The 288,358-nt window shown below is 39.7% G+C and overlaps 1 protein-coding gene across 1 annotated transcript; it reads right to left on the bottom strand.

Moving 5' to 3' along the window:
• Window positions 1-105,445: 105,445 nt before the first annotated feature.
• MAP2K6 (mitogen-activated protein kinase kinase 6) lies at window positions 105,446-224,881 on the bottom strand. The gene is made up of 12 exons (XM_012525539.4): window positions 224,558-224,881; window positions 139,428-139,494; window positions 130,724-130,772; window positions 130,063-130,176; window positions 128,416-128,535; window positions 127,452-127,568; window positions 126,731-126,782; window positions 124,680-124,807; window positions 123,713-123,790; window positions 122,454-122,593; window positions 113,861-113,906; window positions 105,446-108,686 (listed from the first exon to the last, which is right to left on the bottom strand). Exons 1-12 carry the CDS (start codon window positions 224,571-224,573, stop codon window positions 108,609-108,611), a joined length of 1,005 nt encoding a protein of 334 aa, XP_012380993.1. The 5' UTR covers window positions 224,574-224,881; the 3' UTR covers window positions 105,446-108,608.
• Between the last annotated feature and the right edge of the window lie 63,477 nt (window positions 224,882-288,358).

Genomic DNA, 288,358 nt, shown 5'->3' with positions numbered 1-288,358 from the left:
AGAAAAGAAATAAACCGAGAGAGAACACCATGACAACTTTCCCTTGTCCTTTTTCTGTGCCAGAGAGAATCTGGGGTTTTTAAGGGTTGCAAATTGAGCAGCTCATGGGTAATCGATTTGGTCTCCACCAGTAGGGGTCAGAAACCCAAGACATGTAAATAACATTTATACAGTTGAAACAAGGAACAGATGAAGTTCATGAAAGTCCATGGAGAAGAATGAATCTCTTCATGTTGATTTTTACAGAAAAGCACAAATCCCAACATCAGAAAGCAGACACAGAAAACTGCACACAATAGAAGTTTAAATACGGCTGTGAAATTGTAATTATTAGTGCTTAGGCATCTATGTGAAATTTATCTCATTTTACCAACTAAAAACTACAGAAAAATTGATGAACTAACTGATTTTGCACATGTTAGTACATCCATTTCCAAACTTACACTTGTCATAAAGCAACTTTCCTTCTGTCTTTCCATCTTCCCTGTCTTTTTTGTTTCTTTTCCTTTTAAACACTCAAAGTAAACCACTGGTTTCTTAAACTTTTGAGCTGCTAAAGAAGACAAGTGTCAATAAGATCACAGAATCTGTGGATTAGAAGAAATACTGGTATTCAACTAGTCAGACCTCAAACCCAGGCCCTGAAACTTTTCTCTAAAATTTTAATATATGGTCACCAAAGCATGCTTGTACATTTTCAGTCATAGGGAACCTGTTACTTGTAGGCCATTTAGTTCCACTGTTTATGCATCTGTGCACTAAATACATATTTTCTAGTACCCCCTTAGGTGTGGGGAATAACATAATGAGCAGGAAAATCACAAGATAGTGATAGTGTAATTCAAAGCATTAAAATAAAATAACGTGAGAGTGCCCAGATGGTTACAAAAGACTAGGTAAACAAGGATGGGCTCTTGTAGCAGATGACAAGGGGGCTCAGGGAGACTGAGTTTCAAGCAGAGGAAACAGCTGAGTTGAAGGTCCTAAGGCAAAACTCAGTTTCGTCTAGCAAAAGAAGAAGGAAAATAAACCATGTGACTGGAACCTGAATGTTTAGGTCAAGGGTCTTGAAGATGAGATTGCAACAGGAGGCAGGAGCCAGATCATGCAGGCTTATAGTTCAGGATAAAATGGATGGGTTCTATTCTATCAGTTTTAAACACGAGATTTAAAAATATCAATTGTGTGTAGAGAACAGAATACAAAGCAGCAGGAGTAAAAGCGGAGAAACCAATAAGAAGGCTAGTGTGGTAGATGGCATAAGAGGTAATTCTGGAAATGGAGAGAAGTAGATGGATTTGGAATAAATTTTGGAATTAGGATTGCCAGAGTGGCTAATAGATTGACTGTGTGGGGAGGAATGGGGAAAGGGGAGAAAGAGAAAGCACTGACAACTCCAAGATACTTGATTTGAACAACTCAGCAGGTGGTGGTATAATTTACAGAGATGTAGAAAACTGGGGGATAACCAGGATTGCAGGCAACAGTAGGGATGACACTGTTGGTAATCAAAGCATTTTGCTTTAATCACATTATGTTTAAGATGACTGCCACATAGAGTTGGCTATACATATTTCAAATTATAGGCAGAGGCTAGATTTTTGAGCATCTGTATTTTGTAAGATAATCAAATTATTAGTAGACCAGTCACAAAATTAAACTGAAATTTCTTTCCCTATAACTACTACCAAAAGGTCCTAAGTCCTAGTTCTGTCTTTTTGAGGACTGGGAAAGGAGAAGACAATTTCTTGCATGACCGCCCTCCAAATATTTGAAAGGATAAAAACGAATATTTACTACATACCTAGAATGTGCCAAGTACTTAGCACAAACTCTCCTATTTGAACATTACAGGATAGATGAGGATGTGCATTAGTATCCCTGCTTTAAAGATACCGGACTCGAGGCTCAGAGAATATCTTTACCCAAGGACACAAAGCTAGAAAGTGCTGAGGTTCAATCCAGGTCTGTCTGATTCCAAAGTTTGTGATTACACTGTACCTCCCAGACCCAGATGAATAAACACTAGTGCCCTCAAGTGTTCCTCACAGAGCAAGGCTTCTAGACATTTTACCATTCTAAAAGTCTTCTGGTGGTTTCCTACTTCATCAGCATCTCTCATTAAATTTAGGGCCTTCTAGTGAATGCATTTGATCTGACCTAGGAAGAGTACAACCATTGTCTGAACAGATGCCTTCTTAGAATGATGCTGGACATCACATTAGAGGAACCACATCACACTGCTGGCTCATATCAAATTTGTGGTCAAGCACTGTCTAGCCAAGACTACCACATCCTATACTTGTACTGTAATTTTTTTTGTCTAAATTGAAAATATGTTGAGATATTTGAAACTTGAGTCTTTTAGCTGGCATATTAGTTATTTCTTCCACTTTTGTTGTAAATGCAAGTCTGATAAGTGAGCTTTATGTCTGAATACCATTCACTGATTAAAATGATATTTAAGTTATATAATTTAAAATTTTTAATATGATAAAAGTACTTGTGTGCTAAGTCTCAGCTTTCACATCTGTAAGATGGTGATAATAACAGCACTAAGGAGGAATGACAAATTGTCTGTGCAATTCTTAGCCATGAGGTCATACTTATCTATCATTCACACTTTTGGAACTGAAACTTATTACAAGACCACATCCAGTCTTTGATAGTAAGCCACTCTCTGACCTAACCAAGGGACATTATATTTTAAAAAGAATACAAATTCTAAAATTAATATGCCAAAAGCAGCTTTTCTACAGGGAACAATTTTAATACATCATTGAGAGCTGCAACTACTGGTTAATCCCCTACTGGTAGTCTAAAGTAAGGCACTGATGATGTGCCCCCATTCCACCCCAACAAGAAAGACAATTATCTTAGGACCCCACAGGGAGAAAATCCCAGGGAATTTTTTACTGAATTAAAGCCCTCGACCATTCTCCTCCCTACTCTATATAATACCACCTTTCTTCTCTGTACTCTGCAGATAGTCTGTGCTTCTGTCTCAGTCTGTATTTGCCAACAAGCAGATCAGGAGACATGGATTCAAGTATAAGTTGTTTGTTTGGGAGGAGATTCTAGGAAACAACAGAAAAATGAGCCAGGGAAAGGAAAGACATATATAGGGTACGCTATTGACCCAGTTAACACTGAGAGTAACTGGAGCACAAATTTGCTGGAAAACACTGGGATCCCATTGAGAACGTGTACCTCTGAATTATTCTACCCCAGTAATGGTGGTATTTATACACTAACTCCCAGCAGCCACTGAATGAAAGTTACTGGGTGGGGAGTTAAAACTCCTAAGCACTTCCAGAATGCCTGGTACACCAGAGAATGCAGTCAGGTAGTCGGGAGTCAACTGTAATACAGTAAAAAGGCCCTCAAGCTCTCTAAAAATCCAGCTACATCCTCACTGGATGCATGGCCAACAAGGAACTGTCAACATGACCTCCAATGAAGGCCACACTATCCAAACACCAGAAGCTTAAATGAACAAGAGTATGAGATTGCAAAGCATAACATTTAAAATGTATGAACACCTAAATTTTAATAAACCAACAAGTCCTATACTTATACTGAGACTTCTCTTTCTTTGTAGCCATAAACTTGATAATAATATGATCATTTACTCTCAAAGTTCCTTTATCATTACGTCACTAGAGCTTCTTCGTCAAAACTAACACAGAAATCAAGTCAAGAGTAGTTTGTGGCCTTCAATTTGCTATACTATTCACAGTATGAATCTGTTTCCAAAATTTTGGTAAGCCTATACTTGATCCACTGCTCAGCTTTCTAATTTGACCCCTCCCTTTCTCTTACTTTTTCATAAAATTGGTAAATACCTCCTGTGAATTCTGATTTTGAAGGGTCTTTTGGATTTCCACTGGTACTGTTCTAACTTGAGCTCTTATCTTCTTATCTGGACTATAGCAATGGCTTTGGTACTGACTGTCTCATCCCCAGTATCTTCTTCCCTATACGGGTCCCCACTGCTGGACAAATTCATTAGGATATTAAGCTCTGGCTGTTTTTTTTCAGCTCAGAATTTCAGGTGCTGGGAACAATGTCTGGCACATGGTGGGTACACAGTACTTATTGTTTAAGCCAATAAATGTATGGAACTTAAGATAATATGAACCTGGCCACAACCTTCTCTTCCTCACTCATCTCCCAAGCCATCTCTCAAAGCCAATGCCCACCATCCTACTTCCTGTTACTCAGAAGTTTTCTGTGTCCTACCTCTATTCTACCGCTAAGCATATGCTCATGCATGGTCCTCTGCCTTGCCTGGAAAAATTGTATTTCTTCTTCAAAGCTAACCTCAAATGCCATATCTTTAACAGAGACTTCTACAACATCCTCAGCCTCTAGCAAAATTCATCACCCTCTACTTCTCTTACAGCAATTATTCATAGTGCTATCATAATAACTATCACGTGAGCTCTGTGAATGCAAATATCTAGTCTTACTCATGAGCATATCACTCAGGCTTGGCTCAGTGCCTGGTGCATGGCTGGCTTTAATGTTTAAATGAAAAGTTAATGGTTAAATCTGTTTTGCTGAATTATCCCAGAAAAATGTATCTATGCTTTCTTCTCCTCTGCCACTCTTCTTCTCCTTCTTGTTCTTCTAATCCTTTTCAATTTTCTTCAAATTTTGCAACATAATTTTATCATTAGGTTTGTGGATTTCCATAAAAGTAGAAAGTATGTTTTTGTGATACATCCTTCTGCCATTCCTCTACTCTCCCCTACCCCCATACCATCTACTATATCTATTTCTTTAGAACAAAAACTGTAACCTACAATTGACACAATTCTTTTGCTTTGTGTCATGTTTTATTATAGTATTTATCTCATTGTGTTGAAATATAATTTGATTCATTTGATACCTATTATCTATGAATGAGCATTTTGGTGTCTGAGTCCCTTGGCAACATTCCAAGTCTTCTTTCTTTTTATGTCCTTAGGCAATTGAAGTGTATTTATTCTAACATGGACCATTCTTGGTCATTCCAGTTTACTCCCTGGCGTTACTATTATTATTTTAGCACTTCTTTTTTTTCCTTCTCCTTATATTTCAGTTGAGATCTCTTTCAGTGAGTCAGCAAATATACTGCTGGGTATATTTTTCTTATTCTTTCAGTACCAATCTTACTGTAAGCATTACATTCTCCTAACACAAAAAACTATATGGATAGCCAGACTCAGTCCTTTGATGTCATCTATAGTCATTTTTATTTCTATTTCAAAATGTTCAAAAAGAAAAAGATATAGAAATAGGTGCTCCTAAGAATATCCTAAATTCACCTATGCATTCTAAATATCACATCAGTGGTATTTAGCAGCATTTCCTTAGAAGGAAAAACACAGTCAATGGCTACATCTAGACCTAGGTTCAAATCCCAGCTCTGCCATCTACCATACAGTCTTTGGCAAGAGTGTTGGTCTTTCTGAGCCTTAATTTCCTCTTACATAAAATGGGCCTAATACAACTCCTCCTGGAATTGATGTGCAGGGTATATTACATGAAAAACATTTGGCTCAGTGCATGCCATATTTGTGGCATAATAAATTGTTGTTGTTTTTGTTGTTTTTCATTTCTCTCCTAAATTTATTCTCACAAGGTGTTCTTCAGCTCTCCAATCTGGGGATGGCATGAGGGGTTCCCTCCCTTGTCTCTCAGGAACTGGGGCTTGCACAAGGAAATAAATCTAGTGGGACTCTTTCCTGGTTTAACTAAGTGTTAATCCCATGGGTAGTTCTCACTTTGTCAGGTCCCTTCCTTCCTCTTGCCTGCTGACTACATGTTCAGCCATCATGGCACTGACTCAGGTCAAAACCTTCTGAAATGGGGAAGTTTTACTACAGGCAATTTAGAACTATAGTGGCCTCTGGGAAATTGGTTCATCTAAGAAATTGGCTCTCCTTCCTTCTTACCACTTTAGACCATCCCTTGTATCATTTGTTACACCCCCTTCAAGACATCTACCTCTTCCATCCCCTTATCCACCCTTCCCACTCCAGCTGGCAAGCTAACCTCCCTAGAGTCACTCAAGTTTTAGGCCCATTCTCCCCACTGTGAGCACTCAAGGGGCTCAGAGACCCCCACGAAAAACCACCTGATGTTGAAAGAGTAAATTAGAAAACAGGTTGGATATTTCATCCACTTAGATGGGCTTTCGAGACACCCAGACAGCTGCTTAGTCATTACTCACCCAAAATTTAATTTAGTCCACAACCTCCATAAAATTAGACATCATGGCAAAGGCGACTTAAGAGATTTCCTCTAAAATTATCAGTGGTGATGCCTCAGCCTTCAGATTGAGCAGGCAGCCTCTACATGTTCCATCCAACAGAAGTACAATCCTGGTAAAAACATAAAGGAGGGGCAAGGTCAAAAGCCAGCTCTCTTGACATGTTTATGTTTGACTTATGGCTGAAGATTACAAATGGAAGCTATAAGCTCTCTATTCATGTCTGTCTATATGTTTATGTATGTGTATATGTGTGTATATATATGTAACATTTCCCTACCTGAAATGCTATTACCAAATTAATTTATAAAATCCCTTAAAGGAATTCTTTACTAATTGGCTTAGAGATAAATAATTACTTAAATCAATTAAATAAAAATCCCAGAAATTAAGGAAATATAACTTCTAATACTTCCAATTTTAAAAAAAAAAATGGTGTTCTCAGAACTAAACCAAACATTTTGAAACTTTAAGATCACATAATTTAGGTAAATCTTTGGCAAACAGGACTAGTTTAATATTATTAGTTTAAAAAAAAAACAACTATGTCTTCTGAGTTATCAGTGTTAAATACAATTTTATTCTACTTGGATATGTTCTTCCTAAATTTATATGAGTTTATAAAAAAAACTAGTAGTATGTCTATTAAATTTATAAGATGATAAGAAATGTATATTTGTGTTTAACCAAATTGAGTCATTATTTTGACAAACTTTATTTTGATGTTCATTATGTTTTATAATATACCAATCTAAAGACAGTTTTCTAGGTCTTTCTGGTAGCCTAAATATATAAGGTATGCAGGATGTGTTTTTGATAAGGACAAAGAATAATCTTGTCCTAAAGTAGAATAACTAGTTGTTCTAGAATGGGAAGAAGGAAAGTGTAGGACAAAACCTGAACAGATATGGAAAACTACTTTAAAAATTCTATAGGAAGGAATTTTATTCATTGTGTCATAGCTGGCTAATTTATAAGATTTTTAAAGAGCTTTCTTATCAAACAATATATTGATGCAAAACTAGAATTTGGTTTTCTCTCTGTAAAAATGATAAAAATTTGGTGGATTATTGGTGTTCTTAGTAAGAGGTTATAAAGTTTTTTTAGTTTTATGAGTAATCTGCCCAGAAGGCAAAGATTCTGTATCTTATCAGAATAATGTCCTACACTTTCTATAGGCGTTGTTGGGTTGTTTATTGGTTAAAAGAACCAAGGCTATCACTTTACTTTTAAAATCTTTAATTATCACTTCGTTAAATAAGGAGCCAAGTATTGTTTAAGAATGTCCCATGATTCTATTTAACAAAATGTTCAAATCTGACAACTTTTGACATTTTGCCTTCCCAAAATCAAACCCTGAATGATACTCTCTGGACTTCAAACTGCCTTTGAAATTTCCCAGACAGACTCTGGAAAATCACAGAGGACCTTTCATCTTGAAAAAAGAGAGGCATTAAAAGCAATTAGGGGAAGAGGACTTGGCTCAACGGATTGAGCATCCGCCTACCACATGGAAGGTCTGTGGTTCAAACCCAGGACTTCCTTGACCTGTGTGGAGCTGGCCCGCATGCAGTACTGATGTGCGCAAGGAGTGCTGTGACACACAGGGGTGTCCTCCAAGTAGGGGAGCCTCACGCACAAGGAGTGCACCACATAAGGGGAGCCGCCCAGCGCGATAAAAGTGCAGCCTACTCAGGAGTGGCGCCGCACACACAGAGAGCTGATGCAGCAAGATGACGCAGCTAAAAGAGACACAGATTCCCGGGCCACTGACTAGAATAGAAGCACACACAGTGAACACACAGTGAATGGACACAGAGAGCAGACAACGAGGGGGTGGAGAGAGAGAAGGGGAGAGAAATAAATTAAAAAACAAATCCTTAAAAAAATAAATAAAAGCAATTAGGTTTACTTGATATAAGTTGCATGAGAAACACAGTCAAATCAGAGATGCTTAACCTGCCATAGGCAAAAGATAAAACATTATTAATATAAATATGTCAGAAATTATATGGAGTTCCCAGAGGTTCGCCAATGTTCTCACTGTCCTTTGTATGTCCCAATAGCATGCAATCATAGTATACAGTGTTATTGGTCAAATTTCATTTATTCTTTTAAAAATTGTTACATGCCATAAAAACAACCAAATTACTTTCTCCACTCCATTATTTTTGTAATGAATTCTCATCAGATCTTTCACTTTTGAAAACCAGTGATATAATAACAATAGCCACGTTAAGTCTTCTTGCATCTACAGATCATTTGTTCTAGTCTGATGTTTCCCTAAAAATACTTGCAATCAGTTACAGGCCAGAATGCTTTGTCTTCAACAAAAAGGGACTGTCCCAAAGATCCATGGAAAGGACTGTGTCAGGTACTCTGAGGTACACGCTTCTAATGACATTACTTAAAAAACTTTGAGAACATACCATGGGAGTGAGTCAGGATTTCCAGAACTCTAATGAAAAAAGCCTATGGGGTCATGAGATTGCTTACATAAGATTGAGCAGAACAAGAATTAATTATATAGGACCGAATGAACTAATGAAGAATGATCATGGGTTTTGTTTGGAATATTGTTGATTTTTTTGTTTTTTTGTGTTTTCTTTAAAGATTTATTTTATTATTTATTTCTCTCCCCTCCCCGCCCCCGTTGTCTGCTCTCTGTGTCCATATTACTGTGTGTTCTTCTGTGTCTGCTTGCATTCTCAGTGGCACCAGGAATCTGTGTTTCTCTTTGTTGCGTCATCTTGCTGCATCAGCTCTCCTGTTTGTGACACCACTCCTGGGAAGACTGCACTTTTCTCACACGGGGCAGCTCAATGCAGGGCGCACTCCTTCCGCAAGGGGCTCCCCTACACGGGGGACACCCAAGCGTGGCAGGGCACTCCTTGCGCACTGCACTGCCACGCATGGGCCAGCTCACCACATGGGCCAGGAGGCCCTGGGTTTGAACCCTGGACTTCCCATGTGATAGGCAGGTGCTCTATCAGTTGAGCCATGTCCGCTTCCCTAATGATGTTTTAATATTCTATTTTCTAGATACAAGGTATCCTTATCTTCATGGCAATCTAATTATTTGCACAGATTCAGTAAGAATCTGTCCTCCTTGTTAACGGTCATAATTGGAGACATTGTTCATATAACCAGGGATTTGAATGGAATGTCATTTTTGAGAATGATACTCATTTAATCAGATATGACCAGACATTTTTAAGGAACAAAGGTTAATTTTATGGAGTCAATGCTCACAAAGCCCTCTTTTAAAAAATGACCTGGTACCTGGTTTACAGGTTCCCATCCCATAGATGAGTAAGAAATGTCATTTCCTGGCAGGCATAGGAAACACATGGTACTTTGGGAACCTCAAGAAGGAGGATTTCACCCAAATCTACAGGTATTGCAGGTAAAATCTGGTGGTGACTTCTTGGCTTGGCTTCTTAGTCTGGAAAGTCCTTTAAACCTGAGATTCCTTAAAAAAAAAAAAAAGTCCTTGTAGCAGTTTGATATTGCTTATGAATTCGAAAAATAGATATTGGATTGTGAACTGGTCTCTTCTCTGGGCATATTAGATTGTATTGTATTCAGAGGTTTCACTTTTACTTGATTAAATTATGATTAAGGCTTTGATTGGGCCATGCCAAGGAAGAGGAGTTAGTTGGTGTTTTGGATGCTGGAGCCCAAGGAAATGAACACACAGGAGAGGAACACACAGGAATAGAGACAGCTCCATAGACACAGCAGAGGGCCTGGGAAGAGAGAGAGCCTGATAGTCTACAGCTGACCTTGTGGCGAGAGCAGAGAGCAGAGAGGTGAGCCCGGAGAGGAATGAGCCCCAGGAGAGACGAGGCTTATCACAGCCTACAGCTGACATCAGAAGATGGAACCACGGAGCCTTAAGAGCAAGAGGAAGGCTAAACCCTTGCAGCCATCTGCTCCAACACATGGCAACAGACTTTGGTGAGGGAAGTAACTTGTGCTTTATGGCCTGGCAACTATAAGCTTCTACCCTAAATAAATACCCTTCATAAAAGGCAGCAGTTTTTTGGCATTCTGCATCAGTATCCCTTTGGCTGACCAATACAGGCCTATATGGTAAATCAACATTCTTGGTGCATCTATATAAATAACTAGGCCAAATCTAATGAAACCAGCCTTATTTTATGATCAGGAATAATTTTTCTTTGGGGGTGATCTTTGATCAAAATGGGGGCGATGGTAGAGAGAAATTTTCTGCTTCAATAGAAAACTAAACCAAACTCTTATGAATTGTCAAATTCTGTGGATTATCAAGCCCTTTTCATTGTCGTGGGCTATTTTGTACACCTTTATTAACTGGAGGTTTTGTTACCTACCTGTAAAGTGGACTGGAGGCTGTCCTCCCTTACAAAATTCTCAGTTCTTCCAGTTCCCTTCAATATCAGGTTACAACTCTCCAAACTAATGTCTCCATTTTCTCCCAGCCTCCTGATTTAGCATTACTAAGACAACCCAAATCCTTATCAGGACCCTAGGTTGTCTAGTAGATGGCTTTTCCCCGGGATCTAAAGAAGCACTGTGAGCTAAAGCCTGACAACTTGCTCTGTACCTCCAAGAACTCATCACTGCAGCAACCCATGCTGCGGCTCGGTTTCTCCCTGGACAAGTCACTGACTGAGCCACTAAGGAAGTCCACCACTCCTCTTTTAAGACGCTTGATCCTAAAAGAAAACGACCTTTACAACCACCTCTCAACAGATAGTTAACTGACTTTCTAGGAACAATGCCAAGAGTCTTCAGGGGATTATTTTTTAAGCTCTACTTTGCCATGCTTAGATCCATGGTCCCCTAAGTTGTTCAGACACAAATGAATATCGTTTATCTTGACGAAAAGGAGAGACTGAGAACAGTGAATGTTACCAGAACCCCCCTGTGATCTTGGGACATTTCCTTAGCTTGACAAAACTCTATCCAGGCTAGTCCTTGTTTTTTGGCCCCTAACCTCCCTCACTTTGGCCCTTTAAGAATCCAGATAGAACATGTTCCACCTGGCCCCAAAAGAAAACTCAGGAGATAACATCAACTACTTGCACCCCATTTCTTGACCTTCCCTTCTATTAGCTCATCTCCAGTCTTAAAAATTCAGGAGAATTGAGCCCACTCACTCTCCCCTATTTTGACAGTCTATTATCGTCCCTCCCCCCTTCTTCCCTCTCCATCACAATAGCCTTCTGATCTCTCTCTTCAATGTTGCATATAGCTGTGAACTAAGTCATCCTTGCCTGTTTTACATTGTCCAGTGGAGATTTTTCTTTGACAGAAATCAGTGCATCTGTACACAGCAAGAAATTCAAAATAATGACGGCTGGCCAAAAAAAAAACGCAGTTCGTCTACTGGGTAAAGTCTTCATGCCCCCTGCCAACAACCACGTCTCCACCTTCACTCCTCCAACCTCTACATGGCTTCCATCTTCGAGGCACCTCATGTTCCATGATGGCTGAGGGGCTCCAGACTTCACACCCGCATTCCAGACTGGAAGCAAGAAAAGGAAATAGCAGTGAAAAGGCTGCTGCGTCCCTCAAGGACATCCCTAGAAATCCTACATAGACTGCCTACTGGCGGGAGGAACACAGGCCCTGAGCGCATGAGGTCCAAGAGTGACCTGACTGGTGACTGACCAGTTGAGCGCGGGAGTGATGATATCACGATTACTGAGCTGAGATCTGCCAGATGATTGGGCAGCGAACATGGGGCGAGTGTAACCGGCTGATTGCCAGCCCCTGAAGCCAATCAGAGGGCTCGGGAGAGAGCGCCCCGATCTTGTGTTTCCTCCTCCTGGCTGCTCTGTGCTTGGCTGAAGCGTTTTCCAATACCCCAAGCTGAAACTCTAGGGTCCAGTTTCTTGTCCGCATCTACCTTCCCACCTCTTTGCAGTCCCGGAGATCCACACACCCAAATTCAGAGTCCTCTGCTCCACAGCCTGCCAGAAGACACCGCGCCCCCCCGTCTCAACCTTCCACCCTTGAGCCCCCATTCATCCACCAACAACTGCGAGGACTGCGGACTAGCACACTGAGGCCCCTGTACCCCTGCCCACCTGCTGGCCAGGTTTCCAGTCCTGGGACTGCCCTGTGGCCCTGAGTCCTGGTATGCCGGTGGCCGTCAGCCCCTCTTCCAGGCCCAGGTGGTTGGCATGGGAACGGGTGCCACCTAGCGGAAGAGCCTCACGGCCATCCTCCTCAAAGAGAATTTGGGCACAGAGGTGGCAGAGTGAGGAGGGCGGCCTCAGAAACTCCACCGCCACCTGGCAACTTTGACCCAGGCTGAGTCCCTACTGTCCAAAAGGTGCCCCAACGGCTATCAAAGGAAGAGCTCTCCACACCTGCCCCTCCTGGGCTGCCCTTTGTCTTACTCTATATGCCAAAAAGAACACCAGGAGACAGGGCCAAAAGGACAACCAGACTCAAAACCTGGAGTAAACATAGGAACATCAAGGCCCAGAAAAGAGAAGACTGAGGCCACCAGCACAGGCCAAAATGTATCTTCCAACAGAAGGAGCAGGTCAGTGTTTAGCCAGGAAGGAAGAGGATGACTCTGAAGGAGGGAGGTGGGCTAAAACATCAGTGTTTTATGGCCCAGGGTTGAGGCCTTCCCTGGCACTCAGCTGTTGAGAGCCCAGTTCTGCTGATGACCCTCTGAGCTGAGAGGCTGGTGGACCCATGGCCTGGGACCAACTTCAGTATTCAGCTCTTGGAAAGAGAAATGGTAGGCTGTGTGATAAAGCAGAGAGAAGGGAAGTACACCCAAACTGGGACAAGGGTGCAAAGTGAGTAGTCCACTGAGAGGTGGGGTCAGGGCACTGCTCACTGGAATGGCAGGACTTCCCGGGGATTGACTACAAGTACTTCAGAAATGTTAGACCCAAGGCTGAGTGTCTTGCAACCTCGGAAAAGATACCTATGCCCAAAAGTGCCACAGAAATAGTAGAGGATGAGGTATGAAGGGACTGTAAAGGCTGGGACAAAAGGTATCTTGAGGGTAACCAGTATAGACTGATAATGGGAAGAAACTGCCCCCTTACTTTCCCGGTTAGTTGGATGCTGAGCATGAGCTTGGAATCTTTATGCACCTTGGTTAATGTGGGGAGGGGAAGGAGAGGGAGGAAGAGTGCAGGGAGGACAGGGAAGGCATCCGGTGGTTATGGAGACAAAACCATTCCTTCATCAAGGGGCAGAGAGAGTTTCACAGTCATACTTAAGTTGCCTTGACAAAAATAAAGAAATACAGAAATATAGTCCACATGGGTTTTTGGACTATGTTCAGGCAAAGTGTTTTGGTATTATGAGATTTTAAAGAAGAAAGAAAATACAAATATATGAATGACTTGTGGGAAAAAGATTTGAAAATATATGAAAGATTCTGTTCATTTCATCTTTGCATGGGAATCATATTGCTCTTTAACGTCTCAGTCCTACTTTAATATTTATGCTCCTAAAGCAAAGCTATTGTTTATCATTTATTTGAATTGAAATGAAATATCCCCCTTGTTCTTTAAATTATGATAAAGCAATCAGATCTTAATTTTATCTAAAACCATCTAATTGGAATTAATCCTAAATGCCACCTAATCCCAATTCTAACCCAGTGCAAGTGTCCCTCAATCCTTCTGGATGGTCAGCTTTTCAGAATATTAATTGTGCAAACCAATACATTTCTTCAATGGACATAATAACTTAATTCTCATAAGCACCCTCTTCATTTCTTGGACTATATAAAAAGATAAAGGATGTAGTCCCTGTCTATAAAAATATTTAGAATCAAGTTTGGAAATCACAATTATTAATAAATGTCCTAAAAGAAGATGATTGAAATGGATGAAGATAAGACAGGGACCTGGAGTGGTTAATAGAGTCAGTGAAGGTAGTTCTTAAAATACAGTCTTGGTAGAGGTAAAGATGTGTTTCAGAATTCTTGTCCTGACTCTTCTAAGGCTAGGAAGGATTTTTGTAAAAGAGTGTTGAATAGAAGTGAAAAGCAGAATTTTGGAAAAGTAAATCTATCAGTGGATTATCTTAGAAATAAATTGGAGGCAAAAAGCAATTTAGAGGATTAGTACAAACCTTTTATGTCTTCTGACATAGTAATCTATAATGTCCAAGATACAGTTGTATCTGCCTGGCTTCCAGAATGAGGAGACATGAAACAAATCACCTAGCCAACCCACACTGTAGACACAGCATGATCAAGAAATAAACCTCTGCTGCTATCAGCCACCTAGATCAAGGGCTTGCTTGTTTCCTTGGCAGAACTCAGACTATCCTGACAGGAAGGAAGTTTCAGTACTAATTCAGCAGTTGTATAGTGTCATCCCTCTTTCCATTATTCAGAATCTTCTTCTGCTAGTCAGTGATATCTCCCCCTAAAATTACAGAATGGCTATAGCTAATCCAGGTCAGGATTGGGTCACATGTCCATGCCCTGGATGCAAGAGAATCCAGGAGAGCATTATCTTGTCTTTTCTATAGTGGGAGCCAGTATCTGGCCACCATAAAGAACGGGAGCAGGCACCCAGGAAGTCCTCTGAATGTTTGAAGAGATACTGCTACATTTCAGATTCCATTCTACTATTTATTGAATGCTTACTCTGTGTCAGTTCCTTTCCAAAGCTTATACATATTCTTTTTATTCTCCGCCCCCCCCCGACTCTGCTATTTTGCTATCTGCATCCATTTGCTGTGTGATCTTCCTTCCTTCCCTCCTTCCCTCCCTCCCTCCCTCCTTCTTTCCTTCCTTCCTCCCTTCCTTCCTTCCTTCCTTCCTTCCCTCCCTCCCTCCTTCCTTCCTTCCTTCCTTCCTTCTGTCTTCTCTTCTCGTTTTCTCCTCTAGGCTTCACCGGGATTCAATCCTGGGGACCTCCGATATGGAAGAGAGGTACCCAATAGCTTGCGCCACCTCAATTCCTGGTTTCTGTCGTGTCTTGCTTTAACCCTCACCTGGTCTCTCTTTTGTTGAGTCATCATCTTGCTGCATTGCTCCTCACTCTTTCCCCTACTTTACAGAGGAAAATGGGGATTCAGGGAAGCTACCTGGGTATCACATAGTATAATCATGTCTAAAGTCACCCAGATAGTAGATGACAGAGAAAGGATTCGAACCAAGTCCTGACTCTATATCTAGCCCTTTTAATCCAAATCACCTTCAAGTTGACTTCTGCTTCTCTCAATTCTCCAGTACTTGAAGACAGCCTCTGATGCCTATGTAGGGCAAAAGAGGTGCAAGGACACAGACACAACAACAGAGTCCCTCCCTGAGGGTCCGAAAAGGCCAAGAAAAGGCAGATGATGATTCTTTAAATGCCAAAGCCCATTCCAATAAAGCGAGTGCCTGCTGTCCCATGACTTATAACAGCAAGTGACATTCAGATTCTGTTGAGCTCCTGAGTAAGCATGCCAGGTCTGTTTGTCATTTTGCAGCTCATCGCATGCTTGTCAGAGGCTTTCCGTTCATTTTAACTGACACTTCTCGGGCCTTTTGAAGGTTTTGCAGCTCTGAAAGCCAGGAGTTCAGCCCCCCCAGATTCTTCGAGGTTGGCAGCCCTCATAAATGCATTGTCCAGACGCTGTTTTCTTCTTTTGCTTTTTTTCCAAAGAAAGGACATCTTGCTACAGCTCAAAGAGCAGCAGACTGAAAACTTGTGGGGAAGCTGGGCAGTAAGTCCCTGGTTTTGCTCATCCCCCGAGCATTATTTCCCCCTTAATCACCAGCATCCTGGACTTAGAGCTTTCACTCTGGGGACAGCGGTCTGTCTTGATCTCTCTGGGAGAGACAACGGAGCAGCTGTGGTAGAAGTTGATGCCGTGTTCATGGCCTTGCCCTGTTTTATCAGATTCCGATGTGGATGTGCTCCCTTCTGGGTGGCCTTCCATGCAGACCAGAGCAGTCCCTCTTCCCAGAAAGGCAGCTAAGCTTCCCATCTGTGGTGTTTTGGGGACGAGAAGCACATCCCCTTTACTGCAGAATCATCTTAGATTTTTCCACTTTGAAGCTAGTTCCCAGAGAAGGAAATCGGGCTTTTTTTTTTTTCTGATTATGCTGATGGTATTACTGTTAAGTCAGTGGACTGTCCACCCATTTGCATTCTTCTCTCTGAAACAATGAATTTTTCTAAAGGGAGAGATCTCAGACAGAAGAAAACAACAAAAACCTCAGGCTTGTGTAGTGGGCACAATTCTGAGATTGACCTCTAGTGACCCTCTCCCATGTACAATTCCCTCCCCTTTGAGTGTGGGTGGAAGATGTGAATATGATGCGCTATTACTCCCATGATATACTAGGTTATATGGAAAAAGGGAGATTGTTCAGGTGGGCCTAAACCAATCACATGGGATCTTTAAAAGCAAAGCTTTCTCTGTGTAATAATAGAAGAGAAGTCAGAGATATGTGAAGCTTAAGGAGGATTCTATGCAGGGGATCCTGCTATCAGCCTTGAAGGTGTAAGCTGCCATGTTGTGACGGGACCTGTAAGAAAGCTCTTGGCAAGTTGTTGCAAGAAGCCTCTGGCAGGGAAGCAGATGTGGCTCAAGTGATTGGACTCCCATCTACCATATAGGAGGTCCAGGGTTTGATTTCTGGGGCCTCCTGGTGAGGGCAAGCTGGCCCACACAGTGAGCTGGCCCAAGTGGAGAGCTGGCCTTGGTGGTGTGCTGGCCCGCTCAGGAGTGCTGGCCTGCACGGAGAACTGACGCAGCAAGATGACACAATAAAAGAGACATAGAGGAGAGACAAAAAGAGATGCAGCAGACCAGGGAGCTGAGGTGGCACAAGAGACTGAGCATCTCTCTCCCACTCCGGAGAGTCCTAGGACTGGTGTCCAGTGCTGCCTAAAGAGAAAACAAGCAGACACAGAAGAACACACAGTGAATGGACACAGAGAGCAGACAGCAGTGTAAAACAATGGCGGAGGGTGGGCAATGAATAAATCTTAAAAAAAAAAAAATGAGGCCTCTGGCAGCTGACAGTGGCCCCTGCTGACAGCCAGTCCTAGTGCAACCAAGAACTGGATTTTGTCAACAACACAAATGAGCTTGAAGGCGGATTCTCTCCCCAGACCCTCCAGGTAAAAGCCTAGGCCAGCCCACACCTTCATTTCAGTCTTGTGAGACCCTGAGGAGAGAACATGATCAGGGCCACCCGAACTTCTGACCTCTGAGAGAATAAGTGGGTGTCATTCATGGATAAATATTGAAAACATTATGCTGAGTGAAATAAACAAGGCACATAAGGACAAATACATTAAATATCTGGAAATAGAAAATTTGTAGAGACAGAAAGTAAATTAAAGTTTATAAGGGGCAGGGGATGGGATGCTTGCTGAGTATAGAGAATGTTTGTAAGTTTTGGAAAATTTAAATAAAAAAATTATAGATAGATTTTTACTGCTAAGTTGTGGTAATTTGTTACATGACATTAGAAAATTAAGGCAGGCTGTTTTACCAATTCCCTAAAAATCGCACCCTTAGTATACACCAAATTGCAATTTAGTGAGTATGAGTTCTAGATTATGTAAATTTTGTTCATCACTTTATCCCCAGTATCTACTGTGCATGGTAGGTATGAAAGAAATATCTGTTGATGAAATGAAGGAGACAAGTGCTTTAAAACATGGACTTTAGAGTCAGACAGACATGAGTCCAAATTCCAGCTCATCACCTAATAACTCCATGATCTTATGTGAGCCATGTAATCTCACTGAACCTCAACATGTACCTCAATAGAAGAAAGGAGATAAGTTATACCTGCCCCATCTTACTTGACCATCATCAGCATGCAATACAATTGACCACATACTCCTTCTTGAAACATTCCAGTGGCTTTGACACTAGTCTCTCCTGATTTCCCATCTACATTTCAGGCCATTTCTCTGCAGTCTTTGGTTGGAGATCCTCTCCCTCCAACTATCTCTTAAATGATGAATGTTGAGATGCCTCATCTCATCTTCCCCTTTCTCTTCTTACAAGGTGACTGCATAGATTTCCATGGTGTTAAATACCATACACTTATCAACCATGCTCAAAATCATCACTCTATGTAAGCTCTCTCTTCAAGGTCCCACACCCCAAACTCATCTATCAAGCCATGCAAGAGCTCCATATTTGTCTTATGGGTTTCTCCAATTGAAAATGGCCCATATTGAATTCACGACCTTTTCTCTCACAAATTACTCTTCCTCTAACATTTTTAATCTCCATAAATAGAGCTACCATTCATTCCTCCTTCAAACTTGGGGGACATCCTTGAAAACGTCCTCTTGCTCAATCCTTCACATTCAACCCAGCATCAAGGCTTGTCAATTGTACTCCTTAAAAAAATTCCTCATTCATCCCCTTCTCACCACCTACTCTGCTTCTGTTATCCCAGTCCAAGCCACCATATTTTGCTTGGCCTCTGGCAATAGCACCTAAATTAATCCATATTCACTCTTATATCTCTCAAATTCACTCTCCACACTGTGCCATTGTGCTCTTTATTTTTTAAAAAAATCTAAGCATATAACTGTTCATAGTGAAATTTTTAAGTCTTATACTGTACTTAAGATAAATTATTAATTAAATTAATAATTGTGGATCAATTTAAATTATTAATTAAAAAGCAATGGTCACTGGTTCTTCTTTAATTTGAACATAGAAATAAAATGTTTGGGGTGCCTGCCCAACCCAAGCACTCTTATTTGGAAGTGATTCCATAACCTTTGCTGAAAGATTAGTTCCACTTTTCTACCTAGAACCCTACAGGGTTTTTTTAAAGATTTATTTTTTATTTATTTTGCTCCCCTTCTCCCCACCCCCCATAGTTTTCTGCTCTCTATGTCCATTTACGTGTGTTCTTCTGTGTCCACTTGTATTCTTGTCAGCGGCACCAGGAATCTGTGTCTCTTTTTGTTGTGTCATCTTGCTGCGTAAGCTCTGTGTGTGTGTGGCGCCACTCCTAGGCAGACTGCAGTTTTATTCATGCTGGGCAGCTCTCCTCACGAGGCGCACTCCTTGCACGTGGGGCTCTGCTATGTGAGGGACACACCTGCGTGGCCCAGCACTCCTTGCATGCATCAGCACTGCACGTGGGCCAGCTCACCACATGGATCAGGAGACCCTGGGTTTGAGCCCTGGACCTCCCATATGGTAGGCGGATGCTCTATCTGTTGAGTCAAATCTGCTTCCCATAGACCCCTGTAGTTTTGACCAGAGCTGATTAGATAGAAGAGAAAGAGAGAGAAACAGAGTTGTCTGACATCCTTATAGTTCCCACAAGGACAATAGTACTTCCCACAGTTGCGTTTCATGAGATTCCCTTGGTTCCTTATAATAAAGTCCCTATTGGCTAACATGGGTTTGTTTTTCTTGCAACCAAATAACCCCTTAAACAGAAATAAAGTAGCCCTTTGACTTTCCTTCTTAACATAATCCCAAACTTGCATCCAAATTTTAACTTGCAAATTCATCATATCTGAAAAGCACTAGTGGGCGTCCCAAGTCGAGGGATTTATTTGCTGCATTTTTCATAAGTAAGCAATCCCTTGCCAATAGAAACAAAAATTTCTCAGATCAATCATATATTTTTAACTTTTTATGTAGAAATAACTTCAAATTTACATATAAATTTTGTAAATATAAAACAATATGAAAAATACCCATCCACTTTCTACTCAGGTATTTTCTACTCACCTATTTTTAACATTTGCCCCCATTAGCTTTATAATTCGGACTATGCATTTAGCCAGCTAGCTAGCTAGCTATATCTATATTTCTCCTAACCATCTGATGGTAAATTAAATGTATCATGACTCTTGTATGTATCTTCAATGTGTATGTTCTAAAAGTAGAAATATTCTCTTACATAGCCAACATGTAGTTGCCAGCTTTGGTAAATTTAATATCAACCAATATTTTTATCTGATTTAGGATTTGTAGTCCAATATTGTCACTTGGCCCAACAGTAATATATATAGCATTTCCCCTCCAACAGGATCCACTCTACAGTCAAATATTGCATTTGCTTTTCATGTCTCTTTGGCCTCTTTTAATCTGAAATATTTCTACATATTTCTTTGCCATTTATGACTTCGACGTTTTTGGAAAATACAGCTCCCCTTTTGCTTAACAGAAAGTTCATCATTTGTAGTTTGTCATGTTTCCTCATGATTATACCATGTTATGCATTTTCTGCAGGAATACTGTATAAGTGAAGTTGTGTCATTCTAAGGATATCATATTGTATTAGTCAGCCAAAGGGATGCTGATGCAAAATATCAGAAATTGGTTGGTTTTTACAAAGGGTATTTATTTGGGGTAGGAGCTTACAGGTATCAGGCCATAAAGCATAAGTTACTTCTCTCACCAAGGTCTATTTTCACATGTTGGAGCAAGATGGCTGTGAACATCTGTGAGGATTCAGGCTTCCTGGGTTCCTTTCTTCCTAGGGCTTCAGCTTAAGGTTTCAGCATCAAACTCCGACACAAAAGGCTTAACTCTGTCCTTTGCCATGCCTTTTATCTCTGAGTCCCACCCACCAAAGTGTGGGGACTCAACACCCTATTGGCACAAGTGGTTAACATAATTACCTCATCAAGTAAACCTATGAATCCAATATAATCTAATATGCCCAGAGGAAAAGATCAATTTGCAAACATAATCCAGTATTTCTTTTTAGAATTCATCAATAATATCAAACTGTTACACTCATGGAGGCAAACAATGTTCATCCGTCCTTCATAGGTGATGGGAACTTTGGTCATCTAGTCAAGGTGTGATCTGATTCTCCATAGTTTAATTACTATTGTGTTTTGTTTTTCTTTGTAATCCATTACAACAGATAAGTAATGGTGGAAAATACTTTAAGACCATACAAACATCCCATTCCTCATCAGAATTTGTTCCTAGATTTAGCATCCATTGATGATTTTTGCCTGATCTAATCTGTGCCATGACAGTTGTAAAATAACTTTCCAAGTTCATTGCTCCTTCCATATTTACCAACTGGACCTCAGGCATTCTGCTCTTAGCAAGACCATCCCTTCTCTCCAGTTTTTTATATACTTATTTTTGGTATGGACTCATGAGTTCTTATTTCTTCAATGGCTAATAATTCATTATTGTACTTTAAGATGCTGATGCTCAAATTGTCCTAGAATTGGCTGGTGGTAGCCTCCTTAAGCTGGCTCCTGCATCCTGTGACACACCCCAAACTTTTTTATTTAATGCTAACTTTTTTCTAGCATAATTAGATGTTTCAGGCTTATGTTATGCCTACCCTGCTCCAGCCCTGAGTATTCGTCAGCCATTTCTCTCAAATATGTTTTAAAATTGAAGTATTATGCATTGGTTTTCTTAAAATAGGTCACATTTTATTTGTGCCATCTTTTTTTATCAGAAAGTTCTAGGAATGCATAAGAGCAAAACAAAGAAGTTTCAGTGGAAAATTCTTACAATGTTTCCTCTTAGTTCTTTGGATATGAAGATAGACTGCCATATGGGTTGAATTGTCCTTACTGAAAATCAATGTATTATTATCCTAATCTTCTGAAAGCCAGTGCTTGGCGAACTACTTCAGATTTTATTGTGAGTTACAATGCTGGTGATTAACTAATCCAATAAATTGCTCAGTCCTTCCAGTTCACCTAGACCAAATATGATTGCTCTGTAAAAACTGCAGACTTGTTGGAATCCATTTCTTCATCTAGAAGCATACTGGTTTTGACTAATTTCACACAGAAATACTGCCATGTGTGGAATCTATAAATCTTTCTTATTTTGTTACTTGTTACTCTTCCCAGTTGTTTTGAACTTAACAGACAATTGCCAACTCAAAAAAATAAGCTGTCACGTGCTATAATTTCCTTCTGGAGAGCATTTTTTAAATTTTGTCATTATATATCTTGTGCTTAACAATGCATTGTTTCGAAGGACATTAAACACATCTGCCCCTATGCTCAAGAAATGGTTATTTCTTCTTTTAGAAAACAGGATTGAGGATTCAGTGGATGAGATGTTAAAACTTGCACTTTGTCTTAGGAGATCTTATGTGACAAGTGTTAGCACTTCCTCTCATTAGATTCATTAGATTATTCATCTTTAGAAACAAAATGTTAATGGAAACTCAAAACACTGATATGATAATAGATTTTTTTTTCCTGGACATTATGTAAGATTCATGCTGAATGGAACTCTATAATTCTTTGAGAGATATGCAGTTAGTTTGATATGAAAGGTTTTTGTTATGACTCAGATACTTTCAACAGGAAATACTATAATTTTACTAAGAAAATTTTAATGAATGCCAATGGCTAAGTGTTCAAATAGGTCAAAAAAAGAAACTCCACAGCCATTAGCAGTCACCCCATTCTCCCATCCCTGCCCTAGTTCCAAGTCACTAATGTACTTTTTCTCTCTTTGGTATGTAGGTTTTTGTGGCTGGCTTCTTTGACTTGGCAAGGTGTCTTCAAGGTTCGTCCACATTGTAGCATGTGTCAATTCTTCATTCTAATCTATGGCCAAATAACATTCCATTACATAGATATGCCACATTTTGTTTATCCATTCTTCTACTGATGGACATTTGAGTTGTTTTCACCTTTTGGCTATTCTGAATGATGATGCTATAAACATCTATCTATGTAAGTTTTTTGTGGACATATGAATTCAATTCTCTCTGAGAGAGAGATTTCTGGATCATACAGTAATTCTGTTTAACTTTTGAGAAACCAGAAAACTGTATTCCAGAACAGCCACACTGTTTAACATTCCCACTATCAAGATATGAGCATATAATTTCTCCATAGCTTGTCAACACATGTTATTGTCTATCTTTTTCATTCTAGCCATCCTAGTAGGTAAGTAGTGGTATCTTATTGCAGTTCTAACTTATATTTCCCTAATGACTAAAGATGTTGAAGATATTTTCATGTGTTTATTGACCATTTGTATATCTTTTTTTAAAGAAATGTCTATTCAAATCATTTGCCTATTTTTTAATTGGGCTATTTATGCTTTTATCATTGAGGTATTAAGGGTTATAGCAGTTTGATATGGTTATGAATTCCAAAAATAGATATTGGATTATGTTTGTAATCTGATCTGTACCTGGGCATGATTGAATTATGATTAGGGCTTTAATTGAGCCATGTCATTAGGGCATTGAGTCCCTATCCCTTGGTGGGTGGGGACTCACAGATAAAAGGCATTGCAAAGGACAGAGTCGGGGGTTCTTAATGTTGGAGTTTGACGCTGAAGTCTTAAGCTGGAGCTCCAGGGAAAGAGACAGCGCCATTTGCCGGATAGCCTACAGCTGACCATGTGGAGAGAGGCAAAGCCTAGAGAGCCTCATAGTCTACAGCTGTCCTTGTAGAGAAAACAGGAGCTGAGCCCAGAGAAACCCAGGAAGCCTGAACCCTCGTAGATGTCAGCAGCCATCTTGCTCCAACACATGAAAATAGACTTTGGTGAGGGAAGTAACTTATGCTTTATGGCCTGGTATCTGTAAGCCCCTACCCCAAATAAATACCCTTTATAAAAACCAACCAATTTCTGATATTTTGCATCAGCACCCCTTTGGCTGACTCTACAATGATTTTTTACATATTCTGGACACAAATGCCTTATTAGATATCTGATTTGCAAATATTTTTCATCTGAAAATTGTCTTTTCACTTTCTTCACGGTGTCATTTCTGGCACAAAAATTATTAATTTTTATGAAATCCAATTTATCTTTTCTTTTGCTACTTATGCTTTTAGTGTGGTATCTAAGAAACCAAGATCACAATGATTTTCTCCTATGTTTTCCCATAAGAGTTACACCATTTTAGCTCTTACATTTGATATTTGATCCATTTTGAGTTAACGTTTGTATATAATGTCAGGTAGGTATCCAAACTCCATTCTTTTGCATTTCATCATCCAGTTGTCCCAGCACCATTTATTTCATTCTTATTACACTTGCTATTTCTTCTTCCCCAGAATGTTTTTCCTTACTTATTGCTTGGTTAGTTCCTGCCCATCCTGCTCATTTTTACCCTCCACTCTATGACTCCAGTGAACCACCAAATCAATCATTGTTTCCATACAGACACCCGATGCTACAAGCACATTGGACCACTGTCTGTTCCCAAACAAAATGCCTATTGTCCTCTTTATGGAGTAATGCTCAGCTTTTTGCTCCATGAGGAATGCCTTCTCCCCTCTATCAATATTAATGCTGCAGAATCTTAATCATCCTTCAAGGTCCATCACAAATGCCACAAATGTTTTTCTTGTCCTAAATATTTGTGCTTTCCTTCCTTTTAACCTCCAAGGAAGTTTACACCTCTCTTATAGTATTTAACCTATATTCTTGAGGCTCATGTGGCAATGTAAGTAGTTACATGTTTATTATTTATAATAGTTATTATTTATAATGCTTGAAAATCAAAATGATGTCTGCGGAAAGCAGAATGCTTATCACACATCTTCAGCTATGGGGAGGATCATTGAAAATCTTGAGTCTGGAATTGGATAGTGGTGATGGTTGCACACATTTGTGAATATACTAAAAACCATTAAATTGTACACTTCAAAAATAAAGCTTGAATCTCAGACAGACCCAACTTGTCCTAAGGCTAAACTATCCCATTCTTTCAAACAGTGGCATACTTTCACTTTTTTTTTTTCAGATTTCCCTAAGGGCAGCTGTTTGCTGAGTATTGCACTTAATTGGAATTCAGGCAACTTGATGTTTTCTGGAAGAGAATGGAGGGGCTGACAAGAGGAGAGAATGAACAGCACAGTTTCCTTAAAAGTCTTGTATGTCTTCCTTTTTTGTTATGTACAGAGAGAAACATACTTAAAGGAAAGTATTTTGGGGGTTGAAAACACTGATTGGCATTCACCAAACAGGCCAAAGTTATTAGCTTCTGAATGCTTTTATTTCAGTGAAAGTGTGGCCATTCTGTTTCCTATAGAACTTATTTTCAGTAAGATCAAAAGAGATGGATGGCAGATGGGGGAAGATGGCAGCAGAGTAAGGTGCTCCAAGAGTCAGCTTGTCCTACAGGACAGTTAGTAATCACCCAGAGCTATCTGAAGCACCTGTCTGGGGGCCCCAAGAGACCAAAGGAGCACCCTGCAACATTCTTGAAAGCATGGAAGGAGGAGACTGCCCATATGCAGTGAAGATTCATCAGTAGAGGACTCAACACCATGGAGGATGAAGTCTGGGTCTCCAGTCCTACGCCCCAACCACAGTATAGGTGGGGACTGGTATTTCCTCAGCCTATCTGAGCAACAGCAGGCATTTTGGGCCTGCATGAACTGGTTTTTGGAAGCCTTTGGGTTCCACCCTCAGCCCCTATAGGACAAGAGGGAGGTGGTGTCTCCCCAGCCTCTCTGGGCAACTGCAGGTGCTTTTTGGCCCACACAGATTAAATTGTTGGGCACTCAGAGGGTCAGTGCTATATCATTCTATCTGGGCAACTGTGGTCAGTTTTGACCCACACAGATTAGTTTCCTGCTCACATCTACAGCCCCAAACCCACTCAGGCAAGGAAGGAAGGGGTGTGAAGATTTATCAGTTTCTCCGGGCAACTACAGACAGTCTGGGCCTTCATGGCTTGGATTACTACACACAGCTGCAACTCCATCCCCACCCTGGGCACAGGAGAATAGTGGGTGAAGATTTATTGATTCCTGGGGAAACACGGGCAGGATCAGCCTCCAGAGTTTACAATGCCAACTACAGCCTCATCTCCTACTACACAACCAGGAAGGGAGAAAGGGCATGAAATCCCTAAACTAAAGAGAGAAACTGCACCCAGAATAAATACACCTAGTAAACCAGATGCCAAGACACCAACAAAAAGTTACAATCCATACCAAGAAACAGGAAGATATGGCCCAGTCAAAGGCACAAGATAAGCTGCTAGATGACATAAAAGAATTGAGACAACTAACCACAAATGTTCAAACAAATCTTCTTAATAAATTCAACAAGATGGCTAAAGAGATTAAGGATATTAAGAAGACACTGAGAGCACAAAAAAGAATTTGAAAGCATACAGAAAAATAGGAGGTCTTATGGGAATGCAAGGCACAATAAATTCAATTAAAAATACCCTGGAGGTTGGTGGTGGTAGTCTGATGATATTGTCTCATGATCTGGAACAAATGTTCCACCACAGGGTGAAGGGATGGTGTGTGGAAATTCTACATATGTATATGATTGTTTTGTAAGTTCACAACTTTTGTGATAAAAAATATATTTAAGAAATATTAGGGTGGGTTGGGGGAAAATATACCAAATGTGTATGGACTATAGTTAGTAGTAATATTATCATGATAATCTTTCATAATTTGTAACAAATATTTCATGACAATGCAAGATATTGATGGTGGGATGATGTAAGGGACCCCTGATGATGTTTTCCATGTTTGTTTTGTTAAGTTAACAACTTTTTCTTTTTGATCACTCATCCATTGACAACTTGCTTCATTTATTCAGTGCTATATTAAACAGTGTATTGGAAGATAGATTAACTAATAGCTCCAAGCTTCCTAACAATTTAAATGAAAATTATAAAATGTTTGAGACCCTATTTTGGAATACAAAGGGTATTTGACTTCCAATTTCCATTCTCTGTAGAACAAGAACAGGTCATTCCTTTATTGACATGCATAAAAAACATCACATTTTCTGTTCTGTTGATGCTATAAATTCAATACCAATTCTCCAGCCACATCAGTTATGAGCATAAAGTATATCATCTAACCTCAAATTTCTAACAGTGGAAAGCTTAAAGAATGGATCCTGCTATGGAGTAATGCTGCTTCCTTTGATGTGACAACTGAACATCCGTCTCCCTCCCCCTCAGATGACTTCTTCAGCATGTTAGAGCAGTGAGGAATGGTTTTAGTCTCATAACCAAGTTAGAGTGAAGACATTGGCCACATAACACACATGCTCCATTTTTTCAAAAAAAATTCTGAATCTTGGGCAACTGTTCTCTTGTAACCACTTTACAGTTTCTAAAAGCAGTTATTGTCCAAAGCTGGAAGAACTTAAGTCTTCTCAGATGAGCATATGAATGAATGGCAGGAGGTAAACAAAAAAATAAAATTAAAAAAGATGAGATCTGATAAGGGAGCAGCTAGATAAGAAAATCAAAAAAGGAACAGTAATTTCAAGTTTATTCCTGCTATAATGCAGGTTATTCTGACTTTAAGGTAGCATCACATGGCATACTTCTGAGTCCATTCCCGAGATATTGTTCTACTTATCTGTCTATTTTATAAATCCATGCAATCTCTGGTACTAAGGGGTCATCTGGGTTCGGATCATGTAGCAGTGAACAAATGATAAAAGAACTGGAAGAAAACAAATGTGTTACCCATCATTGGAATTTGGATAAATAACTTTAGAAATAGTTAAAGCAGGAGACCACTGTGATCTTAGAATATCGAAACAAATGCTGTCATTACTGTTAATATTTGGATGATAAATTCTTGTTGTAAATGCAACCTTAGGTGGTTTGAAGAGGTAGTCTGTAGGAAAACGAATTGTCAAAAAGAATACACCGCCTTGATACGGGCTGTCATTAGGTCCCATAATTGTGGCTTGCCAATGAAACATATCATCCCCAAATGGACCTGCAGAACATTGTGCTGGGGGGTCACGGGCCAAATCACTAAATTCCTTATTCATCCGTTTCCGCGCCATAGTCTGTGCTTTTCGTCTGGCTCGGCACTATCTCGGTGTGCACTCAAAGGTCCCGCCAAAACTCTTGATTATCAGGGCGGCGGGGAAGGATTCCATCTTGGTCTCACACCGGTTCTGCCAGACACAGGCGCCTTTTGCAAGAACGGAGCAGATCAGCCCCGAAGAGACCCTGTTGAATCCAGGTCCCTTAAAACGGTCGCGATCCGGGGTGGGTGGGGTGGCAAAGCCACCAACAGCCTCTATGCCGTGCTTCGGCCCCAAGTGGGAGCGAGGGTGACGGGAAGAGCAGAGGGTGACTACAACTTTGACTTCCCGGACTCTCGAGAGGAAGAGGCGTAAGAGAAAAGGGTGGGTGCGGGGCAGGGTCCCGAGCCCAGCAGAGGAGGAGCCGGGGCCTGGTCGGCGCTATGCCCTTGTCACTAGGGCAAAGAAAGGCAAGGGCGGAGGGGGAAACAGGAGACTCCGGACTGATGCCGGGATTCTTTCGGTTTCTGCTTAAAGGTGCGGCCAGGGAGAGAAAAGAAAAGAAGGAAGCAAGCCTTGATACGTGTTGCTGTCCCCGTACACTGGGCCTTCCAGCGCGCTCCTGCGCGTGCCCGCCCAGCCACCGCCACCACGCGCCCGCGCCGCCCCAGAGGCTCGGGCTTAGGCGCGAGGACGCGCCCATTCCCCCTCCCCCTTAACAGAAGCCCCGGCTGCTCCGGCCTTCCCCCACCACCCCACCTAACCCGCTGGCCTCTCAACCCAGCCGGGTCCGTATTGCCCTTTTTACCCAGCCGGCCAGTGCACCCGCCTCCCTTCCCTTCCCCTAGTTGCTCACACCCACGCGTACAGAGGGGCCGGGGCCTCCCTCAAGCTGCGGCCTCGGCCTCCTCCCCACGCGGCAGCTGGTGCCTCCCCGGCCCTACGGGGCTCACGCGCACGACACAGCCACAAGATGTCCACTCTGACACAACTACTGCCAGCTGCCACGCTCCACCCTTTCCCCCTCCTCCTGCCTCTTCACCGCCGCCAACGCTGCCGTCGCCAGCGCAGGACGAATCTAAAGGTGAAGGGGAACGGTTTCCTTCCCACGTCTGTATCTGTGTCACCCCCTATTCTTTCTACTTTTCTGAACAGCACCTTTTTACTAAACGGATCGGAGGTTAGACTGGGAGGCCGGGGCCGGAGGTGGGTCATGGGGTGGGGGGAGGGCAGTCCAGTTCACAACTTCTACTACATGCTTATTGTTTAGGTATGTTCATGTATGAATATGTAAATAAAATTTTTTAATTAAAAATACTGTTATATACCTTTATCACAGATATTATTTATGAGATTAAGGGGAATGGTTGGTTCTTTTCTTTTCCTTGGGTGTTGAGAATGTTTATCATGAATAGATATTGAATATTATTAAACAGTTTTTCTTCATCTAAAATTAAAAATACACTGGAGGCATATACCAGCAGATTTAAGGAGGTAGAAGAAAGGATCAGTGAGCTTGAAGACATAGCCTATGACAGCAAACATACAGAAGAACAGATGAAGAAAAGAATGGAAAAAATTGAACAGGGTCTCAAGGAACTAAATGATAGTAAGAGATATGTAAACATATATGTCATGGGTATCCCAAAAGGGGAGGAGAAGGGGAAAAGGGCAGAAGGAATATCTGAAGAAATAATGGTAGAAAATTTCCCAACCCTATTGAAGGACATAGCTATCTATGTCCAAGGAGTACAACATACTCCCATCTGAATAAATCTAAATAGACCTACTCCAAGGTACTAATCAGAATGTCAAATGCCAAGAAAAAGACAAAGAATTCTGAGAGCAACATGAGAAAAGCAATGCGTCACATACAAGGAATACCCAATAAGATTAAGTGCTGATTTCTCCTCAGAAATCATGGAGGCAAAAGGCAGCAGTATGATATATTTAAGATACTGCAAGAGAAAAGCTGCCAGCCAAGAATCTTATATCCAGCAAGATTGTCTTTCAAAAATGAGAGCAAGTTTAGAATATTCACAGATAAACAAATGGAGAGAGTTGTACCCAAAAGACCAGCTTTACAGGAAATACTAAGGGGAGTGTTAGAGCCTGAAAAGAAAAGACAGGAGAAAGAGGCCTGAAAGAGAGTCTAGATATGAAGATTATATCAGTAAAAGTAACAAAATATAAAAAGAAAGGTGAGAATAAAATATGACCAACAAAACCCAAAGGTCAAAGTGGGTGAATTAAAAACTGCCTTTATAGTAATAACATTGAATGTTAATAAATTAAACTCCCCAATCAAAAGACACAGACTGGTGGAATGGATAAGAAAACATGATCCATCTATATGCTGTCAAGGAGAGACTCGCCTTAGGCCCAAGGATACAAATTGATTGAAAATGAAATGTTGAAAAAAGATATTCCATGCATGCAGTAACAACAACAACAAAAAAAGCTGGAGTAGCTATACTTAATATTGGATGAAATAGAATTTAAAAACAAAACTGTTACTAGAGATAAGGAAGGACATCATATGTTAATAAAAGGGGCAATTCCCCAGGAAGAAATAACAACCATAAATGTATATGTACCTAACCAGAATGCCCCAAATTACATGAGGCAAACACTGGCAAAACTGAAGGGAGAAATAGATATCTCTGCAATAATAATTGGAGTCTTCAAAATAATGCTGTCAGTACTGGATAGTACATCTAGACAGTGGATCAATAAAGAAACAGAGAGCTTGAATAATATGATAAATGTGCTAAACCTAATAGATATATACAGAACATTGTACCCCAAAACAGCAGGATATACATTCTTCTCAAGTGCTCATGGACTTTCTTCAGGATATACCATATGTTGAGTTAGAAAGCAACCTCAATAAATTTAGCAAGATCAAAATTATACAAAGCACTTTCTCTGATCATAATGGAATAAGCCTAGAAATTAACAACAGGTGGAAAAAGGGAAAATTCACAAATATATAGAGGCTAAACACACTCTTAAATAATGGGTCAAAGAAGAAATTGTGAAAGAAAACAAATATCTCAAAATGAATGAAAACAAGAACACAACATATCAGAACCTATAGGATGCTGCAAAGGCAGTGCTGAAAGGGAAATTTATAGCTCTTAAAGCTTACATTATAAAAAGAAGAAAGAGCTAAAATCAATGACCTAACTACACAGCTGAAGGAAATAGAAATGAATAGCAAACTCTTCCCAAAGCAAGCATAAGGAATGAAATAACAAAGATCAGAGTAGAAATAAATGAAATTGAGAAAACAATACGCAATAGAGAAAATTGACAAAACCAAAAGTAGGTTCTTAGAGAAGATTAACAAAATTGACAAACCCTTGGCTAGACTGACAAAGAAAAAAATGCAAAGAAATAAAATGAAAAAGAAAATGGGGACATTAATACTGACCCCATGGAAATAAAAGAGCTCATAAGAGGATACTATGAACAACAGTGTAGATGAAATAGAAAAATTCCTAGGAATGTACAAACAACCCACACAGAAGACCTCAACAAAGCAATCACAAGTAAAGAGATTGAAATGGTCATCAAACAATTCCCCAAAATGAAAAGCCCAGGACCAGAGGGTTTCACTGGTGAAGTCTACCAAGCATTTGAAGATTTAATACCAATCTTACTCAAACTCTTCCAAAAATATTGGACAAGAAGGAATGTTACGAAACTCATTCTATGAAGCCAATATCACCCTAATACTAAAGCCAGATAAAACTATTTCAAAAAAGAAAATTATAGGCCCATTTCCCTAATGAATACAGATGCAAAAATCCTCAAGAAAATACTTGCTAATCAAATCCAACAACACTTTTTAAAAGAGTTATTCATCATGATCAAGTAGGTTTTATAGCAGGCCTGCAAAGATGGTTCAACACAAGAAAATCAATAAGCATAATACACACATTAATAAATCAAAGAAGAAAAAAAAATCACATGATCCTATTGATTGACACAGAAAAGGTATTTGACAAAATACAGCATCCTTTCTTAATAAAAATACTACAAAAGATAGGAATTGAAGGAAACTTTCTCAACATGATAAAGGCCATATATGAAAAAAACCCAGCTAACATTGTACTCAATGGTGAAAGACTAAAAGCTTTCCTGTTGAGATCAGGAACAAGACAAGGATTCCACTGTCACCACTGTTATTCAATATAGTTCTAGAGGTTCTAGCTAGAGCAATCAGGCAAGAAAAAGAAAAGGCATCCAAATTGGAAAGGAAAAAGTAAAATTTCACTTTTTATGAATGATACAATCCTATACCTAGAAAATCCAAAAAAAATCTGCAACAAAAGTGATAGAGCTAATAAATTATTTTAGCAGAGTGGCAGGATACAAGATTACAAAAATCAATAGTGTTTCTATACACAAGTAATGCACAATCTGAGGAGGAAGTCAGGAAAAAAAGTCCATTTACAATAGCAACTAAAAGAATAAAAAATTTAGGAATAAACTTAACCAAGGATGTAAAGCACTTATATTCAGAAAACTACAATATATTGCTAAAAGAAAATTTTAAAAAGACATAAATAAATGAAAGACATTCTGTGCTCATGGATTCGAAGACTAAATATTGTTAAGATGAAAATTCTACCCAAATTGATACTCAGATTCAATGCAATCCTCATAAAAATTCCACCAGTATTTTTTTTAAAGAAATGGAAAACACAAGTATCAAATTGATTTGGAAGAGTATGGGGCCCCAAATAGCCAGAAATCTTAAAGAGGAAGAGCGAAGTTGGAGTACTCTCACTTCCAGACATTAAATAATATTACCTATGCACAGTGGTTAAAAACAAAAACAACACAAAACAAAAACCAGCATGGCACTGACATAAAGACAGACACAAAGACTAATGGAACTGAATTGATGATTCAGAAACAGACTTCACATCTATGGTCAAGTGAATTTTGACAAGGCTGTCAAACCTACCCAGCTGGGGCAGAACAGTCTATTCAACAAATTGTTCTGGGAGAACTGGATATCCATAGCCAAAAGAAAGAAAGGACCCCTATCTCACACCATATACAAAATTTAACTAAAAATGGATCAAAAACCTAAATATAAAATCTACAACCATAAAGTTCCTAGAAGAAAATGTAGGGAAACATCTTTAAGACATGGTGGTAGGTAGTGGACTCTTAAACCTTAAACTGGACGCACGAGCAATGAAAGCAAACATGGATAAATGCAATCTCCTCAAACTTTAAGACTTTTTCAATTCAAAGGACTTCATCAAGAAAGTGAAAAGGCAGCCCACTTAATGGGAGAAAATATTTGGAAACCACATATCCAATAAGGGTTTGATTTCCATTCTGTATAAGGAGATCATACAACTCAACAATAAAAGAGCAAGCAATCCAATTTTAAAATGAGCAAAAGACTTAAACAGACATTTCCCCAAAGAGGAAATACAAATGACCAAAAGCACATGCAAAAATGTTTGGTATCAATAACTATGAGGGAAATACAAATCAAAATGGAAATGAGATATCATCTCACATTTCATAGAATGGCCACTATTGAAAAAACAGAAAACAGTAAGTGCTGGAGAGGATGTGGAGAAATAGGAACATTCCTTCACTGTTGGTTCCTACAATTCATCTACTAGGAATATATCCAGAAGAACTGAAAACTGTGATGCAAACAGACATTCGTACCCTGATGTTGATAGTGGCATTGTTCACAATTGCCAAAAGTTAGAAACATTTCTTTATTTATAACTTTATAAATTATATTTTGATTGTATAATTAATATAATATAATATATAATATATAAATAATAAATAATATCATTGTATTATTTATAAATTATCCCATAATCTGTAACAAGTGTTCCAGAACAATATAGTGTATTGGTGGAGAGCTGTTGTATGGGAATTGCACATATATGCATGATTGTTTTGTAAGTTCACAACATCTCTAATAAAAATATATTTTTTAAAAAGGTATAGATTGCAACTTTGACTCACACATTAGATTAGATTGTATTCATTTTATTTCTGCAGGTCTTTCACATCCTGAATGGGTCCATCCACGTGAATTACTCCCATTAATCTAGCCACCATCTAATTCGACCAAACATCATTTTTTCTCATGCTTCCAGTGTTGACAGTCTTAGTGCACTTTAGCATTGTAAACCATGATTTTATTTTACTTATTAAAGAAAAGACAAAATTGCAAGAGGAATGCCCTTTGTTTTCATTCACATGCTGAGCTCTGAAATCCAATGCCATTTTTGTTCCTGGCAGCTCCTGCCCAGTTCCTGAATGCAGCAGGAATACCCAGGCAGGGCTGTTCTTAGGAAATGGGAACTCCTTTGATGATTAGCTTTAGCTTGAGGACTTTCCAATAGCATTACTGAACTTGCCTTAGACTGTGTGGTCTAGGTCTTTCTCTCCCTCCCTCCCTTCAAAGTCAGGCATGCCTCATTGTCCACAGTCTCTTCCAACCCATCCCTACTCTTTCCTGTTTTCCTTTACATGGCATTTTCCAGGTTAAAATCTTTGCATGTTTAATCCTGACTTAACATCTATTTCTCAGAGGAATTACAATAACAGATAACAAAGATGGTACCAGGACAGTACCTCAAGAAGCTGAATATAGAACCACTGTCTGATCCAGCAATCGCATTACTAGGAATATATTCAGAAGAACTGAAAGCAAGGACACAAACTGACATTTGCACACTGATGTTCAAAGCATTATTCACAATTGCTATAATATGGAACCAGCCCAAGTGTCCATCAACTGATGAATGGATAAACAAAATGTGGTATATACACACAATGGAATATTATTCAGCTACAAGGAAAACGAAATTGGAATGCATATGACAACATGGATGAACCTAGAGGATATTATGTTGAGTGAAATAAGCCAGACACAAAAGGACAAATACTGTGTGGTCTCACTAATATGAATTAAATATGTTAAGTAAACCTATGGAGGTAAACTCTAGAACATAGGTTACTAGGAAATTGAGAATGGGGGACGGTGCTTTATGTATGCAGCATTATTAATAAGGTTAATTGTAAAAATATGGAAAGGAATAGGGTTCAGAGTAATATGTTATAATGAATATAACTAACACTGTTGATTTATGGATGTGATGGCTGAAAGGGGTGGTCTGTGAAAGTAAATATCAGTTTAAAGGAAAATAGAGAATAACGTAGAGAATGTATAACACAGTGATTTTGGTGGTGGACAATAATTGTGGTTAATAGTATAAATATAAGAATGCTATTCTTTTACAAAATACTAAGAACATGGTGGTACATCAGAAAATTATAACTAATATAACTTATGGGCGATAGTTAACAATAATATTGTAATATTTTGCAGCAATGGCAAGAAGATACTTTTTCAATACTAAGGGACAACAATAAGTGATTTTTCCTTTTGGAGTAATGAAAACATTCTAAAATTTACTGAGGTGACAACAGCACAACTCTGTGATGAAAATGAGAGCCACTGAGTCTACACTTTGAACGGATTGTAAAAAGCATGGGACTGTATAACACAGGGAATCCAGTGGTGAATGCTGGGCTGTGGGTAGCAATACAATATAAGAATATTTTCTACTGAATGATAACAAATATAAAATACAAATATAGGGTATTCATAATTGGGTGCATTGCGGGGGAAGTACACCAAACATAAATTATGGGCTATAGCTAATAGTAATCTTTTTTAAAATTTACTGAAGTATATCATTCATACATAAATATACATAAACAATAAGTGTATAGTAATAGTTGTGAAATTATAAGACAAACATATATAACATCACACAAGATTCTCATAACTCAGCCTACCACCAATAACTTGCATGGTTGTGAAACCTGTTTAACTAATGATTAAAGAGCATTGTCAAAATATTACTACTAACCAAGGTATTTTTCCCCCAACCCACCCTATTATTATTATCTTTATATCATTTATAAATGAATATACATAAACAATACATGTATAGTAAAAGTTGTGAACTTACAAAGCAAACATGCATAATATTATACAGGTGTCCCATACATCAACCCTCTATCAACATCTTGCAATGTCATGAGATGTTTGTTACAAATTGTGAAAGAATATTTTCAAAATCTTACTACTAATTATAGTCCTTATTTTACATTTGGTGTGTTTTTTCCCCAACCCACCCTATTATCATTTTTTAAATATGTTTTTTATGACAGAAATTGTAAACTTATAAAACAATCATGCACATGTGCAGAAGTCCCAAACAATACCCCTCTATCAACACACCACACTGTGGTGGAACATTTGTTACAGATAAGATAATATCATCTAATTATTACCACATCCATACTGTACATTTGGCTCACATTTTCCATACTGCCCCATTATCAACACAGTACATCTTTGGCATTGATGCAGTAATATTATATTATTAAAGCTAACCACAGTCCTTAGGTCACTCCAATTATATTTTTCCCATGCTTCTCCACATTCCCACCACCCTGCAGTAGTGATGGACATTTGCTCTAGCTCACAAAGGACACTCTTGCATCTGTACCATCAACCACAATTCTCATCTACCCCTTGGTTTACTGTGCTATTCATTTCCTACATTGTTCTCTAGCATTCTGTCATTTGGCATTTACATACCTAGACTACCATTTTCAGCCGTTATCCCCATTTATAAAATAGCTGTTAATCACTGTATATTTCCATGCTTTTACAGTAAAGCAAATTAAAACTTCTATATACATTAAACATCAGTAGTCCATTTCAGTCCTCTTCTTATCTCCTTTAAGAATCCACCATCTACCACCAGGTCTTGAAGATATTTTCCTATAATTTCTTCTAGAAGCTTTATGGTTCTTGCTTTTATTTTAAGTTATTCATCCATTTTGAGTTAATTTTTGGATAAGGTATAAGAGAGGGGTCCTCTTTCCATTTTTTGGCTATGGATATCCAGATCTTTCAGCACTATTTGTTGAATAGATTGTTCTGCCCTAGCTGTGTAGATTTGACAGGCTAGTCAAAAATCACTTCACCATACATGTGAGGATCTGTTTCTGAACAGTTTGGTTCCATTGGTCTATGTGTCTGTCTTTATGCCATTACCATGCTGATTTTACCACTATAGCTAGGTAATATGATTTAAAGTCTGGAAATGAGGGTTTGCTTTTCATTTTTATGATGTTTCTGGCTATTCAGGACTCCCTACCCTTCCAAATAAATTTGATAACCTTGTTTTCAATTTTTTAAAAGTGCTGGTGAAATTTTTATCCAGATTGCATTGAATCTGTATATCAATTTGAATAGAATTGACATTTTAATGATATTTAGTCTTCCAATCTATGAGCATGGAATGTTCTTCCAGCTAGTTAGGCCATTTTATTTCTTTTAACATTGAGTTGCAGTTTTCTGAATACAAGTGCTTTACATCATTGATTAAGTTTATTCTTGGCTATTTGAGTTTTATCTGTCAAATTTTATTTTCACCACTCTTTTGACACTTTTAGTTACTTTTATTGGTCTAAGTTTCATTTCTAGACTCTTCCAGGTCTCTCTCTCCTGTCTTTTCTTTCAGGCTCTAGCACACCCTTTAGTATTTCCTAAAAATCTGGTCTCTTGCTTAGAAATTCTCTCAGTTTCTGTTTATCTGTGAATATTCTAATCTCACCCTCATTTTTGAAAGACAATGTTGCTGAATATAAGATTCTTGGCTGGGGGAAACGGACTTTGGCCCAGTGGTTAGGGCGTCCGTCTACCACATGGGAGGTCCGCGGTTCAAACCCCGGGCCTCCTTGACCTGTGCATAGTGGCCCATGCGCAGTGCTGATGCGCGCAAGGAGTGCCCTGCCACGCAGGGGTGTCCCCCGCGTAGGGGAGCCCCACGTGCAAGGAGTGCGCCCCGTAAGGAGAGCCGCCCAGCGCGAAGAAAAGTGCAGCCTGCCGAGGAATGGCACCGCCCACACTTCCCGTGCCGCTGACGACAGCAGAAGCGGACAAAGAAACAAGATGCAGCAAAAAGACACAGAAAACAGACAACCGGGGAAGGGGAGGGGAATTAAAATAAATAAAAATAAATCTTTAAAAAAAAAGAAAAGATTCTTGGCTGGAAGTTTTTCTCTTGTAGTTTCTTAAATATATCATACCACTGTCTTCTTACCTCCATGGTTTCTGGTGAGAAATCTGTGCTTAATCTTATTGCATATGCCTTATATGTTATGCATTGCCTTTCTTTTTCTGTTCTCAGAATTCTCTCTTTGTCTTTGGCATTTAACATTCTGATGTGTATGTGTTTCGGAGTTGGTCTATTCAGATTTTTTCAGATGGGAGTATGTTGTGCTTCTTGGACATAGATATCTATACTGTTCAGTAGGGTTGGAAAATTTTCTACCATTATTTCTTCAAATATTCCTTCTGTCCCCTTTAACTTCTCTTCTCCTTCTGGGACAGCCATGACACATATGTTTGTATGCCTTTTGCTGTCATTAGTTCTCTGAGACCTTGTTCAATTTTTTCCATTCTTTTCTTCATCTTTTCTTTTGTATGTTCATTTTCAGAGGCCATTTCTTCAAGCTCACCAATCCTTTTTTCTGCCTCCTCAAATCTGCTATTATAGGATTCCAATGTTTTTTTTTAATTTCATTTATTGCACCTTTCATTTCCATGAGATCTGCTATATTTCTATGTATGCTTTCCAATTCTTCTTTGTGATCATCCAATATATTCTTAATATCCTTAATCTCTTTAGCCATCTCATTGAATTTATTAAGGAGATTTGTTTGAACATCTATGATTAATTGTCTCAACTCATTTATGTCATCTAGTGGCTTATCGTATTCCTTTAACTGGGCCATATCTTCCTGTTTCTTGGTGTGCATTGTAATTTTTGGTTGTTGTCTTGGCATCTGGCTTACTAGAGTATATATTGTGGGTGCAGTTTTCTCTTTAATTTAGGGCTTCCTGTCCTACATCACTTGCCGGTTGTGCAGCAGGAGCCAAGGATGAAGTTGGTGCTATAAACTGTGGAGGCTCAAGATGCCTTTATTGCCCAAGGGACTGATGAAGCTTCTCCCCACTTTCTCCTTTGCCAGGGGTAGGGACAGAGTCATAGCTGTGTGGAATAACCCAAGCCATGCAGGCCTAGATTATAGTTGTCCAGAAAGACTGATGAAGCTTCACACCCCTTTCTCCCCTGCCTGGGTCAGGGATGGAGCTGCAGGTGTGGGCAGCAATCTATGCAGTCCAGGTCCAAGATGACCTCAATTGCCCCAGTAGACTTCTGATTTTCAGTCAGTGCCAGCCAAAGATACCTGCAGTTACCTGGATAGGCTGGTGCAGGGCCTGCCAGCCTCCTCCCTGCCAGAGGTAGGGCTGAAGCCTAGTCTAGAGCTACAGGCCAATCTTGGTGAAAGAAACCAATTCCAGGAAGTGGATTTGGCTCAACTGATAGAGCATCCATCTACCACATGGGAGGTCCAGGGCTCAAACCCAGGGCCTCCTGACCAGTGTGGTGAGTAGGACCATGCTCAATACAGATGCACGCAAGGAGTGCCATGCTATGCAGGGCTATCCCCCACATAGGGGAACCCCACATGCAAGGAGTGTGCCCATAAGGAGAGCCACCCCACAAAAAAAAAGTGCAGCCTGGCCAGGAGTGGTGCTGCACACACAGAGACCAGATGCAGCAAGATGACACAACAAAAGGAGAAACAGGGAAACAGACTTTGGCCCAGTGGTTAGGGCGTCCGTCTACCACATGGGAGGTCCGCGGTTCAAATCTCGGGCCTCCTTGACCCATGTGCAGCTGGCCCATGTGCAATGCTGACGCGCACAAGGAGTGCCCTGCCACACAGGGGTGTCCCCCGCGTAGGGGAGCCCCACGCACAAGGAGTGCACCCGTAAGGAGAGCCACCCAGCGCGAAAGAAAGTGCAGTCTGCAGAGGAATGGCGCCACCCACACTTGCCGTGCCGCTGACGACGACAACAGAAGCAGACAAAGAAACAAGACGCAGCAAGTAGACACAGAAAACAGACAACTGGGGGAGGGGAGGGGAATTAAATAAATAAATAAAATAAATTAAAAAATAAAAAATAAAGGAGAAACAGATCCCCAGTGCCACTGACAAAAAGAAAAGCGGACACAGAAGAACACACAGTGAATGGACACAGAGAGCAGACAATGGGGGGGGGGGGACAAGGGGAAGGGGAGAGAAATTTTTAAAATTTTTAATTAAAAAAAAAAGAAACCAATTCCTACTATCACTGTGATTTTCAGTCAGTCAGGCTTCTCCTCATGCAGGTGGCAGAGTCAAAATGGTGGCCACTGGCCTTTTATTGACTTGGACAGGTTCACGCCCTAGCTGTTCCTAGGGTTATACTATAGCCAGCCAAGTCTACTACTCAGTAGCCAAAATTAGTGGCCAACCATCTCCTCTTTCCCTGTTTTTGGGAAATGGAACTTCCAATTCCAGTCACAGAATAGTCCTGGGGTGGGTTACACCACCAGAGTAGGGCAATCACCAGCCTCCGTGGCTTGGCTGGTAATTTCCCAGAGAAGCTGATGCAGGACCCCCGTCTTTCTCCCAGTCAGAGGTGGGGCTGGGGCCTAGGCTAGCTGCAATCTGACTTGGATGTAAAGAAGCCAGTTCCTACCAGCACTGTGATTTTCAGTCCTTCTCACTTCCCCTCATGCCAGGTGCATCCTCTTTCTGGCTTGGATAGGCTCAAACTTTAGCTTTTCTTAGAATTATATTTCAGAATTTACTCATCAGTAGCTGAAGTTGGTGCCCAAGCATCTCTTCCTCCCCCCATTTTTGGGAAGTGGAGCTTTCAATTCCAGCCATGGAACAACTCCCGAGGCAGCTTGTGCCTTGAGTGGAGGATGGACACCGGCCTCCAGGGTGTGAAGTGCTCTACCCTTGAGTCTTCTCTGCAGATGGGCTCCTCCTTCCACTCCTTCAAAGATGTTGCAGGATGCTCTTCTGGCCTCCTGGAGCCCCCCAAAACAGGTGCTTCAGCTAGCTCCAGAGAGCTCTGGGTGTTTGCTAACTGCCCTGTAGCGGGATCTGACTCTAGGAGCACCTTACTCAGCCACCATCTTGCTGGTTGTCTATCCTAATAGTTATATTTTGATGATGCTCTTTCATAGATTGTAACAAATGTATCACAACAAAGCAAGGTGTTAGTGGTGAGGAGAGGTATGGGAGCTTTGCATGATGTTATGCATTTTGTTCTGTAAATTCACAAATTTTACTATACATTTATTGCTTCTCTATGTTGATGTATGAATGATATTCTTCAATAAAATTTTATTTTAAAAAAAGATGGTGCCGACAACCAGCAGGATGGCAGTGGAGTAAGGAGCTCCTAGAGTCAGCCCCTGCTACAGAGCAGTTAGTAAACACCCACAGCTATCTGAGCTAGTTGAAGCACCTGTTTGGGAGCTTCAGAAGGCCAAAAGGGCCTCCTGCAACATCCTTGAAGGAATAGAAGGAGGAGACTGCCCATCTATAGAGAAGACTCATAAATAGAGCACTCCACGCTGCGGAGGCTGGTGCCCATCCTCCACTGGAGGCACAAGCCACCTTGGGAGCTGTTCGATGGCTGGAATTGAAAGCTCCACTTCCCAAAAATGGAAGAGGAAGAGATGGTTGGGCACCAACTTCAGCTACTGAAGAGTAAATTCAGCGGGCTAAAGTATAATCCTGAGAAGCTGCAGGGACCTGCACCAGCCTCTCCGGGAAATTGCCAGCCAAGCCATGGAGGCTGGTGATTGTAGTACTCTGGCGCCTCAAGCCGCCCCAGGAACTGTTCTTTGATTGGAATCAGAAGCTCCATTTCCCAAAAACAGGAGGAGGAGACAGTTGGCTTTCAATTTCCACTACTGATCGGTAGACTCAGATGGCTAAGGAATAACCCAAGGAACAGCTGGGGTGTGAATCTGTCCCAAGTTGAAAAGGAAAGAGGCCAGTGGTTGCCATTTTGACTCCACCCCCAGCCTGAGGGGAAGCCTGGCTGACCAAATATCACGGTGATGGTAGGAACCAGTTTCTTTCACCCAGATCAGCCTGCAGCCCTAGTCTAGGCCGCAACCCCTCCTCTGGCATGGAGATGGTTGGCTAGCTCTGCACCAGCCTATCCAGGTAACATTGGGTACCTTTGGCTGCCACAAACTGAATAATCTGAAGTCTACCAGGGCAACTGCAGTCATCTTGGACCTGCACCACATAGATTGCTGCCCACACCTGCAGCTCCATCCTGCTAGAAGCAGGGGAGAGAGGGGTGTGAAGTTTCATCAGTCTCTCTGGGCAACCACAGTCTAGGCCTGCACGACTTGGATTAATCCACACAACTGTAACTCTGTACCTACCTCTGGGAAAAGAGAAAGTTGGGAGAAGCTTCATCTGTCCCTGGAACAATGAGGGCAGCTTGATCCTCCACAGTTTATAGCACCAATTTTATCCTTGGCTCCTACTGCACCATCAGCAAGGGAGAAAGGACAGGAAGCCCTAAACTAAAGAGAAAATCTGCACCCAGAATAAATACTCTAGTAAGCCAGATGCCAAGACACCAACCAAAAATTGCAAACCACACCAAGAATAAGGAAGATATGACCCAGTTAAAGGAACAAGATAAGCCTCCAGATGACATGAAGGAGTTGAGACAACTAATCATAGATGTTCAAACAAATCTCCTGAATAAATTCAGTGAGATGGCTAAAGACATTAAGGATATTAAGAAGACACTGGAAGAGCACAAAGAAGAATTTGAAAGCATGCATAGAAAAATAGAAGATCTTATGGGAATGAAAGTTGCGATAAATGAAATTTAAAAAACATTGGCATCCTATAATAGGATATTTGAGGAGACAGAAGAAAGGATTGGTAAGCTTGAAGAAATGGCCTCTGAAAGTGAACATACAAAAGAATAGATGAAGAAAAGAATGGAAAAAGTTGAACAAGGTATCAGGGAACTAAACAACAGCAAGAGATGTGCAAACATACGTGTCATGGGTGTCCCAGAAGGAGAAGAGAAGGGAAAAGAGGTAGAAGGAATATTTAAAGAAATAATGTTAGAAAATTTCCCAACCCTATTGAAGAACATAGATATCCATGTCCAAGAAGCACAATGTACTCTCATCTGAAAAAAAATTTGAATAGAACAACTCTGAGACACATACTAATCAGAATGAAAAAAAACAAAGACAAGGAGAGAATTCTGAGAACAGCAAAAGAAAAGCAATGCATAACATATAAGGCATACAGAATAAGATTAAACGCAGATTTCTCACCAGAAACCATGGAGGCAAGAAGACAGTGGTATGACACATTTAAGATTCTATGAGAGAAAAACTTCCAGCCAAGAATTTTATATCCATCAAGACTGTCCTTCAAAAATGAGGACAAGATTAGGATATTTACAGATAAACAGAAACTGAGAGAATTTCTAAGCAAGAGACCAGATTTTTAGGAAATACTAAAGGGTGTGCTAGAGCCTGAAATGAAAAGACAGGAGAGACAGGCCTGAAAGAGAGTCTACAAATGAAACTTAAACCAATAAAAGTAACTAAAAGTGTCAAAAGAGTAGTGGAAATAAAATATGACAGATAAAACTCAAATATGAATAAACTTAACCAACAATGTAAAACACTTGTATTCAGAAAACTGCAACTGAATGTTAAAAGAAATAAAAAACGTCCTAACTAACTGGAAGAACATTCCATGCTCATGCATTGGAAGACTAAATATCATTAAGATGTCAACCCTACTCAAATTGATATACAGATTCAATGCAACCCTGATAAAAATCCCACCAGCATAAAAAAAAAAAATTGAAAACACAATTATCAAATTTATTTGGAAGGGTAAGTGGTCCTGAATAGCCAGAAACATCATAAAAGGAAAAGCAAACCTTCATCTCCAGACTTTACATCATACTACCAAGCTATAGTGGTAAAATCATCATGATACTGGCATAAAGACAGACACATAGACCAATGGCACCAAACTGAGGCTCAGAAACAGACCCTCACATGTATGGTCAAGTGATTTTTGACCAGCCTGTCAAACCCATACGGCTCGGGCAGAACAGTCCATTCATCAAAATGGTGCTGAAAGAACAGGAAATCCATAGCTGAAAGAAGGAAAAAGGACCTCTGTCTCACACCTTATCCAAAAATTAACTCAAAATGATCAAAAACCTAAAAATAAAAGCAAGAACCATAAAACTTCCAGAAGTAATTATAGGAAAATATCTTCAAGACCTGGTGGTAGGTGGTAGATTCTTAAAGGAGATAAGAGAAGGACTGAGATGGACTAACGATATTTAATATATGTAGAAGTTTTATTTAGCTTTACTGTAAAAGTGTGGAAATGTGTAGAGTGGATGATAACACATAGTGAGTAACAGCTGGTTTATAAATGGGGATATGGCTGAAAATGGTAGTCTAGGTATGTAAATGCCAATTGGTAGAATGCTAGAGAATAATCTAGGAACTGAATAGCACAGTAAACAAGAGGTAGATGAGAATTATAGTTGCTGGTACAAATGCAAGAGTGACCTTTGTGAGCTAGAGCAAATGTACATTACTACTGCAGAGTGTTGGGAATGAGGAGAAACAAGGGGAAAATACAGCTGGAGTGACCTATGGACTATGTTTAGCAGTAATAATACAATATTATTGCATCTATGCCAAAGATGTACTGTGTTGATAATGGGGCAGTATGGAAAATGTGAGCCAAATGTACAGTATGGATGTGGTAACAATCAGATGATATTATCTTATCTGTAACAAATGTTCCGCCACAGTGTGGTGTGTTGATAGAAGGGTATTGTTTGGGAATTCTGCACATGTGCATGATTGTTTTATAAGTTTACAACTTCTGCCATAAAAAATATATTTAAAAATAATAATAGTGTGGGTTGGGGGAAAAACACACCACATGTAAGATAAGGACTATGGTCAGTGGTAAGATTTTGACAATATTCTTTCATAATTTGTAACAAACATGAAAGGTGTTGGTGGAGGATTGATGTACGGGACCCTGTATTTTATGCATGTATGCTTTGTAAATTCACAACTTTTACTATACACTTAATTGTTTATGTATGTTTATATATAAATGATATAAAGATAATAATAATAGGGTGGGTTGAGGGAATATACTTTGGTTAGTAATATTTTGACAATGCTCTTTAATCATTAGTTTAAAAGTTTTAACAACAATGTAAGGTATTGCTGGTAGGGTGAGTTACAAGTGTCCTGTATGATGTTATATATGTTTGTTTTGTAAGTTCACAACTATTACTATACACTTATTGTTTATGTATGTCTGTGTGAGGGTTATATATTTCAATAAATTAATTTTTTAAAAAAAAGATGGTGCCAGGAGCAATGCAAGGAGACAGGCATTGAGATGGAGATCTGGGACTTGCTAATCCACCACTCAATAGGGGGAAATGTAGCTGTCCTGATTGTTAGGAGGGACATGGATAGTGCCTAGCACAAGGTAGCCCCCCATTTCTCTACTAGTTTTAGCATTTTCTGCTCTTACCTATTAGACAACAGGTGCATACCCCTCCTCTCCTGTCTACCAGGCTGATAACTAGGGTTAAATCTCAACATAACCAGACTGAGGACATGCTGCATGATAAGGGAAGAAACAGACTGCATATCTAAAGAACTATATACCTAGAGAACTGGCAATGGTCAGTTCTCCTGGGATTTGATTTTGAGGGAGCTTGATCAGGGAGCTGGATATGTAAGAGATCATTGAATCTAGGGTCCTTTCCTGGGACATGAGATTTAACATTCTAGCAAAGAACAAAGGGAATGGGACAGATTTGTTCCTGGGGTGGCTCTTAGAAGTCTGGAAAAAACAGTTGTCAATTCTCAACAAAGTAGAAAAACTTGAGTTGCCCCTGTGAATGGTAGAGAAAGAAATAAAGGAACTGAAGAATGTCAGTATGCTCAAATGGATATATTATAAGGCCAGAAGGCCCAACAGAGGATCATATTCCAGGTAAGGTCCAGAGGACACACTTCTGGCCTTGGTAAGATGCACTGATGAGAAAGGGCCAGCATCGCTAAGAAATTCAAAGGTGGCTTCTTCAACAGGCCACAGATGGCAGGAGGCTTCCTTTGTGCAGGTCAAAGAGCTGGGCTCTTTAGCATCCACAGGGAGAATGATGCTGTGTAGGTGACCATGTTAGCACATTGCATAACAAGACTGGGGGTCTGATTCCATAATTTCAGGAATGGGGTTTCCTGAAATTATGTTGAGTTCAATGTATAGATAAGAAACATGAGAAAAAAATTGGATAGTTTACCAGTTCCTAATTGACCAGTTCACTTCAGTGAAGTTTCAATAACATATGCTTAGATAGCCAGAAGGTTCAGAAATGTTTGTGAAACAAAATTTCAGAACCACAAAAAAGTTTTGAATATGCCCTTTAAACAGAAAATAAACTATCTGTAAATGTTTCATGTAACATTGTGCTTTAATCAGTCATTTCTTTGGTAGAAACTATGTGTTTAAGTAGCAAGCCACAGAGACATGCTTTAATTAAACTTTGGCAGTCGAATTTTATGCTCTGTTGCCAGATTGTAATCAATACATACAAATTTCCTGGCAGTTTCATAGCCTGTAATCATCAAGCACTGGCTTGACTTTTCCTATCTTATCAAATGATGCAAACCTACAATGCCCTCCTCAGTACAAGAAAATGGCATGGAATGTGACCTTGTGCAGAGGCATCATGGTGCAATGCAAAAGAAATGGGTTGTAGAGGCCCAAAACAGGAGATTTGAATGTCATCTCTGCAACTTTCCTAGTTTTCTCACCCTGGGTACATTTTTTATCTTCTCTAACCTCAGTTTACTCATCTATAAATAGGAAATAAACACAGGTTTCTTGTAAGTAACAAATGAGAAAATGTCAACTGACACCTGATCAACAAATATTAGTTCTGTTCCACACCCCACCACTTCTCTTGGTGCTTTCTCCCTTTCTCCATCTCTATCAGTATGGCAGCTTTATAATGATGGGCTGTCTAAAAGAGACAGACCAGTCTTTCAAAGGCATTTCCATTCACTTTGGTAACAAATGTCTGCAAAAAAATCAAATGAATAAATAAACCCTGATCTCTTTTACTTAAAGTTTTATTTCTACATAGATATACTGTAATACTTCTGAACAGGTCTAAGATTGCCTTTAGGCAAGCAGAGGAAAATTCTTGGAAATCACCTTAGGCCAGTTGATATGGTATTATTCCTGCTTTGACATTGCACTCACATATCGAAACATTTACATCTGCTTTGGTCTTCCTCTTTCCAGTCTATGTTGCTTTCTTACCAAATACCCACTATCTACAAGCAGCAATAAATAATGGAGAAAAAAATCCAATTAACAATAACATATCTCATAATTTCCATCTATCTGTCAAAATAATGAAAGGAAACTTCAGGAGTAAGTCAGAGGTAACAGGATGGAATTCTAGTCAGATATTGCACCTAAAAGTTCAGTGACCCAGCACCAGTGAAGGTGGCAGAGTGAAACAATTTAGGGCTCCATCCACCCTCAGAAGTTTTTAACAACAAGCAAGAAATGGCAAAAACATTGTTCTCAAAGCTCCAGAAAACAATTAAAGAACTGCAGGAACAGGGTAAGAACTGAATCAAGAAAAAATCTACTTAGTGGATTTATACTTTATTGATATGTACCAATAAAATCAATTTGCTAAGTAAAAAAATAAAAGCAATTGGATCACATGGCACCCTGGCTGAGCCCTCGCCTACCTCTGACTGATTCAGCACAGAGTGGGCCCATGCTCTGAGTGTGGATCTCTGGTCCTGGTTCTGGAAGGAGCAGAGTTAGCCCTCATAAATATACAGGGAGCACGTATGTCTGATCCAATCTGTCTGGTAGTGACAAAGGGACTTGGAACTTGCCCTGCATGTAAAAAGAAGCTCATGGAAGTCTCCTACAGAATGCTGCCTGGGGCAAGGGATTGCTGACTGTATCACACATAGTGCAGTGCCAAGGACCATAAAGTAACTGTTTCCTAGCGAAGAGGAGACATCCAGACCATATCAACAGGGAATGCCCAGGGCCACACATGCCTGCCAAGGAAAAGACACATGTACAGAAAAAATCAGGGAGGCCCCTATGCTTTGGCCTGGAGACATTCTCTAAACTCATTGTATGGATAGACCCAGAAGGAGATCACTCTCAGAGGAAAATCTCCAAAATCTGGGGAAGGTTTTTTCCTTTTTGCCTTATTTTGTTAGATTTTTGATAGTTTCTGTAATCAAGGAAAGCTCTGTCACAACACAAGCTGGATACAAGCTTAAGGAACAGACAACTCAGAGTCAAAATTTCAGCAATAACACACTAAAATATCAAAATAACCAGTTTTCAACAACAGGTTGCAAAACATACAAAGGAACAGGAAGGAATTGCCCAGGTAAAAGAAAGATTAGACCATTAGAAACCATCAAAGAGGAGGTCCACACTTGAGACATACCAGGCTGTTTTAGTTTGCCAAAGGGCTGCTGATGCAAAGTACCAGAAATGAGTTGGCTTTTATAAAGGGTATTTATTTGGGGTAAAATTTTACAGTTCCAAGTCTGTGAAAAGCCCAACTCAGGGCACCATAAGAAGTCATTTCTAACCTAAGTCAGCTGTCACGTGTTGAAGCAAGATGGGCAATCTCTGCCTGGTCTCTGCCTTCCCCTCCAGACGGTGCCATCTCCCAGATGTCTGCTGAGGACAACCAGGAAAAGGGCTTCTTTCTTACCAGACCTCTTATCTCAGGCTTGCTGCCCTGCTTTCTTCCTGATTTCAGGTGCAAGCTATCAGACAAATGGTTTATCTTTCCCCAGGGACTCAGCTGTTTGAATCTCTACTTTCTGTCACATGGCAGGATCAAAAATGGCAGAGCTCTCTTTTCCTGTGTCTGTCTGTGTGAGTCCATTTATATCAGACCAAGCAGGGGGATGGGGACTCAACCCAAGTCACACCTCATTGGCATAGTCCAATTGGTAAGGTTGCTCACCTTCACAGGAGTGGACAAGCCCACAAACATAATCGTTCTCTTTTTGGGGATTCATAAAATAATTTCAAACTGCCACACAGACTTTTAAGAAATGGTCCTCAATATACTCAAAGAGCTAAAAGAAAATATGGACAAATAACTAAAGGAAATCAGGAAAATTGTAGATGAATACAAAGAGAATATCAATAGAGGGATGGAAATTATGAAAAGGAACCAAACAGAATTGAAAAACACAGCTATAGAAATTAAAAATTCCCTAGATAGGTTCAACAGCAAATTGTAGCTGAGAGAAGAACGAATCAGAGAACCTGATAAGAAAATTTAAATCATTCAATCTGAGGAACAAAAAGAAGAACAAATGAAAAAAAGTGAATAGAACCTGGGAACCTATGGAACACCATCAAGCATTCCAATAAATGAATTGTGGGAGTGACAGAAGAAAGAAAAAGGGGCAGGGAGACTATTCAAAGAAACAATGTTTGAAATCTTCACAAATTTAATGAATATACACACCCAAGATGCTCAACAAACTCCAAACAGGTTAACTCAAATAGACCGAAGTCATGGCATATTATAACAAAACCACTGAATGGTAAAGATAAAGAGAGAATTCTGAAAGCCTCAAGAGAGAAGCAATGTGTTGTGTAACAGAGAGCCTCAGTAAAATTAAGTGCCAACTTCTCAGCAGACACCATGGAGGCAAGAAGGCAATGGGATGACCTATTTAAAGTGCTGAAAGCAAAAAATTGTCAAACAAGAATTCTCTATCTGGCAAAACCGTCTTTCAAAGATGACAGAGAGATTAAGTCATTCCCAGATTACAAAAGTTGAGGGAGTTCTACACCACCTTACAAGAGATGCTAAAAAGAATTCTGCAGATTGAATGGAAAGGACAATAAACAATAGATCAAAGCCACATGAAGAAATAAAGATCTCTGGTGAGGGTAATGGCATGGTTAAATGTAAATGTTTTATTTTTGGTTTGTAGCTCCACTTTTTACTTCATACAGGATCTAAATGGCAAATGTATAGAATGAAATGATTAATCAGTGGTTTCAGACTTATGTATAAACATGTAATTTGTAACAAGAACTACATAAAGGTGAGGGAACAAGGGAATATAGGAACATAATATATACTATTGAATTTAAGTTGGTATCTAAGTAAATGAGAATGTTAGAGATTTAGAATGTTAAAATTAAACCCTGTGGTGACTACAAAGAAAGTATCAGAGTAAATGGAAGCTATAGAATAAGAGGTTAGAGTACAGGTACCAGGGGCAGAGACAAAGGGAATGGGGAGTTAAAGCATAATGGGTGTAGTAAGGTTTCTGTTTGGGGAGATGGGAACATTCTAGTAATCAAAGGTGGTTAGGGTATCACAATATTGTGAAAGTAATTAATCCCATTATATTATGCTTGGGAGTGATTGAAATGGGAAAGTTTATGTTGAATATATGTTCCCACAATTAAAAAAAACAATAATTAAAGAGACAATGATAATTAAATGGAATTCATGATCCTGGATGGAATCTAGCAAGAAATGAGAAAAGGCTAAAAATGACATTATTGGGACATCTGAAAAAATTGGAATATAATCTGTAAACTTTCTATAAATGTTAAATTTCTTGAACTTGCTAACTGCACTTAAGGTGGTTACATAAGTGAATATCCCTGTTCTTAGGAAATGTACATGGCAGTATTAAGTGTTCAAGGAGGATGATATTACATACATACATCCTACACTCAAGTGTTCAGAAAATGGATGGATGGATAGATGATAGACAGATGATAGATAGATAGATAGATAGATAGATAGATAGATAGATAGATAGAATGATACTGAAAACATGGCAAAATGTTAAAATTGGTGTATCTAGAAGAGGAGGGTAGATAGAGTAGATTGAAGTTCTGTGAGTGGTGTTTGTATTATTTTTGTAACAGTCCTGTAAGTTTGCATGTTTCACAATAAAAAGATTGTTTTTGAACTTTAATTACCCACATAAACCAATTACAAATTCATTCAGTTGTCCCTCCACTTGAAAACCTTTCCAGAAGTTCTTCAGCTAGTCTCCATCTGCAACAAGTCTGTCTTAGATCGTTAAAAAGAACTATATATGAAAGAGGGATGGGGTGAATGATGAAGGAGGTGGCTAGTCCAAGGCATTTTCTTGATGACGGAATAGTTTGTGAGGCTCAATAATTGTTTTTTGTTTTGATTTTTTTTACCTACTGACATTTTTTTCCACATGGATTGCTGGTTAAGTTCAGCTGAAAAAACTCCACTAGCCAACTTGTGCCTAGTCAGTAATGGTGAATTAATGGTCTATACAGAAAAAAATCATGTTGGTGCAAATCAGTAGTTCACAACCAGTAGCAATAGCACCCATTCCACAAGGGACATTTAACAGTGTTTTTAGACACTTCTGGTTGTCAAAACCAGAAGATGGGAGGGTTCTTACTGGCATGTAGTGTTGAGATTAGGGAAGCTGCTAAACATCCTAGAGTGCACAGGACAGCCCCCCACAACAAGGAATTATTTACTCAAAAATGTCAGTGCTCAGGTTGAGAAACCCTGGCCAATCCATAATTTAGCTCTGACTGTATGTGTGCCCAACAAAAGCATCTTGGGTGTGTATACAGTATCAAAAGAGTATATCCAGGGAAATGGACTTTGGCCCAGTGGTTAGGGTGTCTGTCTACCACATGGGAGGTCCGCGGTTCAAGCCCCGGGCCTCCTTAACCCGTGTGGAGCTGGCCCATGCGCAGTGCTGATGCGCGCAAGGAGTGCCCTGCCACACAGGGGTGTCCCCCGCGTAGGGGAGCCCCGCAAGGAGTGCACCCATAAGGAGAGCCGCCCAGCGCAAAGGAGGGAGCAGCCTGCCGAGGAATGGCACTGCCCACACTTCCTGTGCCGCTGATGACAACAGAAGCGGACAAAGAAACAAGACGCAGCAAAAAGACACAGAAAACAGACAACCGGGGGAGGGGAGGGGAATTAAATAAATAAAAATAAATCTTTTTAAAAAAACAAAAACAAAACAAAAGAGTATATCCAGAGGAAACTGAGATAGGCATGACCTTTATTACAAAAACATAAGTCATAATGTTAGAAGCGGGGGAAAGGTCCTAAAACACAAGGAAGCTTGTTTTAATATCATATCCATTTAAAATAAATCACTAAAACTAATTCAAAAGATAGCATAATGAGGTCTTGAACTTTGCCATGTGTGCCACTGTGACTGTAAACTCATTGGTACTACTTTAAAAACACAGAACTAAGTCAGTCTTTTAATACATGACTTCCCTTGAGTGCTGACAATAGATGAGTTGTATGGGCCAAATCCTGCCCCTAGAAAGCTGGTGGGTGTTGCACAGAGTTAACCAAGAATACAAATTGACTTTGTGGTTTTATATGTGTGGCATTTGGCTAGCTTAACTAGATTACAGTTGGAAACACAGTTAGAATCTGAGGTAGAGGGTTGATAGACCATATGCCACGACGTCTCCTTCCAAGTGTGTATTTACGTGGTACTTGGTCACCTCTTAGGGAGCATGGGCTGACATCATTCTTTGTAATTCCTATAGCTTCTACTACAGTTTTACACATCGTTGGTACTCAGTCCCATTGGTTTACTACTTGATATCTCATACTCAGTCCAAAGTGACAGAGATCCTTATATCTTTGGAATGTGGAAACTGAGGCAGACAAGGAGCTTAGCTAAGGAGTCCTTATTAAAAGCCAAGTATTGCAGCAGTACTTGGGTAAACAATATGAATGAGCTTTCTACCGTCTTTGAGGCTATTGTCTCCTCTATGAATTTATCATGACCATTTCTGTCTAAATGGTCCATTTCTGGGGCAGATGTAAAGCTGAAATTCTCAACTCTTGGTTCTTCTATGCAGTCCTCCATCACTGCCGTGTCTGCCAGGATGAAACAAGATTTTATGCAAGTATGCATTGGCTAGGTGGGGGAGGGGAATGATGAAAGGGGCGAAAAGGGGAAGGGTATGTTTTTCAGGTAGGTTGAAATTCTCTTCAAAAGGTACCTTTTACAGTGGGGGTGGGGGTGGGGGTGGCACTGAGCAGAAGTCAAAGTATTAACCTGGCGCAGAGCTTCATGTTTGAACAAAGATCACAGCAGCTCTGAAACTAATCAAAAAAAAATGTTTATGGTCCCTCTTCCAGCTTGTAAGCCTGTTTCCACTTGGGAATTAATTGCTATCAACATTTTACCAGCCAATATGTCTCAAAAAACCAACAGCAGGCTCTGGTTTGTCTTGTGCAATAAATCCCTCAGCATTACAGATGTATGTACACTATGTCCTGTATTTGTCAGGCTAGTTGGAAATATTAATAAAAAGAATGTTCTTGCTGAACTTTTCATTTTAATGTAATTGTATTATTTTCAATAAATGGAATTTCTTATGTGTATATCTAGACATGATTTAATATATCTATAAAGCAGGTTCTATAAACACTCACAAAGCAGAAAATTATGCCAGACCATTAAATCCTGACTTAAGTGTGGTCCTCTTCTACCTCTAAATTTAAGGGCTCCTGTGTGTAGGCTAAGTGGCACTATGTTGGCCAGAAGATATGACTGGAAATTCATAAATGTTCCTTTCCCATTAAACCTGCCTCATTGATACAGCCCAGGATTGTTCTATTCTTCATGAATTTGTAGGCTAGGTTGACATTCCTGTGTTCTCAGTTACAATTTTGTCCTTTCCACCAAAGCATTTTTATTTCCTAACAGGCTTTATAGCTCATGAAGGCCAGAATTATTGGAATATTCCAAATGCGCAGGTTATGTGATTGGTGGAAAATAGGCATTAACACAAAAGGAACTGAAACCAAGTTCTCTTCGGATTGCTATTTTAGAACTTCTGATTTTTCTGAGGAACTCCAAGTCAGTGGTGACTGCAAAACCAAGATGACCAAATTGAATATTAGAACAGCAGATGACCAGCTGGAGCTCATTTAGCAAATAGTGAACTAAGAATTGTGCTTTATGTGTTTTTCTTTTAAAGTCAGAGATAAAGAAGCGATGAAGGTATCACAAAATTCCAGACTCGATAATGTTGGGCAGTCAGAGAGTGATGCAGGGGAAGCTCTATATTTCTTTTTTGTTTCAAGTCAGTCTTCCTGCTTCTAATACCAGACTCCCTAGAAAGGTTTCACAGCTGTGTCCTTTGGCCACAGGGCATGTTCTGCCTTGTAGCGGTTTAGATTGTGCAGCCTATGGCAGCCAGCGCCACCTAGCTTCTACATTCCCTCAACTGAGCGGTTTTCCAAAATTGGTAACTGAAAGTGTCCTCCATGAGGACTCTATCAGCTTCACAGATTCTGAATGACCAAAGTTGGAACAGGAATTTGGGCAGCCAAACAAGACATACCCATCAAAAAAAAAAACAACAGTGATGGTGAAAAACAGGCAAAATGCCTGTCCTAAAAATCTAATTGGAAATAGGACAACCAATAAATAAGACAAATAGGAGTAATAGATGGTGTCTTTGTTTGCCAGATCCATATAACAAGGACATACCACAGAGTGGCTGGCTTAAACAACAGACACTTACTGTGTCACAGTTTTAGAGGCTAGAAGTCTGAAGTCAAGGTGTAAGCAGGGCCATGCTTGCTCTGAAGTCTGTAGTGCTCTCTTGGTGGCTTGCCATTAGTCCATCAATCTCTGCCTCTGCCCCCATGGTCATGTCTCTCCCACTCTATCTCCTCCTAAAAGACTTAAGTAAAGTGAGGGAAGAAACCCTGCAAGTATCTGGAGGCAGAGTAACCCAGGTAGAAGAAACAGCAAAAGACTGTGGAATAGGGTTGATTCAAGTCAAAATAAATCTCTGGTGCTAGATTGAGAAGATATACCTTAAATATAATGGTATGGGTGCCTATGCCAAGATAAGTTATGGGATTGGGGATGATAGAAAAATAATATAAGTAAGATTAAACAAAAGAGGAGTCTTGCATGAGCTAACTGTATGTGCTAAAGTTTCAGCCCTGGGGACTTGAGGGCAATCAAGTGAAACCAGCATAGTGAAAGCCAGAGCAAAGATACCTCGGATATTGGCAAAAGAAGTGAATGAAGAAACGAAGTGTGGACTCTAAGCTCATTAGGAAGGGATAGCAAGATGGGAGGGAGCTGATAGGGAGAGATTAGGGATTGAAGGACTAGAGGTCACAATAAGACCAAAGAACAGTTATAAGAGGAGCTCCCGCATGTAGGCGTCAAGCCAGAAGGAAAAGGGATTGGAGTCAGAGAAAGGTGGAGCAACATTGAAGGGCAATATGATCCACGGTAGATTCGGTGGAGTAGGTGACTGAAATAGGGTAGATGAGGTCAACAAAATTAGCAAACCACGTGTAGCTAACATTAAACTCTGCCAGGATAACAGCATGTTTAGGCCAAGTACTTAATCTTGTGCAGAGTGTATAATAAGCACTCAACAATTGGTAGGTCTTATTGTTATTTCTACAATTATTATAAATCATCACAGAAACTTCAGAGCCAAAAGAAATATTTGAAATCTGATTTAGAAGGGTCTCAGGGTGTCAGAAAACAAGTAAATACTATCTGACAAAAATTGTACCACCATAGAGTTGCCTCCAGATGCCAGTTTATGTTCAAATCTTGAAATAGTAGAAAGAGTAGAAAGAGAACAGGATGTCCGACAGACATTAAACAAGATTCAATGTGGTATTAATCATTACTGATTTATATGAAAGGCACATCTCTGTCCTCAACTACCCATTTGTTGCTAGTGCTTTTTAATCAGAAAAGCTCAAAAGAAACAAGGTGGCAAAAAAATAATGAAAGGTAAATTCTAATTTATGGGGTAGAGGTAAGAGAAAGGGAAGATGAAAGACGCCCTAGAGGTAAAGGGGCTAGCCAGCCCACACATAACCATTATAAAGAGGCCCTGGGAAATCCAGAAGGCTGCCTGACTCAAAAGGTAGTACACCTGTGGTTGAAGCCTCGGACTGTGCGCTTTTGTCATTTTCTTGTTTCTTAATAAATTCGTTACTCCCTGGCCCTAACCTGTGGCGTGTCCTTAGATTCTTTTCCTATTCTGTCTAGGGCATGCCTCTCTTCATACCTCTGCTAGGCTTCACCACCACCGTGGGAACTGGGGTTGGCAGTTCATACCAAACCCAGCAGGTCTACCCCAGTCTCTCCCTAGAGTTAACCAACAGCATAAAAGAACTCAAGGAAGAATGCTGCTTCCCGTCAATCCCTTTAGGAGCATGCAGGCTCTGAAGGCACCTGGCCTTTCTACTCTTCTCATTTTCTTGTTTCTTAATAAACTCTTTACTCCCTGGCCTACCCCCAAAAAACAAAACAAAACAAAGGGATTAGCTTTCCACTCTCTCCCATGTAGCCGTTCCTACCTTATTTCATACAAAGCAATCCATTCAGAAAATTCCAAACCAATCGAGAAGGTCTTTACGCTGGGTAACTTCCTGTCACAACATAATGACATTTTGAAAGCCCTTTGGATGTGTTTAGCCAAATATCTGAAATTTTCTTAAATGCTTAAATTTTAGTAGAGGAATTTAAAACTCCAATTTTCCTTTTGAATTTGATCTTATTCCACCATCTGAAAGTACTTAGGAATCAAAAGCATAAATAGCAGCGTAACTTCATTTAAACGTCAAGGTTCCCCTAGCCTGACCCCGGAGGAGGCAGGAGAATGAATAGTTGAAACAAAATACCTAAAATGCATTCTCTAAATCTGTCCAACAGTGTGTTTAATACAAGCCAAAGGAAATGCCTTCCTGAGGGACAGCATACAGAAATGACCCAAGGATTTGGTGTGGCTGCCAAAACAAGGAAGATGGGATGCTGGGTATGAGTCAATTACTAATCCCTCACCTTGGAAAGCCAAGAATTCTCGTGAGTAAGTCCAGCCCAAGGTAATGAAAGTATAAAAATATATTTACACAATAGTCATTGAAGTTGAGTGTTTTCCACCTTGTTTTCTAGTCTATGGGCTAAACAGGAAGTTTTCTGCAGGATGCTCCAATATCCTCTGTTCAGAGTAACAACTTTAGCACTTTGCTTTCCTTTTCTCCCACGATACACTTAATGTTTCCGCGGTAGGTCTTGGATTCAGCCACAGATTTCCTGCAGGAAGCTAAAGCTCCTTAACTGTTTGCAAGGATCAGTCATGCTCCACGTAAAAGAGTCACAGGGAACCATTAGTTGCTAGCCCCAATCTACTGGTGTGCCTTGGGGAAGGTCAGAGCTGGTGAGTTAATAAAACCTTGCAAAATATGACCAGCAGTCTATGTTAATTCCCCACAACACTCCCTGGAAGCTGGGTACTTAAAGTAATTCCTGATCATAGGGAGAAAGATAAATGAGTCACTGGGGTTAATTATGAAAGGAAGCTCTCCCTCCAGGACTTATCTTGACACCTGGAAATCAATACAAGAGGTAAATACTAATGTCATCTAGAGATGATGAAAATAAAATGAAGCCAGTGGGCACTGGCCATATTGTATTAACATCCAGACTGATAGTATTAACAGCTGTCAGTTTTCTTTCAAACCAATGTCCTGTACATCTGGTCGCATTTAATTTTAAGTTCTGTCCTTCAGTTTACGGTGATTGAGAGCAAGGATCTGGAGTCAAGGGCTCTGTGTTTGAATCCTACCTCTACCATTTCGTCAATCTAATATTGAGGAAATCCATCCATTTCTTTAGGTTTCTTTTTTTCTTCATCTTTAAAATGGGGAAAAAATAATTGCATTTGGTTGACTCATAAAATTCACATTTTTGTAGATTAAAACCTACTTATGGTTTTTGTTTTGTTTTTTTGGTAAGGAGGATTAAGGATTAAGGATTAAAGCATTAATGTATGTAAAATGCCCAGCACATTTAACTGCTGTGCCTGTTAAATTTTTAACAAAGCAGTTCTGTTTTTATTGTCATTTTGCATCATTTATTCTTTTAGTCAATAATTATACAAACCACGTAGTAATGAAATATTTAGAATGTATGCTCCCGTAGGACAGTGGTGTTTTCCTGTTTGTTTACTACTCTAGCTTCAACCCCGGAACAACACCTGGTATGTAGTGTTACTCAATAAGTATTTGCAGCATCAACAAATAAATTAATAATGTGATGATAGCTGGGACAAGATAGGACTTATCGTTATTCTGCACATCTTGGGCTAGTCTCTCTAATTTCTTTTTAATGAAATGAGCTATTGCTAATTAGCATTTCTAATTAGCCCAGGCAGGCTGTTTTCAAGATGGCAGCATAGATCTAATTCTGAAAGCCTTTATCACTAGAGATTTCATATCTTCCAGAAATGTCCCTGGAAACCCAAATGAAGCAATAGCTAGAACTGTAAGGAGGGCCCTGCTGCCAAGAACAGGAACCAGCAAGGTTATTGACCATGTTTTTTTCCTGTTTGCTTTCTCTTGTAATAAACAAGGAGAGTATAAAGAAGTTCTAAAGTAGAAATAATGTTTTTCTTGGTAAGTTATAGCAATAAGCTCAGACCAGACTCTTCAACAACTGCATAGGGGGAATTGACGGAATGATATCCGAACTGCTTCACTACTGTAAGAAAAATAAATGACTTTTGGCATGAAATTTTCATTAGTATTATGATCTTATGAATCTACAATTTAAGAGAGATGGATATTTTTAATAAATGAAATTAATATGTGCTCTTGATTCATTTACTCATTTCAGGGTCTTCAAAGAAAATTATGGATGTAATTCAATGCCTATTGAAAAGTAAGGATATACAAACAGATGAAGAGTATAACGAACAAGGAGCAGCTCTGAGCCAGGCCGCCCAGGATCCAGTCCTGTGACCAACACTTCCTAGCTGTGAGACACTAGAAGAGCTACTCACCGCTCTGTGCGCACGTTTCCTCCCCACGTGGAGTTAAATGAGATAGTGCACGAGAAGCACCACGCCCAGTGTCTGGAACAGTGGACACTTAATAAATGTCATCATTTGCTGCTAATATGATGTTTAATAAAGGTAACATCTGCTTTGGAAGAGATGCTTTTAGAAAGACAAGATCATCAAAAAAGGCTTTGTTCTTTTTGTTTTGTTCCCATTTACATCATTTCCCTTAAAATATTTTCACTTGTGAGGCATTTACATTTTTATTCAGTTAAAAAAAACAAGTTCAGCATTATAGCTATGACATGATTGGTCATACTCCTGTGCTTAACTAATAATAATGAAACTTTTGATGATGTCCACCGGAAATCTTGAAGCTTTGCTGCTGCTTTGACCGTCATCCTGTTTCAATAAAGATTCCCATGAAAGCCTTGTAAAAATAGACTCAAACAAACTCTGGAGTGAGCTGTGCACTTGTTCGTGTTGTGAGGATGTTGTTTATATTTTAGATCCTGTTTTCTTCCTGGATGAAGTGCCACTGCTACCAGGTGCTTCTCCCGCTGTTATCGGCTCCTCCTTAGGGCTTAGCCTGCGAGGGGCAGCTTCCTGCCGCTCCTGTGTGAAACTGGGCTGCTGAAGAATAGGCGGGTGCCTGTCGGTGGTTATGTCTTGGGTCGCAGCTTCCACCTATAGGAAGGCTTATCACAATCTGGAAGGGCCTTTTATATGACATGCCACAGGTGACATAGGGTGAGACCCAGCACCTCCTGAAGGAGCGCTCAGAAGGAAAACAAAAGAAGGTGGTGGGGGAGGGAGAGGAGATACTAAAGGGAGCTCTGACAATCTAATGCTGTAGACACCAGGTAAAGCACAATGCCTAGCAGTCCTGGGGAAAGCAATGGAGGAACATCATTCTCTCCAGTTACTTCTCAATTGCTCTTCACATGTCTGATGATCATGTTGTATCCCCCGCCCACAACTTGGATCTAGCTCTTTAAAAACAGTGAATATCTTTTTGAATCCTAATTCTAGGGTAAGAAGTGTTATTACCTCCCGCATAATGATTCTCTAAAACTGAGACACAATGGATACATTTCACTCCAAGACCCAGTGGCAATACATGAGCTAATCAGAAAGCAAGGGCAATTATGCACCTAAATCTCTGATTCCGTCAGGTTATAGAGCCAAAGGGAAGATCAACCTCTGCCCAAGTTGATATCTCGGATTGGAAAGGAGAGCAGGTGGGCAGCAGTTCACAGAGGTACAAAAACTGACCAACTGGAAATCAATCCTACTGAAGCCCATGTGAGACCTTAATGTCTGCCAACAAGTAAGCAGCATGCCAGTAGGGGACACTTACTTAAGGAAAGGGATTGCTAAAGTTGTATCCTCTGTGTTATCACTTAGTGACGGTAAAAGCCAAGACTTGACTTAGGAATAGGGAAAATATTACACTTCCTCTAAGCCAGTCTCAGCTATTTCCTCTTCACAACTCATGACTTCCTTCCAGACACAGAGTCTCAAGCAACAGTCCAGAATTCCCAAACAGGCCGAGTCCATCCCATCTCAATCACTGACGTCAAGGGCAAATCACAAAAGATAATCATAATCACAAATGGAGGGTGTGATCAGTAATTTTCCCCTGTTGGCAAAGTAGGAAAGAGAATGGAGCAGGAGGGAAGCTGGATGAGAGGACACAGTTTCTTAGAACCACTCTTGCAATTAGTTTTTATAGATTTTTGAGAAACAGATGTAGCAAATACATAGAACTGGTTTTACTCTTAACTCAGTTTTACTAGCTTCATGTAAATGTTGGGGGAGGGGAGGGAAGCTTTCCTGTAACCCTAGAGGTAATCACTTCCAAATACCTCTATAAAACTGAGAGCTTTCTAGACCACAAGTGAATTCAGGCAACTTCCCACTGAGCTAGAAGTAGAATGTGTCCAGGAAAAGCCATGTTTACTATCAGGATTTTTAAAGTCTCAGGAGTAAGTCAGCCTCATTACTCTTAAATATTAGTCAAAAAAAAAGAAAATTCTCATTATTCCAACTCAAGCCACCCAGAATTTGAAGGGGACAGAAGTGCTAATTCAAAGTATGCCTAACATAGTGCCTGACACTCCAAATTTAGGGATTTATTCATTTGGATAAGGGCCTGCCTTCAAAACGGTTTATTATTACAGGTTCTACACTAGGCCATAGCTGTCTGGTGATGTTTAAGACTGTGCCTGCCCACTAGTATTTCCACTTAGTCCCTATTGACTCAGTGTTTACAGCAAAATTATCCTGGAACATTTTTTCTATCAATATAAACAATGACAGCAAGAGATTAACAGTAAACCAAAAACTAGAATTAATAATCAATGAGTCCATACTGATATAAATAAGAAAGCAAATAAATAGGTAAATAAGGAAAAGGGGAATGCTCTAAAATACAAACTGGTAAAAGTAGAGAAATAAAATATTAAAATTCATTTTTGGCAACCGCAATAGTAATTGTTTTAGAGAAGAGCAATGGATGTTAAACTATTGGATACAAGTTTGATCAGAAAAAAGGATGTTTACATAGGCACAAAATATTTTTCCATAAGATACTTGTTATTGTAAAGGGGGAAAGCAATAATTTTACAGTGGAGAAAACGTGGCAGTTACCACCTTAAGCAAAGTTATCAAAATTAACATCACTGGAAAAATTGGCATCAGGTGCATCTGTTGTTGCACTGAGAAGGACACAGCATCATATCCAGGTTATTCTTGCCAAAAACACATAACATGAATCTAATCATGAGGAAACTTCAGACAAACCCAAACTGAGGTGCAGTCTATAAAGTAAATAGCCTGTAGTTATCAAAAGTGTCAAGGCCATGAACAACAAAGAAAGCCCCAAGAACACTTTGATGGGAAAGGAGAGACAAAACCAAATGTAATGTGTGATCCTGGATAAGGTACTGAACAAGAAAATGTGTTTTCTTCTTTTGCAGTAAAAGACATTATGGGCAAATTAAACTTGATAAAGTTTATAAATGAGGGGTCACAAAACTTTTTTGCCAGAGGGTCAGAGTAGGTATTTTTTGCTTTGTGGGTCATACTGTCTCTGTCACAACTACTCAACTCTGATGCCATTGTAGTGCAAAAGCAACCATAGACAATACGTAAATGAATCATGTCACTGTATTTAAATAAAACTTTATTTGCAAACATAGGAGGGCAACATTTGCCTACTGCTGGGTTAGATAATATTATTTCGTTGTTAATTTCTTAATTTTAATAACTGTACTATAGTTACACAAGAGAATCCTTATTTTTAGGAAACATGGAAGTATTTAGAGGTAAAAGACACTGTGTCTTCAATTTACTACTAAAAATTTCAGAAATGAAGTGGATTTGGCCCAACAGATAGGGCGTCTGCCTATCACATGGGAGGTACAAGGTTCAAACCCAGGAACTCCTGACCCGTGTGATGATCTGGCCCACACACAGTGCTGATGTGTGCAAGGAGTGCCCTGCCACACAGAGGTGTCTCCCATGTAGGGGAGCCCCATGCACAAGGAGTACGCCCCGTAAGGAGAGCCGCCCAGTGCAAAAAAAGTGAAGCCTGCCCAGAAATAGTGCCGCACACATGGAGAGCTGACACAGCAAGATGATGCAACAAAAAGAGACACAGATCCTGGGTGCCGCTGACAGGAATACAAGCAGACACGGAAGAACACACAGGGAATGGACACAGAGAGCAGACAACTGAGAGGGGGGAGGGGGAAGGGAAGAGAAATAAACTTTAAAAATATATAAATCGGAAAAAAATTTTTCAGAGAAAGAAATAGAAGAAGAATAAATAAATTTGATAATTTTTTAACATTTGAGGAACCCGGTTGAAGGGTGTGTGGGAACTCTCTATACCATATTTTGAAAATTTGCTCTAAATCTGAAATAATTTAAAAATAAGCAGTTCAAAAGAAATGGGAAAGAAAAGTAGTTGGGACAGGATAATAGCTTGGGATATCACCCACCATTAGCACTACTACCAGGTACTCAGTGGGTATTCAATTAATGTTTGATTTGCAAATGAATGAATAAAGTTTTTAGTTAATTAATTTATTAGGTATTTCCTGAAGGAATGATTCCCAAGACAATGACATTTTGATAAGAAATTGAGAAAAGAAATTAATTATGAGGGCAGCCCATGGAATGGTGCCATGTGGACATGGAGGATGGCTTGAGGCTGGGAAGGGTGACAGACAGTATGGAACAAGACATAAAAATAAAAGCTGGGATAGATAATGGGGACAACATTTCCTCTAGAGCTGGTTTTCAAACCTAACTTGAACTCAATTAATTCCTACTTATTTATAGGTCGTAATCGTAAATTATGCCCCTTCAGCACATTTTCATAAATGTTCCTCCTACCATGTGTTGTATGTGAAATGCATAATTCCAAAGGGCAATTGATTCTATATCTTTTCCTTCTCAACTCTCACACCAGTGGGGTTGTCTGGGTATTTCAAAATCTACAGTAATATTTTGCAAAACATAGAAGCTGCCAATATATTGCAACCAAGGCGTTTTCCAGATACATGTCTAAATTACTAGGATAAAAATGAGATAGTAGAAACAAAATCTTCACAGCCAGAGAAGTTTCCAAGGCACTGTTTGCAACAATGATGAAAATTTGGATAATTGCTCTGCTACAAAACAAATTTGAAAAATGTGTCATAGATTAAAATAAGCTATGGTGAGATAAAAAAGAAAAAGCAAAAAAAAACAATATATGACAACCAGCAAGATGGTGGCTGAGTGAGGAGCTCCTAGAGTTAGTTCCTGCTACAGAGCAGTTAGTAAACACCCAGAGCTATCTGGAGCTAGCTGAAGCACCTGTTTGGGGGGCTCTAGGAGGCCAGAAGAGCATCCTGCAACATCCTTGAGGGAATGGAAGGGGGAGACTGCCCATCTGAAGAGAAGACTCAGAAGTAGAGTGCTCCACACCGCGGAGGCTGGTATCTACCTGCCACTGGAGGCACAAGCCACCTCAGGAACTGTTCTGTGGCTGGAACTGAAAGCTCCACTACTCAAAAATGGGAGAGGAAGATGGTTGGGCACCAACTTCAGCTACTGATGAGTAAATTAAGAGAGATAAAGTATAATCCTGAGAACAGCTAAAGTTTGAGCTGTCCAAGTCAGAAAGAGGCCAGTAGCTGCCATCTTAACTCCATGCCTGGCATGAGAGGAAGCAGGGCAGACTGAAAATCACAGTGCTGGTAGGGACTGGCTTCTTTCCATCCAGATCAGATTGCAATTCTAGCCTAGGCCCCAGTGCCACCTCCAGCAGGGAGGAAGCTGCGGGGACTTGAGCCAGCCTCTTCAGGAAATTACTGGCCAAGCCATGGAGGCCAGTGATCATCATGTTCTGTGTGGCATGGGCCACCCCAGGAGCTGTTCTGTGGCTGAAATTGGAAGCTCTTATTTCCCGAAGACAGGGGAAGAGGAGACAGTTGGCTGCCTATTTCAGCTACTGATTTGTAGACTCAGCTGCCTAAGGTATAACCCTGGGAAGAGCTGGGGTGTGAATCTGTCCAAGTTGGAAGGAAGCCAGTGGCTGACATTTTGACTCCACCCCCAGCCTGAGGGGAAGACAGGACCGAAAATCACAGTGACAGAAGGAACCAGTTTTTTTCACCCAGATGAGCCTGCAGCCCTAGACTAAGCTTCAGCCATGCCTCTGGAAGGGAGGAGGCTGGCAGGCCCTGCACCAGCCTGTCCATGTAACTGCAGGCACCTTTGGCTGGCACAGATGGAAAATTGGAAGTCAACTGGGGCAACTGCAGTCATCTTAGACCTGCCCTGCATAGATTGCTGTCCACACCTGCAGCTCCATCCCCGCATGACTTGGATTATTTCACATGGTTGTGACTCTGTCTCTCCCCTGGCAAAGGAGAAAGTTGGGAGAAGCTTCATTGGTCCCTGGTGCAATGAGGGCAGCTTGAGCCTCCATAACATATAGCACCAATTACAATCTTGCTACTACCACACAACCAACAAGGCAAAAAGGGTAGGAAGCCCTAAACGAAAGGGAAAAACTACACCCAGAATAAATACTCTAGTAAACCAGATGCCAAGACACCAACCAAAAATTACAATGCACGCCAAGAAACAGGAATCTATGGTACACTTAAAGGAAAAAGATAAGCCTGCAGATGACCTAAGGGAGTTGAGACACCTAATCATAGATGTTCAAACAAATATCCTTAATAAATTCAGTGAGATGACCAAAGAGATTAAGATTATTAAGAAGACACTGGATGAGCACAAAGAAGAATTTGAAAGCAGAGCACAAAGAAGAATTTGAAAGCAGACGTAGAAAAATAGTGGATCTTATGGGAATGAAAGGTGCAATAAATGAAATTTTAAAAACATTGGAATCATATAATAGCAGATTTGAGGAGGCAGAACAAAGGATTGGGGAGCTTGAAGAAATGGCCTCTGAAAGTGAAAATACAAAAGAACAAATGAAGAAAAGAATATAAAAATGGAACAAAGTTCCAGAGAACTAAATGACAGCAAAAGGCATGCAAACATACATTTCATGGGTGTCACATATGGAGAGCAGAAGAGAAGGGAAAGGAGCAGAAGGAATATTTGAAGAGATAATGGTAGAAAATTTCCCAACACTACTGAAGGACTACATATGCATGTCCAAGAAGCACAATGTAATCCCACCTGAAAAAATCCAAATAGTCCAACTCCAAGACACATACTCATCAGAAAGTCAAATGCCAAAGACAAAGAGAGAATTCTGAGACCAGCGAGAGAAAAGGAATGCATAATGTATAAGGGATATCCAAGAAGATTAAGCACAGATTTCTCACCAGAAACCATGGAGGCAAGAAGACAGTGGTATGATATATTTAAAATACAAGAGAAAAACTTCCAGCCAAGAATCTTATATCCAGCAAGACTGTCTTTCAAAAATGAGGGTGAGATTAGAATATTCACAGATAAACAGAAACTGAGAGAATTTCTAAGCAAGAGACCAGATTTTCAGGAAATACAAAAGGGTGTGCTAATGCCTGAAAAAAAAGACAGGAGAGAGAGGCCTGGAAGAGAGTCTAGAAATGAAGATTATATCAATAAAAGTAATTAAAAGTGTCAAAAGAGTGGTGAAAATAAAATATGACAGATAAAACTCAAATAGTCAGGAATAAACTTAACCAACAATGTAAAGCACTTGTATTCAGTGTTAAAAGAAATTTTAAAAAGACCTAAATAACTGGAAGAACATTCCATGCTCATGGATTGGAAGACTAAATATCATTAAGATGTCAATTCTACTCAAATTGATATACAGATCCAATGCAATCCCGATAAAAATTCCACCAGCATTAAAGAATTTTTTTGAAAATACAATCATCAATTTTATTTGGAAGGATAAGGAGTCCTGAATAGCCAGAAGCATCATAAAAAGGAAAAGCAAACCCTAATCTCCAGAATTTAAATCATATTACCTAGCTATAGTGGTAAAAACCACCAAAAAGCATGGTACTGGCATAAAGACAGATATATAGACCAATGGAACCAAATTGATGGTTCAGAAACAGACCCTCACATGTATAGTCAAGCGATTTTTGACTAAACTGTCAAACCCACAGAGCTCAGGCAGAACAGTCTATTCAACAAATGGTGCTGAAAGAATTGGATATCCATAGCTGAAAGAAGGAAAGAGGACCTCTATCTCACACCTTATCCAAAGATTAACTCAAAATAGATCAAAAACCTAAGAATAAAAGGAAGGACCAAAAACTTCTGGAAGAAATTGTAGGAAAATAGCTTCAAGATCTGGTGATAGGTGGTGGATTTTTAAAAGAGATAAGAGGAAGACTGAGATGGACTACTGATGTTTAATGTAGAAGTTTTAATTACCTTCACTGTAAAAGTGTGGAAATGTATAGAGTGGATGGTAACACATAGTGAGTAACAGCTAGTTTATAAATGGGGATGTGGCTGAAAATGGTAGTCTAGGTATGTAAATGCCAGAGAATAATTTAGGAACTGAATAGCACAGTAAACCAAGAGGTGGATAAGAATTGTGGTTGATGGTACAGATGAAAGAATGTCCTTTGTGAGCTGTCGCAAATATACATCACTATTACAGGGTGGTGGGAATGTGGAGAAGCATGGAGTGACGTATGGACTGTGGTTAGCAGTGATAATATAATATTCTTGCATCTGTGTGAAAAATGTACTGTGTTGATAATGAGGCAGTATGGAAAATGTGAGCCAAATGTACACTATGGACATGGTAGCAATCAGATGACATTATCTTCTCTGTAGCAAATGTTCCAGGACAGTGTGGTGTGTTGATGGAGGGGTGTTGTTTGGGAATTCTGCACATGTGCATGATTGTTTTATAAGTTTACAACGTCTGTCATAAAAAAAATATCTTTAAAGAATGACATTAGGGTGGGTTGGGGTAAAAACCCACCAAATGTAAAATAAGGACTATGATTAGTAGTATGATTTTGATAATATTCTATCATAATTTGTAACAAAGTTTTCACGACAATGCAAGTCGTTGGTGGAGGGTTGATGTATGGGACCCCTGTATGATGTTATGCATGTTTGCTTTGTAAGTTCACAACTTTTCCTATACACTTAATCGTTTATGTATGTTCATATATAAATGATATAAAGATATTAATAATAGGGTGGGTTGGGGGAAAATATTTTTGTTAGTAGTAATATTTTGACAAAGCCCTTTAATCATTAGTTAAAAAGGTTTTACAGCAATGCAAGTTATTGGCGGTAGGGTACACTATGAGAGTCCTGTATGATGTTATATATGTTTGTTTTGTAAGTTCACAACTATTATTATACATACATTGTGTATCTACAATATTGTATATATAATATACATTTATGTATGTTTATGTATGAGCGATTTACTTCAATAAATTAATTTTTTTTAAAAAGAAAGAAAAAGCAAAATACAGGGTGACTGAGCACAGCAAAGGTTTATTTCTCTCATATCAAGTCCAACCAAAATTTTCTCCAGTAAAATTTTTTTAGGTTCCCTGTCTCTTCTGATTCCGCCACCTTAGCACAAGTTTCTCAGGTGCTGTGCAACAGGGGAGCAGAAAAAGGAGAGCGGCAGAGGAACTATTTTGGCCAAGCATGAAGGTAGCCTACATCACTTCCGCCCATATCCACTGGCCAGAACTAGTCATTGGCTCCAAACGAACCTCTGACAAGGCTGGTTCTCAGTTTGCCAGGATGCTACGACAAAAAACATACAATGGGTTTGCCTAAACAATAAGTACTGATAGCCTCGCCGTTTTGAAGGCTAAAAGTTCAAAATCAAGGTGCGGGGAAGGCCGTGCTTTTTCTCTGAAATGTAGCGTTCTGGTGCTGGCTTGTCGCAAATCCTTGGTGTTCCTTGGCTTGCATCTCTGCCTCTTGTCACCTGAGATGTCCTCGACCTCCTCCTGTGCCTTTCTAGGAAGTCTGTGTCCAAACTTTTCTGCCGATAAAGATTCCAGCAATAGGGAGTGGACCTGCTGCCATTCAATTCAGCCACATCTAAAGAGAATCTTTGAAGAGCCTATTCACAAGAGTCCATACCCTGACTTGCCGTAACATATTCAAAGACACTGTTTATAAATGTATTCACACTGACAGGAACATGTTAAGATTAAGAACATGGCTTTTGTTGGGGTACATAATTCAATCTACTCCAGCTAGAAATGGGGAGGGGAATGTTGATATTCCATGAGCACTAAATAACTCTGCCCCCAAATCCCTTGTGGCTTTTGTTTAGTAAAGACCTGTAAGCTTCTGTCAAGGCTGCTGTTTAATAGACGATGGAATTTGAGACATATCACATTTACTCCACGAGACAGTGACTAAACCAAATTTCTAGAGAACTCACTTCCCTGTTCTTAACCCAAGACAAACATTGCCAGTGTACCAGTGCATTTTGGTATTAAATCTCTACTCTTTGAGAAGGTTCATGGAAAATGTCCTTGTTCCAGAAAAGACTGTGAGAGTTGATTGATTTTGTTGTTCTTGTTGATGAGGATGATTGGTGGAAGAAATGAGGGGGTGTTTACCTTTTATTTCTGTTGTAAGTGAATTTGGAAAACTACTCAGCAACGAGTAAAACAATAACACTGTCACTGTAATAATTCTGCAAGAGAAAAACATCTCAGGGAGAAAGAAGTTCATAAATTTCTGACATTCCAAGGGATGAAAGGAAGCAATCTGATGTCTGCAAGCAGGGGGAAAAAAAGCAAAACATTTTCTTGGCCCACACTGCTCATATACACCTAGAAATTTGTCACCTAGAAAGTTACTAGAAGCACAAAAATTAAAGCAACCAGAAGTCTCTTTTATTAGTAAACGATATCCTATATCTGAAAACTGCAAGCAAGCATGTGGAATGTTAAAAATTTTCTCTCCCTTCTTTGCAAGTTCTCAGTATTGCTATATTATGCTCGAGTGGTTGTTGAATTCAGGTAAATACTAGGATCATAGAATGATTCCACAATATATGCATTGCCCAGTATATATAATGGAGACCAAAAGGAAAAAGATCAAAATTCTAAGAATGTTATTTACTCAAACCTTCAAACATGACTGAAAGTAGTCACTCAAGAAAAATTTGATTAATTGGAATGAAAATCATTACGAGGACTAATATCATATTGAAGCAAAAGAAGTAAAACAAGCTTTCCTCCTATATATAATTTACATCAAGGGGAATGGTGGTTTAAAGCTCTTAAATCTTTATAAGTAAAAGGCCTACTCTGTGGAGTTGGAATAGTCTATATTTTAGGGTTCTCAGGTTCTCAGGTTCTGCCACACAAGCAGAAAACAAATTCCCTGAAACCCCACCATTACATTTTATTCTTTTAGTTAAAAAGTCTCACTTTCTTAGGCAGCTAATCTCTCTCTTTCTCTCTCTCTCTCTCTCTCTCTCTCTCTCTCGCTCCCTCTCTCTCTCACCCTCTCTCTCTCTCACACACACACACACACACACACACAGGAATATCTTGTCATTACTGGAAATCAATATTATTAATCGGTACTTTATAATATATATTTAGTGTGGCAAATGGGAAAGACTGATTTATAGCACAACTAATGAGAAGAGATACTGGAAAAAAAGTAGAAGGTGAAAACAGTAATAGCATGAAGTGGTGGAAAATGTTGTAGTATAAATTCTATTTGTACTTGTCCTGTTTTTGTCATTTGTTAGTTCTGTGATCTGAGATAAAGTACTTATTTCTCCGAACCTCTGGTTGGTCTTCTGTAAAATGGGAAAGATAGTATGGTATCTGTAAGATATGTAGAAGTTCTAAAAAGCATACTATATGCATAGTGGCACAAGGTGACCAAGAATTTTCTCACTTTTCTTCCCTCAAGGATACCATGAAATTAGAATTAGGTGAAGAGTCATTAGATGGTATGGTGAGGAAAAAGTGAGAGAAAGATGAAGATGGGGAGATTGTGTTGGCATTTAGAACAACCTGACTTATATATGGCTAGTAGGATATTAAAATATGCAACAACCCACCCTTTCCATAAACCCTAACCTCAAGTCATGAAATAGAACCCAGTTGAAAAGTATTCATTTGCCATGTGGTTTGGAACGTTCTTTCAAAATCTCCAAATGTGGACCTTTAATAGACTCATGACTTGGACAATTTATTTCATTCTTTTGAGTCTTGCTTTTCTCATATGTAAAGTGATAATATTATTGGGAAATTGAGAGATAACACATAGCATCTCTAGCACAGTGCCTAGCCAAGGGAATTCCTTTGGTTATATTCTTTTCATTATTTCATACATCCAACTCATCAGCAAATATTGTGACCAGGAACTTCAGCACCTTCCAAAATCACCCATTTCTCCCCATTTTCACCTCTGCCATTTTAGTCAGCCTTCTTATTTATGTAGCAACCCAGGTCACTCCCATCTCACATCCTTTGCACTGGCTGTTCCTTCTACTTGGAAAACTCTTCCTCAGCTCTTCACATGCTTTGTCACTCAGATCAGATCCCAGCACAACTGTTACCTCCACGAAGAGACCTTCCCTACCCGACCTGTGTATTATAGTTCCCTCTTCAAGTATCTTAAAATCCCAGTCACAGCCTCTTATCTCTCCCTATGCCATTGTATCCATCCCCTGACCACTATCAAAAATCATCTTCTCTTTCACTGTGTGTTCATTGTGTGTTTTCCCCTTCCGCTACAGGAGAATTTGGTCTCCAAGTGTCCAAGGATCCTGCGTGCTTTATACTCCATCCTCAGCACCTAGGACAGTGTCTTACATATTGTAGGCAGTCAATAGATATTTGTTGGATGAGGCAATCTATCAATCAATACTAGGTATCAAATAACATCTTAAGACTTGAAGTAATTTTATGTAAGTGTTATTATAATTTGTATTCTAGGCTTTTAAAACCACTTCTATTCCATCTTTGGATTATCTTTTAATGAGAGATGTTGAATTTTTCCTTACTCTTACTGTACTAATGATTTCAAATAAGTTTATGAAATTTAAGTTCTACTTCTGCAAGGACCAGGAGATGGATTATTAAGGAATTGGAAACAAGAGTTATTTGCAAAGCTCAATATTTCAATATTACTGTGTCTAATTACAAATATAAAGAATAGAGCCCTAACATAGACCATGCCTACACATGCATAACGAAGTTAGAAATGTCTCAGTAGCCCTGTATAGTTGAGGCTAAATAACCATGCCAATGTTAGATATTCTGATATGTAAAGTTAAGGTGGGCTCCCATATTTTAGGTTAATTGGTTTTATTTCCTTCATCGCTTTGTGCATGCAAACATAGTTGCAGGGTGCTTCAAATTTATTTACACTTGGCAGAGAAAAGAACCCTCTCTAGAAATTTACTTTCTTTTTAAAGACATGAAAATTATAATGTCACAATTTATTGGGAAAAATGAAAACACAAAGGTATTAATATATGGAAGGCGAAACAAAGCAAACCTCTTAATGGACTATCTTTTCATATTTTACTCTATCTTAACAATACACAACTAAAGCTTTGGATATGCTAATGAAGGTGACGTTGCAAAAACAGCCTTTTGAGTTTTTTTTCCAAAAATGACCAAGCTTAGTTTTCATCAACATAAAGGTAAGCCTAGCAGAGATAAACTGGTAGGACTTCATCAAAGAGGTTTGTCCTGCAGGGTGTTCCAGTGAAACTTCTTCGCAAGAGTCACTTTAGCATTTCCAGTGTCCTCCTTTCTCCCTCTTTATCCTGGGTTCTTCACACAAGCATAGACACATTCTATCTTTTCAGTTTACAATTCAGAAGGAGGGTTTCGTTTTGCCATATGATTAATCATTCTTTCAAACCTTTAGAATTTAATGAGGACACAGGAATAGGAATTATCTACTCTTTCATTTTTTTTTCCAGAAAAAAAAAGATGTTAAAGCAGAGAAAATATTGGCAGTCACTTGGTGCCTCTATGACATCCTAAGGCCGTATCTCTGTGAGGCATTCATTAATTTGAAGCAAGACCAGTCAATAAAACCCCTCGGCTCCATCATTCTCTTCTTTAGAGAAACTTAACCAACGCAATGCCTAGCTCAGTTTGGAGAAACTTAACCAACGCAATGCCTAGCTCAGTTTGGAGAAACTTAACCAACGCAATGCCTAGCTCAGTTTGGAGAAACTTAACCAACGCAATGCCTAGCTCAGTTTGGAGATGAAAGGAAACTAAGAGCCTCCCCCTCCTGTTGGCAAGCCCAGTACTGTGGCCTGACCCTAAGCCCACTTCACCTCACTGAACCCTCCCAGAGCAGTGAAGTAGGTATTATTATCCCCATTTACAGACCTGGGCAAGTGACTTAACCTCTCTGCATCTTAGTTAATAAAAGACAGAGAGCTCCAAAGCCTGCTTAGAAACAAGTCTTCCATCCAGCAATAAGAAAAGTCACCCAGGGAAGCGGCTTTGGCTCAAGGAATAGGGCATCCGCCCACCACATGGGAGGTCCAGGGTTCAAACCCAGGGCCTTCTAACCGATGTGATGAACTGGCCCATGCACAGTGCTGATGTGCTCAAGGAGCGCCGTGCCACGCGGGCATGTCCCCTGCGTAGGGGAGCCCCACGTGCAAGGAGTGTGCCCCCTAAGGAGAACTGCCCAGCGCGAGAAAAGTGCAGCCTGCCCAGGAATGGCTCCACACACACGGAGAGCTGATGCAGCAAGATGACACAACAAAAAGAGACACAGGTTCTGGGTGCCACTGACAAGAATACAAGTGGACACAGAAGAATACACAGCGAATGAACACAGAGAACAGCCAACTAGGGGAGGGACGGAGGGTAAGGGGAGAGAAATAAATAAAAGAAAAAGAAAAGTCACCCAATGGACAATACAAAAAGACACAAAAAGCAGAAGCCATAAAGGAGTGACTACTTAAAAAAAAAAAAAGGAAAAAACACAACTTGTGTATGGCACCAAAAAAGACACCATAAACAAGGCTGAAAGATAAAGGACAAATTAGGAAGATATTCTGAATAGAAAGATGATTTTACAAAACAACTATTAAAGAACCTATTACTTCTTTTAGTGGAAAGAGATTAAAATAAGCCATCTATTTAAAAAATACAAGTAGCTAAGAAATTCAAAACTTTTCAAACTCAAAATTATTCAAAGCTCCTCAAGCCAGCCAATAAAAAAGAATTGTCAAGGAAGCAGATGTGGCTCAAGTGAGTGGGCTTCTGCCTACCACATGGGAAGTCCTGGGTTTGGTTCCAGGTGCCTCCTGGAGAAGGTGAGCTGGCACGGCAGGCAGGCACAGCAAGCTGATGCTACAAGATGTTGCTGCAAAAGTGACACAAAGAGGAAAGGGAGAGGCACAACAAACCAGGAAGCTGAGGTGGCTCAGGTGTTCGAGCGCCTCCTTTCCACATGTGAGGTTCCAGGTTCAGTTCCTGTGTGCCTCCTAAAGTGAAGATGAGAAACACGGAGAGCACAGCAAATGGACACAGAGAGCAGAAAGCGGCCTCAAGCAATGGGGGCAGGACGGGGATAAATAAATTAAAAAAAAAAAAAAAAGAACAGTCAGACTGACAAAGATTAAGATGGGTAAAATTCTGTGGGCAAGGGTTTATGAAAATGGATAATTTCAAATACCTTGGGAGAAATTATAAATTGGTGCAATTTTCTGCAAAGTGGTCTGTCAATGTGTGCCAAAATCTTAAGCATGTATGTCCTTAATTCAGTAGTTCCACCTCTAGAATTTAACCTAAAAGATAATGATGGAATAGTTCACTGAAATAAAGGTACAAGGAAATTAGTTGTAGTCATATTGATAATAGACATACACAAAATTCATCAATAAGCAATTAGATGGATTATAGAATAACCTTACAGTAGATTCCTGTAATGAAAAGGATGCTGGGGTTTCATATGTTTCTCTTTCATCTTTGTATATTTCTGTTCTATTTGAATCATCTACATCTGTATATGCACTTCAGAATCAGAGAAAATAAACTTTAATTTTCAATTTCTGAAATGTACTTAGCATTTCACAATTTACAAAACACCTTCCCATATTTTATGCCACAGGAAAGGCTGGGTCTCCAGTCCAAAGAAACTATGGTGTACATGATTTCATGCCATAAGCAATTATTCCCCTTGTCTGTGAGTTTCTTTTAATTACTTCCAAGAAGAAGGAAAAAAAGGAAGTGAGCAAGCTACCTAAATTCACCCAGATGTTCGAATTCAGAAACCATGATCAAAAGAAGAGGAAAATCATGTTTTCCTTTTATTTCACTTCCCTAGAGCATCTTCAAGACCTTGGAAAGAACAGCTGCCTAACGCAGGCAGCCTCTCTGCTTCACTGTACACTCCAGAAGCCAAGGCTTTCTCCTGCAGCGCGGGGGCATTTGTAGGGCCCAGGGAGATGGAACTTTCTGCGCCTTCCCCAGGCCTCGGGGCAGCGGGAAGGAAATGGCTGACAACTTTCTCGTCTTCATGGAAGGCGCGCTTTATTTCCAGCTCTCGGGTCAAAAGGTGGCGGAAAGAAAACAAAACCGCCAAGAGATAAAGGCTAAAAATAATGTCCTGCGGGGTGAATCAACACAGTCGGGGACCCTGAAGACAGCAACAGGCGAGGATGTGCGTAGGGCTAGACCTGCGTCATCCCTAACAGGTGGTCCTGCCGGAAGCAAAACGCCTGGGCCGGAGAGGAAGGCGCTCCTCCAGCAGGTGTGCGGGAGGGAAGGCGTGGGGAGGGGAGAGGAAAAAGCCATTTAAACAGGCTTGGGCTTGGAGCCCAGACACTTTCCCAGCAGTTTGCTTCTGGGAGAGCCCGAGGGTTGGACCTGGGCTCGGAAGGAGCTAAATTTGATTCGGGGTTTTGTGGTTTGGGTGATGCACTTTGAGTTTAAAATAGAAATGGATGTGTTTATGTACTTGGGCTTTCTTTCTCTTTGCTTTAATTGTCACTTTAGAAGAAATAAATCTATGATTCACAGACTAATGCCAAAAAAAAAGGAGTTCACATTTGGCAATTTCCTATTTTATAGGAAGCAATGGGATAATGAGTTTAAAAATCACACTAGAGACATCCGTTATGGACTTTTGATGATTAGTGTGAGGATGATTTATTTTATTCAGCACTTTATTTGTGCTTCAGCAACATTCCAATTTGGATATATAGCTATTCTAGGAGATAGGTAAGCTGGTTATTTCTAACCATCTTTCACAAGTTAAGAAACTAAGGCCAGATCAGCAGTTGTGTGACCTCTTATAGGCTGACCGTAATAAGCAGAAAGACACACACACAAGGCCACTTAGGATAATTATTTCTCTAACCATACCATTGGGCAGACCTTCAAAAGGAAAAGCTGCTATTGGATGCTAAGAAGCAATATGCAAAAAATGATACTGAATGCAAGACATATGAGAAAGAATCGACCTCATGGACTTAGTAACAAGGTAGACCCCAAAATCTGTGAAGTACCACCTTACAAAATCTTTGCAGATATTTCCACCTGGATGTCAACTAGTACTTGACATCATGCCTGCATGGACAAAATGGGACTGATCCTCTTTCTTTATCCTCCATACCTATTCCTCCCCTTTCCCTTTCTATGTTAATGGTATCACCTTCTTCCAGGCACCCAGACTCAAATGTATTCCAGTATCTTCTCCTTCCTTACCTTCCAAATGCTATCAATCTTCTTGCTTCAGCCTCTGAAATGACTCTCATATCTGTCCACTCTTGTAACCCAAGATAGGCTCCTTCTCTAGACAAATGCAGTAATTCAATCCCTCTTCTCAGTTCTTCTAGGCCTATTCCAGCTCCAAACTATCTCATGCACCATTCCAGAAAATCTTTCATTACACATGGTCTGATTCTGCCACTACTCTGCTTAACATCCTTTATCTGTAACAAAAAACAATCTAAACTTGTAGATCATGACATTTAAGACCATATATGGTTTGTGCATTTGTAAGATCCCAAAATTAAACCGCATTAAATACTTGCTCCATTAAGTATGCTCTCTTGCCTCAATGTCTATACAAATTCCTGTATCTCCCTTTTTTGTCTACTGAAATAGTGGCATCCACCAGGCCCAGATGTGAAGCTTTCCTTGATGAAAACTTTCCCAATTCTCTGAGCCATTAGACCTGGCTTTCCCTCTCCTTCTACTGGATTTTGCTCCTCCCTTGCACCATCTGTCACATTTGGACTTTTAATAACATTGTTTTGGGTATCCTCCAACAATCCACTATGGAAGAATCATATCTTATTCATCTTCATATCCTGGAGTATTCCTTGCTGATAGAAGATGCCTAATCAATATTGAAATAAATTAGAAAGATTAACCAAAGCTCACAGCATCACTTCTGAGTTAGGAAGACATGATATAATAATACCTAGCCACTAATAATTCCCAAGAGAATGATGATGATTGTGATAGCTGTGATTTACTGAGTGTATTAGTTTCCTAGCTACTAAAACAAATTCAGGGAAGCAGATTTGGCCCAACGGATAGGGCATCCGCCTACCACATGGGAGGTCCAAGGTTCAAACCCAGGACTTCCTGACCCATGCGATGAGCTGTCCCACGCACAGTGCTGATGCGCACAAGGAGTGCCGTGCCACACAGGGGTGTCCCCCACGTAGGGGAGCCCCACGCGCAAGGAGTGTGCCCCATAAGGAGAGCCATCCAGCACGAGAAAAGTGCAGCCTGCCCAGGAATGGCGCCGCACACACGAAGAGCTGACGCAGCAAGATGACGCAACAAAAAGAGACACAGAATCCTGGTGCCACTGACAAGAATGCAAGTGGACTCAGAAGAACACATAGTGAATGGACAGAGAGCAGACAACTGGGGCTGGGAAGGGGAGAGAAATAAAAATAAACAAATAAATAAATCTTTATTTTAAAAAAGTGATTTACCATTTTAAAAAAATTAATAATAATAAAATAAAACAAATCCCATACAATGGGTTGGCTTAAACAATGGGAATTTATTGACTCTCAGTTTTGGGGCTAGTGGAAGTCCAATATCGAGGTATCAGCAGTGCCTTTTCCCAGCATTCTGGGGCTAGCTGTTGGTGACCCTTGGTCCTTGGCTTTTCTGTTCCGTGGCAGTGCACGTGGCAGTGTCCATTCTCTTTTGGGTTTCACTGACTTGCAGCTTCTGATAAGAGCCACCCTATTCAGTGGGGCCACTCCTTAACTGAAGTCACCTCATCAAAAGCTCCTATCTACAACAGGCTCACAGACAGGAATAGATTAAGAATAAGAACATGTTTTGGGGGGAGTACATAACTCTAGGCCACCACACTGAGCATTTATTATATGCTGAAGATATTACATACATTTTCTAGCTCACAACAGCCCTGTGAGATATATATTTACATCTGAGGAAATGTATATCTATAAATATATATTTACATCTGAGGAAACCGAGGTTTAATAATCTCTTCGGAGTTAGTAAAGGAGATAGAGTCAGGGCTATCTAATTCCAGAGTGTGTTCCTAACACACTGACACCACCCACACGTATTCACAGCTACCCGGGACAGGACAACGAAGTTCCCTACAGAGGTAATAATTTTTCACTACGGCATGCACACCCTCTTGCACATCTCCCCTTGAGAACTGCTGGTTAACACCAATTCAGGAACACACCACGGCTCAGCGTCAGGCTGTGAGCTGGAAGGGGAATGAGAATCGGGGTCACCAGAGTGAAGCCACGACTGGCGGCAGGCTCCAGAGTGGGCAGGGGTTGGATCCAGCAGACAGGAAGCTGGGAATCTGACCCAGAACAGAGAGGAGAGGCACGTGGACAGGCCCGCAGTCCAGAGACCAGGAGCAGAGGTGGCAGGCCAGCAAGGGGTCTAGGGCGCAGACAGGAGAATGGGCACGGAGTCAAGTTCAGGCAGCCTCAAGGCCAGGGCTGCATACTGTGCCTTTGCTTCCCGTCTTGATGTGTTAGGTGTTTCCAGGAGGCAGGAAGCAATCCTGAGTTTTATCTGACTTGGGGCTTTTGGGTAAAGATAAAAATGTGATGATTTGTTTTTATATCTTCAAAAGCACATGGCACAACTGAAAGTGCACAGTAGCAGATACTCTGTAAACATTTGTTGATTACTTAATAGATGAGGGAGAACTATTTGTTTTCCTCTTGTGAACAACAAGTGAGTCAAGCCTATTCCTGAGCCCTCTGCTCAAAGTAGCAGAACAAAGCAGGAAAGCATCCAAGGGGGCTGACTCATTGGCATACTCAGAAGAACACCCCAAGGGTGAGCCAGAGCACCGTTTCCTTTGCCTGGGCTACTGGAAGGGCCAGACCTCCTTGCAGCCCATAAGCCACGCTCCCCTGCCTGCTTGAGGAGCAGCAGGCGCCTTCTCCAAGAGGCTGGGGTGGCACTCAACAGCAGGGAGACTCTCATGAGCACAACCTACACTAGGCTCATCCAGAAGTACTTACTCCATAAGGACGCCACGAACACACACCCTCTTTCCCAGATAAGAAAATCCATCATACATCATGAACAAATTTCCCATAAAGGGAAAAGTTCTCTCTGGGTATCAAAATTCAAAGCCATTTTTTTTTTCACTCCATTCAGGATCCTTTCAGGTATCTGAAACACAGGAATGAATTAGATTAAAGAATCTCTGCGCCTAGATACTGGAGGTGGGGAGAGGGTTAGGTTTTGTCTTCAGCAATTTGTCCCTGTGCTCTTCACTCTCAGATACCCTAAACTGCTAAAATAATTCTTCTATTTCAAATGGTATTCTGGAATCAGTCATCAGGGCAAAACCTACTCTCCATAATTTATGAAGCGCCAAATATTTATTTTATGATATTGAGGGCTTAAAACCTTCAGTGAAAACTCCCCCTGCATGCGCCGCTATAATATTACCACTTGTAATCGTTCCACTTGGCCCCTAGATAAATTCTCTCTTTCTGCTAAACAGAAATGGAGAGCCTTAAAACCCATGGGCGAAATGAAACTTCTCTTACAAGGTCATTTTAGTCACTTCTCATGATCTTTGTGATCAAATCATTATGCTCCATAATAGGATTTTCTCTTTTAATGAGTTAGGAGTAAACTCCATCCCTTTTATGGCTGCTCATATGACACTGTGTATTGTCCCAATGTAACTAGCCAAGTATCAGTCACAGATCCAGAAGGTAACAAAGCCATTACAATCAGAAATTAATACCAACAAATTTGGCTATAAAAAATGCGCTGTAAGCTTTGCCATAAAATAATGCCAAAATGTTAAGTTTGCACATTTGTTTCTATTAATCTGTTGAAACCTAAGATGGTCATAAAAAGGTGGTTACAAGAGAAATTTCTCACGGAAGTCTAAAACATAGGTTAAAAATCATTTGATGGGGCGCGGATATAGCTCTGTGGTTGAGCGCCTGCATCCCATGCACAAGGTCCAGGCTTCAATCCCCTGTACCTCCTAAAAAAAAAAAAACCATTTCACCCCACTAATGTTCACAGCAGCATTATGCACAATGGCCAAGACAATCCAAGTGTCTGTCAGCGGATGACTGGATAAAGAAAATGTGGTATTCATATAATTTACATACAATGAAATGTGGGAGGAAGGGCGCCCGGCTTGCCACAGTAGCAAACGGTGCAGCAAGAAGTGATACCGCTTCTGCCCACTGGGCCTAGATAAGGTGACCACGCCTGACTAGGCCTTTGCTGCTAACGGCTGGCCGGTGCTGCCCTCCCCCTTTTTATCTCCCGCCTAGCCCAACATCCGGCCAGCTCTCACTCCCCCTTTCCCCTCCCCTATTCCAAACCTCTCCGCCAGCCCTCTGCCTAGCAACCACTTACAATCACCTATCAGGAAGCAGTACCCGCCCGCACCTATCAAATCCCTCCACGCAGTCCCTAACCCTATAAAGCTATGTCCCCTTCCGCAATAAACCGGACTTGCGTACCAGACCTGGTCTCCGCGGCATTCTTTCTCCCCTCGCCGCGCGTCCTCCACGCCTGAGAGCCCCTCTGAGGCTGTCTGCCGCAGCCTCAGACGCCTTTGCAGCCAGCTGACCCCTCCAAACCCCCCCGTCAGCGTCGGGGTGCAAGCTGCCCCAGCCGCAATGAAATATTCAGATGTCGAAAGGAACGAAGTTCTGATCCATGCAACAACATAGGTGAATCTCGAAGACATCCTGTTGAGTGAAATAAGCCAGACAGAAAAGGAATAATATTTTATGATTCCACTTGTATGAAATATCTAGAATAAGCAAATTCATGGAGACAGAAGGTAGATCAGAGTGTACCAGGGGCTAGAGGAAGTGGGGAGTAGGGAGTGATTGCCTAACTGAAACAGTGTTTTTGCTTGGGGGAGTGAAAAGGTTTTGGTGATGGATGGTGATGACGGTAGGACAGCATTGCAAATGTAATTGATGCCACTGAATTGTACACTTAAAAACTGAAACATGTTAATATAATCTTACTGCCCCATTGGAATAAATACAAGTGTCCCCTGATGGGCCACACACATCTCCTTCCTCCTCCTCTCACCCCACACCAGGGTTAAGTAGAAAGAGAAACATCTTTCTAATCATGCAAACACTGTTGGCCATCCATCCAACCTTAAATATTCCTGGAAATTCCTTTCTCCCCTCCCTGCCTAGGCAGCAAATAACTGCTCCCAAACACCTGGAACCCACAGCATTGTTTCTAATAGGCAGGCGGCATCAGAAAGACTCTAAATATCATGTTTTTGGAGAATGACTGTAAAAAGAGTATATCCATACTATTTAATGCAACGCAGCAGCTTAAAACTGAAAAGCAGGTCTCTGTGTCCTCACATGAAAAGAGCTTCAAGATATACTTGTGCTACAAGCTAGTTTTGGTTGTTGTGTGTGTTCCACTTTTAGGAAGCCAAAGGCACAACTGAGCACAGAGAAAATTATCTGGAAAGATAGGCAGCTCCTGGGAGAGTGCTAGGATTAGGGGCAGCCATCAATGGGAGCTTTGAGTTTATTTGTAAGTTTTGACAGTGAGACAGTATTGATGTGTTTTTTATGTAAATGCCCTCTGCTCCCCTCCCCTTCTCCCAGCAGGGGTTTCTGGCAAGCCACAGTCGCCTTTTAATTACAAGCAGGTCCACCTCCCATGGTCGAAACCTCCACACAGCCTGTGCAGGACACCCATGTGGGTCTCTGATCATGGGAGATTTCTCTTAGCACTTAGCTCTGGCTTTTCAAATGCTGCTCTTAACTAGGATTTAAAAACAAGCCAACATAATCCTTCTCTTTATTTCCTCCAATTTATTAGACTTCCCGGTAGTGGAATAACATCAATAATTCATAATGATTCACCAAGTAAACTAATAATGCAAATCATGCTAATAGAACATATTAAGTCTAGAAGTAATGACAACACAGTTGGTTATGGAATTAATGAGCTCCCTGAACTCTTCATGTGGAAACATCTCACAGCAGTTTATAGTTTTAAGATATCAAGAAGCCTTTGCCCTTTGCACATACAATTTGCGGCCTGCTCCCAGACTGTACAAATGGCCAGCAACTGGAAAATTACAGATATGTGAACCAGCTCTTGAAATTCCCCTTTGCACTGGACAGGGGCCAGGACACCAAGTCGAACAGTTCCAGCCATGCATAAGAGATGGTTGGGATTTTTCTAATCCTAGATTCACAGCACTTGCGTTGACTTCCAAGGGACGAGACACTGAGGGATAGCCTATTTTGCCACACATGTAACTTGTGTATCTTTCCTATTTACTTACATGTGTCAGGACAGCTAACTGCATCTATTATTGCATTGCATCCTGATAAGAAATAGGATAAGAGCTATGGGCGCATCATTGTCTTTTTAAGTAAGGATTTAAGTTATACACGCGAAGCAGGACAGATCCTAGGAAGGCCTGGAACTGAGCATTATTCAAAGACAGGTAAAAAAATAAAGTGCTACCAAATCTGACCACCCACTATGCATGAGCTTTTCAATATGAAAACACTTTGTCAGCTCTAAAGAGATTTGCAAACTGCAAGACATTATTTTAAAGGCTATTATGAAGGTGTAACGAGGACGTTGCCCTAAGCATATTGAATTGCACTAAATGCAGTGTTGGCAGGCTCGTGTGATTTTTTTAAAATGATCGCTCATTGTTATTAATACAAATAATTGGTGTAACAGCTGTTCGTGAGCCAAACGCTAATCTTTGATATGAATTTACCAGGAAGGACTTCAATTTTCTCGGCCTCTTTCCTCTCCCCCTGCCCTTGCACCCTGACCCGGCACGGAGTGCCTGAAGTCGATCGTGCTTCTTGCACTGTTTATGTGCAAACCAGCATGTGTAGACATCACGCGCTTCTTTAAGGAACTTGCACCAAAAGGATGGTAAGGAAGGAGTAAAGCTGAGTGTCAGAGTTGACTTCCAATCAGGATATCCCACCTGGAGGCAAGCCAGCTTCCGCTCCTTTGAATAAAGCCAGAAAGACGTGACCTGTCTTACAAGTGCGTGAACAATGCTGTTTACACGGCCACTTCAGAAGGAGTCTACCTTAGCTATGACTAGACGATTTCGTAGCAAGTGGATTCCTGAAAAAGACGGTAGTTTGACAAAAACGTGTGAGTAATCGAAATGGCAGAATGAAATTCCCCTTCAAGTTGTTTTTCAAATTACCGTCAGTGTTTTTTTAGCTTTAATGAGTCCTCGCAGGATTAGTGAGAATCTGGGTAGTCGAGTACATTGCCGGTGAGACACTACTGGTAAGATTTCTCTAAAAAGTAACTTGGCATTATTTCGCAGCAAAGGTTTTTAAAATGTCCTTAACCTTTGACACAGAAATCCCACCTCGAGGATTTATCCTCACATTTATTATGTTACTATGTTACCAAAAAAAATTTGGAAATTTTAGAAAACCGTTTGTAGGAAAAAACTGCAAAATACTTTAAATACCAGTTAAATGAACTAGGGTGCAGTCACTCAAGCATAGACTTTGCAGGTATGAAAGGAAGGGTGTGTTTATTAAAAGGAAGAAAAGTAAAAATGCTTCTATTCTTATAAATTGAGATTTACATGTGTGTGTAGTAGATGCACACGGGAGACAACCACTCACACATACGACTCCCAAAGAGTCTATACCCCCAAATGTCAATTATCTCTGAATATAAGGATTGCAGGTGATTTTCATTTTCTCTTTGCTCATCCATGATTTCCAAATGAACAACTTTTATTTTTACAATACCTTTTGTAAAAATCTGCAACCCAGATAAGCAGAGGAGGGTGTTTTTTGTTTTGTTTACATGGTTTTGTTATTGTTACTGTTGAATTTTTCTTTGTTTGGTTTCGCTTTTGTTTTTTGTGTTTTTTTTACAGGTAGGCTTTATATTCATGAACAAAAGGAATTTCTCCTGTGTAAATTTCCAGAGGACCTGCCATATCTTTCTGTTCTGACCTGTTGAAGCAGTTCTCACCTGTTTTGGGGGAGGGAAAGGACCTCAGAATGGGGAGTCAAATTAGGATAGATGGGGCTCAAGCCTGGGCAAGGACTATGAATAGTGAGTGGACCACAGTGAGCACAGCTGAAGTTCCAGAAGAACCAGCAGTCATCACATATCCTTCAGCCCCAAAACTACACTACCTCATGCCGCTGAGATGATACCCTTACTCTGCCGCTCCCCTGGTGGGCTCATGTGGGAATTCTTTAAAAAAAATAATCACAAATGATTAAATTACCTTTCCATTTTATAAGCAAGCACAAAATATCCCCCTGGCAATGAGCAGCTATTCTCAAGATGCCATCATAGTCCTCTTCTAGAGTAGTCATAGAGACCAATACATTCGCTCTCCCAAAGAGAAGTATGAACTATTCTAATCTGTCGTTTTCTTCCTTTACATCACTTTTTCCTGTGAGGTCATTTCCAAAAGAGGAAGGTAAATATATGTTTCACATAATCTCTGGCAGTGTCTTAAATTATGCCATTTCTTAAAGGAGGAGGAGGAGAAGGAAGAAGTGGGGGTAGAGAAAGAAAGAAAGAAAGGAAAGATAAGAATAAAAAAAAGAACATCACATGTCATCTTTCTGGTTCCATTTCTACCTATGAAGACAACTTTTTGGTATGGGACATGCCATTGTTTAGTTCTGGCAGCTCTGGTGTGAGGAGTTGGACAGACTCATTCTGAGATGCAAATAAACATACATTTTGATATTTTCGTTTGGCAAGAAGCTGTTCATGTAGAGAGCTGACCCAAGAATCTCTCTTGTATCATTGCGTTTTTAAAATTAATGGCGCAGTATTCTACAGTTTAACAAGAATAAGTAGAGGAAGCTTTGTTAAAAAGTTACCTTATGTATTTCCCCAGCTCTGACAATTCTGTGTATTTTATCAAATTCCTTCCCATCTGTTTAATCACAAAAATGAGAAATTACAACAATAAGCATAATGTGATGTTTTACAGCAATTATGTGACACCAAAAGAAACATCTTAGAGCTCTTCTTCAAAGTACAGCGACCATGTTCTTCAGAGTAAATGTCTGGGTTTAGAATGAGCTAAAGATCAGAGGGAAAACCTCCCACAAGCCAGATTCTTTTAACCCATCCTTATCCCCACCCCCACATTCCGACATTGTCACCGAGACCCCTGGCTTTGCACAGAGACAAGTCACAGAAAGAAAGCCTGGAGATCTCTCAAGATCCGCCCTCCAAAAGAACAAAGGGAGTCCACTTAGGAGTCTCCCCAAAGCACAGCAATTCAATGTCAAGGGCACTGAATGGGACTACAAGAACATTTCCACTTAGAATATAAGTGAATATGACTTTTAATATGATTTTTAAAATCAACAGATCACTGAGAAGTTATTTTAGGGACATTCACTGGGTAGCCCTAACCTTTTTGAGATTGATGTCACGCAGGCCAAGCACCATTTGGGCACAGTCAGCAATAGAATAGTCACCTGATCAGACTCTGTTTGCACTGGTGACATTCCCATAATTACATGTATATGTTAGAAAGTGAGGGCAGCCTTTATTCCTTTGGTGGCACATCAGGGTTTTTGTTGAATAATTTGTGAAAATAAATGGGCACTAAAGTAAATTTCTTGTGGTGTTTCCGTAATACTAATCACAAGGAATAAGAGTATATATTAGTTAAGAGATTTTCTCTAGGTATTTTGTGCTTTTCATCTGTCTCATTGGAGGAAATACTAGTCTAAAATGGCAGAGATTTGTGGATTATCCAGCTGGTGTAACAGGAGCAGTTTTGTTGTTGTCTTGTGTTTCTTTTAATTTAAAAAGGTGCGCTCTGTGTGGCTCCCCAACACACACGGTGAGGAATGTGCTTTGTAGAGTTGTGAGAATGGCATCACCAGTTTCAAAGAGGGGTCTCACCTCCTTTCGTGCAGAGAGAGGGACTGCATTACACCACATTGAGAGAGAGACCAGGCGAAGCAAATTCAGTACATTTACTTATTATTTCTTATACTCAAAACCCTCGTAACATATTCTGATCTCAGACAGCCATATATCATTTTATCATAGCGGAGTCAACTCATACCCCTCCTATAGACAGGGATTGCACTAGATGATCTGGGAGATATGCAGATGGAGCTTTTATGTGTTTGAGGTGTGTTGCTTTAGACTGATTTTGTAGTTGGAGCCAGTATGTATTTGCTTTATTTGGGTAGCACCTGCATCCTTGGCGATTGGCAAGAAAGCCCTCATCCTGTCCTCCTTCAATCCCTCCATTGATTCGTCTAAAATCATAAGATTCTGCCCTGTGCCCGCCTGGCCAAACTGCTGAGTCATTTCCAAGAGAGGCCAGGTGACTGCAGAGAAAAATGATGGTAGGCCACCCAACTGTGATGGAAAGTGAATGGGTTTGAAGTCAGAAAGTTATAGGTTCAAATCCCAGCTCTTCAATTTAATTTATGACATTGGCCAGGTGACTAACATCCCTGAACTTCAAGTTCCTCATCTAAAAAAATGAATGAAATAACACCTCTCTGGTGCACAAGTTGTGAGATTTAAATGAATTAAATGAGATCATATATATAATGTGTCTGATAATCATTGCGTCCTCAAGAACTAATCACTGAGCACTACCATGTGCCACTCATCTATCAGAATCATTTTATAACTGCTGACAATGGAATTCTTATCATATGCCAGCCTAATCTTTTTTAAAAGGCAGTACTGGGGATTGAACCCAGAACCTTGCACATGCATGGGAAGCAGGCACTCAAACCACTGAGCTACATCTGCTCCCATCAGGATAATTTTAATTAAGCTCTATTAACAACCTATCATTCTGTGATTGCCATGTTATAGGTGAAGAAACCAACCTAGATTTTTTTTTTAATTTGCCCAAGATTATACAATTTCACACTAAAAAGTATGACGACAAAATCCAAGTTTTACCAGTACCCTGAACTTAACTCCACCTTTATAAGGCTCTCTGGTGATAATGAGTGAGTCCTAAGTATTTACTTCTGCTTCTGCAGAAAGTCTGTTTCCATATTTCAAAAAGCTGAGTGTTATTGACACTTTACACCCTCGAATGCAGGACAGTCTTACTGGGGGAGGGAGAATGGGAATTCACAACCTGCTCCATTGGGAAAGACAGTGAGTGAGTAACTGCCAGATTTCAGTCCTCCTGTCTGTATAAATCACCAGAGAGCCAGAGCCTCATATATTCAGGTACCTTAGGAAATACAGTTTTCCCCCCAAAACTCACTGTATTTATGTTAGAAATGCCCGTACTTGAAGGTGGCTCAAATTCCAGGTACTCCAATTAGTTCATTTGCCTTCATCATACCACCACGGGAACCAAACAGCAGAACAGTCTTCTTCCTGCTACACAGGAAGGGAATCCAGTGTGTTTTGCTGCCCCCTTGTGGCCATTCCAAATTTCTAGCTTTCTAGTGGCTAAAGTCAGTGGATTAAAATTTTCCCGTCAAAACTCCTCACCTCAGAAAACTAAGAGATTCTTTGCACTATTATCATCCATATAAGAAGAATGTATGTTACACTACCATACTCAATTTTAACTGTGCTCTGAATGATACAGAGATGACTTAATTCTTAACTGCAATCAAAGGGGTCTCTTCATTGAAACTTCTGCAAGGCAAGTTTATTTCTTTTCTCAGAATATATTGGGGCTTGGGCATTCACCATACTATCAGCATAGACGGAATCCAATATGGAGACTGGAAGAGAATTGTAAATTTATCGTTGTTATCTGTTTTTTCATGAAAATGTTAAACAATTTCAGTATTTTTAATTACTAGGCATAATAGAAAAGCCATGAGTCATCTTAAACTAGTTTCTCATTGCTGTAGAACTGCTAGAGAGCGCAACCATAAACCGAGAGATTTAAAGGGAAAGGAAAAATGGAACAAGAACAATGCTAAATATTTTAACCAATTGAAATATGCCCGGAAATTTTTAGGATACTGTTTTTTATTGACCAGCTTAAGGCTGAGTTGTTAAATTTAATAATCTAAACATTTAACAAACTTTTCTCTCCAACTTTTTTTTTTTAGGTACTGGGGCCAGAGATTGAACCCAGGATCTCGTATGTGAGAAGCCAGTGCTCAACCCCTGAGCCACACCAGCTTCCCTGTGTTATGGGTTTTTTTTTTTTTCATTTGTTTTGCTTGTTATTATTGTTGGTTTTTTCCAGGAGGCACCAGGAATTGAACCTGGGACCTCCCATGCGGGAGGCAGGAGCTCAACTGCTTGAGTCACATCTTCTTCCCCAACTTTTTAAAATGCTCACTCATATTCTCACCACCCCAAAATTCTACTCTTATTATACTAGTTTTTTTTTTTTTCCCAGAAAGACCAAGCACATTGAGACACAAATATTTTAAGGAACTAAAATTGGGTACTATGAAATAGGAATAATCATATATCTGAAAATGATTTTGCTCTCTATTTGGGATATATTTCATTACAATTTAGTTTCCTCTATTCTCACTTGTAAGACTTTACATTTTTAATAAATTGTTATTGGGTTAGCAAAAAAACTATAAAGTATATTTAATATGAGTCCTACAAATAGTTCATAAAGAATCCTTGTTTTACTCTGTAGAGAAGTTGGCACGGGTGTTTGGGCGTTACTGGATTACAATCATTTCACTATTTGGTCTGGGTTGGAGAAGGGGCACATTGCTAAAATTTAAAATAAGTATTGCACTTTTTATGAAAATAGCATTTCTTGTTATAGGAATAAGGCAATCGATTCTTTTCTGTGTGTTTTGTGTCATTTTTGGTTACAGGGCATCACCGCTATGACCCTCTTAGAATAATGTGAATCCATTCATTCCCACAGTTTTTGCATTTAACTCTGTGAGCTTTACAGCTCCTCTAATCCATCCCGAGGCACCCATGGACACCTGATCTCAAACTCATCCAGAGCTGTCCATTCAGCACCAATGCTGTTCCTTACATTGATGCAAAGAGCACAAATCCTCCAAGAGTAGATTCCTTTTGAGGTGATGGGAAGGTACAAAGCTTAGTATCTGGAGTATGATTCTTAGGATGGTACATTTGACTTTCATGCACCATTATTCAGTGTTAAGGCAGTGTTATGCCCGTATTCATAGGTCTATCAAAATGCTGCATATGTAATTTATTGCTGGCAATGCTGCTAGTGCACCAATACAAACTACTACATCTTCCCTAAATTAAAATGAGGATATCTTACCAAGATAATTTTACAATTGGAAATGGAGGCAGTTTGATGAAAAATACATTGAAATGACTATTCCATTTCTTAAGGATTTGATCATTTCTTACCTCAAAAGATATAATGCTTTGAAAAAAAAGAAATTTGCCAAATTTTTGCCAAAGATTAGGGTTATCACCTATCTGACATGAGGCTGGCCATTGGCCTTGGAAATATGGTGGGTAAAACTGAAGCCCTGCTTTTGGGCTGTCCACTCTCTGCAAATCAGACCCCTGATTTTATATCACCTAGAAGCTACAGCATAGCAAATCGCTTCCCCTTTTACTAACATCCATAGGATACTGCAGAACTCCAGTGCGTTCATTCCTAGGAAAACGGAGATTCATGTTACAGGCCCATGTGTATTATACATCTTAAAATATTTCCATCTGCTTCTGAAATTTCCATCAGAGAATGCCAAAAAATCTTTTACAGATTAACAAGAGGGTAAATGGAGAGTTTCGATGGAGCTTTTCCCCAACCGCATCTTTCCACCTCTCCTGGCCTGCCATCCCCCACCCCCCAACACACACACACCCTGAGTAAACGGTTGGTATCATTTCACTTTGAATGAGCTCTTTATTCACATGCAAAATATATTAACTTTACATTTTCCATAACTTAGTCTGACCACAAGAGACATTTGCTCACTACACATCAGGCTCTATAAGGCGTAGAAGCCATTTTCCCATGTTCGTCAAGACAGGCTTGTGTGTTTGGGAAGGCTCAGGGCCTCCTTCCCTTGCCCTGTATCTTCCAATTTAATGCTAGAGACGTTGTCATTTCACGGCAGTCACTATGAACAGCTAACAGGAGCACAACAGGTATTGTTTTTAGTTGTGAGGTACGATTGCACTTCTGAATGATGGTGGGATTTGTCCCGGACATGGCTCAGGGAGAGTGAGTTCTTCTCTTGCCCTTGCTGACACTGGGGAATGAAAGTAGTTCTCATGCTCTACAGCACTTTGCTACGAGGGAACCGGAGGTCTCACACCTGAGCCAAATGGAGACACAATCGCCAGCTCGAGTCTTCCAGCTTCCAAATTCTCAGACTGTCCCTATGGAGCTCCTGGAAGCCAAGGACAAACAAGAGTCCTCTGCTTCCCGGGCACTTTGGCCTCCACTTTGCAGGTGATGGGTGTGGACTCCCCTTCTTCTGGGGCTGGGAAACAGGAATGTTTGCCTTTGTCTCGAGCCCCAGGCTATGGGCCCTGGCTCGCGGCCCTGCCTTAGTTGAATGCACCAGCCCCTTTCATCTCGAGTCTCAGGCTCAGGCTTCCACCTGGGAGAGCAGTAGAACCACCTCGAGATCGAGATCCGTCTCCTCTGGCCCCGGGCACTCCACCCCTTCATGCTGGGGAGTTGGCTCACAGCCCCGCTGCCAGACCTGGCTTCTCCCTGGCCCTCAGCCCCAGTTTCTTTAACTGGGATCCTGAGCTGAGGTCATTCACCCAGGGGCAAGCTCCTGAGCTGCCTGCTAGTCTCTTCTTGGTCTGGGCTTCTAAAGTCTCCTTTCCCCCAGCCCTGACCAGGTCCCCAATCTTTATTCTCCCCGACTCTGCTGGAACACAGCTGGGCACCATCCTAAATCCTGCCCCATTTGCTGAAGCCCCAGGGATCTGCATTGTGCCTGTTGGAATCACACGTGCCGCCCAGTTGATTCTCCTAACTCCACCCTAGGCACATCCCCTGCAGTTTGGCTAGGCCAGACCTCACCCCTTCTGGGATTTGCTCAGCAATTCTTCCTTGTGCCGACTCTGGACCACCCAGGGTGCTGAGGCCCCAATTAACCCAGCTCCTCAAATTGCCTACTTAAAGCATGGGTTGCCTTGGCAATGCCTAAATGGGTGTTGGAGAGGACCTGGACAACTTTGAAAAGTTATTCTCAGGGTCTAAGAAAGTTAGAAAACACCTTGCTTTAATGCAAATCTAACAGATACAAAGTACAGACCAGCCCCTTCTGTAGGGAGTCGAACATCTAGCCCTTCCACTTACCGGCTGTGGGAACTTGGGCGAGTCACTGTATCCCAGTCTCCGTTTCTCTAACTATAAAATGAGGGCACTGACAATGACCCCTCATTGACATTTTGTAAGGATTAACCCAAATAGCACTGTCATTCATGCTATTGTGGTTTCAGATGTTTCCCTTTAAAGCGAATGTTGCGCTTTCTTACTGACATTTTTCATGTATTGAAATTACATAGAACTGCCATATACTGAAAACTTACCACAGGAAGTTCTCGCTTTGCGTGTCGCCACGTTGACTGAAACTTAGGCACATGGGAAGAGCACCACGTGCCAAGGAAGCTCTGTCTATATATGCCAGACGCCGTGCTAGATTCTTTATTTCTCATCCTTACTACTCCCGCCACCTCCCCCACAGAGTTCTTACAGTTTTCTCCTTATTTTCAACAGAAAACCAAGGCATCAAAAATTAAGAAATCTCTCCTAGACCACAGGCCTAGTGGGCATCAGAGTTCAGGTCAGATGGCTTCAAGGACCAAGTGCTTTCCACTACCATACGGCTTGGAAATTTCTCTGAGAAAAAAGCAGACATAACTAAGTATATGTATTTTTTTAAGTCTCAAATCCACATAGAAAACTTTCTCAAGAATTTTATAAATTCAAAGGAGTTTAATCTGAAATTCTTTCTATGTATCCATTAGTTAAAGCATAGTCCAGCAGGATGGAAAGATCTATGTAAAAATACATGATCAGTTAACTTAGAACTCGTTGTCTGTGGCCTAATCTCTTAAAAGGAAATCATTAAGTATGGAGTCAGCCCTTTTCTCTGATGTATCCTATTTCGATTCTAATTCCATTTCTTTCAATATACATTGTATTGGCCATTTCAAGGAGTCCAAGCAAACACGTGTCTTCAGTGGCTATGTCTTTTAATTTCGTAAAGCATGGTTTACAGGAGTAAAATGTTGACTTTATTGCTTGTGTGAGTAGGTGAACTACATTTTCAGTAATTACACAAACTGGATGATGTGAACATTTAGTTTTGTGATGTTGAGATTTAGCTCAAGTGTATTCTCCTTCAATAAAAGCCAAGTATTATTGTGATTATTGTGATTCACTGAGCTGGGTGGTCTGAATGTCTTCGTACTTGAAATTGCTTGGCTATCTTCCTTTATATACATTTTTGTTTAATTATATTCATCCAAAAGGGATTTGATCAATGAATAACATTAAGAAAAACTTATTGTTAATGATGTGCCAGATGCTGGGCTAAGAACTTTATATGCAGTATTTCATTCAATTCTCACAAGCTCTAAGGTATGTTCTATTATTTTGTATATGTTAAGAAGCAATAAATCGAGGCATAGAGAGTTTAAGACATGTGTCCAAGGTTACACAGCTAGTAAGTGATGGAGTCAGGAATTCAAACAAGCCTATGTGGCTATAGTCTGGAGCCCTTTTCTTGGTGTCATTATTGACTCAAGCTTTGTATCTCGCTCTGTTATTTTTCAACCAATTTTATTAGTATTATTGAATCATATTTCAACTCACATTGCCCTGAAAAAGTAGATCATGAATCATGGATATTTTTGCACACAAACCTAATTTTCAGGTAAACTGAGTTAAAACTCACTGGTCCCTTTATTTCTCTAGAAATTACTTAAATTATAAAAATGAACAGAATTCAAGTTCTTTGTTATTGGCAAACATACTTTGCCCCTTGCCCTAGGCTAACGATTTGAAACAAACCTAGTGGATTCTTCTTTATGAGCTATACCCTAGGGAATTGGCAGCTCTGGCAAGTGTGCATTCACATTTATCTCTGGTAGTGACTCATCTGATTCCAATGAACAAGTCCCAAAAGCCAACTAGCTCAAGGATAAGATGGCCCATCCAAAGATGACTATCTGAGGAGTGAGACTAATTTAGCCACTTTGTGGAAGAAGTTGTGAATTGTTCAGAAGTTTCCTAAAGCACAAGATGTCACTGGTTTGACTTTCCTGACTGCCAAATGGAGGAGCCAAGATAGATAGCAGCTCTCGCTCTCGATAAACAGTTCTGCAGCTGTTGAAAAGGTCAAGTGGTTTAGCAAGTTCTTGTCTAAGAACAACTCTTTGCGCCCCCATCTGCGGGGTCACTCTGGATCATAGGAAAACTGACTGCTCTGAGCAGAGCTGCCAAGTGTCATGTTCTCACACTACCTGTCAGTCTTCTCTGGAGATGAGGCACTGCCACTTGCCAAGTAAGTTTTGGAGGAGGTCGGCAGTGTGTGGAAACCCGGGCTGAAGCACTTTATGGCCCAGATAACACCAGGAAGACACCTAATTTGGAAACCATGGAAGCAGCTTCTTTTAAGTCATTTTCTAAGCTTCACAGTCACCATCTCCTAGACCTTCTTCCATCTGAAGTCTACATGATGCTCTGCATTCCTAAAACAGCATTCTACTTGGAATCTGAAAGCTAATTTTATCTACAACGGGAATGAAAGTAAGGGTAAGGGTCATTTTCTTTTTCCTTCCCAACACTCTTCCTCAATAATCCTGCAATGAAAAAATGAAAGAAACTGCATTTAACAACCAGAATTCTGGGGCATTTAAATGCACTTTACTACATATATCCCTCCACCAAATAGAGAGTATACTTTATAAATCTAGCAATCATCATTTCCAAGGCATCTTCTATCTGTAACAGGGTAAATGTCTGAAGCATTGCAAAGAAGCTTGAGGTCTGACCTGTGAACCTTCAAAATCAGATGAGTTGACTCGATTAGGACACCTCAAAGTATAATGTGCTTATGAATCACCTGGGGATATTGTTGAAATCCAGATTCTGATTCTGGGGCCTGAGGCTCTGGGTTTCTAACACGCTCCTAGGTGATGGCAACGATGCTGTAGCATTGAAGCGCAAGGGCACAGAAGGCAAATCCCAGTACTGCAGAGCTTCTCAAATCGGTACTGCTGCATCGTGTCTAAAGAGTTCTCAAGGGCTAATAGCCACTGGGTGAGTGATGATTAGTTTTGTCCAGAGTCCTAGCTCCAGCTTCATTGAAGACTCTATGGTCTTAAATGAGTAGAATGTCCACCTGACCAAATGGAAATTCTGTTCTTGCCTATTATTGACATCACATAATCATTACCCCAAAATTGCCAGTATTTTTTATAATGCAATCTTTTGCTTCTTAGATGCAGGTTCTGTATTCCTGATTTTGTGCATCATCCTCATAACTTCTTCCTCCATGGACATTCCTGAGACATCCCTTATGCTCCATTTTATTCAAGTAATGTAACTTTAGAACCATCAGGACTCCAACATGTAGGCAGTCCCAGAACTGCAAACTCCTAACAGTGGTTTATTACCAGACAAGTCTGGCATTTCCATTTAAGACTGGATCTGAGGAAGAGATGAGCACCACAAAAAGGGAAAGAGAACAGTGTTGAGACAAGTAAAAGAAACTGCTGCTGATGTTCAGGTCTGGGGGGATGGTTGAGGTCCTTCAGCTCTTTTAAACTTCCCCAATTAGACAAGTACATACAGGTGTAGGAATAAGGATATTTATCAAAGAACTCAAAAGGAAATAAAATTTTCATCAATGGGGAATGAAATATGTATGAATACATACACATATATATGTTATATAGTCATTAAAAATGACATTAATCAACATGATAAGGTGCCCATGATATAGCTTCAAAAGCAAGGCAGGTAACAATAGCATAATCCCATTAAGGTTTTGTACGTGTATTTGTGAGTGTTAATTTTAGAGAAAAGTATGAAAGGATATATACAAAATATATGATCAACTAACTCAGAATTGGGATGGCTTTTTCCCTGCATGTATTTTCTAGTTTTTCCATAATGTATTATTCTTAAAATAAAAAATAAAACTATTTCCATTTTGGGGAAAAACACCTACTCAGCAAGTATTTATGAACCATGACCATCTGGGGTGGTTGGGAAATACTAGGAGTTTTGTGAGTCATCAGTGTTGATATTTAGTTCTCTCCTGTGTCATTTTAATTCCAGCTATGCATCAAAATTTTCAGGGAGAGATGGCTAACTTACCCTCTACAGGATAACATTATTTGATCTAATACTTTAAAGAAATTGTGGATGATAAAGAAAACCAGTTTACCCATCAATTTTAATGCATTTTGTCCACTGTGTCTTGGCACCAATTTAAGAAAGGAAGAATAAGATCAGTTTTTAAAGTTTATCAGCATTTTCTGTTTTAACTGTACTGGTCTCTCCAAGTGCAGCTAGTTTCTGAGGCCGCTCCTGCCATGAGACATACCTCCCAAGAGTCACAATGGATGTTACATTGTGATTTCTTCACTACTTCTGCCCCTGCCTTTAGGATCATTAATTCTGGGGAGAGCCAACTACCATGGAAGAATTCCAGCTATGCCTGGGCCACAAAGCTCTGAAGAGACCAAGCTCACCACACAGAGAGGCCACATGGGGAGAGCAATGCCCACTTGGCCCCTACCTACTCCAGCCCTCCCAACCTGGGCACCAGGCGTGGGTGTAGAAGCCCTCAGGGAGTCCAGGCCCAGCCGCCATCTGACTGCCAACTGCAGAAGGGACCCCAGCTGGGGGACACTCAGCTGAGCCCCGGCAACTCCCAGGAGAAACCATCAACTATTGCTCTAAGCCAATAGGTTTGGCGGTTTGCTATGTGTCAACAGAAAACCAAACCACCAAGAAACAACCTCTTTTGTTATTACCCAATTGCCTTTTTCCATTTACTACTTTTTTAGTTTCTGACAAAATCTTGAGTAAGTGGGGAGTCATTCTGATGGGGCAAATTAGTGCCAGTCAACATGAGAGGTGTGCAAAAGAAGGCTTTGTATCCATAAATAGAAGAATGTCTTCAAATTTGATGATGTTATCACATACGAAAATAAGGATGGCTGGGGAGAAGTGCGAAAAATGACAGCCTTCACATATGATGCTTGAAAATCCTATGTTAATTTAAGCCTTCCCCCATTACATACCTCAGCCCCCTATAGTAACTTAAAACAAAATATTTAACTCCAAGGAAGGCCTATCACTTAAGAAAGATTAAGGATTAAGATTAAGGATTACAACCATTTTAGTATGAAATCCAGCCATATTTAGTTAAGAGTCCATTGCCATTAGGAAGCCATTTGGATGATGCGTGCAGAGGTAGAGAGAGCCCTCCACTTTGGATTCTAAACCCTGAAATGATTTAAATCTGGGGTGCAATACTAGGGACCTTTAAAGGAGTCGTGACTTCTGATTCAACAACATCAATTTTTTTTAAGCAGAAAGTAAGACGATGGGTAGTGTACACCTCCTGCTATACGTGGTGATCAACTCAACCTGTTAACATTAAGGTCTGGCAATTCTTCTCCAAACCAAACTAATGTGCATACAAGATAAATAGGTCTAGTCACTCAACTAATGGGAAAAATCAAAGAACTCTGCAGACCCAACCATATTTACATGTACTGACATTTTCATTCTTTCCCAGAATATCTGGTCATGCCTGGTCAGGTAAAGTGAGGTTCTTAATACCACTTATAGAACCAGGAAAAACTCCGAATAACTAGTTGGTTCAGTGCCAGGAACAAATGGTAACCAAAAATCTTTTCATTTAAGCCATCTGGACTCTTCCTTGACACAAGCCATCTGATTTTAATAATAAAATCCTGGCCTTCACTTCTAACCTAGGCTGTCTATAAGAATATTGAGTCTGAAGTACACTATACATGGAGTGACTTTCTAATGAGTCTTCAAGACAGCAGTACTGTGTCTTGTTTTGCTATGTCTTGTTCTGTTCTGTTTTGGTGGTGACATGATAGAGGTGTGAGTAGAATGAGGGAAGGCAGAACAGATGAACAGTTCAGGCTTTTCTCCATACCTGGGGAGCTTTTACACATAAAAGCAGCTTTCCTGGAACAAAGGATTTCTGTGAACAGCTCAGTTAATAGACAGACTCGCTGCACTTTTTGAAATGTCTTTTATTGGTTGTACATTTTCTCATGAGATCAACACACCGATGCTTTCAAGGACATCTTGCTCCTGAATACTTAAATGTTATTTGTCGACTCTAGCTATGAAAGTCATAGCAAGCACTTTGACTGAAAAAGGTGGTTGGGTGTTATTTTTTGCCATTCTCGCTGTCTTCTTCATCTTCAAATGGTTGTTTGAATTAGTTCATAGATTAACACAACAGTGAACACAACACATGGTGTGAAGTTTTACAAACACACGCACAAACATCCAGAAACCAGTTACAGTGTCTGCAGCTTGTTCCTTCCTTTTCAGCAGCAGTGTGAAAGTGAAGAATATCCTGAGTTAGGAAATCAAAGTGAAAGCTCCTCATCAGTGGAGGAGTTCAAGTTTGACTTAATCTCCCAATTTCATTTTCTTTTTGGGGTGGTGAGAGGGGAGCTAGAATAGTAACTACTCTTCAACAATCTCTTGGTTCAAGATCGCCATCATTTCCTTGGTCAAAGACATTGATTCAAAGGCATATTAAATGTTTCTTAGCACATTAAAACCATACTCTTCCTTTACCAAGCTTTTCAGATCAGAAAGGAGGAGAGAAATTATAACGTTATGCATTTTTACAAGATTCTATGATTGAAAACTTCACCACAGAATGAGCTATATATTATAAGGCAAAATTACTCCCCCCTTTTGGCAATTATTGTAATTCTTTGTTTATTGACTGACAGAGGCCAATCACTCAGTCTACTGAGTATGCTCTATCAATGGTATTTGCAGGAAAAAGTATTTCAGGACACATGACTTCTCCAAATGTTAAAAATAAACATGACTTCTTTAAAGCCATGTTACCCCTCACTTCAATATACTTTTGGAAATTGTATTAAAACTCTACCTATGTTACGGAGGTAGATCCATCAAAGATTGGATCTGCTCTTGGCCTGCACTTTAGCTATCTTCTTGGTTTCACGATTTTCAGATAACATGGCCAAGTATGATAAGCAGTAGTTCAAACACACACACGAACTGGAGCACAGAAAAACAGGCTAAAATGAAAATACCCGAGGGGCACTAAAGTCAAAAAAGAAAGACAATAAGGATGTGCTTCCCCATAAATTGTGTTTGAATACAATCCTGGGGCTTTATTGGAGTTATTGGTTGATATTCATCATTTCCCTTTCCTCATACAAAGACAGGGAATGTTTTTGCTTTAAGGATGCTGCCCCACACATCTCCACACAGGAAAACACAAAGTTAAGCACACACCCCCGTCTCTTCTTTCCTTCTGCAGCTGCGAAGCACAATTCCCAGGGTCCAAACTTAAGTTAACTTTCACCTCAAATGCATGGGACATGCCCCACTTCCTTCTGAGGTCCTTACTTCATAAACATCTAATGAACTCCGTACAGTACAGTTCAGCCGGCCTCACTCATTCATGAAGAAAACAATACTGCAATCCCTGAAGAGATGATTCCCACTAGGAAAAGCACACTACATGTGGCAGGACAGATAAGGAAGTCTATGAGGGAATCCAGGACACAGCATTCATCCTTCCATTTCAAACTCTCTAGAGTCCAAACTCTCCCGCTAATTTAATGGGATAGGAGATGGGTTTTGAAGGCTACCTCTCTGATCTCCTTTCAGAATATTTCAGGTGTAGGAAGAGGAATCAGGGATTCCTAACTAGCATATGGAATTACTTCATCCTAGGATCAAGGAATTGTAAGGACCAGGCATGTTTCTACTTGCCCAAAAGCATTTTTTTTTAAAACAATAAGCATGGTTAAAAATAAATCTGAGGTGCAATATAGGAAAACAATCAATCATATGTACAAGTAAAATATGTCAACCTTAAAACTCAAAGAATCTAAGAAAAGAAGTGTTGTTTTTCTTACAAAGACAGGATTAATCAATGGAAGCAGCATTTTTCAGCTCTGAGGCTGAAACACAAAGGAAGTTGGGGTAATCTACCTATTTTACTACAATAAAGTTCAATTCCATATGGAAGTGATACCCAGAGTTTCATTGAGATTTTCACTAAATATATAGAAAAAACGTTCATGTATTTAAATACAGAATTTAAACTAGATCCCTAGCATCTCTTTAGCCTTACATGATCCAATTTGATGATTCTGCAGGATAAGGAATATGCTCTCATTGAGTAAATTAATTATATAAAGAAAGCATTTTTCCTCTAAAAATACCTATTATTCTATTAAAACATCATTTCAGCTCATACAGAAAATCAGTCCGCTCAGAAAATAAATTTGAGATCGAAGAATAAATCCAACACAAGAGTGATGTTAACAGATGAACTGTCCACATTTTCTCCATGGAACGTCTTCAGATGACTTTTACATAGAGTAACTCTGACACAGTGTTCTGAAATGGGTGCTATGAAGCCGCAGCTGTTAAGTCTGGTTTAATGGGAAACATGCCTCTTTGTGTGTGTGCAGAAGGCACCTGGCACAACTCCGGTGATGCCTAAGCATCCCTTTGTGTGTCTAATTCACAGCAGATAATTTTTCCCCCACACTTTGCAGCTCCTAAGAGCCGCAGCAGTTTCCCTTTACTATCTCCCTCCTACCTACACCTTTATAAAATCCAGCAAGGGGAGCTCGGTAGCTGTAGTTTCAGATAGTACCCTTTTCTGTGTCCACACTGTCTGAACAGCTTTACTTTTTTCTAGATTTCAGTCAACAAACATTCTAACTCCTGCCTCTGCAGGCCCAGAATTGAAACAACTTCACTGCCCAGCGAGAGGTGAGTTCTGCCATCCTGCAGCCCAGAGAAGGTGAACAAGGATCAGGTCTTTCTCGATCCCTTTTAAAAAGGAATGCTCTGCAGAGCATGATTTAGTCTGTTTTCTTCTCACCATCCCACCTCCCCTAGCTCTGTCAGAACTCTCCAGGGCCTCACAGACCTGCTGGCTCCACCACTTCCAGGATTCTTGGGCTGTTGAGAGTCCTCATGGTGTCGCTCCATCCACAGCTCTCAAGCCTCTAATAACGAGAGACTTGAGTTGCAGGGAACGATGCTTGATCGCCAAGAGGGTTCTGACTGGAGGTTGAGAGAGGCTGGGGGAGGTCTGGGCTGACCATCACACTGCCTCCCCTTTCTCTTCCTGACCAGACGTGGTCTTCAAACCACTACTGCAGCCTCAGTTTCCCCTTGCCACAGACAGCACACACACTGGACAGGTGACTTGAGAGAAGAGGAAAACAACCACTTCCTCCCCACAGTTCGCTGTTTCTGAAACTTCAAACTAGCTTTGAGTGTTATATTTTAAAATAATAAATTCTAGTTCTTCTGGTGAAGACTGGTAGTGTATTTCTAAGAAAATTCACAGTTCTTTTGCATTTTTGAAAAATTATGCTCATCTGATAATCACCTGGGGTGTCTACTAGTCTTCAACGTGTCTGCCAACAGAAAGGTTAAGGGGCCTGCTTTTGAAATTGCATTTCTTTATCCAGAAGGTAGAGATGGATGGGCTGTATATTCTGCTTTTAACACTTTTCCTTCTTTTTCTCAACCATCTTATCACTCTTCTAATTCTCTACCTTTTTTCCCGGGTGAGGTCAGTTTAAAATGATGAGTTTTTGGAGTCAATAACACTAGAGAAACGAGAAAATTTTCTAATATCCATATCAATAACCCTCTCTGAATCTTCTTATATCGTCAGTATGTTTTTAAAGAAAAAAATAGTAGTGTTGTCTTTTGGATGGATTTTCCCATAAGAGATGACATCTATATTAATACCAAAAATAAGTTAAAGGAGGTACCTGTCTGCCAGGCTCTTTATCAACTTACTACTCCAGAAAGTTCCAAATTTGGCATCACTTTCTGCATTCACATTTTTTCCCCAGGCCCCCAATAAGATTTCATATCACCATTCAGCCCAATGACAATGGCAGTGGCCTGACTTGTTTTAAGAACTTGCAGACTCCAATACAAATATCTGAAGTGACCAGATGATGCTAACTTCTCCTTTCTGGCCACAACGCAGTATCACTTAAGGGGAAGAGATACACAACCAGGCTGCTCTTCTTTAAAGGGCAAGGAGTTCTGATATTCTGAATGGAGATTTTGGAAAAGTGCCCTTAGATGCCCTTTACATTTCCAAGAATGGGGAACAGTAGAATTCATTTAGGTAAATGATGCAAATATTGCTGATTTTGATATCTGATGCATGAAAATGGCTGGTTGAGTTCCTCTCCATAAGAATTAAGTCTACCCAGGTCATCCACAACTGATGGAGGAATAATAACAAGTAAAAGCAACAAGAGAAAAGACTGCTGATGGCCTGGTCTTAGTTACAAACTCTACAGATTACTTAGCAAGTTCTGTTTCTTACATTAAGACACAGGTAAGTGCCTGGACTTTCCCAGAGCCCAAGATCCATGCCATGAGAGCTTTAGCCACATTCCCAGGGGACTCTGAATCTCAGAAATGCAAAGTATAGATAGCCTGGGGAAAACCTACACACATCAAGATTAACTGCCACAAAGAAATCTGTCCCTACTGACAAAATGTAAGAAATAACAATGCAGATTTCCCCCAAATCGAACTGTTAGCTCTCGATAAAAAAGAGCCAGGAAAGCAGATGTGGCACAAGTGATAGGGCTTCTGCCTACCATATGGGAGGACCGGGTTTGATCCCTGGGGCCTCCTGGTGAAAAAGAAGAAGAGGAAGCATGCCTGCACAGCAAGCCAGTGCCTACGTGGTGAGCCAAGTGCCTGTGCAGCGAGCCAGGTACCCACATGGTGAGCCAAGTGTCTCATGTAGTAAGCAGAGTGCCTGTGCAAACTCCCCTGTGGTAAACCAGTGCCTGAGTGGCGAGCCGCGTGCCCATGCAGTGAGCCAGTGCCTGAGCAAGTGAGTCATGCAGTAAGATGATGATGCAACAAAAGAGAGACAAAGGGGAGAGGTCAAGGTAAAGCACAGCAGAGACCAGGGACTGAGGTGGTGTAGCTGACAGGGAATCTCTTTCCACATCAGAGGTCCCCAGGATCAAATCCTGGTGAATCCTAGAGGAGAGAAAATAAGAAGAGAAGACAAAAAGAGAAACAGATACAGAAGATCACACAGCGAATGGACACAGACAGTAAAAACAGCAGGATGGGGGAGGGGGTGGGGGAAGGGAAGGGTGGGAAATAAATAAATAAATCTTAAAAAAAAAAAGAATGAAGGGCCCAATATCCAAGTTCAAATGACAGTTCAAAATGATGTCAAGATACTGAAAGTCCCTAGTTCCTAGAAGGGAACTAAGCTGGGAATTTGTAAATGCTATTAACACATGCTCGTTGTTATAAGTTTGATACTGATTTCTCTCCAAAAATAAATTCCCTGCCACGAAGTCCTGGACCTTGCTTTGTGTATCTAATTAGAAACACACCTCAGATAGAAAAGAGGCTTTCTGAGGAATTCTGCTTGGAAAAGGGAGTTTGAGTTAGGAACTGGAAAGATAACTCCAAGCTCAAGCCGTGATTCCAGACTACTTCATTACAAGAACTAGAGATGGTACAATCACATTTGCTGTAAACAGCGACTCTCTAAACCTCAGAAAAATGACACATCTTCTTTGCAGACACCAGGTGGTAAGTGATGTATTTGGTGGCAATGTGCTTCCCCGGGAAGGATAATTTCACTGTGAAGGCTCTGGAATTCAGGTTTTGTTTGCCTAGGTGAAGAGAAAACATTCTTTTAGGTAAATTGCCAGATCTGATACTTAAATATGCCCTCTTAAGGTGTTTCCAAATGTCACTGGAAAAGTGTTACTGAATAACAGCAACTACAGCTTAACTAAGATGTGTTCTATTTTTTGGAAGAAAAAAAAAGGAGAAAGCTTAGGTAACTGTGGAAGACAGCTGTCCTAGGGGGAGCTTAGAGAACTAAATTTACCCAAGAGGAAGTACTTTGACCCCAAATTACTCTTTCTTACTTTTTAAAAAGATGAACGAATGGATGAAGGGGATGAATTAGAAGATATTAAGAATTCTATCTGCCTTCTACTTCTGAGGTCAGTTTAGTAATTTCCAAATGCTAATACAAGTCCAGGGAAAGGATAAAAAATACTGATTAGTAAATGATTAATGTCTGGGCTTCCAATTCCTCTCATATGGGAATCACCCCAGAAGAAAAAGAAAATGCAAAGAAGTTAAGAGCCAAGGATGTAGTTAATGTCTGAGAGAAGGGACCTTTTATTTCCAAGATGAAAAGTTATGTTGGTTATTGCACAGAAATGGGCAAAGGAGATATTCAGTTCAGGTGGAAGCAAATTATTCCATCAGACTCCAGAGCAATTACAACTCACCTGAGGAATTAGGAGGCAACTTTCATGGAACTACACAGTGTCCATCCTCTCTGAATTAATTTTCCTTTGTGCATCTTCTGAATCTACCTCAATAGCGGCTTAGCTAAAATTTACTAAATGGAAGAACTCCATGGACATAGTTAATCGATTGTAGTTTTATTATTTGATGTCTAGGATAAGAGTTGGTAAAGTATGGCCTGTGGACCAAATCCGGTCCATTTCCCCATTTTGTAAATGAAGTTTTACTGTACACAGCCACCATGCCCATTCATCCTCATATTAACTGTGGCTGCTTTACGCAACAAAAACAGAACTGAGTAGTTGCAACAAAGACTGTATGGACAACTAACCCCAAAGTATTTACTCTCTGCCCTTTTATAGAAGATTGTTGCCAACTCCTGGTCTAGAAAGCCACAGTCCACGTTCTATAAAGTAAAGGTTATTGAACCTACAGAATCTATAAACTGAACATCTGAAAACAAAAAAAAATTCCAAAATTACGTGTTCCATGTACAATGTGCATTTTTCTAGGGAAAGGGTCCTGGCTTTATTAGATTTCCAAAGGGATTCAGAGCACCTCAATTAAAAACCAGAGTATCTTTAGCTGCCAGCTCATTTCATACAGCTAAAACATGCATGTACACATCAGATCAACTAGATTAAAATACACTTTTTCTATTCTGTCAGATTTAGTGACTTGCTCTTCTCAGATTTTACTCTGGTATTTTTTCATCTTTGTAAAGTTTCAGGGCTCCAATTGAAAACTGCACCTTCCTTTTGAAAAATAAAAAAATAAATCTTATGGAGGTGACATTTATTCTAACACCTTTCTACTTGCTAATTCAATAAAGTGAAGTATGCCTTGAAGCCAGCAAATCCCCCCTTCAAATCACAGATCACTGAAGTTAAGAAGGCAAAATCACAAGCACAGTAAAGGTTTCATTCATTTCTCTGGATCTAACCACTGGTTCTGATCAGTTTTATGAGTCTATGTATTTTACCTTCAGTGTCAGAGGGAGCTGCACAGCCACAAAACCATGTGGATGGGAAATTAGGACCCACACATTTGGTGCACTTTCAGGCTAAAGATCAAGTGTTTTATCAGACAAGCCTCTTGGTCAACGAAGTTTTTTTTAGTGTTAGAAAGGGTAACCATTAGCCCCTCTTGCATCTGAAGAACCCAGGGGCCCTTCCGTCTCAGTGCCAACCACGTCTGTGCTGAGGCTTACGAGCTGGTTCATCCTTCAGACCCTCACATCTGTCACATCTGTCAACGCAGAATGCACCAGCAGCCACGAAGGGTAAGACCTCAGTTAGAAAGCTCATCAGCAATGAAACACAAAAGAGAGCAGCGATATGAAGGCTGAGCAACCGAGAATGCCACTTCAAGGCAGAGCAGGTATCAGGGAAACGTACACACATGGTTCCCAGACTGTGTGCTGAGGCAACTGGGGGTGCCACGACAAACTCATGGGTGCTTTAATTTTCAAAGGAAATGTTGGACAAGGTATGTTGGACACTGTGTAAACTACTACTAAGTTGTTTGGGCCTAACTACTTAATAGACAAAATTATTTAAATTATTAATTGTAAAATTATTAAGTGTTTTTATTTTGGCTGAGGGGCACCATGAAAAAATTACTCAGACAACCTAGTGGCACAGTAGGTGGAACAATTTTGGGAATCTCTGTCCTATAAGATTTTTTCTTGGGTTCAGAGGATACACAAGAACCATAAACCACTAACAATTTTGAGCTAGATCCACATATACTCATTTTGATTTCAGAATGGCTTAACCAAGATAAAAGGTGTTTGTTTAACCAACTTGTTCTGATTATATCAGTGTAAACCAAACACAGTCTTTAAAATCATGGAATGTTCGTCTACATCAGGGACTTTAATCATGGCTAAGAGAGTGCCACTTGTGATATCTGTGACTATTTGACTGATATTTTATCAACAAATCTTTACATATGTATGAGTTCCTGCTCCTTCAAAGCCACCATTTTGGAAGACTCTGCACCTATTCCAGCAAGGTTGTCTTTGCTTAAAAACACCCACAGTTTTTGAGGAACTCTTTATTTGAAATTATCTTTGGAGCCTGTGACATGATGTTTTACAAAGCCTCTGTGATGGCAAAGTTTCGGCTCTGACTTCTGGGAATTGCCAAACACAACTTGGTGTTAAGTCTGATAAACAAGGTGAGTCAATGAAACGGGAAAACAACTGGTGAGGATTTTTGAGGAACACAAAATAAAACTAAACTAACCTAAACTAAACTAAGGAGTAACTCTAAAATGACAATCTACATGTTACATGAAAGGGGGAGGGAATGGATTCTGAAGCCTTTTCTGAAAGGAAAGTAGCAAAAGTATTTTAGTAGCATTATATATATAAATATATAGCCTTTCATATTGGCTAGTTGGAAGGACAATACTCATTGATCTGTACACATATACGGTAACTGTTTTAAAAGTCATTCACATCACATTTTTGTCACAATTCTTATATCAGCCATATAGATATTTTTATAAATATAAAGATGATTTAAAATATGGACAATTAGATGATACCAAATCAAATACATTTGGAAAAAGAGCATGATCTCATTTGTAGAGATATACTGGTTTTCAGTATATTGATAGATACAGACAGAGCTAATTATTCAGACAGCCCATGCTGGTATAGCATTAAATATTTTAATATTAGCCTTGGATATGGACATTTTTCTCTATATATACATATCTGTCTATATATATAGTTTATATATAGTTTGTTATCACAGATATTTATTTTAATGTTGGTTGTTTAGAACTTGCAATAGAGATCTCCAAAGAAAAAGCCATGTTCTAAAATTTGGACTCATAATTGTGTCAAGTCAGTCTACTTTAGTATATAAGATACCTAATGACATGCAGACTACTGCTTCTTTGGAGAAATGGCTTTTCAAATTTCAAATCACTATCCCTATCACATATGTTCCCTGATAGTGCCAAAGATGTCTCTTTAAGAGAGGATAGTGAAAGAAGTGGGGGCTCTTGTTATTCTCTACAGTCACTTGTTACTCTATATTTGTTCAAGAGAAAATAATTTTAAGTCAATTCTCTCTTTAGGAGGTTCCGAACCAGGGTTCTCAACCCTGCTGCATACCGGAATCACAAGAGGAGCTCCTAAAAAATGCCAATGCCCAGGCCCACACCCTGGACCAATTAAGTAGAAATAAATCTCTGGGTGCCAGAGAGTGTTCCCAAGCCCCCAGGTGATTCCACTGTGCAGCAGGGTTGAGAAGCAGACTAGCTTCTTCTCCACCCCAATGTACCTAGCACTGTTTTGTAAGTTCAGGACTTGGCCTCTCACAGATCACAGAAGCAAACATGAGAAACACACACCTTGTCAAGAGTGTTTCGAAGCAGAAAGTACACTGAGCAAAAAGCAGTACGCCGATCCAGACCAGAAAGATGATTTCCGTTTCATATTTCACCAATAGCCATAATGGAATGACCCCAGGTTTTTTTCTCCCCCTAATTAATTTATGTTTTCATAAGACAGGTAAATACAGCAAGGAATACAGCTGTGATCTTTCCCCCATGATCTCAGAGAGAAGCTCCCAGATTTAGGAAAGAGGGTGGGAGAGGTATTATAACTGGGCTAATACCCCTTTTCTAGCTGGAAAAAATGAGGACAGCAGTAGCTTCAAGGGGATGGAGAGGAGCATTCGAGGAAACAATCCTCTCCATATTTGTGAACCTGAGGAAAAAAAGAAGCAGTGTTTTTTCACTTCATCACAATCATCTCTCCTTACACTTCAAGAGGAACCTTGTATAAATACGATGTCGAAAAGCAGTAGTTCCTTGGTTATTATAGATCGATATCTTCTCTTTGGACCACTTTATTCCTTGATCCTAAACTAGGAACCCAGAGCCCCAAATCAGAGAAGCCATGGGTATATTTAGATATGGGAAAGAACTTCTGTTGCCAAGTCAACCTGCTTCTACAAGTGGAGCTAGCTGCTGCATGCTGCTGACGAAAGATATGGCCTATGGAAATTTGGAAGTCCATGCCTAGGAATTAATTCAACCCTCTCCCTGTTGTTTCCAAATCTTATCAAAGAAACTATCTGCCTTTAGTTGTCTTCTATTGCAGCCCTTCCATTAATAGTAAGGCCCCTTCATTGAACAAGAAAGTAAAATAAAGGAAAACAGTACATTAACTACAAAGGCATTCCTTGGGGCTTATATATTATAGGAGAGACAAAAGCAGAAGGCACTGATTCTCTGCATGGTTTGACATAATATTTCCCCTCAAGACACTGACAAATGACCACCTTACTAAATACAGTTGTTCACAGAAGCTACTCGGCAGGACTTGTGATATACCAAACACACACATACACAGACAGGTAATTAGATAGTTATAAAATCACACTCACAAATCACAATCCATTAATACTATACCACAAAGGTCAAGAGAATCAAATGTGTGACTCTAAACTGGGACAAAAGTGATTTTCATGTTTTGCAAAGTTGGAAAAAGAGTATAACTGGGATACTTTGCCACTTCACCTAAAACACCTGGTGATGACCCAGGATTGAGCAGGAGGCTGCAAGGTGGCAGCTGCCCCAACAGCTGGAACAGACATTTCACAAGAAGCGCTCCTTATTGATATTTTTATAATACTCTAAAAGATGCATATTAAATAATTCCTCCTGAACCACAGACGTGATTGAACTTAAAAAAACCAAAGCCCTATAAATATTGCCAATGCAACTCTTTTGTATCACCCTCCTTGCATAAAATGGAATCTTTTCAACCAAGCACTTAAACATAAATATTAAAATAATAAATGAGACAAACTACAAATCTACTTACAATTTCATCACTATGGTAGCACCTTTTTACCAGGGCCAATGCATTCATTATGCAAAGAACAAGAGAAGTCTGAGAAGCTTAAGGACTCATATGACACATCATTAAATATTTAATCACCTTTTAAAGTCCTAAGCCTTTATCATATTTCATCCATCTAGACAGTTCATTCTATACTATAGATTCCAAGACCCCCTTTGGGGGAAAAAAAAAAGGAAATGGGAGGGGGAAAACACCTTCTGTGAGGCAGGGTTAAATTATCTCAAGGATGAGTTTCTATTGGCGCTTTAGCGAACTCACTTCACCCCATAAACCCACCAATCCACAAGAGGGTCTATCAGTTTGAGTCCATTGTTTTTTTTAGTCTCCAAGAATCAGTTTTACAAAAGATGCCACATCTGTTGCTTTGGATTCGTGTAGGGTGAAAAATGGATGTTGCTGGAAAAGAAATGAAACATACATGGTATTAATAATTGTCACTGGAAATACATGAGGTTAGCAATAAACAGGACTGTTTGATAAACAGATTAAGTAACTCTATCAGGGTTAAGTCAGACTCTTCCTTTTCCTTCCTAATTCAAGCGCACATCTAGTGATGCAAACATTTTGAAAGATATCTCTCAGCTGCCACTCCTCCCATTTTGATACCTCCCTGTCTCCACTACAACCTACTGCTTTTAAAATAATGTAATTAGGCTATGTAAGTGCCATCTATGACAAAATACGAGGACTAGCGAAGACTTCCAAAGCTTTGACAAATATCCCTATCCCCCAACAAAATAATTTTAGAGTGGTAAAATAGGAAAAAAATTAGAAATTTCAAAGATTTATGCACTTTCATTTCTCAGAATGGTACCACGAGAAACCAATTTTGTGGGACAGTAAATAAGCAAGGCAGTCCTTGGCCTTGACTTTGGACAGCTGGTCTGGATTGAAAGAGGTAATGAAGCCATTTTCTAAGCCACAGATAGCCATAAGTTACACTCAAGTATCTCTTGATGAAGAGGTGATCCATTTGGGAAATAATGTAAATTGCCAAACTTTAGATATAGGTAGAGAAAATTCAACTCAGAGATTTTTTTTCCCTTTCTCATATAGAAAAGAGAAAAAAAGGTGGTCTCTATCCACCCAGCTCAGACTAAGGAAACTCTCAAACACTCCAAGTCTAGCTCTTTGCCAGAGTAACAGGCTTGATACGATTCAAAAGGCCACACATTTCAAAATGGCTCTGAAAGAAATGAGGCCATTTTCTCTGCGCCAGAACAATCCTTCCCAGATTGCTCAATTTTTTTACAGTAAAGCGTCCAGCTGCCACACAGAACTGAACACCTCTAATTAAATAAAAGAGATGCATTAGCTCAGGGCCCACGGTCCTTACAGAGGAAACAGTGCCAAGGGAACTAACCAGAAGGGACAGTTCCTTCAGGTAGAATGTGGCCCCTGTGCTCCCCTCCCCCACCCACCACACCCACCTCCCTGTGCGTCTCCTGGGGCTATTTTCAATGACCAATTGCACAGCTAAAAATGAGCACTTTTGCTTGCAGACATGGAGATGACTCACTCTGTTTCCCCTGACTTTGGGGGTTTTAGTTTACAACCTTCATGTTGCCTGGCTGTAGGTTTTCTAATTATATTTGTTAGAAACCTGACAGCACAGGGCTGGGTGAGTCAGCTCTGTGGGGAGCCGAATGCCCACCCCCTGGAAGTTTGAGGAAGCCATGCAAAAGAGCAAGGAGGGAAGACTGAAAACCCAAAAAGAAGGCAGGTGGTCGCTGTCAGAAAATGGAGAAGTGCTTTTCTGCCCTGGCCCTTTGGAGGATACAGGTCAGATGTTGACTCAGAGCCCGGGGACTGCTCTGCTAGCTGAAGCTCAAGACGCAGGGTCCTTTGTCCTGAGTTCCCTGGGCCACTGAGTAGCTGCACTACTTTTGATTACTAACCACTTACACAGCACACTAACCAAAAGCTTTACCACGATGCTTATTAGCTTCCCCACATCCTCTTGACATTTAAGGATCTTTTAATGCGCTTAAACGCTTTCTGCTATCAAAACAGGGTACACCAAGCCTCAGATGGTTTTGGTGAGCACTTCCAACGCCTGCCAGTCCCACCTGGCCCGCTGTTCTACTCGAGGCTTTTAGCTCACTGGCTGGAGCCTGAGTCCATGAATGAATTCAATAACCTGACCCGAAGTCTTTATTTAAAAAAAAAAAAAAAACCTCAGGCAACATTCAGTTTCTTTCCAGGCTGGGAAAACGCAGTGTGAACCCAAAGGGCAGGAGGAAGGGGAAAGCAGGCAAGCAGGCAGGCATGTGAAAATGGAAAGTGTGACTCGCCTGCCCTGTCTGTGTGGGTTTTGAGGCTGTAAAAGGTTGGGAGGGAACCCAGTCCCTTCTATAAGCAATGAACTAAGAATAGCGAGGACAGCAACCAAGACGAGGGCACAGGAGGTATGATGGAAGACTCCCCAGACCACAGGCCCAGGCTAAAGTTTTCAAACGAGGAGCCAGGCCTAAGAAGGGAGGACTTCATCCCCTTTTAGGCTCACTGTTGCGCACAGAGAAATCCTGGAGGGCCATGAACATCCTGCCAGGAGCAGAGTGACGAGCTGCAGTCAATCACCAGCGGGCTCATATCCCAGGCACAACACCTCATCCCTCAAAGCTACAGTTTTCTGTGGGTTCGAGCATCCCTGTGTAACAGTGAACTCAACTGAGAATGTCCCGGCACATTTGGAGAATGCGACGGCCTCACTGAGCAATCGTTTGAATCACCTGGTTTTCACTTCTGGACGTTGCCCTCTAGGACAGTGGTCAGCAAATGATGGTCCAAGGACCAAATCTAGCCCACCATGTGTTTTTTTTGTTTGTTTGTTTTTAAAGATTTGTTTTTTTATTTTATTTCTCTCCCCTTCCCCCCCGCCCCAGTTGTCTTTTCTCTGTGTCTATTTGCTGCGTCTTCTTTGTCCGCTTCTGTTGTTGTCAGTGGCACAGGAATCTGTGTTTCCTTCTGTTGCATCATCTTGTTGTGTCAGTTCTCCGTGTGGGCGGCACCATTCCTGGGCAGGCTGCTCTTTCTTTCGCGCTGGGCGGCTCTCCTTATGGGGCACACTCCTTGCGCATGGGGCTCCCCTACGCGGGGGACACCCCTGCATGGCAGGGCACTCCTTGCGCGCATCAGCACTGTGCATGGGCCAGCTCCACACGGGTCAGGAGGCCCTGGGTTTGAACCGCGGACCTCCCATGTGGTAGACGGACGCCCTAACCACTGGGCCAAGTCCGCTTTCCCACCATGTGTTTTTGAATTGAAGTTGTATTAGAGCACAGTCACATTCATTTGTTTGTGTGCTGAAAATGGCTTCTTTCATGCTACAACAGCAGAGTTGAGTAGTTGTGATTATCCGGCCCTGGCCCACAAAGCCTAAAATATTTACTATCTGGTCCTTTACAGAAAAAGGTGGCTGACCCCTGCTCTAGAAAAACAAATCCTATTGAGCCAAAGCCCCCAATGGAAGTTTGAGAGAACAGGCCAATGGGATGTAAACCTCTCAGTCCAACTTAGGGAGAAAAACATTTGACCTTTCTATAATATAAGATGTAAAACACCTGGGTTAGGGGTCTTCATTATATTTTCACCTGGAAAATAGACTTTTTTTCTCCTGACCTCCACACAAATCCATAAAATCTAAACAATAGCCTCATGGCATCTGTTTTTCCCAATGCTGAACTCAGGGAATTTGGACTCAGATTTTCCATTTAAAAACCTCAATTCCACAGGAAAGCAGGAATAGTCATACTTTACAAAGGAAAGTCCATTTCCAGTACCACAAAGCCTAATCCCATAAGAAGTAGGGGGAGAAGACCCATACACTCTTACAACATTAATATGCCGGCTGTAAAACACCAGTGCTAGAATATTTTGGAAAGGTAGAATTCAAAATGCAAACTTAATAGACATGAACACAGCTGCCAATGAATATTAAAAGCTAGAGCTCAGCCTCTTTTCCTCAAGTGTGCTTCAGTGGAGCTTCTGATAAAAGGCCACTTGGAAGAAAAAATATATTCTGCATTTTAGATAGCCAGAAGTATATAGAAATTTTCCTCTAAAATTAGTGACAAAACAAGGCAGCTTTAATATAGGATTACAGCCTGTATACAATCCCACAGGAATTATTCTATGGCTACTGCACTTTATGTGAAATTAAGTTTAAAAGACTCTAGAGTACCTAAGCATAACAAAAAAGAGTAGCCCGGACTAAAGGGCCTCTGACTGGCTATTAAAAAAACTAACTAGAGATGATGAATAATGGAAAAATAATCAAGCTAATAAAGTTTTCATTAGATTGTTCCCATGTGAGAGCTAAAATGGTAAGGAGTTTTCCCACAATTATGACATAAAAATGACCTATTCAGAAATATGATATCACACCAATAATTTAATATTCAGTGAATTTTTTAAAAATGTAAAGATGCATGAAATAGTTAATGTGACTGTTGCCCTTTACAAGAGAAACCTTCCTTGGTTTGGGCAATTTTGAAAATAATATGAAATTATTCATATTGCTATTGCATAATTAGAGTGAATTTATAAAAAATAATAATTAGAGAGGAAATGTTCAATCCAAACATGTAGAGTAAGCTAAAATTTTTTCAAGCATGACTCATCTTTTTTCCCTCAATTGTAGGTCTTTAGTTGATAAAGTCAGCAGAGTGCTTAAGTCCCTTGGCATTGCCTTTTTAAAGAAGGCAATGAAAGCCAGAATAGAAGGCCTTGTCTCTGCTCAGATTCTTCCCAGTGTTCTTATAAAAATTCATCCAATTTAGAGAACAGTTCAGATGTAAAGCTTAACCAACAGACCTGAAAATCCACTGGATTGGCTGTGATGACCACCCATCCTCCTCCTGATGAGCTTGTAGAACTCTCCCTGGCTTCACATATCCAATCTGTATGTTTCCTACGTCTGAGCCACCTTACCGCTTCATTCGTGAAAAGATCAGGAACCTGTACTTGTATCACCTGCCCAGAGCTGGTCTTGAGAACGGAACACTACTTGTGGGAGGAATGGGATGGGAGCAAGCATTCTATGCCTGCTGAATAACTGCTCCAGTAAGAAACGGTGTCAATGTTTGCTCTTATCTTTTTAAAAATTGTGCGTGAACATAATTCTTCCCTCCTCTACTAAAAGTAAAACCTCGCTAAATGAGACATATTTAGGGAGGAGTTAACACAAATTAGTAAAGAGTCTGAATTTTATAATATCCTCTACTCCAAAATATGTTTCTCTCACATGCAACGTAGACTTAGAGTTAGCAAAGAATTGCCAAGTTTAGGTCTTTGTCATCTGTACTAAAGTATCATTTGTGCATAGAATTGTAGTTACCACAAACTAAGAGAAACTGTTTTAAAACAGATTGGTGACTTGTCCCAGATTACCTGAAAGAAGACTGCACAGTGAAAACAGGACTCTCAACTCTTCCTTCTGGGTTTCAACTCCTGTCACCGATGTCTCAATGAATCAGTTCTTCCAGTATAAACGTTTGATTATAATTAAGTCTTACTTTACTTTCACTAGCTCTTAGTTTGGACATGTTTACACTATTGCTAATACTCACCATTAGCTCTGGATATGTTGGCCGTTCTTTGGAATTCTTCTTCAAGCTTAAAGAGAAAAAGTTGAACATATTAAAATCTAGAAGCCATCTGTATTTTCACTAGACTAGGATTTCAGAACCTGTAGAAGGCTAAAAATAGCCAGCCTTCAAAAGAGTTTTGAAAACATAGGTCTCCTATCTTGACTTGCCTCTTAGGTTACACTTAAAAAGTATGTTTTAAATCAACTCTGGGTGTGCCTCAGTGGGAAAAATAGATGTGTGTATGTGAGTGAGTATATTTTTCTTTCCTTCTGATATCTTATCAATGAGATACAAACTAAATTTTCTGATCTACAGTCATTATATTTCAAAACATGTATCGACTTTCCGTCAAAGCAGCTTTTAATTCACCCTATTGGCAAAGAAATTGGCAGTTGTTTCTTTTATCCTTAGATATTTGTTATCTCTTCACTATCTTCAATACTTGGTCCTTCTTGCTTCTGGATCCCTCGAATTTATTTGCTTTTATATACTCCTAACCTAAGCTGCCTGAGATAGAAGCAATAAACCCGTATCATTTCTAAGGCAACGCTACTTGTTTATAACATCTTGGCTGATGAAAGAGAAAGCACACTCAGTCAGTGACTTGGAGATAATTTTTCTTAGAAATGCTTTGTGGTAATGCACTATTGTCAAGTGGCTTCTATTCATTCAGCCATCTGTATTTTAATAACATTTGACACCAAATGCAAAAGCAATAAAATTGCAATAGGAAGAGACCAACCCCTCACCCCTATCCTCAACCCACCCCTGCATCCACCCCCAGCCTTCAAACAGAAAAAAGAAAAGATGTGGTTTATTTGGAACTGGAATTCCCAGTTACAGAATGGAGAAAAGGATGGATTCCAAAAACTATGGTTTGCAAGGCATCCTAGCGACTCTTCTGCCCAGGGGGCCACAAAATCATACATGAATGGAAAGGCACTTTGCCTGGGGTTGAAGAAACCAAAATGTGATTGAATAGTACATTGCTGGTATTTGTGCTAATGGATCACTCTGGGCAAATGAGACCTAATATGTGTGACATGAGCTCTGCTCCGCCCACAGGCTAGTATTCATGAGGGGTAAAAGGCACAGAACCATAAAAGGGTGAAGTCATTGTGACACTTTGAGGAACTGTGGTTGAAAGCAAAACGAAATGAAAAGAGAGAGTGAGAGAGAGTAAGAAGCAGCTTTTGAACCAAAACAACTGAAAGCAGCCTACCAGTTTATTCCAGGCAATGCTGTGGGTAGAAGCCAGGGAACCTGAGACAGGGTACAGGTAGATGTGAGAAGTTTCAACCTGGAACTGAGGGCAGACCTAGGACCTAGTGACCTCAGTGCCCAGACAACCTATGAGAGAAAGTTTCATCTCAACGAAGGATAAAAATAAGAGTGGATTAGAAAGAGGAATTTATCAACTGTCAAAGTCAGGTTGAGATGGGAAGGCGTCCTGAGTGAAATGAATGAGACCTTGCAATTACCACTTACGGTTTTGCATGTTCCTATATCCTGAGACTCTGTAAGCCTCTACCAGGGTTTCTCAACTGGAGGTGACTTTGTCCCCAAGGGGACATCTGGCAATGTCTAGAGGTCTTTTGGGTTGTCATAACTGGTAGAGAGCAGAGGGGGTTACTGGAGTGGGTTGTTAAACATCCTACAACAAGGAATCATCTGGTCCAAAGTGTCAACAGTGCTGAGGCTGAGAAACTCGGATCTACATGTGCCAGCGTTTCCTCCTTGTTGCTACCTTTTATCCCCTTCAATGAGATAGAAGTCTTTTAAAAGAAGTCTCTCTGGGGAGCAATGTAGCTCAAGTGTTGAGCACCTGCTTCCAACGCATGAGGTCCTGGATTCGATCCCCTGTACCTCCTAAAAAAAAGAAGTCTCTCTGGTTGATTTGTCTGTATTTGCACACATCTCAACACACACTCACACACACATACCACCCAATGAAGTGAAACTTTTTCTTTCTAAGGTTAAGAGCTAGTTCACCTAGAAAGAAATACAGAAGAAGAAACGTGACCCCAGGAGCACAGCTGACTTGCATGCAGATCCTAGTAAAACAAACAGGCTGATGTACAAAAGCCCTAAATTTCCAGCTACTGTTCAAAGCAAACCCAAAACTGGAATGTCTTCTCTATAATCAGAACAATTTAACTTGCTAAATCAATAATGAAAAGCATAAATACAACATTAAAGGGCCATTCATTATTCAAGTGGCTGCTTTCCGGCTTCTCTATTAAGACGGAACATTAGCCAGCCATCAGACCCTAGCTCTGCAATGAACCTGAAACATTCCCATTTAGGACCACAGTCTTCCTGTCTGTGATTAGCTTTACCTGGTCAACAACTGAACCAAGGGAATGGCAGTCTGGAGGAAAAGCTTGTTTTTCAAATGTTAAAACCGTGATCTCTTTTACCAACCAGGGATCTTCTTGATGCTGTTGTTGATTTTGACCTTCTACTTATTAGATAAGATAACAAATATGACTCTCTCTTCCCTTTGGGTAGAAACTTAAATGCTTTCATTTCTTTAAGGAGAGGTGATTTTAAGTCAGGATGTCTTTATTTTTATGAAAATTCCTCCAGAATTTTTAAAAATCTCTACAGAAAAGAGATTAAACTTTTTTAATTTGGGAAAGTACTCAAAGTTGTTGTGTCACAGTTTAAGGATTGAAACCTCAGTAACTGCTGGCTTATGGGCTATCTCTTCACTTATGGCCCCAGATTAGAATGCTCAAAACTCACCCCAAACACAACTGCAGAGTATTGATGGAAAACACTTACCCAGCAAACTAAGGTTGCTTATTGAATTAATATAACTGATATAACCCATTCTCTCCATCTTTTAAATCAAGAACACTTCAAAACAGGGGCTAAGAATAGCAAAATACTCAGGATAAGGTTAGGGGAAAAAAGCAAATGTTCCATGTGTAAGAGGAAGTGCTTGAAATTCAGTATAAAATAACAACTTGGAGTTCAAAGCTACCCCAATTTCTTTTTGGATCTGAGTCAGACTTTTGAATTTTCAAGTGGCTTGTCATTTTCAAGCATGCAATTAGCAAACTGCCCTAATTCCTCTTCCAAATGCCACAACACACGCTCCTGACCGTAGCTGACACTAAAAAACAGCTTCATGCTGTCTTGAGAATTGCTAGCTTGGAGGTTGTGCTGACCAGAGGATCTCTGACTGTTTGAATTCCCCCTGATTGTTTCCAAGATGGCCTATTTGGTATATCCACAGAATAAAAACACATTGCACCTCTGAAGCCATGCATTGTCACAAGCTAAATAAATACCTAGCACCTCTGGTTGCTATCCTTCCTGAACAAGCTGGAGATTGCATTTGATTGTCTGTTTTACACTAGTTACTCTGAGTCAGAACATATCCACGTCTGGGTGAATCCCCAGCACCTTCCAATATGCCACTGGGAGGGATGGGAAAACTACCTGGGTACTGTGTCTCCTAAATAGGCCTGGAGGAAAGCAAAAAGGAAGTCAGCCTGTTTGGCACCTGGCAAATGATTTCTGGTGACTTCCTTCTGTCCTCAAACCTGGGAAACTTTAGGAAGAGATTATGGTGAAAAGTATAATCCTAATAAGATTCCATTTTTGAGAACCTCATTTGCTAACCCTTTTACAGGACAGGAATGTAAGGTGTTTCTATTAGAATTCTCTATTACCAATTCCCACACAAGGCCTACATGGTCAGCACCACCCAGCCCAGGAACTCTTTAAAAGCCCTATGATAAGAAAGCCATGTATGGGGAAAAAGAGGAAGAAAACAATCACTCAGTAGTCATATTACAATACATCAGCTCGAACTCTGTTCTCTAGAGCTAACCTTCTGTGTGACAATGTTAGCCTGCGATGGTCTACCCCACCCACAAGCCACAAGTGACTGCCAACTGGCCAGCAGTAATCATTACTGAGAGGACAGTGAAGAGTGGCTACAAATTGATCCCCGGATGCAGATGTGATGTCACCACAACACATGATGTATGTAGCAGCACTGTGATGTCATCAAAAGCTTAGGGAGGGCGCACTCCACAAAAGGTCAAAAATACCCCAACAGATTTAGGCTCTAAGTACTGTGCCCTTTTGCTTCTAGTTCAACATTTAAAAAGTCCAAAGACAGGTGTAGGAGATAAAAAAAGTTAGTTTTATCTATCTTAAATTTTGAGATTAATTTTTTTTTTACTTTCCAAAGTCATGGTTCCTTTCCCCTACTCACCAAGAGTTGGGGCTTTCTGAGAAGTCTTAAAGGATCATAGCTTGACTATGTCACAAAAATATAAGATATGCAGAGATCACTCAAAATAGGGTCCTTTCATGAAGGTGTATCCCCGAAAATACAACTGTACACACAGGAAAATGAAAGAACAACTGATAAAAGGGAGCTATGCTCCTAGGCTTATCTCTCTTATCAAGAAATAGGTGTTCTTTAGAAATAAACACTTTTCCACCCTTTTCGCCAGATCATACTTCAAACTGTCAAAAGTATAACAAATGAAATAACAATATTGGTATTAGATAGTGATATGTATCTGGATGTTAACATACATGAAAAAAAAATTGCTGTACAGAGATTCAAGCTAGTCATACGGTTCTGAAAAATCAGTGACTGTTTTTGAATCATGAGAACTTTTCCAACTCCGTTGGCTTCAAAATCATTTAATGTTCCTCCTCATGGGGAAATCAAAGAAAATATATTGATGGTTTATGGCAGGCAAAAAACTACTGACCTGGAGTCTGAAATAAGAGAGCCTGTGCTCTTAAAAATTCCAACTGAAGATGACTAGGAATACTCATAAAAATCAGAATTAATGCTCCCCCTTCTACTTCCCAATCCCCATTCCAACAAAAATGACTCACTATTTTACACAACTGAGATTCTAGTCTCAGTGTTACAACACTGAGAGTTTGAGAAAGAAAAATTTCTTCTTTGATGACTTCAAAGGTAAATTGACCCTTTGAGTTTCTTTATTATGGTCATCACTTTTAGTAAACCCCAGAAACAAGCCAGACTGGCTTTTTGGAGTGCAAATGAGAGGACACAGAATCAACTATATTAACAATCAACAGAATTACTAGTTCTGGAAAAACTGGAACATGACTATGGCCAAAAATTTTTAAATTAATAAACTATAGTATGTGGGACCAGATCTGAGAGAAAAAGAAAGGGAAATAGAACTCTCAGAGGGGATGGGGTGAGGAGCCTATGAGGTAGTCTCTACATAAAGAACAATAATACAAGTGTCTGGAACTTCCACATATATGTGCCTACATTAAAATTATAAAACAATTATTTCTTTCTCAAGGTTTTCATTTTTCAAATATCTGTAATAAGTTTTAGAGCTCTGATTCTTTGAGGGAAATGCTTAGCAAGAGAAAAAATACTTTGGTAAAGGAAAAATGAAGCAACTGGGTGACTTTTTAATCAAAGGCAGAAAAATAGACACTTTCTGCATAGGAAGCAGCAGACGTTCAAAGATCCTACGTCCCAAACCAGGGATTCTAACACCTGTCTATACATTCGACTGTCTTGAGGTCCATTTGAAAAAGACTGATATTAAGATCTCTCCTCAAACCTATTAAATCAGAATCTCTGAGGGTGGAGCCTAGGCAACAGTTATTTTTGAAAACTCCCTTGTTTCATAAAAGAGCAGCCAGCGTTGAGAACCACTAGATCAAACTGATGACTCACAACGGCAGACTCAGCTTTCTCAAAACTATTCATACAAGCCTTGTTCTTACCACAGGTTTCTGAAGTACTCAGAATCTTGGGAAAGGGGACAGGCAGGAGAAGGGTTATAGAGAGGATGGTTTGAAGAGGCTCTCTGAGAGAGAAGCTTCACCATCACCACTTCTTGGGAACTACTGGTCTGAACTATCCAAGATGACCTGCCCCCTTTTCCATGTGACCTTTCAACATTTGAAGATAAGAAAGAAAATAAAAATACCCAGGTCTTGAACCCAGAAGGCAAACTCATGAACCCATTTCATCTTGACAGGTGTACCAACCGCCTCAACACATACTCAGGGAAGGCAGACAGGTCAGAAGCTACTTCAGTACCCCAGAGAACGTGCATTTTAAGAGACACCCAACAATACACTATTGCAGAGCTCAGTGCTCTAGCTCTTCTCTGGCAATTCAGCAAAAAAAAAAACCCACAAAAAACTAACTGTAGGGAAGCGGATTTGGCCCAATGGTTAGGGTGTCCACCTACCACATGGGGAGTCTAAGGTTCAAACCCAGGGCCTCCTGACCCATGTGATGAGTTGGCCCACATGCAGTGCTGATGCGTGCAAGGAATGCTGTGCCACACAGGGGTGTCCCCCGTGTAGGGGAACCCCATGCACAAGGAGTGTGCCCTGTAAGGAGAGCCGCCCAGTGCAAAAAAATCACAGCCCTGCCCAGGAGTGGCGCTGCACACATGGAGAGCTGACACAGCAAGATGATGCAACAAAAAGAGACACAGATTCCGGTGCCACTGACACAAGCAAACACAGAAGAACACATAGCACAGAGGACACAGAGAGCAGACAACTGGGGGATGGGGTGGGGAAGAGGAGAGAAATAAATCTTAAAAAAGAAAAAAAAAAAACAATTGTAGGGAAGCAGCTATGGCTCAACCAGTTGGGCTCCCGTCTACCATATGGGAGGCCCTGGGTTTGTGTCTCAGGACCTCCTTGTGAAGGCAGGCTCACCTGCATGCTGCAGAGAGCCGCCAGCCTGCAAGCACCACGGAGTGCTGCCCACCCACAAATGCTGCAGAGTGCCAACTTAGCAAGGTGAGGCAACAAAAAGGGAGACGAGCAAAAACACAGAAAAACGCACAGTGAATGGACATAGAGAGCAGACAGCAAGCAAGCCACAAGGTGGGGTGGGGGGTATGGAAATAAATAAATAAAAATAAAATACAGACACACACACACAAAACAATTGTAGGCCAGCCTCATATATCTTTAGGACAAAGTACTAGGAGGGATAAGGGACCTAGGGCTAACAAGAAGTCCAAGAGACCTAGATCCACAAACTATGCAGAGTTCCTCTGCCTCATCACATCTCTCAAAAAAGCTGTATCTAGAACACTTATTCTAAAGAGCATTGAGGTCAAGAAAGGATAACTGGCAAAAGTGTTGCTTCTGTGTCCTCTGTACTCTCAAGCATCCTCCAGCATTTTAGCTCCTTTCTCAGCAACAAGTGGTCAGAACTGCTTCTCTCCTGGGGTCACAGCTGGGCTCACTGCCACCTCTAATATCCCTCACTCCTAATTCTCATCATTTTCTGCAGGATCATCAAATAAATTAACTTGGTACCATTTTATGCTTTAATTTTGGTACTATCTTTCCAGCAGCACTTGCTGCAGTGGCCACTAATATCAAGCTGGCTAGACATCAGTGTTGACATGCAGACAGAAATCACTAGACTGTTTGGAGAAAACTATCTTCTCTCTTATTTTTGTAGATTCCATTGGAAATTTCTACGAAACAAAAGGTTTCAGCATTACGATGGCTTCTTCCCTCTCTGGATTCCCTTCTCAGACATCCAACACTGTCCATTATACCCTCCCGGGCAAGCATATCCATATTTAGCAAGTGTTCTGTATGAGGCAGCCTGTTTTGGTCCAGGGTGATGGGAAGGTTTTGATAATGGATAGTAGTAATGGTAGTTCAGCATTGTGAACGAAATTAACACCACTGAATTGCATATCTGAATGTGGTTAAAAGGGGGACTTTTGGGCTCTCTATATATTACTAGAATAAAAATTTAAAACAAACGTGGGATGTTATAACACAAACTAAACCCTAACATAAACTATGGGTTATAGTTAACAGTACAATTATAATGCTATTCTTTCATCAACTGTAATAAGTTACCACACTAACGCAAACTGTTAATAGGGGTCATATGGAAACTTCATATTTTCTGCATGATTTTTCAGGAAACCTACAACTTCTCTAAATAAAAAACCCCCACAAAACACTAGAATTAATATGCAAGTCTTTTAGGTGCCTCTCCAACTACCCACCTGTCTTCTCACCCCAGGTAATCTTTTGTATCTTATCTATTCTCCATAGCTAGACCTCCAGTAAATGCTACCAGCCTTTCTCTTTTAGCTCTAATTAACACCAAAATGCTTTTAACTCTTATAAAGGTGTTTCTCACTTTTGTGACACTATGCATGATGTACTTTCTGCTTGGAAATACCTTTTCCCCCACGGTTTCCATTTTGCTGGGAAAAAACCCTCATAGGCTCTCAGCTCAGGATTTATGTCCCCAAGAAAGCCTCTCCTCTGAGCTCCCAAAATATCTAATGCATATCTTCATCATTGAACTTGCCACACTGTACGATAATCATTGACTTGTGATTCTTCCCTACTTGAATTTGAGCTGGATGAGGGCAGACACTGTGATAAAGTCATCTTTGTATCTCCAACATAAAAGCCATATTCCATAAATGCTTTCAGAATGAATGTATGCATAATGGTTAAACCTGATGGACCAAATTCATGAGCACTCAACTTCATCCTCAGCACCGACACTGGTGAGATGAGGCGCTCTTACCACTGTGAGGTAAAGTCAACAAACTCTGCAGAGAACTTGTCTGCCGGGAGTTGTGGCGATGGTTCCTCAACCACCTGCTTGAGCTGCTGAAAGGGAGTTCCCCACGAATCATAGGGAAACCGAAGGATGGCCAGCTCAATCTAGGAGGGGAGAGGAAAACAAGGAGACACTGATTTAAATAGGACTGCTGTAGGGAAAAAGAGATGTTTTATTCCAGGAGAAGTGAAAGGCAGTACAGAGATGAAGTTCAAGTAACATTTGGGTGAAAAAAATAAGAGTATGTTCTCTAGTGAGTTGCCCCAATTCCTAGTGACAGAAATTTTCAAGTATCATCTTACAAGAGACAGACATTGAGGCTGATACAAAACCGAGTTCTTCACTAAAACTCACTGAAGCCCTTAATAAAAATTATAAAGCATCAGTATTAAACTCAGGTAGTAAAGCAACCAGGTTTTCAAAATGCTTGGTCTGAAAAGTACTTCTCCGTCTAAGACTTTTACAGATCTGTATATCTGCTGCCATCTGCAGGTCCTTTACTAGAATGACAAGAAATACCCAAGGACCAAACGGCTGATCTTTTTTTAGACTTGAGTAAAGGCCACTTTGCCATTACAGGATCATGTGTTTTCTGGGCAGGGAATATGAAATAACTCAGAGGATTTAATCAGCTGCTGTGCCTGGGAAGGAGCCAGGACCACAGAGAGTAATTCTAGACCTTGGGGATACACTGAACATTCATGATCATCAAAGCTATGAATAAGATGCTTATTGTATAATTTTAGGGCTGCGCCTAAGGTAATTATCCTATTTCTTATGTCTTTAGGATATACCTTAAATAAACTGTCAAGACTTCTATCATAAAAATATCCTGGCAAGTGTAACCTCTGTCCTGGATAAGACACCCTATCAGGGTCAGTACATTTGTACTTTTTGAGTAACTTAAGCTTCTTCTTGCCTGTACTAGAATAATTTAATTTTAAATCATAAGGAACCTAGTCAAACCCTCTCATTTTTCAGATAAGGAGGTAAGGTAGTCATGTAAAGAGTCAAGAGTAAAACTGGGTTTGCCCAATCCCAGGGCAGCATTTATACCATACCATACTGTAAACAATTATCACTCAAAATCTCCAGCCATCTTAGGCAGGAAAGGATGCTCAAGGCCAGCATAGGGCATTTGTCTCTTGGTCCCAAGGTCAACCCAATTCCAGTTTCATGCCATAAATATGATCATAGAGTCCATAAATATAATCATACACTACCATTGTGATGCCCAGACTCCAAATGTCAGATTTCACACTGTATCCCTTCTGGTTGAGTTCTGGGTTTATCCTTTCAGGCTAGAAAGGAGACAGAAGAAGACAAGTGAGATGGCAGTCTTAGTTCAATAAAGTCTCTGGGGGTGGGGTAGAACCAGCTCCAAGTGCATTCTTTTAAGCTAATATGCCTTCCAGGCCGAGGAGACCCACTGACCCACTCACTGTGATAAATATTAACATCTCCAGGGAACTTCCCTCATTCTTTGTTCATCTGTGCTGAGAGACATTAATGGATCAAAATATTTTCATAATTCACAACAAGTTTCAATATTAGCATTGGAAGACACGAGATGTGCATTACAAAACTACTTTGCCAATCTAGAATTATCTTTGTTACAAACTCCAATAGTCCAGAACTCAGGAAAAAAGAATCACATGGGTCACTGGGCTACTGGTCAAGTGTTAACAGACCTATACAATGTTTAGCTCAACCCCGACAGGAAGTTTTCTGATCCCAAGCACAAGCCCATTTTCAAAGAGAATACATTACAAATCCCTTAAGTTAGAGGGGGTCCCAAGGTCTCTGCTAACAGCAATGAACCTTCACAGTCATGAGATCCTCCCATAACACCTGACTTGTTTGGATAACATAAATTCTACTTGCTGATCTATCCTCAACAAACAATGCTAACACTTACCTGCATCTCAAATGTGGAAAACTGTGGGAGATACACTACTTGATTAAATAATAATAAAATAATAATAATATATGAGACCCAAGTAATTAAGGATTCTATACAGGAAACATTTATGATAAAAGCAGATACAGGTATTTTTTGAATCCCAGGCAAGGCTGGGAAATGACGTAATGCAATTATCCTTCTGTGACCCTCCATTTCCTATTTCCTGGCATGGTTTATCGTTTGCCAGCAGGCGCATTCTCAGATGCCACCCCAGCTGCAGCACTTACAGCCATATAGGGTTTGCATCCTGCGTCGATAGTTTTAGCAACAGAGTCCACAAGATAGCCACTGATTCCGAAATCACACATCTTCACTTGGCCCAGAATATTGATCAGCACATTTGAAGGCTTGACATCTGAAAGCAAGAACAGGCAGGCTCTCATCACTCCCAGCCAACTTTGAAGAGTCATTTCTCTACCACCAGGGGGCCTGAAATCCCTATTCCTTTTTCACCTTCCTTTCCCCACATTGTCCAACTCAAAAGTAATATATATCCTTGACTCTGTTACATACCTGCTTATTGCTTTGAACTTGATTTTCTATTTTATGTTTTGTCCTTTTGGTAGGGCTGTGAATCCATCCATAGAAAGAAATGTTTCCTCTACCTACCTCCATATATGTGTGGTACAAACTTAAAGCATTATTACTGAATTGAATGCCCAGTTCAAATCTATTATCCATTGCACATTCCACGTAGGAGCAATAGCTCATGGAATGGGACACAGTGATATACCAAATATGAAACAACCAGTTTTGATTGAAACCTCTGCAAAAGGCATGTCTAAGGACACAGTAAGCCTCACAAACCCAGATGTTCTAGATGTGATAGATCATGGAATATACCTGTAGATGAAGGGGTATTCCTGAGAAATTTTTAAAATGAATCCTTCAGACCAGAAACTCATCACTCACACCCCAAGAACAGTGAACCACAGTTATCTCCATACAATGGAAACTGAAATTACCATTATTTTTTCCCTTCTGAAAATTTTCATAAATGATGTATAATCAGAAAAAAGTTATTCTAAAAACTTTAAAATTCAACCTTTATGGTTTCTTTATCCTTAAGCTTAGTGGTGGGTGGACCAGTTTCATTTTATTATTTTTAAACCTTATATAGGCCTTACATACATATCCTCTCCAATATGAGTGAACTATTTCATAACTTCAAAATTAAACCTTAAAAATCTGTCTCACATTTGTGGGTAATCCATATTCTTCTTCTTCCTATCTGTATTCCTTCGTACTGTCTTCTCCTCTTCTTTCTCCTTCCTAGTTTTCCAATTTTTAATAGTAACAATTACTATTAATTATAATAGGCACACTATTCAAGGCATTTTACATGAATTTCAGGCTCAGAGAGTTTAAGGATCACCCAAACTACAATGCCCTATTGGATATCAATACTTTCCATTAATTTTTCAAAGACCTGGTTGAGCATATCTCTTTTAAGAAGACTTCTCTGATTATAGTCATTCTGTGCCAATCATTTCCTTGTTGTACATCCTACCTGGACTATTTCCATATTTTGTGCTTTCATATTTCTAGTGTGGGTTATTTTCCCCATGTGTTTGTTGTATATTTATTTTCTTTCCCTCTCAAGCATCCCTAAGTAGAATTTTAATAGCCTGAAAGGCAGACAATATGCATCTTCTCAGATACCACACAAAGCACCTATTAGAGTGCTGTACAAAAAAAAAACAAGCTTGAAAAGTCATTATAAGAGATGATGGATGGATCAAAGGATGGATGGACTGATGGAAAATGGATGAATAGGTATATGAGTGGATGAAAGGATGGATGAAGAGATAAAACAGGTCAACAGGAAGGGAGGAAAAAATGAGACAAATCTACCAAAGTCATTTTCTTCTGCCTCCTGCTGTCTGAAGGGCTGAGTTTTTTACACTTAAATGTGCACATGAATCACCAGGGGACCTTGTTAAAATGCAGTTTCTGATTCAGGTGGTTTGGGGAACCTGCAGTTCTACTTTTCTAATAAGCTCCCAGGTAGCAGGCAATACTAGATAAATGAACTTACCCTCTAAAATTCTCTGCTTGACAAGAGGTACTTTATATTTAGTTTAGGTGTAATATAAAGCCCATCTCTTCTTTATGATGTCCTCAGCCAAGATAAAGTACAGCTCTTTATATGATTTGCTAGCCAATCCCAAAGGAAAACCCCTCAGTTCTCTCGCATGACCCAATTTCACTTCCGTATAAGGGAAAAAAAGATGAACTTTATAGAAGGAACAGCCAGGGCGGCTCCATGGACACTTACCTCGATGAATGACAGAGAGCTTACTGTGTAAATGTTCTAAAGCTTTTACAATCTGTAAGAGAAACACAAGATAAATTTATTCATCCCATCACTAGGAAAGAAATTGAATGTTAACTAGAACCAGGTTTATTATTTCTGGCTTAAGGTCACGAGGTGAAGTATTTACCTAAATAGCGTTCCTATCAAGGAAAGCACAAAGAAACGTAAACAAACTGGACTCCACCAGTCAGTGAGGTCTATATCAAATGGAAGAGAAGATGTCTCACTCAGCTATCTTGTTTTTTATTTGGCTGCAGCATTTTTTTTCTCCATCCACTAGAGACTCACTAGTCATTAAGGTAGCACCCTTTCTTGCCATTTCTTTTTCTTCTCCTTCCTAATATGTCCATTAATCTCAATTTAAAAATTTAAAAATTTAAAAATGAAAATGGGAAGAAACCATAGCAGAATATAGGTACCAGGGATGGGGTCATACTGGATGAACACACTGCTCAGAAGGCATTTAACTTAGATTTTACCCACACCAGTGGTAGAATCTTCTACACAGTGCTAGGAAAGAAAAGCATTCATTCATAAATCCACGATCCACTCAAGCACTCAACAGACAGCTACTGGATGGTAGCTTTGGCCCAGGCTCTGTTTCCACACACTGGGGATACAAAGACACACAAGGCCTAGACTTCTCACATTCTCCTTGTGGCAGGTTTCACAATGTACTCACGGAAACTGCTATTTTCCCTAAGATGTCCTCTGGAATTGTCTGGCCTTTATCAATGACTTGTTTGTAGAATTTATCTAGTGATGTATCCATGAGTTCCATGCAGATCCACACATCTCCCTGGAGACCAAATAGTTGAGGGATTAAGGAGGTTGGAAGAGGGAAAGAGAAGAAATGGTTAACACCTGTTAAGAAAAAACTGACTATTTATTTCTACCTTTGTTTTTGGAGAAAACGCAGTGTCCCTTCAAGACCTCAAAAGTATTTATAAATAAGCAAGATTATTTCTAAAGTACAAGCCAACAAAACAGAACCTGCCTGCGATCGCCTCCCCCTTAATGAAAACTAGGATATAAATACTATCAGCCACAAGCAAGAGGGTTCCAGAAACCCAAGCCTCTTACCGTCACTACCATCTAGGAGGTAAGTCTAGAAGCCTCCTCCATGCCTGACCTCACACTCAATGAGCACCAGCGATAATCAATCAAAAGGCTGGTTTAAGAGTGCGGTGGAACATCATAATCCATACAAGGGTGAAGTGATAAACAGAGGCAGCACAAACAAATAAAAGTAAGCACACGTGATGCCCAAGCAGACTATATGAAGCCTAAAAAGCCCAAAAGGAAAGGACATTTCAGATATTAAGGAATCTATTCAAATCAGTCTACAGACAATTGATGGATAATTGATCGCTCTATAGAAAGTTCTGTCAAAACAGGCCAACCAAAACAGAAAAGAGAAGAAAACCTCAGCATCTTTCAAAGCGCTAAACACACAGGTAAATATCATAAATTAAAGTTCATTTTTGCCCCAGGGCACATAATCATTGCACAAGCCTTAAATTCCTCTCTGTAAGACATGCCACCAAAGATGAGTGCCAGGAATGTGGATGGCATTTATGCAATCAGAGAAACGTCTGTCTTAAGTTGTTCCTTCTCCTTGGGCTTTGAATGGAAGGATCACCTACCTCCCGAAAGAGTGCGCCATAAAAGGTGACTGTGAAAGGACAATCCACTGTCCTCATGGAAATATCCAAATCCATCAGTAGCCTTTTCTGCTCCTGGCTATTCACCGTAGCCCGGATCCGCTGAATGGGATTGCATGGAAAAAGGTATGGTTACTATTCTGAGGATCAATCAGTTTATAAGGCAGGGGCTTCAAGAAGTCTCATCCTGAAAATAGTACAAAAATTCACAATACTTCTTCTAGCAACAACCTTTCAAATATCTAAGTGTAGTTGCTTGTAACAAATGAAAAGTAAGGAAGACTCTTAATCATTTCACTTCATGAGTAATCCCTGGTAGGAAGCAGAGTGATAAAACATTTTGGAGAGTGGGTAAATGTTTAGGAATGTATTCTCAAGTTATAAAAGCAACATCTGGTCTACTACATTTTGTCTGTTCAGTGCATAGTGGCCACAGTGTAAATTAGGTCCTAAGAAAGAAACAGACAAAAGCCTCTCAGGAATACGTGAGAGTGGTTGTGAGAAAATTGGTACAGCCATAGGAAACAGAAAAAATAAAAAATGAAAATAGAAATGGATAACCCGTTCATTCCACTTCCAGCGCTTTTAAGAGAAGAGAAGCTTGTCTGTCACAAGCAGAAAATGTGGTGCTAAAGAAACACAATTGTGTCATTAAATGACAGGAAATATATAATACTGCTAGGCCTTCACATTTTTTTAACCAACTCAGAAAATGTCAGCTGAAGAACAGAGTGCAATATCTACAAGGTAAGGCAAACATACCTAGTTCTCCAAAAGCCAAAAGGATTTAGGTTATCTGACCATCCACATTGCTAATAATGGCCCTAACTTATTAACTCATCCAGAGACGTTAATTCTCTCATGTTCTTTCCTCCACATCTACTCAAGAAATATGCTTGATTCTAAATTTCTCTTCACAGCTCAAAAATTATTCAAATTCACTCCCTATGAATTTTGCCCTCCTTTTCCCTCAAATGGAGACAGGCTCTTCTCTCTCAATTTCCAGGGACAATTCTTTAAAAACAACAGAATATGGAATAAAAGAGAGAAGGCCTAACAACCAATTGCAATATGTGAACATTAATTGGTTCCTGATTTGAATAAACAACAGGAAAAACAAAACAAAAAAATTCGAGGCAATCAAGGAAATTTTAATTTGGACCAGATGTTGGATGAGGTTAAGGAAGTATTAATTCTGTTAAATGCAATACTGACAGAGTGGTTGTGTAAACAATTAAAAGTGGGTGGACGACGGTAACACAATATTGTGAATGTAACTCATGCCACTGAATTATACACTTAAAAATGGCTAAAGTGACAAATGTTATGATATATATTAAAAAAATATTTTATTGTGGTTTTATATATATAAGCGCAATAAAATTAAAAGGTAAAGGGCGCAGGGAGGAACTTAGGAGTTAAAAACCAAAACGAAACACAACAGTAGATGCAACTTGTACCAAGGAAGCATTTTTCACACAGTTAGGGGGAAATATTGTTCCATACAAGTAATCTTTTCTGCTTCACTCCAGTGAACACTGTTTTGCTTCTTTGAAAAGGACTGATCCACAAATGAGATGAACAAACACACATCACAGCTATAAAATGTGTGAGGAACGTCAACTCTACCTTGACCGCCATGATCTGCTCACTGGGCACGTGCCGCATCTTCTCCACCACCCCGTACGCACCTCGACCCAGCTCCACTATAGGTTCCAGGTCATCAGCCTTCACTTCAAAGTTCTGATAAGAAGGAAGGAAATAATGCAACAGGAAAGAGAAACATAAAATGGACATAGGCCGCACTGTCCTCTGTCTGCTTTCTTTTGGCCAGAAGCTTTCTTGGATGCCAAAGCAGATGCTGAGAGAAAGAAGTGCCAGGAGAAGTTTAGCCTCCCACCATGCACCACATGCTTGTCACAGAGACATACTCAGCTTCAAGATTGCTTGGTTTAAACTAGCTACACTGTGGTTCCTTAGCCATGCCCCTTTAATGATATACATAGTCCATTTTGCCAACTGAGAGTAACTAGATCTATGGGGCTTTGAGAAATGCCCTTCGAAGAACATCATTAGTCTCCTCAAATAGCTTATATGAAGACCACAATATCCTGATTTCAATTCGCCATTCAAAATAGCAAGAGCACCGCATACCACTTCCCCTTAAATTCAAAGCATTTTTGTCCCACCATCTGACAGCAAGTTATAGAAAATACATTTTTCAATGATCAGTCAGAACGTACACATAAAAAATGCCATGGTTTTAACTGGCAGGGATGCTTTTTCTCACCTGATTTCCAATAGAAATGCAAGCCTTGGAGTCTAAATCTCGAGGGGGCCTAAAAAGAAGGGTGAGAGAAGAAAAACATGAGTTATTTTGTCTGTCAAGTGTGTCCTTTCTAAGTCAGATGTGACTGCAGAGAATTTTCCTTAGGAATAAGGTAGAAGCTTGTGAGAAAAAAAAAGTAGGATAAGTGTTAAATCATGGACTTTGGAATAAATATATTTGGATTAAAATTCTACCTGGCATTTAAAAGCAGTACGTGCTCAAATAAGTTACTTGATTTCTTCGAACTTCCAATGCTTTGTTAACGTGGGAATATTTTATTAGCACCACCTACCTCATGGGGTATGAATGAGTATTAAGATAGATATTCCAGGGTTAGGGCATCTGTCTACCACATGGGAGGTCCGCGGTTCAAACCCCATGCCTCCTTGACCCGTGTGCAGCAGGCCCATGCGCAGTGCTGATGTGCGCAAGGAGTGCCCTGCCATGCAGGGGTGTCCCCCGCATAGGGGAGCCCCACGTGCAAGAAGTGCATCCCATAAAGAGAGCCACCCAGCGCGAAAGAAAGTGCAGCCTGCCCAGGAATGGTGCTGCACACACGGAGATGATGCAACAAAAAGAGACACAGATTCCCATGCCGCTGACAACAACAGAAGCGGACAAAGAAACAAGATGCAGCAAATAGACACAGAGAATAGACAACCAAGGTGGGGGGGGGGGGGCGGCACGGGGAAGGGAAGAGAAATAAATAAATCTTTAAAAAAAAAAAAAGGTAGATATTCCAAGTAAAATGCTTACAGTGTAAATATCCAATTAGTATGAGTCATATGTATAGAGTTATATAGATCATTGTAATATAGTGGTAAGCCTCAAAGTTTTTTTCTCATTCAAGGGTATCTATATGCTCATTATTGCAGCTTTTTTTCACAATTGTTTTAAAAAAGAATGATATTTGGCACATGATTTTATTAACTCATAAAATTCATAGCACATAGGAATTTGAATCTAGTCCATTCTTTATAGATGGAAAAAAGATGCAGGGAGAGGAAGTGATTTGCCCAAGGTTACACAACTCACCCAGATCCCCTAACTTCCAGGTCAGCCTGCTTTCCATTCTAGCAGGCTAGCTAAACCAATCCAGTGGGATTTCTTCAGTACATACTAACCAGGGGTCATCTCAGGAGCCAGAGGTTTGCCGGTGTTTAAATGTCTCCATAGGAGAAAACACAGTCTTCATGGGCATTTATTTCTGCTACTTCAATGCTACCTCAGTTGTTATCAATCAATGAACAAGAAAGAGGTTTGGCCTTGGCTTTACACCTACCTAGGAACCTAGTAAAGCATTATCTTGAAGTAAATGCACCCAAACTATCAGGACAAAAGTAATGAACCCAATAAACAAACTGACAATATCATCAAACAGAGCAATTGGAGGCTAAAGACAAAAGGAGCTCTGAGCTAACAGAACATAGGGTAACCAACATCCCTATAGGAACATTCTGCATCAGAACTGTCTTTAAAAGATAAAAAGGAAAATGGAAGAAAGGAAAGAAGAGAGGGAGGGTCTGGAGAAGAAGAAAGAAAAAGAAAAGAATCCTTAGCCATTGACATTTTCCCCAAGCATAATATATTCTGATTCTATCCCTTTAGTTGTAACTAAACAAATGAATACAATAACAGATATAAAAAGGAACCTAAGGTACTCATTGCAAGCCTTCCCCCACTCAAACTCCCTTTGACATGCATAGAATAATTACAGTTTTTCTATACTAACTTAAAATCAGGGACTGGAAGGCAGAGAGAAAAACATACACGCGCACACACACAAACACACACAAATTGGCAATGATGTTTTAAATGTATCTTATGTTTTTGAGTCAGGAATTTTTCTTCAGAAAAGCTTTCCAGGGGTACCCTATTTCTAAAATCTAGTTTCTCATTCTTAAAAGATTCAAAGCTGCTCATGTCTTCACTTTATATTAACTGCAATGGGATTTGGAAACAAAGGCAACTCTTTGAAATGTGACTTTTGCAATTATTTAGCGCCCTTCCTTTTAAAAGTACCAAGTGACAGAAAGGTCACTAATTACTTGGGAATGCTTCTGTTTTCTCGCCCAACCAGTGAGGGCATTGGATGAGATGGCTTTCAGGTCTAACATTCTAGTGTTCTGCACCAAGGGCTGGAAAACTATAGGCTGTGGCCAAACTAGGAATCAGAATAAGTTTCACATGTTTAAATGGTTGTAGAAACAAAGAATATGCGACAGAGGTCATTATGGCCTAAAATATTTACTATCTGGCCTTTCCCCCAAAAAAGTGTGCTGACCCCAATTCTACACTAATCTTGCATTATACCTCTACCTAAGGGAAGAGTACCACGCCACTTTCCAGATTGAGAAAAATAAAGCCCAGAGAACCTAGGCAATTTGCTGAAGCCATAGAGTAGTCAAGAGAGCTGAAAACAAAGCACAGGTCGCCAAAAACTCAGTCTACCTAAGGAGATAATATGGATTGAATTATGTCCCCCAAAAAAGGTATGTACAAGTCCTAACATGAAGTTCCATGAATATGATCTTATTGGGAAACGGAATCTCTGAAGATGTGATAAAGTAAGAGGAGGCCAAACTAGATTAGGGTGGGCCTTAATCCAATGGTGTCCTTCTAAAAAGAGGAAATGTTAACACCGATGGAGGAACACAGAGGAGAGAATGCCACGTGACCACTAAGAGAGAGAACAGGTGGATGGCCGGAGCCACCGCCAGAGCCCTCCGGCCTTCAGAGGGAACATGGCCTTGCTGGCCCCATGATTTCTGAAGTCTAGCCTCCAGGACTGAGAAATAATAAATTCCCCCCACTTTAAACCACCCAGTTGGTGGCACTTCGTTACAGCAGGAAGGAAATATGCTGAGGTCCAGGCTAGGTGCTATACCTGCACCTCATTTAATTCTAAAAACAGAATGAGCAAACAAATCAAAACTATGGGTATCATTATTCCCATGGTCCAGATGAGAAACCGCTGGCACAGAGTTTACCTAACTTGATCCCAGCTTAAAACTGGCAAGTGGTGAAGCCATGATCCTATTCCAAGGCTGAATGAATCCAAGGAACCTGCTCCCAACACCTGGGCCTTCCTCTAAAGAAAACAATGAACGCACCCAAGCCTCAGGCCTTCGGACTCATCAAGTCTGCCAAAAGCATCAGCCCACAGGTCCAAGAGTGACAACTCCCGACTGGATTAGTTGACACTGTGTCCTGTCCAGAGCCGGGCATATTAGTTTACCTGGAGCAATGAAACTCTGCAGGAGGTTTAAACTGTAGGAGGATGCTATCTTCATTTATTGAGTATTTCAGTCCTCTGGGGAAAGAACCAAGTTTATTACAAAATTTCTTTCCCTGGAAGGCCAAAGGTATTCCAAAGGTCACCTAGTGTTTGTTTTTTTATATGAATATCCAGATTTCTGCCCATCGTAATTATTTATTTCTAATTCTAGACGAATTACCAATTCACTGGTTATTATTATAATTATTATTCAATTTATTCAACAATATTTATTAAGCATCTACTTTTAAGTTGTCTACAATTGCCTACTATTAAACAACTACCAAAGGCTGTGGTTTTATAAAAATATATCCTTTAATTTCCACAAACCTAAGAGGTTTTAATATCTCTATTTTAAAGTGAAGCAATTGGCATTTAGAGAAGCTAAGTAAGGTCACTCAAAGAGAAGGCAAGATTGCCACCCAGAGCCACACTTTGAAGCCTTCTCAAGCACAGAGGTAAAGAATCTTGCCTCTCATTCCAGTAGCCCTGGACTGTTTGGCCACAGAATCCACCAGTCAAATGTGTGGTCAAGAGCACAGACTTGAGAGTCAGACGACCCTGGATTTATATGCCACTGCTTCCACTTAAGAGACTTAGCAGTAAAAATATTAATAACATTTGGAGTTACTATTCATTGAATAATTACTGTGTATCAAGATTATGCTTGAACACTTAACATCAGTTATGACATGGAAGCCTCATACCAAGCACATTGTTGTTTTTTTCCCATTTGTCAGAAGAAGGAAGGGGAAACTAAAGCTTAGTGGTATTAGGTAACTAGCCTAAAGTATTCAACTAAAGAAGATTGGAACCCAAATATGAACCCAGGCATCTGCCTCCAGAGCTTGAACTCTTATCTGTCAAGCTATGTTCAACTGCTTCAATTAAGGCATCAGACCCTGGTACAGCTGTTTTCTCACTTGTAAAGTGAGAGTAAAAATAACTGCTTCCTGAGTTTCTTGTGGGAGCTAAATAAAATAATACTGACCAGCACAGAATCAATTTAGAATTAGTGCAAGTCATGCGGTGTATAGTTCAGAAATCTGAGCCAAAGACACAATGGCATCAGTAACTCAAGGAAAGAACTCCAGTAGAGGGACCACACATATTGAACTAAGTAGAATGGATTCTGTGCCCAGGCTATTTGTTTTTGTGTAGCTCAGCAGAAGCAGGCAGGGTACCAATGATAAAAATCATGAGCAACCTCAATGAACTGTCAATGAAAACACAAAAGATAGAAGCCACTCCTTTAGGAATGCAAATTTATATCTTAGTATTACAATAATAACAATAATAACAACAATATGAAGTTAATAACATAAAAATAATATTGCCAATATTAAAAACAACAGTAATAGTAATATTTAAAACAATAACAATAATAATGATATTAAGAGTATAAAGTGGTATTATTTACAATAATGGTGTAATGTTATTGGCTTTATACAATGACACAGAAAAGTAAATTCAACATATATTTGTATTAACATAAGGGAAAGACAAAAGAGAGGTAAATTTTATCCTTCCACAGCCTTTATCCACTTGCTTATATCAAGAAGGATTTAAAGTGGCTTCCAAAAACCATAAAATGTGATATTAATATAAATGGAAAGAAATGAAGTATAAAAAAGAATAAAAGAAAGAGAAAAAATATTTGAGTGGTTGATATAAAAATATATCCCAAAGAAAATAATAATGGTTAAGAGCAGAAATCAATGAATGAACTTGAAGACAGGAAATTAAAGAGAAAGAAGAAAAAAAAAGCCTGGATAATCTGTAATTTAAGTAACTATTTAAGTAATTGAATTTCTAATCAAGAAGCAAGGAATATCCAGGTCCAGAAAGTCAAGAATTTTAGCAAATATTCATGGAGAAATTAACACCAATTTTATATAAACGCTACCAGAAAATAGAAGGAACATTTGTGACTTCATTTCATGAGGTATTACCTTAATATCATAAACAGGTATAAAACACCAAAAAAGTCCATAAAAGACAATATCTCTCATGAACTCAGAAGAAAAAATCCTTAATAAAATTTTAGCAAATAGAATCCAGCAATGTATTGGGAGGGGGGGAAATATATATATATATATATATATATATATATATATATATATATATATATATATAAACCAAACCAAGTGAGGTTGCTTTTGGTATGCAAGGATAGTTCAATTTTAAAAAATCAATTTAGTTAAGCCACAATATCAACAGGATAAAGAAGAAAAATTACACGATCCTATCAATTCATGCAGACAAAGCATCTCACAAATTCAATACTCATTCATGATAAAAACTCCCAGTACACTAGAAGCAGAGGGCAACTTATTCAACCTTATAACTAGTGATTTCAAGAACCCTACATGTAGCATCATAGTTGAGGGTGAAAGACAGAGTGCTTTCCCTCTAAGAGGAACTAAGCAAGAATGCCCATTCTCACCAATCGTATTTAACACAGCATTGGTCATTCTTGCCACTGCAATAAGGCAACAGAAAGAAATTAAATACAGATTGGAAAGGGGGAAAAAACTGTCTCTATTTTCAGAGAGCATGATTGCCTACATAGAAAAGCCCAAAGAATCTACAAAAGCAAACCAACAAAACAAAACAAAAACCTCCTAAAACTAATAAGTGAGTTCAGTAAGACCACAGGATACAAAGTCAACACACAGAAATCACATGTACTTCTAACTACCAACAATGAATAAGTGGAAGCCCAAATCAAAAACGCAATCAATGTCATTTACAATTTCTTCCAAGGAAATGGAATACTTAGGTATAAATCTAATAAAACATCTAGAGGATCTGTATGATGAAAATTATAAAATGCTGATGGAAGAAATCAGAGAAAACCTAAATACTTAGAGAAACATATCAAGTTCATTGACTGGAAGACTCAACATAGCAAAGATGTCAATTCTCTCTAAAGTGATCTACAAGTTAAATAAAATTCCTACCAAAATCTCAGCAAGTTTCCTTGTAGACACAGACATAAATATTCCAAAATTTATATGAAAATAGAAAGGCCCCAGAATTGCCAAAACAATTTCCAAAAATGAAGAATGAAGCAGGAGAAATCACTCTTCCAATGTCAAGGTTTTCCATATAGCTGCAGTAATCAAGACAGTATGGTCCTGGCAAAGAGACAGGCACATAGATGAGTGGAACAGAATATAGAATCCTGACATAGAGTCACACAAATATGCCCAATTAATTTTTGACAAAAGAAGAAAGGCAACTCAATGCCCCATTTAGTTGTTACCCCTGGAACAACTAAAAATGTCAGCCAAAAAAAAAAAGAAAAAATGAAGCTCACTCTAAATTTCACACCTTGTACAAAAATTAAATCAAGAGATCATGGGGAAATGGATGTGGCTCAAATGATAGAGCGTCTGCTTACCATGTAGGAGGTCCAGGGTTCGGTACCCAGGGTCTCCTGGCCCATATGATGAGCTGGCCCAGGCACAGTGCAGATGCACGCAAGGAGTGCCATGCCACACAGGAGTGTCCCCTGCGTAGGGGAAACCCACATGCAAGGAATGCACCCCACAAGGAGAGCTGCCCCACACAAAAAAGGCACAGCCCACCCAGGAGTGGCACTGCACACACGGAAAGCTGATGCAGCAAGATTATGCAACGAAAAGAGACACACATTGCCGGTGACTCCTGACAAGATTGCAAGTGGATAAAGAAGATCACACAGCAAATGGACACACAGAGCAGACAACGGGGGCTGGGAGGAGAGGAGAGAAATAAATAAAAATAAATCTTAAAAAAAAAAAAAGAGATCATGAACTTACAAGTATCATAAAACTATAAAATTTCTGGTAAATAAATAGGAAAACAGCTTCAGGACTTAGACGAGGCCAAGAGCTCTTTAATGACAAAAGCATGACTCATAGGAAGAAAAATTGATCAACTGAATCTCATCAAAATTAAAAACTTTTGTTCTGCAAAAGGCCTTGCTAAAAGGATGAAAAGACAAATTACAAACTGGGATAAAATATTTTCAAATCACCTCTGTGACAAAGTCCCTACATATGAATTATAAAAAGAACTCTGAAGTCAACATTTTAAAAAAGGCAAAATCTAATTAAAAAATGGGCAAAAGGCACACACAGACATTTCCCTGAAGAAGACATACAGATAACAAATAAACACAAAAAGTTGACAGTTATTTCAGAACAAAAAGTTTAAAAATGTATGCTATAAAGTCCTATACAGGTAGCATGGGTAGGATGGTATTGGATTCTCTCTTTTTTTGCTATTAGATTCTAAGCTTGTAAGTAATCAGAATGGAAAAGTACTAATTACATGGTTTACAGACCCATAGGGGAGAAAGGAAAAAACAACCACCAATAGTTTAGAGGGACCCAGAAGAAAAGTCTAAATTTACTATGGCTGGACAGCACGTCCTTGTGCAGAATCTTTGGAAGGGAATCCTTTATGTTGAGTTTGGCCCTTTAGAGCCAGAGTCCAGGATCCTGCAGAGCAGTCCTCTGCTGGAGAGGTTCTTTATATTGCTGCACAGAAAGCAATCACCAGTGGCCTCAGCAGCGTTTTACAACAGATATGACCATTTTTCCTTGCACACTAGGGGGGTGTTTTCTGGTAGAGTGGATCACAGTTAAGAAAACACCTTTACAAAGAGAGGCACTTTCACAGAAATGAGCAAAAGCTGCAAAAACTCAAGCTTCTATTAGGATGCCCTCTCTTGGACTTGCTCGGACTCCCTTGTACCTCTAGAGTGATTTGTTCTCATGCCAAGTCCTCTGGTAGGTAGTCTCACCTCCAGCTCAAGAGAATACACCCTCCCCACCCCTCAGTTAAGACAAAGAACCACAAAGGAGGCTCATTGGATGGGGAGACCTGCTACACAGGATTTGAGTTCACTTAGGGATTTAGGCCAAAGCTTCAGCTAATAAACAAAAAACAAACCTCATTTTGCCCTGTGTTTATTATATAGCTCTCTCAGAACAGAATTTAGGTGTCAGAATGCTGCAGCTTCACCAAATACCCATCTTCCCAAATCCACAAGGGTTTTATAGCTGTGATTCTCACAGGGATTGGCTTGTTTGCTCAAATCTATAGGGAAAAGGCAAGGCGTCCCTGTCCTGGGATCTATCAGGAGCCACCTGGGGCCCCATCTGCCAAATGCATTTGTGACACTCAGTTCTCACCCAACAATAATTTGAGACACTAAATTCTAAGCAACACATTTAATAAAGACTGACTGACCAAATTATTTCAGGTCTCAAAACTGTAAGTCATGGTTTCTTCCTTAAAGAGCTCTTCTTTCTAACTATTTCCAAAGTCAGAACACTGATCATCAATCCAGAAATGAAGCCCCATTCCCTGATATCTGAGATCTTGCAAACTTACGTGGAACTGGTCTGAGGTTGTTCAAAGGCTTCTTTTGGAATTTTAAGGCCAGGATTTCGCTTCTTGCCTATGGGGAAAGATGTAAGGAAAAAGTTAATATCTAAATCACTGAGCAGGGGAAGAGACTGCAACAGAAATGGGGTGACCTGGGAATGCAGCTCTTATCTCCCCTTTCAAAACTCTATTTCCTACACAGGAAGTATGTGAGTGGCAAACACCAGGCAGAGGAGATCTTCTCAAATGCAGATTGTGCTCAGGGATGAGGTTTTTTACCAGCTCAGGGTGAAAAGGTCAGAGCAAGAATTCCAACTCTTTTTCTGACTTTTTCTCCCTGCTGAGAATTTCTTTCCTACTTCTTTGTTCCTTCTTTTACACAATGATGGTGATAGTAGATGGTGTGGGTTATGTTTGGTTGTCTTTTTTATTTTTCACTTTATTAATATCAGTAAAATATACTCATTCATCTCAGTGTTCCACAATTCTTTTAAACTGGTCTGTGAACAACTGCTAGAGTCAACCATGGAGGTATAGTAATTAAAAAATAAAAATAAGCAATGTTCTCACTGTTTTGACCTCCCCATTCCTCATTCACCTGCTATAAATTAAAAAACATAAGAGAGAGATAAGATAATATTTATTTACATTACCCAGTTCCAAAAGGGATTAAGATAACAGACAGGCTAATACAAGGAGGCTATCGCTTCTTTTTCTGCCAGATGGGAAGGTAAAGCTGATGTGTTCATCCCTCGGCTGAGACTATAAGACAGCTTGGCTCAAATACTTTCATTGATGAGTAAAAGTAGAACAGACTGAGAAATGCTAGCTCAGGAAGCACATCAGAGAAAACAGTCTTATAGGACCCGAACTTTTCCTCATCCAAGGAGATCCTGTGTTTCTCCACATTCCAGGAAACCAAAACAGAGCTGAAGAGCCTGCCACGGTTTTCCTTTTCTTCTCACTTCTTCACTACATTGCAGATGAGCACCTCAGAACTGACACAAGCCCTGAACAAGACCTTGGAGAGCGATTCTGAAGTTGTCAAGAAACTTAAGAAAGCAAATAATATAACCTCCTTGTGGGAAAACTACACCCAAAGACTCAGTGTCTTCATCAGTATCACAAAACCAGCTCTCCTGATACCCAGCCAAAGCACTTGCCTCCACAATGTAGGAAGCTGAACGATGACCAGTGAGTGTGGGATGCGGGGAGAATGAAATTTTGGGTTTAAAGAAATAGCTTACACCCTGGTTCTTCTACTCACTAAGTGACCTCAAGCGTCACTCTTCATCCGACTCTCATTGTCCTCAACTGCAAAATGAGGATGTGACCATCAAAACCCACCTTATCGGACTGATGTGAAAATCAAATGAGATAACACAGATGAAAAGGCTCTAAGATGTCTGAAAGAACTGTGAATTACACACTTAGAGAAACATTCTGTACAGTCTATTTTAAAAAATTAATGTCATTTAAGAAATTCATGGACAGAACTGGCCATACTACAATAGCCCAATTTAGTGTATAATTGTGTCTCTTTTTTCTATTCCTTAAAACCAAAATTCATCTAGATCAATAATGCCAAATTATATAAAGTCAAGAAAGAACAGGTCTACCAGTAATCAACATAAAGAAACCCTTTTAGAACCACTTTTGTTATAACAGGTTTTCTCAACTCTCTCCTTATTTGGGCTTATCTATGTATGTGTTGTGTAAGATTTGAAACTCCCCATGCACTCTCCTATCCCTGAAGCTTACATGGTCTTTCAGGACTTATTACCAAGTTAATCAAGGACAATATATAGAGCTTTATTCTGTGCCAAGTGCTACTCTAGACGCTGGATCCAATGTGAGAATCCAATGAGATATAAAGCCTAATTTCAACAATTCCCATTCATGGTCTCAGTCAAATAAACAGGGGATGCTAGTTCAAATGAGATACTTCATGAGGGAGGAAAACTTCAGCTTTCCCAGGTAGCTGCACATATAGTCCAGTGAAATACAGAAACACAAGTGATCCATGGGTTTCCCACCAGAGGCAATCCTATAGCTCTCTCTCGGGTAAAACAAAGCAAGAGTAAAATAAAAATTTATTTTGTTTGCAAAAAAAAAAAAAGGCTCCCACATTGCCATTTAAACAAATCAAACACAGAAATTATTCCTAAATTCCTAAATCTCTCTCTTTGTAATTTCTAAATCAGCTATCTCTTATGAGATAGATGTAAGCAGAATAAGCTATTTATTGAGAAAACCTCCTGTGAAGAACTTTAACATTACCAGCCTCTTGAATCCAGATCCTGGATCCCTGACTATATATAAATAAGTTGGTCAGTTGGAGATTTGCATAGTCTTGAAAGAAAATTTTCTTAATATTTCAAAACATACCAATTCCTGACAGCATCAAGAACAAACAGTTCCAGGAGAAACAAAACCTAGTTGAAAGTAGATTATATTATCCCTTTACACTCTTACCCTGTTAGAAAATAGCCTACTTCCATTTGAAAAGGTAGACCAAATAAAGCAAAAGTCCCATTTACTTACTTGCCCCTCACTGAGAGAGTGTCAGCTATTCAGACCAGCCTGAGCGACTCCAGTGGGGTTTTCACGGCTGCGCGGAGTGCCAGTGGACAGAAACCCCACAGAAGCCATTCTTTACTTAGCTCCCAGAACCACACTTCAGCTGCCAGAAACAGAACTGGACAGACTCCACCCCATCCTCAAGCTCGGATTGCAGCAAAGCTCTGTGTGGTTATTTTCCCAGGAAACTGCAGTTTCAGGAAGGAAGAAGGGACGTGAGTCCATCTGGGCACCCAGGGGTGCCGTTAATCATCAACCAGACCCGGAGGAATAAATCCATAAAGTTAATTCTGGACAGTACAGGCTTCCCTGCCAGCCTTCCTATAAATGCTTTCACTTCTTAAAAGAAAGAAAACAATCTGCGGTCAGTTTCCCTGTGTTTATTTCAAGCAATCTGTTTCCCCTGGGAAGACTGCCAACACCTGACACTAACATTTAACACTGTAAAAAAAAAATTAATGGGAGGGAGGGATATGGAAAATAAAGCTAAGTGAAAAACTACATTAAATGGCCTTTTCCCTTTATATACAAAAACAAACAAAACAAAAACCCTACAACAACACATAAGACAATGGGCTCTATGTTATTCTACAAGCCTTTTCAGAAAAAGAGAATTCTCTATTTTACTGCAGATCTCAACAAGCTCTGCCCTCTGACTGGTACAACCTGCAAAAGGTAAGCCTCTCAACCTGGTTGGACAGATGGAGAATTATATTACATAAACCCATGCCACACCCATGCCTGTTTTCTCTGAAAATATTGTAGTCCTACCACACACATCTCTTTGCAAAATTCATCTTAACCCAAAGCTGGGTCATTATGATCCCAGCCTGGAGCAAAATGTCACCGAAAAACCCTTGCCAATAGTTAGAAAATATTTACCAGCCCACAGAAATGTTTGCTAACTTCGACAGTACCGAAAATGATGGGGTACACAGACCTCTTGCTAAGCACCCACTCAGAGAGGGTAAGCACAAAGGGCTTCTCTCATGCTCCTTATTATATAAAATCAGAAGATTGGGTTCCAGGGCCAACGCAAACAGCAAGAGAATCCCACACCATCAACAGATGGTGGCATCATAAGAATATGCTGACATCTGGATATATGCCAGCTTGGTCAAGGGTTGGGGGTGGGGGTGCATGATTATGCGGTATTATTTTTATTGACACAGCTTCGCAAAAGGATGGCAGTGTTTCTAGTGCCAGATTTCTTTTAAAAATCTGTTTCCCAATATGAATGGGATGTCAAGCCAAGTAACTGGCAACCTAGAGACCTTGGCTGCCCTCTCCTTACTACTTGCATCTGAACTTGAGTTGCAAGGGTATTTGGCACTCAAATCTGCAGAGAACTGTCATTAAATATTATTAAATCGCAATGATCATATGCAAAGCAACTGACAGAGCAGGGCAGAGGGAGGAGACTACATGGTGAGAGTTGTCTTTACAACACTGATGTTAAAGTGGATACAGACCCTTCCATTCCCCCAAACCGCTGGATCTCACAAACCCCTGAGACTCCAGCCAGTATGCCAAATTTCTTCAGAATGACATAACATTTATATTTATAGAAGAAAAACTGAAAAGCTCATTTTAAACCAGGCAGTCATTTTGATCTCAAGGGGGCAGAAAGAATCTCCTGAATCTTACCCATACTGTTTCCTCTGCCGGAGGGTTCTATCCCTTGACCACTTGTAGACTCAAACGCCACTTTCCAAATTCAGCTCACTTATCACCTGCCCCCGAGAACCTTCCCTGACCTTCTTGAGCACTCCTAAAGGATCACTGCCCACGCATTCTTGCTTTCATATCCCAGCATCTTGCCTGCCTGAAACACAAGGTGAGCTCAAGGTAATGTTATTGAACCTTGGACATTTTAGTTTAAAATGCCTACTCTCTCTAAAATAAAGCTCCATGACAGACTTCCATGAATTGCCCTCACAATCTGTCATTATTTTATTGTTCCATTTATTTATTTACTTAATGGTGTGTTTTTTCTATCTTCTCTATGTGAATCTAAGCTCCACACATGGCAGCGAAGTTGTCTAGTGCCTGCAGGTCATAAATATTTGTTGAATGAATATCTGCTTTTCTTTTTCTACTGTTTTGAACATTAGTATGGAAGTCTTTCCAAAAAAAAAAAAGAAGAGAATGGAGTGGAAAGACCAAAACCTAAGCATCAATAAGAACTCATACCAAATCCCAGCTCAGTCAATTATTAACAATGTGATCTTGAAACCGTTACTTATCTTAAGCGTAGCTTCCACACTTGTAAAATGAAGATGATATAATAATTTCATGAGGTCACTGTGAGACCTGGTTGGCACACAGCATGTGAAAAAGTCTTGCAGTGCTTAGTATAGAATGGGGGCTTAATAAATACTAATTTATTTTCTTCCTTCCGTATTTCAGATGATGAGATATAAAGAATGTCCAGTGTATAAGCAGTTAATTTTCTTCAGATCCCATCCTCTGTTCTTCCTCTATGGATGTTTGGAAATGCTGACATTACATTTTCCAAACTTTCCATCTTTTTGGAACCTTACTCTTGTGGTTGCTGTTAATCATGGGAACTACTCTAGATTCATGGACTCAGGATCTCAGAGCGAGTCCTCAGAATTCTATTTATACTTTTTAGGAGTCCCACAAGTGATTGAAATGACAGCTCCTATCTAGTGTATGTCTAGATAAGGGTTTTCTTTTTTTTTCCCCAGCCATTTCTCACTTTATGATAACAAAGTCACATTTCCCCCCTAAGCCACCAAGACCCTGTCACTTCAAGGAGTCACAGAACAAGAAAAAACAACTCCTATAATATCAGGGAGAACGTGTGGTGTATAATACAAGCATTGTACCCTGAAGACGCTGGAGGTTCAAAGCAGGAGGAGGCTTAAGACTGTACCTAATAATCTTAAAATTTCAGATTTAAGAAAAGTCATCCACGTTTTTCAGTAGGGTAGCATCACACTGAATCTACTATATCAGAAAAATGAATCTAACAAGAGTCCTACAGGATGTCTGAAATTATGGTAGAAGGCACTCATACACATACACATACACAACACACGCTCCCTGATACTTCAAGTCTCCAGGCCTTGGCTCTTATATCTCCCTGAACTCCCTTATCAGCCATCTCCACCAGTGAACCTGAAACTCAGCTCAAGCATGTTCCCTGAGAAGCCTTCTACAAAAGCCCCTCCTTTGTGCTACCTGGCACCTGGACTTATCCTGAATGTCTCCCTTCCTATACGATTGAACCCATCATTTCACCCTCTTGTTCCACTACAATGCAAGCTTTCCAAAGCCAGACCCCATGTCTGATCCAGGTACAGAGTAAGCCCTGGACAGAAGAAATACGAGGCAGAGACTGCAGCGACCTGGCCGGCAAATAATCTGTTAAAACTTTGCAAAAGAAAATTCTACAGAATCTGGTAACTTACTGGATAAGGGGTGCAGAAGAAGAGAAGCAAAGTATAAATAAATTAAATAATAATGTAATCTGACTGTTCCATGTCTAGGTGAAAGTACCTGAAAAAGGAAAGATGGATAAAAGGATGTGTGGTGGGAGAGGAATTCCAGTTTTCCAACTGAGACATGCTAAGTATAAAACACTGGTCGGATAAGTGGCTGATTTCAAGCAGCTAAGCAGAGCTTAAGAGAGGAATCAAAAAAACAATATGGACATCTGGAAGGGGTGAACAGAGAAGTGAAAGGTGAATGAGAGAGTCAAGGAAACAAGACGGGCAATTTGGAGAGAGTGAGAAGCTAAGAAGAGTCCGTGAAGGACACAAGGACTCACTGAACTGCTGGAAGGACAGTGAACCAGCGTGTGCACAGCAGTATGGGGGACTGGGGAATGGGCAGGATTTCAAAGAATAAAAGCCTTCAGCTTCATGTGATTAAAGCTTGTTTGTAGGCCCCGAAGAGCCGACACACAAGTACATTTTCTCGTGTGAACAATTTGGTGCTGACTACATGCTCTTGAAAGAACCTAAAAGCAAATCACGGCAGTGCCCTCTGATTGTGGTCTAAGTCCAAAGTGCAGGGAGGAGGCCGGCAGCGGTTAGACGGGGAATCCCCGCTGTCTGAGCTCATCTCCTTCCTCATTTATGTGCTGCTTCATTCATGAGTCTTTATCAAAAGGAAATGTAGTCAGAAGGGTGTTAAAGATACCACTTTTTTTTTTTTAATGGCTGCAAGTTGCAAAGGAATTTGGTGATGTTTTGATAATTTTGAAATGTATCCTGGTATTTGGTTAGGTTTAAAACTAGTATTCATTTTTCAGAGATATACACAGAAATGGTTACAAATGAAATAATAAGATTCTGGGATTTGCTTCAAAATAACAGATGGAGGTATAGATGAAATAGGATTGACAACGAGTTGGTAATTGTGATTGTGCTAGATACATGGCGTATTTACTTATGAACATGCTTGATATTTTCCAAAATCCAAACCAATTTTTAAATAGCAACAGAAGCACAGAAAATTCTCTTTAATAGTTAAAAGAGAAGAATGGTGAGTAAAAGGGTTGGATTTTTTTTCTTGGAAGAGGTGATTCCTTTTTCCCTCCAGTCCAAGACCACAATTTTAATAGTACTGCGACCACCCCACCTCTAGCCAAGAAAAACTACAGGGAGCAACTTTTATTCAACCAGATGTTTGAAGACCAAGAGACTGCAAGGAAATGCCTAAGGAAGTTCTTCATCTATAACCCTTCTTAGAATGCTATCAGATGTACCGTCTCTCCCCTGTTGCATCCAATTTTTTCCGTTGAACTGCATTCTACATGATGCCACTGACCCATGTTGAAAAATACCATAAATAAGGCCTCTGAAATTCATTAAATTACACAATACCTTCTTTATAAAGACTCTTAAGGGGGGAAAATGTTCAGGAAAAGGAATAACTGATCTATTTCTGCTTAAGGATGATAGGAATTATAATACTCCACATTTCCTTTCTTGGGCCAATGGCTAAAATGCTCAGGAACAAATTGGAGGCCCATATTCATATTGATTTCTCAATCTGTGTGGTTTTTGTTTTGTTTTTGTTGGGTTTTTCTTTTAAATTTTTAATTTTTTAAACTACCTTTTTTTTTTTTAAAGATACATGGATCACATAAAATGTTACATTAAAAAATATAAGAGGTTCCCATATACCCCACTCCCCACACCCCCCACTCCTCCCACCTTAACAACTTCTTTCATTAGTGTGGTACATTCATTGCATTTGATGAGTACATTCTGAGGCATTCCTACATAGCATGGATTGTAACTTATGTTGTTGTTTACACTCTCTCCCAGTCCATTCAGTGGGTTATAGCAGGACATATAGTGTCCTGCATCTGTCCCTGCAATATCATTGAAGACAATTCCAAGTCCCGTTAATGCCCTAATATTACACCTCTTTTTCCCTCTCCCTGCCTTCAGCAACTTATGTAGCCACTGTCACCATATCGATGATATAATTTCTTCCATTGCTAGAGTCACAATATTTCTATAGTTAAATACCAGTAAGTCCACTCTAATCCATATATTTTTTTAAAGATTCATTATATTTATTTCTCTCCCTTTCCCGCCCCCCCCCCCCAGTTGCCTGTTCTCTGTGTCCATTTGCTGTATGTTCTTCCTTTTGTCCACTTCTGTTGTTGTCAGCGGCATGGGATTCTGTTTCTTTTTTGTTGTTGCATCATCTTCTGCATCAGCTCTCCATGTGTGTGGGGCCATTCTTAGGCAGGCTGCACTTTCTTTCGCACTGGGCGGCTCTCCTTATGGGACCCACTCCTTGCACGTGGAGCTCCCCTACAGGGGGGCACCCCTGCCCCTGCATGGCATGGCACTCCTTGTGCACATCAGCACTGTGTGTGGGCCAGCTCCACACAGGTCAAGGAGACCCAGGGTTTGAACCGCGGACCTCTCATGTGGTAGATGGACACCTTATCCGCTGGGCCAAGTCTGCTTCCCCTAATCCATATTTTATTCCTCCATCCTGTAGACACAGAGATGGTGATGGCCATTCTACCTCTAAATCGAGAGGGGTCTTTAGATCCCACATGACGGATGGAATTCTCCTGCTTACAGCTATAGACTCTCTCGGTTCCCCGGTGTGGTTGCTAACCATCCTTACCTTCCTGTTAGCTGACCTGGGTAAGTCCAATGAACCAGAGAGCAGGTGTTGCAACTCTGCCAAGGCTCAAAGCCCAGTTGGCACATAGATAATCCAAAGATTCAAGTCTCCTGAGCATACACCAACCCAGTGCCAAACACAGGTTCAGTAAAAGTGACAGATAAGGCACCTACTTTGTTTCTATCTTGCTACCTTTTTGATAACATTTTACTATGGAACATTTTAAATATATGCAAAAGTAAACAAAAGAGTTATAATCAATCCCAATGTAGCCACTACCCTGCTTCAACATTTATCAACTCACGGCAAATCTTGTTACATCTATTTCCCCCCACTTTTCCTGACATCAAATCATTTTATCCGTAAATATCTTACTATATTATATGTAAAAGAAATCAATTATTTATTTTTTAAAACACATAGCCATAATACCATTATCACACCAAAACAAATAATAATTTCTTAAAATCTAGTTAGTGTTCAAAATTCAACTTGTCTCAGATATATCTTAAACAATTTTTAATTGACTATGTGTTGGCTTCAGGATCAAAGATCAAAATTAAGTCCATGCCTTGTGACTGGTTGAAAAGTTTAAGTCTCTTTTAATCTAGAGGTCATTTGGTATTGCCCCTCCCCAAACCATGCAATATTTTGGTTGTTGTTGAAGGGATCAGGTCATTTGTCCAGTAAAGTTTTCCCACTGGACTCTGGTGATAGTATTACCTGTTGATGATTTAACCATTCCTGCGTTGGTTAGAACTTGATCAGATTCCAGCTTGACATTTTGCTTGGCAAGGCTACACCATAGGTGGTCTCACTTGTAACTTATGTTACACTGATGAATTGTATGTGCCTAGCCAGCTATCTTAAACTGTTAATGGAAACAATACTTGCTATTAATAAGCTTTTCAAATCTTTGTCAATTTAATTAGTAAACATGAAAATCACGTTTTTGTCACATTTTAAAAGTACTTAATGAAGTTTAATATTTCTTATATGTCTACTGACATCTATATTTATTTTTCTGTGAACTGCTTGTTCAAGCCATTTGTCCATGGTTAAACCATGTAGTTGTTTTTTTTAATTTGTAAGAAAGGATATTGCCTCTTTCATAGTTTGTATTGCAACACACACATACAGGGTCTTTTCATTTCCATAAGACAAAAGCTTTCCTCCCTTTCCTCCAAAGAGTTAGACAGTTGTCCCAGTATTATCAACCCATTTTTTTCTCCATTATTTTTAAATGCCTTTTTAAAATATTTATGTCTCTTGTGCAGTCTTCTTGTATAAATTTATTGGACGCCATGCTCAAATATATGAAATATTCACAGACCTTGCAGGCATTCCTGCTTGATCCTGACATTAAGAGAAGTATTTCTAGTTTTCACTGTAAAAAATGATATTGATTTTGGATTCAACCAGATAGATAAATTGAATGATTTTATCACATTGAGGAAATATATAACTATTCATATTTTATCTAGTTATCTGAAATGGACACTGAATATTATCAAATTCCTTTTCAACTTCTGTTAAAATTACTCGGTGTCTGTCCTACCATTACCCAACTGTCATACACTTTAACAAATGCATTTCTTATTTTTCTTTCTCTCCTCTTTCCTTCATTGCCTCCTTTTCACTCTCCTTCCCCTTTTTCCTCATTAGCCCCCCCAAACTGTCCCTGTCTCTTTTTTTAAATTTCCTTCTCAACTGCTTTTGCCATTGCCCTTCCAGAACACCCAGTGGTACTGGATTGCCACTGGTGACAGATAACTTGAAGAGTTTGCTAATCCCTGGGCTCAAGAAAATCTGGAAAGTCTCTATTTGACAATATAAGGGGCAAAAGAAACAAAGTTGAGATTTAGCTGCAAACTAGAATATAAGCATTAGTCGATGGGTCCATCCTGCTCCTCAGTGGAAACTTCACTGGAACAAAGAAGGAGGAGATGGCTTCCTCCCAGGTCTTTCTAACTCCATCTTGGAAGGGAAATGGTAAGGAAGTAATGTAGCCCTTGTCCCAGGCTTTGGCACATCCCAAAATTTCTCACATTCCCCTACAACAAGAAATAAGAAGGGAAAGAAACCATGGCCAAAGCAATGTAAAAAATTACCCTGAAGCCCAAACGCTCCGCACTGGAAAACCTCAGTGTAAGCCTTTGCCTCACAGCTGGTTGTGCAGTTTCCAGTCACCTTTCTCTCCAGGGAGGCTAGACATTTTGAGAGTGGTGTTTCGTAAACCACAGCCTGGGGAGACTTAAGTGGCCTTGCCTTTTGTTCTGCCACGTAATTTCTTGGCTGAGCGCATCCCCCACTGGTCACACTGTTGGTTAGGGGCCCATGATGGTCAATCAAAAGGAAGACAGAAATAAGCTTCAAGAACACCACAACATTTAAATGTGAGATTTTCTGAAAAGAGAAAACTAATCTACAAAAGCAAACAACTGATTTCCAAAACAGTTCGGTTTATGCTTTAGTTTATGCAAGTGGGCTCATATCACAATATGAACTATTTCAGATCCCCATGTAACCCTGGAGGGGGGGGACGGACTCCACAGACCTATAGAGAGCCTAAGTATTCTCCTGAATAAACCATCATCATTATATTAACAAATATTACTTCAGGCAGTCCCAATACTCAGGGTGTAAGAAGAAGTAGTGTTCTCTAATCTTAGGTAGTAAGTCTGGAAATTGTTCCAGGCAGTCAGTCACCTTGAAACATGTAAATCAGTTAACCTCTGAGACTGAGCACAAGAAAAGTACACAAATTCCCTATTGTACTAATAGAGCATTTCATCTACCTACATTCTGACGTCCAAAATTGTGAGGGGAACGTGAAGTCTTCACTGTGCTCTACATTGTCTCCTACACAGTAACCTATACGAATTCCCCAAAACGGTTTTAATGATCAACCAAATATACCAGGAGATAATTTATGATGATGTCTAGATACAATCTTTTTTAAAATTTTCTTTAAGATGTTGGTTTTTATACTGGATTGATTTTAACTGAACACTATTGGTAGCAAGTCTCACAGGTCTTCATTACTGGGGAGCAGCGTGAGAAGCTGAGGAAGGTGTCCAGTCATATCTACAGAGGACCAGATGTTTTTAAAGGACCAGGCAGGTTAGCTATGTTAAGCTGGAAAACAACTAAGCGTGACTCTGAGAAGAGAGGCTTCGTGTAAAGAATCCCAGTCACAGTACTCATGTATATCTGGGGAATTTATTAAGCTAAGTCTCATCCTTAAAATGGGAATAACAGGATCTACCATGGAGGGGGTAAAGGAGCTAATCAATATGCACTCTGTCACTCAATAAATACATGTTGAATACAGGAATGGTGAAAAGTTGCCAGGCCAGCTGTCTTTGGCACCTGCGGTCTTTGGCAGGTGATTTCCTATTAACAGATGGCCACTCATAAGGATTAGAATAACAACTAATATTTATTGAGGATTTGCGCTAATGCAAGGCACTGTGCTAATTTACAGTGCTCAGTACACAGTCCTCATTTATATAAATGATTTTATTTAATGACCACTACCATGGCATGGGGTATTATTTCCTCCATTTCAAGGACCTTGCCCAGATACACAGGGCTCATATAGAGGAGAGCAGTCATTATTATAGTATATATAATAATTATATATAATTATATATAATATATATTTATATAAAAATATATATTATATATAATTATATATAAATATATATAAAATATATATAATTATATATATAATTTCAATTGATGAACTGAATACAAATGTATTCAGTTCATCAACTGAAATTACTCCTCATCATAACTCTATTTCCAATAGCTTGTATAAGGATTATTGCTGAACTGTGTCGGGACTTTAAATACATTCTGGGATCCAAAGGAAAAACTTCTGGCTTAAATTTCCTGTACAGGCTTTCAACTCATTTGACCAGACATCTCTAGATAACAACTGCAGGTTAAAAAGCTGTTTATCAGGAACTGTTGTGATATGACCTAGGTCTGCGGGGACCCAGACTCAATTCAGAAGTCACTTTGCCACGACCTTTACCCAAGCTCTTTAACTTCTCTGGCCTTTAGTTCCCCGATGCTAAAATGGAAACCATTCTGCCAAGAAACTGGCTAATTTCCTCACTAAATGATGCTCTGGTATTTGAGAGGAGCACAAGGCCAGCTTTATAGACAAGGTCATAAAGTTTTCTACTCTGCAATAGCTCTGCGGTGTGTTTATAAACCAACACATCTGCCCCCAAAGGGATTCTGATGAAATTGGTAAGCATTATTCCCTACTAGCATAAACTACTTTAGCAGGTGAGTATTGGTCAAGTAACTATTTGAAAAGTTATGACTGTGCCTCCTATTTGCAAGATGCTATATCGTCATAAGATGTGTATGTGTGTGTGTGTGTATGTGTGGTGACACCCCTCTCACTATCGTACAAAAGGGCTCTTAGCCCATTAACAGAGTCAATGATCAAGTCATTCTGATTGTAATCTCCAACTGATGCATCTCAGTTCCTGGTGGAGAAATCACCAGCCCCAGACTAGACTAAACATTCAAGGTTACTGAGACTCTTGAGTCTGGCTTCATGCCAGAAACCTCAACACTCAAAATAAAATAAATGCACAAAACCCAATACATCTCAACAACCCTCCTGAGTCGTTTTTTTGGGTGCAAGAACTCCAATCTTTTAAGACCAACGACAGTCTTTTCTCTCCATGAAACCACCCCATTCTCTAACACCTATAAACAAAGAAACAAGGCTGACACCAAATAACACTTACTGCATCTGGCCGTGTAACCAGAATATGAAGCCACTTGTGGTTGTTATGTCTGGGGGAAAAAACATACAGAAAATTTGTTTTCCTCCCTATTCCAATGTCTTTCTCTTTCACATTCAGAATTCTTCTTAGTATGATATGTTCTAGATTTAATTTTAGCACAAAGCTTTTAACTTTGTAACCTCAGCCTCTTCATCAAAAGTGCAAAGTAAATGAAAACTGCACAATACACAGATTTTTTTTTCAAAGGAGTAGAGAATAATGAGGAAGAAATAAGGGTCGAGGAAAAGATTTGATGCTTGAGCTTTTCTAAAAAACGATGGGTAATGTGAGCAACAATCAAGCCAACAAAAGGCAGTGGGTGAGGGGACAGAAGAGGGCAAAGAAGCATGCAGAAATGACAGGCAAGGTCGCTGTGGATGCAATAGAGGTGGGACCAAGGAGAGATGTTAGCCTTAGAGGAAGGAAAGGAATATCTCGCTTTAAGATGAGAGAGCAAAGGGCAGTAAGGGTGAAAACAAAGAGAGAGTCCAATGTGAAGGGAAGCTGAGAGAGGCACTGTATTGATATATAACAGGGTGTTCTGCCAAGATTTCCCATGGGGTCCTTGAAAATACAACGCCAAGAACTACTGGAAGCATCCACAATCAGTCAGCAAAAGAGTTCCTCTAGTTTCAAATGTAATGTTACCAAGGACCCTTGCAGTATATTAGCTTCTGGGGAAGTAACTAAAGTTCTGTGAGAAATTAAAAAGAACATTCAAATAGGCAACCAAGCCATGTAAGGCTGGAAAGCAGGTATGGCCTAAGACTGCCTTATTTCTTCTACCAGCCTCCTCCATTTCAACGTTGCTGTAGCTCATCTTAAAACCTGGAAAGCAACGAGTTAGAAGCAGCTCCCAGCTCAAAAACTATCTGTTTGTCCCAAAGCTCACATGTGAATGTATGAAGCACTTCACTACCTTAGACAGTGTCAAAATTCACCACAAAAAGGACTTGAATTCTCAGTCTCTGGAGTTGCAAATCCCAAGGTCTAAAAATTAGATCCATGACATGACCTTTGCCCTCTGATTTTTTTTAAAGCAGCTTTACGAAGCTATAACTTACATATCAAACAATTCACCCATTTAAAAGTGTACAATTCAATAAAAAATTTAAAAAATAAAGTGTACAATTCAATGTTTTTAGTATATTCAGAGTTGGGTAATCATCACCACAATCAAATTTTGAACAATATCTCCCTAAAAAGAAACTCTGTGCCCATCAGAAGTCATTCCCCACATCCCTCCAGTGGTGTCCACTCCTCCCTCTCAGCAATCATTAATTTACTTTCTGTCACTACAGATTTGCTTACGCTGGATACTTCATATAAATGGAATCATATAACGTGTGGTTTTGTGACTGGCTCCTTTCACTTAGACTAAGTTTTCAAAGTTCACCCATGTTGTAGTATGCATCAGTACATCATTCCTTCTTATGTCCAAATATTATTTCATTGAATGGAATAATATTATTTATTCCATATATTATTCCACTGAAGGTGGGTGAGCCTGCCTTTACAAGGAGGCCCTGGGACGCTAACCCAGGGTCTCCCATATGAGAGATGGGCCACAGTCGCTTCCCAGTAGTAATATTTTGATGATGCTCTTGCATACTTTGTAACAAATGTATCACAACAATGCAAGGTGTTGGTGAAGGGGTGATGTATGCTTGTTTATTTTGTAAGTTCACAACTTTTACTACATACTTACTGTTTATATATGTTCATGTATTAATGATATACTTCAATAAAAAAATCAATTGACTATAAATGAAAGATTATTTGTGGACTCTCATTTGCAATCCATTGATCTAAATGTCTATCCTTATGCTACTACTACATTGTCTTGATTACTGTAGCTTTGTTGTAAAATTTGAAATCAGGAAATAGAAGTTCTCTACTCTTTTTTTCTAAATTTTTTTAGCTTTTCTGGGTCCCTTGCATTTCCATGTATACTTGAGGATCAATCTGTCATTTCTGCAAAAACCAGTCAGCTGGAATACTGACGATAACTGGATTGCATCTGTACATCAACTTGGGAAATACTATCATCTTAAAGTATTAAGTCTTGTGATCCATGAACATAGAATGTCTTTCCAATTACCTCAGTCTTTAATTTCTTTTAACAATGTAACTGCCAGGATATAAGTTTTGCACTTAAATCATTAACTTTATTCCCAAGTATTTTCTTCCTTTTGATGCTTATAAGTGAATTGATTTCCTTAATTTCATTTTGAGATGATTCATTGCTGGCATACAGAAATATAATTGATTTTTGTATATGGATATTATATCCTGCAACCCTACTGAACTTGTTCATTCACTCAAACAGCTTTTTAGAGGATATTTTAAGGTTTTCTATATTCAAGACCATGTCATCTGCAACTAGAGATAATTCTTTTTTCTTCTTTTTCAATGTGAATGCCATTAACTTCATTTTCTTGCCTAACTGCCCTGGCTGTAACTTCCAACATGATGGTAGAATAGAAATGGTGAGAGCAATCTCCCTTGTCTTGTTCCTCATCTGAGACAGATGCCCTCCAATTTTGCCTTGACTCCTACCAAACCCTCACATAGACAGCCCTTATATGATAAAAATCATCATCATCATAATAAAATTAATTATTTAAAAATAGAGCCAGGTCTAGTATAAATAAGGAATATAAATAAGATGAATAAAATGAGCCCAGTCTATTACAGTAATTTCTCCTCATTATTTAAAATGCCCTAAGATTATGGTGAAAGTGTAAATTGGTACAAGGCAGTTTGACAAAATCTATTTCACAAAAGCACATTCCCATTATCCGAGCAATTCTAACATTAGGAATATATCCTACAGCTATACATTACACTCATGCAAAATGATATCTGTACAAGTCTGTTCAACATAGCACTGGTTGTAACAGCAAATGCCCTATAACAGGGAGGACACATGAACCACAGGATGTTCACACAATGGAATTCTATGTAGCTGAAATAAAGATTGTGGAAGTTTTTTATGTATTGATATGGAAAGATCTCCAAGATATATAAGTGAAAAAAAGTCAAGATGCAGAAGACTTTATGCTACCATTTGCATTTTTTAAATGGCAAAAAAATACTTTGTACTGTAAAACTTCGTATGATTTTTCAGAGTTGAACCATGTCAATATGTTACCTATTCAGAAAAGTAAGCCTTCTGCTTCTCTCAATTGTCTCAACATCCAAACACTGTCAGACCAGAGGCTTTGGTCTCAGTGAAGACCAAACTAGCACCCTCCTGGGGGTAAGACGGTGCAGAGTCCTGTTCTCCCTGCTTGCCAAGTGGCGAACAGGTTGGGGCTGGTGGGAGGAATGCAACACCCCGTGGAAAAGAGGAGGAGCACAGAGAGGAGCACCAGCAATAAGGGGAGCTGCTGTGGGGGTTCACATGCTGCGGAAAGAAACCAAAAGAACTCAAAGAGGCTGAGCACAGAGATTCAACATTCTAGGAAAGAGTGCTGAGTTCTTTAGAATGCTTAGCTCTGAAGAATATCAGCCCCTAAACTGCTGAGTGGTAAAAAGAATACATTTTTTTTTAAATTAAAAATAAATAAATAAATAAAATACTTTTTCTTAAATTTTATAAATAAATGTGGAAACATTCTTCCTAAGCACAGCAGGTTAACTCTTCATCACCTTCTGTATTTGCAAAGAACAAAGTGCCAAGTCACCATGCAGCCAGAGATTTTATAGAAAATAAAAGCACATTTTCCAGGCTTAGCTCCCCGTGTATTATCACAGTTAAGTCAACATCTGTTGCATAAGACTCAAAAACGTGTTCAAATTCTATGGTGCTACTGGAATTCTTTTATATTTAATTCTGTTTGTAATAAGTAGGTCATGAACTAGGGCTAAGGCATACTTTATAAAATAACTAGCAATGGCTATTGTAGTAGTCTCTTTCCCAGCAGAAAGCAACTTATCCTTGATATTCTATCAGAGGCTGTCATCAACAGACACACCAAGACATGTTCTGAGTATCTGCATGACCACATTATTTTCCAGTAAATTTAATACAGTGCAAATACAGATTGAATCCCAGTTTGAGGTGACCTAGGAAGGAAAATGTAAACACGTGCATTCAACATGTATCTAAACTTAAAACGCCTCACAGTCTTTATCTTCAGGACTTAGGAGAACTCTTCTCTGTGCAGCTGGCCTTTCCCATGCTGGCACTTAGCATAAAGAGGGAGAATATCTTCCCCAAGGGGCCACAGAGGCTAACAGTGCTCCAAGAAGAGAACTGGAAGAGATAAACACACAAGGCTTTCATTCATTCATCCTCTCCTCATATCTTTACTGCATGCTATGTGTCAGCACCTGGCTATGCCCAGAAAGTAAGAAATGAATTAGAGCTACCCCCTTAGGCCTTCTCCCGTCTCCCTAGTATATCTTTCTGGAATGATTACGTTAAATTGTAGCATTTCCAGAAGCAGCAAAGACAAGTCCAGTGGTTATTTCCTACATGGGCTAAATGAGGTAGGACAGGGAGAGGGGAGGAGAAAAATGAGGCAGCTTCTTTGGTTGAATTCCCAAACTATGAAGACATTTGTCTACATCTCCTTTCTAACTGCCTACCAAAGTTCAAACTTCTAAAGCTGGCATTCAAGGGCCTACCCTAGCTGTACTATCTTTTACTTTCACCTCTAAAAAGTAATCTAAGAGACAGCCAAAAGGAAGTACCTTTCTGTTTCCATGAACATATCTAACCTGAGTCTTGATTCCAACTCCTGTGGCCACTTCACCGGAATACCTTCACCTTTAGCCCCCACTCCCACCTCCCCCTGCAAGGCCAACACATTGCCCTCTCCTCTGCCCATTAACATCTCCTCCTCCTGCATTCCAGGTCCAAGGCCTTCTTCCTAGGAATTCCTCTTTCATCTCCTCCCTCATTCCCTTCCTCAACTCTCACTAGCCTGGAAAGTGATCTGTAACATGGTCAGGTGATGGGGCACTCACATTTACAACACACCCAAAGAGAGGAACTTAAATATCACCTCTGCTAACTTTTCCAACTACATAACGAGTTGTGATCTTCACTGTGCAGATAAGAAACTGATGTCTACAATGGCCAGGTAAATAAATGAAGGTACTGCACCTAGATAAGAGTGGAGCCAGGTGTGTCTGGTTGGAGGCCTGCATTTTTCTCCCAAGACCATTTATGAATAGTATGGTCATGGGACTCCTCTTGTGCACCACTCCCAATTCCTCTCCAGCCCACCTCTTACTTCAGTCCAATTAGCATAGGTTTTGATCAGCTGCAGATACAACCTGACAGCACCTCATCTCCAGCTGTTAACATCTACCTTCTTCTATATTTGGATCTCTGCTCTAAGACTTCTCTGATACCTGAGAGAACCTGCTGGGCCCACTCACATGTACAACCCATGTGGGAGTACCTGTGATCAACAAACAATAGTGAACAGGAGCCAATGAATAACCCCTTTGGTCCCCTGTGCACACAGTTTTGGGACATATTCCATGAGGCTCTTAGAAGATCCTATGGGATCCCACATCAGTTGTTTCTAGCATCAACAACACCAGCTTTCCCCCCCAGCCCTGTTTCATCTCCTTTTTCCTCACAGCTGCTTCCTGGGAACACACTGCCAAACAAATCTGCACACAGGGCCCTATCTCAAGCTCTGCTTTCACAATCAGTTAGTACCAAAAATGTGGTGCAGAGCAGGAGGGCTCAGCAGCAGGTCAGTCTATGGTGGCCTCCCCTGTTTTATGGGCTCCAGGAGAATACAATACATGATTGGCTTAGAGCTGCACCTGCAGCAGGGGTCAGGGCCTTCTCTCAAGCACAAGGTCACATGGAAGAGGGTGAGATGCCTAAAGAAAGGGGTTTCTAATAGGAAGAAGAGAGGAGGGCTGCAGGGCATGGATAATGGGGAGGCAACCAACTCCATTTGTGCTCGGTTAGCCTAAAATCCACAGATTGGATTGGGAGACACACAATCCTTTGAAATTTTATGTACGGGTTTCTTTCCGTGTATACATGTTTAATTTTTCTGGGGTGAGAATCCTCAGTTATCATCAGAATCTCAGAGGGTTCAGTGACCCAAGAAAAGTTTAAAACCATTTTTGTTTTAAAGAGACACATTCCTTAATCTTAAATTTAGTGAGCACCCCAATGCACAAAATACAAGTGTTTGCCCAATCTCATTTATTACTTTTGTTCCTAGGACAGGAATCAGAAGACAGCATGGCCTTTGTGGAAATGCAAATATTTGTCTCAATTTCAGTCCTCCTTGAGCTTGTTCCTAGAGACCAATGTTTCAGGCTTCCAGGGCAATTAAGAGGCACTAAATCCTCTGTGAATTAGCCCACCTTTTAAATGCTCATTCTTCTAAAGAAAATGGGGATTGAGAGGGAGTCCCTGACAGAATAAAGGAAACAGAAGTGCAAACTGCCATAAAGAAGTAAAGCCACAACTTAGATGCCAAAGAGCACATGTCAAGGCAGCTTGTCAGTTTTAATGTGCTCCCAGGATTTTATTCCACTGCCAGCAAATGCAGTGTTCAGGGCCCTACAAGTATTGCTAACCATCTGGGACAGCTGTGGTAGCAGAAAGAGATCAACTTGTCCAGAGCTTTAATCCTCTAGGGCTCCTCCAACAGTTCCATTTATCTATCTGAAAGGGCTTAGTACAAAGGCATCTACTGCAGCCATTCCTGGCGGGGGTGGGGAGGAGTGGGGTTGGAGCATTAAAAAGCATGTGCCCTTGGGCGTGGCCCTTAAGATTTTGCCAGGCAGACAACTGCTGTGCAGACAGAGATGAAATCACACAATCTGGAAGATGTTACTTAGCCAACTCAGTCACAGGGTAACCCTCTAAAATGATCATCCAAATGGGATACTCTTGAGAGTGGAAGAGGGGGTGTTAGTAATGATTACACCAAGACAAGGGGCATAAAGCGGGGCAGTCCCAGGAAACCGGATATACTGGCAAGTACTCCATAATAGTCTGCGCTTGGTCTCTGTCATTCATCAAGTACTATGTACGAGCCAGCATCAGAGAGGGTGAGAAAATATAGTAAAGTAAAATAGCATAACAATATGACATCACATCAGCCATAACATAACATAAAACACAACATAACAATATGTACTCGTTGTCCATAAGGAGGTATCTCCATGACTCTAACTTTGCTCTGTCTGCTTTAAGCAACAGCCAGTTTGGCAGCCTTAGAATCAAAATGAACTAAAGTTTACCCTGAGATAAGGCATTAGCATCATTTGCACGCTTTGGTTTTAAGTCTTTGATTCAGAATATCTCCAACTGACTCACTGGTCTATTTTGGTCTTGGGAATGAAGCTGCATTCAGATAACACATGCCAGGGTAGAGAAAACAGTCACCTGAGGTGGGGAGATGAAACACATCTCATATAGTGCACCTTGAATATTTCTCAAACCCTTGAACCCTGATCACATTTTTACATTTTGAGTCATCTCCAAATTCTCCTCTGGATCAATAACCATTTATTTAAATTAACTTGGCTAAAAGACATTTCAAATTTAGGACTCCCGATTTCTTGCTCTCTTTATTGTAAGATGGAAAAAAAAAGAAAAAGAAAAAGGAATCTTACCACTGATGCTTATGGAATAAATTACTTTTTAAAAATAAATATCATAAATTTCCTAAGTTCAAAAGTACAAAATATTTATTAGAAAATTTAGGGCATAAAGAAAAGTATAAAGAGAAAATCTAAACTACCCCTAACTACCCCCACTCATAATTAAAATTCTGGTACATTACTTTCCAGTCATTTTTGTACACATACCTATAACCATATATACTTAAATAGATGCAGAATGTTCTTGTGCTGTTAAGAGAATGTGGTATGTATTTCCTACTACTTTTATCCCTTAGCATTTCATTATGAACATTTTCTCCTGATATTAGTTATATTTTTTTAAACATTTTTTGAATCGCAAAATATTCCATTCAAAATACTACAAATGCAGGTCATGAATACAATTGGTTAGTGACCAATTTCATAGCAACGTGCATTATGAAGTATGTTTGGCTTTTAAAAATAATATAATAATAAGTTGAAAAGTAACATGCTAAGTCACTTAGCTTATAGGACTTAAATGAAATCAGCTCACTTTGAACAACCCACAGTCTCTGGATTAGATCAAGAGATCAAATTCCGAGTTCTATCAGACTACTTTTCTCTAAAGACTGATCAGAGAACAGAGGAGTGTGGTCTAGAGAGGAACATTTGCTAGAAACAGACAATAATTATTTTGAAATCATTTATCTAAATATTTTCATGCTTTCTAATGGGCTTTGCACTGGGCCAAGTACTGGCAATACAAAAATGAAAAGGCCATAATCTTTCTTCTCAAAGACTTTATGGCCTACAGGATGATTCAGATTCAAAACTGACACTTTGAAGCTTGAGCCAGTTGGAAACTGGTTGTTGAGAGAGGGCAAAATGAAGTTATAACAAGTCATTGAAGACTATAACAAGAGTTCATGTATACCAGACAGGTTTATTTTCTACCTCTCCTTTGAAATAGCCTGATACATGTAAAATCAACTAAACAGCCCTCTATGATACTATTATATTCAACAAACATTTATTGCACTCTTATAATGTAAAGGCACTGTGCTAAGTACTATGGACACAAAGATGAAAGAGACATAGCCCCTGTCCTCAAAGAATTCACATTGGTAGAGACTACAAATAAAAATAATTTTATTATGAATAACAGAAGAAAGAAGCTCTGAGAGAACTCGAGCACAGCAGCTATCCAGCCTGGGTGAGGGAATATTTCAGAAGCAGGCATTGTTTTGGAGGGCAAAGGGGGAAAGGGAAAGTTAGCAAAGGTAGTTCTAGGCAGAGAGTGTCAAGAAAGGAAGCAGAGGTAAATGGGAGAACACCATTGAAAGGCCTGAAGCAACAGACTGGCATGGTCACAATTCTGTTTTATGTGATGGACCTGCTTTATATACTTCATTGAAGAAACAGAAGATGTAAGATGGGACTTCACTCACCTTCCTACCATGGTGTCACCTAGTATCTGTCGTCTTCTCCCCTTGTATTCAAAGATGGGTATTGTCATTTGCTAACAACTGCTGGGAGCAATATGCTGGAAATGGGGTGGCTTTCATAATAGGAATTTTTTTTTTTTTTTTTTTTTCAATTTCAGTATTTGCTAAGATTTTCTTTTAATCTTTCATAAGGAAACTTTTTTTTTTTAATTTTTTTATTTTTTATTGACTTTGTAATAATATTACATTAAAAATATATATGTGAGGTCCCATTCAACCCCACCCCCCCACCCCCCCTCTCCGCCCCCCCAACAACACTCGTTCCCATCATCATGACACATCCATTGGATTTGGTAAGTACATCTTTGGGCACCTCTGCACCTCATATACATTGGTTCACATCATGGCCCATACTCTCCTCTATTCCATCATGTAGGCCCTGTGAGGATTTACAATGTCTGGTGATTACCTCTGAAGCACCATCCAGGGCAGCTCCATGTCCCGAAGACGCCTCCACCTCTCATCTCTTCCTGCCTTTCCCCATACCCTTTGTCCATTATGTCCACTTTTCCCAATCCAATGCCACCTCTTCTATGTGGACACTGGATTGGTTGTGTCCATTGCACCTTTATGTCAAGAGGAGGCTCAGATTCCACCTGGATGCTGGATGCAATCCTCCCATTTTCAGTTGTAATCACTCTAGGCTCCATGGTGTGGTGGTTGTCCTTCTTCACCTCCATCTTAGCTGAGTGTGGTAAGTCCAATAAATCAGATTGTAGGTGCTGGAGTCTGTTGAGGCTCAGGATCTGGCTATCACATTGTCAGTCCAGAGATTCAAATCCCCTAAATATATCTTAAACCCCAACATTAACTGCACCTCCAGCACATTAGCATGAAAGTCTTATGAAGGGAGATCCCATCTGAGTCCAGATTCATCACACATAAACACCATTTCCAAAGAGGGGCCATCTGCCCTGGTAGTTAACCCCATCGGCCATGGCCATAACTCTCATGGGTCTCTTTAGCCTTCAAAGGAACCAATATCTGGGGGTTGTATCTGCTTTATCTGTCTCTCTGACTCTGCTCAGTTGTGCATAAGGGCAATCCTTCTGCCAGCCTCCAGACTCTTTTTTAGAAACTCGTAGCCATATAAACTCATTTCTCCTTTCCATTTCCCCCTTACTTTAGGTCAAACAGCATTTTAAAGTCATGTTATTTTATGTAGACAGGGAATATTCTGCTGATCCTCATTGAACCTTCCGTATAAGGTCATTGTTAGGTTAAAAGTTTACAGTTCAGAGGCTGAGAAAATGTTCAAATTAAGGCATCACCAGGATGCTTTCTCACCGAAGGCCAGCTGCTGGTGATCCTGGACTCCTTCCACATGGCAGGGCTCATGGAAGCATCTACTTGTCTGGTCTCTGCCCCCTTCTTTGGGCTTACTTTCTCCCTGAGCTCAGCTGTGTGTGATCAGGCATGTGGCTGACCACCCCTCTCCTCTGGGCCTCCTCTCTTTGAGCCTCCCAGAGGCCTCTTTCTGAGCCTATGGGCTTCACTGATTCCGACCTGCAGCCTCTGGGACCTCTTTCTTAGCCTCTCGAGGTTTTTGTTTCTCTGCTGCCTTTTTCTGTACATGTCTGCTCTCATCCTCCATTTATAAAGGGTTCCAGCAAGAGGTCCAAGAGCCACGGATCATGTCTCACTGAAGCAATCCCATCAAAGGGCCCCCCAGCTGAATCCAATCCAATCAAAGAGTCCTACACCCAAAAGAATGGATTAGCTCCAAGAACATAATCTTTATGGGATCCACAAAAAGCTTCAAACTGCTGCAGCAGGCATGTCCCTTTCATCAAAGGCCAACCCATCCACCAGGCTCTGGATCCATCCACCCTTGTCCTTGAAGGTACTTGAGGTGTCCCTCCCTCTTGTCATCATCATCTCACTGTTGCCTAGTTTATTACTATCAGTAAATAAATAAGCTCTTTTATTTGCCATAAAACAAGCTTCACTTTGTTCCACATTCTCAAGCTATAACCCTGTTTCTCTAAAAATTTGTCTACATACTGCATTGTCTCTACTGTCTTAATCTCCTTTCACTGCTCAACCCACTAGGTTATGGCTTACCTTTGCTGTTACATTCCTGAAAAAGTACTTGTCAAGGTCACTAGCCACCTGGGATACTTTTCTTATTTTACTCAAACTCTGTGATAGGATAATGTCTCGCTTCCCTCCACACAGCACAAAGATGTCCATGCCCTTAACCCCGCAACTTTGTAGATGTGAAGAAGGTTAAAGATCCTGAGAGGATTATCTTGATTATTTGGGCAGACCTACAATCTAATCACCTGAGTACTTATAGTAAAAGAGGAATGTAGAAAATTGGGTCAGAAGGATGCCCTTCCTGGCTTTGAAGATACAGGAATGGAATTGGCAGCCATGAAATGGCTCTAGAAACTGGAAACAGTCCTCAGCTGACTGATAACAAGAAAACAGGGACCTCAGACCAGCAATTGCAAGGAAGCAGGACCTTTCACACCTAGAGCCTCCAAACGAGAAGGCAGCCTACCAAAACTTTGCTTTGAGGCTTGTGAGACCCTTACAGGACTTCTGAACCACAGAACTGCAAGCCAGTCAATGGCTGCTGTTTTAACTCACTAAAATTGGGGTAGTTTGCACAGTAACAATAGAAACCTAATAAACTAATACAAATCCTCAAAAGCTTTTGCAATATTTAGCCACTCTCTCCCTAAAACAGTCTACTCCCAGGGCTTCTAAAACAATTCTTTTTCCTTTTTCCTCTCCTCACTCATGGGCTGCTCCTTCTCAGTCTCCTATGCTGGGTTCCTCTACAGCTGACACTAAGTTTCTCAGGATTTCTCGAGGATCCTTGTCATCCTAGCTGATCTTACCTGTTGCCATAGCCTTAAATTCCAACTTCCAAAGATGGCTACAAGATTAAGTTGTCAACCCAGGCATCTTCTCTGGTCATAAACCACTTGCCTGTCATTTCTGCTTGGACATCTCATAGGCAATTTAACACATCCAAAATGCAACTCTTGGTTTCCTTTTTATGCCAAAATCATCCTCAGGTCAATAAATGACACCCTATATTCAGTTGCTCAAACCAGCCATCCTTAATTTTCACCCAATCTTTTCTCCCCATGTCTAATCCAGTATAAAAGTCCATTGATTTTACAGATATCCAAAATCTGGTGTCTTTTTTTTCCATCTCTCTTGCTAACACCTTATTCAAAACTATCATCATTTCTTCCTTGACTTCTGCAACCATCTCCTACTTAACCTCCAAACTTTCTCTTTCGTCTTCCTCTGATATGTATTTCACAAAGCAAGAGTGACAGCAAAATGTGAATTGGATAAAGGTGCTCCAATGCATAAAATTCCTTGGTGGCTTCCCATGGAAATTATAGTAAAATGCAGTTTTTATCATAGCTAAGAGATCCTGCATGATATGATTTTTGCCCATGTCTCCAATCCCATCTCAAATTGCCCTCCTTCACTTGCTGTGCTTTAATCATCCTCATCTTTTTTTTTTTTTTTTTTTTTCTTTTTCTTTTTCAGTTCTTTGACCCTACCAAGTTCTTACACATCTCAGGGTCTTACATAAACTGTTCCCTCTCTCTAGAACACTGATTGCTCCAATTCCTTCCACTATGGTCCCTTCTCATCATTAGTGTATATACCATCCCAGAGAGCTTTGCTTGTCTTCCATATGCAAAGTATATCTCCTCCTTTATCTCCCATCTCAAACCCTTGTTTCCTTTGTGACACTTAGAGAGTTCATAAGTATGTTAGTTCTTTGTCTGTGTACATGGCTTTGATGGCCTTTAACACTAGGAAATAAGCTCCATGAGAGCAGAAATAATAGTTGTTCACTGTCTTATCCACGGCCCTAAGAAGAGAGTGAAGGGCCCATAAACTGTTGCTCAATTACTTACATACTTCTGTACTTATTCTGGTAGCAGAAAGGAGGATAGATCTAAATCCGGACAAGGCTGAGGCAGGAATAGCAATTAAGACACTTCTGCAGAGTCTAAATGAGATAAGGAAGAACCTGGACTTGATTAGTAACAACAGAGACGGAGATCAGGAAAACTGAATTATATTGAAAAGGTTGTTCTAGGCGGGAATGACAAGCACAGGAGGGGCAAATTTGGAGACGCAGGAAGTGATGCACTTGTGTTGGAGAAGGTTGAGGTTTAGGCACCATCCAATTAAAAAAATCCAACAAAAAACTGTCTACTCAAGTTTAAAGCTTCGAGGAATGTGCTGGAACAGGAACTGAGATTTGAGAGTGCTGTTATTGTTAGATTCAAATATGTATATTAACATTTATTATTGTATAGTATTTCCAGGATGTTCCAAGTTGTCTCACAGGAAAGTCCAAGTTGAAAGCCATTGTTTAATGGCCAAACTGGCAGTTCTGAAAAGGGAAAAGGATTCAGTCCAGAGCCCTCCTCTCGAAGAGCCAATCAACACACAATGAAAGGAAATACAGCACAATGGCATTTCAGAACTCCATAAAACTCCCTCTTCCCCCATCTTTCCCCTCCTAATCATCTTAAACCTTCCTGGCTGCAGATGGTCCAATTCCTAATAAAAATCAGCCTAGGAGCACCAAATGATCTGCTATGATCTCTGCAGAGCATACCAACCAGATATATTTAAGTATGAAGATTTATCAAATCACAGTATCTCTCTGGAAAATGTGAAAATACAGATTCCAAGATTTTCTAGACTCTCCCTGTCTATATTCATCATATATGGCAACTCTACTTTATCCATACTCTCTACCCTTTGGAGAACCCTTTAGTACTGTTGGGAAGGCATGTAGGAAGAAACAATTGGTTAAGGAATACTTAGCTTCAACTATACCACTGTTTACAAAGGTAGACAGGGGCCCAGTAAGATTCCAGTTGATAAGTCATTACTGATTCTTACTGTAGACAAGTAAATATTAACATGTACTTTTCTACTTTGTTCTAATTAGCCTTGCCACAGACTCCATGGCAGAAACCACCTTAAGAAACAGATGGCATGGCAAAAGTTTCATTGTTAATCCGATTGCTTAAAACTTTGAATACATTTTCACAGATGCACAATACTCCAACTAATAAGGGTTTTCCTAGACCAGCAAACCAAAACATGCAGTTTTCCAGTAGATCAAGATTGTGGCATAAGACCCACAGATTCTTTGACCAAGTAGCAAAAACTGGCAGAACCATCTTCCTCAGAACTTCAGGAAACAAGGAGTTGTGGTAACTTAGTAACTGCCAATCATAAAAACACAGCTTTAAAAAATATGGATTAGAGTGGACTTACTAGTATTCTACTATAGAATTATTATGACTTTAGCAATGGAAGAAATTTATCATTGATGTGGAGACAGTGGTCATGGGAGTTGCTGAAGGCAGGGAGAGGGAAAAAGAGGTGTGATATGGAGGCATTTTCAGGACTTGGAGTTGTCCTCAATGATATTGCAGGGACAGATGCAGGACACTATATATCCTGCCATAACCCATAGAATAGACCAGGAGAGAGTGTAAACTACAACATAAGCTATAATCCATGCTGTGTATCAATGCTCCAAAATGTACTCATCAAATGCAATGAATGTACCACACTAATGAAAGAAGTTGTTGATGTGGGAGGAGTAGGGGGTGTGGGGAGTGGGGTATATGGGAACCTCTTATATTTTTTAATGTAACATTTTTTGTGATCTATGTATCTTAAAAAAAAGAGAGGGAAACGGACTTTGGCCCAGTGGTTGGGGCGTCCGTTTACCATATGGGAGGTCCGCGGTTCAAACCCCGGGCCGCCTTGACCCGTGTGGAGCTGGCCATGCGCAGTGCTGATGCGCGCAAGGAGTGCCGTGCCACACAGGGGTGTCCCCGGCGTGAGGGAGCCCCACGCGCAAGGAGTGCGCCCGTGAGGAAAGCCGCCCAGCGTGAAAAGAAAGAGCAGCCTGCCCAGGAATGGCGCCGCCCACACTTCCCGTGCCGCTGACGACAACAGAAGCGGACAAAGAAACAAGACGCAGCAAACAGACACCAAGAACAGACAACCAGGGGAGGGGGGGAAATTAAATAAAATAAATAAATCTTTAAAAAAAAAAAAAAAAAAAGAGAGAGAGAGAGAAGTTTATGGCACCCTTGCTGAACCCTTGCTGGACCTTCCCTGCCTACCTCCTTGGCCCAGTGGGGAGCCAGGATGCACTTTCACTGTGGGTCCCTGGATCTGTTTCAGAAGAAGAGAGAAACCTCTATGTACATACCGCAGTGCCTGTATCTAAGTGCCAGTCTACTGGGTGGCAGCCTGAAACACTGAACCAGGAAACTCAGCTCTGGCTCAGCTAACCTCCCAACGCTTGCCTTGCAGACAGAAGCAGATAGCAGACAACTAAAGCAGAGTAAAAAACAATTAAGTCAAGGCAGTCCAGAGCAAACCCAGGCATTACCTGCTTTAAGTCATACAACAGAGCACCCCAGAGGAGGAGAAAGTCTATTTCACAGGGATTAGAGAAGGAATTCGAATTCCTGTAAAGAGGAGAGTTTTAAGGCCAGAGCAAGCATAAGCCCAGGACAAGACATAGGCTCAGAAAAGACAAAGAATCCGGCACTTCACGTTCACTTCAGGCTGATCTGTTTGATAGGAGGGCTAAACTCCAAAGAAGAGCCCCAGCCAACTCAGAGCCCATTTTCAGACTGTGAAAGCTGTTTGCTCCTTTGGTTGATTTGTTTTTGTTAGCTCCTGGAAGGCAAGAAAATCTCTGTCATATCACTAGCTGAATACAAATTTAAGGAAGAGACAGCTCAGGGACCAAATCTGAGAGTTAGCACTTTAAATTATTAAAATATACAGTGTACATCAAAAGATTACAAGACTAACAAAAAATAGAAAACAATGGCCCATCTAAAGGAACAATATAAAAAATCCAGAATCTGTCAACAAAGAAGATCAGACTTTGCAGGACAAAGACATTTAAAAAAACGACCTTCAATACACTCAAGGATATAAAGGAAAACAGAGAGAAAGAACTAGAAGATTTCAGGAAAACAAAGAAAGAACATTATGAGAAACACAATAAAGAGAAATTTTTAAAAGGAACCAAACAGAAACATTGGAGTTCAAGACCACAATAACAGAAATAAAAAATTCCCTAGAGAATTTCAACAGGAGATTGAACTGGCAGAAAAAAAGAATTAGTGATTTCAAAGATAGACAATTGAAAAGTCTCAGGCTGAAGAGCAGAAAGAAAAAGAATGCAAAAAAAGGGAACAAATCTTAAGAAACTCGTGGTAGTACCATCAAGCATACCAATATATGCATTATGGGGGTTCCAAAAGGAGAAGAAAGGGGCAAGAAGAATATTCAAAGAAATAATGGCAGAAAACTTCCAAAATTTAACAAAAGACATGGATGTGCACATTTGAGAAGCCAACAATTCCCAAACAGGATAAACTGGAAAAGACCAAGCCCAGACACATAGTAGTCAAACTGTTGAATGCCAAGGATAAGGAGAGAGTTCTGAAAGCTGCAAAAGAAAGCACACGTTATTGGACAATGTAGTCCCTATAAGATTAAGTGACAATTTCTAATCAGAAACCATGGAGGCAAGAAGGCAGTGGGATGACATATGTAAGTGCTCAAAGAAAACAACCGCCAACCAAGAATTTTATATCTGATGAGACTGTCTTTAAAAAATGAGGGAGTGATTAAGACATTCCCAGATAAACAAAAGCTGGGGGAATTTGTCTCTACTAGACCTGCCCTACAAGCCATACCAAACCAAAAGAACACTAGACAGTACATCAAACAGGCATAAAGAAATAAAAACCTCTGGTAAAAAGAACCACATTTTTTTTTCTTTTTGGTATGTAACTCACTCCACTTTTTATTTCTTATAGGTTCTAAAATCCAAATGCATAAACGTATTGATTAATCTATGGATTTGGACATATAAGATATAAAGATATAATTTATAATATTTAAAACATAAAGGTAGGGGGGCAAATGGATATAGAAATAGTGTTGTAGATATAGAAATAAGCTGTTGAAGTTAATTTGGTAACAAATTGAATGTGATTATATAGATGTAGAATATTAAATAACTATAAAGAAAGTATATGAAAAAAAATAAGAAGGGGCTCACAATGGTACACAACAAAAAACCAAATAAATATTAAAGCAGGCATTTATGGAAGAATTGAGAGACCAAAAAAAGTATAAGATTTACAAAGACCAAAGAGCAGAATGGCAGAAGAAAGTCCTGCATTATCAGTAAATGAATTTAACTCTCTAGACAGAAGGCAGAGGTTGGAAGAATGGATTTTAAAAAAAGCATGGCTCGGGAAGCAGATGTGGCTCAAACAGTTGGGTGCCCACCTACCACATGGGAGGTTCCGATGCCTCCTAAAGATGAGCAGATGCTGCACCTGCCACAACGAGCTAGACTCCGCACCACCATGAGCTAGATGCTGCACCACTGCAATGAGCTAGACGTTGTACCACTGCAATGAGCTAGACTCCACAGCTCCACAATGAACAGACACCTAAACAAGCAGATGCCACAAGACAGCAGACCCCACAGCTCACAGGGAGATGGTGTGGCTTAGGCTGTTGCGAGGTCCAGGGTTCAGTTCCCAGTGCCTCCTGGAGAAGGCAAGCAAACAATAAGCAGACAGACAAGAGAACCATCTGGGGGAAGGGGGTATACATAAAAATGAAATAAAGTAAATAAGTCAATCTTAAAAAAAAAAGCATAACCCAAGTATATACTGTTTGCAAAAGACTCACCTTAATTTAGACATATCTACACAAAGGTCAAAAAGGAAAGAGAAGACTTGACCCAACTATCTGCAATTTACAAGACATTACAAGATATTTGCAACTTCAAAAATAATGAAATCTTACAATATATTTTCTCCAGCATGATGGAATGAAGCTAGAAATCAATAAAACGGGGAAAAGTGAAAACTTTACAAATAAGTGGAAATAAAACAATGTAATCAAACAACCAATAGGTCAGAGAAAAAAATCAAAAGGAATATTAGGAAATATCTTGCAGCAAATGAAAACAAAAACACAACATACCAAACATTATGGGATGCAGCAGAGGCAGCACTGACAGGGGAATTTATAGCTCTAGAATCTAGAATCAAGAAAAATAGAGAAAGGTATCAAATCAGAGACCTAACCTCACAATGGGAGGACCTATAAAAGGAAAAGTAAATGAAATGCAAAGTGAGCAGAAGGAAGGAAATAAAAATTAGAGTGGAGGTATGTGAAATAGAGAATTAAAAAAAATACTCCACAAAAGTTGGTTCTTTGAAAGATCAATAAAATTGACAAATCATTAGCTAAATTGACAAAGGAATAAGAAAGGATGAAAATAACTAAAATCATAAATGGTAGGGTGGACATTACTCCCAACCCCAGAAATAAAAAGGCTTATAAGACGATACTATGAACAAACGTATACCAACAAATTAGATAACTTAGGTGAAATAGAAAATTTTTTAGAAACACACAAACTACCTATACTGACTCAAGAAGAAATAGAAAACCTCAACAGACCAATTACAACTAAAGAGATTGACTCACTAATCAAAAACCTCCTAATAAAGAAAAAGCCCAGGACCAGATGGCTTAACTGGTAAATTTTACCAAGCATTCCAAGAAGAATTGTCAAATTTTAAACAACCTCTTCCAAAAATTGAAGAAGAGGAGATTCTTCCTAACTCATTCTATGAAGACAACATCATCCAAATACCAAAGCCAGATAAAAATACCATAAGAAAAGAAAATTAAAGACCAGTATTTCCGATTGCAGGTGTAAAAATCCTCAACAAAATATCCGCAAACTGAATCCAACAACACATTGAAAGAATTATACACTATGATCAAGTGGGGTATAATCCTATATATGCAAGAGTGATTCAACATAAGAAAAGCAATTAGTGACACATCTCATTAATAGAACAAAGGGAAAAAAAGCACATTATCATAATTGTTGCAGAAAACGCATTTCACAAAATCCAGCACCCCTTCTTAATAAGAACACTTTTAAAACTAGGAACAGAAGGCATCTTCCTCAATATGATAAAGTATATATATGAAAATCCCTCAGCTAACATGATACTCAATGGTGAAAGATGGAAAGCTTTCCCCCAAAGACATGGAAAAAGACAAGAATGCCCACTGTTACCACTGTTACTCAACATTTTACTGGAAGTTCTAGCCAGGGAAATTAGGCAAGAAAAAGAAATAAAAGGCATCCAAATTGGAAAGGAAGAAGTAAAACTTTCCCTATTTGAGATGACATGATCGTATATATAAAAAATACCCCAAAAATCTGCAACAAAGCGACCAGAGCTAATAAATGAACTCAGCAAAGTGGCAGGGTATAAAATCAACATGCAAAAATCAGTAGTGTTTCTATACACTAGTGATGAACAGTGTGAAGAGCAAATCAAGAAAAGAATTCCATTTGCAACAGTATCTAAAGGAATCAAATATCCTCTTAACCAAGGATATAAGCAACATATACATGGAAAATACCAAATGTTGCTAAAAGAAATCAGAGAAGATCTAAATAAATGGAAGGACACTCTATATTCATAGATTGGAGGATTAAATATTGTTAGATATTAATTCTACCCAAAGCAATCTACAGGTTCAACACAAATCCAATCAAAATTCTAACAGACTTCTTTGCAGAAATGGAAAAGCCAACCATCAAATTTATATGGAAGGGTAAGGGGCCCCAAATTAGCCAAAGTCATCTTGAAAAAGAACAAAATTAAAAGGCTCACACTTCCTGATTTTAAATCTTATTTAAAAGTTATGGGTTCACCAATTGTAACAAATGTACCACAGTAATGAAGGATGTTGTTGATGTGGGCAAGCGTGGGAGGGGGAGGGAGTGGGGCCTATGGAAATCCCTTAAATTTTTAACGTAATATTTATGTAATCTAAATCGTCTTTAAAAGTTTTTTTTTAAATGTTTTTTTAAAAGCTATGGGGAAGCAGATGTGGATCAAGCAGTTGAGCGCCTGCTTCCCATATGGGAAGTTTCAGGTTCAGTTTCTGGTGCCTCCTGAAAAAACAAAAAACAACAAACAAAGCAAACAAAAAAACCAATCATACAAGGTCCCAGGTTCAATCCCCAGTTCCCAGAACCTTAAAAAAAAAAAAAAAGCTATGGTAATCAAAATAGCAAAGAACTGGCACACCACAAGGACAGACATATAGACCAATGGAATAAAACTGACAGTTCAGAAATACACCCTCATATCTATGGCCAACTGATTTTTGACAAGGGTATCAAGTCCACTCAATGGGAAAAGAATAGCCTCATTAAGAAATGGTGCTGGGAAAATGGGATATCCATATGCAAAAGAATGTAGGTAGACCCCTCTTTATTAACTCAAAATGGATCAAAGACTCAATATAAGAACTGATACTGTAAAATTCCTTGTAGAAAACATAGGGAAGAATCTTCAAAATCTTGTCTTAGGCAATGGTTCTTTAGACTTTACACCAAAAGTGAGGGCAACTAAAGAAGAAAAAAAAAGATAGATAGATGGGATCTGGCAATCCCACCACTAGATATATACACCCAAGAGAATCGAAAGCAGGGACTCAAATAAGTATTTGTGCACTGATGTTCACAGCAACATTATTCACAATCATCAAAAGATGGAAGCAACTCAAGTGTTCAATAACATCTGAATGGATTAACAAAATGTGGTATATACATACAACGGAACACTGCACAGCTGTAAAAAGGGATTAAGTTCTGTTATGTGCAACATCATGGATAAACCTGAAATCACCATGTTGGGGGAAATAAAGCAGACACGAAAGGACAAATATTGTATGATCTCACTGATATGAAATAACTGGAATAAGCACATTCATAAAGTAAAAAACTAGAACACAGATTATCAGGGACTGGAATGAGGAGTTACTCTTTACTTGGTACAGAATTTCTGTTCAGGGTGATGGAAATATTCTGGTAATTTGTGGTGGTGATGGTAGCACAACATTTGGTAGCACAACATTGAGAATGTAATTAACACCAGTGAATTACATTTTTGAACTGTGGTTAAAAGGGAAGGGAACTTTTTAGGTTGTATATATGTTACTAGAATACATTTTTTTTTAAAAACTGAACTGTAAAACACAAAACATGAACTCTAATGTAAACTATGATCTACAGTTAATAGAAAAATTATAATAATATTGTTTCATCAATTGTAACAAAGGTAATGCACTAATGCAAGGTGTTAATAACAGGGAAAAATGTGCATGTGAGTGGGGGGTATTCAGGCACCCTGTATTTTCTGCATGATTTTTCTGTAAACTTACAACCTCTCTAAGTAAAAGAAAAAATCCATTTGACTGATAACATAAGTGAATGATAGGTCTTTGACACTGGAACAGGCCTTGGTAAATGGAAGTCAGCTTTTCATTTATAGATGAAGAACTGAGTCTGTTCCAGGGCATGTAAGTCTTCCTGTCAAAAACACTTGAAACCTACCCACCAAGTCTAACTTGTATCTATGAGAAAATGCTATCAGATTTTAACTGTCAGCAACAGGAAGACATAATTTCCACTTTTGCTTTGACAGTGGATACATTGTCCTTCCCAGTGTCCAACATTGGGAGGGGATGTGGCCCTAATGGCTTGAAAGATTAATTCCGGAAAGATGGAAAGCGGACATGGCTCAAGGGACAGAGTGTCCACCTACCACATAGGAGGTCCAAGGTTCGAACCCAGGGCCTCCTGGCCCATGTGGTGAGCTGGCTACACGCAATGCTGCTGCGTGCAAGGAATGCCATGCCATGAAGGGGTGTCCTCCACGTAGGGGAGCCCCACGAGCAAGGAGTGTGCCCTGCAAGGAGAGCACAGCCCATCTACAAAGCACAGCCCATCTACAAATGGCACCACACACACGGAGAGCTGATGCAGCAAGATGACACAACAAAAAGAGACACAGATTCCCAGTTCCACCGAGATTGCAAGCAGACACAGAAGAACACACAGCGAATGGACACAAGAGAGCAGACAATGGCAGGGGGGGCGGGGTATAAAAATAAATCTTTAAAAAAAAAAGGTGACGAGAAGCTAGAGGGAAGACTGCTGGAGGAGAGGCGAAAAAAAGAAGACCTAAATATTTCTAAGGAGAGGAGAAAAGGGCTGGTGGGAATGTGGAGCAGTGAGATACATTGCTGCGATATGCAAATCCTCCCAGAGAGCCCCCTACTTCACCTGACCAGTTAATGAACCAGCAATGAGGAAGCATCAGGAGGTGGCCTTTCTTCTTCAACCTGCTGAAAGCACACAGTAGCTGCTCAACAAACATCTCCTGCATGAACACTCAGACACTGGCAATCTTAAAGTACAGAAGAAGAAATGTAGGCCTATGCTTTAGTATAAAGGTCAGATTAGGTGGCATTTGATAGAAAACGCAAGAGGACAGTAGCAATTTAAGAAAGAGAAATAAGTGGGCAGGCTATAACTCAGAGATCAATAGAATGTAGTAATATTTTATCCAAGACTTTTATGCTTGATGTGGCCATCTCAGTAAAACCATTTGGGGTGCTAACTAGGCCAGGATGAATCTGGAACCCCTTCATGGACTCTGCTCAATCCCATATACACAGAGTCCAACTCTAACCACTCCAGCTGGCTCAAGGCATCTGAAAGATCTATCATTCATTCACTCATTCAAGAAACATTATCAAGGAGCTACTGGGTATCAGGCTCGATGGAGGGCTGTAAAAATAAATACAACACATTTCCTCACTTAAATGAGGATATAATCTAGTAGAGAAGATTAAAAAGGCCTAGAGTTGGGAACGGAGTCCAACCTCTGAGTCTATGCTCTTGACTATTAAGTAGGGTGACCATATACTTTTATCGCCCAAATGACTGTAACAGGAAGCAGAGGTCAGAAGGATCCACCACAAGGAAGGTTCAAACAAGTGTGGGGAAGATCAGTTATAGTTTGGCCATATGCAAAACCTTTTTCTTTTTACCTTTTATTATAGGAAATCCCAAACATATACTACAGTAAAGAGAACAGTATAATGAGCCCGTATGTACCCACCACCCAGATTAAACAATTATCAATTCTTCGCCAATCTTGTTCATCTCAGCCCACATCCCTACTTTATGGAAGTGAATCCCTAACATCGTGTCATTTCATCTGTATGGGCTTCTTGTATGTGTTCCTTAATGGTTAAGGATTCTAAGTACTATCCGCTAGGTCTTAAAAAAATGACTTCTTAAAGGTGAATATAGAGAAAAGGGCATCCCAGGGGCAAAGGGAAAGAAAGCAGCAAGCACAAGAGTGTGGAGGTAGGAAAATATGAGAAAATGTAGTTGTGAGGGAAGGAGGAAAAGCAGTACACCTGAGACCTGGAAATGAGGTCAGGCCTGAATCATGCAGGGTGTCATAGATGTGAGGCAAAAATATACATGGCATACAGACATACAGAAAAAGAAACTGGTTCAGAGTAGTTTAAGAACTTTACTCAAGGCCATCAAACTACTATGGGGTAAAATTATGATTCAAACCTACAGTTCTTTAGACTGCTGGTCTAAAATTCTCTCTAAGAAACCACCTATGCCATGGCTTTAGGGGAAAGAGTAGATGGCTTAATACAATCCTGTCAGCACACTGTGTTCTTGGGTCATTTATGGAAGGACTGCATGTTCTGGAACCCATAGAGACCTGCCAAGAATCTCTTCATGGCTGGAATGTACTTGCCACACCAACCAGCTGACCAGATTCCATCCCCTAGACAGAGGAGATGCTAACTGGCTATGCTAACCCAGGTTGAGACAGCCAAGTCATCTCTTGCCGGAGTTCCCCTTGCTCTGTTCAAAGCAAGACTGTGAAGGATGTTGCAATGTATCTAGGAGTACCAGATAAAGCAGGAGGGCCTGAGAAGGAAAACTCGGCATTACGCTTACACATTACAATCCCAAATATGTGTAATTCATTCCAAATGTGAACTTGAAACCTCACTAATTTTACCTTCCTTTTCAAATTGCCTCCTCTCAAAAGTCTACACATAAATTTGAACTAGAACTGACATCGTATTTTCTGCAAAAAAAAAAAAAGCAATCTGACTGCCAACTGTGGAGAAAAGTCACGAAAAGTAGTTCACAGCTGCTGCTTTTTTTTTCTATTTCTTTTTTTTTAATAATGTGTGATTGATGATTAAAATGGAATCTTGTTGGCCCAGATTATTCCCATCTACTCTTAAACTGGTGAAGTTGGCGACAGTTTCTCTCTCCTTCACTCTCAAACTTAGCCTTGGGACAAGGATATAAAGGCCTCAGATGACCTTCACTGGGCAGGGTCGCCTTCAAGATGTTAAATCACAGCTCTCTGGGGGGCCTTGGACACAGCTCCAGAGGAAGCTGGAGGCCCGCAAGCTTTCTCAGCAGCCTGTTTTCTCAAACTGGCTCTCCCCAGAACAAAAACGACCCTGTTAGCCATCATAAACAGTCAGAAAAACATGCCGGCAGACAAAGCCAGGCTATTCAGGGGTCCCAGAGCTATCTCTTCCTCCTCTGGGGCTCAGTGACCCAACAGCTCACAGAGTCTGCAGTAAAAACTGAAAGAAAGAAATCTCCATGGAAGGAGGAGGAGACAATGACAAGGGCATTTCTGTTCCATTTTGATCACATGGTCCTGACAAAGCTAGCAGTTCAGGTAAGTGGTTTAGAAACCACATCACATAAAGACCAGTGAGGGCACCCGGGAGTATGTAGACCAGAGACGAAAAGATGAAGGGAAGCCATGAGTGTTTTCATGCAATCATTGCAAGGGCTGTCACATCAAAAGGGCCTAAATTTGTTCTGAGTTACTCTAGAAGGCAAAAGAATAAGTGAAGCCTTTTTTTTTTTTTTTGGCAACTAGTCATTAAGGGAAGTGAGCATTTTAAATTTGTGTCAAACAGGTTCTCATCCTATTTCTTTAAGCAACTCTCCTTTACCCACCCATCCAGTGTTGACTTGACCTACGATTCTGGCTTTGGCCTTTTCACTCCCTGAGCCTCTTCACTCATGGCAACCTGTTTTCAAGGTTTCTATGGCTCCAGGTGACTCTTCAGTACTGAGCCCTGGTCCATCAAGCCTCAGTGAGACCTTTGCACTGGTTTTCTTACTGGTCTCCCTCTGCAGACTGCACCGCTCCAATCCATGGTCCTCTTTGCTGTCAATAGACACACGGTCATGCTGCAACCCACATTAAAATCCAAACTCCTTAGCACAGCACCTGCAGTCCTGTTGATTCCCCTACTTCCCTAGCCTCATCTCTCAATATGCCATCAAGCCACCTCAGGTTATCTCATGCCTGCGCCCTGGCCCACGCAGCTATACAACCTGTGCCACCCAAGACACCTACTCACCTCTCAAGATTCAGCTCAGGCATGTTCCCTTCTCTTGGGAGACTCAGGCCTGTCCTCCACTCACCTCATTGTCTTCATCACTCCCTCCTCCTCCCTCCCCGTTTGGCTCTTACTTTGCCTGTACATTAGGCAATCAGTTTCATTTATTTGTTCACAAGACTGCCCCAAGCCAAATGGGAAGCATCTTAAAGGCAAGGAGCTGTATTTGTTTCATTGCTCTACTCCCAGAGCCTAGAGTGCTACCTGAGAGGTATTTGCTGAACATGGAAAAGGAAGAAGGAAGGGAAGGAGAGGAAAGGGAGGGGGGAGGGAGGGGAGGGTGCAGGGAGAATGGGAAAGAAGGGAAGAGAGTCTGAGGGAAGAGGTGGGAGAGCAGGGGAAGGAAGGAAAGAAAGACGCTGAGGTTTTTTCTTTTAGAAAGATCTCCCGCTTTCAGTGTATTTCTTATTCTATTTCTTTTTAATTTTAGTTTAATCCCTTATATTCACTTTTAAAGATTTCCCTTATAGGTTCTCAAAGAGTAGATGAATCCATTTAACTACACTGAATATGGGTGCATTCTATAAAACAAGGGAAAATTCTAGTCAGAATCAACTACAGAATTTAAACATCACAAGAATAATGCAGTCCAAGGCAATTAGTTACGTAAAGGAAATCCTTACTATATTAAGATAACTATCTTAATGCTAATGCTTAAAAATTAAAAAAAAATTTTAAAAACTGCAGCAAAGCTGAATTTGTAAAACATGTTTTTTAGAATTAAAACCTTCAGTGACTGCCTACTTCCTACCTTGGGGGTTAGCAGGTAAAGCTGTCAGGTTCAACTTCTCCCTGGCTTAGAGGATGACATTCATGCTCAACTTTGCACACCAGCAACAGAAGTCTGGAACCATAATACATGATTTTTAATAAGGCTGCCCAAGTCCAAGAGTTTGTTTTAAAGTACTCAAAAAGGTCAGTGAATCAGAAAGTAAGGAAGTCCCTGATAACCCTGGAGAGAAGAGCTGCAGCGGGGGAGTGAGGAAAGAAGCCAACCGCAGGCAATAAGAGAAGAAGGGAACCTGAGAAAATGGAGACCGCCACAACAAACCATGGAACTTGACTGAAGAATGACTCATGCAGAAAGGACGATGATAACTAGAAAAAGCGGCAGATGTAAACAAAAACTTCTTTTTCCCCAAACTCCAAGACATGTACAGTTTTAAATACAAGGTAAAGGAGTATATGAATAATGGGAATCGAAGCCAGGTAGAAATTTGAAGACAACAGAGGGATGACAGTGCTATTAAGACAATCAGGGAAACTGGAAAAAAGGATAGAGAGATGGGGAGAATTTAGAGGGTAGGTCTTCTCAGTTCAACAGTTTGGAGGAAATCAGAGACTCCCCAAAGAGTTAAGATTTGCTCTGGGATGTGGTTCTTAGATTTCAAGGTGATATGATCCTACTGGGTATTTCATAGGCAATGACTCTATTCCCTGGGATTCTGATTCTGTAAGTCCAGGGCAGGCCCAGTGAATATGCATTTCAATCAGCACCCCAGGGAATTGCACTGTAGATAATAATGTGACCATACTTGAAGAAAGATTGGCCTAAAGCAGCACTTCTCAGGCTTTAATATGCTTGCACATCTTCAAATCCCCTGGAGACTATTGCAGAGTACAAATTCTGATGCAGTCTGTCAGGGGTGGGATTGGAGATCCTGCGTTTCTGACAAGCTCCCTGTGCTGCTAGGGCTGTTAATCTTCAAGTCCAGGGACCACACTTGGAGGAGCCAGGACCCAGGGTAAGATGTACTTTAAAGAGGAGAGGAACCAATCCCTGTGAAAATCACAAATTGAGCTCCTTCGTTCATTCAAGCATTTATCCAGAGCACTGACTATGTGCCAAGAACTAAGGATTTTCAGATGAAAACTGCCAACACAGGGGACCAACATGTCAACAGGCATTGGTTAAGACAAGGAAAGCATTCATGGTTGTCTTTCCTTAAATGTTTATCATTTGTGCACCAAAGTAATTAGAGACAGAGAAGGGAGTCAAACCTCATTCTCTAAACTTCCAAACTGCAAACTTCAAAGGAAAAAGCCACCATTAGGGGAAGATTAACTAGGATAAAGACAGAATGCAAGGCTGGGGAGACCTTTAGGTATAAGGAATCATGGGGAAAGATCATTTAGGACAGACATCACACTGAGAAAGCCATTAGTCCAACCAAGTATTTCTCTGTAAACAATGATAACTGACTCCTCACCCTCCAATTACTAGGTCCACCTGAGCAAAGTCAAAAATGTGTAGCTCTCAGCAGACTAAACTCTACAATGAGTTTAAATATCTGTTGACTGCAATGGAGAAAGTTAATTCAAGCCAACTGCCAGAATCAACGGTTTAAAGTTGTAAAGACAGAAAATTGTTTTATTTACCTGAAACTAACACCCCACACAAACCTCAGGCCAAGCACTTTCCCTGTAAAAGGACAGAAGATACATCTCAAAACCTATTATTTTCCCCAAAAGAGGTTGAAAACAGGCATTAGCCCAGGCCAGCCAAAACCAGGTTCCAACAAGTAATAAGGTCCACTAAGTAATAAGAATAACTCACCTTGGTTTGCCCCAGACTTTCCCTTTTCTAAAACTGAAAGTCCAGCATCCCCAAAACCCACTCAGCCTCCAGCAAATCAGATAGCTGGCCATCCTAAAGTAACAAAAATTCCAATAACAGCTCAGAAAAGTCCACGTTAAGAGGTATAAGGTTAAAAAAAAAAAACTATCAGGCCAGGAGTTTTTAGGAACTTTGCATTCATGTTCATTTAACTTTCACAACATTTCTATCATGTCCCCTTTTTGTTAACAGATAAGTAAACTGAGAATCAGGAAATGAGGAAGCTTAATGACATATTAGGCTAAATAACAGCTGGTCACACAGGGACATCACTTAGGAATAACTTAATTCATCTCACCCTGAGTATGGCACATTCTAAACCTTAAGAAATGTTTAGTGAGCAAAGAGATTCATTACTCCACAAGGGAATTTGAAGCAGGAATGAGAACTCCATTCTCCAAACTCCAAACCTAACGCCTTCTGCATCACCAAACTGAAGGGTCTAATCATGATACTAAAATGATCAATGGGTCTCTCTCATTACATACTTTTCACTTGGGACTGAAAAGCACCCAAATGTTTCTCTATGTAATTAATATGCTTCCCCAAACAAAACTTTTTATTATTAATAGCAATTTCAAAACTAGAATCTCCTTTAATTCAACTTTTCATCATCTTTCTTTGGTTTTACCATCCCAGTTGAGAGCAACTAGATTAGAAGGAGTGTTCAAAAGGTAAAGCAGGGTACTTTTGAAATTTCAATGTTAAATCCTATTGAGTTTTCATAGTGTAATAATCTGTTTATGACACACCTTTTCACTTTTATCATTATGTCAGATAGTCACTCTAACTTTAGAGACTACTGAGAAGATTCTAAACCATATAAGAAAAGGAGAAAGCATGGGAAAAGAGAAGAAAAGAATGTAATCCAAAGAAAGTAAAAGAAAAAATAAATAAAGGGTGGGAGAAACAAGAATTTCTAACAAAACAGAAAATAAAGGACTAGGAACTACAGGGTTTTAATGCTTCACCTTGATCAATTTCCTCCTTTTAGGAGACTATATAAGCAGGGGGATTGTGGCAGGGACAGTAACATTCATCCAATATTTCATTTGCTCCCCATATTTCCCAGTCTTCCTTGTGGTTAGGTTGACCTGTGTAAGTAGTTCTAGCCACTGCAATATGAGTAGAAGTGAAATATGTCACTTCCAGGCTGAGGAAGCAAAATCTTGAGTGGTTTTGCAAATATCTCTCTTCCCCTTGCTCTGATGATTCAAAGGCTATGTGCTGCAGATGGTGCAGCCACCAGGTGGTGGCACCTACATTACACTGGGTCTCTGAGTGACTGGGTGGAGGGGGGCTCCCTGCTGATTCAGGGTGGGTGGACATACAGCACAAGTAAGGAATACAACTTTTCTTGTGTTTTAAAGTACTGAGATTGGGGGATTGTTACGTAGTCTAATCTGACTAACACAGCTTGACTAGTATTCCCATTCTACAAAACAATACCAAAATCTTTGAACTCTTTTCTTTTTTTTTTAAAGATTTATTTTTTATTTATTTAATTCCCCTCCCCTCCCCCGGTTGTCTGATTTTTTTCTGTGTCTTTTTGCTGCGTCTTGTTTCTTTGTCCGCTTCTGTTGTCGTCAGCGGCACGGGAAGTGTGGGCGGCGCCATTCCTCGGCAGGCTGCTCCCTCCTTCGCACTGGGCGGCTCTCCTTATGGGTGCACTCCTTGTGCGTGGGGCTACCCTCCGCGGGGGACACCCCTGTGTAGCAGGGCACTCCTTGCGCGCATCAGCACTGCGCATGGGCCAGCTCCACACGGGTCAAGGAGGCCCGGGGCTTGAACCGGGGACCTCCCATGTGGTAGACGGACGCCCTAACCACTGGGCCAAAGTCCGTTTCCCAAAATCTTTGAACTCTTATCCCAATTTTTCTTCAAACCTATCCACTGCCAAATTACTTTAAAATTTCATATAAATGAAAAAGATATAACATTTAGAGGGCTGCACTTCCCCACAATAGCGGGAAATTGAACTAATTGGAAATTGTAAAATAATGTTTTATTACAATCTAATTGGAATTCCGGGCATACAAGTGAGAAGAGTTTAAATGGCAAAATTCCCCAGGGGTCATACAGGAATACTAAAAACAAAAAAAAAAGTAAGAATAATTAAATAAGTTATTATTTGCCAAGGGCCTATGCTGTGTCTATAACTACAGTAGTTGCTTTATTTAGTGACTTCATTTAATAACCATTACAACAATTTTACGAATTAGATATTGAGGCAAACACAGCTGCCCACTCAGTTCAGAAAATGGGTGCCAATGTGCCTAGGGAGGGTGGATCCCCACCAGCCTCAGGCTATGAGCCATAATTCTTTTATGCCAGGGGCCATGGCCTTGCATACACCTGTTGAGCTAATAATGGCTCTTACTCACTTCTAAAGGGGAGTAGAGGAGAGGAGAGGAGAGGGGAGGGGAGGGGAGGGGAGGGGAGGGGAGGGGAAAGGGGAGGGGAGGGGAGGGGAGGGGAGGGGAGGGGAGGGGAGGGGAGGGGAGGGGAGAGGAGAGGAGAGGAGAGGAGAGGAGAGGAGAGGAGAGGAGAGGAGAGGAGAGGAGAGGAGAGGAGAGGAGAGGAGAGGAGAGGAGAGGAGAGGAAGCACAACAGAGAGAACATTAAGTGTTCCTCGAGCCTACAATAGTTAGTCTCCAGTCCTTTACAATAAAGGTTTGTCAACCCCTACTTTATGCCAATCATGGTAACCCCCTCTGCCAGGATAGGTCTGAGGGTGAATAAATGATGCAGCTTTGGGCTCCAGGTTTGAAACCTGAGATGAAGTCTGCTGAGAGCTCCCGGAAAGATTTTCCTTCCTGATTAAAGTAATAATAATAATACCCGGGGCCTTTGGATATAGTCATTTTAAGTCATGATGATTAGGGCTACTTGATGCGACCAGGAAGAAAATGTCTAGGGATCACAGGGACACCATCCCAGAGCGTGGGGATGGCCACATTGCTGAATTAACTGACCACTGAAGGGTACCTCTCCAGTGTCTCCCTAGAAGTGGTGATAAACCTGCCTTGTCACAACCACTTTAGTTAGGCATCAAGTCACCTGCAGCGGGGTTTCCGGCAGCTGACAGAATCGGATTCTCCTTCCATCATCTCTCACTGAACAAGCAACTCCTATCTCTCTCATAAAATGGAACCTGAGAAGCTGCCGTAGCCCTTAGAGAACGTTTGCTCCCAACTGGAAAACTCTTTAGAAAATTGGACATACCTGTTCCCCTCAAATAAGACCATGATTCTCCCACTCTTGCTCGGGAAAGGAAGAACTAAGTCTTAGAAATTCTGCCTATTAAATGCTTGAGTGTTCCCAGAGTCACCAGACCAGAACCTTCCATTTGTAAAGGGAAAAGAACGATGCTTGTGAACAAAATGCTGTGAGTGGCTTTATAAAATATTATGAGGCCCATATCTATACTTTGACATCATGTTTATAAAAGCTCCTTAAATTGGCCTTTTGAATTAGGCTATGCCTCCCTATGTTAAATAAAAATCACCTTTACGTTGGTCAGTTAGGTTCTCTTTAAGAAATATCAGACACGCATGTGCGCATGATGACGCTAGAAGGTCACTCCCCCCTGGACACAGTCAGAACATCTGACCTGATCATTTACACTGGTAAAATTGGCTCCTGTGGGTAATGACTTAATCCCTGGAACCTGGAAGCTTTCATAGCATTCCAAGATTGCCACCACACTCGCTGATGGAAAAACGCTTCTAGCTAGAAATAGAGACAGCCACCAAATCCCAGTGGCTTCCTGATACTTCTTTTGTTATCCCTACCCAAGCACAACAAATACTCTTCTACTTGTTAGAAGTCACTTGGAAATAAGTTTGTCTGAATACCGCCCTTAAAACCTGAAGAATCCTCCTTTCACTTTTACCACCTGAATGTTATCGAAGGTTACCTACACAGGGAAATTTCCCTCTTTTATGTCAGCATCTAAAGCAGGGGTTCTTAACCATTTTTGTTCTAAGGACCCCTTTGCCAGTCAGGTGAAAACCACAGACCCCTTAATTAGTCCACACTATACTCTGTATTATTTAATGAATGTATCACACCTGCACCAACATGTCCCCACAAGAATAATGTATTTTTGATTTTCAATTCAAGCTCATAGATCCCTTATTAAGAAACCCAGATCTAAAGCAAATGTTGAGGATATTTTTTCCCTTTAAATCCAAGGCAGTGGTTCTCATCTATGAGATGGAATCACCCAGGGAGCACACTGGAATCACCCAGGGAGCTTTAAAATATAATGACATCTGGGTCTATCCCCAGAGTTCTGAATTAATTGTTCCAAAATGCAGCCTGGGCATTGGGATTCAAAAAGTTCCCTGGGTGATTCTAATGTACAATCAAGGTTGAGAACTGCTGACCCACAAAGTTAATGACAAATAGAAGAATATGTAATTAAGAGCTATACACAAGAGAAAATAACTAAATTGCATTTACAAAGGACTAAAACAGAGAATTGGAAAAGGTTCCTCCCACTATTTAACACTTCCGAAAAGTTACAGGAAACCAATCATTATTCAGTCAACAAGCAACTCAAATATATATACATTCTCAATTATTGTTAAAGGAAGGACAGAGAAAGCCAGGAGAAAGGACCAAAATAAAGGAAAGAAAATCAATATGTTTGACCCCCTTAGACATAAATTGTACAGTAATATCCATGCCTCAATATCCCACACCTTCTTCAAACAGCACATTAAAACCATTTTTTCAGTGCACCCAGCTCCATAGGTTTGCTCCAAGGGTAAGCAACCTGTGTCCTGTGGTCCAAATCTGGCCCACCACCTGTTTCGGTAAATAAAGTTTTATTGGAATACAGCACACTTAACTCATTCATTTATGTCTTATCCACCTGCTTTCATTCTACAACAGCAGAGTAGTTGTACAGAAACCATATGGCCCACAAAACCTAAAATATTTACTGACTGGTCCTTTACAAAAGTTTGCGGAGCACTGCTCTCATCTGTAATCTAGGCTTCTGGCATCAGGAATTAATAGTGAACATCTCCCTTTTATTCTTGCCCCAGTAAGGGCTGCCCACTAGTGCTCATCCAAGAAACCTGCACCTTCTGTTCCTGTCATGTACCTCTGTTCTGCCTCATCAGAACCATCCAGAGACAGTCAGAACATCTCCTGCAGTCGCTTCTCTCTAGCAACTTGGCTAAGGCTGTCACTCTGCAATACCCAGCTTTCAGCAGAATGAAACGGACAGCACCAAATCTCTCTCCAACTCGCTCTAATTGTATGTGCTAATGCTAAGATGTAAAGTAAGATATTTTACAGAGTGCTTCTCTACCACCTAAATTTTAACCTCCCTTTTCTAGTTTTGACTAATTAAATTTAACTTTTTATTTGCTTTATGATTTTGCTAAAACCTATGTATTGTATTTTAAAATAACCCCTTATTTCTACAATTTCTTTCCAAAACTTTGGTTACAGTAGAATAAAGCAGTAGTTATTCTAACAGCCCTCCTTATTTGCTAGCGTTCACCTACTTCCACCTCCTTGTATTTTCATAAAAGAATGAAGCTCTGATTTATTTCACTCTTCTGGAGAAGAAAGGTGAAAGAATGACATGGGAATCTATTGCTACCTAAAATTAAGATTTTCATATAAGAGAGGCAGGGTTTTACAGACAAGAGGATAAATTTGCTTACAAGCAAATTCTCTGTCCATCAGCAAAGTGTTGTCTCCATTTTTAGTTACCTGGTACTGAAATGTGGGTTTGATGCCTAGACACCTGGGCAGGAATGGAGAAAAAAGGCATCTTATACTTCTTTTTGCTTACTCCTAATATCAGCAGGGCAGGGTTTCTCAATAGGCACTACTGACACTTGGGGTCGGATCATTCTTTGTCATGGGGCTGGCCTGTGCCTTGTAGTATGTTCTGCAGCATCTCTGACCTGTACCCAGTAGATGCCAGTACCACAGCCAGAAATGCTTCAAGACATTGCCAAGTGTACCCTAGGGGGCAAATCTCCCACTTCCAGTTGAGAACTACGGCACCAGGGGAACCAACCCTAGTAGGGAAACTTACCCTTGCTGCCCCACTCCCTACTCCATTCCTATTGGGGCTACATGAGTTAGACCTTCATCATCTTTAACCTGGCTGGACTTTCATCAGTCTCCCACAAGTCTTCTTGCCCCCCACCTCCCACAAATCTCATATATTCTCCAAACTGCAATGGAAGTAGAGAAGATACTGGGCTTGGGCTACACCACCCAGAACCACTTTCAGAGCTGAGACCCTCCCGTCCGCAGCTCCCTAGCCTTCTCCAGGACCCCTTGCCACAGTTAGGTGCCATGACACCAGGGCAGCCTGTACCCAGGGACCAGTCATTGCAGGGGTAAAATGGATGGACTCTGTGCCTCAGGGTGGGGCCCCTTGCAGGACCATTCCAGCTTCAAAGTTTCCCCATGGGATGGGATGGGCCTTTTTTACAGCTGCTTCACCCTTCAGCTCCTTCTGCCCAACCATGCCTCATTCCCTCCTGCTCAGATTTTGATCCTAAGAACCTCCCCAATAAACCACCTGCGTGCAAACCTCCCCCTCTGAGTCTGTTTCCTGAGCGGCATGACCAGAGATACAAAGTTATCTTTCTAAATTACAAATCTGATTGTGTCCCTCCCCTGACAATGATTCTACACTTATCTCCCATGGTCTATACCATGTGGCCCTACAGAACCATTTTTGGAGTGGCCAATGGCCTATACCATGAGTGGCATACTGGTAAGGCAGCTCTTTGGAAAAATACAATAAAACCCTGATATGTGTAGCTTTTGCTAATTTCCATGGTGTAAATACTTCTGCCACTGTTGATTTCAAGCTGCCAATGGTTTAACAGCCAGCTTACAAAATTACTGGCTATTTAATAGCTGGCTCTCATGAAGCAGGCACAGGCTGGCACCAGCATGCCACTGAGAGCCCTGACTACTCTCTATTCTTAGCTCTCATTGTTCTCCTTCACTCCTACTTCACTTTGGCCAGGACAAATTTTTATAATTCTCAGACCACCAGGGCCTCTGTGCCTTTATTCATGCTATGTTCTCTATCTAGAGTATACTTCCTTTCTCTGTCTGACTCATGGAAAACCTACTCAACATGCTGGATTCAGTTCAAATAAAACCTCCACCATAAATATTTTCAGGATTCACCCCTCCCCTCCCCTGCCCATCACATTTGAACCTTCTTTTCCTTTGTGTCAACGTGTACCATAAATACTTTCCGACCACAGTGGTTCTATTATATTTCATCATATTTATGTGTTTACAAAACTCTACTGTCTAGCCTGTAACTACTCTGAGACTCGAGTCTTGTTTATATTTTTATCTGATGTCTGGCACAGAGGACGCTCATAAAATGTGCTTGCTGAATTAACTAAAAAACTGGCTTCACTTCCTAGCTCAACTTTATCATGAAATACAGCTCTTCATAGAAAAGCATCTCAAGGAAAAGATGCATATTCTCTTACCCCAAATTTGAATGATGGGTGTGATGCCCCCACCCTGGTGAATGCTGCAGAGAGGAAAAGGATGGATAGAAGCTGCAACTTGACCTCTGAAGTCCCATGGCAAACCCAAATCAAGCATAGATGCCATTACAGAAACAAGAACAATATTTGCAGACCCAAAGGGACAGTACCTCTGGACCAGAGCAACTTGGAGACCAATCTCTTCAAGTGCTACAGCCTCTGACGCAGTCACACCAGGCACTCACAGTCCTTCAGTTTTACATCAAACTTCACATCCTCGCTCAGGGCCTACTACTTGCAAAATACTGTATCTTTAAAATAAGAATAGAAATGACAACCAACCTCTCTGGGGAACCTAAGAAATAATAACCAACCTTGCTTTTAAGTCAAACCCAAAAAGGGACCCTCCCTCCAAACTCCACAAAAACCAATAACAATAATGGTAAGCTCTTATTATTAATGAATCTTATTAATTGATTTTCCTGGTCAGCTAATGCTCATGCTTCTGAGTGCCCCCAATAGTCTGTGTGCCAATGTAAAGCTGTTCTAAATGCTCTACGTTATATTAATGCATATACAATCCCTGCATCAGTCTATGAGCTGAGTACTATTCACCCCCATTTTACAGATTAAGAAACTGAGATGTGAAGTAATTGGCCCAAGGCCACTCAGTCAGTAAATAGAAGAGCCAGGATTAAACCTGGACAGTCTGGTAAGAACTCCATGCTCTGAATCACACCTGGAGGAGAAAAACAGGCTTCTTAATAACTTTTTGCCACTATAATAAAAGGATGGGTGCCGTATCTTTCAAGGACTGTAACCTGGGAATGCTGTGAGTAACCTTGGCCTTGACCTTGGCACACAACTCATGGCTGGTCACCTGCAACAGTCATGCTCAGACAGCCTTACAGCACTTCAGCTGTGAGGGGAGCGCCTTTCTTTTACCAACATCGGCATGTGGAAAAGCTATGACCCCCAAGGGCAGAAGAAAAAAGAGAAAGAAAGAAAAATTTAAAAAGGAAAGGAAAGCACCTCCACCTCCAGTAATGAAAACAAATCTGAGCAATATTGCAAAGAGTTGAGATGAGGTAAAGCCCCAAGAGGACTTCCTTCCCTGCTAACATTCTGTTCACTGCCCAGAAGGGAGGAAGCATCTCGTTACCTGGAGTGGCTGAAAAGTAAACTGCAAGGGTTAAGCATAGGGATGTTGCTGAGAAAAAAAAAGAAGAAAAATACAATGGAGGGAAACGGACTTGGCTCAGTGGTTAGGGCGTCCGTCTACCACATGGGAGGTCCGCAGTTCAAATCCCGGGCCTCCTTGACCTGTGTGGAGCTGGCCCATGCACAGTGCTGATGCGCGCAAGGAGTGCCCTGCCACGCAGGGGTGTCCCCCGCGTAAGGGAGCCCCACGCGCAAGGAGTGCACCCCGTAAGGAGAGCCGCCCAGCACGAAAGAAAGTGCAGCCTGCCCAGGAATGGCGCCGCCCACACTTCCCGTGCCGCTGACAACAGAAGCGAACAAGACGCAGCAAATAGACACAGAGAACAGACAACCGGAGGAGGGGGTGGAATTAAATAAATAAATAAATCTTTAAGGAAAAAAAAAAAATACAATGGAGAACAAAGAGTAATGGAAGTGGTCTTGGGGCAGTGAACAGCAGCACTCTGACTGCAGCAAGTCAGCAATGGGGAGACCAAGCTCACCCCAGCCTCCGGCTGGGAACAAAAAGGACCCACACCTTGGTAACCTCTAATGGGCTACCTGTGCACTGCAGACCAGCAAAATTACAGTTTTTTCTACACAAAAGGTTAAAACTACGTAACTACATTAAATACCAAAAGAAGTTAGTACCTTTCAGAAAGAGCCCCAAGAAAACTCAAGTTTATCTTACCATACAATTCATTTCCCTACAGGGTTAGATAACTGAGCCATCCCTTGATTTTATGGCATGGTAAGGAGCCCTGAGGATATAAATTAGAAACAGGAAAACAAATTAGATATAGTAACAGTATTTCAAGGACTGTGTCATGGTTTACCGATGGAATGGGCTTTTAAAGAAGCCCCCTGTTTTGGTGCTAAGCAAATGGACTTAACTCCCTGCTTCCCTGCCCTAAGAGTCACTGGGTCCTCTTTCTGCAGTGTTTCAGAAGCAGTCTCTCAATTTCGGGTTGAAACTGCCCCGTCTGCCAACTGACCTCAACAGTCTGGCAGCTTTGCATTTCCCTGGATTCAGCCCAGTCTCTTCCTTAGCAAGTCTCCCGAGCCTAGACTCCCTAGATTCCCTGCCTCTGCCTGGATACTAGCCCACAGCTTCTGTCTGCTCCATTTATGCCTTCATTAACTGATTCCCCTGGTCAGTTAATGCTCATGCTTCTGAGTGCCCCCAGCAGTCTCAAATGAAATCATTGCTTTGATTCTTCCTTTCTTCCTTTCCTTCCTCTTCCAACACCTACCTTTTTTACCAAACTGCCTTGCAAGCAATCACCAAATTCCATTTCCCAAACCTACCTTTACATATAACTCCTTTGTATGTAAGGAACAAGGATTACAATAATATGTGCAGGTATATAAATCACCCACGCAATCAAATGCACTTCAAATATAAAACTGACTACTTGACAGAATTGCATAATTCAAACCCTTTTTAAAAAAAGGTTGTGAAATCTATCCATTATGTTTACAAGCACATATCCCCAAATAGCCCCAACACAGAGCAACTGTAAAAAAAGAGGTGGAGGAGGCATTCACACCTGCATTTTAGCATGTGGGGGAAATACTAAAATGGTGCCCCAAAGGCCATGTGCAGAAGTAACAAGGCTGAGGGGCTCTGTAGTGCCCTGATCGAAGTTTGCATCCTCATCTCGTACCTGACAAGCTCCATGACTTGAAAGAAAACTATTTGACCTCTCTGAACTTCAGTTTCCATACTTGTAAAATAGACGACCAATGCATACTGAATAGGTTCCTGTAGCAGGATCTAAAATTAGCTAACACACATGAAGGATCTGGCACTTAACCCATAAACGCTGGTGGAGGAAACTGAGGTACAGCAAGTGCCTTGGCTCAGTCAGTACTGCTACTTCTGATTTAGCTCGTGTGTAATGCGATTCTTAGCCCCGCAATTCAATCTCTCGGCACTTAGCAGTAGTTTAGGCTTCCCGTGCGTCACTCAAAAACCTTGTTGACTAACGTAAATCCAAGCTGTATCCTTGTACTGTGCTCTCCTTCCCTGGGAGAATGCTGGAGTTCTGTTTCTTAATAGTAAACTGTTGATTACTGGCTTGCTTGTGTAAACTTGATATTCTTAGCAAAGCGATAGAACCACCCTCCCTCCACCCCAGTTTGTATTAATCATCAGAAGAGACTAAAGCAACAAAAGCTAATCTAACCCTAAAGGAGGCAGCAGCTGGTAAGACAACATGCTACATACCCAAAATACCTTTGCTGCAGGGTAAAAAAAAAAACACAAATTATTTTTTCTGGCTTAAGCTTTTAACTCCTTAGATTTGTGTGTACCTGTCCTATTATGCAATGCGACAAACCTATTTTAATGAATTGGAAGAAATTTCCACTAAACCTAAGATTGATACATTTAAAACTGAAGTTGATAGTATAATATTTCAAAATAAGAAAGGGAGAGTTTTTACAGGTTGATTTGTTCATGTCTGAGTATAAAACTATAGCATATCGCCCACCCAAAAAACCACCTGTAACAAATAAAGCTAGTTTGTATAACCACTTTTTTAGGGATTTAGAGACAATTTACTTGTTACCCAAAGAAAAGGGAATTCTTACAGGGAAATACCCTTGGTACAATGGGAAGAATACTGAAAGAGAAATGGAGAGACTGGGGGTCCCAGTCTTGAGTTTGCCACTTGGTACTTATGTAACTTTAAAACAAGCTACGTCATTTAAATGTGCAAGTTTGCATATTCCAAAACAGGAAAAATACGTGTTCTGCTTCATCATGTTTTTAAGGAGGACAAAGTTTTATCTATAATTTTATCTGACTTGTGAAAACAGTTCACAAATGAAGGCAATGCTGTTCACATTTGAAATTTTACTTTGTTAAGTGAACCAGAATTAACTCACTGACAGATCTAGCTAAGGCTGAGCCAGCCCTTTAGCTTTTGAGGTCAGTAAGTAATACAAGACACAAGCGTTTTCTTCTCCCCACTGCTTAACTTCCCTGAGTCGAGTTTCTTTCCCCTACCTCAGGGTCCTTCATCTTTTTCTGATGCAAACGTACTTTTGATTCCCTGTAAGTCTCCAGCTATAGGAAGCTGGGAGCATGCTTGCAAGGGCCAGGTTGGGGTTGCAGTGGGGTGGCATGTGTCATTCATTTGGCATCCGGGTCCCCTTTCTATATTTGGAGAATCCCCCACCTCAAGAGGCAGAGCCTGCTGTCCAACACAGAACCTAAAAATGCCGAATACATACTTTCCCAGGTTCCTCTGCCGCTAGTGTGGGCCCAGGACAACCACTTTAGACTTGGGATAAGCCCTTAGTGATGCAGTGAGGTCAACAGGCAGAGACAGCAGAGAATTCATTTTAACACCCAACAATGGTAGCGAAGGCAGCTCCATCCAGTGTGGGGAGGCTTCAGGGTCAGCAGTTCTGGTGATGGCCATCATACCCTGGGTGATCCTTGCTGGGTATCTGTATCCCCTGGAGGTACCAGAGGTATCTACACTAAATCTCTTTTAGCCCCACTGCTTCTAATTCTAGTTCTCCAGTCCTTTGGAAGTCTTCTGTGAGCTATGCCAAATTCCTTCAATGAATTCCTTTCTTGCCAAATCAGCAGGAATCCATCTCTGTTGCCTTTTGATAAAGAACTCTCATTTATTCCATAACATCCTCAAGGCTAAGAAATCAGCCAAGGCCAGCAAAGTACCCTGCTCCATCCAGAATCTTCCAAAGGAGTTGCCACTAAATCTCATGACCCCATTCTATCTGTTAATAATATAAATCACACAAGGGGACATAGGAATAGGAGGAAAATATGTGCAAGTAACCAAATTGTAACTAAATTTTGATATGATGGCATGGAAAGACAAACCTCGGAGGTTAGAGTATCTAAAATGTTATAGGAACAACTCCACACAGATCTTTTTACATGGAAGTTGAATGGGGTATTAAGAGAAGAGAGTGGATTTACAGTAAAAAATATGAGTTCTAGCCACTTCCCTTCCTCATCTCCCCTACTCTAATGCTCCAAGGACAATATACCCCAGACATACAACAGTCATGCTTGTTTTTCTAAGCTCTTTACTCCAGTAACTCTTACTCATCCTTCAAAACCTGGCTCAAATATCAATTCCATTATGAAGCTTTCCTAATACCCGATAAACTAATCACAATTCCACTGTGTTATTGGAACCTATACTGGAGCCCTTACACTGACTGTGTATGGTTTTGAGAGTATCAATCATGACCAACCACCCACCCCCAAAATTTAAGTTCCTGGAACAAGTGAAGGTCCTTATCAGGCAAGCAAGGTACCAATGGTAATTAAGTGAAATTTAACAAGGCCCTCATTCTCAAGAGCAAGCACACAAAACTGCCTTCTTATCCATATTTCTTTCTGCAATAACTAGCTCAGAGCCTAGACATTCAGCCCCTTGTTGACTGAATGATGAGGCATACAGAGAATATTTCTATGTATAAGATATAGATAGGACAGTGGCCTGACACTGCCACCGATAGATTGGATACCCTTTCTGAAGCCACTTAACCTGGCCAAGAGGGAGGAACTACACCACCTCTACAGTACCTTCCGATTGCCACAGTGTCTGGCTCTGTGACTCCAAATTCAAAGGGAGTTCTTGGAGGAAGAGATCAGGTCAAGAGATAAGAGTCACAGGACATTTCAGCACTTGAGCTGAGGCTGACTAGTGCACAATATGTCCAAAGGAAATAAAGAGCCTGACTAAAAGAGGGAATCCATTTTAGGAAGTGAAAAATAAGCTGAGTACTAATTAGATGATTTAGATGGAGAGAGACAATGGAGGACCCTGGTAAATCCAGCAAGGCAATTCTGGGGCTTTGGACTGAGCAGTAGGGTAGAAAATACTATTTTATACTGATAGTTAGAGACCAAGAGGTACAATTGTTGTCTATTATGTGTCCTATATGTTTAGATATGATGCATGCATTATCCCAATTAATCCATGAATGGAGCCTCTGGGTTACTATTTAACATCATCCCCATTTTATAGATGGGGAAACTGAGATTTAGTGATATTAAGGAAAGTATAGGGCCACAGAGCTTACCAGTAGCAGAATCAGGATTAGCTTGTGTTTTTTTTGTTCTAAACACACCCTTAAGTAAGGCATGTTGAATGATGAATGAATAAAAGGTAATAAGAAACAAGATAACATAATGTCCACAGCCTTAAAAGATAATGTTGCTCTCAAGAGAAGTTGGGAAATTGGAAAGGAAAATGAAATTGAGAATAAAGGGAGAGCAAAGGCAAGGTGTTTTGTTTTATATTCATCAAGACTGAAATGGTGGCAAAGATCCAAATGGAAGCATCCTTCAAGGGGTGGGCCCAGCTCCAAGGACAGGTAAACTCTAGGGAGAGAAATTTGGCATTCACCATAATTAGAGGTAAAAACTAGAGGTCTGGAAACAGTGGAATATTCTTAGAAGAAAAGAATACTTCAAAAGAAGAGTTACTCTAGGAAGGGTCCACCTTAGAGAGGTAAAAGAAATAGGAGCCAAGGAAAGGAAAAAGAAGGAATAGTGTATTGATAAAAAAATAAGAATAGCATTGTCTTTTTTTTTAATTAACTGATTTCCAATAAACAGGAATACACAATGCAAATCAAAGGAGATGGCAAAAAGAAAGTCATTCCCTCTTCCATATGAGTTAGTTTCAGAAGAACCCAGTAGAAAGTCAGGACTACATGGCGGGGGAGAGGGGTGACAGTAACAAGGTATCTCTCCTCCTCCCAACCAAGGGGTGCCAGTGGAGGCTAGTGGGGATCCTGAACTCACTCCTTCCCATGCAGCAGTAAAAAGGAGGTCCCACTGTCAAGATTCCAACAGAGGCTGAGTGGAGAACCTATACTTCCACCCCCACAATAATGAGGTGGCATCCCGTTTTCCCCCACCACAGTGGTATTAGAAAAGGACTTTTAAAACAGAAGGATTAAATATGCTTCAGAATCACCTAAAATAATAAACCAAATATCCAGGTTTCAATCAAAACTCACTCATCAGAGCAAAAACTAGAAAGGTCTCAAATTGAATGAGAAAAGACAATCAACACCAAGATGACATATCTGTTAAAATTATCTGGCAAGGCTTTCAAAGTGACCATTACAAAAATGCTTCAATGAGCAACTAAATACACTTGTAGTAAATTATAAAAGAGGAAGTCTCAGCAAAGAAACAAAGTATATAAAGAAGAACCAAATCAAAATTTTAGAATTAAAAAATACAATAAGCAAAATAAAAAAGAAAATGGATGGGCTTAACAGCATAATGGAAGGGAAAAGAAAAAGAATCAGGGAAGGAGATTTGGTCCAATGGATAGGGCATCCGCCTACCACATGGGCGTCCAAGGTTCAAACCCAGGGCCTCCTGACCCACATGATGAGCTGGTCCGTGCACAGTGCTGATGTGTGCAAGGAGTGCTGTGCCATGCAGGGTATCCCCCACATAGGGGAGCCCCACGCACAGGGAGTGCGCCCCATAAGGAGAGCCGCCCAGCGTGAAGAAAGTGCAGCCTGCCCAGGAATGGCGCCACATACACAGAGAGCTGATGCAGCAAGATGATGCAACAAAATGAGACACAGATTCCAGGTGCCACTGACAAGAATACAAGTGGACACAGAAGAATACACAGTGAATGGACAGAGAGAGCCGACAACTGGGGGGCGGGGAGGTAGGGAAAGGGAGAGAAATAAATGAAAAATAAATATTTTTTTAAAAAAGAAAAAGAATCAGTGAACTTGAAGACAGAAAAATAGAAAATAATAAATCTGAACAAGAGAGAAAAAGAAAAAATGGATTGAAAAAAGAAATGAACAGTTTCATGGTAATGTAAGACTTTAACAAAAGATGTAACATTCATGTCACTGGAGTTCCAAAATAAGAAAAGAGATTGAGGCTGAAATAGTATTCAAAGGAATAACAATGGAAAATTTACCAAATTTTGCAAAAAAAAAAAAAAAAAAACTATCTATCTATAAACCTACAGATTCAAGAAGGTGAGCAAACTCGAAACAGAATAAACCCAAAGATAACCATGCCAAGACACAACATATTGAAACGTTTGAAAACTAACGACAAAGAAAAAATTCTTGAAAGCAGTCAGAAAGAAAGAAATGCATTAACTACAAGAGAAAACAAGCTGAGTGACAGCAGATTTCTAATCAGAAATGATGGAGGCCAAGAGGAAATGGTATAACATTTTACAAGTGCTGAGAGAAAAAAACTGTAAACCCAGAATTCTATATCCAGTGAAACAATGACGACATTCTCAGATGAAGGAAAATTGAGAATTTGTCACTGGAAGACCTACCCTAAAATTAAAAAAAAAACAACAGATAAAGGAAGTCCTCTAAACAGAAAGGAAATGATAAAAGAAGAATGTCACAAGTAACCCAGTGTCAGTAGTGCAAGGAAAGCCGGTTCTGGACTGTGAGAGGTTAGAAGACAATGAGATGTTAGAAGATAAAAAAGAAGTGGCCAGAGGGACCACTGTAAACCCAAGAAGAGAGGATTCATGTGGGATGGGGTTGAAGAGGGGGGGTAGTACAGGCAAGTATGTAATAGAGATTAAAAAGCATGGAGAAAAAAATTCCAGGAAGATGACATTGGAATAGGCAGGCAGGATTCAACTCTCATAAAAACAACAGAGAAAGGGCCAAACGCTGTTTACAGGGCCTGTTTTGGGAGTCAGCAGATTAGGATAGTGCTGTGCAACCCCAAGCGGGGCAAGGGACAGAAAGACAAGAACCCAAAAAAAAAAGAGTTACTAAGCCTCCCTACCCTCCCACCCACCCCCCTGTAACAACCAGGAAGGGCACCCACCCCCCACCTTCAAGACATTAATCCTGAATAAAACCCCTGGAAAACCGCAGCCATCTGAGAGGGAACAGATGTCTTCTTCCTTATCAGCTGTTACAAGGGAAGAGAGTATGGCATAGGAGGAAAGAGAGTGGTTTCAATTCAGCAAATTTGGCCAGCAGGGCCCAATTTGAAACTTGGCTCTGGCCAGACCAGAAACGGGCAAGAATAGGTTGAAAGGAGCACCTCAGTGGAAAGGTTCACTGACAACTGCCATCTGCAGGCTGCTCAAGAAAATGCAAGGAGAAAAATGTTTTTAGGTCTCTCTTTAGTATCAACTCCTGGGAGAAAAATCTGCACCCATTTGTGAATCCCTGGCCTGATTTTGATAACTTAAGCTGGGCAATTTTAAACATTCAAAATAAGTTGAACCAAAAATCAAAGGAAAGCTGTGGAAAAAAAAAATTACCACTAGGGAAGAGGGAGAAATTGGCCATCAGAATAAATTCACCAACATATTCAGATGCCTAGACATTGAAAAAAAAAATTACAAGCCATACTAGGAAACAGGAAGAGATGGCCAAGCAGAAAGAACAAACCAAATATCCTGACAAGATACAGTATTTAAGACAACTAATCAATCTAATCACAGAAATCTCCTAAATCAATTAAAAGAATTGAAGGAAAACATGACCAAAGAGAAAAAGGATATTAAGAAGATACTGGGTAAGCATAAAGAACAATGTGAAAGCCTGCAAAGAAAAATAACAGAGTTTACGGAAATGAAAGACACAATGGACAAGATGAAAATACATCAGAGGGGGAAGAAGCTATGGCTCAAGCAACTGAGCTCCCATTTACCATATGGAGGACCTGGGTTTAAACCCTGGAACCTCCCGGGAGAAAAAAAAAAAAGAAGAAAAGGCATCCCAGACTTGCATGGAGAGGCACAGATCCCTGTGCAGCACATAGAGGTGCAGGCCCCCACACGACAAAACAACGCACCAAAATGATGACAGAACCAGATAGGAAAAAAATACATTAAAGGGTGCAGATGTAGCTTGGTGGTTGAGCACTGCCTCCCATGCATGAGGTCCTGGGTCCAATCCCCAGTACCTCCTGGGAAACTAAAAAAAAAAAAAACTAAACTAAAAATGTATTAGAGGCACATAACAGCAGCTTTGACTTGCTCAAAGACAAAATTAGTGATATCAAAGTCAGAACATCTGAACTGGAAAAAACAGGAGAATAGAAAGAGAAAAGAATGGAAAAAATGGAGCAGGGTGTCAGGGAGTTCAATGACAACATGAAACATATGTTATCAGTGTTCCAGAAGAGGAATAAAACAGAAAAGGGGCAGAAAGTATATTTGAGGAAATAATGACCAAAAACTTCCCAACCCTTATGAAAGACAGAAATATCAATATCCAAGAAGGACATGCACCCCAAACAAAATAAATCCAAAAAGACATATGCCAAGACATCTACTATTCAAAATGACAAATATCAGATATAAAGAGAGTCTTCCAAAAGAAGTAAGAGAAAAGCAAAGCATCAAATATAAGTGAACCTCAATAACACTAACTGCCAACCCTTCATCAGAAACCAGGATGGTGAAAAGAACATGGTATGATGTATTTAAGATACTGAAAGAGAAAAACTGCCAACCAAGAATTCTGTATCTGACAAAATGTCCTTCAAAAATGAGGGTGAGTTCAAAGTCTTCACAGAGTAACAAAAAAACCAAAAGACCAGAATTACAAGAGCTACTAAAAGGAGTGCTGCAGCCTGAAAGGAAAAATAAGAGACTTGGAGAAGATTGTAGAAATAAAGACTATTAGGAAGGCTAAATTAAATGGGTAAAAAGACAGACAATAGTAAGATATGACAACTGAAAGTCAAAGGATAAAATGGATGAAGTAAGTAATTCTCTTATGGTAATAACATTGAATGTTAATGGCTTGAACTCCCCAATCAAAAGACAGAGACTGAAAGAATGGATAAAGAAAAAAACATGAGCCATATATATGCTGCCTACAAGACACTCACCTTAGACATAAGGACACGACCAGGATGAAAACTAAACACTGGAAAAATATATTCCACCCAAATAGTAAACAAAAAAGAGCTAGAGTAGTGATACAAATTATGGGCAAAATAGATTTGAAATGCAAAACTGTTATAAGGGATGAAGAAGGTCACTATATATTAATAAAAATGACAATTCACCAAGAAGAAATAACGATGATAAATATTTATACACCTAATCTGGGTACCCCAAGATACATGAGGCACACACTGGCAAAACTGAAGGGGGAAATAGAAGTCTCTACAATAATAGTTGGAGGCTTCAATACACCACTCTCAGTACTGGATAGCACACCTGGACAGAGGATGAAGAAAGAAAGAGAGCTTAAAGAATATGACACATGAACTAGACCTAACAGACATTTATAGAGCAATGTACCCCAAAACAGCAGGATATGTGTTCTTTTCAAGCACTCAAGGATCCTTCTTCAGGATAGACCATGTGTTGGGTCACAAGATAGGCCTCAACAATTTTAAAAGGACAGAAATTATACAAACACTTTTTCTGATCATAACGGCATAAAGCTGGAAATCAATGGTGGATGGAAAAAGGGGAAATTCATAAATATATGGCAATTTAACAACATACTCTTAAACAATCAGTGAGTCAAAGAAGAAATTGCCAGAGAATTCAGTAAATATCTTGAGACAAATGAAAACAAGAACACAACATACCAAAACCTGTGAAACACTGCAAAGGCAGTGCTGAGAGCGAAAATGATAGCTCTCAATGCTTGCATTAAAAAAAGAAGAAAGACCTAAAATTAAGATCTAACTGAACACCTGGAGGAACTATAAAACAGCTAACTATAATCCCAAACCATGGTGAAAGGAATAGCAAAGATCAGAGTGGAAATAAATGAAATCAAACACTAAAAAACAATAGGGAACCATCAAAACCAAAAGTTGTGTCTTTGAGAAGAATAACAAAATTGATAAGCCATTAGCTAGACTGACAAAGAAATAAAAGAGAGAAGATGTAAATAAATAAAATCAGAAATGAGAGGAGAGATATTACCACTGACCCCGCAGAACTAAGAGATCATAAGATGATACCATGAACACCCATTCGCCAAAACACTAGACAATATAGTCGAGATGGACAAATTCCTAAAAACACAAGACCAACCTATACTGACTCTGCAAGAAAAAGAAGACCTCAACAAATCGATCACAAGTAAAGGGATTGAAACAGTCATCAAAAACCTCCCAAAGATGAAAACCCCAGGACCAGATGGCTTCACAGGTGAATTCTACCAATCATCCAAAGACAATCTAATACCAGTCTTGCTCAAACTCTTCCAAGGAAAGCACTGAACAGGAAAGAACATTACCAAACTTATTCTATGAAGCCAACATCACCCTAATTCCAAAACCAGATAAAGAATCAAATATTTAAGAATATACTTAACCAAGGACATAAGGGACCTGTATTCAGAAAACTGTGAAACATAGCTAAAGGAAACCAAAGAAGACAATTGGAAGGATATTCCGCGTTCAGGGCCTGGAAATCTAAATATCATTAAGATGTCAATTCTACCCAAACTGATTTACACATTCAATGCAATCCCAATAAAAATCCCAACAGCCTTGTTTTCAGAAATGGAAAAGTCAATTATCTAATTTTCTTGGAAGAGTAAGGGATCCTAAGTAGCCAAGAATGTCTTAAAAAAGAAGAACGAAGTTGGAGGACTCTCACTTTCTGACTTTAAAGCATATTAGCCACAGTGATAAAACAGCATGGTACTAGCATAAAGACAGACAGATTGGCCAATGGAATTGAATCAAGAACTCAGAAATAGAACCTCAGATCTACACTCAGGTTTTTTTTTAACTAATCAGTTTTACTGATACATATTAATAAAGCATAAATCCATCCAAAATGTACAATCAATGGTATTTGGTACAATCATATAGTTGTACATTCATCACTTCAATAATTCATAGAACATCGTCATTATTCCAACAACAATAACAATACTAAAAAACAAAAACCAATCAACCACCAAACAAACAAAACTCATTATCTCTCAATCTCTCTGTGCTTCCCCTGCCACATGTAGCTGCTATTCTGTTTCATTCTCTGTAATTTATTTGCATTTATATTTTGTTAAAAAGTCTTATATATATATCATCCATATTCATATTTTACATGAGGTCTCACTATGTTTTACAGTCCCAAATTACAGTTTTAGCTTTCCTTCTAGCAATATAAGTGTCCTTAGACTTCCCCTTTCAACCACTGTCATACCCATATAATAGCTCTACTAGACACAAACAGCATAATGTGCTCTCAACATTTCATTTTACTTCCAATGATTTCCAAACAACTTTTTAACCAATTCTGCACATATTAACTATCAGCTTTCCATTCTCTACCCTCATTCTATTTTCTGGTGACCTATATCCTAATTATTAATTCCATGAGTTTACATAATATATTTAGTTCATAATAGTACAATCATACAGTATTTGTCCTTTTGAGCCTGGTTTGCTTCGCTCAACATAATGTCCTCCAGGTGCATCCATGTTGTCATATGCTTCACGACTTCATTTCTCCGTACCACTGCATAATACTCCACCATGGGTATATGCCACAGGTTGTTTATCCACTCATCAGTTGATGGACACCTGGGTTGTTTCTAACTTTTACCTCTTATAAATAATGCAACTATGAGCATCAGTATGCGAATGTCTTCTGGGTATATATCTAGCAATAGGATTGCCAGGTCACATGGCAGGTCTATATTCAACTTCTTAGGAACTGCCAAACAATCTTCCACAGTGGTTGTACCATTCAACATTCCCATCAACAGTGAACAAGCATTTTTCTTTACCTAGTGGTCCCCCTTTTTTTTTTTTAATTAATCTTGCATCTAAAGAACAACATAACCTTGGGTCAGCTCTTCTTCTGGCTAAAATAGCTACTTTAGCTACTAAGAATAGGAACTACATTTATTGTACCATCACAGTCACACTAGACACTTTGCTAAACACTGTATAAGCATTATCTCATTTAAATCTTATAATAACTTTATGAGGTAACGATTAATACTATTATTATGACAATTTTTAAAAGAGGAAACCTAGGCTTAGAAAGAATAAGCAATTATACAAGAGCACATAGGAAGAGATAGAGCTGGGATTTGAACCCTCTATGCTTTTGTTTTTAAACAAATCAATTGTATTGATACATATTAATAAAGCATAAATCCATACCTCATAAAGTTATTATAAGATTTAAATGAGATAATGTTTATACAGGGTTTAGCAAAGTGCCTGATATGAATGTGATGGTGCAATAAATGTTGTTCCTATTCTTAGTAGCTAAAGTAGCTATTTTAGCCAGAAGAGGAGCTGACCCAAGGTTGTTTTGTTCTTTAGATGCAAGATTAATTTTTAAAAAAAGGGTGGGGGGAACCAAAGGTAAAGAAAAATAAACAAAGAGGGAATTCATAGAGGAAGTGGGGGTGAGGGGAGCTTTACTATACAGAGGGAAACAATAACACCAGAAAAGAAAAATATCCCTGGGATCAGTAAGACTGGGGTTCAAACTTACTGCCTGCTATGTCCTGGAGAAGCAATTTGATCTCTCTAAACTTTAATTCTCTCATCTCTAAAATGGAATTAATAAACTTGACCTTACATATATGATCTCTGAACCTTTTCCACAGTCCTGCTAAGTGTTTGAGTATCTCAGGCATCTAATAAAAAGTACATTTTGATTACTCAGAACAGATGAAACAATGGAAGGATAGATGAAGAAAGAGAAATGGAAGTCAGAGCACAGATGTTTGAAGGATTCTATTTTAAGTAGATTCAATCTTTTTTAATGATAAGGCAACTATGCAGTCTCAGAATATTAAAGCTGAAAGGGACCTCAAGAATAATTTGATATAATTATTTCTCTTCCCCCATGTTACAAATGAGAAAACAAACTTATTCTATAAAGAGCCAGAAATAAGTATCTTAGGCTCTGTGAGCCATATGATCTCTGTCTCTGTTGAAACTACTCAGCTCTGCCACTGTAGCACAAAAGCAGGCAGAGACGATAGGTACACAAAACAACAAGGCTAGGTTCCAATAAAACTTTATTTGGACAATGAAACAAATTTCATGTTATTTTCACATTTCTTGAAATAGTCTTATTTCAATTTTTTTAGCCATTTTTTTTTCTTTTAGATTTAATTTTTATTTATTTCTCTCCCCTCCCCCCATCCCCCCAGTTGTCTGTTCTCTGTCCATTCGCTGTGTGTTCTTGTGTCCACTTGTATTCTTGTCAGTGGCACTGGGAATCTGTGTCTCTTTTTGTTGCATCATCTTGCTGCATCAGCTCTGTGTGTGCGACACCACTCCTGGGCAGGCTGCGCTTTTTTCGCATGGAGTGATTCTCCTTGTAGGGCGCACTCCTTGCGCATGGGGTTTCCCTGTGTGGGGGAAACCCCTGCGTGGCACAGCCCTCCTTGTGTGCATCAGCACTGTGCGTGGGCCAGCTCACCATACGTGTCAGGAGGCCCTGGGTATCAAACCCTGGACCTCCCATGTGGTAGGTGGACACTCTATCAGTTGAGTCAAATCTGCTTCCCTTTTTAACCATTTAAAAATATGAAATTGATTTTCGCTCGCATGCTGTACAAAATCACACAGTGGGCATGGTTTGCCAACCCCTGCCCTATAGTGATTATGGGCTTAGACTAAAGATTATCCAACAGGAGATTGAGCTTCACCCCACAATTTTTTAGAAGTGACACTTCGGCTATGGTATTTAGTCTTCCTACATCATTTACAGATTCCTCATTCATAAAATGTGGATAAAAATTATACCTATTCCACGGGATTTTTGTGAGAAGTAAGATAATGCATGTAACATAGCTTAGTGGGGGCCTGGTACATAGATAAGCCCAAATAAATCAAAACCACAAAATGTAAATGCTGGATCCAGGGAAATTATTTGTTGCAGGTCACAGAGTTTGTCCACAACTAAACCAGGATCAGAACCTGTGTGTGTCAGCCTTCTCAATTCAATGCCTTTTCTAGTCCCATAGTTATACAGGAAAACTTGACTTTACAAGATGTCATCCATTCATGAATATGTAATTCAGTGGCACTAAAATTGTCCCTTGTCCCCTTGGAAATGTCGCCCTCATCTCTGAGATTCCACTATTAGAAATGTGTTTATTTTATTTTAAGCCTTTTTACATTTGAACAATGCAAATTCCCCTGAATAGTTCTCAATTTAAGTTCTATTACACTTATATATAATTTATTATACTTATATATAATTTAATTTATTAACTACTTTTAGAGCAGGAGTTCTTAACTAGGAGTCTATGAGCTCGAACTGAAATTCAAAAAAACATTATTCTTGTGGGGACGTATTGGTGCGGGTGTGATATATTTATTAAATAATACACAGTATTGTGTGGACCTAAAAGGGGTCTGTGGTTTTCACCTGACAGCAAAGAAGTCAGGTTAAGAACCCCTGTTTTAGAGCTATTCTCTAGACACTAGATTTTGGTAGGAAATATGGAGAGGAAAAACATGATACATCCATACAATAGAATATTATTCAGTCATAAAAAGGAATGAAGTTCTGATCCCTGCTCCAACATGGAAGAACCTTGAAAGCATTATGCTAACTGAAAAAATCTAGACACAAAGGCCACATATACATTGTATGAGTCCATTTACAGGAAATATCCAGAACAGACAAATCCACAGAGACAGAAAGAAAATTAGTGGCTCCCAGGGGTTGGGAGGAAGGAATAGGGAGTGGCTGCTTAATGGGTACAGGGTTTCCTTTTAGGGTGATGAGAATGTTCTGGGACTAGATAGTGATGATGGTTGCACAACAGTGTGAATCTTCTAAATGCCACAGCACTGTATACTTTAAAATGGTGAATTTTATGTGATGGGAATATCACCACAAGTATGTATGATATATATTTTGTATATATATATATATATACATACAAATAAAGAGGAAGCATGAGGATTCTGTGGGTGTGGCCAAAAGTTCCCATTTGAGAAAGAGAGGAAAGGCTAGAAAAGGGAAACTGAATTCACAGAACATTACCTTAGCTGGCCTTACAATTTTGCAGACGGCTAGCCCAGGATACTGGGGAAAATGATTAACAAATGCAAAAGATACTTGTTGAGTACCTGCTACGTGCCAGGCTCTGAAGATAAAACAATAAACAAGGTAGAAAAGGCGGTGGACTTGGCCCAGTGGTTAGAGCGTTCATCTACCACATGGGAGGTCCGTGGTTCAAACCGCAGGTCTCCTTGACCCGTGTGGAGCTGGCCCATGCGCAGGGCTGATGCGTGCAAGGAGTGCCATGCCAAGCAGGGGTGTCCCCCGCACAGGGGAGCCCCACGTGCAAGGAGTGCACCCCGTAAGGAGAGCCGCCCAGTGCAAAAGAAAGTGCAGCCTGCCCAGGAATGGTGCTGCACACACGGAGAGCTGACACAAGATGACGCAACAAAAAGAAACACAGATTCCCGTGCAGCTGACAACAGAAGCAGACAAAAGAAGACGCAGCAGATAGACACAGAACAGACAACTGGGGTGGGGGTGGGGAAGGGGAGAGAAGAGAAATAAATAAATAAATCTTAAAAAAAAAAAAGGTAGAAAAGTATTTCCTAAAATTCTATCCAAACTATAAATAACCAGAATAAAAGCCCCCAAACCGCCATTTATATTGAAGTCTATGCTAAATATTTACTGTCCAGTTATAAGCATAACATAGTATTTTTTCAGCAATTCTAAATTTAATACTACCTGAAAATTAGCATATCTCAACTGTAAGAAGAAGGAAAACAAAAGTCCTTTGGATCCAGAGAATCAAAGAGCTGGGTTCTTGCTGGAGGAAGGGTTTGAGGGTAGCAGAAGCTCCAGGGGAAAAGGATCAAATTTGATGAGATCTGTTAATTTGCAAACTTATCTTTCCAAGCTAAATCTCTGCAGAGGACAGAGAAGTGTGACAGCTGTTCACTTTTTAAAAAGTGCTGTTTGCAGTCTAACAATCTAATGCTGCTGGCAGCACATCTACTGTTTTTTAATCAATTCCAAATGATTGGAATGTATTTTAGATATTTTTTTTTTTACTTTTCAGAACATCAAATCTAAACCAACTCATAAAACTGAGTCTGTCCTTTTCTTGAAAACTACAGCCTCTCTTAGTCACACATTCTAGCATTTACAGCTTTTATACTTTCTCAATCTCCGTTATTTATCTTCTATTGTTAGCAGAGTGAAAATGAGGAAACGCATTTTAGGAAAAAAAAAAGAGACCAGTGGTGTATAAATTCAGGTTATTTTTTTAGAGTATGGCTTACATACTCTATCTTTCAAATTTCCACCAAAAGCAACAAAAGCATGGATGATTTCCTTGAGCCCACTGGGGTAGAGGAAGGGTGAAATGTTTGAACTATTTCACCCACTGCCATTTGCCCATCTTAATTACACCGTATCTCTGTATCCTTCACATGCTTTAGCTTTCATGTTACTTCCCAATTGAATTAGGCAATTCTTTAAAACAACAGAATGTTAGTATTCATCCAGGTACAAAAAAAGGAAACTGAGGCCCAGGGAGGTAAGATGACTTGTGTAATATCACAACGTCCAGTTAAAAAGACAAATGCCTGCTCAAATTTTTTTTCAGATTTGCTGTTAGTTTTGTTACTAAAAGCCATGCAAGGCTGCGGATACAGACTTTGGACTTTTTAAATTCAAAAAGAATAAAGTTGACAAATAATGCTTAAGAAGTATTAGTTGCTTATGAAATATGGGAGAGACCACCTTAGGTTTGGTCTTGTTTCATCATCACCGACTTGATTACCCAAAATAAATGCCTTGCTTAACAGGTTCCCTCCAGCACTTACATAAGACTCTGGAACACCCTTCTCTTCCAGCCATTAAGACTGACTTTCAAAGGTCTGGAGAGTTGTACTCCAACTCTAGAATACAGAGGCTGGGTTTTGTGTTCAGCAAAACCTCAAGAAGGGCAGGCACTCAAATGTGAGTAGCATAAGCATGACCTCATGGAGGAAGCAAATGGGGAGTGCAGGCAAGCTCCCCAGTTCTTGGCAGGCAGGAATGTCACCTTAGATAACTAAAAAACAAAAAGCAGGGAGGGAAACATGCCCGAATGAATGAAAACCATAGAATCAGACCTCAAGGCATGCCCAGCACACGGCAAGTACAAGTTGGGGAAATGCCAACAAAATGTCACAATGAGTTGAGTCATCAAACGCTAGTTAAGGAAAACTACATTCAATATTAATCAACCCATGCACACACTCTCTTCTCCATAAAGGTTGGTATTTTTTTTCCCTAACTGATAAAGTTCATCATAGACTTGCCAAGGGAAAGCTCTTCAAGGCCAATTTGGCTCTCCATTCCATACTGAGCTCAGAATATTAACAAAAACTTGTTGCTAAGGGACATCGATGCATGGTTAAGTCTAAAATACAAAATTATGCTAAGCTAGCTGCTGGAAGAAACCTTCGCTCAGTAGTACTTCATACTGTGTATCCAAGTTGGAAAATGCCTCCTGAATTGCAAATCCTTCCACACGCTGGCCCTTGCTCCTTCTACCTCAGCTCTCACTGTTCTGAGAGAAGACCCCCTCCCAACCTTCCAACCACGCAGAGCCTTGTGATTCTGAGTGCACTGTGGGCCATTCCACACCGCCCCACAAACAGCTTGGTCTGCTGGGACTCTCCTCCCCACCATCACCACTACTGACACTCCCATTCATCTTTCAAGATCCAAGGAGATAATCACATTCACTTTGAGCTATCATTAAATCACAAATATCGGTATATATATTTGTCCCTCAATAGATTATGAATTTCTGGAGAGTAGGAACCACCTCTCTGCATACTCCCCATTGCCTAATAGTGAACTATGGAGCAAAGCATCAAATAAATCATGAGGGAACTAACAATTGGATGAATGGCTGCATGCATGATTGAACAGACCATTCAATTTTTCTAACGGACAGATTAAATGGAAGTCCTGATTTCCACTGTGCTTGGTGCTCTCGTTTACTTTTTTTTTTTAAAGATTTATTTTATTTATTTATTTCTCTCCCCTCCCTCCAACCCTGGTTGTCTGTTCTCTGTGTCTATTTGCTGCATCTTCTCTTTGTCCGCTTCTGTTGTTGTCAGCAGCACAGGAACCTGTATTTCTTTTTGTTGCATCATCTTGTTTTGTCAGCTCTCCGTGTGGGCGTTGTCATTCTTAGGCAGGCTGCACTTTCTTTGGCGCTGGGCGGCTCTCCTTACAGGGCGCACTCCTTGCTCGTGGGGCTCCCCTATGCGGGGGACACCCCCGCGTGGCAGGGCACTCCTTGCGCGCATTAGCACTGCGCATGGCCAGCTCCACACGGGTCAAGGAGGCCCAGGGTTTGAACCGCAGACCTCCCATGTGGTAGACGGACACCCTAACCACTGGGCCAAGTCCGTTTCCCTCCTTTACTCTTTATCTTTACATCTCAGGGTTAGTTGCTAACTTTATAGAAAGAGTACAAGGGTTCCTCAGAGAATGAAGGCTTGACAAAGCATCAAGGTGCACCTGGGATGATAACAGCCCAGGTGTGTCAGGAGATCTGTCTTCCAGACCTGGCTCACCACTATCTTGGCCTTTCCAATTACCTAATTTCGATGGGCTTTAATTATTTCATGTATTAAATGAAGTGGTTCACCTATATAATTTCTAAGGTCCATGGTAGATGTAACACTCCATGATTCTAAACTCTTATGTTTACATTCTACCAGAAATCCATTGCCCAGACTCTCTGTACTAAATGTACCTGGGCAACTGTCACATCATGTGTATTTATTATTCAGCCATTAGAGAATATCCATATGACTTTTCTGTTGCTCTCTCAGTTCAAGGGCATTGACTCAGTTTGTTCACTAGATGGGATCACTGCTCTTTTCACTGTTCCTTATAAAGGCCATCAAGAATAGAACAATAGAAACTGAGTCTCTTCCACTCACGGATAATATGAGCGAATCCAAGGAGATGCTTCTCCTTCCTTAATAAGCAGCTTCTTAATTGCTTGCAACTTTATAATGAGTTTTTATTAAAGGAATGTTGTAAATCACCACAGGGCAAAATACTGCCATAGCTTCACTCAAATATAAGTCTAACCAGTCACATGCAGTTTCATCATGTCTTTCTTTCTAGTTGTCTTACTAGGTCAATCCATTTGTCTATCCCACCGATGCCCCCTACTCAGATAACCTGTTCCTAAGACATCTCTAAGTAGGCAGTGGGTTACATGGTTAGTCCTCATAAAACAAGGTGGACACCTATTCAGATCTAGCCAACTTAGCAGCTGCTCCAGCATCAGATTTTATTTTATTTCGGGGGGGGGGGGGGAGAGAGAGAGAATTTGACCTCATACCAGAGAGTGTAACTAGCCAAAGGGTGATGGGCAACGAAACTATAAAGCCAGGTAGATGCAAGGCTAGTGACTCTTTTAAATCATGTGCACATAGGTAAGTTAGCAAAAGCCTGGTCTGTAGAGAGCAGAGAGGACTTGCAGAGAAAAGCGGCTTAAGAGACTTCGCAAAGGGAAAGCAATAAAAAGGGAGAGGGGCAGAGGATGCAACCAGCACCATCAGTTACTTCCAGGCCCAGCTGAACCTCCTGTAACTAGATTCTATGAAATCCCCCCAAGAAAGTCTCTTTTACTTGAGTTGAAACAATATTCACTCAAATAAACAAACATATTTGTAATCACACTGCATACATATTTATATGCTTCCTTACTGAGTCATTGCATCCTTCCATGAATGTTATCACCTTTTCTTCATAAAAATGTTCCATTGGGTGGATATCTGATAATTTACTTAAGCTATACCCTTATTATTATACAGTAAGTATGTTTCTATTTTTCACTCTTTTGGCATTGCAGTGGCAAAGTGAATAGCATGAACTTTGGAATTTAAGTGAACTAGATCCAAATGCCAGTTCTGCAACCACTAACTGAGCGATCCTGGGCAAGTTATTAACCCTGAGTTCCAATTTCCTCCTTTGTAAAACAGGGATTAATGCAATTTACCTCTCAGGTTTGGGTGAGGATTAGAGCCGGTACATAAAGCACTTCACACAAAGCCTGGTCATCTAGCAGACACTCGATAATCACCAGTTACTGGAGGACATTCTCTAAATGGAATGGCTGAGTCAAAGGGTATTAAAGTTGCACAGGTTCTGGATACTGCCCAGTGGCTTTCCCAAAGCTCCCCCGATAGTCCCTGAGCCTTTCCTCTAGCATTTGCAATTCTTCTTCCCAGCATTGTCTCAGACTTTGATGTCCCAGGACTCAGGGATGCTTTTTCAAATTAGACTGTGTTCATCTCCTAACCCAGGAGAGAAAAGCAGTAGCTGGTTCCAGCCTTAAACCCAGTGGCCTGACAATCCAGTTGATTTCCTACTTCCTGTTTTCTTTGACTCTCTGGTCTCACGTGAGGAGCTGCACGCAGGTACTCAGCAGGGAGGTAAGTCTGGACTCGCTTTAAACAAGCCCCAAACTAGTTTTGTTGCTCTTATTCTCTGTACCCTTCTACACCCTTCACCTCCCAGGTGTCTTATGAGTACATCAACACACAATAGCCAGATGAACTAAACTTCTTGAAGTAGAAACAGGTGAGGTAGATACTCATTTCTTATATGCAGGACTAATACGGAATAAAAACAAATATTATTACCTGGCTTATGAACCCCAGTTTCTTAGACCTTTCATCCTCTGATCCCTATTTCCCAATTAAGCTCCTTGTTTATTATTTCTTTCTGCCCCTTCCATGCTGACTCCTCTAGTTCTTGGCTTTCCACCTTGCTTCTGCTGCCCACCTGCCCTTTGGACATTCAGATCACCTGTCTCAGGACCACCCACCCAGCTCTGGCGGATGATTGCGCCTGAACTGGCAGCTTACCTTTGTCCTGTGGCTTACTCTGAGTTGCCACTGGCTCTCCACAGCCCCCTATGACCCCCAACCCTACATCTAAGGTCTGCTGACATCTACACCCTGGCAGGACAGTTTGCCAGATGACGGCTGCCTATCCTAAGCTGGAACGTTCCTTCCTGCTGACCTTACCCCCACCACCTCACACAACACGGCCTAATGATTTCTTTCCTTATCATCCCCTCTTATACTAAACGTATTGAGACCACATTAGAAAAAGAAACCTGTATATTAACTCTAATAAGTATGCACACAGACCAAAAGACCTATTGTAATCATCACTACTGAGACACCTTGGTAATACTGGAGCAGCACTTCTTTAAAGGCTTACAGACCTTTTAAAAAAATAAGCTTTGCCTGGCTACAGATTGTCTGTTCTTATTCCTATGCCCTCCTAAGCTTTAAGGTGTCCCATCCCTCTGCCCTCCAATCCCAACCCGTTTCTTTACATCAAAGCTGCCTGTGACAACCAGTGAGAGTATTTTGTTTTTTTTTGTTTTTTGTTTTTTTTTTAAGATTTATTTATTTATTTAATTTCCCCCCCTCCCCTGGTTGTCTGTTCTTGGTGTCTATTTGCTGCGTCTTGTTTCTTTGTCCGCTTCTGTTGTCGTCAGCGGCACGGGAAGTGTGGGCGGCGCCATTCCTGGGCAGGCTGCTCTTTCTTTTCACGCTGGGCGGCTTTTCCTCATGGGCGCACTCCTTGCGCGTGGGGCTCCCCCACGCGGGGGACACCCTTGCGTGGCACGGCACTCCTTGCGCACATCAGCACTGCGCATGGGCCAGCTCCACACGGGTCAAGGAGGCCCGGGGTTTGAACCGCGGACCTCCCATATGGTAGACGGACGCCCTAACCACTGGGCCAAAGTCCGTTTCCCAGTGAGAGTATTTTGTAGGGCTCCTTACCATTAAACACTAAGTTTTTGGAATAAAAAAAGCAACAGCTTTTTTTCTTTTTCTTTTTCTTTTTTCTAACTCAACACCCCCCAGTTTAGAATCATCCAGTCTCTCATTATACATAGAAAACCAACAGAAAGAGCAGGTAATCTGCTCAAGGACCAGATGGCAAGTCTCATATTTTTCTTCTGTATTCTCCTGAAAAGAACCACACTTAAAGCCATATTATACCAGGTTAACATCCACCCTGTACCACCAGGCTTTCCTGATCTCCCCAGGTTGACTTATGGCCCTCACCTTCCTCTGAATCCTGGCTGCATCTTATACCTATCATACAGACAGCATTAGTTTGATGACATATCTGTCTTCCCATTAGACTGTGAGCTTCTTGAAGGTAGACATGAAATTCTATTCATCTTTGTATTCATGTAACACAGTGCAAGGTGCAGATTATTTAATTGCTCAATAACACTTGTTTAAATTCAACCAAGTAATATATAAACATGCATATGTATGTATGCATGTCTATATGTGTGTATGCCTGTATATGTGTGTATATATAATGTTTTTTCCTCCCTCCAACACTAATTATCCCTCTTGTCCTCAGATACATCACATTAGAAAGAAAGATTGGAATTTGGAATAGAAAAAATTATTCTAACACAAAATGTAAAAAAATTTCCCAATCAAATTCTTAAACCCATGTCAGAATTACATCTTCAGATTTTTCCTACTTTCCCTAAAAATAGAAGCTCATTCAGAAACAAAATCCTGAGAGAGAAGAGTTGGCAAGCCACTTGAATGAGATGATGTAACTGGCAGGTCCTGTCTACCTGGCTGGGTCATCTGTTCTCTTTAACAGCACAGCAAGGTGAGGCTAAAACTGCCTTGTGGCTTAGCTACTCTGACTGAGGGTGATTCAGTTCACCCACCCACCTTACCCACACTACTGACTCTGAGCTGAATGAAGACACTGCGGGAAAAGAAGGTGACTAAGAACTAGGTACATAGAGAAAGTGGTAGAAATTGGAATAAACACATGCTGGGAAAAAGAGTGAAAGAAAAATATAAAAACAGCCTATTGTGAACTCAAGAGTTTGAAGGTCACTGTGGTTTTGAAGAAAAGAAAATGAAAAAAAAATTAATTTCATCTTTCAATTGTATTAAGCATATTTATCTTTTAAGCTCTCTTTTTCTGAAATTAAAAATACAAAAAAAAAAAAAAAAAAAAAGAACTCCCTTGCCAGTATCTAATATCATGCTTGAGAAAGTAAGTTTGGTAAGCCATAGAGAACCTTCTGGAGCTCTTCTTCTGCAATAAGTAAAATGAAAATTCAGAAGTACATTGAAGAGTTGATTTTCTTCCACTTTAACTGGCATTAAGGAAGTCTACGAAAGGGAAAAGCGGGGAAGCGGATGTGGCTCAAGCAACTGGGATGTCCCAGGTTCAGTTCCTGGTACCTCCTGGAGAAGGTGAGCTGGCACAGAGGTAGGCACAGCAAATGGATGCAACAAGATGATGCAAAAAAAGAGACACAAAAAAGAAAGACAATGAAAGTCACAACAAACCAGAGAGCTGAGGTGGCTCAGGTGATTGAGTGCCTCTCTTCCACATGGGAGGTCCCCAAATAAATCTTTTAAAAAGGGAAAAGCACTAAGAAATGCAAAAGGCAGGTAAGTAAGTTATAAAGAAATGAAAATTATACCTGTGGCCATACTTCGGAAAATATTGCTTAGCTTAGCTAGATGTTGATTAATGAAACAACAGCTTGCTTATGTAATTACAGTGTACCTATAAATCTGGTCGATATGATACACTTGTTTAACTATTAACCTTTAGGTTTCCTGGAGTTTTCACAATCCAAAAAACACCTGAAAGCATGAGGTATGACATATTATATTTATTAACCTGTCATGATCATAACCAATGACTACAGTATATATCTTGGTAAGAAAAAGGAAGTTTTAGAAAACACAAGGTCTTTTAAAATCTAGATATTTTCCTAAGCATCTTCTCTCTTTTATTCTACTAAGGAATTGTTCTGCCTGTAACACATTCTCTTGCTGACACTGTATAGTTGTGGTCAAGATTCCTTCTCCAAAACTACTTTGGATGCAGGACACAATTTCATCAGCAACTCCGGAAATCACAATGATCCTTCCACACCCATTGTAAAAGCTTTCCTAATCTCCCTCTCATTCATAGAGCCTCCCTACTCATACCACCTCTTCTAGAGCATATCTAGGATTCTATTGTATATTTTAGCCATGCCTCTTCTTTCCTTACCTCCTACTAGAATATAAGTTCCTTAAAAGCAGAGTGAAGCAAAATTTATGTTTAAGGAGAGCTATAGCGCAGTGCCTCAAACGCAGTAGGGCACTCAATAAATATTTGTTGAATGCCAAGCCCTGGCCAAAGAATATTACATACACGACCTTGCTTAATTTTCATTACAACCCCATGAATGAGTCAGTCTCTCCATTTAGCAGGTGAGGAAGCTAAAGCTCATGAGGTTGAGTAGATTTTCCAAAGCTTTGTAGCTAGTAAGTACTAGAGCAGGGTCAAATGCATTTGTCTTATTACTACCCAGCACAATGTCTTAAACATAACAATTGGTCAAAAATATATTTGTTGAATTTATCTGAACAACCTCTTATACAAGTTCTCTCTTTAGGTATGTTCATAGTCGTTGGGATTTTTCCTTTTTTTTCAAATGGCAAAAGAATGGTTGGTACAAGAAAATGTAAATAAAGTGAGGAGAATATGCTAGCAAGGTTTTCAAATATCACAGAAAGGTTGTCTTTATATTCACTGTAAAATACTTCCCATATTCTACCATTCTATTCCCACTAGCCTTCCTGTTATCTCTAACTCATCCCATCCCATTTGGGGTTAAAGGAAGAGAATAAATATCATGCCATTCAATGTCCAGCTCTTCCATTCCCATGGCTTCAGCATGGGAACATAGAAGACAACAGAAGCATGAGTGTTACTGTTCCACTTTGGATGGGAAGAAAGCCTAGACAGAATTCATTAGTTTAAAAGGAAATTCATTCCCAACCCAATGCACACAACCCCAATCCCCCACTTCTCCTGCCCACAACCACCACCACCTCCTCTACTGCAAAGACAGGCAATTCCAGTTTCCTCCATACTGTCCAGTACAAGAGGAAAACAATTGACTGGGTTCATTCACAATTTCAAGGAAACAGCATTTGTTACATTTACATAGAAATAACCAGGAAGAAAGGAAATCAATCACTAAGCTAAAAAGGGGCTGCAGTATTACACTCCTTAGGTATGCTGCCAAACTGGCCATGTTCTCATTACTATATTAAAACAATTTAACTCAGATGTATAGGGAAACACACAATGTTTGGATCTGTCTCAGTACCTATGTGACAGTGTCTACATATGAATATTTAAAACACAGGCAATAGAACCGATAATTGTCACTGATACCTTAACATAAACTTCCTGCACATACAGACGAGTACATATCAGTAGCCCAATTGTAACCAGCTTTCTTTAACCAACAGGCAGTTTGGACTTGGAAATTCAACCTTATGAACTTAGAAACTGTCAGATTGAGTCAGATTCAGTATTCTGTGGTTAAGAGAAACTTAAAAGGATCAAGTAAAAAGGAGGCCATAACTAAACATAGGTCAGTCCCTTTTAATTACTGTACCTGGCTCTGATATGCCCCAAACTATCCAAACTGTCTTGCAATCCTTTCATTTTTCTATCTCCAACCATGTCTCTGGGTAATGGGTTTCATAAATAGTTATGGAGGAGCTCAGGTTCTGGGATCAGAGAGACGTTGATTAAAGCCTCTGTTCTGCCACTTAAGGGCATTGACATGTAAGGCCAGTTCCTTTTAACCTCTCTGGGCCTCAGTATTCTCATCTATAAAACGGGACCATCATCTCACTGGACTCTAGTGAGAGTGGAAAGAGATGATTCACATCCATTGCTAAGCACAGCATCTAGAACACAGAATCATTTAGAGGTAGCACCATCAGGGACTATGAGAATTGAGCACTTCCGTGAATGTGACTTTAAGCGCCCCACACTCTGGATACAGAGAACAAAGCCAGACTCATCCTGTCAAAGATACTCTTGAATTTATCAGATCTGCTCAGAGTTCCTCTCAGCCTTAGCCTTTGTGGACAGGAGTGTCCTAATCTAGTCAGACTGCCTTTGAAGCTTCCACCACTCCTTCACTCCTTCCCATCTTCAGAAGCTTTATCATACCTTCACCCCAAAATACACACAAAACCCATGATTTAAGTGATTCTGTAAGCAAAAGGTCACTCATACCTGCCCAAGAATTGCCAATCTAGGGACAGGAGGGAGGGGGGAGATGAGGAAACTGCTCTAACTAACCCAGGCAGTGGATGATTCTGGAAACCTCTCTGGGTAAGACGCAGGCCCTTACCATGGAGGAAGGCTTCCACCTTCGCTCCACCTAGAAGGAAAGATGGAAACTCTAGTTTGGGTCACTTACCATAATAATCTGCAAAGCCTGCGAAATGTAGTAGCATGAGATTTGTTTTTAGTCTGTTCGCTTTTTAAACAAAACTGTAGGATCAGGAAAGGGGCTAAAGAAGGTACTGGGGGAAGAACTAATGGACAACTTCTCAGTGGGAAGAGGAAAAGGAAAAGAAAGGGAATATAAAGCAAACAGGAAGAGCCTAGCTGAGGGGAAAGGATGCCAGGATGGACCCCAGGTCTCCACCAGTAGCTCAGTTGGGGGGAAATGAGCAACGGCCTACAATTCTCGTAAGTAGCAGAAATACCACTCAGATTTCCTGTGGGCTGAGCCCAAGAGGTCACAGGCTGAGAGGCAGGCGAACAGTTATCCAGGTTAACAACTTCCAATTAAAGCCATGAAGGAATGTTATCTGAGGGTCCCTTACACAACTGAGTAAGGTCATAAAAAACAGTGGTTGGCTGCTAAGAATTCTTGGCTTTGTGAGCCATGTGGTCTCTGTCACAACTACTCAACTCTACCATTGTAGCAGGAAAAGGAATCATACATAAGAAAGGGCTGTGGTCCAATAAAGCTTTATTTCTGTATACTGAATTTGAATTTTATGTAATTTTCATGTGCCAATATTATTCTATGATTTTTTTCTCAGTCATTTAAAAATATTAAAAAAAAAAAACAAAAACAGAAACACATGGGGCAGGATTTGGTCAAAGGACTACAATCTGCTGACCCTAGTTTGGAGCACAGGCTCTGTGGTCAGCCAGGCCTGACTTTGCTTTCTGCCGCTGCAGCTTCCTGGCTATCTAGCCATGGGCAAGTTGGCTAACTCTCTTGCACCTCAGTTGCCTCATTTGTAAATTAAGGATGATACAGTATCTGCCCCATTAGGTGTATATAAACTTCATAAAGATAATATATGAAAAGTGATTGGCAATGATAAATAGTGATGACAATGATGGTGTTTTTGGATGTGCCTTCTAAATTTGGGGCTAATGGGCTATACAAAAAAGTTAATTCTCTGGATCAGACTTAAGGAAGAATGTACAGAATAGAAAGAAAAGCAGATGGCAGGGGAATCCCACAAGTGTCCAGTTAACACTTCAACCCAGAGCTGAGCTGCCTAATCACCACTGATTTGTGATGGACTTCATTTGCCTGGGTTATAAACTGATTAGCCTATTCAAAGTAGAAAGACTGTGTACTGAACTGAATGGGCCAGCACAGGTAAGAAAAGCCAATTGAGTAGATAAAAAAAAAAAAAAAAACCAAGGCAGAGAGGGGTTGGGTTGTGGCCATGGAAGTGGGGGAATTGTTTTATTTGGTTACTCCCCATCCCCACCCAGAGTTCCCTGCTTTGCCACAGGGCAATTAGCTGTTGAGAACTTTTTGGACAACCTTGGATGGAGGCTTAAAAGACTTAAAAACCAGCTCCTGAAATCAGCACAGAACCAAAGCACTCACTTCAATCCTATCCAATGGATGCTTCAGACAACTCAACTTTGTTCTGCAGATTTTTAAAAGGGGAAGTTAGCAAAAGCTCATGGAAACCTTCATTCTGTTTAGAGGGCCACATAGGAGAAATGACACATCTTCAGCCATCGAAAGTTGTTTTTATTCTGTTATTGCAACTTCCAAATAATCAGGGCAACATATAATGGGAACATTAATCCCAACAAGTAAGACAATTTCATGTTAATTTAATTGCCCCAAGGCTTTTGGGGGGACGAGGAATGATGTATTTTCCCCCTAATGAAAAATACTTTCATCTCAGGTATTTATTGAGTTCCTATTATTTATAAGTGCAACACCAAAAGGGCTAAAAGATGTATGTCTAAGAAGAAAGGCTGACTACTCAGCAGGCGCTTTCAAACTAGATAATCCATAAAAGGCAAACAACAATTACAGTGGTTAAAACTTGCAGCTGTAAAACATAGGCACTGGGAATTAAGAACATTTGCAAAATAGCCTTTGGCAGAAAACTGGTGAAACCCCATAGCCATGATTCATGTGTCACCATTTCTTGGGCACAGAAAAATAACCCCTGCTGGTTGAACCTTTGGCATCCCCCCACCTCCACCCCTTGCCAGCCTGCTCCCCACAAAAACAAATGAAAAAAAAATATGAAATATACCAAAGACTCTGAAGGAAAAAATACTTTTTTTTTTAGAAATGTGAATTATTACTGTTTGTGTGTGGTTTAGTGAAAAGAACTTTGGGATAGAGAATTGAAGACTTAATGTCTCTGGGCAAACCATTTACTTCCTAGGTCTCAGTTTACTCATTTGTAAAATGAGCTTTAAATTCTATCATTTAATATCAGGATGCATAAATAGGCACATTTACTAGGGCTATGTTAAGAACACGAGTCTAATTGACTTATGTAATTTGTGAGGCCACCAAAATTGATCCCAGCCATAATTCTTCTAACAAACCTAATAAATTAAAGTCAACCATCTTTTGTGATTTGGCATTTTACATGATGGAAAAAAAAATCTGCAACAATGCATGTAACACAACCAGGTGCTAAGTAAAAATTATTTACGAAACTAGAGAAAAATTAATTTTGCCTGTAGAATTAACTGAAAATGCAGAAATGCCCAGAAGTAAGTTATTGCCCAGCTGCAATACTAATTCAATCATTACATTTTTCTTATTATTTTCACATGGGTCTGGATTGTTAGAGACAATATAAAGCAAAATGAGTTTATAAAATATATGATGTTTGGTGCCTCCTGATAATGCAAGCGGACACAGAAGAACACAAGGCAAATGGACACAAAGAGCAGACAGCAGTGAGGGAGGGGAGAGAAATAAATAAAATAAATCTTTAAAAAAATAAAATAAAATAAAATATGTGATGTTTAATTAAGACATTTTGGTTGAAATAAAAATTAGGACTCACCAGGGAATTAAGCTGTTTAGATGCAGGGAAATCAATTTTCAAACCATGATTAACTAAGCTCTGCAATCTTGGAATTTTCTGGCCTAACTTTGAAATTTATATGATCCCCAAAATCAAATTTAAAAATACATTTTATGAAAAAAATTCAAACATATGAAATACAAAAACATAAAAAATGTGAAAGATTCAACTTTATACTAAAAATGCAAATGAGAGCAAAATATTATCTTTTATGGAATTGGCCAAGATTATTTCCAATTATTACAGTACGATGAAGGAAAGTAGGATTATAGTTGGCATAATCTTTCTGGAGAGCAATTTATTTGGCAATATTTACCATAATTCTTAAAAGAAGGGAAACTGGCACTCTCACTGTTATTGGTGGGAATGAGAATTAATGTTACTTCTCTAGATGGCAATTTGCCAATACTTTCACGCATGCCCTTTACTCTAACACTTCCATGTTCAGGATTCACCCTAAAAAGATAACTGGACAAGTGTGCAAAGATGTATGTTCAAGGTATTCCTTGCAATACTGTTTAGAGCTATAAAAAAAAAATGGAGACTACGTGAAATGAGAGATTGGGTTTAACTGTTACATTCTTATAAATTAAAATGTACAACTGTTGAAAAGAATTATGTAACTATGTATTCTAAAATGGAGAGATGTTTTAGAGTATAAAAAGTTGCAAAATATCATATATATTGTACATCTGTGCATGTACATATGCATAAATGAAGAGATAGTCACTAAAATTTAAGAGTAATTACGTCTGGATAATGTGACTTTGAGTGAATTTTACATTCTCATTCTGAACTCATCTATTATTTGAATTTTTCTTATAATAATAAGAGGTATTTTCGTAAAGTGAAGCAGAGAATGGAATTAGGGAAGAATTGGATATCCATAATCTTTACTTTTGCTTCCTAGAATTTAGGAGTTTAAGGCAATAGTAAGCACAATAATGTATGAACTAGGATGACCATGACAACATTATTCATAATATTGAAAATTAATATACAGTAGAATTCCAGTTACAAAATTAGATGTTATGAATGCTAAATATACTAAATTGGAAATATTTCATAGTATATTGATAAATGAAACAAAAGATAACTAAATAAAGATGAGTTTTAGATAGATTCTGGATTTTAAAAATCCATATATAGATAGGGGAAAAAAAACCCAAAAGGATCTATACCAAAATGTGTATTGCAGTAAGTCGTGATTTTTATTTTCCTCTTTCCTTTTCTATATTTTCCAATGTTTCTTTAATGAACCAGTATTACTTAATTTTTTTCTTTTAAGTTTTAAAAATATTCCATGCATATCTCTCAGATTTTAAATACTAGGGAGTAAATTAACACTAAAGTCTGAAAAAGGGAGATTCTCAGCACTTTTCTCTCTAAATCTACCACCAAGAGACCCTCTGAAGTCCCCTGCAGCTAATAGGCACACGCAGTAAAGGACTACACTAATGCAAAACAAGCTCAGGAAACACAAGGTAACTATTCTGATTTTGTGTCCCGAGATGTACGGGGGTTATAAAACATACTGGATCAAATTACAGGCTAAGCATGACAAGTCAGTCTGGTATAATCTAAGAAAGGAATTTACACAGAATGAGAAATTTACACATTTCATTTCCCAGGGTAGAATGAATTACAGAAGCAAAAAATTAGGGTTAAGCCTTTTCCTTCCACTCTTCTACAAGCCTGCAAATTATGCCTTAAAGGCATTTCTCACAACATGATTTATTTACCTATTACTACATTAAACTCAGATAAACTTTTTTTTTTAAGGTGGATAAGGGGAGAAACAGGAAGAAGTTTAACAGGGGCAAACTTTTTGTATATTTTCAGGTGAAGCAGGAGATGCCAGACCTCCCTCCCTCCCTCAGGAGATCATTATGGCTGATAACAATGGGTTTTCTCTCCTGGGTGGTGTAGATGACACATTTTTCCGGTAGCCTGTCTTCCTGTAATGTGCAGGAATTCCTGCACTTTCTGGGTGCCCTTCCTGTTAACTTACATTTCAGATTTCCTCAAAAGGTATTCTACCACTTTAATATTTGAAAAATGTCAGCTCAACCCCAGACAGCTCACATAAACAAGCTGAAAAGCCTACCACCTAAAGTTACAACTGTGAAAAGCAAAATTTCTTTTTAAGAAATTCTTTCTCGGAATCTCACTGTTGGTAAGGCTGGAAAGAACTAAGCCAGTCCTTCCAGCTTCCAGGCAGTCTCTAATTTTTTGCCTCTGCTGAGCCTGAAATTAGAGGTCTTTGAAACCGAATTACAGTGATCTAGAAAGTCCGTAAAGGTCCTGGAATTGAACATGTTGTTAAATTCTTCAATACTGTGAGGTTGTATCCACCTTTCACTTTCCTGCCATTTCACTTGGCGTATTAAAAAAATTTTGGCCATTTGAGAAGACTGTAGCTGGATTAGGCCAGTTCCACATTTAAAGCCCAAGCAAAGCCTCCTGGCCATTTCTGAAATGGTCGCCCACTTCTATCAGTAATTTCCTTCTGGACAGGAACCCCCGTGCTCACACAAGTTGTACCATCCAAAAGGGACCCAATTAAGAAAACTCATTTGGGTAAATGGAAATTGATTTGAAAGACCACCAGTACCTGATTCACTATAGACATGCCCATAAAGGAAGAACTGCATGACAATATCTCCTTTAGCTTCCCAACTCAAAAACTTGCTCTACTAGGAGGGAGCTACCTTAGGAGCAAGCCCCAAAATAAGCGAAAAGGAACCCGATTTTATTTAGACCTTAAGGTCCAAAGGCTTAAAAGCATGGTAAACACTCCGGGACTATCCCCCAGAAATCCCTTCCATCTCTAAACTCCAATAGTGCCATTTCTCGTCAATGCAGTCAAATTATCTGGTGTTATAATGACTTGCATGCATGCTCTCTTTCACCAACCAGAGGGTAAATTCCCTGAAGGCAAGACTGCATTTAAAATATTTTTGTATGTCTCCAAATCCCATGCTACGTGTGTGTGTCCTATATACATACTCTAATATGCATTTATACATGTATTAAGTGAACTGAATGAGTGAATGTTTACCAAATGCGAAGCAACTAGCTTTAATTCATTGAAATTCAAAAAATGACCTTTCTAAGCAGTTATTTCTCTGCTCAATTAGGAGATTGTATGTTTCACCCACATTAAGGTATATCTCTACCTTGTAATGCCAATAAGTTCCAAAGCACACTTAACTTTTCCTCCTGTAGTACTCAAAGAAAAGCAGAGCCCTATTTCAAACTCTTGAGAATATCACTTCCCTTTTGGGCTGCTGAATTCCATGATTCCTACCAGCTAAAATTAAAAAGTGGTGCAACTCCACAAAAAGTGGTAAAGATTGTTAGGGAAAAAAAAAAAGCTTATTAGACACCTTAATTTTTATCAAGCCTTATTCAATAATGCCCCAGATGGTAATGATAGCTGGAGTGTCTAACTCACCTCTCTTTCATTCCATACTTTCTCATGTGACAAATGTTTTCTGTATGGTAAAGAAGGATTTGTTCTGAAACAAGGGATGTAGCTTCCTAGAGGGTCCTGGAGGCACCTTAAGGCACCCCTGTAGCTAGCTCTCTGATGCCATGGTAGGTTTTGTTTTTGTTTTTTAATCCCTTCCCCAGGATGACACTAAGTCTGCAAAATACAACTGTCTAAAGAAAACTAAAAAAAAAAAAAAAAAAAAATTGAAAAAAAAACACAAAAGCAACAATAACTCTGAATTCCTAACCTATTATATCTAACTAAATATATGCAATCACACACTTAAAAGATTTCATTATAGTTGTCAAAGACATAGAGTACCTCCTGCCCCCCACATTACACTATAATGCATAAAAGTACAGTTTTTCTCCCCCAAATTTCCCCCCTGGAGATGCAAAGCATCTCCAAATGAGCAGAAACATAAATATTACCTATGTCCCCACTGCTTCTAAATACTGTAAGCCAATAAGCACTTGGGAAAAAGTGCAAAATCTCAGAAAATCAAGACTTCTTGTCTGCTTTTTCACACTTCACCTTTACTTCCTTTAAAAAAAAAAAATTAAAAGTTCCCTAAATGTTCAAAGCGATATCAGTAGAAATTTAGCTAAACACTGGCACCACAACAGTTTATTCCCAGAGGAATATAAGATTACATTAATTTTCTCGCAGTTCAATTCAAGTTTTACCTTTCATCTTCACCTACCGACTTCTTTAAAAGTTGGTATTCCTGTTGCACATAAAATTGCTTACGTTATATGTGCACACTAAAGAATTTTACAAATATATAAAGCATTGCACATTTAGACACTATCAACCTGCTCTATCAGTCCTGACTGTGCAAAAGGCAAAAAGAGCTCAGTAATCCTAGCAGAAGAATGCAAATAACGTCAATGCACAGCTGAACTGCAAGCCCTGCCTTACAGGAACTCTGTGTCTGCAAAAAAAGGACACATACTAAACAGGAAATGCAACTGAGCTGTGGAAAACCTCAAACTTAAAAATGCATTCGCCAGGCGAAAATTGCATCCATGCATTCATAAATGCATGCACAACCCTTTGCATTTTTGCAAGTAATGCAAATAGGCTCTTACCTTTCGACTGAGACATTTTCCCCTTTTCTTTGATGGGGGAGGGGAGCACAAAAGACTTTGCCTTGCTTCTCTTCTGTAGCTAGTTTTGCAACAAAGATGCAAGCTGCAGGCGTGCAATCTTCATGCAAGTGGAGTTTCTCTTGACCGATGCAGCAGATGGACTTTCAGGGAATCAAGATGGAAATGCACACCTTACAAAACAGACTGGAAAGTGATTTTTCCCCCAGTTGCAACGTTAGGGAAGGCTGTGCTGCAGCTACATGATGGGCCAGGGCTGGCAGCTAAAAGCTCCAAACTTGGAACTGAGTATCTTAGTGCGCAGACGTCCTTCCTGCGAAGGGCGTGGGGGCCGCTGGGTAATGTAGTTCCAGAGTGGAGTCCACGGGGCGCTGATTTAAGGAAACGTGGTCGCCCGGGTCTCTGAGCCAGAAGACTGGGTGCGACAAAGATTGCGCGCCGATAAAGATTCAAACACGCACTCGGTAGTAAGTGAGGGGCGAAAGACGGCATGGCCAAGGGGAAGGGGCATTTTTGTGGTGGTGGTTCTCGAAAAGCCCCTGAAACAAAGCTAACAGAGTAGTAGGTTATCTAAAGAGAATTTGGCCCGCTGATCAGGTCTATTTGGGTGTTTAGTGTGTTGATTTTGCAGCGCAGCACCTGTTGTACTGCTCCTGCCTGTGGACCTTTTTTACCCTCACACCTCCATTTAAAAAAAAAACAAAACATTTTTCTCGAATGGAGTTTTTTTATTTGGTTGGTTGGCTTTTCTTTGGGTGATTTGGCTATCTAGAGGTAAGGTTGCCTTTGCACTGCAGAGAAGATGCAAAGTTTTAATTAGTAAGAAACCAATCCAGGTCAGTGTTTTCAAGGAACTCGAAATCCAATATTGGGTAGATGTGCGGCTGGGGGTCATGGTTGGGGGTGCTCATTTCTTGCAGAGTTAAAGGAGAAGTTCTGCTTTTTCTATGGCGGAGCTAACTTTATCTCACTTAAAATGTTTGAATGCTTGTCCTCAGCTGGGGGGAGGAAAGTCCCTGGCCTAGGGGAGAGAGTCGGTGGTTAACAAATTAACAAAGTCACATATCTTGAATTTATTCAATAAGATTAACAAACATTTGTGCAGCCCCTGGGATGTGCCAGGCACTGTGTAGTGCCTTCAGTCATCCTTTGTCACTTACTGCTCACCGGTAGGGGATGGGTAGCGTTGTGGTGAAGGAAATTGACAAACACACACACACCCTCAATGGGGAAGCCTGAGATGCACAGAGTAATTCCAGGCAAGTAATAAAGGAATTGAGAAGAATGGGCAGGGCATGGGCTGAAATTAGCTCAGACTTCTATGACACTGAGTAGATGAGACCCAGAAATGTGCTCTTAAGGTAGAAAGGAAGGTATTGAAGAGTTCAGGCTGCTGAGGGGTGAACCAAGCCCAGTGCAATGAGAGGAATGAGGATGGCCTATTCGGGGGACCCTGTTGCCTTGCATACAGTAGGAAGTGGGTGGGGAATTTGTAGGTGGAGATTCTATGGGATCTTAAAAGGAAGGCCAGAGCTTTGGACTTCATTCTGCAGGTAGTTGGGAGGCAGGAAAAGGGTTATAGAAGGGTGTATTTGTCAGCTAAAAGGGGTACGGATGCAAAGTACCAGAACTCTGTTGGCTTTTATTTGGGATAAAAGCTTACAGTTGCAGGACCCTAGAGAGTCCAACTCAAGGTACCATAAGAGGTACTTTCTCACCCAAAGTCTGTTTCCACTTGTTGACACAAGATGGTGGCCGATGTCTGTGAGGGTTCAGCCTTCCTCTTCCTCTTAAGGCTTCTTCCAATCTCTGCTGTAGGCTGGCATAAGTTTCATCTCTCTTCCTGGGGCTCATTTCTTTCCAGGCTCAGCTTCTATGGTCTTTTCACGAGGTCAGCTCTAGACAGTCAGGTGAATGGCTCATCTCTCTTCCCAGGCCGCAGGATCAAAGTTCATTCCTCTAACGTGTCTGTGGAGCTCTATTTCTCTGTGTATTTCTTCTGCCTTCTTGATTGAGTATCCTTTTATATAGCCCACCAAGGGGGCAGGTACTCAACCCTGCACACCCTAATGACATGGTCAAATCAAAGCCCTAATCTTGTTTTAACCAAGTAAATGTAAAGCCTTTGAATTTAAATCAAAGAGAATCATACCCAGAAGAACAGACCAGTTTACAAACATAATCTATATCTCTTTGTGGAATTCATAAATAATATCAAACTAGCACAAAGGGGCACAACCTAATCAAAGCATTGTTTTTAAAAAGGTAAATTTACCCTAGGTTATCAGATAAGGTGGCTGGGAGCTGGGAAGGGCTAGAGATAAGTCAGGCCTGCAGCAAAAGGAATAAGGAAGAGGCACATTGAAAAGGAGGTAGATCCCATGACTGGTAATGACCACTATTTGAAAGATCTTTTCTGAAAGATTTAACATTTTATTAAGAGTTGTAGGAAGCCAGGAACTTCTGAGTAATGGATGAATCAGAGGGAAAAGGCCACCATGTTTTAGCGGCAAAGCAGCAAATCAGCTCTAAAAGCAAATATACAATAGGTCATGGGACTGACCTGTATTTACTTAATTTGAGTCCCTTTACTGACATTAACATTGAGAATTAATCAAGGCCACCTCATGTCCATATAAGTTTCTGCCCCTAAGAGAAAGGAGCCTGTCCCACAAATAGGGGTGCAGGGGCTTACGAGCCTACCTTCTTTCACTGTCCTTGGGGCTTATTCATGATTTCCCTTCTTCCCTTTCTTGCTGCCCCTAGCACATACAATCTCAGAGTCTCATTGAACCAGCTTTTTTTTTTTCTGATCTTATATAACCAAGAGGTATGTGATTGGAGATCCATTCAACATATCCAGTTCACTTTGCCAAACATTGATGGAGCACCTGCTGTGTGCCAGACCTTTGGATAGCTACTGAGCTGTGCATAGACTTACTGAGCGAGGGAAGGGCCTGAACAGCTGCCTAGAGCTTGCTCCAGTTTATATTTTATATGGTCAACTGCATTGCTCCTAAACTGTCCTGGACTAGTTCTTTATGGGAGAGTCCCATAGTCCCATCACAACTTACCTGGTGCATTTGCTACTGTCATTTGTGTGTATATTTTCTCTGCATAGGCAAGTACAGTTCGCAACTGGCTAATGGATTGTGTTTTGAAAGTCAATCTGTAATTCATTTTCCTATATAAACAAAGATATGTTCAAAGGCTAATGCATATACACAAACATACACACACACCTGCAAGACACCTCTGGTCCATAAATCAGCTTTTTTAATTTAAAAAGAGCAGCATTTTATCATTTTTCTTTCTGGAAAAAATATATCCTGAATTTCAAGTGGGAAATAGGGATGACTGGGAATTCTACCTCTGTGAAGTCTTAGGTTCCAGAAGAAAAATTTAATCTTCCTTTGGTGGTCGAAAGTTTCCTCAGCCCCCCATTCTTGGGTGGAGGCCAGAGGCACCTTCCCTTTCTGTCCAGTGCTGGCCTTTCCTCTTCTTGATGGTCTTCATGGAAATGGTCCTAAGGAAAATCCCTCCCATGGTGGGATAAGAAAGAAAGAGCCTGTTCTGACACAACTGTTCTCTTATAAGACAGTCCCTCAGGTTTTCATCTTGAGATGGCCTGTTCTACTTTGAACCTCCAATCTTTATAATTTTCAGGATTCAGATCTTTCTAAAATGCAAGCCTGTTGCACTCTACTCTCAATTTGTAGTTACCATCAGGATCAGTACCCAACTCCTTGGCAGGGTGTGATTGGTGCCTTAAGACCCAGTACCTGCCTGCTCTCCAGGCCAGAAGAAACGGGATTTTCTTCCTTTCTTGCTTCTGGAGACACTCCTCCCTCTGCCTGGCAAGCCTTTTCCATTCTCTCCTTATCTCATTCCAGTTTGTCTGTGAAGGCTAAGCTTAGTTGGCACCTCTTTACAGATGCCTACTCTGACCCAAACCCCTTGTCCCCCACTGTCAGCATGTATTAGGGGTATCCTCTGTCATTTCCCTCAACACAGGGCTGACCGATGGTCACTGACCTATTACTTTCCTCCAGGAGGCTGAGCTGCTGACCATCAGAAATGTTACCTACTCCCTCTGCATCCCAGTTCCTAGGACAGGATCTAGATATAATGAGCATGCAGATGCATGCTAAAATAATAGATGCAGTAGATGAGGAAAGGATCTGTGACCTGCCTCCCCAGGACTAATTAGATTCTAGTGATGGACTCAATACCATCAGGAGAAACTAGAGCATCTGGGGAAAGGCCTCCTCTGTTAGGATAGAGAAGTCAGATTCTTGGAAGGAGGCCCTTTGGTTAGGTCAGACTCCCCTCTGAAGGAAGGTTCTTAGAAATGAACTCATTCAAGAGATCTATGCAAGGTGGGGGATGGGGTGGCAGTGGCATGTGTTCATTGAAGGTAATCACATGTTCAGAAAAGGATTAGGGGAGAATAGACCCCAATTACCAGGAGAAATGTGTCTGGAACACTAACAGTGGCCTCATACCTCAACAAGGGACGATTTTGCCTCCTAGCAGATATTTAGCAATGTCCAGTGATATTTTTGATTGTCATACATGGGGGATGCTACTCAACCCTGCACACCCTAATGATGTGGTCAAATCAAAGCCCTAATCTTGGTGGATATGCTGCTAATCATACTATAGTGCAAATGACAGTCCCCCACAACAAAGAATTATCTGGTCCAAAAGTCAATAGTGTCGAAGAGGAGCAGCCCTGCTATATAGTGATGCCCAGAGAAGTTACTGAACAGTCTATTTTTAGATCAATTTGACAGTAATAAGATTTGGTAAGATATAATATTCTGAAGGGAGAAAAACACTAAGATCCAGGAAATTTATATTCTAAGTTAACTGTCCGCCTAAGGCAGGAGTTCTTAACCTTTTTTGTTCCCCGGACCCCTTTGCCAGTCAGGTGAAAACCATGCACCCCTTGCTAAGTCCAAACTATACAGTGTATTATTTAACAAATGTACCACACCCGCATCAACACATCCCCACAAGATTAATGTTTTTTTTTTGAATTTCAATTCAAGCTCACCGGACCCCTTGTTAAGAACCCCTGCCCTAAGGCAAGTCACTTCTCCTTTTGGGCCTCTTTTGGTTCCCCTGTAAAATAAGATGGGACAGACTAGGCCCCTTCCAATTCTAACATTCCGTGGATCTAAACCTAGCTCACTGTCTGATTAAAACTATTAGTTATTTAAAGAAAGAAAGAGTTGTGATCACACAGTCTGACGGTTAAATTGGTTAAACATCTTTCTGTTTACTTATTAGAAGAGTCAATGATCCCATGTTGTGGCAAGACTACCAACGACCACTGAAACATTGTTTGAAAAATGAGACAAGAACACATTTTCATATATTACAGTTTGAAATGTTGATTGCCCAGTAGCAATGCTAATTGGCACATGGCATTTACAAATGTTTTCCAGCAGAGTCTACTAGATGTCAGGAACAAGAGAAAAGAAGGCTCCAATGTTAAAAGTTCAAATCTTATATCTACTTTGCTAGATTCTAGAAAATTATCATATACATGTATGTTCTACATAGTGAAGTATATTGGGAAGAAGCATGTGGGAGAATAGCTTAGGGGGCTAGATGGTGAATTTGGGTTGCGTGGTATATTTAGGTATGATTTTTTTAACTGGCATTAAACTATCACAATGAACTATTGATTTATTGGGAGAAATTTTAGAAATCCCAGTATGGATTCAGCTTAGCTTTCAGTGCCCTCCTGAGTATGGCATAGATATATACCTGTTTAGCCTCATCTCCCACTTTTCTATACTATATTATTTCTTTGTTCAAGAAGTCTGGCCAAAACAGAATTGTATATCCTACCTGTGTCGTAAATTACACTTTACAATGTCTGTACATTAATTCATTCTGTTCTATGCCTTTGCCTGTCTTTGAGCCCCACCTCTGTCTTCATTTTTCTAAATTTTACCCTTCACTTGAGATTCAGGGTCATCTTTTACTTGAAGCTTTCCTTGATCACATCCCTCTGTCATGTAAAATAGCTTCCTCCCCTTTAAATTCTGACAGTACTCATTAGCTCTTAGGGGCCATATATCTTATATTGTCTTGTAGTAATACTACTTGAGCACAAGTCTCTCTTCTGCTAAATTGAGTGTTCCTTGCACAGTTCCTAACCTACTCCCATGGACACCTCTTCTTGCTTGTCTTTATTTGACCGTTGGCCCTAAACTTGGGCAAAGACAGTTTCATCTTCATGTCGCACCAGGTCTAGCAAATGCCTTACACATAATGCATAATCAACACTTGTTTATCTGATACATGGATGGATTTATTACAGCATAAATGATTCATCTAAAGCTGGTTGATAACCAGGACTTAGCATTTTTGTAAATGAAAGAAATGCACAGGGACTTGCTAGAAAGCATTTTTTAACTTAATTGTGATAGCGAATTAAAGATGTTTCAGGTGAAAATTTAATAAGACACCTATTAAGATTCTGGATTCAATAACCTTTAAAAATTAATGGTACCTGGTATATTTTATGGAAATGCTAACAGACTGTTCAGAGTCAAATTCGATTACAACCTCACTGAATGAAGAAATATGTAATATGATTGTTACATGTTTCTTAAAAATCAAAGAGTGAGGTAGATTACCTGTGATGCTGTTTCAACCTTTCCATAAAGCCATATTAACAGTGTGTTTACCATTCACCTGTGCAACATATGGGTGTTACCAAGTGGTTGTCTATTATGAGTCAAGCTGCTATCATATTCAGGTAAAAAAAAAAAGCTATATTAAGTGTTGGCCAGGCAGTATAGCATGAGCCAACTAGTCAAAATACATAGGTTCTAGGAAAGTAAGAATAGAAATGAACTCAGCCTAGCATTAACCCTATGAGAATATTGTTACATTACCTATGCAGTGTGTTAAAACACTGGCAAGCAGTGAACAACATCAGATTAAGTAATATTGGGCACAAATCAGTTGTTTCAAATCCCATTAAATTAAGAGAGAAAATTGGATTGGTCTATAATCTAATATATAACAGGTAGTTTTCTCTTCCTTCCACCTTAATATTCCCCTCTCTCTATCTCCCCCTCTCCATATACGTGTGTATATGCCTGTGTGTGTATGTGTGTGTATGTCTTTCTCTATACAACACTCACTGTACACCCACTCACCTTCTGTCAGGCTTTGGTCCTACCCTGTCTGGCTTTAAAAATCTGAAGAAATCAGAGCTATACAAAAAAACTCAATAAATGGCTCTGCTCTATGTTTGAGGGTCAAGTTACACATAAATTTGGAACTCCTTTGTAACACACCTAGTCCATTCCAGATTTAATTACTCATATTATACATGGTGATTCAAAAGAATTGAACATTGGCCTCCCAAACTGCCAGATATCTTGATTTGCAACATCTTCCAGAGAGGATACTTCTAGAACCTTGCATTTGTACTGCACCTTCCTTTCCAACCTTGAAGCAACAAAGGAATCATCATGGCTGCCATTTCAATTGTCGAAGATGATATGCTATGATATGAAGGGTGCATATTGAACATTTATTAAATTATAAAAAGAGCTGGGAGAAATCCCTTATAACAAGGGAAGTCAAATTACCACCCATGCTCCAAATTGCACTCGCCACCTGTTTTTGTAAGTAAAGTATTATTGGAACACAGCCACATCCATTCCTTTACAAATTGTCTGTGTCCTACAAAGGCAAAGTTGAATAGTTGCAACAAGAGCTTCTGGCCCACCAAACCTAAAATATTTGCCATATGGCCCTTTACAGAAAAAGTATGCAGACCCCTGCTTGGCAAATTGGTCTTGCCTGTATGTTTCCATAATCAGTTATACTGATTAATGCATTTCTAAATATATTCAGTTCTTTTGGAATCACACTATACATGAACTGTTTCTAATGTAAAGTCTTAACTCACAATTATACTGTAAAATCCTTGAGGATACTTCTTTATAGAACCTAGAAATCCAATATAGCACAGCCATGGGTGCATAGCAAACTGACCATAAATAATTCTTGATAAATTGAGCATCTGTCATAAGAATCATGCACCTTGTAACATAAAAATAAATTCTGTTTTCCTCAAGTATATCTGACTTCCACCTATTTTACTTTTTCTACTTATTTTCTCATGATGTTTAAGTCCTAATGTATTTGAGTACAAGGTATGTGAACTTAGAGAAAGCTTAAGAAAAATCCAAATATAAAATACAACTTAAAAAATGCCAGTTAAAAAAAAGAAATATCTCACAAATTGGTTTTCTATGCCAGAGAGCAAAATGAAAAAAGAAGAGGGAAGCACTCTGGTTTTTTATATCACAGCTTAAAATATAAGAAGACTTTTGTCAAGTAGACCTACAGTTGGGATAGTTATGGTATGAGTTATGAAAAATGACAGAAGTATGATACCTGGCCTCAAGAGCTTAAAATCCTGTGACTAATGTTAATAAGATTTGTGTAATGTGTACGCTCTTTCCACATGTACCAACCATATCATCTATCCTTACAATCCCACTGTGAAACAGGTAGTCCTGACATCCCAGTTATCATCCCATGTCATTGCTTTACTTTGACAAGATGAAAGGACATTTGATATAAAAATGTCTTGACTGCAAATATAAAAACTTTTCTGAGTCCAACTTTCCTACCTTAAGCTATCCAATCTAGTTTCACACAAGGTACCTTTTAGTAAATGCTCTGGAAGTGTGCCCCCCTCCCTTTTTTTTAAGCAACGAGTAATCTGGTAGCATTTTGCCTTGTTTTATAATAATTATTAATGGACAAGTTCATTCAGGCCTCAGCCAAATCCACACTGTGTACCTTGGCCAATACACTAACAATTCAGTAAATGCTGTACTATTTGAGGATGAGTTAGAAACACTGATACAGGACAAAGTGGTGTGCCCTTCAAGGCTCCTTGATCTGTTTGCATTGATATTAATAGATGGCCCTGGGCTTCAGTCACAGACCTGAATAACTCAGGTCATACTGACCTTCTGCACTCAGAAAAAAACCAAAACTGTGAAATATTCTTGGAAATACTTTAGATAGGTAATATATGAAAGTTTTAGAAAAAGTTTGAAAGTCCACAGATAATTAAGAAATTGGCTGTCCCACAGTGGTATAGAAATAGTCAACATAATGTGTAAACTTGTCCTTAAATTGTTCCTTATGAATTAATGTACAAAGGGAAGGTTTTATCATTATTAACAGCAGCTAAGTAGAAAATAATACTGATTTTCCATATTTACTCTCTTTTGAGACTGATATGTTTATGGGCCAAACTCAAGAAAACAGTGTGTTCTTTATATTTTGTAACTAACACATCATGTAACTGAATAGTATTCTGTAAGTATTATGTATTTGTATAATATAAGAAAGTCGTTATTTGAGAATATAGTGAACCTCTGGTGGCATTTTATAGAGTGGACTTGCTACCATCCTTTAGGTTACTCTTAACCACTTTATAGTATAATAGCATGAGTTACATTCTCCATGCTTATTCATGATTCTGTTGCCTACAGTATAAGGAGCAAAACTGCAGGGACATATTAGATTGTACTCTACTGACTCTGGAATTCTTTGGAAGTTTTTCCTAAAGCCCTTTCTGGTAGCCTTACTTTGTTGAAAAAGGAATGTAAAAATCCTAGAGGTTTGCAAAAGAAAACAAGAGATTTGCATTTTGTAGGCACATTTTTATCCTTTTGTTTCTGGTTTTTTTTAAAAACCAAATAAATATCAAAATGCATTTATTAAACATTTGTTAGGCACGTTGCCAACCCGAATGCTACTGTATATAAAGAAACTGTGGATTGTGGTAACACCATCTGGCACTGTGAATAAATTTTGGAATGCTTGTGAAAATTTCAAAGAATAATGTAGGAAATTTTGTGTATAATTTCTTGGATTTACTTCCATTAGTTCCATGATATAGGAAGTTCTTTCTGTAGGTTTTCAGTCAGACCTTTGGATGATTTTTTAAATACGTTTACAACCCTTTTTGAGGGAAAAAATCCATAATGTTTGCTGTTAACTTTTGGCTGGTTTATTTTGTGTATAATAGGAGTTTCTAATAGTTGTTATTTTAAAATATGCTTTGTAAAAATCTCTCAAGGATTTATGCACAGCATGGTATTATTTCTTACTGCATATACATGAGTAGCAAATCAGAGTGCCTCCCAATTTGAAGCTATGGAAACTGAAGGTGGTCTGCAGTAAATGTTAGTGTAGCATGGGTAGCATCTGGAAAGGAAGCAGGGTACTATGTCAGCTTACTACTCACTATACATTGCTTTTGATGACCTCTAACTATCTACTGAGGTAGAATTAAAAAAAGTATTATGACTCAAAAGTTGTGAGCAAAAAAGCACCCAAATTTTAAAATGCATTGCTCTATTTATTCCTGTATCTATGGATACCTGTTGCTTTGTTGAATATTGGAGGAGTCAGGTTTATTCGGGTTTTAATTCGGTAGCCTGGAGACACTGTTATAGTTTGCAGACTGAGAATGCTCATTGTCACAATTTTAAGTGACCTAATTTATTTGCTATCCTGGGATAAATACTATGGTGAAATGAAACCTATTGCCACCTATTCTCTTTTATATATGAAATTTAGTATCAGACAATGAAGGGTTTCTAAAATATGATTAAAACAAAATTATACCTACTTGGATTTTACCAACGTGTTAACACACCTCCCAACCCAGGTACATAAAGCCCGTGTTCTGCAGGGTATTTAGTAATTTCAGGTTCAGACCTTTCTATACCAATAACAATGTATTATTTTTCAAGGGGAATGGTAAGGATAAAGTATGGAATTTATTGGCTTATGATGCTGCTAAAACTTCCTTCTACCTACTATGTTTTCTTTGCTCTGTTTCAAACCCATTTTATATAATGAATCAGCAAATTATTTGAAAAGTTTCTAAAGTTCCTGTTAGTTTCTCAGCCATTCACATTTAGTTTGGGAGGGGAATTTGAGTAACTGTTTTTAAAACTTTATGTTAATAGAAGAGTCAAATATAATATTTCTTTTTTTTTTTTTTTTTTAAGATTTATTTATTTATTTAATTTCCCCCCCCTCCCCTGGTTGTCTGTTCTTGGTGTCTATTTGCTGCGTCTTGTTTCTTTGTCCGCTTCTGTTGTCATCAGCGGCACGGGAAGTGTGGGCGGCGCCATTCCTGGGCAGGCTGCTCTTTCTTTTCACGCTGGGCGGCTCTCCTCACGGGTGCACTCCTTGCGCGTGGGGGCTCCCCCACGCGGGGGACACCCTTGCGTGGCACGGCACTCCTTGCGCGCATCAGCGCTGCGCATGGCCAGCTCCACACGGGTCAAGGAGGCCCGGGGTTTGAACCGCGGACCTCCCATGTGGTAGACGGACGCCCTAACCACTGGGCCAAAGTCCGTTTCCCTAATATTTCTTAAAGTCATGTGTTTTATTAAAAACAAGTTAGAATCTTGAAGACCTTATGTTGAGTGACATAAGCCAGGCACTGAAGGACAAATATTACAAGACCTCACTGAAATAAAATGAGAAAATTGAGCAGACTCACAGACCTAGAATCTGGAAGACAGGCTTACTGGAGTCAGAAAGGGAGTAGAGTGTGGTGAGCCAATGCCCATATGGGCAAAATCTATGATAAGGTAAAAGGGTGTAGTTGTGTAGTGGATGAGTGTGACGGTGCAGCGTCGGTGCTGGTCTGTGAACAGGTTAGGGTGGAGGGGTTGGGTTGGACTATGTATGGAACTGGGAGAAGGGTCAGGGGAAGTAGCAGGTGAACTCTGGGAATTTTCAGGTCTGTGCTTAAAACTACAATGTTTGGAATGTTCTTTTGGCAAATATGGCAGGGGAGTGTTACTGGTGAAGGATATCGGGTGTGGGGGAGGGTATACAGGACAGGGCGCACCTGGGGCAGCCTTCTGTGGAATATGTAAGTGTTCATCATGTCATAGTATGTTAAATTAGTGGGTGGAGACCCACACAATAAGCAAGAAAATATTAAATTCCCATTCTGGGTAGTCCTGCTCTGTTCTCAATTAGAGGGACAAGAATACCTGGAGAACATAGGCTGTGCCAAGTAAAAGAAAACAGACCAATATGGCAAGCCCTCAGTATTATTCCAAGTAAATATGAATCTTATTCTTCAAAAATTGAAACAGTGGTCACCATAGGTTCTGAGGGGAAGGGGAAGGATGAATAGAATCGATGGAACATAGGGCATTTTTAGGGCATTAGAATTCTTCTGCATGATCTTGCAATAATGGATACAGGCCATTTTAAATTTCATCAAAACCTATAAAAGTGTATAGTCCAAATTGTAAACCATTAATGGCAATTAGTAGCAGTGCTTCAATATTTGTACATCAGTTGTAACAAATGTACCATCAGCATGTGAAATGTTATTAATAGGGGAGAGGGGGGAAGGGGGAAGGCATTGCTTATATGGGAATCCCCTATATTCTCTACGTGACTTTTCATAACCTAAAGCTTCTTTGAAGATAAAATGAAAAAAATAAGACACTGGGAGAATATATGGAAGAAAATGTCACTATACATATAAGACAACAGATCTTACAGTGATATCTAAAAAACTTTATTATTTCAAGTTTTTTGTATTTCATTTGTTATTTTTTAAATTTTATTTCAATTTCCTAATAATTTTATTTGGTTATTTTGTTGACTTCATTTTTGGAGAGGTTTTGCCTCACAGAATGGTCACAACTATGGCAAGGGAGGATTGCTGTTATGGGGTATTGGTGATGGAGGGATTCATGGCAATGGGTTCACCTGGGGCATGCCTCTAAGGTATATGATATGTTCAAGTGTTCATGGGGCATTGTCTCAGTGGGTGGGGAGCCACACAATAGCCAAAAGAAGATTGAATTCCAATCCTGGGGAGTTTTGCTACATTCTCTAGTAGGTGAGTAAGAATTTCCTGCATACAAGGGCAGTGCCTAGTGAAGGAAGACAGACCATTACACTAGGCCCTTGATATTGATGATTGTACTTATGAACCTTCTCTGGTCAAATTGAAACTTAACCTAGTATTATATATTTCATAAGAGTTAACCTCCTGAAAGCCTCTTTGTTGCTCAAATGTGGCCTCTCTCTAAGCCAAACTCAGCTTATAAATGCACTACCTTCCCCCTGGCATGGGACATGACTCCCAGGGATGAGCCTCTCTGGCATCGAGGGATTACTACCAAGCACCAGCTAGCAATGCATCTGGAAAAAGACCTTGACCAAAAGGGGGAAATGGTAAATACAAATGAGTTTTTATGACTCAAAGTGAGTTGGGAGGTCATTCCAGAGGTTACACTTATGCACATCTTAGCAGGATCTCATTGACTGCCACAGTAAACAGTGCCTCAAATAGTGGGGAACCTGAGGGCTCTAGAGACATCCAGAAACTATAAGCAGGGCAGACAGCTCAGGAATCTGGCACACCGTCAGTGGGCCTTGCTTTGTAATTTATGCTCCCCAGTGTAAAGAGTTAGACTCATTTATAGTTTGCCTACACATGGCTCTTCTACCCCTTTTATTTGAACCTATAATTAGCACTTTACTTGATAAGTACATGTCTCAGAGAATTAAATCTTTAGTCCATACATGTGCCATTTAAGCCCTAAATCACAACAGAGTTGCAACACCTACTCTTCAGTTCATTGGTCTCACCTAGAACAACCAACAAGGAGATGATGGTGGACAATGCCTATCCCAAGGAACAGAGAGTGTCTGCAACTGCAAGCAAGAGAATTCCATCCATCTGTCCCATGAGATCTAAGCCCTTCTTAATTAGAAGCAGAACAGGCATCACCATTCCAAAATCTTCAAGATTGGAGAATGATAAATGGACTAAAGTAAACTTATTAAGATTCTACTATAGACTTATTATTGTTCTAGCAATGGAAGAACTTATACCAGTGGCCACCAGAGGTTCTGATGTATGGGAGAGGGAAGAAAAGATGTAATATGGGGGCATTTTAATGACATTTGATTTGTCCTGCATGACATTGCAGTAACAGATACAGGCCATTATATATTTTGTCATAACCTACAAAATTGTATGGGACAGAACATAAACTATAATGTAAACTATAGTCCATGTTTAGTAGCAATGCTTCAATATGTGTTCATCAATTGTAACAAATTGTAACTACACTAATAAAGGTTGTTGTTAAGGTGGGAACGTGTGGGAGGGGAAAGAGGTGGGACATATGGGAAAAATGTTACATATTTTTATGTAATATTTTTATAATCTAAAACCTCTCTAAAAATTAATAATAAATAATAATAATAACAGTAAAAAGCAGATTAGGGAGCCAATGTGGCTAAAGCATTTGAGTGCCCACCTCCCACATGAGAGGTCCCAGGTTTGGTCCTGGTGCCTCCTAAAGAAGACAAACAAATGAAAAGCAGACAATGAGCAGACATCCAGAAAAACAAACAAACAAACAAGCAGACAACTAGCAAAAGCAGTGAGTAGACAACAAGCAAAAACAAACAGGGAGCTGATGTGGCTCAAGCTTAAGCAGTTTAGCACCCAACTCCCACATGGGAGGTCCTAGGTTCCCTAGTGCCTCCTAAAGAAAAAAATTACAGAAAATGAGCAGACAACGAACTGGCAATGAATGCAAACAATGAGCAAACAGACAAGGGAGCCGAGGGTGTGTGTGTGTGTGTGTGTGTGTGTGTGTAAATAATAATTTTTTAAAAATAGATTAGGGAGTGGTTGTGGCTCAGTGGTTGAGTGCCTGCTTCCCATATACAAGGTCCTGGGTTCAATCTCCAGTACCTCCTAAAAACAAATGAAACAGGTTAGGTTGGAAGAAGTAAAACTTAAGAGTGATAATATATTGTATCTAGTATATTGCTTTCTATTACAAAGGAATATTTCATGTGAATTAACGGTTATGGTCAGACATTGATAGAGAAAAATAAAAGGGTCTCATAGTTTGGGGGGTGTTTTAGTGCCCTTGCTGCTAAAAACAAATACCATGCCGTGGGCTGGCTTAACGATAGGAATGTATTGGCTCAGGGTTTTGGAGGCTAGAAGGTTGCTTCCTCCTGGGCTCAGTATCTTCTGGCTGGCCAGCAGTGTTTGGGGTTCTTTGACTTTTCTGTCACATGTCAGTGTACATGGTAGCGTCTTCTCCTTTCTCCTCTGAGTTCCATTGGCTTTGGGTTTCTTGCTCTTCCTGTGACTTCTCTTTCTGTGTCCAGTTTCCTTTGCTTATAAAGCTCCAGCCATGTTGGTTGAAGGCCCACCCTCATGCACTCTGGGCACACCTTAGCTAATAACGCCTTCAAAGGTCCTGTTTCAGATGGGTTCAAACCTGCAGGACAGGGGTTGGGTCCTTAACATGCCTTTTGTAGGGGACATGATTCAATCTCCAACAGAGGATATTGGGTTTTCGATCTACTTATAAATCTGCTTGTAATGTATATCTTTAACACTAAATTAATATCCTTTTCTTCCATAAAAAAGCAAAGTAATCAATTTTAGATTAAATGAATAATTCCAGGTCAAACTTGTGAAAAATGATTTCCCCCTGCCTCATATTCATGGGAGCAGATAAACCTCTCAGTTTCTCAGCTCCACTTTTAATCATCATTGTTTTCATTTAGCAGAAACAGTTGATGATTGAGGACTTAAGACAGTTCAGCTGATAGTATATGATATATTGTGATTTAGACTGTAAATATTGTGAGGAATTATGTGCAATAAAATTTCAAGTAAACACGAACTTTGGACCCCAGTTTTATGTTCTGAAGACTTTGGTAGAGATCATAAGTGTCAAATGCTAAGAATATACCATTGAAAAATGCCATTTTCCTGTACAAAAGTCTCTAAGAGCAGCTAAATTGGTATAACTCTACTTCCTTTACTTCCATGACCACCTCCTGTCTCTATTATCTTCCCCCCCTCCCAATTTTTCAAAGGTATAAATTGGCTACAATGTGTTTTATAGTTGTGCCATAATTGTGTGGAGTTTAAAGCACAGGCTCTGCAGCCAGACTACCTGGGTTGAACTCCCAGCTCTTCTAATTAATATTTCTGTTTCTTTGGGCTAAGCAAATCACTTCTCTAAGCTTCAGTTTCCTCAGCTGTATAAAGATGATGATACTAGTACCTATATCATGGGTTCATTGAAAAGGCTAAGTAAAATAATATGCTTACAGCACTTTGAGCAGTGCCTGGTACGGTTGTGTCCAATGGCTAGTAACTATTGAGGTTGTTATTGCTACTATTAAATTTCAAGACCTTGGCTCATTTCTTGAGAATGAAGATACTGTATTTGAAATTGAAGAAAATTGGGACATAAGAAGATATGCTCTACCAAGTGATTAGAAAAAAAATTTGGGGGGGAAAGCCTGATGATAGGAAATTAGAGCAGTATTACCAATGTTACCATGGACATAAGGAAATTTGAATAGAAATAGTCTATGGAAGGGAAGAGAGAAGAAATACTTTATTATTGCAGTAAATCAAAACACTGTTGGATGCTTGTTACGAGTAATGGAGGCCATCTGGAGAAAACAATTCCATTCCACAGTGTTTCATGGACTTAAAGGACAGCTGAAGAGCTAGGGCATGAATTATGCAGGCCTTTGGCCATATAATGGCACAGATTAACAATGTGAACGGCAGGGGGCGTGGTGTGGTTAATGAGAGGTGGCAAGAGTTCTGGCTTCAGTGATCTCTGTCTATTTTCCTTATTACAGAAATTATACTGATGGCATTATTTTAGTTCTTTACAATCATTTGAATGAATTAGAACCTTAAAATTCTAAAACCTTCCCATTTTATTTCTTTTTAACTATACGTTTCTTTATCTGATTCATTGCCTTTTATTAATATTTTTTGTGTAACTGTTACTAGTGGTTGCTGTCATTTTACTAATTAATTCGTTATTTTCTAATTAACTCAGTTTTAAAATTCATATTAGGCAGATGTTAAAAATCAAAACATGTTTTCTTCCACAGTCTGGTTACCTGATGACTAAATGCTAAAGGGATTTAAGCATGTGTTGGGAGTATTTTATTATTTATTATGTAACATTGATAAATACTTAATAAAGATTTATCATTTTATTCTACCTTTAAAATAATTGTCTAACATGTTAGCAAACTGAGCTACATGGATTAGTTGGATTTAGGCAAGGATAAAAGGAAAGAACCAGAAAATAAATATTAGCCGAAATATTTCACTTTCCATTAAAATCAGTAAAAGTACATATATAGAGAAAATAAGTATTCTCCCTTATCGGTGATGAGAAGTCTAAACATGAAAATCTTCTTGTAAGCATCTGAAATTCAAAAGGATAAATAAAGAGGATTACATTAAAGTTTTAATGTGTTAAAAAAAATTTAAAGCCCAACTTATAGGTAGCATCTCTATTGCTTTCTTTCCACATATTTTTTTATTACCTTTTTCTCCAGTTATTATGGATTCTAAATGAAAATTTTTCACTTGACTAAAAATGTAATTTATTTGAATGAGCAATTTTAGGAATTTATGATCAATACTGATTTTGAGTAAGAGCTGAGAAAAAAGGAATTATTTTTATGATTTCATGTTTACAGCGACTAAGATTACTTCAAAGAAAAGAGCTTTCTGCAGCAAGAGCTGAGCAAATATCTATCAGTGTGCTTTCCCAAAAAATGAGTTGAGCCTTGTGTATTAAAATCAGCACTTTAAAAATAAGTCATGAGGGAGATGAAGAGCTGAGCAGTAGCTCTCCTCCATAGTAGTAATATTCCAGTTATCTCTTCAATCAGTTTTGTATAATGCTTTGGAAGCAGAATAAAAAGTAATAGGAAATCATTTTTCAAGATGTTGTATATATGTGCACTCTTAGCTCTATTTCAGTATTGATTGGAACAATTTATGCTATGCACTCCTAATTCTCCAAGACCAATTTCCTGACAGTTATGAGCACTCTTGAATTTTACAAATGCAAGAAAAAAATATTTTCGTGGTGTCACTTTTAGATAAGGAAGTGTGCTAGAGTTACACAGTCTCCCTGATGAGTCTCAGGAAGTATGCCTACTGTGGTTTTATTTTATTCCTGAGGTTCAGAAAGTGGATGTAGGCAGTTCTTAACAAGCTTTGACAAGCAGTAGTTAACAGTAGGTGTTGTGAAAGAGTCAAGGTGGAAAGGATTTGAGCATCAGCTCCTGAGGATGAGTATCTTTCATTCTTGGGAAAACAGGTATTCATTTTATCTGTTTATGATCCTTGGACTAGGTTCGAAGATCAGAGCATGGATCTTTCTGCAACTGAAATGAGCCACTTGTTGTCTTCAAGTGGAAGTGAGAAAAAGGCTGAGTAAGGACACCACATTAACCCTTTTGACACCTCATAGGCGTTTTGCTTGTTTTGTTTTACTTTGGGGAGATCTCTTGGGCTGAGCATGAAAACTCCTCACTCATTCGGACCCCTTCGTGTGAGTCTAGTTGCGACCATGTGACCAGGGCAGGCTGTGGTGCAGGTCGATAGCCTGGTAGGAGATTCCAAAGTTCAAACAGAAGGCCTGTGTCTTTGCTCCCTCTGAGTAGTCCTTGAATGTTCACGTGGTTTCGTTCGTTCTTTAATTGAACCAGGGGAACCTCGCTAGTAAACCAGTTCCTGCGCCAACATATGTAGAGATAGTGTTTGTGTTTGAAGTGTTCCTGTCTGCCTGATGAATATTCAAATGTGGAAATCCAGGTATTGCAAGAAGCACAGATATTTGACAGCTTTCCTCCCTTTTCATGAAATCTAATCTGCATGAAGATAACACAGAAATTGATTGATCACACTTTCCACCCATTACCACTGTAGTTCCCCCATCTTTAGGGACATGGTCCTGCTTAAACTTGCCTCTGTGATATTCAACTCCGCATGTGTTCACACCCCACCCTTGCCGAGTTCCATGTTATGTAATGGCCATAAATGCTTTTGTGTGGCTGCGTATAAACCACGAGGAGGAACGAAATAGTTAGAAAGGAAGTCGTGATATAATTTTTTCCAAAAAGAACACCTTGTGGGTAGCAACTCAATATTTACGCAGAGGCAGAAAAGCACTTTTTTCCATTTTTACTAAAGTCTCGAGACAGGGAAGGGTTAGACTCCATAAACCCTTGTCTGTTAGAGCTGAATGAAGAAAATTAGGGCTGATATTTAAGTTTTATTAATAATTTACTTTATTAGCTAATCTTTGGAATGCTGCTGTCAGATTCCAGCTGGTAAGTGACCAACAGGGTCGTGTGAATATATCCAACTATTGGAGTCATATGGCTTTCACCTCATTCAGTGACTTAGTTTGGTTAGGGGATAAAAGGAGAGGAGAGCGAAATGCAAGGACCTACATGGGGACTAGTGCTGGTGGTTTGTGTGTTTGTTGTGGTGGTGGTTTGGTTTGGTTTTTATATCCCTTCTAAGGGAAATGGAAAGAATGCCTTTTTGGTCTGTTAGTGTGAGGTTTTAGTTATAACTTCACAGATAGTCCAAACCGTTGAAATAGGCAAAGGATGGCTACAGAGATCTAACAGTCAGCCTCTCAAGTTCTGTCACTCATTTTAATTCTGGATTGATTGATTGATTGATTGATTGATTGATTGATAGTTTTCAGGTTTGGAGGGAAGATGAAGTGGGGAGAAGAATGAGTTTGGGCATCTCACATTACATGCTCATTCTTCCCGAGATTTACTTATCTGCCACAAATAGGAAAAGCTTTGAATAGTGAATAGAATTGTGGCTCCCAAAAAGATAGCCTGTATCGGAATCCCCAGAACCTGTGAATGCGAACTTATTTGGAAAAAGGGTCTTTGTAGATGTCATTAAGTTAAGGATTTCAAGATGAGATCATCCTGGATTATCTGGGTCAACCCTAAATTCAAAGTCATAAAAGACACAGACACAAAGGAGAGGGCATTTGAAGACAGACTCAGAGGTTAAAGTTATCAGCTTAAGGGAAGGAACATCTGGAGCCATCAGAAGCTGGAACAGAGAAGGCAGGATTCTCCCCCAGAGCCTTCAGAGGGAGCTCAGCACTGCTCACAGCCTGATTTCAGACTTCTGGCCTCCATAATTGTGAGAGAATAAATTTCTGTTGTTTTAAGCTACCAAGTTTATGATAATTTATTACAGAAGCTCTACAAAACTAGCTTGTAAAATTAATTTCCGGTAATGGTATTTAGATGGGTGGTAATTTTGGCAATCATTTTTCTTAAAGTTTGCATTCTAATATTCGTTTTTTTTACTTTATTTTTATTTATTTATTTTTAAAGATTTAGTTTTTATTTATTTCTCCCCTCCCTGTTCCATCCGTTGTCTGTTCTCTGTGTCCATTCGCTGTGTGTTCTTTTGTGTCTGCTTGTATTCTCATTAGGCGGCTCTGGGAACTGATCCTGGGACCTTCCAGAGTGGGAGAGAGGTGATTACTCTCTTGCGCCACCTCAGCTGCCCAGTTCTCCTACGTCTTCTTTTTTTCTCCCTCTGTGTCTCTTGTTGCGTCATCTTGCTGCACCAGGTCTCCGCACTGGCCATCACTCCTGCGTAGGACAGCTTCTCCCGCATGAGGTGGCATTCCCTCGCAGGGTGGCTCTCCTGCATGGGGCCACATCCTGCATGGGCCCACATTCTTGCATGGGCCACTCTGCATGGGCCAGCTTACTACGTGGGCCAGCTTACCCTCACCAGGAGGCCCTGGGCATCGAATCCTGGACCTCCTATGTGGTAGACGGGAGTGTAATCGGTTGAGCCACATCTGTTTCCCTACTCTTTTTTTAGAGTGTTAGATTTATATTTACAGAAAAATTACTCCAGAAGTATAGGGAAGTCCCATATAAGCCCTGTCCCCTGCACCCACACACATAGTTAGTTACCCCTATTACTGACAGATTAGTGTGGTGTATTTGCTACAAATGATGAACCAGTATTGAAGCACTGGTACTAATCAAAGTCTATAGTTTACATTATGGTTTACATTTTGTGATTTATAGTTCCATAGGCCTTGAAAAATGCATAATGTCATACATCCATCATTACAGTATTATACAGAAGACTCTCACCATCCCAATATGCCCTGTCCCATCCATTCATCTCCCCCCTCCTTCCTGAACCCCTAGTAACCCCTATCTTTATAGCAAGCAAGGCTACAAGTTCTTCTGCCAACACAAGATAACATCCACAATAATAGCTGTTCAGTTTTGGCCCACAGTCACACACACACCTCCCTGCCTCCTCTGATTGTTCATTCCCCAATCCTGAGGGAACTGGGACACATCTGCACCAACAGCTCCAGGTTGAAAGGGGACCCAGATATCACAGGGCAGATGAAAAGGATTATCCTGTCTGCAGCTGTAAACATTCCCTGTTTTTTGGGATGGGACCTATCCATCATCGTTTTATTGGTTGTCCAGAGAATTAGAGAGTAGGAGTTGTCCACTATTCTGCTGGGATTTAGGGCTCGACTGTATAAAGTGGGCGACTGTATAACTCAGTGAATTCTGGGGTTGCTGAGGATTGTAGTTAAGAATACAAATATAAGAATATTCTTTCAGAATCTGTTACAAAAATATATCACTGGTACAGGGTGTTGATAATGGGGTGATATATGGGGAAAAACACCCCTAAAACATACTCCTATGGGATATGAATGTGTTCATGTTGATATAGATATGTTTTCTAAATAGGAAGAGACTCACATAGCAGTAAAGAAAATATTAAATTTCCATCCTGGGGAAGCCCTGCTACTTTCTCAAATAAAATAGCAAAAACCTCCGGAATATATAAGCCATGCCTAAGAAAAGAAAACAGGCCTATATGCCAAGTTTGCAATCTTAATATTTGTACATACGAACGTTATTCCTGTAAAAATGAAACTTCGTCTAATTATAAGTAATACCTAAGAGTTACCTCCTGAAAACCTCCTTGTTACTCAAATGTTGTCTCTCTCTAAGCCAAACTCTACAAATAAACTAACTACCTTCCCTCCAACGTGGGACATGAATTCTGGGGATGAGCCTCCCTGGCACCGAGAGTTACCAAACATTAATCAGTGATGCATTTAGAAGAAGACCTTGATCAAAGGGAGAAAACATTAAATAAAAAAGGGTTTTTATGGCTAAGAGATTTCAAAGTGAGTTGGGAGATCATTACAGAGGTTATGCTTATGCATGTCTCAGAAGGATCTCACTGACTGCCACAGCATACAAAGCCTCAAACAAGAGTGCTCCTGAGAGTCCCTCGGTACAGATGGACAACAGAGGAAAGGCACACAGCATTGTGAAATCAGCACCCCTTTAGCAGACCCTATCTAGTAATATCTGAAAATCTATTTTCCCAGTATAATGTAATTATTTATAATTCCTCTAATCACAATTCTTCTACTCCTTTTATTTAAACCTTAATTTTCTATGTACCAATTATATATATTTCACAGAGACTTAAATCTTTGGACTGTTATAATGTTCTTTTTTTAACATATACTTTGAAAATCCAAGAAGCCATCAATGCCAGTGATGTTGCAGCTGAACTGAACCTTTGGTAAAGGAAAGAGAAGCAAAATCCTGGTTGAAATCTTAAGGCTGTTTTAGTTCTATATATTCTTTCACTATTAAAATTGCTTAATCAATCGTCTTCTATACTCATGGATGTATGCCAGTTTTAGTAAACATTCTCATATTTTTTGGAAGCAAGCTAGGTAGAAATTCTACATAAATAATGAATAAACATCCTCATAATTTATCTCTTCAATTAGAATCATCTTCATCTCAGTTCATTTCAGCAATCCCGGACTTCTCAATCTCTTTTTATCTCTAGGGCAGGGTTTCTCAACCTGGGTGCTATTGACATTGTTTAGACAAGAAAATTCTTTATCTCAGGGGGCTCTTCTTTGCATCCCTGGCCTCTTTAATCTCTACCCACTAGATGTCAGTAGTAGCCCTAGTGGTGGCAACCAAAAATGTCTTCACACATTGCCAGATGACCCCTTGGGAGTAAAATCGCCATGACTGAGAACTGCTCTAGAGTGAACAGCTTTTCCAAGATAGAACTGGTTTGCACCTATTTCTGTAATGTATGGTATCCCCTTTTACTTTTAAAGGTTTCACAATGTGGACAATAAATTAAATGGTCACCCAACATATGTCTCAGTAAACAGCAGCTCCATATTTCTAGTTGCATATGCAGAATATCTTGGAAACATTCTTAACTCTTCTTCTCTCATACCTACAGGTAACCATTAACCAATCTTGTTGAATCCACCTTCAGACAATATGAATAATCCAGCCACTTCTCTCCACTTCAGTTAAAACCACACTTGTCCAAGCCACCTCCTTTCCAATGCAGATTACTTGCCCTTTTTCAACCTGTTCTCTACACAATTGCCGAAGTTATGTTGAATTAGCAAGTCGGAACCTATCACTCCTCTGCTCAGAACCTTCCAGTGATTTCCCATCCCACTCAGAGTAAACGCCAAAGTCATTACAATGGCCAAAAAGCAACCTTGCAGGATCTGCCCCTCTCCCTACCATGTTGAACCCCACCTCACACCAGGTAGCCTCTCTGACCTTATTCCTGGTCTCACTGTTCCAGTCACACTGGCTTCTTTGCTATTCATTCAATACCTGGCATACTTCTGCTTCAGGGCTTTCCTCTGCCAATTCCCTCTGCCTGCACCCCCTACCCCCCAAACCCAGATATCCATAGTGCTTGCTCCTCATTTTTTAGGTCTGTGTGCTAATGTCAGCTTCTCAGGGGAGCCTTCTTTGAACACCTTATTTTAAATCGCCTTCGATTCTTTTCCCCTGCTCTGTTTTTTTCCATAGCCCTTAACACCATCTGACATAGTAAAATTTTACCCATTTATTTATCCATTCATTCATTCATTTATTCATTTATTGTGCCAGAATTAGGAGGAAAACTCTGAGGGCAGAGATTTTTGTGTTTTGTTCACAGTCATATTTACAATGCCTATAGCATTTCTTAGGGAGCATGAGGCCCTCAATAAAAATTTATTAAATGAATGAAATAATGAATTTATTGAGTATTGGATTTATTCTAGGTGTCATGCTAGACACTGAATATACAAACGTGAGTGCAGTATGATCCTTGCCCTCAAGGAGTTAATAGTGAAATAAATGAAAATAAGCACAGCAGAGTGGCATGTATGCAATAAAGAGAAGAATGAATGGCTGTAGTACAGAGAAGTAGAAGGGTTTAGTGGAGCTCAAGGGATTGCAATGCATTGAGGAGGAAATGGAAGAGGAGCAAGTAGGGACAGTGAAGGGATACTACTTAGGAAGTCCTTTCTTGCCACCTAGTCCCAGTCCATTGTCTGTATGGCTGCTGTAATATAAATCCAATCATGGCATGCTCCAGTGGCCTCTCAGCCTGTATACACCTGCCTACAGCATGGTAAGGTTCATTATCTGGTTCCCTTTCCAGCCTTTTCTCCTGCCACTCTCCTCCAAACAGCCTCTCCCTCTAACTCGACTGTGGGAATGAGATGTGTTCTCAACACTTCCAAGCAGCTACAGTCCCATTGGAAGTGCTGGGAGTAGAAAACCTACCACCATTGTGGCCACAGAAACGATCAGGCCTGCTATTGAGTGAGGAGGGAATCCCAGAAATGAAAGAAGGGGAATTCCAGAGTCTCTGTAAAAATTCTGCCATTTTCTGGCGGACCCTGGGTTCATGCATACACAGAACTAACTGAAGTCAGTCTGAACTGAGATAGAAGGCACCGCCCAACACAGGAGATTTTGCAGTTTGAGTTGAACCAAGCCAATTGCCTGCTATATCGAAAATGTCAATACTCAGGAGGAAAGTAACAGAAGCCACAACATTCAGGATACACTGCAGATACCACTCTATGTACGAAGAGCCAGGAAAATGTAATCCATTTTAAGGGAGAATACAATGAACAGACACCATCCCCCAAAAGACCAAAGTGTTAAAATAATAATTACAAGAACTTCAAAGTAGCTATTGTAACTTCTCATCAGAAATCCTGGAGGATAGGAGAAGGTAGGACAATATCTTTTAAGTGCTGACAGGAAGAAAAAAGTGAACTCAGACTTTATTATATCCAGCAAAAGCATTCTTCAGGAATAAATAAATTATTTTAAAAAAGAAAAACAAGAAAATTTGTTTCCATCAGACCCACACAATAAAATAAAAATAGTAAATATCTGGATCAATAGAAAAACTTACCTTTTCCTCTTAATTTCTTTAAAATATTTATGACTTTTTTTATAAAGCAAAAGTTACAACATTGTCTTGTGTGGTTTACGTTAATATAATGCATATGACATGTATAGAATAATGATAGTGTGTGTGAAGGGGTGGACCTATATGATTATATCTTCATTTTACATGAGGTTGTAGAAAATATTAACTCTAAATAAATTTAAAAAATAAGGATAGCTATTGCAGCCCCTACATAGAGAGCAACCTCTGAAAAGAAACACAGAGTTATGCTATAAATCTGATAAATTAAAATGGAATTCTAAAAATTAATTTAAATATCAAAATCAAGGCAGGAAAGTGGTAATAGAGAAATAAAAAGCAGAGAAGACAAATAGAAAACAGATGTAGGTATAAATCCAACTATATTAATAATTACAATACACGTTAGATGCACTATATACTCCAGTTAAAAGGCAAAGATGACCAAAATAGCTAGTCTGTCTATAAGAAATGCATCTTAAATATAAAGATACAGATTAAAAGTAATTGTTTGGAATGAGATATACTATGCAAACAGTAAGTATAAGAAGGCTGAAGTGGCTCTACTAATATCAGATAAAACCAACTTCAAGACAAGGTGTATTGCCAAAAATAAAGAGGTATATGTCATAATGATAAAGTGGGTATCTTTAAGATGTCATAAAAACTATGAGTATGTGTTGAATAACAATGCCTCAAAATAAAACTGTAAGTGAATATGTGTTTAATAACAATGCCTCAAAATAAATGACAGAATTAAAGGTTCTCAAAGAAGATATATTAATGAACAAGAACCACATGAATAAATGATTAACATAACCGTCAGGGAAATAATTATTAAAATCTCAATGAAATAAACAGCAACAGTCCATTAGCATGGCTAAAATTAAAATGATGGGTAATATCAAGTTAACAAATATGTGCAACTCTCGAACTCTGTTGGTAGGAATATAAATTTGTGTCATCACTTCAGAAAACAGTTTAGCTGTTTCTGAAAAAAACCAACCACACACCTAACATACAATGAGGGCATTTAAGACCCAAGAGAACTAATAGCACACATCCACGTAAAAACTTGCACATGAATGTTCAAAACAACTTAATTCACAATAACCACAAACTATAAACGATCTTAATGGCCATCAGTACTGAATGGATAAACAAAATGTATATCCATACAATGAAATACTACCAAGCGATAAAATGTAACTAACTATTGGGGTGAAGTGCAGAGGGAGGAATGGACTACAAATCTTTTTGCAGTTTTAGGAATACCCTGTACCTCTACTGTGGTAATGGTTTCTTGGATGCCTATGGTTGTTAAAACTCATGTAATTGTATATTTTGGTTCATAAGTTTTGCCTCAATTAATTGAGTTGTTTAAAAATATTCCCTTCGAATACAAAACCCCATACTAAGGAGATAATCCTAAGGGTAGAATAAAAATAAGTGGACTAGAGGCAGGTAAAGGAATGAGAAGATCCAAATAGAAATAACAAATGGGAGCAGAAAAGACAGGTATCAGAAAATATGAGGTCATGGTTTTGGTCACTTTACAGAAATAGCAGAAGAGGGAACTCGGTAATTGTGAAAAGATAGAAAACTATTCTCATTTGGCCCTTCTCTCTCCTAATCTATAGGATACTCATTTGTCTTAATGAACAGAAATAGACTGCTGTCAAATCCCATAGAAAGTTATTATGAGAAAAGCAGCATAAGTCACTTGCAAGGAAAGATCAGATTGTCATCAAACTTTTCAACAGTAATGATTTATGCCAGAAGACAATGGGGAAGCATATATCCAATACTCAAACAACATGTGAACCATGGATTTTGTACACAACCAAACTATTTCCAGAATGAAGGCCATCTACAGATCACAGTTAATATGCAAAAATGAAGGAAAATTATCCCAATGAGCACTTTCTGAGGAACATAATACAGAGTGAACTCCAAACAAGCAGTAAGATACTATACTATACATGTGGCACAATTAGATCAAAGGTACTATTATTATACATTTGTTATAGTTCATGAGAGAACACTCTGATATGTGTACTGTTTTTTTTTTATTTCTCTCCCCTTCCCTATCCCCCACCACCCCAGTTGTCTGTTCTCTGTGTCCATTTGCTGCATGTTCTTCTTTTGTCCGCTTCTATTGTTGTCAGCGGCATGGGAATCTTGTGCCTCTTTTTTTTGTTGCATCAGGTCTCCATATGTGCAATGCCATTCCTAGGCAGGCTGAACTTTCTTTTTGTGCTGGGCGGCTCTCCTTACGGGGCACACTCCTTGCGCATGGGGCTCCCCTACACGGGGGACACCCTGTGTGACACGGCACCCCTTGTGTGCATCAGCACTACACATGGACCAGCTCCACACGGGTCAAGGAGGCCCGGGGTTTGAACCGCAGACCTCCCATGTGGTAGACGGATGCCCTATCCATTGGGCCAAGTCCGCTTCCCCATGTGTACTGTTAACCACAGTCCCTCTTCCACCACTGTGGAATCACTGTGTTATGCAGTCCCATGCCTTGTACAGTCTATCTAAAGTATACACTGAGTGGCTCTCACTTTCATCACAGAGTTGTGCAGTCATCACCTCAGTAATTTTCAGCAAGTTTTTTCATGTTTTCCTTAGTCCAAAAGAAAACAAAAATCCCATACCCCCTATTATTGACCCCTAGAATTGATATAGTACCTTCCTTAACATTAATGCAAGAATATTACAATAGTGCTGTTAACTATAGCCTGTAAGTTGTTAACCATGTTTTCCCCAAATGTCACCATATTCTTACCACCTTGTAATAGTGATGTATATTTGTTCTATCTCATAGAGGTATGTTCATTGATTTGTACTATTAACCACAATTCTCATCCACCTCTGGGTTCACTATGTTATTCAGTCCCTAGATTATTCTCTAGCTTTCTTTCAATTGACATTTACATCCCTAGACTACCCCTTTAAGGAACAATCCCATTTATAAACCAGCTGTCTTAGTTATACTCACTAAAATGTGTTACCATCAACTCTATCCATTTCTGTACATTTACAGTCATGCTAATTAAAAATTCTACATACATTAAGCAGGAGTACCTCTTAAGATTGATGTTTTAAGTAAGGAGTATTGTAATACCTGAATACACATATGAAAAATGTTAAGGTATTCATATTGTTGCATGTAGCAATAACTTGTTCACTACCATTGTTCTATGTTAATCCATTTTCTAAATATGCCACAATTTACATTTCCATTCTGTTGCTGATGAGCATTTGAGTGTCTATCTGGTTTTTATTTTTAATAATGTAGTATAAACATTTTGCATATGTCTTTCATTGCACATATGTATGCATTTCTGTTGGGTACTTACTGAATGGTTGAACTGGGGTTTCAGGTAGTACTCATTTATTAGTTTTAGTACATCCAACAGTTTTAAAAAGTGATCATATGAACTTACACATTCACCAGCAGTATATGAGAGATCCAGTTGCTCTCCACCCTCACCAACATTTGGTATTGACAATCTCTTTAATTTTAGCTATTCTAGTGGCTTTCCTTGTTCCATAATGAGGTTGGACACCTTTTCATAATTAGAAGCCAGGGAGTCCATTGATGTAATCCATCTGGTGAGCTTCCTCAGGCAGACAACAAGGTGGACAGTGGATCTGATAGGGCAAACAGTAAACATTGTTAAGAGGTTTTTCCCCTCCACTAATTTCTAAATGCTAATTACAATACGATTGAAGAATGAATGCTATGTGACTTAAAGATTTTGAAGTTTCTTAAGACCTTTTGTTGAGTTCTGAGGTTATTATATAGTGCATCAGTTTTTTGTCAGTGTTACTTATGTTCTTATAAAGAATGTTCCTACTGTGGTGGTTGTGGGCAATTGTCTACAAATCCCCATTAGTTCAAGTTTTCTTAATCGTGTTGCTCAAATCTTCTGTATCTCTCTCTCCTGACTTTTAAATTTGTTTCATCAATTACTAACAGAGGTTATAAATTTTTTTCACATTATGATTATTGATTTATATTTTGTCCTGTGGTTCCTTTTTTCCTTTATGTGTCTTGAGGCTGTGTTATTTGGCATACGCAAAATGAAATGGTCATCTTCTGTTTAAATTAAATGTTTCATCCTTAGTAATTGACCCACTTTATCCTTAGTAATGCATTTTGTCTTAAAGTCTACTTCCTCCGATAGCAATATGACTACCCCAGCTTCTTTGTGGTTAATACACTCTGATGCATGAATACATTTCTCTTTTTATTTTTCCTTCCTGGGATTTGCTGAGCCACTTAAGTTTGTAGATTGGCGACTTCTTTAGTTCTGGAAAGTGCTCGGCCATTATCTCATCAAATATTTTCCTCTGTTTCTTTTTTCCTTCCCTTCTGTAACTAATCAAATATATGTTAGGCTCCCCTGTGTCTCTTAAATTCTCATCTATATTTTTCATGTTTTGTCTCTCTGTGCTGAAATTCTGAATAATTTTTTCAGTCTTCCCTTTAAAGAATTCTACTTTATCTACATCCAAACACATCTATTAAGCTTTTACACTTTCAGCTATTACACTTTCTTATTTTAAGATGTTATATTTGGTTCTTTTTCAAATGTGCAAGGTCACTTTTTTTGTTTTCTGCTACCTGCAAATATTTTCAAACTCATTGTTTATTTCTTTAAACACATCGAGCATATTTGTTTTACAATCTATCTGGTGATTTGTAGAACTGTTTCTACTGGTTCTCATTCATGCTGCCTTGTTAAATTGTATCTTTGTTTTAATTTACAGAGTGCTGGCCATTGTCCATAAAAATTGTGGGAATTCTCCAATGCCAGTGATGAAGGTGCACGCTTCCTGAGAGATTTGCCACCTGCTTTTGCCAAGTACCTGAGTGCACTGCCAGTTAGAGATCATCTCAAACCAAGCTCATATTTTGGGATTCCCAAATCCATCTTGGCTGTGTATACTCAGGGTACAAATCTGCATAAGGGCTGGTTTGTGGCCGTCTCTTGTCAAGTACAGTAATTTTATCTCCATTTCTTTTTCTTGTCCATCATGACAAGATAATATTTATGCCAAGGCAACTCTAGGTTTGGATGTCTGCATATGTCAGCTGTAATTCATCTTTACCCTGAGAGTCTAACCTTTTGGGGTTCCCAGTGTAATATGAAAGGGTCTTTTTTTTTTTCCTCAGGAAGTACGGGATTTGAACCCAGGTGCTCGTAAATAGGAAGCAGGTGCTCAGCCACTGAGCTTCATCTGCTCCCCAATGAGAACTGGTTTTTTCGTTTGTTTGTTTGTTTTTAGGAGGTACCAGGGATGGAACCCAGAACCTCATACATGGGAAGCAGGCACTCAACCACTCAAGCTACATCTGCTCCCAAGAGAATCGTTTTTAACACTCTAATTTAGATATGCTCTGTGCCTTGACTTCCGCCCCTTCCCACTCAAGACCAAATATGAGGGACCAGCAAGGACCTTCTTGAGGTAAAAAATGTCTTTTCCACTCAAATACAGTTTGGCTAAATTTTCTTTGGAAATTAAATTCCAAAGAAGAAAATTAATTGACCTTATTCCCATCACCTACAATTGACTGCTATTTATATCTTCTCATATTTGTTTTGCTATATTATTTTTTAATTAGACATGCTCTTTTAAATTAATTTAGACAGAAAGAAAAGTTAAAAATTGGACATTTAAAAAATATTATTGGGAGTTGATGAGGCTTGAGTGGTTGAACGCCTGCTTCCTATGTGGGCAATCCCAGGTACAAACCACCGTGCAGCCTAAAAACAAAAAAGCAAACAACAAGCAATCACATGATAAAACCAACTCAGGAGAGCCGATATTGCTCGGGGGTTTAGTGCCAGCTTCCCACATACGAGGTTCCAGATTCAATCTCCGACCTCAGTACCCTCCCAAAAAAATTTAATGTCAACATTATACACCATTCTAGACGCTATTGATGTATGTGCAATGTCTTATGCATATGTAGAGATAAAAATTGATGGATGGATAAATGGATAGATATATAGAAATATAAAGGTAAAAAGACTTAGAATGATAACTATAATGCAATTTTTATTAAAATATTAATTTTCCTGAATTTAACATAATAAAAATAAAAGGAAGCAAAACTGAGGGAATTAACTAAATAAATGTCTCTTTACCACATGGAAACTCATTCCTTGAAAGATCTCTTTAAGATAATTAATATATAGGAGTCAAGATGTCTTTTTTTAAAAAATTGCACATTTCAATTTTAGATAATATTTTTAGACTGCTGTGAATGATTGGCATATTTTTCACCCTATATTCTCTCTCTCATCTACAAAGTGTTGTGAGTTTTATCATTTTCACATCATTCAGGGTATTGTACTCATATTCAGGTCTGTAACCTTAATTTCCCTGGTTGTTTTGCTCTATGTTTAAATGGACTCAAAGTTAACACCAGTCCTTTCACTTGTTTCTTCATTCCTGAATTCTTTGTCTGAGGTATTGGAATTTTGTTGTCAAACATTTAGAAGGGCTGATGGGTGCTGTTTCCCTGAGTAATTTAATATTTGACATAGTAATGAAATAGAATATTCCTGACAATATCGCCTTTCCTTTAGAACTTTGTAGATTACTGATTCTCAAATGCTTAGAAATTATCTGAGGAGCTTGTTAAAAATGCAGACCCACTAGGTGTGACATGGGGCCTGAGAATCTGAATTTCTAACAAGCTTTGCTGTAATGCCCATGTTACTGATGCCAACCCCCACCATGGCAGCAAGTTTATAGACTTGACTTTGCTCCATTATCTTCAGACTCTGAAGGCTGCTTTAGAGAAGTCTAATACTAGCTTTATCCCCTCCCCCCCAAAAGTAATTTACTTTTTCTACCTGAATATCTGAAGAATTTTTCTATGCTTTGATTTAAGCACTCTGAGACTTTGTTGGGGGGGAAAAAAAGTGTGTTCTTTAAATTTGGAGATGCAGTTTTTTTCTTTTGTTAATGGGCTATTCTCTTGAATTATATTTTTAATACATCTTCTGTTCCATCTGATGGGTTCTCTATCTCATGGAGCATATTGTCTTTATTGGATTAACTTGTTCTGTGCTCTGGATCTCTTAACTTCTCTTAATAGATTTGTTCTCTCTGTAGTCTGTCTTTGCATGCCCTCTGATTATCCAAAGTCTTTCTTCTATGTCAATATTTCAACTTTCAATAGTGTGTATTCTGGTTTTCTATTTTTATCATCTCTATTTTGTATTCATTCTTTACACTATTTTGGACCTTATGATGGTTTTCCTTAGGCCAACATATCCCTTTCATTCCCTTCCTGAGCTATGTTGTTTTTTGTCTCTTGTCTGCTATACTTCCTCTCCCACCCCTTCAAGCCCCATTAGATATTTTCCATTGCACATTTGTGTAATTACCAAGCTATTGCTTTTGATAAGGCTTGGATGGTTTTGTCTGGACATTGCCTTTGCTCTGGTTGATGAGGTGACTTCTAGACTCTCTTTTCACAGTTCTTTCTACCTGTTTATTCACCCTTTGGAGCATTTGCCTCAATTCAGCTTATGGCCCTGGAACCTTGATAATTCATCAGAGAAAGTGAGCCTCATTATTCATTTCTCTACCTCAATCTCACCCCTTGCCCCCAACGATAGTTTTCACTAATCCTCAATCAGAAAAGAAAAAAGTGAATGAACCAATTTGGTTTGATTATTGTAGCAGGTTGGTGTTATTGATGAATTCCAAAAAGAAATATGTGATTATATTTGTAAACTGATCTTTTCCTTTGGGCATATTAGATTATATTGGATTCAGAGGTTTGCTTGATTAAGTAATCATGTAAACCTCTTGGGCCAGTAAGGTGTTGAGTCCCCACCCACCAAAGGGTAAAAGGCATGGCAAAGGACAAATTTGGGGGTGTTTAATGTTGGAGTTTTGATGTTGGAGTTTGATGCTGAAGCTGAAGCCCCAGGGAGAGAGACAGAGCCATTCACCTGATAGCCTACAGCTGACCTTGTGGAGAGAGGCAAAGCCTAGAGAGCCTCATAGTCTATAGCTGACCTTGTGGAGAAAACACAGACGCTGAGCCCAGAGGAACCCAGGAAGCCTGAACCCTCGCAGACGCAGACGTTGATAGCCATCTTGCTCCAACATATGAAAATAGACTTTGGTGAGGGAAGTAACTTATACTTTATGGCCTGATATCTGTAAGCTCCTACCCCAAATAAATAACCCTTTATAGAAACCAACCTGTTTCTGATATTTTGCATCAGCACCCCTTTGACTGACTAATACAGTTGTCTACAGATCTGAGAGTATTAGGGAGATGTCACAAAATTTTGTTTCAATATGGTTTTGTTGGGAGAGGTAGAGGTAGGATTTAGAGTCAAGTGTTGCCCTGATTCTTTATAGAATCTTCTGTTTCTTCTTTATCTTTTACATTGATTGGAGTTGCAGATTTCTTTTTCTCCCCTGGAGATCCTTTTTAAGAATTGTCAGGTCATATCACTCCATTATTTAAAATTCTCCAGCAGCTCTGCATCTCTTTGAGAGTGAAAGCTAAAGACCTTACACTGGCTTGGGAGGTCCTTGAGGGCCACCTCCATCCTTCTCTGCTTTACCTCCCTGCCCTTATCCATGTCACTCTGTCTAGCTCTTTCTGCAAAAGTGCGCTGACTTCCTTGCTATTCCTCACACACAGCTGGTATTTGTATCTCAGGGTCTTCTGCAAAGAACATTCTGTCCCCTTCCCCCTGTCCTCAGGTCTTGCTCCTTCTCCTCCTTCTTTAACTCTTTGCTCAAATATCACCTCAAAGTGGCAACTGACCAAGCTATTTAAAACTCCGCCCTTGGTCCCCATCCCTGATAGTTTGCCATTTTCTCCAGAGTCCCCATCAGTCTCATGTACCTTATAATTTATGTCTTCATTTTATTTCCTGCCTTTCTCTCCCGCTTCACTCCCTCCTCCCTCCCACAGTAAGTTTCAAGAGGGCAGAGGGTTTTTCCACCTAAAAGAGTACCTGACATACAGTCAGTATTTAATAAAAAATTGTTTAATTTATTTGTTTGTTGGTTTATTCTGTCATCCTGATATTGGAGGACAGTAATTCTTTGAAGGTGTTTCCCCTGTTGCCTTCACCCTTCTTTCTCCTAGAATATTACTAAAATATACAGAAACAGATACAAAAAAGCTTACTTCTAGCAGAGCTTAAGTTCCCTATTCTTGTTTATGAACAGGTTGGAATGTACAAAGAGAATGATGTACCCAAATTTGAATAGATAATACTCTAAAGGGGTATGCTTGACTCAGAAGCAGAGCAGTCACATTAGATGTAGTTCTAACAACTATGAAACTTTGGGTGTGGCCTGACTTAACCTTCCTCTGAGAACACTGCTGTAAAGGCCACATCCTTGGCAGACCACCTAGGTACAGATAGAATGATCTACCTGAACCATTTGTTACCTGCAAGCAATGCTGTTGGCAGTTTGACTTGGCTTATATGCGCTACATTATCTTAGTATTATAAATTTTCCCCCAAGCCAGAGGCCATCACCAGCACCTCCGAAGCAGCACGGTGATGGCTCAGCAGGCAAAACTGGGTCGTTTCAGTTTGCAACCCTGGGTTGAAGGTAGATCTTAGTGGAACTCTTTTCACTGCAGATGCTAAGTGAAGACTGTGGCCAGGTAGCTGCTCTCTTCTAACCAATCACTAGTCAGGTCAGTTCAACTGGGCCTTTGACTTTAAAAGTTCCTGCCATCTTGCTCTAGAACATCCCAAGAACTCTGGTAACCATGCACTGGCGTCAGTGCTTTTCTTGAGTATGTCAGATTCTGTCTGTGGTGTGGCAGCTGATACCCTGTTCTGACCAAACATTGTATTCTCTGCTTTTGTACATTCAGCACAGGTGGGCCAGGAACCTGTCTGGTTTTCACTAACTGCCTTCCAAGGTAGAGATTGGCATGATCAAGTAAAGAAAGTGATTTTTAGTTGAAGTTAAAATTCATTGCAGCCCTATTTTTAAATTGTTTTATAGTGTTGACATATGAAATTGTAACCCACCACATCAAAAATGGCAGAGAAGAGTCAGCAAGGAAAATTATACATTTATAGAGAAAGTATGGGCAGGTGTTTATACATAATACTTTTTTAATACAATTATTTATACAGCATTCCTGTTATTTATGGAAACCAGATAAGAACCCAGTAATGGAGTTCTCCAAAAGCTTTACATCTGTTATACGAAATGAATATATAATGGGGCAAGCTACTATGTATATAATTGCCATTAATATTTTATTATATAGCCTTATAGTATGTATAGTATATATAGAAATTTTTATACAACTTCAGTAAGCAGTTATGGAGCTAAAGTATTGTCATCTAAAGTTGTATACATTAAAAGAAAAACTGGTTTCATTTTACCTTTCATCATGTTTTATCATGTTTTCCGAACTGAGAATTTTATTGAGCTGCCATGGGTTTTTGAGCGGAAAGTTGAAGGTATCTAGTTAATGAAAATGTATTTTTTTATCTCAAATTTATCGAATCAAATGTATTTTATAATAAGTTAGAAAATTTTTAAGTCTGGCAATTTCAAGTACTTATTCATTTAAGTCTTTGTTTTCCCACTCCTGCTCCTACTAGTACTATTTCTAAGATAATATTTATTGAGTATTGGCTTTGCATGCATTGTCAGGCCATGCGGTGCTCACAGTAAACTTGTGTGATAGTTTCTATAATAATATGCAGTTTACAGATAAAGATATTGAATAGTAAATTACCTATTCTAGGTCACATAGCCAGAAGACTGTAAAACTAGAATTCAAACCAAGCAGTTTGTTTCTAGAGCACACACATTCTTAAGAATTGTATAATAACATAATGAAACCTGACTAGCAATTATATGTATGTGTACAAATATATATACACACACTTGTGCTCTCTCTCTATATATATACATGTCCACATACATATACACACATAATATATACATATGTGTATATTTAATGTGACTGTCTTATTAAAGCCAAATTATTGGGTTTATTGACATTTTTTTCCCCAGACCTTTAGTAAGGTACAGGATCATCTTTACAGTAAAGAGCACCTCTCTTCTATTTGGTTATCTTTTTTTTTTTTTTTAATTGTTAGATGCTTTAGGTGAGAAATTAGCAATGAAATAGTTCATAGCAGGAAGTACTTTCTTCCTCTTCAGAGTGCCCGAATATTCTATTTATATCACCTTTATGGAATTTCCTCCCTGTTTTGCCTTATTTGTACAAATAACTTTTTGCCTCTTCTAGGTAATAATGATTTCTCCCTGGGTGAGGAGCTCAGTCTTGTGTATATCTTCTATCCACCACAATAGTATACACATAGTATACTTAGTATGCTCTATGAATGAACAAACCTTTTCTATAACCCTTTTTTCTGTACACACATATACCCATACTTAACTGTAGCAGTTTGATATTATTGATAAATTCCAAAAAGAAATATTGGATTATGTTTGTGAACTAGTCTTTTCCTCTGGGCATATTAGATCATATTGGATTCATAGGTTTACTTGATTAAGTAATTATAGAAACCTCTTATGCCAGTAGGGCATTGAGTCCCCACAGATGGGGACTAACAGATAAAAGGCATGGCAAAGGACAGAGTTAGAGGCTTTTGATGTTGGGGTTTTTGATGTTGGAGTTTGATGCTAAAGCCTTAAGCTGTAGCCCCAGGAAGTAAGTGCCCAAAAGAAAGAGAAACAAGCCCCAGGAAGAGAGGAACCCTGAGCCCAAGAAAAAGAAAGTCCTGGGAAGAAAGGAACCTTGAACCCAGAGAGAAGCAAACCCCAGCAATGTAGGAACCCAGGAAGCCTGAACCCTCACAGATGTTGGCAGCCATCTTGCTCCAAGACATGAAAATAGACTTTGGTGAGGGAGGTAACTTATGCTTTATGGCCTGGTATCTGTAAGCTCCTACCCCAAATAAATACCCTTTATAAAAACCAATCAATTTCTGGTATTTTGCATCAGCTCCCCTTTGGCTGACTAATATATTAACTCAGTGCATTGGATATTGGGGGTGGGGTTTATGCATAATACAGGAAAGGGAAATGAAAGGGGGTGAGAGAAGGAGGGAGAGAATGAATAAGAATATTATCTTGGAAGTGAAATACGAGTTTTATAATAGGTTATATCAACTTGGTCAGGAATAAAGGAATTAAAACTCCCCAAAGAAGACAAGGATTAACATTTTCACACCTACTTAAATATTTCCTAATCAAACTGACCCACTTTTCTTGACTTTAACTCCAAATCCACTCGATTAGAGGGTAAAGGAGTAAGTAAGACATACTTCCTACAGATAAAGACTCGCAGTGTAACAACAGAATTAAAACAAGCTCCTAGGTAACTCCAGCCCAAGATGGAATTGTTAAAGGGTAATTTTTAAGTGAATTTAATGAACATGTGCCAAAGATTCTATTTAACTCATTAATGAGGCAACTAGTAATCTATTAGAGGCAGTTCAATGGAGTATCCAAAATCCCATCTATATATAGGCTATCAAGAATGCTGAAATAAATTTATAAACAGATGCAGAACTAGCAAAACTTATCTATAGGGAAATAATTGCATTTCATCGAGACACAATTCATTTGTATTTCTATGGACAAGAATCTTTTGCATTATTGTTAGTTCTCTACAACTTCCAGAGTTGTGAATGAGCTCAAAGAATGAAAGATGGAGATAAACCAGAAGGGTATGCTAGACAGGAAACCCAATAGCCTTTCTCTTTTGCCCATTTCAAAGTCTTTCACAATTCTTCCTGACAATCTCCACCATTCATGACCTTAATAATTTTAAATAAAGACTATTCTTGGGAAACGGATGTGGCTCAAGCAGTTGGGCTCCTGTCTACATATGGAGGGTCCAGGGTTCAATGCCCAGGGCCTCCTGCTGAAGGCAAAGCTGCAGCAAGCTGGCCCATGTGGAGTGTCAGCCCGCATGGGAGTGCCGGCCAATGCGGAGAACTGGCACAGCAAGATGATGCAACAAGAGACACAAAGGAGAGACAAGGAGAAGACATAGATCCATCAGGGGAGTGGAGATGGCACAGTAGAAAGATTGCCTCTTTCCCACTCTTGAAGGTCCAAGGATTGGTTCCTGGAGCTGCCTAATGAGAATACCAGCAGACACAGAAAGAACACACAGTAAATGGACACAGAGAGCAGAAGGGGGATGGGAATGGGGGAAGAAATAAATAAATAAAATAAATCTTTTTAAAAAATAAAGACTGTTCTTGATTTTTTAAAAAACTTGTTCTCATTAGGTTTGCTCTAATAATTTACAGAGGTTCAGCAAGATTGTGAATTAACCATAGAGGCATTCTTGAGTTTGCTTTTGCAAGTCTAGCGCTATATAGTATTGAACAGCCACTAAGACCACAAAATAAACTCCTGAAAGAAAGTTTTCATTAGGAATCTCATATTGGACTTTTAAAAGCTTCAATTGGTTGCCCTCCTGAAGCAAGGAAATCCAGCCCAAGAAACTCTCTTCACCAGATTTCACCTGCAGCAACTATAAATTTTGATAGATTCCTCTCTTCTTGAGGTCCCCCAAATTTGTGGCCTGTTAGGAAGTTTCATTCCCTACCACCTATAAGGCTGGACTGCTTAAGCCAGGACACTTCCAGGCCAGTTTTCCTGTGAAGGGTTTGTAGGCATTGCCTCTGTAAGTAAAGTCTAGATTTTTTCTGAAAAGTGGCTTGTTGAACCTGATTTAATGAGAACCATACTCAAATCTAACATTCTAGGTAAGGCCTTGGTTGTCCAATGGATTTGTTCAGTTGTATCCAGGTGCAAAATAGTATAGATTCTTATCGAACCTATGCAAATAGCTATATTGCCAGGAAGAACAATGAGACTCATGTCTGAGAATCGGATATTTTGCTATGTTCGTTTTACTTCTTAAAAGAGTAGTTTACTAAACGTCTGTGGATTGTAACTAGCTTAAAAGGAAAGAGAAAGAATATCCAGAAAAGAGGATCTTAAGAGAATATTGGGATGCAGATGTGGCTCAACCAGTTGGGTGCCTGCCTACCACACAGGAGGGCCCAGGTCAGGTCCTGGTACCTCCTAAAAGAAAACGGGCAGATGCCGCACCTACCGCCATACTGTTGCAAGGAGCAGATGCCACAAGCCAGCAGACACTGCAGGCCACAGGGAGTGGATGTGGCTCAGGTCTTTGGGCACTCGCCTCCCATGTGAAAAGTCCTGGGTTCGGTTCCCCGTGCCTCCTGGAAAAGGGGAGCAAACAATGAGTGGACACATGAGAGAACAATCTGGAGAAGGAAGGGGATAAATTTTAAAAAAAAGATTAAGACCACATGAAGAAACAAATATCTCTGGTAAAGATAATGACATGAGTAAATATAAATATCATTACTATATTTTAAAAAAGAGAGAACATTAGCAAGTTTCCACAGAAACAACCACAATAAAATGTCCCTTCTCAGTTCATTCAGTCCTACGTAATTAATTCTTGTTCTGCTAGACCTTGGGTTAGCAATCTGCTTTCATGAAGCCATGTGCATCTGGACTAAGAGTCCTAGAAATCCTAACAGTTCACTGGTACTGTCAGAAAATTGTCTAAGTTATATCAGCTCAGAAGCTGATCTGTTCGTTGACTTTTAAATAGTTTGAAGTACATAGTATAATCTTTTTCCATAGGATTCTAAGACTGTTCTTTTTTTTTTCTTTTCTTTTTCTTTTGCAACACAAACTCTGGCCTGTAGCTTATAGTAGAGCCTTTAGGTAAGCATCAGAGTAAAACAAAATTCTCTGCAAATAATGGATCTTTAATGACTGTTAGTTTATTGCTATAGCCAGTAACATCAGAATAGAGAATACTGAATTTCTCAGGACATTAAATAAATATTACATAAGAGTTTGGATCATCAGTATTCATTCAGAGCGTAAAAATATTATGGACAACAAGGGCATTGATAAATCTCAAGGGGCTTTCCATAAAGCATTCGATTTTTGAAATACTTAATAACGTTTTACCTATATAAATTTAATGTAGGGGAGGCTGAGCATATTTTGTGACTTGACAGATATTCTCCTGCAACACTTAACAATTGTAACATCAAAAAAAGAACACTAAAATTATTTCTAGCATCACTCCTTTTATAAAGTAAATGCTTTTCTAAGGGTCCTCTAGGAAATCTCAAAAGATAGTTTTAAGTATAAAAGTATCAGGAATGTTTTAACTTTTTTCTATACTTAATATTTGTTGTGGGACTACAAAATCCAATGTCAAAGGAAATTTGAAGACTTGAGATAGGATAATGGGTGCCTGAGGAACTATTTAATCAAAGTTATATTGTGACATTTAAAAACAAATATAGAAGGTAATATGATTGTAAAGAATATTAGCTCTTTTATAAATGAGGAGCATTTGTTTTCCTTTTCCTTTAATTAAATAATAAAAAAAAAGTCAACATAAAGCATATTCTGGTAAAATACAGGATCTTTGCTATCCAGGTAAATGATGCATAAGGTAAATAATGAACTTTAACATTCTAGGTGAAGGCAAGACATTGGTCAGTAAATCAAGGAAGCAAGCCCATTGAAACTGAGCAAATAATTTTTAATCTATTTGATAGCTTTTATTCAAACTTAAGTATTAAAAATCAACATTAGGAAGCAGAGTTGGCTCAATGGATAGACTGTCTGCCTACCACATGGGAGGTCCACGGTTCAAACCCAGGGCTTCCTTGACCCGTACGGAGCTGGCCGACGCCCAGTGCTGATGCGCCCAAGGAGTGCCGTGCCATGCAGGGGTGTCCCACATGTAGGGGAGCCCCTTGCGCAAGGAGTGAGCCCCAGAAGGAGAGCCGCCCATCGGTAAAGAAAGTTCAGCCTGCCCAGGAGTGACGCCACACACACAGAGAGCTGATGCAGCAAGATGACGCAACAAAAAGAGACACAGATTCCCGTGCCGCTAACAAGAATAGAAGCAGACACAGAAGATCACACAGCGAATGGACACAGAGAACAGACAACTGGGGTGAGGCAGGGAGGGGAGAGAAATAAATAAAAATAAATCTTTAAAAAAAAACAAAATCAAGGTTAATAAAATTCTCTAAGTATTATATGTAGTTAATTATGCTCCTTCATATTCTGGAACATAGTGACATTTTAGGACAGTGGTTCTCTCTTACGGTATCTGTGATGTTAAAATTTTTTTGTAAATAATACTAAAATGATATTTATTTATACCATGCAATGTGTTCATCATTGCTATCTTCAAATAAATCAATAAATATTTTTAAAATTTCTCAAATTCAATTTCCAATACAGGAAGTATTGATAGTTATAACCCATCTAGACAAAAGCTCTTTGAGATACATAATAATTCCTCAAAGACTAAAGGGGAACAGGCACCAAAAAGAGTGAGAACTGTGGCTTCAGAACAAAACTATTTTCCATGGAAAAACAAAGGCACATACACAGTTGTATTTCTCTGTCATTGTTGCTTCTAATTTAGTCTCAACCTCTTGTTTATAACTCTTCATAAAAGTGACTACCTTCTATTTCATAGAGAAAACTAGAGTGTGAATAATCAAGGGCTATCTTTCAGGGACAATTAGTATTATTAAAGAGTCAAAAAATGAATACAAAGGCCTTGTATTTATATATATATAAAAATAAAAAAAGTGTGTAGTGATTATCCATTATTTAAACCAATTTATATCAGTCCAAAGTTGGGGGAAATGTGAGCTGGAAGGGGATGGTGGGTGAGAAGCAATAGTCAAAGACAACTTTAAGGTTTTCAGTTTGGTGATTCCAGATGGGAATGTCATGAAGATAGAGATCACAGGGTGGAAACACATTTCCCAGAGGGGGATGATTTCTGTTTGGGACAGAATGATTTGAGATGTCAAAACAGCCACAGGGGAATGGCCAGTAGTCATTTAGCAGTGCACCTCCAGTATTTGGAAGACAGGTCAGGGCATTTATTTGGGCTGGGTCTTGAAGGTTACAGATTTGGGAGTTTTCTTTGTTGAGGTGATAATTCAGACCATGCAAATAGGTGAAATAGGCCAAAGAGAAGATTAAAAGAAATACATTTGTTTCAGAACTCAATTGTTATTTTGACTGTACAAAGGTATTACTTCATTTGTTTCTGAAATAGTGTTGCTTATAACTGTTTAGAAAGTGTAAAGCCAAAAGAGGTTATTGCCAACTATAGCACTGGCTCCTTTATCTGATCCCAGCATGTTCAAACCGGAGGACACCAACACAATGTAAGAAAAGTTTAGGCGACTCCTAAAATGCAGCCTTAGAGAATTGCTCCAGTTTCACCTTTCTTCTCTCTACTTTGAACTTCCTTATGCGTTAGGTTCCGCCTTGTTTATGACTTCCTTGATATTTTAGCTTGTCAATCACTTCTTGTTTTGCATGGTTTGAATTTGCAATGGCTTTCTGGACTGGTTTATCTTGATGCTGGTTTAGAAATGTAATGAGAGTCTACTTTTGTAACTGGTTCATGGTTTTATTCAGGAGATAGTATGCCCAGTTTCCTTGCCCAGAGCCCTAGATCCTTGTCTCCAACCATCCTTGGGTTAATCTAGTACAACACTCTGTCAAAATGTTTCAGAGAATTTATAAACATAATATATTATAAAACCAATTTTATTTTTATCTTTTGAAATATACAAGTCAGTATGTAGGACAGTGCCTGGCACATAGGAAGTGCTTAATAAATAAATGTTGAATAAAAATGAAGGGAGTCTTGGATACACAGGTAAAAGTTTAGTTATGTCTCAGGTTCTTCCTATTCCCTTTAAATTACTTTATGAAACCCTACTACTCAGTATGCTGGCATATGTATGGAACAATCAAATTTTTACTATTTAATCTCCAAAAGAAGCTCTTGAAGCAGACAAATGAGGAAAGGGTCTTGAAAGCTTAGACTTTTAGTTTTCAGAAACAAGCTTTTTGAGAAAAGAATAGTGTTCCAAGTTTCAAGCAGATCAGGATTTAAAATTTATTTATTAACAATAAATAAGGGGAAATGAATGTGGCTCAAGCAATCGGGCTCCCGTCTACCATATAGGAGGTCTCCGGTTCGATTCCAGGGCCTCCTGGTAAAAGGCATGCTGGCTCACATGGCAAGCTGGCCTGATCAGATTGCTGACCCATGCGGAGTGCTGGCCCATGTGGAGTGCTCGCCCATGTGGAATACTGGCCCATGCGAGAGTGCTGGCCTGAGCAGAGAATTGGTGCAGCAAGATGATGAAACAAAAAGAGACACAGAGGAGAGACAACAAAGAGACACAACAGACCAGGGAGCTGAAGTGGCACAAAAGATTGAGCGCCTCTCTCCCACTTCGGAAGGTCCCAGGATTGGTTCCCAGTGCTGCTGAAAGAGAAGACAAGCAGACACAGAAGAACACACAGACAGCAGACAGCACAAAACAGCAAGGAGGGGGAGGGGGGAAGGACACAGGAAATCCTAAATTGCCTGAGTTATACCTGAATCAGATGATAAATTACGGAAGTTGTTGACTTCATTTGGCATTTATTAGATTAAATTTTCAGGCATTGGGCAAAATGAGGACTATATAGCAATTAAGTGCTCAGGAAAGCAAATTACAATTACCAACACCTCAGTTTTGCAACCTGAAAATTCATATCTTCTCTCTCTAATGCATTTATTTAGACCAGGGATTCTTAACAAGGGGTCCATGAGTGTGAATTTAAAGTAAAAAATCATTCTTGTAGGGATGTGTTGGTGCAGGTATCATATATTTATTAAATAATACACAGTATAGTGTGGACTTAGTAAGGGGTCCGTGGTTTTCACCTGACTGGCAAAGGGGTCCGTGGAACAAAAAAGGTTAAGAACCCCTGATAAAGCCAACATACCCACCAGAAGATTCATAACTAAGTAATAGAGTAGCAAGACTGTACTTGTTAAATCTTACAAGGTTAAAACTTAAAATGATCCTGAGGTACTCTCATATATCACTTATAAATGCAAATACTTATAAATTATTTTCTGAATATGCTCATATAGAAAAGCTGGAGAAGATTAGGAGGAAGGGTACAAGGTAAAAGAAAAACCAAACCACCATAACCAAAGATGCATGTAGTATCACGCGGAACTTTTAGTAATACTAACGAAAGTTTATTTTCAGATGGTAACCCCTCAAACTTAAGGTTAGGAAGTAGGAAAGAGCTTTTTCCAATAGATTAAGAGCAGGTTCATTTTTTTAGAAAGATTTATTTTTTATTTATTTCTCTCCCCTTTCCCCCCCCCCCACCCCCCAGTTGTTTGTTCTCTGTGTCCATTTGCTGTGTGTTCTTCTGTGTCTGCTTGTGTTCTTGTTGGCGGCACCAGGAATCTGGGTTTCTTTTTGTTGTTGTTGCTTCATCTTGCTGCGTCAGCTCTCCATGTGTGCAGTGCCACTCCTGGGCAGGCTGCACTTTTTTTGTGTGCGGGGTGGCTCTCCATATAGGGCGCACTCTTTGTGCATGGGGCTCCCCTATGCGGGGGACACCCCTGTGTGGCACAGCACTCCTTGGGCGCATCAGCCCTGTGCATGGGCCAGCTCACCATATGGGTCAGGAGGCCCTGGTTTGAACCCTGGACCTCCCATGTGGTAGGCAGAGGCTCTATCAATTGAACCAAATCCACTTCCCAAGAGCAGATTCATTTTAATTTTCACTAAAGCCTGAAATTCAGCTGTGTTGTTTAGAAAATTTTAAGGGTCCCTATGTTGGAAATAAGGCAAAACATAAAATACTAGATGCACATGTGTACCAAAAAAGTCTGTTTGTGTTTCACTCAGCAGCCCTATTTGAGAGAGACGTAAATTAGATTTACAGATTATAATTTAATTAATCCAATAATAGGCAGTAAATAAAAAACAGAAGAATTTCTCCTTATTATCCTATCTCCAACATGTATACATGGGCAGAATAAGGAAAGAAATGCCCCTTTTGGAGTTACAAAAAAAGAAGGGTTTAAAAAAAAAAAGGCCCAAATTTATTTTACTTAGATATTATTATACAGTTCTTTAATTTATTTTATCATTCAGGTTGGGTTGGTGAGTTTCCTCGGTAACACATATTTAGCATTCTTGTCTTTGCTTTACCCCACACTACGTATTCACTTTAAAAAATTTTTTTTTTTTTAAGATTTTATTTATTTATTCCCCCCCTCCCCCGGTTGTCAGTTCTCTGTGTCTATTTGCTGCGTCTTGTTTCTTTGTCCGCTTCTGTTGCCATCAACGGCAGGGGAAGTGTGGGCGGCGTCATTCCCGGGCAGGCTGCATTTTCTTTCACGCTGGGCGGCTCTCCTTACGGGGCGCACTCCTTGCGCGTGGGGCTCCCCTACGCGGGGGACACCCCTGCGTGGCAGGGCACTCCTTGCGCGCATCAGCACTGCACATGGGCCAGCTCCACACAGGTCAAGGAGGCCCGGGGTTTGAACCGCGGACCTCCCATGTGGTAGATGGACGTCCTAACCACTGGGCCAAGTCCGTTTTCCCTTAAAATATTTTTTATCAACCTAACATAATATATAGAAATTTGAAAAAGATGTGTATAATCCCACTATCCAGACATACATCACTGTTAATATTTTGCTACAGATTCCTTAAGGGTTTTCTTTTTGCAGTTACACATTTATTTTACATAACCTATATCATAGAACATAAATAATTTTTCATCTTACTTTCAAATGACAATATCTTCCCAAGGTTAAAATAAACATTATTTTTATTGGCTGTCTAATTTTCTGTCTTTTATGTCTTATTCTATTACACATGCACCCATAATTCTTTTGAATATTTTTGCTCATTTTCCTATTTTACAATTCTAAATAAAGATGTGATGAATATTTTTAAGCTTTCTTCTAGGCCTGCATTCTGGTTACCACCTCACACCTACTCCCTGCCTCACACTGCCCAACACAGGAAAGATTCCTAGAAGTTGAATTAATAGGCCAAAGAATGAGGACTCTTTTTTTAACCTAATAACACATATTAATAAAGTACTTTTCAAAAAGGTGTTACCAGTGTCTACCACTCCAGTAGTGTACAAGCAGCACTTCGTTCTGTATCCTTATCAGCACAAAAACTTAAAAACTTATTTCTTTTAAGACATGTTGTAAATAAAGAAGGAACTTTCTTTTTTTAAACTTATATATAATCATTCTTTTAAAGTTTCATTTCATCAAAATAGTCTTAGCTTCCACAGAATTGCCTCATGAACATATCACTTTATTTTGAAGTTCCCAGTGCTAGTATTATTTCATAGATCTAAAAAATGTCCAGTTAGGAATCCCCAAACCAAACAAAGCAAAACACATGACAAAACCAAAAACTTTGCAGCATGTTATCATCTCCATTCTTATTTTTATGGAAGGGAGAAGCTAAAAACTAGAGATGGTTCCAAAACCACATAATAACAGGATTAGCAATCAAAGACATAGAGTGAATACTCTTTCCAGTTTTTAAAGCACATCTCTTGGATAGAAAGACATTGTTTTTGTTAGAAAATGTTAATACAGAAAAATTGCCATTGAAACATGACATATACTTCCCTCAGTAACTTTATCATGCCTTTAAACAAAGGCCTTTTCCAGCAAAACATTCTATTTTCCCTGGTGAGCAACCTAAATTACGATCTCTCATGTCCATAAATTTTCTTTCCTTCAGCTTGACAGGAATCAATGACTTAAGAGAGAGGTTGGAATTAGGAACTAAATTCCACTTTCCCATCTAGTTTTATACTAAGAACATTGGACTGTGCGCTCCATAGAATGCAAATATTTGTAGTATAAATTAGTTTACTATTAAATAGAAATTAAGTACATATCCAATAGAAATTTGCCAATTATTGCCATTGCCAGCTATCTTGTGGACAAATCATGTTATGAATTTATGCCTGACTCATTTTTCCATTCTTCACTCACCTGTTCCATTCAGTATTACTTTACAGCACATCATGCACTGTTTTCCTAACTTTGCCCTGAGTTGGCACCCAGTGTGTGGAGATGAAAATATCTGTCATGTCAGTCTGCCCTTGCCTCATAACATTCTCAAGCTGTTTTCCCCATTTTAGCATTTCAAGGGCAGTTCTGTCCTACTGCGTCTCAAAACTGATTGGATTTCAGTGGAAGGGGTACTTGCAGAGTTAATAATAGAACAAAGAAAAGAGAAAATTAAATTCACCTGTCCTGACCAAGAGGGCAAAAAAAGGACAATTCAATGTCAAGCAAAGGTTCTTTCAAATGTCAATCGTAAAGGATTTGTGTTTTTCAAAAAACCCGGCCAAAATTGTCCACAGCTCAGGAAGTTTATCTTATAGTCTTTGAGTTTGCATCTTAATGTTATTTTTATAGCATCTACACTGGTTTTCATTTACTATAAATAGAAAACAAAACACTGAGTTGAGGAGTTGGAACGATAATTTTAGCAGAGTGATGAGTGGGTAGGGTATAGAATTAAAATGCCACTTCTTCATATAGAAAAATGTTCTATTTTAGAAAAATACTCTTGTGGGTTTTTAAAAAAATCATTTCAATGATGCTTGTTTTGTTCAATTTAAAAGTGCGGTATAACAATTCTAATTTTTTAAATGTCTAATGTTCTTTAAATTGAACAGAAAAGATATAATTGTCTGTATAGTTTAATTGGAATAAAAATAGGTTCAAATTGAATTCTTCCCGTGTCCATTTTGGTGTAGAAATGCCAGGTTTTAAATATTCTTATGGAAAAAAAATAATTTCTTAGATTAGGATCTAATGAAAGTGAATTAGTTTAATTGGAATAAAAATAGGTTCAAATTGAATTCTTCCCGTGTCCATTTTGGTGTAGAAATGCCAGGTTTTAAATATTCTTATGGAAAAAAAATAATTTCTTAGATTAGGATCTAATGAAAGTGAATATATGCTGAAAAATAATACATAATTTCAATGGAGATGGTTAGGAAAGATTTGTGTGTAATTCAAGGAACATTTTATGGTACAGCTGCTGTGGAAGACAGTCTGACAGGTCCACAGAAATTAAACATAGAATTATCACATGACCTAGCAATGGCAACTCCACTTGCGTCTGGAAGCTATTGAACTTATTGTAGTCTATATAGTTGGAGTCAGGAAAAGTGGGATTCACTGGAATGATCTTGACTCACTGAAAGAGTTGTTTTGGGAAGAGAAAGAATAAAAGTTCCCTGAGGTCACCCATGGTATGGAATGGCAGCTGTGCTATGATCAGCTACTAAGGAAAAGTTACCAGTGGAATTTAGAAATGATGGTAGACTCAATTCCCAAGGAGTTGGCTCACATAAGGAAATGCAAAGTGACAAGAAAAAAATGAAATATGTAATACCTTGGTTATCTGTAATAGCTAAAGTGAAAGTAAGAGACAGACCAGGCTTAAATCCTGGCTGGTTCTAACTACAGCCTCTAGCTTCAAAGCCCTGCTGAAGGAATGTATTGGGGTATGTCCTGAAGCAGGGCTAAGTATTTAGATTTTGACCATCTGAGATGAGCTATGACTACTAGCCTGAGGGCCAATCCCAAAAGGAAAAATTATGCTGGAACAACAGGTTGCACCTCTACAACCTGTTCACCAAAAAGGTAGTCCAGTGGAAGGGAAGGCAAAACCAAGGAATGACTAAAAATAGCAGTACAATGTGAAGGAATTGTTTCATTTTGTGGATCAGTATCATCAGCTTTTTGAAGAACCTTTACTACGATAGATTGTAAGAGTGGTTAAATTAGGGGACAGAATGTTTGATTTTGGATACTGCAGAGCAGAAGAGCACACTTGGGTTAATGCAGGACCTACACCTTACCACTGAACAATCACAGTCACAAAGCAGGTTATTCCCAAGGGACTAGCTAGTTTGGTGGAGTGGGTAGAGGCTACTGTAAAGTTTGTTTACCCTGAGAAGGAAGATTGTTCTGTTTCTTCTATAAATGCCAAGTGGAATACTCCGAAAGAAGTAGATGATATACTTCATATGCAAGGCATGCTGGATTTGCTTTACAATTGGGATGTTCATCACTGAAAATGCCCTTATCCAGGACATAGTAAATTCTTTTGTGTTTTCATTGACGTTATATTGAACAGGCAACTTGGGCTTTACTAATATTAAAAACCATTAAAAGGCCTTCTAACTCACTGATTGTTTTTATGTATGTCTACATTATATTTTAATAATTTTTTCATTGATTACCTTTTTTCATGTATTTTTATTAGAGAAGTTGTACACATACAAAACAAAAATTCCCATACATCACCATTCCACTAACACCTTACATTGTTGTGGAACATTTCTTACAATTATGAAAGAACATTATCAGACTATTACCAATAACTATAGTCCATAGCACACATTTGGTATATTTTTCCATATACCCCCTATTATTAACACTGTTTATTAGTATTGTACATTTGTCATGGTAAGTACTTTGATTAAAGAAGTCCCTTTTGAAGTCACCTTAGCACTGCAAAATCAAGCAAAGATCTGAGAAGCCTTATTGGATCTGCTGTCTCATCTTTCCCTGACAGATCTTATAGATGATGAGAAAATTAGAGTAATTCACAAAATAAATAAGGACAGAGGGGAGAGTTGAAGGACTCATCCCAAAGAGGCAGAAAATTTTAGATGATATTAAGAAATGGGATGGGGAAGCGGATGTGACTCAAGAGATAAGGCTTCTGCCTACCATTTGGGAGGAACCAGGTTCAAACCAGGTTCGATCACTGGGGCCTCCCAGTGAAAAAGAAGAAGAGAAAGCATGCCTGTGCAGAGAGCCAGTGCCCATGTGGTGAGCCAAGTGCTCACGCAAGTGCCCACGTGGTGAGCCAGTGCCCACTTGGTGAACCAGTGCCTGCAGCACAAACCAAGTGCCCGTGCAAGTGAGTCACACAGCAAGGTGATGACACAACAAAAGAGAGATGAAGGGAAGAGTCAAGGTGAAGTGCGGCAGAAACAAGGAACCAAGGTGGCATAGCTGACAGGGACCCTCTCTCCACATCAGAGGTCCCCAGGATTGAATCCCTCTAAATCTTAATGCAGAACTATCAAAGGTTGGGGGCCAATGGGAATTGGTCCCCAAACTTAAAGGCCCCTTCCAACATTAAAGACTCCTTAAGAAGGCTTCTCTCTGTACCACAATTTGAAGGAATTGAAAAAAGCTGGAAGGCATAGAATTTCCAAGGGTGATGGTTGGGCAGATTAAGATGATAGAAGGAAGGGCCATGGTCTCCTAGCTCAAGCCTCCTGGATACCAGAGACCTTACACACATTTGTGGAGAAATGGCAGAGGAAAAGAGAGTTTTGGGAGCTCTTAGATACAGGAGCTCAGTGCATAATGATTCTAAAACTTGTTGGTGAAATCCTAATGGGGGGTTAGGGTTAGGTCGGGAGATGCAGTGGTTGGTAGTATTAAGACAAAAGTTTGGGGAAGCAGATGTGACTCAACTGAAAGAGTGTCCGCCTACCATATAGGAAGTCCAGGGTTCAAACCCAGGGCTTCCTGGCCTGTGTGGTGAACTGGCCCATATGCAGTGCTGCCACATGCAAGGAGTGCCATGCCACGCTGGGGTGTCCCCCAGGCAGGGGAGACCCACATGCAAGGAGTGTGCCCTGCAAGGAACGCTGCCCCCACACAAAAAAGCACAGCCCACCCAGGAATGTTGCCACACACATGGCGAGCCTATGCGGCAAGATGACACAACAAAAAGAGACTGATTTCCAGTGCTGTTGAGAATGCAAGCGGACATGGAAGAACACAGCGAATGGACATGAGAGCAGACAATGGTGGGGTGGGGGTGGAAGGGAAGAAATAAATAAATCTTAAAAAAAGAAATGAAAGTTTGGATGAAAATTGGAGTTTTTGAATGGAATTCATGTGAAGTAGTTGTGTCTCCTTTACCTGAATATTACTTCTGACTGGGGAACGCTTCCCCTACCTAGTATCATAAAACCAAAATCTGTTGGTAAAGTCCCAATGGAGGGTTACAATTAGATTGGGAAACTATTCCAATACAACAGCTGATGGCATTAAGGCAAAAATGGAATGTTGGAACAGACCTTATATAAAGTGGTAGTGTCTCCCTTACCTGAATGTATTATGGGGATGGATATTGTGTCTGACAGGGAAATGTTTCCCCTCCCTAGCTGTAAATCCTCCCTTAAGCGAAAATCAATTGGATATGAGAAATGGGAACCAATAAGGTTGCCCAAACCCATACAGGTCATTAATTTCAAACAGTATAGGAAAAGTGAAGTGATGGTAGGGATAAAAATACAGTCTGGATGAAGTGTAGACTGGGACTTATGGTAAGATCCTGTGAGCACCACCCAGTGATGACTGCTGGAAATTTGGAACAGAAATTTCAATTTGAAAGACAAAAGGAAGCTAGATTTTGGGCTTTTCTGAGACTACCCCTATGAGTGAAGAATATAAAATTATCTTAAAACCTGAAATATCCATAGTATCTTGGGCGAGTCAGAGAAATACTCTTAATAGGGAAGGCAATGCCTAGAAGATTTCCATAATAAAATGGAAGTGGCTTATTCAGGAACCTGCTACCAGGGGAGTGCAAAGAGGTCCTTACAAGCAGGCAGCCTCTTTTCTCCAAGGATTGGCTTTGGAACCACCTGACCTGCTGCCAGATCCTATTGCCACTCGAGCACTGCCCTATAAACAGCTCTCAACTGACCAACAAAGAGCTGCTTCATTTGTGAATGGCATTCCCACGATTAATAGCATCCTGATTGGAAAAGCATGGCATTGAGACCAGCTGTTGGAAAGACTCTGATCAAAGAAGGCAAAAACCAGTCAGCTTTGGTGGACTGAATTCCATGCTCTGAGCCTATATGTTTGGGTTTTTACTGACTCATGGTCAATGGCCAATGGCCTGGCCATATGGTCTGGCAGAAGGCAATGGATAACTGGCCAATTTGAGGATACCTGTATGGGGACCAGCTCCATGGAAATCACTTCAGGAATGGAACAGATGCATTAAAGTAGGACATGTAGGTTGTGGGAGATGGAATGTAGGATGAGAAAGGGGAGACAATGCTGGATGTATGTAGAATGTTTAATAAGATCAAATGTAAATATGTAGTGATGGTTGGACTTGCTGGTAATGCATTATAATGAATATAACAAACATTTGATTTATGAATGTGACTGTGGCTGAAACCAGTAGTTTAGGGAGATTAATTTTAGTTGGAGGACAGCTGGAGGATAATATAGGGAATATATAACAATGTTCTTGGCAGTAGATGAGGATTGTGGTTAATAATATAAACATAGGAACGTTCTTCTACTACAAGGTTTTAAGAATGTGGTGATACATGGGGAAAACATAGCTAATCTAATTTATAGATTCTAGTTAACAACATTGTAATGATTTGTGGCAAAGGCAAAGTCGATACTGTATTAATGCTAAAAGTCAAAAGAAAGAAGAGTATGGGGTTTGGGTTTGTGAGATATGAATACAATGAAAGCCTTTTTTCTCTTTTTTTTTCATTAATAAGGAGACCTTGACTATGACATTTAATTAATCTGTGTTCATCTATGTATCTTTCTGAACACTAGAGGAACAATTGAGTTAGTACTTGGAATTGGATGAGATAAAAGTGCCTGGACAGAACTTTTTATAACTTGCTGAGCTGCCTTTTTCTGTTTTGTTCTGTTTTATAGTTTGAAATAAAGTTATTTTTTAAAATCCTATCAGAAGAACCCCCTTCCAGGACCAGAAGGTGATTGGAACCTATGAGTACATATCCTTGTGTGCTTACTGAGGTGGCCACCTAGGCCCAGGAAGTGAGTGGATATTGGGGGGCTGCAGCAATGCAAAGATGGGCTGAATCCAGACATTCCTCTTATACCCTTAAAGACACGAAATGCCAATAAGAACTGTTCTGTCTGCCAACCACAGAGACAGACTGCAGATGGCTGTGGGGCACATTCCCCAGGGAGAAGGCCTTGCACATTGCTGGCAAGTCAGACTGATGCCAGTAGCCTTAGGAAGCTACAAATGGTTCCTAACTGGGAGAGACGTGTACTCTGTACTGGATTTTGCTGACTTGATGGTAGATGCAGAGGTTCAGTGTATTCTCAAAGAACCAGAACAGAAGATACTGCATCTGGACCACTGAGTCACATTTTTCCAGACCGAGGAATACATGTTCATTCTCAGGGTAGTGGTTTTATATAGAACTGGAATGGGCAGTTGAAATATTGCTTGTCTAAAACAGGGGGAAATATGAATGAAGGGTAGGTTTACATGCCTCCATGAATGTGTGCTCACACTCAACGTGAAGGGGCCAAGGGAATGTCCCCACTAGGTAGATTGCTCCATTTTTCTGGAGGGCCTTGGGAAGAGGGGATGGGAAAGGATACTGGTATAACTATACAGTTTTTTTCCATATCACCACAACTTTTTTTCCCCTTTTCCCCCACATCACCTCATCTTACCTTTCTCCAGCCTGATGCACTGGTACCTAGACCAAGTCCACAATTGTACTACCCAGAAGCAGGAATATTTCTGAAGCAAAGAACTGTAATATACCTTTAAACCTTGATGTCAGAATTCCTAGGGAACTGATGGGAGAGAATTGTACCTTCACCTCATTTGGAAATATTGGGGTTGAAAGTAAGTGGTGCTGAATCGCCTACAGGTAGTGATAGCCCACTAGTTCTGCACATTTTACTGTACCTTCTGTAAAAGGGAGTGGGCTGAGGGGAGACAATTGCTAGACTAGGATTGCTATCAGCATTGTGGGCCAGTGCAGTGGCTGAACTTAAACTCCCTTCCAAAAGTGAAAAAATGACAGTAAAAATAAATGACAGGGAAGCGGACTTGGCCCAGTGGTTAGGACGTCCGTCTACCACACGGAGGTCCGTGGTTCAAACCCTGGGCCTCTTTGACCCCTGTGGAGCTGGCCCATTTGCAGTGCTGATGCGCACAAAGGAGTGCCGTGCCACACAGGGGTGTCCCCTGCGTAGGGGAGCCCCACACACAAGGAGTGTGCTCCATAAGGAGAGCCGCCCAGCTTGAAAGAAAGTGCAGCCTGCCCAGGAATGGCACCGCACACACAGAGAGCTGACACAACAAGATGACGTAACAAAAAGAAACACAGATTCCCGTGCTGCTGACAACAACAGAAATGGACAAAGAAGAAGACGCAGCAAATAGACACAGAGAACAGACAACCGGGGTGGGGGGGGATGGGGAGGGAAATAAACAAATAAATGAATGAATGAATGAATGAATGATCTGAAAAAAATAAAAAAGATTAGGACTTAAAAAAAATAAATGTCAAATGGAGATAATGATAACTAATAGCTGATGGTAAAGGAATAAATAAATGAGTTATGCAACACAGGGAAATCCAATATTATAATGCCTCAAGAGAGGCTCAGCAAGAGGATAATATTGTATTTTAGCACAATTAAAGATGCCTGAAGTGATTAAGCCATACATTCCTGGGACCATTCCTGCTTTTGCAACCTGACAAGTGGCCTCACTCTGGGAGACCTTTTGGTCGTATGACATGATGATGGACTAAACTGACTGCTAATGACTGAATGACATAAAGGAACTATGGCCAAAGATCAATGAGGAGGTGGCCTGTAGTATAATAAAGAACTTGTCTTTGGCCATGGTCCCTGGAGGTAACTTCTACATTCTTGTAATTTCCCATGATAGGAGTGCTTTTGTTATTCATGGTGGGCCCCAGACCACATCTGATAGCTCATACACTAATGCAGTGACAGTGTAGGGCCAGCGACAGGTAGTCTTAGAGTGGGGGACAGGCCACATGAGAAAGACCAACCATGTGACTAGGGGATTAGGACTTTAAGCCCTATTATATCAGCCCTACCTCCTTGATCTCAGGTAGGGGAGGGAGGTTAAACCATGTGGGCATTGATTCTGCTAATCATGCCTACCTAATGAAACCCCATTTAGACTCTGGACACTTGAAGCTTGGGTTAAGTTTCCATGATCAAGAAGATACATTGCCGAGCTGGGAAGGGAATGCAGTCTGACTCCATGTGGAGAGGACCTGGAAGCTTGCATGTGAGATCCTCCCAGACCTGGCCCTGTGCTTCTCTTCTTTTAGCTTCTCTTTATTTGTATCCTTTTCACTATAACACTATAATGGTATTTAGTGAGTTCTGTGACTTGTTCCAGTGAATTAGCAAACCTGAGAGGTGATGGGACCCCCTGAATTTGTAGCCAGTTCATCAGAAGAGAGGGTGGCCCTGGGGACCCTCAAGCTTGCTTCTGGTGACTGAAGAACAATCAGATAGAGGATTGCCCTTGACCTGTGAAGTTGAGCCTAGCTCTGGGTAATCAGTGAGAATTGAATTGCATTGTAAGTCACTATACATTTGCAGCTGATGTCAGAAGTTACTGCAGTCAATACTATATCCCAAAGAAGTGAAAGCAGGAACTCAAGGACATACTTGTGTGTACAGCAGCATTATTCACAATAGCCAAAAGGAATCAACAGATGGATGGATAAATAAAAAAGGCAGATCCATAAACAGACTATTATTCATCCATAAAAAGGAACGAAGTGTTGATATATGTTATAATATGGATGAATATTACACTAAGTGACAAATGTATAATTCCATTTATATGAAATATCAGGACTAAGCAAATTCAAGACAAAGTAGATTAGAGGTTCCTAGGGGCTAGAGAGAGGGATAATGGGGGTTATTGCTTGATGTACAGAGTTTCTGTTTGGGGTGATGAAAAGTTTTTGTGGTGATGGTAGCATAACCTTTAGGTATAATTAAATGCCACTGAATTGCAAACTTAAAAAATGGTTAAAATGGGAAATTTTTTTGCATGTTAACAATTAAAAAATATTTTTTCAAAGAGCATTAAGAATCCCACAGAAAGTCAGGTACTATTGCTCCTCTTTTTATTTACCAACATGTATACCTCTGATGGATGGGATAGCCCTGAGAAAGCTTTAGCAATTTCAAGTCACTATTTTCTCAAATAATAAACAAATAGGATGTAAAATAGTAACTCACAGCTTTAGTAAGACTGTACAGGGGAATAAAATATGGACTAGAATGGACTTACTGGTATTCTACTATAGACTTATTGTGATTCTACCAATAGAAGAAATTACATTATTTATGTGCAGACAGTGGCCACGGGAGTTACTGAAGGCAGGGAGAGGGAAAAAGAGGTGTAATATGGGAGCATTTTCAGGACTTGGAATTGTCCTGAATAACATTGCAAAGACAGATACAATACATTATATATCCTGCCATAACCTACAGAATGGAGTGAGAGAGAATGTAAACTACAATGTAAACTATAATCCATGCTGTGTGGCAATGCTCCAAAATGTGTTCATCAATTGCAATGCATGTACCACACTAATGAAAGAAGTTGTTGATCTGGGAAGTATGTGGAGTGGGGCATATGGGAATCCCCTATATTTTTTTTAATGTAACAGTTTATGTAATTTATGTATCTTAAAAATAAATAAAAAATATATTTTAAAAAAGACTGTACAAAATATATTTCTTAGACTAGTTTTAGGCAAGTTAGGGATTATCAAGCTCTGATCTACAAGAAAAATAGTAACAGTATGTATCATGTCACCTTTATCACCTCATTTTATTCTCATAACTCTTTGAAATAGTTACTATTATTAGTTCCATTTTTCAGATGAAGGAACTGAGACTGAGAAATGTTCATTTATGCCAGGATTTCACAGCCATAGTGTTCGAACTATGGTATCTTGAAAGCTACTTTACCCTATAACCTCCAGCTCTATGGCAAAGTCCTCTAGGCTAACACAGGAAGTCTGCTTGTGGCAGGGGAGTTGGATTAGTGTTTCTGTGCTAGTGTATTAATAAAATTTGGTAACATTTTATAAACAAATTATACTAATAAATATTTAGCATTCCCTTTATATTGTATAAATTTGATTTTTTGAATGAAGTACATACATAATGTTTCATCATGTTTGATTTTATGACTGAAAAACCAGGTAAGTGGTCTCAGTTTCCCTTATGTAGCTGAAAATACGGGGGCCTGAGCCTCTCATGGTCTTTGAACTATTTTGCAACCTTGTAAATTGTGGAAAAATTAAAGAAATGCCAATGATTCTTGCCCCTAGAAATGCAAATGAATCTTGTCCAGAGAACTACAACTGATCATTACCCTGTAGATAGTGACCAGTTTTGCATCTAGTAGTCAATTCATTTCAGGATTCCTGATTGCATATATATGCATGTGCTTGAATTCTTCTTTTAACCAGTTATAATACCTTACTGATTCCCCCATTTTTTTAATGAGTTAAATAAAATCTTTAACATGTGTTCATTTTGTATTTACATATGACTCATGATTTCACCCTAAAGAAATCCCCTTATACTTCCTTTTTTCCTTCTCTCTATTTGAGCAGCTATTACAGGGTTTGACAAACTATAGCCCATGGGCCAAACCCAGCCCAAATTCTCCTTTTGTAGGCCCTCTAAGAATGATTTTTACATTTTTAGTGCTTGTTGAAAAATATATAGGAAAGAAAAAGGAAATAGTATTTTGTGGCATGCAAAAATAATACGAAATCCAAATTTTAGTGTCCATAAATGAAGTTTGATTGGAAGACAGCCATGCTCATTAGTTTATATATTGTCTGTGGCTGCCTTCACACTGCAACACCGGCAGCTGAGGAGTTGGGACAGACCGGCTCCTGTCTTCATGACTTTCACTCCCTGCCTTCTTTCTATATATTTTAACGCTTACCTAGAACCTCCTTCACCATGCTCTCACTGACTGCAAGCATGTTGAGTTTACCTTAGTGAATAAGGAGAACACTTGAGAACCCCCTTAGGACAGAAGGTGTGGGCAGAGCTGCCTGCAGCAGCTGCTGTCTATTAGGCTCGTCTTGCTTGTCTTCTCTCCCATCGAGTAACTGCATTGCTGCCTCCTCCCTAATCCAGCCCAGCAATACTACAAAACAAAACAAACAAAAAAACCCCAGAAAACAAAAAACACACAAACACCCAAAAAACACATTGTAGTCTATTATTATTATATTTTCAATTTCACCAATTACAAAAGTGTGGAAATTTGTTTTCTCTCCTGCTATGTAAGTATCTACCTAATATCTTCGACTTTGCCTTTTGGCCTGTGTCTTAGATTCCTGGTGCTGCCATAACAAAGTACCACAAACTGGGTGGCTTAAAACAACAGAAATACATTGTCCCACAGTTCTGAAGGTTGGAAGTCCAAAATTAAAGTGTCTGTCGGTAGGGTTCCATTTCTTCTTAAACCTGTAGGGGAGAATCTGTTCCTTGCCATTCTCCTGGTTTCTGGTGGTAGCTTGCCAGCAGGCCATGGCATTCTCTGTCACAGTTGTCATGACGTTCTCTCCTCTGTCTTGTGCTCAATTCTCCCCTTTTTATGAGGATAGCAGTCATATTGGACTAAGGGCTCACCCTTCTCCAGTATGACCTCATTTTAACTTGCCTAACTCCATCTGTAATGATCCAAATAAGGTCACAGTCTCAGGGACTGGTGATTAGGACTCAACACATCGTCTGGGGGAACACAATTCAACCCATAACAATCTGCAAAGCCTAAAATACATATTCTCTGGCTCTCCATAGAAACAAAAAAGTGGCTGAACTCTGTTCTGTAGATGGCAGGTAGTATTCTAGTCCATCAGGATATAGCAGGGATTAAGAAAGAAGTAGTTCCTGGCCTTATGGAGTTTATATTCTTATAAGGGAGATTGAAAGCTAATTAATAATTACTTATATATAGGAGACAATCCTTCTTCTTAGGAAATACATACCAAAATATTCAGAGATGAAGGGCTATGATATGTGTAACTTACTTTCAGATGGTTCAGACAATAAAAATGGTGTGTGTGTGTGTGTGTCTATAGAGTGATTAGGGAGAGAGGATATTACACAAGAATTCTGTGCCCAGTAAGTTACGATTCATGCATCAAGGCAAAAAAAAAAAAAAAAAAAAAAAAAAAAAAAAGTGGCTTTTAAACATGTAAGGACTTAGGAAATATATCACTCATATACTGTTGCTAAAAAAACTCTGTTAGAATGCAAATGGAAAATTTAATACTCTAAACTTACTATGCAGAAAAATATAAAGAGTTCATAAATAAATCTTTTTTTTCACTAAAAAAACTAACAAATTAGATAACTAGTTAGCCTAATGAGGAATAAAAGGAATCAATGAATTTAACCAGAGCTTCAGAGAAAATTAAAAGTTAACTGAGAATATATTGCACAAATCTGTGCAAATACATTAGAAAATGTCAATGAAATGGATAATTTCCTGGGAAAATACAGATTTCCAAGTTTTCTTTAAAAGCCCAAAATTATGTTATCGATAAATAACCCATAAAATTTGACAGTCCTGGACACTTTCAAAGGTAGTTTCTTTTAAATCTTCAAAAAACAGAATATGTGGTGTATCCATCAGGGATCTTTCGGGAAACAGAACCAACAGGAAATATCTGTAAATATTCTGAGATTTTATTAAATTGTCTCATGTGACTGTGGGGATACATGAGTCCAAATTCCATAGGGCAGGCTACAGGCTAGGAACTACTAGGCTAGCTATCATGGGAGATTTGTAGTCTCCCTCCCATAGTATGGAGCTGTTGCTGGGAAGTAGCTACCCATCAAGGAGCAAGCTTTTCCTAGCATCTAGGGAGAGCCTTCTAACCAGTTCTCACAAATGAAATGTGAACTGAAGTGATGAGTATCACTTCTTAAGCCTGGATGGTTAATAAAAAGGTTTGTGCCTTTTTCAGCTTCTCTATCCCACAGCTGGATGTCAATGCCCAGGGCATCATTTTGATTTCAACTGTGTTTTAATCATTGCACATTTTTTGGTATATTGGAGAGTAATTGGCTTAAGTAATATGGCTCATAATGTATATCAGAACACAAATATAAAAGGCCCCTTTATTTTAATTAATGCTTTATCCCTATTTCTTGGGTTTTAAATGAATGTAAGCCATTTTAACACCACCACCACCAAACAATAATTGAGTTAACTTCAAAACAAAATAAGAAGTCTATATTAAAAACCGTATGACTTGCAAAACCACCCATCTGAACTACATAGATTGTCTTTCTAGAAAATGAGACAATAATACACCAAAATAAAATATCAGTGACTTAACAATATTTGGCAACAAATGCAGTATTATGTTTAAAAAATCAAAGTGTCATATTTCCAATTTATAAGAGGTCTTTTGAACCAGCCCTCAAGACTAAAGTGGGAAGACAGAGTAAGTAAAATCAACAGTTTGGGCCTTATCCCACAATTAGGAAGTAAGTTAACTTTATGTTCACCACCACCACCACCCCCAGTGTGGCAGTTTAAGATTATTTTATAAATCCCAAAAGAGAAAGATTATGTTTGTAAACTAACCCATTTCTCTGTGTGTGGATACCCTTTGATTGCATTAAGTTCAGTTGAGGGGCCTTTGATTAGATTAATTGATAAGAGCTCTTTAGGGCTTTTGAGGCTTGACTCAGGTTAAGTCTCGGCCCCTTGCTGGGTCTGATATAAATGGAAACACAGAGAGAGACAGAGAGAGACAGGAGGAGGAAACTACTATATTTAATCCTACTGTGTGAAAGAGAACTAGAGGATGGCTTAAGCATGAAGCTCTAAGAGGCTGGGCCCATGGAGCAGCTCAAGAGGAGATGGTAAGCCCGGAGAGGGAGACTGAGACCTCCACAGAGATTGGTGGCCATCTTGCTATGCCATGTGGTGGCTGACTTTGGTGAGAAAGCATTTCTCTGTGGTACCCTGATTTGGATTTCTCAATGCTTGGAACTCTAAGGTTTTATGCAAATAAGTCCCTTTTATAAAAGCCAACCCATTTCTGGTACTTTGTATTGGCAGCCCTTTGGCAGACTAAAACTCCCAGTCTTCTTGGATTATTTTGTACCACTATTCCTTCTTGGCATCGAATGCTTCCATAAAAGTTCCCTGGTTCCCATGAGCTCTTCCTATGGTAATATCTGTGGTGGCTTGGAGCTATGTACCCCATTTCTGTGGGTTGGAACCCCATTGTAAATCAGAACTTTTGCTAAAGTTATTTCAATTAAGGTCTGGCCCAACTGAATCAAGACAAGTCTTAATCTTATAACTGGAGTTCTTTATAAGCTGAATGAAATTCAGACACACAGAGAGAAAGCCACAGAAAGAAGTGGGGAATCAAGGAAATAGAGAAGCCAGGAGAGGCTGCCGTGTGCACTGCCATGTGACAGAAAAACCAAGGACCAAGGATCACCAGCAGATAGCACCAGAATGCCATAGCCTTCTGGTAGAAAGCATTGCCCTAACGATGCCTTAATTTTAGACTTCTAGCCTCAAAACAATATTTTCCCATTGTTCAAGCCAAACCCATTGCATGATATTTATTTTAGCAGCCAGGAAAAGAGAACAATATCTTTCCTGTTTTACAGGGTTATCCATCTAACTTTTCTACCCTAAGGAAATTTACTCCTAAAGTGACCCTTTTCTTAAGAATTAGAATTAAAAGACAAACAAACAAACAAAAACTGCTATCAAGTAAAATAAAAAGCCACATCCCACTAAAGTATTAATGACATAAAATTTTTCACGAGGGTTCTCAAATCTGACTAAGTATAAGAATCATGTGGAAGTCTTTTAGATTTCCAGGTTCCATATCCTGGAGATTCTTTTTCAGGTCTCAGATGGTGTTCCACGATCAATATCACCAAATATATAAAGGAAAACTTCACAGGTGATCCTGATACACAGCTAAACCTAGAATCTACTGACATCATATTCCCTTTTACAGTTAGTTGCGTACATGGTTATCTCCTCTACTAAAAGTTACATTACTTGAGGGCAGGGAATATGTCTTTTTCAATTTTACATCCTTAGTAGAGTGCCTTGCACATCATGCAATAGGAAATAAAAGACTATTTGTGGAATTCAGCTTAATCATGAATGAAATTTCTTGCCAGTTACAGATATATCATTTATTTTCTTTCCTATGTCAAAGCAAAAGTTATCTTATGATTTGGATTTTGGATTTTTTAAAAAATTTGGATTATGTATTTTCTCAGTATTAGTATTTGAACTGACAGTATATAAAGTATCTTTTCCGCCAGATAGGTAAAAAAAAATTTTCATATAAAAACACTAAACTGAAAAAATAAAACCAAAAGAAAATATAATTGAATTTTTAAAAACTCTATGAAACTATGATGTACCTCTTATGTCTCCTCATTTCCAGTACCTTTGGCAGACATTGCTAGTAGACAAAGGCACTCTTTTTCACTAAATTGGAGCTTGACTTCAGAATCTTTCTTAACCCAGTGTCCTACACAGCCTCTATCAACAGATGTGAGGAGGCATGTGAATGGGATATTAGTTGCACATCCATAAAAGAAAAGGTAGTCAAGTTTGATTAATTAAAAGAAAGTGTCATTTCTTAATTTTTCTTTTATTCCTTTTCTTCCTTCTATTTCAGGTATTTTTTCTACTTTTCCATTTCTCCCTTCCTCTTATTTACAATTTACACATTTTTATCTCTACTTTTTAGCAGTATTCCAGTGGAAAATTATCTTGATACAATGGTGGCCTCCAAGTCCCCTATTAAGGGGTAGCCCAGAAAGGCTCACAAACCAAATTAAGATGCTAAAATCATAGTATTGAATCAATATAAAACCTACAGCTAGAAGCAAGGTAAAGAGAAGAAATAGGTTATTAAAGTACTTAAGATAGAATGCAATTGGAATGGAAGAACCAAATTACCCAAATTCTATATTATGAATTGTTCCTATGTCCAGGCTCCGCTCTTCTGCATCAGCTTTTCCAACTTGCTTTGTGGGAATGAGGATCAGAATCGAGGGTGAGAAATGAAAGCTCAGAAGTTGGAAGGCATTTAGAACCAATTTGTACTTTCTATACCAGAGAGACTTAGGGGTTGGTATGTCTGATATAGTTGTAACAACACCAATAACTTGTGGAGCATCCATGGATTTTATTTAACTCTTGAGCAGAGGACATATGGAGCTAAAGTGGGTTCTCATTAATATTTGGTTTTTCATGTGTCTCATGCTCTACTTAGTTTATCTGTACTGAACATGCCTCACAGCTACTTGCTTCTATACTTTTTTCTATTGATCACTTAATTGTCTCTCTTATTTTCTATAGCAGAACTGGATATTCTTAAATGATGCAGCAAACACAGACGACAGGTGATTACGCTTGAAATTTTTTAACATATGTACTTGATTTTACAGTGACTTAAATTAACAAATAGCTGTAGCCTCTTCTCAAAAAGCAGAATTTAGCAATGGAAATTTTCAACCCTGACCTTCCCTTCTTTCATGTTACAGTATTTTAATTTTTTGTAATAATGTATTCTTGATAGTCATTACTCATTTAATTTCCCCTACATTTTAATCACTTAATGAGCTTCTTTGTTCAGTATTT

The sequence above is a fragment of the Dasypus novemcinctus genome, chromosome 21 (genome assembly GCF_030445035.2).
Source record: "Dasypus novemcinctus isolate mDasNov1 chromosome 21, mDasNov1.1.hap2, whole genome shotgun sequence".
NCBI lineage: Eukaryota > Metazoa > Chordata > Mammalia > Cingulata > Dasypodidae > Dasypus > Dasypus novemcinctus.
Note: the sequence above shows the minus strand (reverse complement) of the source record. Positions and strands in the feature narration are given on the sequence as shown.

Excerpts from the sequence above, each read along its gene's own strand:
- MAP2K6 (XM_012525539.4), bottom strand. Across the intron at positions 128,536-130,062 it reads AGCAGATCATGGCGGTCAAG|CGGATCCGGGCTACGGTGAA; the intron begins GTAGAGTTGACG and ends AATCCCATTCAG. Across the intron at positions 113,907-122,453 it reads GTTGACTTTACCTCACAGTG|CTTGAAGAAGAATTCCAAAG; the intron begins GTAAGAGCGCCT and ends TTTCTCTTTAAG.